General features: G+C 43.1%; 12 protein-coding genes, 1 long non-coding RNA gene and 1 pseudogene across 23 annotated transcripts in view; 9 read left to right on the top strand and 5 right to left on the bottom strand.

Moving 5' to 3' along the window:
* Window positions 1-33,819, bottom strand: part of LOC106581175 (membrane-associated phosphatidylinositol transfer protein 3) — a 129,554-nt gene extending 95,735 nt beyond the window's left edge. For 2 of the 3 annotated variants that reach the window (XR_001323028.3, XM_014163053.3), the window contains exons 1-2: window positions 33,477-33,818; window positions 16,076-16,171 (exon numbers count right to left, since the gene is read on the bottom strand). Coding sequence is in view for 1 of the 3 variants with exons in the window: in XM_014163053.3 (XP_014018528.1) it covers window positions 16,076-16,171; window positions 33,477-33,501 (121 nt within the window). In the remaining 2 variants the exon portion in view is untranslated. Of the gene's footprint in view, window positions 1-16,075; window positions 16,172-33,476 lie in introns of all 3 variants that reach the window. The other variant, XR_001323030.3, reaches the window with a different exon arrangement.
* A 27,706-nt stretch (window positions 33,820-61,525) lies between these two features.
* LOC106581177 (uncharacterized) lies at window positions 61,526-67,157 on the bottom strand. Its single transcript, XR_001323033.3, has 4 exons — window positions 67,066-67,157; window positions 66,691-66,859; window positions 66,372-66,453; window positions 61,526-66,175 (listed from the first exon to the last, which is right to left on the bottom strand). It is a non-coding gene; the product is annotated as an uncharacterized LOC106581177 (long non-coding RNA).
* Window positions 67,158-67,535: 378 nt separating this feature from the next.
* Window positions 67,536-73,908, bottom strand: LOC106581176 (uncharacterized). Its single transcript, XM_045703791.2, has 5 exons — window positions 73,693-73,908; window positions 73,020-73,218; window positions 71,798-71,982; window positions 71,525-71,668; window positions 67,536-71,390 (listed from the first exon to the last, which is right to left on the bottom strand). The coding sequence occupies exons 1-4, from the start codon at window positions 73,903-73,905 to the stop codon at window positions 71,540-71,542; spliced, it is 726 nt and encodes a 241-aa protein (XP_045559747.2). The 5' UTR covers window positions 73,906-73,908; the 3' UTR covers window positions 67,536-71,390; window positions 71,525-71,539.
* Window positions 73,909-73,978: 70 nt separating this feature from the next.
* Window positions 73,979-74,590, bottom strand: LOC145862379 (protein moonraker-like). The gene is made up of 2 exons (XM_082966105.1): window positions 74,320-74,590; window positions 73,979-74,190 (listed from the first exon to the last, which is right to left on the bottom strand). Exons 1-2 carry the CDS (start codon window positions 74,465-74,467, stop codon window positions 73,979-73,981), a joined length of 360 nt encoding a protein of 119 aa, XP_082822231.1. The 5' UTR covers window positions 74,468-74,590.
* A 2,671-nt stretch (window positions 74,591-77,261) lies between these two features.
* Window positions 77,262-83,296, top strand: txndc17 (thioredoxin domain containing 17). Its single transcript, NM_001141499.2, is given in 4 exon segments — window positions 77,262-77,576; window positions 77,867-77,948; window positions 80,871-80,946; window positions 82,722-83,296. Coding segments are annotated over 4 exon segments (372 nt in total). The 5' UTR covers window positions 77,262-77,431; the 3' UTR covers window positions 82,791-83,296.
* Window positions 83,297-83,923: 627 nt separating this feature from the next.
* Window positions 83,924-163,902, top strand: typx (Tryparedoxin). Its single transcript, NM_001173858.1, has 8 exons — window positions 83,924-84,388; window positions 145,243-145,360; window positions 148,169-148,302; window positions 153,065-153,165; window positions 154,272-154,378; window positions 155,317-155,496; window positions 156,290-156,414; window positions 162,804-163,902. Exons 1-8 carry the CDS (start codon window positions 84,080-84,082, stop codon window positions 162,984-162,986), a joined length of 1,257 nt encoding a protein of 418 aa, NP_001167329.1. The 5' UTR covers window positions 83,924-84,079; the 3' UTR covers window positions 162,987-163,902.
* Window positions 163,903-163,951: 49 nt separating this feature from the next.
* Window positions 163,952-166,525, bottom strand: mrm3a (mitochondrial rRNA methyltransferase 3a). The gene is made up of 4 exons (XM_014163055.3): window positions 166,089-166,525; window positions 165,670-165,914; window positions 165,391-165,558; window positions 163,952-165,238 (listed from the first exon to the last, which is right to left on the bottom strand). The coding sequence occupies exons 1-4, from the start codon at window positions 166,478-166,480 to the stop codon at window positions 164,682-164,684; spliced, it is 1,362 nt and encodes a 453-aa protein (XP_014018530.3). The 5' UTR covers window positions 166,481-166,525; the 3' UTR covers window positions 163,952-164,681.
* Window positions 166,526-166,635: 110 nt separating this feature from the next.
* Window positions 166,636-171,440, top strand: LOC106581179 (glyoxalase domain-containing protein 4). The gene is made up of 9 exons (XM_014163057.3): window positions 166,636-166,925; window positions 167,106-167,155; window positions 167,314-167,434; window positions 167,506-167,650; window positions 168,401-168,534; window positions 168,793-168,879; window positions 170,279-170,392; window positions 170,475-170,561; window positions 170,653-171,440. The coding sequence occupies exons 1-9, from the start codon at window positions 166,836-166,838 to the stop codon at window positions 170,716-170,718; spliced, it is 894 nt and encodes a 297-aa protein (XP_014018532.1). The 5' UTR covers window positions 166,636-166,835; the 3' UTR covers window positions 170,719-171,440.
* Window positions 171,441-176,952: 5,512 nt separating this feature from the next.
* On the top strand, window positions 176,953-188,079 carry LOC106581075 (bridge-like lipid transfer protein family member 2; annotated as a pseudogene). The gene is made up of 13 exons (XR_014381790.1): window positions 176,953-177,096; window positions 177,201-177,309; window positions 178,964-179,087; window positions 179,194-179,318; window positions 179,488-179,555; window positions 179,707-179,843; window positions 179,959-180,179; window positions 180,662-180,857; window positions 181,335-181,630; window positions 181,979-182,184; window positions 182,304-182,327; window positions 182,621-183,366; window positions 183,510-188,079. The product of XR_014381790.1 is annotated as a bridge-like lipid transfer protein family member 2 (transcript).
* Window positions 188,080-192,489: 4,410 nt separating this feature from the next.
* LOC106581180 (ribosomal protein S6 kinase-related protein) lies at window positions 192,490-200,075 on the top strand. Its single transcript, XM_082966643.1, has 11 exons — window positions 192,490-193,837; window positions 194,094-194,177; window positions 194,305-194,373; window positions 194,694-194,763; window positions 195,443-195,550; window positions 195,661-195,701; window positions 195,831-195,858; window positions 197,966-198,055; window positions 198,139-198,227; window positions 198,372-198,482; window positions 198,597-200,075. The coding sequence occupies exons 1-11, from the start codon at window positions 193,619-193,621 to the stop codon at window positions 198,897-198,899; spliced, it is 1,212 nt and encodes a 403-aa protein (XP_082822769.1). The 5' UTR covers window positions 192,490-193,618; the 3' UTR covers window positions 198,900-200,075.
* Window positions 200,076-201,742: 1,667 nt separating this feature from the next.
* On the top strand, window positions 201,743-208,196 carry LOC100196688 (fructose-bisphosphate aldolase C). The gene is made up of 9 exons (NM_001141710.1): window positions 201,743-201,790; window positions 204,850-204,986; window positions 205,254-205,465; window positions 205,886-205,940; window positions 206,078-206,238; window positions 206,360-206,443; window positions 206,540-206,714; window positions 206,937-207,136; window positions 207,368-208,196. The coding sequence occupies exons 2-9, from the start codon at window positions 204,875-204,877 to the stop codon at window positions 207,452-207,454; spliced, it is 1,086 nt and encodes a 361-aa protein (NP_001135182.1). The 5' UTR covers window positions 201,743-201,790; window positions 204,850-204,874; the 3' UTR covers window positions 207,455-208,196.
* A 2,123-nt stretch (window positions 208,197-210,319) lies between these two features.
* On the top strand, window positions 210,320-218,481 carry sfrs1 (Splicing factor, arginine/serine-rich 1). 2 transcript variants are annotated; one of them, XR_006760857.1, is made up of 5 exons: window positions 210,320-210,733; window positions 211,098-211,285; window positions 216,508-216,680; window positions 216,928-217,617; window positions 218,067-218,481. XR_006760857.1 is itself a non-coding variant. In NM_001173643.1 (4 exons), exons 1-4 carry the CDS (start codon window positions 210,543-210,545, stop codon window positions 217,129-217,131), a joined length of 756 nt encoding a protein of 251 aa, NP_001167114.1. In that variant the 5' UTR covers window positions 210,379-210,542; the 3' UTR covers window positions 217,132-218,481. The 2 variants fall into 2 exon arrangements, 1 of the variants encoding a protein (NP_001167114.1); NM_001173643.1 differs by having other exon boundaries at window positions 210,379-210,733; window positions 216,928-218,481.
* On the top strand, window positions 218,070-221,654 carry dynll2a (dynein, light chain, LC8-type 2a). Of its 3 annotated transcripts, none has more exons than XM_014163060.3 (3): window positions 218,070-218,358; window positions 219,994-220,127; window positions 220,308-221,654. In XM_014163060.3, exons 2-3 carry the CDS (start codon window positions 219,996-219,998, stop codon window positions 220,443-220,445), a joined length of 270 nt encoding a protein of 89 aa, XP_014018535.1. In that variant the 5' UTR covers window positions 218,070-218,358; window positions 219,994-219,995; the 3' UTR covers window positions 220,446-221,654. The 3 variants fall into 3 exon arrangements, with proteins under 3 accessions (XP_014018535.1, XP_014018536.1, XP_014018534.1); XM_014163061.3 differs by lacking the exon at window positions 218,070-218,358 and adding an exon at window positions 218,998-219,117; XM_014163059.3 differs by lacking the exon at window positions 218,070-218,358 and adding an exon at window positions 219,107-219,295.
* A 45,284-nt stretch (window positions 221,655-266,938) lies between these two features.
* LOC106581182 (hepatocyte nuclear factor 1-beta-A-like) lies at window positions 266,939-287,649 on the top strand. 5 transcript variants are annotated; one of them, XM_014163063.3, is made up of 10 exons: window positions 266,939-267,515; window positions 270,446-270,645; window positions 270,998-271,268; window positions 271,647-271,882; window positions 278,326-278,477; window positions 279,918-280,044; window positions 280,353-280,553; window positions 280,851-280,969; window positions 283,422-283,466; window positions 285,378-287,649. In XM_014163063.3, the coding sequence occupies exons 1-10, from the start codon at window positions 267,151-267,153 to the stop codon at window positions 285,396-285,398; spliced, it is 1,737 nt and encodes a 578-aa protein (XP_014018538.1). In that variant the 5' UTR covers window positions 266,939-267,150; the 3' UTR covers window positions 285,399-287,649. The 5 variants fall into 5 exon arrangements, with proteins under 5 accessions (XP_014018538.1, XP_014018540.1, XP_014018537.1 ...); XM_014163062.3 differs by having other exon boundaries at window positions 266,941-267,515; window positions 271,647-271,894; XM_014163064.3 differs by having other exon boundaries at window positions 266,942-267,515; window positions 271,647-271,894; window positions 280,353-280,535.
* Window positions 287,650-288,358: the final 709 nt, after the last annotated feature.

Genomic DNA, 288,358 nt, shown 5'->3' with positions numbered 1-288,358 from the left:
TCTGTCTGAGACACACAGGGAGGAGGGTTACAATCTGTCTGCTGGGACACACAGGGAGGAGGGTTACAATCTTTCTGCTGGGACACACAGGGAGGAGGGTTACAATCTGTCTGCTGAGACACACAGGGAGGAGGGTTACAATCTGTCTGCTGGGACACACAGGGAGGAGGGTTACAATCTTTCTGCTGGGACACACAGGGAGGAGGGTTACAATCTGTCTGTTGAGACACACAGGGAGGAGGGTTACAATCTGTCTGCTGGGACACACAGGGAGGAGGGTTACAATCTGTTTGCTGAGACACACAGGGAGGAGGGTTACAATCTGTCTGCTGGGACACACAGGGAGGAGGGTTACAATCTTTCTGCTGGGACACACAGGGAGGAGGGTTACAATCTGTCTGCTGGGACACACAGGGAGGAGGGTTACAATCTGTCTGTTGAGACACACAGGGAGGAGGGTTACAATCTGTCTGAGACACAGACACAGGGAGGAGGGTTACAATCTGTCTGAGGCCGGGACACACAGGGAGGAGGGTTACAATCTGTCTGCTGGGACACACAGGGAGGAGGGTTACAATCTGTCTGCTGGGACACACAGGGAGGAGGGTTACAATCTGTCTGCTGGGACACACACGGAGGAGGGTTACAATCTGTCTGCTGGGACACACACGGAGGAGGGTTACAATCTGTCTGCTGGGACACACAGGGAGGAGGGTTACAATCTGTCTGAGGCTGGGACACACAGGGAGGAGGGTTACAATCTGTCTGAGGCTGGGACACACAGGGAGGAGGGTTACAATCTGTCTGAGGCTGGGACACACAGGGAGGAGGGTTACAATCTGTCTGCCGGGACACACAGGGAGGAGGGTTACAATCTGTCTGAGGCTGGGACACACAGGGAGGAGGGTTACAATCTGTCTGCCGGGACACACAGGGAGGAGGGTTACAATCTGTCTGTTGAGACACACAGGGAGGAGGGTTACAATCTGTCTGAGACACAGACACAGGGCGGAGGGTTACAATCTGTCTGAGGCCAGGACACACAGGGAGGAGGGTTACAATCTGTCTGCCGGGACACACAGGGAGGAGGGTTAGAATCTGTCTGCTGGAACACACAGGGAGGAGGGTTACAATCTGTCTGCTGGGACACACAGGGAGGAGGGTTACAATCTGTCTGCTGGGACACACAGGGAGGAGGGTTACAATCTGTCTGTTGAGACACACAGGGAGGAGGGTTACAATCTGTCTGTTGAGACACACAGGGAGGAGGGTTACAATCTGTCTACTGGGGGACACAGGGAGGAGGGTTACAATCTGTCTGCTGGGGGACACAGGGAGGAGGGTTACAATCTGTCTGCTGGGACACACAGACACACAGGGAGGAGGGTTACAATCTGTCTGCTGGGGGACACAGGGAGGAGGGTTACAATCTGTCTGCTGGGACACACAGACACACAGGGAGGAGGGTTACAATCTGTCTGCTGGGACACACAGGGAGGAGGGTTACAATCTGTCTGCTGGGGGACACAGACACACAGGGAGGAAGATTTACATTTACATTTTAGTCATTTAGCAGACACTCTCATCCAGAGTATTTTACAAGAGCATTTGGGGTTAAGTGTCTTGGTTAAGGGCACATTGAAAGACTTTTCACCTAGTTTGCTCGACTAGGTGAACCAGCGACCTTTCGGGATACTGACGCACCATTACATTATCTTTCGGTTAATGGCGACCTGCCATCCACCATTATATTATCATAGAACCCAATCACATAGAAACTAATCACATAGTTGATGCTGAGAACTGAACCGATTATTTGGTTGGTTAACAAAGAGCAGGAGGGGAAATCTAGACACACACAGGAATAGACACAGGGACACTGGGACATATACACACAGAATCTACTGGGACACAGATACACAGAGAGCGGGGTTAGATGAATGGTTGCCACAAAAATTCCATATTTGATTCTGTCAATACAGGCATTTCCATACAGTTTATTTCTGTCCTTTGCTACATTTCGCCTAGTTTAGCCAAACCCAGACACAGCAGGTGTGGAAAGAGGCTACATCAGTGACACACGGCATGTAACTACCAATCAGAGGATTAACAGACTCCCATTGGACCGTCATCAGAGCCAGTTGAACTGACAGCGTGATGTGCTAATGATGAGCATGAGCCATGGTCAGAGTGGTTGTCTGCTGTGACGGTCGCTCTGGGCTGCTGCAGTCACAGTACCATGGTCAGAGTGGTTGTCTGCTGTGACGGTCGCTCTGGGCTGCTGCAGTCACAGTACCATGGTCAGAGTGGTTGTCTGCTGTGACGGTCGCTCTGGGCTGCTGCAGTCACAGTACCATGGTCAGAGTGGTTGTCTGCTGTGACGGTCGCTCTGGGCTGCTGCAGTCACAGTACCATGGTCAGAGTGGTTGTCTGCTGTGACGGTCGCTCTGGGCTGCTGCAGTCACAGTACCATGGTCAGAGTGGTTGTCTGCTGTGACGGTCGCTCTGGGCTGCTGCAGTCACAGTACCATGGTCAGAGTGGTTGTCTGCTGTGACGGTCGCTCTGGGCTGCTGCAGTCACAGTACCATGGTCAGAGTGGTTGTCTGCTGTGACGGTCGCTCTGGGCTGCTGCAGTCACAGTACCATGGTCAGAGTGGTTGTCTGCTGTGACGGTCGCTCTGGGCTGCTGCAGTCACAGTACCATGGTCAGAGTGGTTGTCTGCTGTGACGGTCGCTCTGGGCTGCTGCAGTCACAGTACCATGGTCAGAGTGGTTGTCTGCTGTGACGGTCGCTCTGGGCTGCTGCAGTCACAGTACCATGGTCAGAGTGGTTGTCTGCTGTGACGGTCGCTCTGGGCTGCTGCAGTCACAGTACCATGGTCAGAGTGGTTGTCTGCTGTGACGGTCGCTCTGGGCTGCTGCAGTCACAGTACCATGGTCAGAGTGGTTGTCTGCTGTGATCGTCACTCTGGCCTGCTGCAGTACCATGGTCAGATGGTAGTCCTTCATGGGCTGGCTCATAGAGACAGAGTGACACACCATGTCCAATACACTGCTCTCTCTCTCGCTCTCTCACACACACTCACACATGCCTGGCATCTCAGAGTGTCTGTGACACTGTTCTGCCAGGCCTGTCCACTACGATCACACTGAGAGGCCTACTGGTCACTGTCTGTCTCTTCAGCCCTTTATCTTCCTTCTCTGTCTGTCTCTGTCAACACACACACGGAAATACACAAAAATGTGTAGATGCATTTCAAACAAATTTACATAGGTATGAAAATACTGTACATTAACATGTGTAGATGCAGACAACACACACACAGATTTCAGCATCCAGATCCCAACAACACCCTGTAGGAGTTGAGAAAGGCCAGAGTTAAGACAGGAAGAGTCATTTCCCAGAGAGCAGCGCTGATGAGAGCAGCTTACAGCGACAACGGAAGAACACAATGCTTGTGAGGTGGAAACATGTTTAAAGTAGAGAGAAGAACAACGACTGTGAGGTGGAAACATCTTATGGATCAAATCCCATTAGCGGGATCAATTTGACAACATCCGGTGAAATTGCAGAGCGCAAAATAAATAAAAAAATATTTGAAATATTTAACTTTCATACAATCACAAGTGCAATAAACCAAATTAAAGCTTAACTTCTTGTTAATCCAGCCACCGTGTCAGATTTCAAAAATACTTTACGGTGAAAGCAAACCATGCGATTATCTGAGGACAGCACCCCATCAAACAAACACATGACAATCATATTTCAACCCGCCGGGCGCGACACAAAACTCAGAATTAACGATATAATTCATGCCTTACCTTTGAAGAGCTTCTTCTGTTGGCACTCCAATATGTCCCATAAACATCACAAATGGTCCTTTTGTTCGATTAATTCCATCGTTATATCTCCAAAATGTCAATTTATTTGGCGCGTTTGATTCAGAAAAACACCGGTTCCAACTCGCACAACATGACTACAAAATATCTAATAAGTTACCTGTAAACTTTGTCCAAACATTTCAAACAACTTTCCTAATCCAACTTTAGGTATTTTAAAACGTAAATAATCGATAAAATTTAAGACGGAATAAACTGCGTTCAATAGCAGATAAAATGAAAGTGGAGCAATCTTCAGGTCACACGCCTCAAACAAAACAGTCCACTTGGCTATACACCCAGAAAGGAAATGGCTACTTCTTAATTTCTCAAAAGAAAAACATCAACCAATTTCTAAAGACTGTTGACATCTAGTGGAAGCTATAGGAACTGCAAGCATATTTCTATTAAAACGGGCTTGCCATAGAAAGCCAATGGAAAATAGATTGACCTCAACAACAAAAAAATCCCTGGATGGATTGTGCTTGGGGATTCGCCAGCCAAATCAGTTCTGTTATACTCACAGACATTTTTCAACCAGTTTTAGAAACTTCAGAGTGTTTTCTATCCAAATCTACTAATAATATAATATGCATATCCTAGCTTCTGGGCCTGAGTAGCAGGCAGTTTACTTTGGGCACGCTTTTCATCTGGACATGAAAATACCGCCCCCTATCCCAAAGAGTTAACCTGTTAGGGCTAGGGGGCAGTATTGACACAGCCGGATAAAAAACGTACCCGATTTAATCTGGGTACTACTCCTGCCCAGTAACTAGAATATGCATATAATTATTGGCTTTGGATAGAAAACACCCTAAAGTTTCTAAAACTGTTTGAATGGTGTCTGTGAGTATAACAGAACTCATATGGCAGGCCAAAACCTGAGAAGATTTCATGCAGGAAGTGGCCTGTCTGAGAAGTAGTGTTTCATCTTGGCTATTTTTATTGAAGACTGAGGATCTTTGCAATAACGTGACACTTCCTACGGCTCCCATAGGCTCTCAGAGCCCGGGAAAAAGCTGAACGATATCGAGGCAGGCTCTGGCTGAAACACTTTACCGCTTTTGGCAAGTGGCCGCTCAGAGTACTATGGGCTTAGGCGCGTGCCCGAGTCGACCGAATGCTTTCTTTTCTTTTGTCTGTTTACCTAAACGCAGATTCCCGGTCGGAATATTATCGCTTTTTTATGAGAAAAATGGCATAAAAAATTGATTTTAAACAGCGGTTGACATGCTTCGAAGTACGGTAATGGAATATTTAGAATTTTTTGGTCACGAATTGCGCCATGCTCGCCACCCTTATTTACCCTTTCGGATAGTGTCTTGAACGCACGAACAAAATGCCGCTGTTTGGATATAACGATGGATTATTTTGAACCAAACCAACATTTGTTATTGAAGTAGAAGTCCTGGGAGTGCATTCTGATGAAGACAGCAAAGGTAATAACATTTTTCTTATAGTAAATCTGACTTTGATGAGTGCTAAACTTGCTGGGTGTCTAAATAGCTAGCCCTGTGATGCCGGGCTATCTACTGAGAATATTGCAAAATGTGCTTTCACATATCGAGTGCATAGAGGAGTTCTGTATCTATAATTCTTAAAATAATTGTTATGCTTTTTGTGAACGTTTATCGTGAGTAATTTAGTAAATTCACCGGCAGTGTTCGGTGGGAATGCTAGTCACATGCTAGTCACATGCTAATGTAAAAAGCTGGTTTTTGATATAAATATGAACTTGATTGAACAAAACATGCATGTATTGTATAACATAATGTCCTAGGGTTGTCATCTGATGAAGATCATCAAAGGTTAGTGCTACATTTAGCTGTGGTTTGGGTTTATGTGACATTATATGCTAGCTTGAAAAATGGGTGTCTGATTATTTCTGGCTGGGTACTCTGCTGACATAATCTAATGTTTTGCTTTCGTTGTAAAGCCTTTTTGAAATCGGACAGTGTGGTTAGATTAACGAGAGTCTTATCTTTAAAATGGTGTAAAATAGTCATATTTTTGAAAAATTGAAGGTTTTGCATTTCTAAGGTATTTGAATAACGCGCCACGGGATTACACTGGCTGTTGAGCGTCCCACCTAGCCCATAGAGGTTAAAGTAGAGAGAAGAACACAACGCCTGTGAGGTGGAAACATGTTTAAAGTAGAGAGAAGAACACAACGCCTGTGAGGTGGAAACATGTTTAAAGTAGAGAGAAGAACACAACGCCTGTGAGGTGTGAAACATGTATAAAGTAGAGAGAAGAACACAACGCCTGTGAGGTGTGAAACATGTTTAAAGTAGAGAGAAGAACACAACGCCTGTGAGGTGGAAACATGTTTAAAGTAGAGAGAAGAACACAACGCCTGTGAGGTGTGAAACATGTATAAAGTAGAGAGAAGAACACAACGCCTGTGAGGTGGAAACATGTTTAAAGTAGAGAGAAGAACACAATGACTGTGAGGTGTGAAACATGTTTAAAGTAGAGAGAAGAACACAACGCCAGTGAGGTGGAAACATGTTTAAAGTAGAGAGAAGAACACAACAGAAAGCCTGGTGCTCCGAGCAGAGGAAAGGAGATTTCAGCTATGCAAACAGATCAAATATACAAGCAGCCAGAACCAGATAACACAGACTAAATACAAGCCTCCACTGCCCTAGCCCAGCACCAAGAGGACCAGAAGGAAAGCCAAAATAAAGCAACATCTGATTCAGGGAAGGAATGAATGAAGGATGAGATTACCCTACAACTGACAGCCCTAGATGAGAAAGAAGAGAGTGGGAGGGATGCAGGAATGTCCTTCAACCAGACAGCACGGAGAGTTAGGGAGAGAAGAAAAGGAAGACATTGATAGTGTAGAGCAGGAGGTATATAGTCAGAACGGATGTAAACTCTGGATGACAATGATCACTATGTCAACAACATCATCCCAACATCATCCCGATGGCTCCCGTGTAGCGTAGCGGTCTAAGGCACTACATCTCAGTGCTAGAGGCGTCACTACAGACACCCTGGTTCGAATCCAGGCTGTATCACAACCGGCCGTGATTGGGAGACCCATAGGGTGGCTCACAATTGGCCCAGATTTGGCCAGTGTAGGCCGTCATTGTAAAGTTAAAGTTGCCTAGTTAAATAAAGGTTCAATTTTTTTTAAATTACATAAAAAAATCATGGTTGCAAACAGGACAGCACAAAAATACCCACTGCAGCCTAGCTACAGCGTATGATAATGGTTATTTATTTCGTGTGTTTTTTTAGGGGGTAGATAGATTCAGATAGATTGTGGCTTCCATCAATGTAATTATCTGCATCATTTCCAATCCCCCATATATTTTTTTGTAAATACAGTACATACAGCATATATTGTTTTTAATATATGTTCATTTATTATGTTCCCCTGCATTACCATCCCTCCTCTGACTGGAGTAAACTAATGGACAACAACTCTTAGGCTTCTGCTTCCAGCTTATACAGTGCCTTCAGAAAGTATTCAGACCCTTTGACTTTTTCCAAATTTTGTTACGTTACCGCCTTATTCTAAAATGGATGACATTTTTTTGAAATCCTCATCAATCTACACACAATACCCAATAATGACAAGGCAAAAACAAGTTTTTAGAAATGTTTTGAAGACGTTTTGAAGAAGCCACAGAGATGCCAAAACATTGGTAAATACCCAATAAATTACTGGGAGTTTATATATGGAGTGTGCGACTCTCTTCATGTTGACAGATGACTTGAAATTTAAACACAGCCAGCAGACACCATGCCACTGGTTAATTGTTTGTTGTCTCTTGACCCATGCTAGTCAGCGTTTCTCCTTTGCCAAGATAACCCATCCCCCTGGAATGGAGAGCACTCACTCAGAATGATGGGAGATTTTCATAGCTTGTGAAATATACAGAGTCATTGGTAAAAGGGGGGGGGTTGTATGGAGATATAAGTTGTCTGGTGTGCAAAGGGTGGAAAAGGTGCATCTCTCTATTGATCAGAGCGAAGTCTATTACTCCAATCCATCTTCATAAAGCTGAGAGCCAAGCACAGAGCCTTTGTTGATTCCTTTAGGTACATTAAAGGGATGAGGTGAGACCTAGTGAGTATGAACAGCACGTTAAGTCAAAACAGTGGCAGACTGTCACGTCCTGGCCAGTATAAGGTTAATTGTTTTGTAGTTTGGTCAGGACGTGGCAGAGGGTATTTGTTTTATGTGGTTCGGGGTGGTGTGTTTGTGTAAAGGGTGTTTGATTTAGTATTTCCGGGTTTTTGGTGGATGGTCTATGTGTTTGTATTCTATGGTTAGTCTAGTGTGTGTGTTTCTATGTTTGGTTAATTGGGGTTGGGACTCTCAGTTGAAGGCAGGTGTTGTCTATCTGCCTTTGATTGAGAGTCCTATATATTAGGGTGTGTTTGTGTGTGTGATTGGTGGGTGATTGTTCTGTGTTGAGCTTTGCTTTGACAGACTGTTTGTTAGTTGTTCGTTTTTTCGTTTTTGTTATTTTGTATGTTCATTTTTGAAGATAATTAAAAATCAAGATGAGCATTCACGTACCTGCTGCGTTTTGGTCCTCATTCACCGACGACAACCGTGACACAGACACAGCCATGCTATACAAACAGAGTATGATTTGTTTCTGTTTTCTAGAGGCTATCATGAATATTCCTACAGGACCTTGGTGGAGCCCACTTGCTTTAATTTACCACTGGGTAGAATGGAAAGAATGATATGAAAGCCAGATGAACACACAGCCTCTAAGGAGCAGCCAAACACCTCCCGAAGAGTCGGCCAGCCAGCCTCTTCAGTGAGTTCACAGCTGTGTCCCAAATGACATCCTAATTCCCTACATAGTGCACTACTTTTGACCAGATCCATATGAGCCCTGGTCAAAAGTAGTGCACTATATAGTGAATAGGGTGCCATTTTGGACATAACCAATGGGTTATCTCTTTAGCATATCAGAGAAGATATTTCTGACAGTTTAACACAATCTCATGGTTTTACTGGCCTGGAGCTTTATGATGTGGGTGACGGCATTAATCATCCAGGAGCTCATCGTGATGGCTTGGGTGGTATAATCCAGTACACTCCCACTCTCTCTCTCTTACTCACTCACTCCCTCTTCATTTCACTCTCAAACATTCCCTTCCCCCATTTCTCTCTATCCTCTCTCTCTCGCTGCATCCCTTATTCACTCACTCCCTCTCTCCCTCTTAATTCCACTCTCAAATGTTCTCTTCCCCCATTTCTCTCTATCCTCTCTCTCTCTCTCTCTCTCTCTCTCTCTCTCTCTCTCTCTCTCGCTGTGTCCCTTATTCACTCACTCCCTCTCTCCCTCTTAATTTCACTCTCAAATGTTCTCTTCCCCCATTTCTCTCTATCCTCTCTCTCTCTCTCGCTGTGTCCCTTATTCACTCACTCCCTCTCTCCCTATTCATTTCACTCTCAAACGTTCTCTTCCCCCATTTCTCTCCTCTTTCGCTCTCTCTGTTTCCTCTTTCTCTCTGCCTGTCTCTTACTCCCTTCCTCCCTCTTCATTTCTCTCTCTCTCTCCCTCTCCCTAAAAGTAATACTATGTCAGGAGAAAACAAGTTGTCCTGACATTTAGAAGTACCTGAACAATACCAAATGACATGCTCCAAAGAATATAACTTTTAGAGCCATCCATCCCGCCTGTTAAGAGCAAGCCCATCCCTTTAATAGCCAGGACATTTTACCACCATTTTATTAGATTGCTCTGGTTTCTTTTTTAAAGATCCCATCCCCAAGAGGGCTTCTCTGCAGGACATTACATCTACATTCTCCAGGTCACCAGAGATTTTTTTAACAATTACTCTCCCTCTTGATATTTTCATGAATATACTACACTGATAACGCTGTTATGAACATAAAATATGGTTCAAAAAAAAAATTTCCGCGTAAGAGGTTTCATTTTTTTCATTGATTGAGATAGGGAAGCTTTCATCTAAGCTTGAAAGGTTTTTCCTGTCACACTTTAATGCTTCAAAAACACCAGGCTGGTGGCCACAAAGTTATTCCAATATTATGCATCAATCAAAGACTACCGGATGAGGCGCGATTGGTGAGCCGCAATGCTGCAAAGCACAGACCAATCAAAAGACTATAATGACATCTAGAGATGAAAAGCCTCGGAGAACAACTGGCTGGCACTTTCCCCAATTCAGCTGACAGCGGGCGCAAACATCTGGACTTTTCATTTAAATCCCCTGTTGTGTGGTGTGCCAGAAACCCCTAATTACATATGAATGAGAAATGTGTCTCATGAAAGATTGATGTGGAAACATGCAGGTAAATGAGTGTTGCCAGTTCATTCTGCAGCTACAATAACATCATACTCATTCTGTTGCAGAGGGGAAGGGACACAACACATTTCAATAATGCATTGTGAGTGGAGCTTTGTTCAAAAACTATCATACTTCCCATGGAGACAATAATACATACTGGGTCACTGAAAAAATACCCCCCATAATGATGAGAGAGAAAATTGCTTCAAAATACATATTGGTCCATTTTATCTGGTGCCATTTTCCAAATGGAGCCACCCTCTTCCCTCTTCCCACTGTTTACTCTCCATGTTTTGCAGTAATTAAGCGTCTCTCTAAGCATGGGTATTTCATGCTGCAGTGAGAAATAGTGGCGGGAGAGATATGGGGATGCCAGGGTAAATCTGTTACACTTTATAAGCCATGCTATCTTTACCTTGGTGACTCTGCCAGTCAGATGGAATATATTTCTCAGCCAGCTCTGCTCTGTGACACAGCACAGTGATAAGAGATGCACAGCACGTCTCAAACATGACAACGAAATATGTGTGGAGATGTGTGAGTGTGTATAAACGGGTATGTGTGTATGTATACAAGCTGTATACTCCAGTCAGATTTGTTCATAGTTTGTCTGTGAATTTTGTTTAATTACACAGTGTGAATTCACACCGCTTAGGTGATAACACACACAAACACACACACACACACACAGAGACACACACACACAGCACAGACACACACACAGCACAGACACACACACAGACACACACAGAGACACACACAGAGACACACACACATACAGACACACACACACAGAGACACACACACACACGCACACACGCAAACACAGAGACACACACACACACACACACACACAGAGACACACACACACAACACAGACACACACACAGAGACACACACACATAAACACACACTCGCACAAACAACCAGACAGACACCCCCAGACACACACACACCCTTGCACACACATAGGCCTTCACAGACACACATGTGAAAAGTCAGTATAAATAAGCAGGCCATTACAGTTTTTTACGATTGCTTAAACACTCAAATGTAACTTTTCCCACAGTTAGCAAAACCTTACACTCAAGGAGCAAAACACAAGGCTAGATTTGCACAACTGTAAGCACATTGTCAGCTTCACACTATTTGCAAAACATTACACACAGTGATTTGCAAAACACTAAACACACTTGTATACATCAGACACAGAAGTATATCATGATGTCACTTCCTTGCAATTCCAAAGCACTGACTGTCAAATTACCACACCTATGAGCCAATCTGTTAAACACAGTCATCAGGTGCACAAACACATGATTGCTAAATTGTAGACACACCAATCAGGTTTAAGCACTATAAAAATGCAGCAGGTAGGTTCACCTGCCTTCAACCAAAATGGAAGGAGTCAGAAGAAGAGTGAGGGTGAGAGGAGGAGTACACGGAGAAGGAGGTAGAGGAAGAGGCAGAGGCCGAGCCAGAGGTCGAGGAAGACCTGAAGCAGGAGGAGAACGTGCACAAAGAAGAAGAGGACCAAACTTATCAAATGACATTCGTGCAACACTAGTGGACCATGTTGTGAACCACGGATTGACGCTGAGGGAGGCTGGACTGAAGAGTTCAGCCAAATCTTACCAGATATACAGTGGCATCTGTCATAAGGACTTTTCGACAGGAAAACAGGTAGAAGAAGATCTGTCTACAGTTACAGTAATCAGCCGCTTATTGTATGCACCATATCAGCACTTGTGATACCCCTTCCTGTGACATTGTACAGTAAGTTACATGTATTATTCTCTACATAGGATTGAGGGTCGGGAACGACAAGGAGGAAGGGGGCCCATATTCACGCAAGAACAAGAGCGAGAGAGATAATAAACATGGTTTTGGCTAATAATGCTATCAGGCTCAGAGAACTACAAGCCAACATTATCGGTGACCATGCCATTTTCAATAATGTCCATCAGGACTCTCAGTCAACACTGGCACGCATCCTGAAAATACATCAGGTTCAAATGAAACAACTTTATCGAGTGCTTTCTGAGCGGAATTCAGAGAGGGTCAAACGGCTGCGGCATGAGTATGAGGAGGTTTGTATTGTTCAATTTAGCACTGTGATGTTGCATACTGCACACATTACTTTTTTACATTGACTGTATACTAGACCTATCCTGAACTACACAATCTTGTCTTTCACTGTATTTCAGGGAGTTTTGCAGATGGATGCTGAGGAAATCCTGCATGAATTGATATATATTGATGAGGCAGGGTTCAACCTCACAAAAGCAAGAAGGAGAGGCAGAAATATCATTGGCCACAGGGCTATAATCAATGTCCCAGGGCAACGTGGGGGTAACATCACCCTTTGCGCTGCCATTTCACAGCATGGGGTTCTCCTCCGTCATGCCAAAATGGGCCCTTACAACACACCTCACATTCTCGCATTTTTGGACCGATTGCACCACATCGTCACAGCAGGTAATGAAATGCACCAGATGCAATACACTGTCATCTGGGACAATGTGTCATTCCACTGCTCTGCTTTGGTCCAGAACTGGTTTCAACACCATCCACAGTTGACAGTACTATACCTTCCACCATACTCTCCGTTTCTAAACCCTATGGAAGAGTTTTTCTCTGCATGGCGGTGGAAGGTTTACGATCTCCAGCCCCAGGCTCAGGTACCCCTCATTCAGGCCATGGAGTACGCCTGTGACCAAGTCCACGCCGCAGCTGTGCAAGGATGGATTCGACATTCAAGACGGTTCTTCCCGCGTTGTCTTGCTAATGAGGATATTGCTTGTGATGTTGATGAAATTCTCTGGCCAGATCCAGCTAGGCGAAGAGATAATGTATAGTATGTTCACTGTAGTATTTTCTGTACAATATTGTCCGTTTTTTCAGATTATTTTTTATGTTTGTTGTTATTTACTGTAATTGTAACCTGTACTGGATACAGTATTTTCCGTTTGTCTGTTTGCTGAGCTAACAGTGTTATGCACACTACTGTAGTAGCATGAAAACTGGGACATGTTTTGTTGTGATTCTCCATGTTGACATGTTGACTGATTTGGGTATATGGAGAGAAATAAATGATATTTTCCTCAGTCTGCAGCATTGGTCTTGTGTAGTGTTTGTATAGTTGCACTTTCTCTGTGTACTTCATTTACAGTACTCTAGTCACTGACAATTAGACTTGCTGAAAGTGTTTTAGGTTAGCAACAGCAGTGTGTAACTGTTTCAAAAAGATTGAAGTCATATGAAATGTGTGTGTTTCGTATGGTAACAAAATATTGTTTTTATGAAGTCGTGTATAGTTTTGAGAAAAGTGTTCCATTTTGCAAATGATCTGAAGTGTTGTGCTACTTTGGTGTAAGGTTGTGCTAATTGTGTGTAGTGTTTTGACAAACCGGGCCCTGTTTTCAAAATTGTGCTTAAACAATTGAAAGAAACTGTAATCACGTTACCAGTCAAAACAAACATGTGACGTAGGTTTCAGCAGAGACATTTGTTTCTGCAACCACTGGCATTCATTAAAACTTCCACTGTCAGCAGGGGAGAACTGGGACTAGAGAGAGGAAGACTAGGAGTTAGATATGGTCCCTGAGAAGTAGAACTAACCAACTTAAACCTGTTAAATCATGATGCCACAATTCCCTAAACGACAGATATAACCATATGAATGATTGATCAAAAACACGACATGCATGATGATGCATTTCCCTGGCTGTTATATCAATATGCAGCCGATGGCCCATACTACTGATGTGATGCCTCGGTGATCCGTGTGTGTGTGTTAATGTGTGTGTGTGTTATGCTCCATGAGGATTTCCCTCCCTGGAAAAGCCTCTCCACGCCACAGTGCTTATAATCCTTCATACTTTTAACTACCACCTCTAATGATGATTATCTGCTTAATCACAGGGATATTCTTAGACTACAGACACAGCAGATGGAGACTGCCAGGATGACCTCACTGGTAGAAATACCCTCTATGCTTTAGAAATGATAAAGAAAACAAAAGGAGCACTGATTAAATTTGTCCCTAGCGTTTCCACATTAAGTATAGAGAGGGTTGTGGGTCACATCCAGGAGAGGATTTATCTTCCTCAGGTTGCATGTATGCATCCCAAATGGCACCCTATTCCCTATATAGTGCACTACTTTTGACCAGAGCCCTATTTGCCCTGGTCCAAAAGTAGTGCACTACATACACTACTGTTCAAACGTTTGGGGTCACTTAGAAACGTCCTTGTTTTTTAAAGAATAGCCAAAGTTATTGTCCATTAAAATAACATCAAATTGATCAGAAATATAGTGTAGACATTGTTCATGTTGTAAATGACTATTGTAGCTGGCAGCTTCATTAAATAGTACCCGCAAAACACCAGTCTCAACGTCAACAGTGAAGAGGCGACTCCGGGATGCTGGCATTCATTCAGTGTCTGTGTTCTTTTGCCCATCTTAATCTTTTATTTTTATTGGCCAGTCTGAGATATGGCTTTTTCTTTGCAACTCTGCCTAGAAGACCAGCATCCCGGAGTCGCCTTTTCACTGTTGATGTTGAGACATGTTTTGCGGGTACTATTTAATGAAGATGACAGTTGAGGACTCGTGAGGTGTCTGTTTCTCAAACTAGACACTCTAATGTACTTGTCCTCTTGCTCAGTTATGCACCGGGGCCTCCCACTCCTCTTTCTATTCTGGTTAGAGCCAGTTTGCGCTGTTCTGTGAAGGGAGTAGTACACTGTTGTACGAGATCTTCAGTTTCTTGGCAATTTCTCGCATGGAATAGCCTTCATTTCTCAAGAATAGACTGACGAGTTTCAGAATTTTGAGCCTGTAATCGAACCCACAAATTGTGATGCTCCAGATACTCAACTAGTCTAAAGAAGGCCAGTTTGATTGCTTTTTTAATCAGGACAACAGTTTTCAGCTGTGCTAACATAATTGCAAAAGGGTTTTCTAATGATCAATTAGCCTTTTAAAATGATCAACTTGGATTAGCTAACACAACGTGCCATTGGAACACAGGAGTGATGGTTGCTGATAATGGGCCTCTGTACGCCTACGTAGATATTCCAATAAAAATCATCCGTTTCCAGCTACAATAGTCATTTACAACATGAACAATGTCTACACTGTATTTCTGATCAATTTCATGTTATTTTAATAGACAAAAGATGTGCTTTTCTTTCAAAAACAAGGACATTTCAAAGTGACCCCAAACTTTTGAATGGTGGTGTAGGTGCAACTAAGGCCTGGAGATGTATTGATCCAGAGAGGAAAATTAGTGAAGAAAGACAAAGCAATTGGGTTGGACAAAGCTGGCAAGACAGAGCATACAAGCAACATGCAACACACACTCTCCATTCCAGACAGGGACAATAATTCCATACCACCTATGATTTTCACCATGAGCTTATTGTGTGAAAGCCTGGTGTTAAGAGCAACAACACACCTGTTACTACAGAATCCACTCTATCTTCCCACCGGAGGTCTAGCATTAGCAATCAGCCTCTCTTCTAACCTGGAGATAGACTTCTCTCCAATCAAAACAGCAAGCATGGACCCACCCAATAGCTCCCCTGACCACATCCCAAAGCGCATGCAAATTCCCTGATGACGTGCGACTCTAACGTTACAGTTGGCTTCAAATTATTTCCCCTTTCACTGTTCAAAATACCTGTAAAAAAAAAAATCCATATTAGGAACCCTGAAGATATATCAGCCTGGGAGGCATATAAGCCTGGCCTGACCCATGTGATGGGATAAGGCACTTTTCAGTGTGCTCACAAAGGAAGAGGGATAAGGGGAAGATGAGAGAGGAATAAAGACAGGAAAGAGAGAGAGAGAGTTGAACTAAGCTCTCTGGGTGTTATCATAGGAAAATATGAAACTAACCTCTGGCATCGAAAAACTCCTCATCTGAGCTGTCAACGGACTCCTGTGCAATGTCCTGCATCCGCCAGTGGGAGATACTGTGCTTGCGGGAAGCGGCTGAGAGGTAGAAAGAGAAAAACACGTCAATTTCTACTTCAGGAGAAACGTCTATGTATGTCATCATGTCATTATTCAGAGTATTCAAAGACAAATTCATTATGTGAATCTATATTTTTATCCTTTCAGCTTCAAGTGCATTGTCTGTCTATAAAAGGCTGTAGAATAATTGCATTGGCTTTTAGGGCCTTGGGCAGAGAGGCTCTATTGGTCTCCAGTGTCACAGAGCACAAATCAAGCAAACCAGATCCCTAGATTGAGAAATGTAAGGAGGCACATATAAATAAATGTAAGGCTCTGAAGCTAACCAATTGAGCTCAGAGGTTAGCCAGCTAATCTTATCTATGAACCATGAAACATTGGAGATGAAGGCTCCATATCTAGGTAGACTACTGTCCCTCAACAACACCCATAACCTGAGATATTGAATCAATCTTTAGTATTACACAGGAGGGTTTGGCCAGGGAGTTCCTCAAATTCCCATTCTTCAGGACTAGAACGAGGGAGTATTTAGAGAGATCCCTCAAGCTCTGTTCCTCTAAGATCAGTGTTAATAAACTAATGCCAGATAAAGGCAATAACGTTAATTATAAATGACTTTCAGACAACCAACCTTTAAGTGCAATTGAATTGAAACAAGATCAATAACAAGTGAAAGTGACCAAGCAAATTGTTCCCTTGCCCTAACCTCCAGAGAACTGCAATTGGAGAGAGAAAAATATCACCTAATTGAGTTGTGTGGGCTTTCCCGTCCCTACATACAGAGAGCCAGTGTCTGAGAATCTAAGAGCCTTTACTCCACAACAACACCAGACTGCTTGTGTTTGATCTCAGCTCATTTCATCCCTCTATCCCTTCCTCCATTATCCACTTCCAGAGGCATTTGCAGAGTGCCAAACTGCATGTTGAAACGCTGAGTTCATGGCTTCCATTACACCATGCCACTTTCTCTGCCCTCACTGTTTTCACTCTCTTCATCTCTTTCTTTCTCTCCTACGGCTCTGCTTCTCCTCATCGTTATACAGGAATTAATGAGCTTTTAATTTCTTACATGACTCCATCAGTTCAAATGTTTTCACTATTAATATCTCATTGAAGGATGGGTGTCTCAACCTTTGGAGTTCTCAATTAGAGTCATGAAATGGAGGATAGGATAGTCCATGAACAGCAGATGTGTTACAAGGTGTTGCTCAACCTCAGCCTGGGGTAAGCCAGCACCGTTCAGGACAGAAACCTGGTATTTCTGTTTGCTTTTTGCACTGACTATGCACCCTACACACTCACGCACACTGACACGCCAACACAAACACCCACTTCATCACACACACACAATATGCACATACATTTATACTGACTCTACTGTACACACATCCACTCACATTCAATCATCATATAGGCTGCTGCTACACTGTTTACCATACATCCTGATGCCTAGTCACCTTACCCCTATACATATCTACCTCTATCACTCCAGTATCCCTGCACATTCTAAATATAGTACTGGAACTGACTGACCTTGCATATAGATTACTTAATTTATTGTGTTGTTCTTATTTCTTATTTCTATGTCTCATGTGTTTTTGTTTTACCTTATGTTATTTTTACTATGACATTGTTATTGAATACTGCATTGTTGAGTTTAGAGCTTGCAGGAAAAGCATTTCACTGTACTTGTGCATGTGACTTTAAAACTTGAAACTAACCAAATCCTAACAGTTGTCACAATATTGAAAACGTCAACTAACACACTGATTCATGGGTTCACCCTGGTTAATTTCATTGGACTAGATTTGATTACAGCCAAGTGTATGGAGACACACCATATGGCCCTGGTCAAAAGTAGTGCACAACATAGGGAACAGGGTGCCATTTGGGACACAGACGCAGTGTTCTATATACACTCTCATGATGAAAATGTGAATACTAACTATGTCTTACAGTTTTTTACGATTGCTTACACACTAAAATGTAACTTTTCCCACAATTAGCAAAACCTTACACTCAAGGAGCAAAACACAAGGCTAGATTTGCACAACTGTAAGCACATTGTCAGCTTCACACTATTTGCAAAACATTACACACAGTGATTTGCAAAACACTAAACACACTTGTATACATCAGAAACAGAAGTATATCATGATGTCACTTCCTTGCAATTCCAAAGCACTGACTGTCAAATTACCACACCTATGAGCCAATCTGTTAAACACAGTCATCAGGTGCACAAACACATGATTGCTAAATTGTAGACACACCAATCAGGTTTAAGCACTATAAAAATGCAGCAGGTAGGTTCACCTGCCTTCAACCAAAATGGAAGGAGTCAGAAGAAGAGTGAGGGTGAGAGGAGGAGTACACGGAGAAGGAGGTAGAGGAAGAGGCAGAGGCCGAGCCAGAGGTCGAGGAAGACCTGAAGCAGGAGGAGAACGTGCACAAAGAAGAAGAGGACCAAACTTATCAAATGACATTCGTGCAACACTAGTGGACCATGTTGTGAACCACGGATTGACGCTGAGGGAGGCTGGACTGAGAGTTCAGCCAAATCTTAGCAGATATACAGTGGCATCTGTCATAAGGACTTTTTGACAGGAAAACAGGTAAAAGAAGATCTGTCTACAGTTACAGTAATCAGCCGCTTATTGTATGCACCATATCAGCACTTGTGATACCCCTTCCTGTGACATTGTACAGTAAGTTACATGTATTATTCTCTACATAGGATTGAGGGTCGGGAACGACAAGGAAGAAGGGGGCCCATATTCACGCAAGAACAAGAGAGAGATAATACACATGGTTTTGGTCAATAATGCTATCAGGCTCAGAGAACTACAAGCCAACATTATCGGTGACCATGCCATTTTCAATAATGTCCATCAGGTCTCTCAGTCAACACTGGCACGCATCCTGAAAAGACATCAGGTTCAAATGAAACAACTTTATCGAGTGCTTTCTGAGCGGAATTCAGAGAGGGTCAAACGGCTGCGGCATGAGTATGAGGAGGTTTGTATTGTTCACTTTAGCACTGTGATGTTGTATACGGCACACATTACTTTTTTACATTGACTGTATACTAGACCTATCCTGAACTACACAATCTTGTCTTTCACTGTATTTCAGGGAGTTTTGCAGATGGATGCTGAGGAAATCCTGCATGAATTCATATACACTGCTCAAAAAAAATAAAGGAAACACTAACATAAAACATCCTAGATCTGAATGAATGAAATAATCTTATTAAATACTTTTTTCTTTGCATAGTTGAATGTGCTGACAACAAAATCACACAAAAATAATCAATGGAAATCCAATTTATCAACCCATGGAGGTCTGGATTTGGAGTCACACTCAAAATTAAAGTGGAAAACCACACTACAGGCTGATCCAACTTTGATGTAATGTCCTTAAAACAAGTCAAATTGAGGATCAGTATTGTGTGTGGCCTCCACGTGCCTGTATGACCTCCCTACAATGCCTGGGCATGCTCCTGATGAGGTGGCGGATGGTCTCCTGAGGGATCTCCTCCCAGACCTGGACTAAAGCATCCACCAACTCCTGGACAGTCTGTGGTGCAACGTGGCGTTGGTGGATGGAGCGAGACATGATGTCCCAGATGTGCTCAATTGGATTCAGGTCTGGGGAACGGGCTGGCTAGTCCATAGCATCAATGCCTTCCTCTTGCAGGAACTGCTGACACACTCCAGCCACATGAGGTCTAGCATTGTCTTGCATTAGGAGGAACCCAGGGCCAACCGCACCAGCATATGGTCTCACAAGGGGTCTGAGGATCTCATCTCGGTACCTAATGGCAGTCAGGCTACCTCTGGCGAGCACATGGAGGGCTGTGCGGCCCCCCAAATAAATGCCACCCCACACCATGACTGACCCACCGCCAAACCGGTCATGCTGGAGGATGTTGCAGGCAGCAGAACGTTCTCCACGGCGTCTCCAGACTCTGTCACGTCTGTCACATGTGCTCAGTGTGAACCTGCTTTCATCTGTGAAGAGCACAGGGCGCCAGTGGCGAATTTGCCAATCTTGGTGTTCTCTGGCAAATGCCAAACGTCCTGCACGGTGTTGGGCTGTAAGCACAACCCCCACCTGTGGACGTCGGGCCCTCATACCACCCTCATGGAGTCTGTTTCTGACCGTTTGAGCAGACACATGCACATTTGTGGCCTGCTGGAGGTCATTTTGCAGGGCTCTGGCAGTGCTTCTCCTGCTCCACCTTGCACAAAGGCGGAGGTAGCGGTCCTGCTGCTGGGTTGTTGCCCTCCTATGGTCTCCTCCACGTCTCCTGATGTACTGGCCTGTCTCCTGGTAGCGCCTCCATGCTCTGGACACTACGCTGACAGACACAGCAAACCTTCTTGCCACAGCTCGCATTGATGTGCCATCCTGGATGAGCTGCACTACCTGAGCCACTTGTATGGGTTGTAGACTCCGTCTCATGCTACCACTAGAGTGAAAGCACCACCAGCATTCAAAAGTGACCAAAACATCAGCCAGGAAGCATAGGAACTGAGAAGTGGTCTGTGGTCACCACCTGCAGAACCACTCCTTTATTGGGGGTGTCTTGCTAATTGCCTATAATTTCCACCTGTTGTCTATTCCATTTGCACAACAACATGTGAAATGTATTGTCAATCAGTGTTGTTTCCTAAGTGGACAGTTTGATTTCACAGAAGTGCGATTGACTTAGAGTTACATTGTGTTGTTTAAGTGTTCCCTTTATTTTTTGAGCAGTGTATATTGATGAGGCAGGGTTCAACCTCACAAAAGCAAGAAGGAGAGGCAGAAATATCATTGGCCACAGGGCTATAATCAATGTCCCAGGGCAATGTGGGGGTAACATCACCCTTTGCGCTGCCATTTCACAGCATGGGGTTCTCCTCCGTCATGCCAAAATGGGCCCTTACAACACACCTCACATTCTCGCATTTTTGGACCGATTGCACCACATCGTCACAGCAGGTAATGAAATGCACCAGATGCAATACACTGTCACCTGGGACAATGTGTCATTCCACCGCTCTGCTTTGGTCCAGAACTGGTTTCAACACCATCCACAGTTGACAGTACTATACCTTCCACCATACTCTCCGTTTCTAAACCCTATCGAAGAGTTTTTCTCTGCATGGCGGTGGAAGGCCAGCATCCCGGAGTCGCCTCTTCACTGTTGATGTTGAGACTGGTGTTTTGAAGGTACTATTTAATGAAGCTGCCATTTGAGGACTTGTGAGGTGTCTGTATGAAAAATAATTGGCATTTAAACAGGATTTGGAGCATGCTAAAATCAAGCTGCAACAAGAGTGGCTAGAGTTGGTTAGGAAAGGAAAGCTCTAAGGGGAGAGTTTGCTCTGGGAAGGTGACCCAGATTTACCTAGGGGTCGCTCCTCTCTCGGTCATGCCCCGGACTCATTTGATATTGTTGGAAACTTACGGTTGTTGCCAAAATTGAATGAGAAGGACTCTGAGACGTTTTTTTTGTTGGAGCTTGTTGCTGACGCGCTCTCTCGTGTGCCCTGTTCCTGAATGTCTACGTGACTGACCATTGTTTATTTTGTTTGGTATTGTCCTGTTCTGTTGCTTCTGTCTGTTCCCTTCTGGTCTTGTTTTCTTCTTTCCTCTTAAAGGTTGCTTCCAGTGCGCAAAGGTTGCTGAGGTCTTGGGGAGGACGAGGTTGGCTGGGGCAAGTGGAAGTGTGAACACGTACCCCCTAATGATTTGGGACGCAGGCTGGGTCATTTGGGATGCAGGGCAGGGTCATTTGGGACGCAGACTGGGTCATTTGGGATGTAGGCTGGGTCATTTGGGATGCAGAGCAGGGTCATTTGGGATGAAGGGAAGTGTCATTTGGGACGCAGCCTGGGTCATTTGGGATGCAGTGCAGGGTCATTTGGGATGCAGTCTGGGTTATTTGGGACACAGATCAGTATTATTTGTTGTTTGTGTGATTGGTGTGGTGTTCTGGGTCCTTGTTGGTCCCCGGTTTATGGACCAGAAATCCAACATGGATGGATAACCTAAGATGTTTCACTTTTTTCTTCTGAGGACGCACATCAAGAATGACAGGGAGTAGAAATTGCTCAAGTAGTTTTTAAACAAAAGAAATGGCCAAAAGAGTGGTATTAGTGAGTTTAAGTAGGCGATGAAGTAATCAAAAAGGCATAACAGCCATCTTAAATGACTCTAAACATATTCCCTTATCGATAAGTAACCACCAGAATCTGTGGTCAATATTGAAGTCATTTTGAAGATATTTAAGAGAGACTAATATGGAAGTGATAAAAACCCTTCCTCTAACATCTCTCCCTCTTTCCCTACCGCTCCCTCTCTCCCTCTCGCCCGGCCGCCAGCCAGCCAGCCAGCTAGCCAGCTTTTGGCTCCCGGTTAGGTATACAGGCAGCACTCGCCAACCCAGTGCACCCTCATGACAAACGGCCATTAAATTCTAATTAACACTACTTTGCATGCTTGAATAAATAACTGAGGTCAGGGGCTGAATGCATTATCACACGCCTGAGTAGGGTTTAGGGAACACTGTGCTGCTGCCTGTGAAGGGCTTGGCAGCACTGCCGAATAGAGGCCAAACCTAAGATTTCACTTATGGCACATAAGATTGTAACATTAGATGATACTCGTCAGTTATTGGAAAATGACAAATGTCTTCATGGCTCAAATATTCCATGGACAATAGGGCTGTTTGAGGGCTTACATGAGGTTGCAAAAGATACGTAAATAATACATGGAAACAATAATTGTGAAAACTTAGCAAAAAGGTAACACTTAAACTGAAATGTGTTTGGCAATGTAATTTGTCGGTAGAAAGTCAGCCAGGCATATCTATAATTTATCTGGCAAAAATGAATGTAGTGACTGAATTAGCAAACATGAGGGGTTGTGAAACTAACTGAGCTCTCCCTCTGAGGAATGAGAAAGAGCGAGAGAGAGAAAGGCCTACAGCAGCACCTAGATCTTCTGCACAGATTCTGTCAGACAGTAAATCTCAGTAAGACAAAACTAATGGTATTCCAAAAAAAGTCCAGTTGCCAGGACCACGAATACAAATTCCATCTAGACACCGTTGCCCTAGAGCACACAAAAAACTCTACATACCTCGGCCTAAACATCAGCGCCACAGGTATTTCCACAAAGCTGTGAACAAGCTGAGAGACAAGGCAAGAAAGACCTTCTATGCCATCAAAAGGAACATAAAATTCGACATACCAATTGGGATCTGGCTAAAAATACTTGAATCAGTTATAGAACCCATTGCCCTTTATGGTTGTGAGGTCTGGGGTCCGCTCACCAACCAAGAATTCACAAAATGGGACAAACACCAAACTGAGATTCTGCATGCAGAATTCTGCAAAAATATCCTCAGTGAGCAACGTAAAACACCAAATAATGCATGCAGAGCAGAATTAAGCCAACACCCGCTAATTATCAAAATCCAGAAAAGAGACGTTAAATTCTACAACCACCAAAAAAGGAAGCGATTTCCAAACCTTGGATAACAAAGCCATCACCTACAGAGAAATGAACCTGGAGAAGAGTTCCCTAAGCAAGCTGGTCCTGGTCCAGGACAGCAACACAATTAGACCCAACCAAATCATGAGAAAACAAAAAGATAATTACTTGACACATTGGAAAGAATTTATAATAAAACTGAGCAAACTAGAATGCTATTTGGCCCTAAACAGAGAGTACACAGTGGCAGAATACCTGATAAGATCCAAATTAAGGAAATCTTTGACTCAGTGAGCATAGCCTTGCTGTTGAGAAAGGCCGCCGAAGGCAGACCTGGCTCTCAAGAGAAGACAGGCTATGAGGTGAAAACTGAGCTGCACTTCCTAACCTCCTGCCAAATGTATGACTATCTTAGAAACACATATTTCCCTCAGATTAACAGACCCACAAAGAATTCGAAAACAAATCAAATTTTGATAAACTCCCATATCTACTGGGTGAAATACCACAGTGTGCCATCACAGCAGCAAGATTTGTGACCTGTTGCCACAAGAAAAGGGTAACCAGTGAAGAACAAACACCATTGTAAATACAACCCATATTTATATTTTTTTATTTTCCCTTTTGTACTTTAACTATTTGCACATCATTACAACACTGTATATAGACAATATGACATTTGAAATGTCTTTATTCTTTTGGAACTTTTGTAAGTGTAATATTTACGGTTATTTTTTCATTATTTCTATTTCACTTGCTTAGGAAATGTAAACATCTGTTTCCCATGAAAATAAAGCCCTTAAATTGAAATGGAGAATTGAGAGAGAGAGTGAGTGTGTATCTGCTGTCTGTCACTGCCTCCTCTCATACAGGGCTATTTTTAGCTCTGTGCTGAATCCCAATCATTGTGCAAATTAGGAAGGACACAATCATTTGGGCAGAAACTGAAAAACCCAATTGGAGTTGGCCAATTTGAGACTAATTCAAGTTACATGTTACAGCAACTGCACATAAATAAATCATCTCTACTCAATGAGGACATGATTCCATCTCCAGGAATGAAGATAATTACAATACAAAGATTTTTATAACATCAATTGATCAGCTGCAAGAGGTGCGCCGGCAATTGCCGACAACACCAAAAGCTTGCCTAATGTTGATGGTCATAAGCACCGCAGTGCAGGGTCATTTAATGGTCATGTACTTTCCTTGAGTCTTAGTTTCAAACGTAGTCCAAAATTAAAAGAAAGAATATCGAGGCTGCATTTTCTTCCTTGTTTCAGTCACCTGTCAGCCAGTCAGGTGGCAGCTGGTAGCTGTTTGAGAAACTGAAAACAGAGGGATCTCACTAATATCATTCAGCCCATCACACAGCAAAGCTGCCAGAGAAGAATTACCAAAACTATCTACATACATTTATTAAACCGCAATCATTGGTCTTGAGTATTATTCTGCATTAGTCAATTTGTTTCTTATCAATAAGCAGAGTTCATTATGTTTAGTATGCTTGAAAATAAATGAAGGAACGGCACTCAGACCATTACAGGTAAAATGCCATTAATCCAGAAAAATATGTTGTCTAGGGAATGTGTTTGTCTGGGTTATTGATTGCACTGCTTACATTTTTCAAATGAATTCTGAGGACAAAGCTGCTTGTCTGCTCAACCCTCATACTGTATCTGTGATAATCACCATCTCTCCTCTTTAACTTTCACTTTAACAGTGAAATGGTTTTTCTGAGTAGTGTTACAAACAGGAATCACAGATGACAAGGACTGTCTGTTGTCTCGGTGCTTATTTGTCTGCAGACTGACAAAAGCCTTTGAGATCCAGACATAATAATCAAATGAAAATGTAAACAATTCAACAGTGACCAGTTCAATTTACAATATCACTTCTGAAATACAATACATTTCGCCTATCAAAGAAAATTCCACCCAAAATGCATGCAGAGCACACAAAGAGAATGGTACAAAGCTCTCCCTCACCCTCCATTTGGCAAATCTGACCATAATTCTATCCTCCTGATTCCTGCTTACAAGCAAAAACTAAAGCAGGAAGCACTAGTGACTCGGTGAATAAAAAAGTGGTCAGATGAAGCAGATGCTAAGCTGCAGGACTGTTTTGCTAGCACAGACTGAAATATGTTCTGGGATTCTTCCGATGGCATTGATGAGTACACCACATCAGTCACTGGCTTCATCAATAAGTGCATCGGTGACGTCGTCCCCACAGTGACTGTACGTACATACCCCAACCAAAAGCCATGGATTACAGGCAAAATCCACACTGAGCTAAAGGGTAGAGCTGCGTTTTCAAGGAGCGGGACTATAACCCAGAAGCTTATAAGAAATCCCGCTATGCCCTCCAACGAACCATCAAACAGGCAAAGCATCAATACAGGACTAAGATCGAATTGTACTACACCGGCTCCGACACTCGTCGGATGTGGATTTTTTTTTCTCATTTTGTCTGTCATAGTTGACGTGTACCTATGATGAAGATTACAGGCCTCTCTCATCTTTTTAAGTGGGAGAACTTGCACAATTGGTGGCTGACTAAATACTTTTTTCCCCCACTGTATATAGCCTCGCTATTGTTATTTTACTGCTGCTATTTTATTATTTCTTACTTTTATTTCTTAATTTTATTAGGTATTCTTCTTAAACTGCATGGTTGGTTATTAAGGGCTTGTGAGTAAGCATTCACTGTGAGGTCTACACCTGTTGTATTGGGTACATGTGACAAATAACATCTGATTTGAAAAACTATCTTTAGGTATGAGTTTCATTTGCGCATTGTTGATATTGTCTTTAAAAAAAATTGCAAGTCAGCAATCAAGTTTTGAAAATATATGACTTTCAAAATACAGAAATACAGAAATACAGCAAAATGCATCATACCCGCTGTATTTATGTATTTTGAAAGTTATATACAGTTGAAGTCAGAAGTTTACATACACCTTAGCCAAATACTATTAAACTCAGTTTTTCAAAATTCCTGACATTTAATCCCAGTAAAAATTCCCTGTTTTAGGTCAGTTAGGATCACCACTTCATTTTAAGAATGTGAAATGTCAGAATAATAGTAGAGAGAATGATTCATTTCAGCTTTTATTTCTTTCATCACATTCCCAGTGGGTCAGAAGTTTACATACACTCAATTAGTATTTGGTAGCATTGTCTTTAAATTGTTTAACTTGGGTCAAACATTTCGGTAGCCTTTCACAAGCTTCCCACAACAAATTGGGCAAATTTTGGCCCATTCCTCCTGTCAGAGCTGGTGTAACTGAGTCAGGTTTGTAGGCCTCCTTGCTCGCACATGCTTTTTCAGTTCTGCCCACAAATTTTCTATGGGATTGACTTTGTTGTCCTTAAGCCATTTTGCCACAACTTTGGAAGTATGCTTGGGGTCATTTTCCATTTGGCAGACCCATTTGCGACCAAGCTTTAACTTCCTGACTGATGTCTTGAGATGTTGCTTCAATATATCCACATAATTTTCTTTCCTCATAATGCCATCTATTTTGTGAAGTGCACCAATCCCTCCTGCAGCAAAGCACCCCCACAACATGATGCTGCCACCCCCGTGCTTCATGGTTGGGATGGTGTTCTTCGGCTTGCAAGCCTCCCCCTTTTTCCTCCAAACATAACAATGGTCATGATGGCCAAACAGTTCTATTTATGTTTCATCAGACCAGAGGACATTTTTCCAAAAAGTACAATCTTTGTCCCCATGCGCAGTTGCAAACCGTAGTCTGGCTTTTTTATGGCGGTTTTGGAGCAGTGGCTTCTTCCTTGCTGAGCGGCCTCTCAGGTTATATCAATATAGGACTCGTTTTACTGTGGATATAGATACTTTTGCACCTGTTTCCTCCAGCATCTTCACAAGGTCCTTTGCTGTTGTTCTGGGATTGATTTGCACTTTTCGCACTAAAGTACGTTCATCTCTAGAAGACAGAACGTGTCTCCTTCCTGAGCGGTATGATGGCTGCGTGGTCCCATGGTGTTTATACTTGCGTACTATTGTTTGTACAGATGAACGTAGTACCTTCAGGCATTTGGAAATTGCTCCCAAAAATGAACCAGACTTGTGGAGGTCTACAATTTTTTTCTGAGGTCTTGGATGATGTCATGCAAAAAGGCACTGAGTTTGAAGGTAGGCCTTTAAATATATCCACAGGTATACCTCCAATTGACTGAAATGATGTCAATTAGCCTATCAGAAGCTTCTAAAGCCATGACATCATTTTCTGGAATTTTCCAAGCTGTTTAAAGGCACAGTCAACTTAGCGTATGTAAACTTCTGACCCACTGGAATTGTGATACAGTGAATTATAAATGAAATAATCTGCCTGTAAACAATTGTTGGAAAAATGACTTGTGTCATGCACAAAGTAGATGTCCTAACCGGCCTGCCAAAACTGCAGTTTGTTAACAAGAAATTTGTGGAGTGGTTGAAAAACTAGTTTTAATGACTCCAACCTAAGTGTATGTAAACTTCCTACTTTAAAATTTTTATTTTACCTTCATTTAACTAGGCAAGTCAGTTAAGAACAAATTGTTATTTTCAATGACAGCCTAGGATCAGTGGGTTAACTGTCTTGTTTAGGGGTAGAACGACAGATTTTTACCTTGTCAGCTCAGAGATTCGATCTTGTAACATTTCGGTTACTAGTCCAACGCTCTAAACACTAGGCTACCTGCTGACTTCAACTGTATCTTGAAAACTTGATTACTGACATACACAACATTTGTTTTAAAATAGTCAAAGTTTTAGGTCCCATATTCCTAGCACGCAACAATTCCATCATGTTTATGTGTTATGTGTCACGCGTGTGTGTAGGAACGGACCAAGGCGCAGCGTGAGGATCGTTCCACATCTTTTATTCGAATGTGAAACTTTGCAAGACAAAACAATACACTATAAACAAAACACAAACCGTGACGACAGAGGTGCAACATGCACTAACTCAAAAATAATCTCCCACAAACACAGGTAAACACAGGTGGGAAAAACAACTACTTAAATATGATCCCCAATTAGAGATAACGGTGACCAGCTGCCTCTAATTGGGGATCATCCAAAAAACCCAACATAGAAAAACAGAAACTAGAACCAAACAACATAGAACTAAATAAACTAGATAACCCCCCCCCTCAGTCACGCCCTGACCTACTCTACCATAGAAAATAAGAGCTCTCTATGGTCAGGATGTGACATTATGACTCTACAAACATGTTGGATGCATTTGCTGTTTGTTTTGGTTGTGTTTCAGATTATTCTGTACCCAAACAAAATGGTAAATTATATATTGTGACATTTTGGAGTCACTTTTATTGTAAATAAGAATAGAATATGTTTCTAAACACTATTACATTCATGTGGATGCTACTATAATTACAGATAGTCCTGAATGAATCGTGGATAATGATGAGTGAGAACGTTACAGACGGACAAATATCATACCCCCCAAAAATGCTTGGGGGTTTGATATTTATGCATCTTCATTTCAAAATCAAAATGCTGGAGTACAGAGCCAAAAAAACTACTAAAAGGACACTGTACATGCCTGAAGTCTACTTCTGTCTCCAACCTAGGGTTTTGATCAAGTGGAAATTGAAGAGCGAAAGACCGCATGTAACCCCTAAACCCCTGATGTTCTTCACTTCAATGAGGAGATAATGTTTTTAGGAGAAGCTGAAACAGAAATACTGTATGATCATGTTCCAAGTACATATGATATGGAATGTTTGGTAGAGCCTCTGCTAAAACGGATGTTCCCATCTCCTCTTATCAAAAATGCAATTTCCTTACTTATCCCCAGCTGCCTTTTGGTAATGAAAGACTTTCTATAGAGAAAAGAGGAAAAGGGTATGTGGCAGAATCCTAAGAGACAAACTAAAAAAAGCTACAGATCCACTCAGAGCAGATCTCAAGTAACGATGAAGCAGATAAGAAGAACATGTGTGAATATAAGAAAGATTACAATAAAGTCTATATCTAGGCCAAGTTGTTTTACTGTAAAGAAAGTAAAAGGAGAAAAGATGTCCTATCTACAAACCACAATGACACAGAGATTACACACTACAGTCAAAGGTGCAACAATATTGAAAGAAAATAGATCATGGAGATATGGAGGTAGGAACAGTAACCCTTACATATTGCAGTTTGCCATCAATCTTGTACCAGTGTGTTCAAGCATTGCAGGGTTCAAATGAACTTCACGAGCAGAACAGCGACCAAGGCTGGGATGATGGCCGTGGCCATAGATTTGCCATTAGCTCAGCGAGGGATAATCACTCACATCATATTGTGACTATTATGACAAACTGAAAAAAGGACTGCAGTTACAGCTACTTACAATTCAATTAGTCTGTTAGTTTCAAGGAAATCTATTGTCGATTATAAACTGGGGAGCAATGCTTTCCTCTCAATCATATTACAGCATATCATGAATAATCTGCACTGCACAACTGGTGACAGAATGAAAAGCTTCCTGCTACAATGTACTGAGGACTATATTAACCTTCTAAGAACAAGTTTCCCACTGGGCACAAACCTCATTTCAACGTCTAGTTTTCATTTCATTTTGGTTGTGTCAACTAATGTCAATTCAACGCAAATCAACAAAACATTTCACCATGACATTGTATTTAGGTTAAAAGTTGTGGCTTGTTGCAAATTCAATCAGTTTTCCACGTTGATGCAACAACATCACATAGATTTTTTGTTGTTGAAATGACGTGGAAACAACGTCGAATCAACACGTTTTTTGCCCAGTGGGTTATGAGGTCTTGAAATAATCTATCTGTCTGTCTCTCTCTATGTCTGTCTCTCTATCTGTCTCTCTCCCTTCTGTTGCATCTCTCTTTACTCATTGAATCAACTGCTAATTGAGCTGAATCAGTAAATTAGCAGATGCAATTGCGACATGGCTGGCATGTGATCTGGATAGGGTTCTACTATACAGAGCTGAGCTCCCTCTCCTAACACCTGGGCTGGTTCAAAACATACTGTCCATGTGTGTCCCAAATGGCACCCTATTCTTTTGGTCAGAGCCCTGGTCAAAGGTAGTGCACTATAAAGGGAATAGAGAGTCATTTGGGACACACACACACACTGTGTTTCAGTCAGCAGCCAGTGGCATAAGCGCATGTTACTCTAGAAATATGTTTTATTCAAGTGCATTGGGTAGTCTCCCTACATGTTTTGTTGATGTTGGTATTTATAGGATCACATCTCATAGCTGTTGTGTACTTATTGTACCCGCCAGGTAGGACATTAGCCTCCCTCCTGTAAGGCAGGTGGTGAGGGAGATTCTTATAATTGTATTGTTTTCATTATAAAACTCATTTCAGTTCTACCTAAATTCCATTACTGGAAAGCCTGGTAAAAAGTAACCTCGTCCCCAGGCTCAACTGCGAGAGAGAGCCGGCTGGGTGAACGAGACTAAGTAGTAAGACCATAACTTGGCCTTATTGTATGCAATTTAATTCTGTCTCTGGTGTTCAGTTCCTGAGATTACAGTCCAATCATCAGCCAACCAGCAGTGACTGTATAAGACAAATGAGACTAACCTCAATAACTTATGTGACCTTGACTTCATGGTTTTAATTATCTCCATAACAAATCATTGCACCCCTATAACAAAATCATCATTGTTGGGCACAACGAAAAGAGACATTGGGCACCACCAAGAGTCATGCATAATTTGAGTACTGCTTGACTTACTGAAACTGGATAATAAAGGCCTACAATGGGTATTTTATTATCATTCAGCTCACGAATATGACCAATTTACGTCACGTCTCCAGAGTCGAGTCAAGGTTAAATATATAATGGAACAGTCATGAAATATTAAATCAATTCAAAAAGCATAGCTAACACCGTCAGAGAAAGCGTTATGATGAATACAAAACTAGGATGGGTCTGACTGGGTCACTCTAAAGAAAACTCACCAGTTGCTCATCAATCTTTTATCACTCTACTTTCAGGAAAGTTGGACAAAATCAGACAGGGTCTACATCCCAATATAGGCCTACACCCTATATTCCCTACATAGTGTACTACTTTTGACCAGATCCCCAGTGGCCCTGGTCAAACGTAGTGCACTATTTAGGGAATTGGGTGCCTTTTGTGACACAACCCACGCTGTCCAAAGCCCATTGCTTCATGTGTTGTTGTTGAGGAAGTCACTATACCACTGGACAGCACACAATCTGTCATGTGAACGTTATCTAATTAAATTCATTAGACCAAAGATGGGCCCATGTACTTCACACATAGTCATGTTTTCAAGATACTTTATTGTGTTTTTACCTATACCTCAAACACATTCATTCAACAGCAACATTTATTTAGGATTCCACCATCTCAATCATCTTCCATTGCCCCTTGCCACCTTCTTCCTCACCTACCATAAGACTTATCAAGGTGCAATGGAAGGTGATTTAGAAGGTGGAATGCTGAATTGCATTATAAAGGTGAACCAAATGTAGTCTACACTGAACTTTTCATATTTCATTATTGCACTGAATCATGAAGAATAGACTATCAATTTCCATAATCAACAGAACACATCTCCCTGGGGAATGCTATATAGTGGCCTTGATACACTGTATTCCTTTCAATTGTATCAATGTGTGCATTGGTGTTTTAGTAAGCAGGGGTGGACTGGCCATCTGGCAGGGTCAATGCCAGGGTCGATTTCTGGTCCCAGTCCGCCCCTGTCAGTAAGTTATTGAACCCCATGGTGATCAACTGGATATCAACCAGGTATAATGAAACTGCAGTTAAAACAGTTATAACACCTTCATTACAACATTAATTTAACTGTATCACCTGCATGTTAGCGTTTTTCATAATGAATCTTGTTCTGGAGGCAGCTCTGCAGTGGTCACTAGCTGGCACAACCATAAAGTCATAGAATCTCAGTTTAAACATAACCCTAACCGCAATGCTAACCCTAATGCCTAACCTTAAAATAAGCCCAAAAGGCTATTTTTTGTTTTCATACATTTTTACAATATAGCCAATTTTGACTTTGCAGCTGGCCTATCTAAGAGGAACTCGCTCAGTTCTGCCTCCAGGACAAGACTCATGACAATAAACGTCGACCTGCGTATCAACTCGTGTGTCCAGTTTTACTTGTGGAAAGTCCAGTTTTACTTTTCTAATACACAAATTCATACTGTTAAATATTTGTGTGGACAACAATAGTCCAACTAATTGCCTACTAATAATAGCCTATCCACTAACAATGTAATTTTCCTTGAATGCATGCTTGTTTTTTATTTATTTTTATTTTACCTTTATTTAACTAGGCAAGTCAGTTAAGAATAAATTCTTATTTTCAATGACGGCCTAGGAACAGGCTTGTCAACAAAGATTGATGAGCGTTTGAGTCTCAGGAACTGAAAAGGGTTTACCCAAATAATTTGATATGCTCAATATATGTGATTAATGAGGTCCAAATCTAAGTTTGGCGCGCGCTTTTTCACGTCGTTAATGGTCAGGATGACGGATTCACACCTTAAATGTGTCAAAATAATTTACAATAAACGTACTCAGACAACATCGACAAAACACTTCACACCGTTTGACAAACATCTCAGAGGACACGGGTTGCTTTTTATTCGGATAGACTAATGAACGGTAACATCACGCATTCCAACAGATTGTCAAGAAGAGCCAGTGGGCTATTGCGCACATGCATCGTTTTACATGATTTAGGTTGAGACGTTGACTTATGCGACCTGATAACCTCATAAGCTTTGACACCGGAGGAGACATGGTAGGCTATATAAAAAAAATATTGAACCGAGCACCTTACCTTTCCCTCTCGTTTCCTTCGCCATCCCAACCTCTATGTCTCTACCAAGGTAGGTGCGGAGTCACCGGGATGTAATTTTGTTAGATAGTTTTAACCGAGTGGGCGCTCCCTCCCTCGTCTCCGCACCTTGACGCCAGCCAGGCAGAAGATAGGTAGCCCTGAGGCAGTGAGGTTGCGCTTTTTCTCTCGTCTTGAATTCTGCAGCTGAGATCCTCTGGCTCATCGGTGACAAGACCCACATCCAGTGGATCTGCCTCTTGTACTGAACATACTTTCAGTTTTTGTATCTGTGCAGACTTTGCTACTGCCCTCCCCTCCACTATCGTCACATCAGTAGAAGTGTTACAAGGACCAGTGTTAGACTGCCTCCAGTGGCTCGCTGGTGTGCCACCCAAGGGCGTCCGTTGTATGAATTGGCTCTGCCTCCTGCAGTTGGGATTCCAATAAAATAAATGAGTCGACAGTGACACATTGATGCAAAGTGAATTGCGTGGGATGCATTTCTAACCATTGACGTGAGGTCTAGTTGACGTGAGGTCTAGAAATAAATATAGCCCAATTGGAAAACGACACATCTACAAAATCGCACTCCTAGCTATTAAATTAGGTAGTTACAACTGTTATGATTGTAGAGTACAATAATAAAGATAACATAACCTATAAGCCTATAAACAACAGACAGGTTAATGTTTCAGTATGTTGAACCATAAATAGGCGGCACGCAGCAGACATGACAAATAGCTTGACACAGGCTCTTTATTGACCTAAAAGACATGATGATGATAATGACTGTCTCCAAGCCACAGATGGGGGCCTAAAGGGCAAGGACCTAATCTCACCTTGTCATCACGCTAGTTTTATTTCCTGCAGCCTTGGCTCCTCCACAATGTTAGGTCAGAGACCCAGCTATAAAACATACTGGAACCAGAGTTCAACAGCATAGCATCGCAGCACATTCCTCATGGTCCACAGACGGCTCACATCACATCTTAGGCTTTGTGCGGAGTGGACTGTTGCATTTGTGAGAAACTGTTATTAGCCACATGGATCAGATGCATGCATTAATGGGCTGAATCCCAAATGGCACCCTATTCCCTACAAAGTGCACCATAGTGTGCACCATAGTACAATGTTGCCCTAGTCTGGTCAAAAGTAGTGCACTATAAGGGCAAAGGGTGCCATTTCGGATTCTGTCAAACTGTTATTAGACACATGGATAATCAGATAAGTTAATGGCTGCATTACTGTTAGGGGTGTAGCCTATTGTATGTGAACTGTAGAAACACAGCACAGGGGAGTAAGGCTGGCTGGCTGGCTTCAGACATTCAGTGCCTAATCGATGATGTTTTATAGATTTCCCTGCTCTGACATTGTCAAAAAACCTGGACTAACTCTCACAACAGGCTGTCACATCTATCAAACAATACGCTATATTCATTTAGATCACTGTCATATCTATCAAATAATGAGATATATTCATTTAGATCACTGTCACATCTATCAAATAATGAGATATGACAGTGATCTAAATTAATATATGTCATTATTTGATAGATGTGACAGTGATCTAAATGAATATATGTCATTATTTGATAGATGTGACAGTGATCTAAATGATTATATCTCATTATTTGATAGATGTGACAGTGATCTAAATGAATATATGTCATTATTTGATAGATGTGACAGTGATCTAAATGAATATATGTCATTATTTGATAGATGTGACAGTGATCTAAATGATTATATCTCATTATTTGATAGATGTGACAGTGATCTAAATGATTATATCTCATTATTTGATAGATGTGACAGTGATCTAAATGATTATATCTCATTATTTGATAGATGTGACAGTGATCTAAATGATTATATCTCATTATTTGATAGATGTGACAGTGATCTAAATGATTATATCTCATTATTTGATAGATGTGACAGTGATATAAATGATTATATCTCATTATTTGATAGATGTGACAGTGATCTAAATGATTATATGTCATTATTTGATAGATGTGACAGTGATCTAAATGATTATATCTCATTATTTGATAGATGTGACAGTGATCTAAATGATTATATCTCATTATTTGATAGATGTGACAGTGATCTAAATGATTATATCTCATTATTTGATAGATGTGACAGTGATCTAAATGATTATATATCATTATTTGATAGATGTGACAGTGATCTAAATGATTATATCTCATTATTTGATAGATGTGACAGTGATCTAAATGATTATATGTCATTATTTGATAGATGTGACAGTGATCTAAATGATTATATCTCATTATTTGATAGATGTGACAGTGATCTAAATGATTATATCTATCAAACCAAATCTATTCATTTAGAGTACTACCACTTTGAATATGCTGAAACTATGACACCCGCTGTCTATATGTGAAGAGCCCATTCAGATAAACAAAGTATCATATTCACCCCTACATGTATAGAAATCCTATTACCAAAGGACACCCATGTTCCCAACCCTTTCAACAGAAAACAAGATATTGTACTATAAAACGAAAACTCAAAGTAGATTCCCAACCTGAAGATCTCATTGTAGATTCCCAACCTGAATACAACCTAAAAAAAATCATTGTAGATTCCCAACTGAATACAACCTGAACAACTCATTGTAGATTCCCAACCTGAACCATCTACCAAGCGCAGTGGGAAACATGGGAGAGCAGTGCCTCGTTCTATCCTCTCGCTAACACATGACCACACAACAGGTCATAGCGTGGGATCAGAGCAGCACCAGCATCACTCTATCTGCAGCTCTGCACCCTGGTGCCATTTAATGACTATCGATGGAGCCAAATGCCTGAGGCTGAGCCATCTCCCTCCAATCTGAGTACTGGCCTGGCCACAGACACACTATATTACCCAACCCCATGAGGGCCCAGGCTATTTGAACCAGTCAGGATGACCAATGGCAAAATACTTCTGGCTCAAGACACTGTATTGTGATTCTAGCAGGAGAGTAAAAGAAAACAGCCTGCAAGGCCAGGAAGACAGCGAGAGATAGCATTGATTACACCCAATGGCCTCACTCACAAGAAGAAAAAAAAGGTAATTCAATTTAGGCAGAATAACTTTTTTCTTTAGAAGCAATCTCATCCTATGCCAAGGCAGTGTGCCAAGTCTACCTCAGGCTCTACTTTGAGCTGCCCCCCCTCTCCCAATCATAAAAAAAACAGTTTATTCAAAAACAAATATAAATACATGATTACATTAATCACCCAACATCAGTGCCTAACCTCACGAATGCTCTTGTGGCTGAATGGAAGCATGTCCCAGCAGCAATGTTCCAATATGAAAGCCTTCCCAGAAGAGTGGTGGCTGTTAAAGCAGCAAAGGGGGACCAACTCCATATTAATGCCCATGATTTTGGAATGAGATGTTCAGCGAGCAGGTGTCCACATACTTTTGGTCATGTAGAGTACACTGAGTGTACAAAACATTAAGAACACCTTTCCATGACATAGACTGACCAGGTGAATCCAAATGAAAGCTATGATCCCTTATTGATGAACCTGTTAAAGCCACTTCATTCAGTGTAGATGAAGGGCAGGAGACAGGTTAAAGAAGGTTTTCTAAGCCTCTAGACAACTGAGAAATGGATTGTGTATGTGTGCCATTCAAAGGGTTAATGGGCAAGACAAAATATTTAACGCCTTTGAACAGGGTATGGTAGTAGGTGCCAGGCGCATCAGTTTATGTATGTCAAGAACTGCAATGCTTCTGGGTTTTTCCCGCTCAACAGTTCAAGAATGGTCCACCACCCAAAGGACATCCAGCCAACTTGGCACAATTGTGGGAAGCAATGGAGTCAGGATGGGCCAGCATCCCTGTGGAACGCTTTCAACACCTTGTACAGTATATGCTCCAACGAATTGAGGCTGTTCTGAGGGCTAAAGGGGTGCAACTCAATATTAGGAAGCTGTGTCTAATGTTATGTACACTCAGTGTATATCCACGTATCCAGATACCTGAGAAAGCACCTGATCTCAGCACTCAGAACCAATTGTCTTTCTGCACTAATGGATTTGTTCCATTTATCTACCAGTCTGTCATAAGAGACATGGGGCTGCTCCAGAGTGGGGGCCAGTGGGTTCTAGCAGAAAAGCAGCCAAGAGATGACCCCATGTGCAAATCATCTACTAACAACAATGAACTTTGCACCTCAAGTCTGAAATAAGACTCTGGACCTTTTGCCTTTTAGCTATCCACACAAAGACGTAGCTTTCAATACATCTTAATTCTACTAACCATGAGTCATGACACAGCAAGGATAAGTGTTTCACATTTGATAGCTGCCAATGCTATAAGATTACCCACTGCTTTGTGGGGGAAACAAGGTTGTTTCTCTCTCGTTTCTGAAGCAGAGTATTTATAGGTCAGACTATCTGATGACATCAGGGAGATTACTGCCCAGGGAGGGCACATACTGTACTGGTCAATTTCTCAACTGGAGCAGCTGCATTCCTCTCTCATATCAACACCCAGAGCATAGATCGAACTACTACAATCTCTTCAGTAGTTGTTCAGAGAAGGAGAATATCACTGGTTCTGTAAATAGCTAAATATGTCCATATGGGTACTATAGAGAGAACATTTGTCTCACTTGGTTGAAGATCATATCCAATTTTCTAAGAATTGTGAAAAGTGCCAGCCATTAGCTGAACTGTCCTTGAGGGGAACCTAAAATGATTCTATCCAGCCTGAATGGGCATCGTTGCCTCAAAATACGTCACTGTGTGTACCACATAATTCATATTACCATGACTACTAGTCAATACTCACGGTCACATGAATTCTGTCTTTGACAAGGATAATTATGCTGGCTAACATACTGTAGGGACAGGCCCTTTTCATCATTACAACAGTGGAAAAGGAGACACAGCTCTATATCTGATGGCTGTATTGATAAAGCAAGATACATCTCATTTAAAAATGATGTTATAATACTAATATCATTAGATTATCAAGGTTATCAATACCTCATTTTGACAAAATAAAACAACCTTTACATATTGTACCAGAAAAAGGTATTACACAATAAACTTTGGGCAAAATAAACTGCTATGAATGTGTCATAAAACATCACAAAAAGAAAATATATCAAAGCACCACAAAACCAATTTCATTGTGTTCTGTGTTATGTGCAAAACAAATCAGAATAGATCATAGACAGATCTTGCTGTTCTGTTTGTTAATTGTGTTGAAAATACATTTCTGTGTTGAGTCTGTGTTGGCTGTCTGGAGCGGGAGGTGACACATTCAAAACCAAAGTATCAATAGACAGCATTCAGCACCATGAAAATGAAAAATAATTTGAAATTAGCCACCCTGACTCTCACAGACGAACAATATATTTTTCAATTTCAAGTATTCTTTAATTCAAAAACTCCTTATAAGGATGTGATTGCTCCTAGATTCCAATTTGTGTCGAACTCTGGGACGAAACAGAACTGTGAGAGTGAGTCATGTGTACGTGCATAAGCCTGTGTAAACCTGCATGTATTCAGACACCCACACAAAACACAGTTGGCGGAGAGAAAGAGGGTCTGATTCAGATTGAGCTAATTCACTCAGTCACTCTCTGTCCACTGTCACAGTCAGTTCCGCTCGGGGCCAACTCAACATCTGGATGTGTCTCTCTCCTCCTTCACAGCTGCTTTCAAGTCTCTCTCCAGGGCCTGAGAACATCCGCCACACCAGTAAAGGCTCCCTCATCCAATGTGCACTCATGATATATGCATTCTTATTGAATTGAAATCACTCATTTGGCAAACATACAGTATTTGGTGCATGCCATTGCAAGTGAATCACACAATTTTAATGAATGCAATATGCTATCCGGATTTCCTATTAACCAATGAATGGTGCCCTTGGCTTGCTGTATCCCTATTGTTAATTCCCCAAACAATTAATTTACTTCCATGTTTCAATGTGGAAATGGAAAGCATGAGTAATCCTGTGGGAGAGGTTAATATCTGGAAAGAGAGGAGACCCTCTGTAATGTCGTAATGTTCTCTCTAAGCTTATCAAAACCAACTTTCCCAGTGAAATTCACCCATCCCTCTGGAAGAACTACAGAATTGAACCTGCCAAATAGGAATAATCTGCATTGCTTTAGTTCCATTCTATTCTGAATCTATTCTGAATGTTGTCACATCAATGCAATCAGGATGTTTTTCCCCCCAAAAATGAACTTGTTTTACATAGTTCTGTAATCGTTTTAGTAAAACCGATGCATCACGCTGTATTTAACACACATAGATACATATATAAACATTAACCCAGTCAAAACTGAAATCTCATTAGCTGGCTAAACACTGAAGAGTAGTTCGTTCTACATCGCCCGGTGGCCCAGGTGGGTGGAGTTACCACATTTTTGACAATTCTGTTGGTGCTGAATTGAAATATCCACCTACGCGGTACACTGGGCGATGCAAACCGAACTCGCCCAATGTTCACGAAGAGGAAGAGGTCTATTGACTGTCTAATGGTGGAACTGAAGCAGGAGGGGATGTGATTGGCTGATGGAACTCGGAGGTGAAGACAGCTTCTGCATACTCCACACAGACATCCTGGAATTCTGGTGCAACGTCAGCCAGGGCCTCGGACATAAGCTCCTCTGACAGACTGGGAGCAGAAGAAAACATGAATGAAGTCCCTGAACCAAACAAAAATATAAAGTTGTATATAAGCTTGTGTGCTTACCAAAAAAAGTATTGCAAGAGTGCACATCCAAAAAATACAAGTTTGTTCTTGTTCAGTCTTTTAAACGAGACAGAGGGAGGGAGCACACATCAGGGACAACAACACACAGTGACTGGTATGGGCAGCTTATTACCAACATCTGACTGATAGACAGGTTACTCTGATGAGTGAGAATAGCAGGCTAATTGACGTGGCATTTCCCCCCATCTGTCCCTTGATACTGAAGCAATTGGACTGGTCCCCCTGAAACTTCCCTTCCCAACAAACTGAAAAATATGAGTTATTTTTTTCTGAACATACAAAATTCAGATGCATAGCTCAAGAGAATGGCATATGATTTTATCTCCTGTCATCTCTCACTCTCTAAAAGTAACGAGGCAACAATAGTAGTTCTCCCATGGGCTGGTTTTCTTAGCTCACTTTTTTTTGCAACAATTCACACTCCCACACACAGATATGGTGAGAGGAGAGAGAGGCATCTCCAAATGCCAGACCTGAGTATCTGTCCTTTGGTACCGTTAAGAACATTTGCCGTATTATTCAATTACATCTGCTTCTCTTTGAAATGTCTGAATATGATGCGTTTCTGATCTATCACACTCTAGTGCATTCAGTATGCTCATAGAGACAAGGGGGATTCTCTGCATTGCACCAAATTAAGAATTATTTTAAATATGCACTCACACGCACCTCACAACTAGTCAAACACTGGACCTAATGTTTGAATAAGCAAAGAGCACAATGTTTGAGGAAGAGTTGTGTAGCCCTGGGCCAAGTGAATAATCCATCCTCCTACACACGGTGGCATTCAGGGACTAACTGGGTAGTAAATAAATCTGTTGAGATGACTTAAGGAACAACCAACCGCAGATACAGTTGAAGTGGGAAGTTTACATACACTTAGGTTGGAGTCATTAAAACTAGTTTTTCAACCACCACTAAATTCTTGTTAACAAACCATAGTTTTGGTAAGTTGGTTAGGACATCTACTTTCTACATGACACAAGTCATTTTCCCAACAATTGTTTACAGACAGATTATTTCACTTATAATTCACTGTATCACAATTCCAGTGGGTCAGAAGTTTACATACTCAAAGTTGACTGTGCCTTTCAAAAGCTTGGAAAATTCCAGAAAATGATGTCATGGCTTTAGAAGCTTCTGATAGGCTAATTGACATAATTTGAGTCAATTTGAGGTGTACCTGTGGATATATTTAAAGGCCTACCTTCAAACTCAGTGCCTCTTTGCTTGACATCACGGGGAAATCCAAAGAAATCAGCCAAGACTTCAGAAATAAAATTGTAGACCTCCACAAGTCTGGTTCATCCTTGGGAGCAATTTCCAAACGCCTGAAGGTACCACGTTCATCTGTGCAAACAATAGTACGCAAGTACAAACACCATGGGACCACGCAGCCGTCATACCGCTCAGGAAGGAGACGCGTTCTGTCTCCTAGAGATGAAAGTACTTTAGTGCGAAAAGTGCAAATCAATCCCAGAACAACAGCAAAGGACCTTGTGAAGATGCTGGAGGAAACAGGTACAAAAGTATCTATATCCACAGTAAAACGAGTCCTATATCGACATAACCTGAGAGGCCGCTCAGCAAGGAAGAAGCCACTGCTCCAAAACCGCCATAAAAAAGCCAGACTACGGTTTGCAACTGCACATGGGGACAAAGATCGTACTTTTTGAAGAAATGTCCTCTGGTCTGATGAAACAAAAATAGAACTGTTTGGCCTTAATGACCATCGTTATGTTTGGAGGAGAAAGGGGGAGGCTTGCAAGCCGAAGAACACCATCCCAACCGTGAAGCACGGGGGTGGCAGCATCATGTTGTGGGGGTGCTTTGCTGCAGGAGGGACTGGTGCACTTCACAAAATAGATGGCATCACGAGGCAGGAAAATTATATGGATATATTGAAGCAACATCTCAAGACATCAGTCAGGAAGTTAAAGCTAGGTCTCAAATGGGTCTTCCAAATGGACAACGACCCCAAGCAAACTTCCAAAGTTGTGGCAAAATGGCTTAAGGACAACAAAGTCAAGGTATTGGAGTGGCCATCACAAAGCCCTGACCTCAATCTTATAGAACATTTGTGGGCAGAACTGAAAAAGCGTGTGCAAGCAAGGAGGCCTATAAATCTGACTCAGTTACACCAGCTCTGTCAAGAGGAATGGGCCAAAATTCACCCAACTTATTGTGGGAAGATTGTGGAAGGCTATTAGAAACGTTTGACCCAGGTGAAACAATTTAAAGGCAATGCTACCAAATACTAATTGAGTGTATGTAAACATCTGACCCACTGGGAATGTGATGAAAGAAATAAAAGCTGAAAGAAATAATTCTCTCTACTATTATTCTGACATTTCACATTCTTAAAATAAAGTGGTGATCCTAACTGACCTAAGACAGGGAATTTTTACTAAGATTAAATGTCAGGAATTGTGCAAAACTGAGTTTAAATGTATTTGGCTAAGGTGTATGTAAACTCTGACTTCAACTGTACATTTGCATTTGAGAAAGTGAAACATTGAAAAGTACTACAGTCCCAAATGGCACTAGTAAGAGTGTACTCATAGGTCCCTGGTCAAAAAGTAGTGCCATTTCTTAGTCCCTCTCACCTGTCTGCAATGGCCCAGGGGTTGATGCTGCCCACAGCCTTGTGGGAAACCAGGCGGAGGTAAGCCTCGTGGTCCTGTCTGTACTGCTGGATACTCCTCTGCATGCTGTCTGACACAGAGAGTCACGCCACCTCTCCCCTCCTCTCACCTGGGGCTGGGAAGGTGCTGCTGCTGCGGCCAGGTAGACCTGGAGAGTCCTCCTCCCTGATGCTATTCTCAGACAGGACACTGTGGCGAGATGGAGAGACAGACAGGGCGTTCAGGCTGTGGAGTTAGAGACATACAGACAGACAGAGTATGCTTGGGTTCTGGATAGACAAAAACAGACAGACAAACAGGATGCTCAGGCTGAATACCAGACTGATGGAGCTTCACCCCGTCTTTTTATTACATTGTCCTCATCTCCATTCAGTCTGTTTCAATTAGGTACATATGTCAATGGAAGTGAAAAAGCAGCAGCCTGGAATATAACTGCTATTAACCAAGATAGGGACCAAAGCGTGCACGCGCGAGACAGAGAGAGAGACAGAGAGAGAGAGACAGAGAGCTGGTAGTCCCATCCACCAAACTACCAGGTGTGAAACAGGGAAGAGACTCAGGGGGTATGCCAATTTGGTATAGAGCAGACTTAACCCACTATTAAATTAGTCAAAAAAGGAAAATGTTACATTTGACAAATTAATAACGAAATTATCTCAATAGAGAAAAAGTTTCTCATGTGTGCTACCTATATCAACCCCAATAGAATCCCCTTACTTTAACGATGACAGCTTCTCCATCCTAGAGGGGGAGATCAACCATTTCCAGGCCCAGGGATATGTACTAACAAGTCTGTGGCGACCTAAATGCCAGAACTGGACACCCTCAGCACAAAGGGGGACAAACACCTACCTGGAGGTGACAACATTCCTCTCCCATATGCCCCCCTAGACACAACTACGACAACATAACAAACAAAAAACGGCTCACAACTCCTGCAGCTCTGTCGGACGCTGGGTATGTACATAGTCAATGGTAGGCTTCAAGGGGACTCCTATAGTAGGTACACATATAGCTCATCTCTTGACAGTAGTACTGTAACCTACTTTATCACTGACCTCAACCCAGAGTCTCTTAGAGCGTTCCCAGTCAGTCCACTGACACTATCAGATCACAGCAAAATCACACACTACTTGAACAGAGCTTTGCTCAATCATGAGGCATCAAAGCTAAAGGAGCTGAATAATATTAAGAAATGCTATAGATGGAAGGAGTGTAGTGTGAAAATCTACCAAAAAACAATTACGCAACAACAAATTCCAACCTAGACAATTTCCCGGACAAAATGTTTAACTGTAATAGTGAAGGTTTAAACCTGGCAGTAGAAAATCTAAACAGTATATTTGACCTCACAGCTTCCATATCAAATCAAAAAATTTCAAGCAGACAAAAAAAGAAAATTAACAACAATGAAAAATGGTTTGATGAAGACTGCAAAAACCTAAGAAAGAAATTGAGAAACCTGTCCAACCAAAAACATAGAGACCCAGAAAACCTGAGCCTACGGCTTCACTATGGTGAATCACTAAAACAATACAGAAATACACTACGGAAAAAGGATCAGCACATCAGAAATCAGCTCAATGTAATTGAAGAATCCATAGAATCTAAACACTTCTGGGAAAATTGGAAAACTCTTAACAAACAACTACATGAAGAGTTATCTATCCAAAACAGTGATGTATGGATAAACCAGTTCTCCAATCTTTTTGGCTCTATAACAAAGAACAAACAGCAAAAACATATACATGATGAAATACAAATCTCAGAATCAACTATTAAAGTCTACCAGAACCCACTGGATTCTCCAATAACGCTGAATGAACTACAGGACAAAACACAAACCCTCCAACCCAAAAAGGCCTGTGGTGTTGATGGTACCCTACATGGAATGATAAAATATATAGACCACAAATTCTAATTGGCTATACTTAAACTCTTTAACATCATCCTCAGCTCTGAGATCTTCCCCAATTTTTGGAACCAAAGACTGATCACCCCAATCCACAAAAGTGGAGACAAATTTGAACCAAATAACTACAGTGGGATATGCGTCAAAAGCAACCTTGAGAAAATCCTCTGCATTATCATTAACAGCAGACGCGTACATTTCCTCAGTGAAAACAATGTACTGAGCAAATGTCAAATAGCCTTTTAACCAAATTACTGTCCAACAGACCACGTATTCACCCTGCACACCTTAATTGACAAACAAACAAACCAAAACAAAGGAAAAGTATTTTCATGCTTTGTTGATTTCAAAAAAGCTTTTGACTCAATTTGCCACGAGGGCATGCTTTACAAATTGATAGAAAGTGGTGTTGGGGGAAAAACATAGAACATTATAAAATCCATGTACACAAACAACAAGTGTGAGGTTAAAATTGGCAAAAAACACTAACATTTATTTCCACTGTGCCGGGAGATGAGACAGGGATGCAGCTTAAGCCCCAATCCTCTTCAACATATTTATCAACGAATTGGCGTGGTCAATAGAACAGTCTGCAGCACCCGGCCTCACTCTACTAGAATCTGAAGTAAAATGTCTACTGTTTGCTGATGATCTGATGCTTCTGTCCCCAACCAAGGTGGGCCTACAGCAGCACCTAGATCTTCTGCACAGATTCTGGGCCCTGACAGTAAATCTCAGTAAGACAAAAATAATGGTGTTCCAAAAAAGGTCCAGTTGCCAGGACCATGAATACAAATTCCATCTAGACACCGTTGCCCGAGAGCACACAAAAAACTCTACATACCTCGGGCTAAACATCAGCGCCACAAGTTACTTCCACAAAGCTGTGAACGATCTGAGAGACAAGGCAAGAAGGACCTTCTATGCCATCAAAAGGAACATAAAATTCGACATACCAATTGGGATCTGGCTAAAAATACTTGAATCAGTTATAGAACCCATTGCCCTTTATGGTTGTGAGGTCTGGGATCCACTTACCAACCAAGAATTCACAAAATGGGACAAACACCAAATTGAGACTCTGCATGCAGAGTACAACGTAAAACACCAAATAATGCATGCAGAGCAGAATTAGGCCGATACCCGCTAATTATCAAAATCCAGAAAAGAGCCGTTCAATTCTACCACCACCTAAAAGGAAGCGATTCCCAAGACTTCCATAACAAAGCCATCACCTTTAGAGAAATAAACCTGGAGAAGAGTCCCCTAAGCAAGCTGGTCCTGGTGCTCTGTTCATAAACACAAACAGACCTCACAGAGCCCCAGGACAGCAACCCAATTAGACCCAACCAAATCATGAGAAAACAAAAAGAGAATTACATTGGAAAGTAAGAGCAAATGCTATCTGACCCCAAATGCTATCTGACCCTAAACAGAGAGTACAGTGGCAGAATACCTGACCACTGTGACTGACCCAAAATTAAGGAAATCTTTGACTATGTACAGATTCAGTGAGCATAGCCTTGCTATTGAGAATGGCCGCCAAGGGCAAACCTGGCTCCCAAGAGAAGACAGGCTATGCACACAGCCCACAAAATGAGGTGGAAACTGAGATGCACTTCCTAACCTCCTGCCAAATGTATGACCATATTAGAAACACATATTTCCCTCAGATTACACAGACCCACAAAGAATTTGAAAACAAATCCAATTTTGATAAACTCCCAAATCTATTGGGTGAAATACCACAGTGTGCATCCCAGCAGCAAGATTTGTGACCTGTTGCCACAAGAAAAGGGCAACCAGCGAAGAACACAATTGTAAATACAACCTATATTTATGTCCAATCCAAAATTAAATCTAGAATCGGCTTCCTTTATCGCAACAAAGCATCCTTCACTCATGCTGCCAAACATACCCTCGTAAAACTGACCATCCTACCGATCCTCGACTTCGGTGATGTCATCTATAAAATAGCCTCCAACACTCTACTCAACAAACTGGATGCAGTCTATCACAGTGCCATCCATTTTGTCACCAAAGCCCCATACACTACCCACCATTGCGACCTGTACGCTCTCGTTGGTTGGCCCTCGCTTCATAATCGTCGCCAAACCCACTGGCTACAGGTTATCTACAAGTCTCTGCTAGGTAAAGCCCCGCCTTATCTCAGCTCACTGGTAACCATAGCAGCACGCACTCGTAGCATTCGCTCCAGCAGGTATATCTCACTGGTTATCCCCAAAGCCAATTCCTCCTTTGGTCATTTTTCCTTCCAGTTCTCTGCTGCCAATGACTGGAACGAACTGCAAATATCTCTGAAGCTGGAGACTCATATCTCCCTCACTAGCTTTAAGCACCAGCTGTCAGAGCAGCTCACAGATCACTGCACCTGTACATAGCCCATCTGTAAACAGCCCATCTATCTACCTACCTCATCCCCATACTGTATTTATTTATTTATCTTGCTCCTTTGCACCCCAGTATCTCTACTTGCACATTCATCTTCTGCACATCTACCATTCCAGTGTTTAATTGCTATATTGTAATTACTTCGCCACCATGGCCTATTTATTGCCTTAACTTACCTCATTTGCACTCACTGTATATAGACTTTTTGTTTTCTTTTGTTCTACTGTATTATTGACTGTATGTTTTGTTTATTCCATGTGTAACTCTGTGTTGTTGTATGTGTCGAATTGCTATGCTTTATCTTGGCCAGGTCGCAGTTGCAAATGAGAACTTGTTCTCAACTAGCCTACCTGGTTAAATAAAGGTGAAAAAAAAAGTTAATTTATTTTCCCTTTCGTACTTTAACTATTTGCACATCACTACAACACTGTATATAGATATAATATGACATTTGAAATGTCTTTATTCTTTTGGAACTTTTATAAGTGTATGTTTACTGTTCATTTTTAATTGTTTATTTCACTTTTGTTTATTATCTATTTCACTTGATTTGGCAATGTAAAGATACGTTTCCCATGCCAATAAAGCCCTTCAATTGAAATTGAATTGAGAGAGAGGAGAGAGAGAGACAGAGAGAGGTGTGATGCTGCATTCTAAAGTCTGTGTGCTCCCCTCACACCCCCACTCTCCTCTGCCCCAAGTGGAGAGTGTCAGCTGGGGGCTCATTTGGGCGATGTCAAGGCCAGGGTTGTAATATTTTTTTCTGTGAGCAAATCAGTTCAGCTCTGGCAACAGCTCTGGCTGCTACTATATTTAGAGACAGCCACAGCAGTTCCACAAGCAAAGTGCCTCTCTAATGTTCTCCCCACACACCAACCCAGGTGCAGCCCCATTTGCTCCTGCTGCTCATGGGGTCTGCACATCATGGGGCCAGGCTGTGGGCAGACAGAGACACAGCGAGAAGTGCCAGGGTGGGTATTTCACTGTTAGCCCTGCCAATCCCCTCCATCCCTGGTCTAGACACAGCGCCCATTAATGCTCTGGTAGGTTATTTTAGGGCCATTGAGGCGATAACACAATCATTTCCCTTTCTCCCCTTGTGCAAGATTTCCTTTATGTTCACACAAAATAGAATAACACAATTAGATTAAAAGCAGCGTGAAGGCGCCCAAGGGTTATGTGCAACTTTAAGAGTGTGGGCATGAGGGCACCAGTCAGGAAACACCTTTCACAAATTCAAGTGGCAGTACATTTTCACAAAAGAGAAGATTTTCACATTGGTAGGGTTTGAGCATGGTAAGGTGATGTGAATGCTGATGTATACAAGCTGCACTACTCTTTCTCCTGGCTCTACAAGGATGCTTAGAAAGCTTAGAGACAATGAGGACACACTCACTGACACGTGTTAATCGTCAGTGGTGAATATTTTGCGGTCTGTTCACTGTTGTGAGTGTGGGCAGCAGTTGCTGACAGGGGGAGAGGAGAGGGTAGCCGTGCTTCTACACCTGCATTGCTTGCTGTTTGGGGTTTTAGGCTGGGTTTCTGTACAGCACTTTGAGATATCAGCTGATGTAAGAAGGGCTATATAAATACCTTTGATTTGATTTGGTAGCTGCAGTCTGATCATAGCCTGACAAACCCAGCCCTCTCACATCCACCTACTACAGTAAGGCCTAACACAAACAACTCAAATTGATGAGCAGCCTGAGCCATAAATCCCCACAGCGTGATATCGACTTCAAATGACTTTGAAGTTAGTTTGTCGTTCTTCTCCAACAACTGCATAAGTCTATCGCCAAGGAAACAGAGAAAGCGGCAAAGCACCAGCTCCATATGTGATATATCAAACAGGAAGCAGACTGAGCTGGGCTTGATTCCGAGACAGCGATAGAGAGAGTGAAAGAGAGAGTGAGAGAGAGAGAGAGAGAGAGAGAGAGAGAGAGAGAGAGAGAGAGAGAGAGAGAGAGAGAGACCCAAATCTGTTTCAGAGATAGTGGGGGGTGATTCAGGAAAGAGGCTGGCTATAGCTCTACCGCTAGAGAAATGGTGCTTAGGTTCTGAGAGCAGAGAAACAAATCAATGCAAGAAAACAAGTGGATGGAGAAAACAGTGCAGAGAAAAGGTGAATCATTGCAATGTGGTAGCAACTTTTATTTTCCTTCTGCCTACAACAATAACAGATGGTTCTACCTATCAGGGCCCAGGGGCAGAGACAGGGGCAGCGGTGGAGTTTCTTGAGAGCTAGAGGTCATGATTAGATGGGCTGGTAACAGCCATCACCGCACCAAATCTATTGAGAGACCAATCTCCTGTAACAAGGTTATGGCTTAGAAGAGATTGTTCTGAGAGAACAGTACAAGAGAGTGAAGGTTTGAGAGAACAGTACAAGAGAGTGATGGTTTGAGAGAACAGTACAAGAGAGTGATGTTTGAGAGAACAGTACAAGAGAGTGATGGTTTGAGAGAACAGTACAAGAGAGTGATGGTTTGAAAGAAAGAGGAACACACCAGGGATAAAAGAACATAAAAACATCAGTCTTCAGACAGTAGCAGAGTGACCAGTCTTTAATCTGACCATTGATTTGTTTGTCTTGGTGATGGTGGTGGAGCTGTGGTCAGTCAGCATCAGTCAGAGAGGGACCAGTAGGGCGGGTGTCAACCTCCCTCCACTAGGTCTTCTCACCATGGAGACCTCTTATCCTCCACTCCAATGATGCATGACCTCCCCCCACCCACTCCGTTGCTCTCACCACACACATACTGAGGATTAGACTCTCTACCCACCCATCATCTCCATCATTTTCACCCATCATAAATCACCCACCCCAATTCAACCCAGGTCACAGAGAGAGACGATTATCTACAGCTAGTCTAATGCATGTTGAAGTACTATAATTAAAAGCAATGCATTTGGACTGAGTACTGAGTGTTTCCCAGGGTGACTGAAGTATCTCCATTAAAGCTCTAGCCTACAGCAGCTAATTAAATCTTTAAGTTTAACTATTAATCTAGACTCAATAGCTGCAGCAGCTTGCGAAAGTATTCACCCCCCTTGGCATTTTTTCTATTTTGTTGACTTACAACCTGGAATTAAAATGGATTTGGGGGGGTTATATCATTTGATTTACAACCTGAAATTAAAATGGATTTTGGGGGGTTTGTATTATTTGATTTACACAACATGCCTACCACTTTGAAGATGCAAAATATTTTTCATTGTGAAACGGACAAGAAATAAGACAAAAAACTTGGGCTTGCATAACTGTTCACCCCCCCCCGCCAAAGTCAATACTTTGTAGAGGCACCTTTTGCAGCAATTACAGCTGCAAGTCTCTTGGGGTATGTCTCTATAAGCTTGGCACATCTAGCCACAGGGATTCTTGCCCATTCTTCAAGGCAAAACTGCTCCAGCTCCTTCAAGTTACATGGGTTCCACTGGTGTACAGCAATCTTTAAGTACCACAGATTCTCAATTGGATTGAGGTCTGGGCTTTGACTAGGCCATTCCAAGACATTTAAATGTTTCCCCTTAAACCACTCGAGTGTTGCTTTAGCAGTATGCTTAGGGTCTGCTGGAAGGTGAACCTCCGTCCCAGTCTCAAATCTCTGGAAGACTGAAACAGGTTTCCCTCAAGAATTTCCCTTTATTTAGCGCCATCCATCATTCCTTAAATTCTGACCAGTTTCCCAGTCCCTGCCGATGAAAAACACGCCCAAAGCATGATGCTGCCACTACCATGCTTCACTGTGAGGATGGTATTCTCGTGATGAGAGGTGATGAGAGGTGTTGGGTTTTCCCCAGACATAGCATTTTCATTGATGGCCAAAAAGCTAAATTTTTGTCTCATCTGACCAGAGTACCTTCTTCCATAGGTTTGGGGACTCTCCCACATGCCTTTTGGCGAACACCAAACGTGTTTGCTTATTGTTTTCTTTAAGCAATGGCTTTTTTTCTGGACACTTTTCTCTAAAGCCCAGCTCTGTGGAGTGTACGGCTTAAAGTGGTCCTATAGACAGATACTCCAATCTCCACTGTGGAGCTTTGCAGCTCCTTCAGGGTTATCTTTGGTCTCTTTGTTGCTTCTCTGATTAATGCCCTCCTTGCATGGTCTGTGAGTTTTGGTGGGCGGCCCTCTCTTGGCAGGTTTGTTGTGGTGTCATATTCTTTCCATTCTTTAATAAAGGATTTAATGGTGCTCAGTGGGATGTTCAAAGTTTTTTATATTTTTTATATAACCCAACCCTGATCTGTACTTCTCCACAACTTTGTCCCTGACCTGCTTGGAGAGCTCCTTGGTCTTCATGGTGCCACTTGCTTGGTGGTGCCCTTTGCTTAGTGGTGTTGCAGACTCTGGGGCCTTTCAGAACAGGTGTATATATACTGAGATCATGTGGCAGATCATGTGACACTTAAATTGCACACAGGTGGACATTATTTAACTAATTATGTGACTTCTGAAGGTAATTTGTTGCACCAGATCTCATTTCGGGGCTTCATGGCAAAGGGGGTGAATACATATGCACGCACCACTTTTCCGTTTTTAATTTTTTTGAAACAAGTATTTTTTTTCATTTCACTTCACCAATTTTGACTATTTTGTGTATGTCCATTACATGAAATACAAATACAAATCCATTTAAATTACAGGTTGTAATGCAACAAAATAGGAAAAACACCAATGGGGCGAATACTTTTGCAAGGCACTGTAAGTGGTTTATTGGAGTGAAAGGGGGCTAGATATTTGTAAATGAACTTCCTCATCATCAACTATAAACACATTTTCTATGGAGAGTTTTGAGCAAATGATACCTTAACAGAAGTGTACATTTGTCAGCGAGATTACTTTCCAACAGCTGTTTCCAAGTGCTGTTGAAACCTACATGATGATGTTATACCACCTACATACACGTGATGATTGGAAAAGGCTGACTATCGGGGAGTGTAGGCTTTTTCTCTTACTTAGGTGATCTCAATGCAGCACGACACAGGCTTTGTTCCTCCCAAAAATGAAAGTTACACTTGATTTAACAATGACAAATAACAAAACACCTAAAAAAAAACGGAATGGGTGAGCTATGAGTTCCTATGAATTCCAGAACAAATCAGATGACAGTTGTGCTTTGAGGATTGTGTACTATAACAACATTGTGTTTTATTCTCAACAGTGGTGGAAAAAGTACCCAATTGTCATACTTGAGTAAATGTAAAGATTCTTTATTAGAAAATGTACTCAAGTAAAAGTGAGGGTCACCCATTAAAATACTACTTGAGTAAAAGTCAAAGAATTTGGTTTTAAATATGCTGTACTTAAGTATCAAAAGTAAATGTAATTGCTAAAATGTATATTAAGTAAACCAGACAGCAACATTTTCTTTTTTTCTTTTTAAGGGGCACACTCCAACACTCAGACAGCATTTACAAACGAAGCATGTGTGTTTAGTGAGTCCACCAGATCATCAGTAGGGATGACCAGGGATGTTCTCTTGAATAACTGTGTGAATTGGACCATTTTCCTGTCCTGCTAAGCATTCAAAATGTAACGAGTACTTTGGGTGTCGGGGAAAATGTATGGAGTAAAAAGTACATTATTTTATTTAGGAATGTAGTGAAGTAATAGTAGTCAAAAATATACAGTTTAAGTCGGAAGTTTACATACATCTTAGCCAAATATATTTAACTCAGTTTTTCACAAATCCTGACTTTTAATCCTATTAAAAATTCCCTGTCTTAGGTCAGTTAGGATCACCACTTTATTTTAAGAATGTGAAATGTCAGAATAATAATAGTTGAGAGAATGATTTATCACATTCCCAGTGGGTCAGAAGTTTACATACACTGAATTAGTATTTGGTAGCATTGTCTTTAAATTGTTTAACTTGGGTCAAATGTTTCGGGTAGGCTTCCACAAGCTTCCCACAATAAGTTGGGTGAATTTTGGCCCATTCCTCCTGACAGAGCTGGTGTAACTGAGTCAGGTTTGTAGGCCTCCTTGCTCGCACATGCTTTTTCAGTTCTGCCCACAAATGTTCTATAGGATTGAGATCAGGGCTTTGAGACGGCCACTCAAATACCTTGATTTTGTTGTCCTTAAGCCATTTTGCCACAACTTTTGAAGTATGCTTGGAGTCATTGTCCATTTGGAAGACCCATTTGCGACCAAGCTATAACTTCCTGACTGATGTCTTGAGATGTTGCTTGAAAGCCACATCATTTTCCTTTCTCATGATGCTATCTATTTTGTGAAGTGCACCAGTCCCTCCTGCAGCAATGCACCCCCACAACATGATGCTGCTTCATGGTTGGGATGGTGTTCTTCGGCTTGCAAGCATCCCCCTTTTTCCTCCAAACATAACGATGGTCATTATGGCCAAACACTTCAATTTTTGTTTCATCAGACCAGAGGACATTTCTCCAAAAAGTACAATCTTTGTCCCCATGTGCAGTTGCCAACCGTAGTCTGGCGGTTTTATGGCGGTTTTGGAGCAGGGGCTTCTTCCTTGCTGAGCGGTCTTTCAGGTTATGTCAATATAGGACTCGTTTAACTGTGGATACAGATACTTTTGTACCTGTTTCCTCCAGCATCTTCACAAGGTCCTTTGCTGTTAATCTGGGATTGATTTGCACTTTTCACACCAAAGTACGTTAATCTCTAGGAGACAGAACGCGTCTCCTTCCTGAGTGGAACGACGGCTGCGTGGTCCCATGGTGTTTATACTTGCTTACTATTGTTTGTACAGATGAACGTGGTACCTTCAGGCATTTGGAAATTGCTCCCAAGGATGAACCAGACTTGTGGAGGTCTACCATTCTTCTTCTGAGGTCTTGGCTGATTTCTTTTGATTTTCCCATGATGTCAAGCAAAGAGGCACTGAGTTTGAAGGTAGGCCTTGAAATACATCCACAGGTACACCTCCAATTGACTCAAATGATGTCAATTAGCCTATCTAAAGCCATGACATCATTTTCTGGAATTCTCCAAGCTGTTTAAAGGGACAGTCAACTTAGTGTATGTAAACTCCTGACCCACTGGAATTGTGATACAGTGAATTATAAGTGAAATAATCTGTCTGTAAACAATTGTTGGAAAAATTACTTGTGTTGTAACGGTTGTCGTCGGATAAAGCAGACCAAGACACAGCGGGGAAATGTGCACTCATCTTCTTTATTAATAGGACAAAGAAGGAAAAACCAAAATAAACACGTACACCAAAAAAGACACAACGACAAATAACAGTGTGGTAAGGCACAAGGCTATACACAGAACAATCTCCCACAAAACACAAACAAAACACATACCTATATATAGGACTCTCAATCAAAGGCAACTACAAACACCTGCCTCCAATTGAGAGTCCAACACCCAATTACCTAACATAGAAATACTAAACTAGAAAGAACATAGAAATACAAAAACATAGAACATAACCCAAAACCCGGAAATAATAAATCAAACACCCTACTAAACAAACCACCACCCCGAACCACATAAAACAAATACCCTCTGCCACGTCCTGACCAAACTACAATAACAAATAACCCCTATTACTGGTCAGGACGTGACATGTGTCATGCACAAAGTAGATGTCCTAACCGACTTGCCAAAACTATAGTTTGTGGAGTGGTTGAAAAACTAGTTTTAATGACTCCAACCTAAGTGTATGTAAACTTTTGACTTCAACTGTACATAGTAAAGTAGATACCCCCAAAAACGACTTAAGTATACTGAACAAAAACATAAACGCAACATGCAACAATTTCAACGATTTTATTGAGTTACAGTTCATATAAGGAAATCAGTCAATTAAAATAAATAAATTAGTCCTTCATTTATGGATCAAGTGAATTAGGCCCCAATTCACATGACTGGGCAGGGGTGCAGCCATGGGAGGCCAAAGGACCACCCACTTGGGAGCCAGGTCCACCCACTCATCAGCATTAGTTTTTATCCACAGAAAAACTCCTCAGTTTCATCAACTGTCTGGGTGGCTGGTCTCAGACGATCCCGCAGGTGAAGAAGCCGGATGTGGAGGTCCTTGGCTGGCGTGGTTACACGTGGTCTGCGGTTGTGAGGCCAGTTGGACGTACTACCAAATTCTCTAAAACGACATTGGAGGCAGCTAATGGTAGAGAAATTAACATTCAATTATCTGGCAACAGCACTGGTGGACATTCCTGCAGTCAGCATACCAATTGTACGCTCCCTCAAAACTTGAGACATCTGTGACATTGTATTGTGTGAGAAAACTGCACATTTTAGAATTGCCTTATATTGGCCCCAGCACAAGGTGCACCTGTGTAATGATCATGCTGTTTAATCAGCTTCTTGATATGCCACACCTGTCAGGTGGATGGATTATCTTGGCAAAGGAGAAATGCTCACTGACAGGGATGTTAACAAATTTGTGCACAACATTTGAGAGAAATATGTATTTTGTGCGTATGGAACATTTCTGGGATATATTATTTCAGCTCATGAAACATGAGACCAACACTATCATGTTGGGTTTATATTTTTGTTCAGTGTAGCACTTTAAAGTATTTTTACTTAAGTACTTTACAACCCTGATTCTCAACAGCCAGGAATACCCAATAATAACCTTTTAGCAAACAATAGAATCAAAAAAGCTGTGAGTGATTGGCATACTGAATGATGTGTGCACTACTTTGATAAACTATGAGATATGGCTATGCAGCCAATCCCTGGTGTGTGTTTGTGTTGTCTGCAGTGGAAGGGCCTGCTGACTCCCTCTCCCTATGCTGAGCATTGTTGGTTGTAAACACAGGTAATCACAAGCTAAGACAACACACACAACATATTGAGCTCTCCACACTAATAGGCAGCTGTGCCCACTCTCCGCTTCCCAAACCCACAGCATTAATCACTGTTTTCATACATTCTACACTACAACTGTCCCCCCACACACACACACACACACACACACACACTAGCTATCACTTTCCATTCAGGCTTTATAGAATGACTAGCCCCCTCTAGTGACTGTCTGACATACTAAATGGGATTTCTTCCAAGCGCTTTATACACACTGTAAATCATCCTGTGGTGAATTGCCCTATAAAAAGAGTGAGAACATAATTTCATTAACCTAATGATAGCAATAACTCTCTCCCTCTCTCTAGATTTATCATCAGTTTACCACTATTCCACTAACAATCCATTACGCAGAAACCTGATGGAGTTTGAACTTCATCACAATAAGTATGTATGAGTAGTAATTGAGCATAACTGTGTCCATAACTAGCCTATAGCTTTCTGCACTGTATTATACTACGGCCCAGAGCTCCACCTCTGTATTCTTTTAATCAAGGAAGTCCCATTGAGGTCAGAAGACCTCTTTTACAAGGGAGACCTGGCCAAATGAATGAATGACATGTGGAGAAGCATAAGGACAACCAGAGACAAAGCACCATAGAGCTATAGATAACTTTGATGAGGCAGTACATAATCTAGTTACGTACCATCATCTGGTCCATTATTTCCTTTCACTATTGATTGTGTATTGCCTGGCATCAAAGTGCCCATTATAATATGATGAATAGGCTATATTTCAACCTATAAAATGTCAGTGGCGCTACTTCCTGGAGTTGGGAATGTAATAAAAAATAAATGAGAATACAACACTAGACATATGGGAATAATCTTCATTTTGAAGCTAGGAGCTACATTTTGGTAATAGATTTAGCCTGTGCTCCTGTTCATCTCTTCTGATCTGAGGAGGGAGGGCTGGTTGCACAGACAGACAGAAAGCAATCTGAGAAATGTCATTCCTATATGAGCCATCCAACAGGCAATAGTGTGCTCTTGTTATTAGAAGGGCTTCACTTGAGACGGAATAATAATCACCTCCGCTCTGAACAACACTTCTGACATATAAAGAACAGATGTGATCTTGATGAAAAATGACAACAGGACTACGAGGGCTGACAGAGGACCCTCCAGAGAAATATGCATTTTAGTGCTGGCAGTGCAGTACTAGAGATGTGCACTAAGCAACAATTTCTGCCTAGATGTGGCTGCACACTTGAGGATAAACATGTAGAAATATAATTATGTATCTTTGATATGTCAAGATGTCCCAAGACAAACACTATCTCACCAAGAGAAGAATCAGTGAGCCAGACACACAAACCACTCTAGAGTGATTCCATACGAAACCAGAACCAAAAAATATTTTTCATTTTCACAAAATGTTATCCATATAATGGTCCTTTAGAGCAGGTTTTCCCAAACTTGGGCCTGGAGTTTTTGCCCTAGCACTACACAGATGATTTAATTGAGAAATAATTAATCAAAATTGGCATATTTATTAGATTTTGGCCTTACCCAGGCATCCTTTAAGACTCCATATGACTTGGCATCATATGAAGCTCTACCGCTTGCTCTGTAGTATTTGATTTCAGTAAAAAAAAACATTGTTTACAATAATGTATGAATATTCACAAATATAAACATGAATTTTGAAAAAAAATGATTTGGCTTATCTTTCAATATATTGTTGAACATAATATACTCTACAGGCATCTCAAAGTTCCAGAGTGGGATCTCTGGTAGCTTTAAAGTTATGGACAATTTTATACAGCAAAATTGGCATAGTAAAGTAACCAATTACAGCCCTCCTTTTACTTGTATCATTGCACATCCTGCTAATCACCAGCAGAAACATTTGCAACATTTGCACTTCTTTTTAAAGTTTTCCCAATATTCATGCTTATATTTTTCAATATACATAGATGAATGTAAAAAAAAGTGTATTTAAATTAAAATACTACTCATATTACAGAGCAAGCAGTAAAGCTTCATATGACACCAATTTTTGCTCTTAACACCTACAGATTAAATGGCAGTGGTCATTATGGCAGTGGTCACCAACCGGTCGATTGTGATGGACTGATCGATCTTCAAGGCAGTCCGAGTCGATCACCAAACATTTCTGTAGAACAGCCAACGATAAAGGCTTGCACTCCTTTTTTATTATTATTCATGTTGCGCTGTTGGCAGTAGGTGCACTTGATTCAGACGCCCTGTGCACCGGGTAGGCAAAGTGTTCCCATTTTCAACCATTTAATTTGTCTGAAAAGACAAACTCCGCCGAGAGAGATCTGAGGCTAAACTGGGAGATCTGTCGTTAAATCGAGTGTCCCTACTGCGCTGGCCAATTGGATAGCTCAAATCACTACAGCTTCCACAACCCCGGCCACATCAAATTTGATACTAGCCTATGTGAGATTTCATAACTTTCAAAACCATGAGCAGAGAGAACAAAGAGCTTCTGTTTTTATGAGCGAGTTCATGTGTTAGTTATTATTCTGCACTATTACAAAACATAAAACGATCTACTCCCTACTTCCACTCACGCTTCAGCTGCAATAAATGAGTAGCTAAGTACAGTATATGGATAGCCTTGCGTTTGTATTATTATTAGCAGCTCATCGTGTCTATTTAAATATCAAGGAATATTTTACTTTCTCTGATCATAGGAACAACATGAATTTGTGCACGACGCAGATGCGGTTTGACTTGTATTTAGCCATCAGGTGGAAGACGTGTCCCCTCTCTCTGGTCAGTCTCCTACCGGAGGAAAGAAAGAAGAGAACAGGGACCGTGAGAGGTGAACCCTCTGCTGCTCTCTCCCTCCCTCCCTCCGCTGAGACTAATGCCGCGTTCAGAACAACTGGGAACTCGGAAATCTCAGAATTCCAACTTCAGTGCGTTTAAAACAACTGGAAACTCAGGGGAAAAATTTGAATTCCAAGTAGGAAACTTGGGCCTCTTTCTAGAGTTCGACTTTAAGACCGGAAGATCACTGATGTCATGATTTGACCTCGTTTTTTCCAGAGTTCCCAGTTGTCTTGAAAGCACCATGACCATGAAATGCAGGTATTGTCAGTCCAGTAAAATAAAAAAGCGAATTATTTGCTAATTATTTCAATTTATACACAGCTGTGCCTTGCAAGTGCTACACCAACAAATATAAATCTGAGCGGTAGATTTTGGCTTGCTTTTTGATTGCGAGGAAAAGGTTGGTGACCACCGCATTATGGAGTCTTAAAGAAGGCCTGGGTTGGTGACCGCTGCATTATGGAGTCTTAAATGAGGCCTGGGTTGGTGACCACTGCATTATGGAGTCTTAAAGAAGGCCTGGGTTGGTGACCACCGCATTATGGAGTCTTAAAGAAGGCCTGGGTTGGTGACCACTGCATTATGGAGTCTTAAAGAAGGCCTGGGTTGGTGACCACCGCATTATGGAGTCTTAAAGAAGGCCTGGGTTGGTGACCACTGCATTATGGAGTCTTAAATGAGGCCTGGGTTGGTGACCGCTGCATTATGGAGTCTTAAAGAAGGCCTGGGTTGGTGACCACCGCATTATGGAGTCTTAAAGAAGGCCTGGGTTGGTGACCACTGCATTATGGAGTCTTAAATGAGGCCTGGGTAGGTGACCGCTGCATTATGGAGTCTTAAATGAGGCCTGGGTAGGTGACCACTGCATTATGGAGTCTTAAAGGAGGCCTGGGTTGGTGACCGCTGCATTATGGAGTCTTAAAGAAGGCCTGGGTTGGTGACCACTGCATTATGGTGACCACTGCATTTCATGGTCATGGTGCTTTCAAGACAACTGGGATGTCTCAGCTTCCATTATTTATGCTGCAGTAGTTTATGTGTCGGGGGGCTAGGGTCAGTCTGTTACATCTGGAGTATTTCTCTTGTCTTATCCGGTGTCCTGTGTGAATTTAAATATGCTCTCTCTAATTCTCTCTTTCTTTCTTTCTTTCTCTCGGAGGACCTGAGCCCTAGGACCATGCCTCAGGACTACCTGGCATGATGACTCCTTGCTGTCCCCAGTCCACCTGGCCGTGCTGCTGCTCCAGTTTCAACTGTTCTGCCTGCGGCTATGGAACCCTGACCTGTTCACCGGACGTGCTTGTTGCACCCTCGACAACTACTATGATTATTATTATTTGACCATGCTGGTCATTTATGAACATTTTAACATCTTGACCATGTTCTGTTATAATATCCACCCGGCACAGCCAGAAGAGGACTGGCCACCCCTCATAGCCTGGTTCCTCTCTAGGTTTCTTCCTAGGTTTTTGGCCTTTCTAGGGAGTTTTTCCTAGGGAGTTTTTCCTAGCCACCGTGCTTCTTTCACATGCATTGCTTGCTGTTTGGGGTTTTAGGCTGGGTTTCTGTACAGCACTTTGAGATATCAGCTGATGTACGAAGGGCTATATAAATAAATTTGATTTGATTTAAAGAAGGCCTGGGTTGGTGACCACTGCATTATGGAGTCTTAAAGAAGGCCTGGGTTGGTGACCGCTGCATTATGGAGTCTTAAAGGAGGTCTGGGTTGGTGACCACTGCATTATGGAGTCTTAAAGGAGGTCTGGGTTGGTGACCACTGCATTATGGAGTCTTAAAGAAGGCCTGGGTTGGTGACCACCGCATTATGGAGTCTTAAAGGAGGTCTGGGTTGGTGACCACTGCATTATGGAGTCTTAAAGGAGGTCTGGGTTGGTGACCACTGCATTATGGAGTCTTAAAGAAGGCCTGGGTTGGTGACCGCTGCATTATGGAGTCTTAAAGGAGGTCTGGGTTGGTGACCACTGCATTATGGAGTCTTAAAGGAGGTCTGGGTTGGTGACCACTGCATTATGGAGTCTTAAAGAAGGCCTGGGTTGGTGACCACCGCATTATGGAGTCTTAAAGGAGGTCTGGGTTGGTGACCACTGCATTATGGAGTCTTAAAGGAGGTCTGGGTTGGTGACCACTGCATTATGGAGTCTTAAAGAAGGCCTGGGTTGGTGACCACCGCATTATGGAGTCTTAAAGAAGGCCTGGGTTGGTGACCACTGCATTATGGAGTCTTAAAGAAGGCCTGGGTTGGTGACCACTGCATTATGGAGTCTTAAAGAAGGCCTGGGTTGGTGACCACTGCATTATGGAGTCTTAAAGAAGGCCTGGGTTGGTGACCACTGCATTATGGAGTCTTAAAGAAGGCCTGGGTTGGTGACCACTGCATTATGGAGTCTTAAAGAAGGCCTGGGTTGGTGACCGCTGCATTATGGAGTCTTAAAGAAGGCCTGGGTTGGTGACCGCTGCATTATGGAGTCTTAAAGGTAAGGCCAAAATTAATTATTTCTCAATTAAAGAAGGCCTGGGGCCAATAGAGATTGATTCCATACAAAACCAGGACAAAAAATTTCAAATATATGTAAACAATCTTTCCTCCAAAGGACCATTCTATGGATTACATTTAGTGAAAATTCCCCAAATCATAGTCTTTTTTTGTCCTGGTTTTGTATGGAATCAATCTCTATTGGCACCTGTATCTTTGTCAACCCTTTGAAGCTAGCGCTCAGAACACAGGCCTACAGGGAAACATACTGGGAAGGAAGGAGGAAGAAAATACTCCCTGTGTGTTGGCACATATAAATCTATCATTTTCAGCCCTGAGTGTTTGGCTGACTAATTTTCTCCACGTAATCAAGGATAATAGAAAGACTGGAGGGAAGAACTCCTGAACATCCTCTGTGTGTTTGTAGGGGATGAGACAATATCCATGTGGAATTTAGAATCAATCCCTATTGCTTTGCAAATGAGATAAAATGCGATGAAAACTTGCCCGGCATTCTCAGAGACACAACACACAATCATTGTGTTGTGCTTTCACACAAGTACACTCGTCGATACAAAAAAAATACCTGGCTTCATATTCGGTCAGGCAGTTCCACATTATCTCATTTATACAGCTACTGGAGGCAAAGCAAGGGAGAGAATTTTCATGACGCACTCTGCTAGTCTTTTTATCGGAATCCTGTCAGAGGCTCAGGCCATTTTCCTTGTCTAACACACCAATGAAATAACCTGCCACTCAGGCAGGGGTGAGAAGTCCCATTGGACTGTGTAATTCACTGGGCCGTGAGAGGGAGGAAGACACAGAGGCAGACTTTCCTGGGTGAGTCTAATGCTATCTTCATAGAGGCAGGAGGATACAGGTAGCTAGTATCTACAACACAGGGGTAGAAGTAAAGCTATCTGGCCAATCACTACCAATACAGGATCAAGAAAGCCAAGGTCAGTTAATTCTGCTAGTGTTGTTTTACCCATAAACCATACGAAATAACTAGGCAAAGTCATAACCTGCACTATGAATGGAATTTGGGTTGACCACATCTTCCTCCCAACCCACAAAACAGACAGCAAAGAGTTAGTGGTGGTTGTAGTTTATGCTGGTCTTTAGAGACAGAAACTGGACTGAGTGAGAGACGAGTCACAGAAGCGTTGGTCTGAGCCCCTCCAGAATGTCTGCCCTGGCCAGGAACAGTGAACTACTGACTTGTCTTTAATATGCTAATAGGGCTGCTGCTTGAATATATATGTTCCACTGCATCATAATGGCATGGCTGCTCTGCTCCACTCTCAACAACTTACTTCCCCTGTCAGCTGTTGGCTCCCATCTCTCACACTCTCCCCTCCTTCTTCTTCCTTCATTCCTAAGTAATTTAAGCAATGGCAGCTACAGCTAAAGCTCTGGGCAGGGGAGGGAGGCAGAGGCACACTGATGCACTCCCTTTATGTCTTGCCAGAGGGTGGGTGGGCGGGGTGGGGGGTTTGGGGTTTGAAGGGGGTTTGGTTTGGTCTCATCGCAGCCAGGAGAGATTAGGGGTGGAGAAGAACAGTCAGAATTGAGGCACAACAAAGCAGTGCATTCTGGGAAAGGCATAAACAACGTTCCACCTCCATCCGTTTTGTTGATCGTCTGGAGTGGACGTCAACTGCAAAATAAAGTAATTGACAGTTTTTGGGACAGTGGTTTTGTTGGGCACTTTCTCACCATCTTAAATTTAGGGGATCAATGCTCTGCATCAGTTTTGTCTCGTTATATTGTCCTTTATGAGTTCCTGCCTGATAATGTGGGAGCAGGTTAAGTGATGTCATACACCATTACCCTCTGTAATTCATTCCCATTTAGTGGAGACAGCAGAAGTCCCATCACCCAGTATAGCATCTCATAACCATTGACTACAATCTGCAACATCAACAAATTATAAATGTATAATTAAGCAATAAGGCATGAGGGGTTGTGGTGAATGGCCAATATACCACAGCCCCCGTGATATGCAACTTTTCAGGGAAGTTAGAAACCAATATACACAGGCAGTTAGAAAAGCCAAGGCTAGCTTTATCAAGCAGAAATTTGCTTCCTGCAACACAAACTCAAAAATGTTCTGGGACACTGTAAAGTCCTTGGAAAATAACAGCACCTCCTCCCAGCTGCCCACTGCACTGAGGATAGGAAACTCTGTCACCACCGATAAATCTACTATAATTGAGAATTTCAATAAGCATTTTTCTATGGCTGGCCATGCTTTCCACCTGGCTACCCCTACCCCGGTCAACATCACTGCACCCCCACAGCAACTCGCCCAAGCCTTCCTCATTTCTCCTTCTCCCAAATCCAGTCAGTTGATGTTCGGAAAGAGCTGCAAAATCTGGACCCCTACAAATCAGCCGGGCTAGACAATCTGAACCCTTTCTTTCTAAAATGATCTGCCAAAATTGTTGCAACCCCTATTACGAGCCTGTTCAACATCTCTTTCGTGTCGTCTGAGATTCCCAAAGATTGGAAAGCAGCTGCGGTCATCCCCCTCTTCAAAGGGGGACACACTCTTGACCCAAACTGCTACAGAACAATATCTATCCTACCCTGCCTCTCTAAAGTCTTCGAAAGCCAAGTCAACAAACAGATTACCGACCATTTCGAATCCCACCGCACCTTCTCCGCTATGCAATCTGGTTTCAGAGCTGGCCATGGGTGCACCTCAGCCACGCTCAAGGTCCTAAACGATATCATAACAGCCATGGATAAGAAACAATACTGTGCTGCCGTATTCATTGACCTGGCCAAGGCTTTCGACTCTGTCAATCACCACATCCTCATCGGCAGACTCAATAGCCTTGGTTTCTCAAATGATTGCCTCGCCTGGTTCACCAACTACTTCTCTGATAGAGTTCAGTGTGTCAAATCGGAGGACCTGTTGTCCGGGCCTCTGGTAGTCTCTATTGGGGTGCCACAGGGTTCAATTCTTGGGCTGACTCTTTTCTCTGTATACATGTCGCTCTTGCTGCTGGTGAGTCTCTGATCCACCTCTACACAGACGACACCATTCTGTATACTTCTGGCCCTTCTTTGGACACTGTGTTAACTAACCTCCAGACGAGCTTCAATGCCATACAACTCTCCTTCCGTGGCCTCCAACTGCTCTTAAATACAAGTAAAACTAAATGCATGCTCTTCAACCGATCGCTGCCTGCACCTGCACGCCCATCTAGCATCACTGCTCTGGACGGTTCTGACTTAGAATATGTGGACAACTACAAATACCTAGGTGTCTGGTTAGACTGTAAACTCTCCTTCCAGACTCACATCAAACATCTCCAATCCAAAGTTAAATCTAGAATTGGCTTCCTATTTCGCAACAAAGCATCTTTCGCTCATGCTGGCAAACATACCCTCGTAAAACTGACCATCCTACCGATCCTCGACTTCGGCGATGTCATTTACAAAATAGCCTCCAATACCCTACTCAATAAATTGGATGCAGTCTATCACAGTGCCATCCGTTTTGTCACCAAAGCCCCATATACTACCCACCACTGCGACCTGTACGCTCTCGTTGGCTGGCCCTCGCTTCATACTCGTCGCCAATCCCACTGGCTCCAGGTCATCTACAAGACCCTGCTAGGTAAAGTTCCACCTTATCTCAGCTCGCTGGTCACCATAGCAGCACCCACCTGTAGCACGCGCTCCAGCAGGTATATTTCTCTGGGCACCCCCAAAGCCAATTCCTCCTAGGCCGCCTCTACTTCCAGTTCTCTGCTGCCAATGACTGGAACGAACTACAAAAATCTCTAAAACTGGAAACACTTATCTCCCTCACTAGCTTTAAGCACCAGCTGTCAGAGCAGCTCACAGATTACTGCACCTGTACATAGCCCATCTATAATTTAGCCCAAACAACTACCTCTTCCCCTACTGTATTTATTTATTTATTTTGCTCCTTTGCACCCCATTATTTCTATTTCTACTTTGGATTTTCTTCCACTGCAAATCTACCATTCCAGTGTTTTACTTGCTATATTGTATTTATTTCGCCACCATGGCCTTTTTCCTTTACCTCCCTTATCTCACCTCCTTTGCTCACTTTGTATATAGACTTATTTTTCTACCATATTATTGACTGTATGTTTGTTTTACTCCATGTGTAGCTCTGTGTTGTTGTATGTGTCAAACTGCTTGCTTTATCTTGGCCAGGTCTCAACTTGCCTACCTGGTTAAATAAAGGTGAAATAAAATAAATAAAATAAAAAAGGGCTGTTCTTAAGCATGACGCAACGCAGAGTGCCTGGATACAGCCCGTAGCTGTGGTATTTTGGCCATATACCATAAACCCCTGAGGTGCCTTAATGCTATTATCAACTGGTTACCAATGTAATTAGAGCCGTAAAAATAAATTATTTGTCATACCCGTGGATATACCACGGCTGTCAGACAAATCAGCATTCAGGGCTCGAACCACCGAGTATATAATGTAATATATTCCTTATTAATATCTATCTGCTTCTCAAACCATCTGTCCATACATCAACCCATTAAACTCAGACAGTGCTTGAAGCTTTCTCTAAGATGGTGGCTGCAGTATTGCATGGTGATTACTACAAAACAAACATATTAACATACAGATACTGTAACAATACACAATGTTCTATTGAATTCTATGCATAGGACTATTCACAGAAAAGAGTGCTTTGGCAACACCAGATGAAAAAACACCCGGTCTCCACAGGGCTCTCCAGGACAATGTCAGCCATGGTGGTGTGTCTCAGTGTTGGCCTGGTGATCCTAACGGGCTGAGGAGAGACTGGCCTGGAGCAGGCCTCTGGGGCCCTGAGAAATAGATGGGGAACGGAGAAAGAGGGGTGGAAAAGGAGAGTTAGGAAGAGGGATAGCCTTGCTCTCAACTGGCTAAAACAGCACGAACACTATACCTCCACCTGCAGTGCACCAGAGGAACAACAATTCAAACCCTCATGCAAAACTGTGTGGAGGGTGTGTGGAGGAGTTACTTGGTCTGTTTACTCACCAGTTGTGTCCCCTTTGTCCCAGTAGTGAGGGTCTGAGTATGTGATGGTAGCAAAGCGCCTCCTCACAGCTTCCTGGTCTTTCTGCTCAGACACATAGATGATAAAATAAGTATATTATTTAAATACATTTTTCAGCCAAACAATATTACAAATCCAGACAGGACTGGACAGTGTATTCAATGCATCTCCATTGCACAGCTTGACTAAGGCTGTCAAACATCACACAGACCTTGCATGACAAACTAACTAGCGGTGCCCTTTCAACTTCCTGTGACCTTTGTGTGGTGGTCTTTCCTTAAGCCCATGCTCAGGGCTCACCTCCTCCATGCACAGCAGCATGCTCTCCAGGGTGGGGGCCTGGAGCTGGCGCTGGGCCAAACCCTCCGTCCGTCTGTCTGTCTGTCTCCGCCACCCAGGTGGCCCGCACTGCATCGGCCAGCAGCTCCTCTAGCAGGTCCTCACTCAGCACCTCAGCACACTCTGCAGCCTGGAGAGGGAGGTAGATCGCACAGAGCTCATCACATGCGTTTTATGGAATCACTTCATGGCTGTTTCCCAAAATGGCACCCTATTCCCTATATAGTGCACTACTTTTGACCAAAGCCTTATGGGCATTTGGGACTTAAATACTGAGAAAAACATAAATATTGGTAATATAAGTCAGTATCATTACAATATGACAGGGCTACTCACTCTGTCTGTCGCCTGCTCAGACAGTCAATGCCTCAGTGACGATGTGGCCTTTCTGTCCCGGGTCTGAGAGGCAGCAGCTCCCATCTGCTGGGGTACACAGGCAGGGCAAGCTCAGTACCACACGACTACTGACCTTCTCCTACCTAACACCAACCTTTCCTACTCAGTCTTTTCACTCAGCACATACACAAGGCTGCAGCAGTACACCCTAGGCCTAGCTGTAAATTCCCTATTAATTTCACTGTTGTGGCACAAATCTGGTGGTAAATAGCTGTATGGATTTTTCAATTACAAATGAGATGTATTGATTTTCCCACTCCTCTGAGGGCAGTGGAATTCCTGAGTGAGAGGAAAGCTTTCCTTGGTCCAGGCTTTTCTTCTCTAACAACAATGTGGGTATTGAGTGACAGCAATGTTACACTCAGTTATTTATTCCCCTGCCTGCTGAAAAGCAAGAAAAAACTAAAAAAGATTGTCTATTTTTTGTGTCCATACAACCCTTTATTTTTTTTAGGGAGAGTTTAAATGTCTCTTACCAGGGCCTGGTCCAACAGAGGCTGAAGTCTCCCTCGGGCCTCCCTGCTCAACTCTCTCAGCCCACTGGGTTGGAGAGCCCACCTCAGACCTGACACACACACATGCGTAAGCCTGGTGTGACAACATAGTGTCTTTGAATCCTGTCTTCACTAAGTTAGTCAAATCAAATCAAACTTTATTCGTCACATGCGCCGAATACAACAGGAGTTGACCTTACCGTGAAATGCTTACTTACAAGCCTTCAACCAACAATGTAGTTCAAGAAAGAGTTAAGAAAATCTTTACCAAATAAACGAAAGTTAAAAATTATAAAAAAATAACACAATAAAATAACGAGGCTATATACAGGGGTACCGGTACCAAGTCAATGTGTGGGGGTACGGGTTAGTCGAGGTAATTTGAACATGTAGGTAGGGGTACAGTGACTATGCATAGAAAATAAACAGCGAGTACCAGCAGTGTAAAAAAAAAATGTGTGGGGGGGGTTAATGTAAATAGTCCAGGTGGCCATTTGATTAATTGTTCAGCAGTTTTATGGCTTGGGGGTAGAAGCTGTTAAGGAGCCTTTTGGTCCTAGACTTGGCGCTCCGGTACCGCTTGAGGTGCGGTAGCAGAAAGAACAGTCTATGACTTGGGTGACTGGACTCTGACAATTTTTGGGGCTTTCCTCTGACACCGCCTAGTATATAGGTCCTGGATGGCAGGAAGCTTGGCCCCAGTGATGTACTGGGCCATACGCACAACCCTCTGTAGCGCCTTATGGTCAGATGCCGAGCAGTTGCCATACCTAGCAGTGGTGCGTGATGCAACTGGTCAGGATGCTCTCGATGGTGCAGCTGTAGAACATTTTGAGGATCTGGGGACCCATGCCAAATCTTTTCAGTTTCCTGAGGGGGAAAAGGTGTTGTCGTGCCCTCTTCACGACTGTCTTGGTGTGTTTGGACCATGATAATTCGTTGGTGATGTGGAGACCAAGGAACTTGAAACTCTCGACCCGCTCCACTACAGCCCCATCGATGTTAATGGGGGCCTGTTCGGCCCTCCTTTTGCTGTAGTTTACTCAGTAGCCTATGAATTCTCAGAAGGCAGCCGGACCTCCGCCCCCTTTTTCTCTGTCTTTTCTTCACGCAAATGACGGGGATTTGGGCCCATTTTTATGTACTTAACCTTTATTTAACTAGGCAAGTCAGTTAAGAACAAATTCTGATTTACAATGACGGCCTACACTGGCCAAACACGGACGATGCTGGGCCAATTGTACGCCGCCCTATGGGACTCCCAATCACGGCCGGTTGTGATACAGCCTGGATTTGAACCAGGGTGTCTGTAGTGATGCCTCTAGCACTGAGATGCAGTGCCTTAGACCGCTGCGCCACACGGAAGCCCCAGTATATCCTTCGCGTCAGACACGTTAAAGAAAAATCTTTGTCCAGTTTGAGGTGAGTAATCTTTTCGGTCATCAGAGACATTAGCAGCAACATTATGTAGAAAATACAAACAACGCAAAAAAAACGAACAAAATAGCACAGTTGGTTAGGAGCCCGTAAAACGGCAGCCATCCCTACCGGCGGCATTTCATTTGAATTTAATTGCTGCACTTGAATCCCCTCTGGCTTGGTCATATTGTTTGTCCATTGATTTCCAGACTCATACTTGTCACAAACCTGAAGGGCTTCAGGATGTGTTCAGTTGTCATAATTTCACACTGAGGAATTAGTACCTTGACACAACTACTGAACATTTTGACCTTCCACTTTTAGCTTGACAGGGTAGACTAACAGTATATTTGTTCCCAGGCTATGATAGGGAGTGTGTACAGGACGTAGTACTACACTAGTGTACTGGAGTCTCTGGATGCGTTCTTCTTCATCTTTACTCAGCTGAATTAGGTCCCTCAGTCACTGCATGGTCATTCTGTCAAGCCAGGCTTGCCTGTGCATTCACATAAAGACAACACAAGACAGAACTGTTTCAATTAGAGATCCACATATGTGGATGGCCGGGGTAGGCCGTCATTGTAAAATAAGAATTTGTTCTTAACTGACTTGCCTAGTTAAATAAATAAAAATCCAGTCCTAATGTCAGCCACCAAAATCAGGCTGCAGGCATTTGATTAATTATAGACCTCAATTGCACCAATTAAGTTTTGATTAGTGTAGAGGGTTGCTGTGCACTTGAATTTAGGGCAGGCAGGCACTACTATCCATCACGGTGCTTTAAAAAAAGAATAATGTCCCCAATCTAACAAGCAAGCGCCTAGATTTAATTTATTGGAGAGGTTAACTTTGAATTGGAATCAGAGTATTGCTTGCAGCTTTCATTAAGTGGGGTCTGAGATCAGTATTTGAAATGACTTAATTACTCAAAATGAGCAAACTCATTAATTTAACTGTTCCCTGGGCAGTTTCCATTGGTTCATTCATTCTGCCAGTCCACACAGCTATAACACATACACACTATTTATGCAAAACACCCCTTCCAATTAGTGGATTCAGCCACACCCGTTGCTGACGGGTGTATAAAATTGCGCACACAGCCATGCGATCTCCATAGACAAACATCGGCAGTAGAATGGCCTTACTGAGGAGCTCAGTGACATTCAACGTGGACCCTTCATAGGATGCCACCTTTCCAACAAGCCGGTTCGTAAAATTTCTGCCCTTCTAGAGCTGCTCCGGTCAACTGTAAGTGCTGTTATTGTGAAGTGGAAACGTCTAGGAGAAACAACGGCTCAGCCGCGAAATGGTAGGCCGCACAAGCTCACAGAACCGGACCACCGAGTGCGCGTAAAACTCGCCTGTCCTCGGTTGCAGCACTCACTACTGAGTTCCAAACTGCATTACTTAGTTCTATCTGGCAGTCCGATGGACGAATTTGGGTTTGGTGGCTACCAGGAGAACGCTACCTGCCCAAATGCATAGTGCCAACTGTAAAGTTTGGTGCAGGAGAAATAATGGTCTGGAGCTGTTTTTCTTGGTTCAGGCTAGGCCCCTTAGTTCCAATGAAGGTAAATCTTAATGCTACGGCATACAATGACATTGTAGACAATTCTGTGCTTCCAACTTTGTGGCAACAGTTTGGGGAAGGCCCTTTCCTGTTCCAGCATGACAGTGCCCCCGAGCACAAAGCGAGGGCCATACAGAAAAGGTTTGTTGAAAACGGTGTGGAAGAACTTGACTGGTCTGCACAGAGCCCTGACATCAACCCCATTGAACACCAATGGGATGAATTGGAACGCCAACTACAAGCCAGGGCTAACCGCCCAACATCAGTGCCCAACCTCACTAATGCTCTTGTGACTGAATGGAAGCAAGTCCCCGCAGCAATGATTCAACATCTAGTGGAAAGCCTTCCCAGAAGAGTAGAGGCTGTTATAGCAGCAAAGAGCAAAGGGGGGACCAACTCCATATTAATGCCCATTATTTTGGAATGAGATGTTCGACAAAGAGGTGTACACATACTTTTGGTGATGTAGTGTATTATACATCAACTAAAACCTCATAAATGAGACTAGTAAGGTACTGTGATGCTAATAAGGCACAACGTTGTTTGCCATGTCCAATGGTTTATGTTTTATGCGTTAAATGAAAAGATTTCTGCAAATAAAATGCATTATTGTTATTATCAGTGACCTGAGGGCTTCGTTGTGGGCATGTCTCTGTCTATCACAGGTCAGACAATAGTCCTGCGCTGCTGTCACCACACCACTCAGCTGCTGCTCTGAAGGGCCTGAGGAGGGCTTCAGAGGGGAGAAGAGACATCGAGGATCTGGTCTCTTCTGAGGGGAGCTGGACACATAAAACAAGTGGATTAGAAAAAATTACAATCAAAAGAGAGACTGTAAGAGAGGGAGAGTATGCAGCAAGAGTAAGTTACAAAAGAGAGACTGAGGACAAGAGAGAGTGCTCTCCTCTGATCTCACCACTGTTGTTATTGTTTAGAAGGAGAGTGAGGTGACGTGGGTATCCAGGGCACAGAGGCCTCCTTCTGTGGGTGCTGACACTCTCAGCCTGGAAGCCACTGTGGGCTGCTGGAAACCTGTATCCCTCACGTGGGCTCCCTGCTTCTGGACAAAGATAATGTTTAAGAGACACAATTGTAGTGTCTCTTAAATTAGTTCAGGCTAGACAGTTATTAATAGACATATTAAAATACATTTAATTGCGTCAAAAATGTACTAATTAAACTCACTGACCTTTGTCCTGTCGGGGTGCAGTGCTCCTCCTTGACTGTTGGGGACCTGTCCCCCACCTTCCCCAAGTTCTCTAAGATGGACCAGGCTCTCCAGGCCAGCCCTGAGCACCTGACTGCGATCCAGCTGTGGAGGAGGCTCTGTGGCTCTGGGGGGCTGCTGATGCTGAGGGAGCGCTCTCCTATTTGCTAACATCACAACATTGGCTCATCATCAATTTTTATTGAAATGTTGTTTTGAAACACTTGAATAGCTAGGCTATGTGCTCAATCATTTCTATAGGCCCTTACAGATAAGTGTTACAGTGCTTGGCATGACTAATCAAACATTAGTAAAGCCTGTACGGCCCTTAACACCTGCATGCTCCTTTGACAGACTACACAATTATCTGGCCAACTAGCACACAAACAGACACCTGCCTGCTGCTTGTTTGGCAGTGTGGAGAAGGTACAGTAGGGGGTTTGTTCATTGACAGTGAGAACTGTTATTAGTTGCCAAGGAGACCTGTGTGTACTATCCAGTTCAAACCCTCTCGTGGTGTGTTGTGGCTGCATCATATCTCCCACAGGGAGACTGTACATAGTAGGAGCTAACAACCCACACAATGAGCTGCCTGCAGGAGACCCATGGCCAGAGAACCGGACCCCGGCCCCGCTCTCCCCTCTTTGTGTCAGTCAGCCAGCCACTCATTAATCTCCACCCTGGTGCCGTGATTCAAGCTCAGTGGGAGGCCCAAACACAGATAGCACTTAAGCCTTCAGGTAATTTCCTGAGCCATGGGAACCGTAAGAATCTGCTACCTCGTTCACAATGAAAGTACAGGGTAAACAACAAAGACACGAGACGCTCAAATTAAAAATACAGTTTCAGGAATCGTTCCACCCACACAATAAATGTTCTATTTTTGGATCAGATATTTTATCAACTGCTGTGTCTGTGTGACTGTGGTCTCAACCGTAGGATGGGGGATGCTGATTTGTCTGACACATTTGCTGTGTTGGTTGTTCCCGGTTTAATGATGTATGAAATTAATTTATATGAGTTATTGATATTATGAGGATATGGAATAATGAGCCAATAAAAAAAAAAGACTAGATAATTAGGCTATCCTTATTAAAATGCTAATAAAATAGCTTCAGCAGCACAGCTGACTGGGATAATGAGTGTCTCTGAATGCTGAGTCACTCAGCCAGAATTAGAATGAGAACACCTGCTCGTTGCTCACCAGGGAAGGACTTCTTGGGGCCTGCTGCTCTAAAAGGTCCTCTGAGACCCCTGGTGGCAGGGCCCCTGGGTGCACGAGAACGGGGAGGAGACATGCTGCGATGTGGAGACCTGCGGTAGCATGCAGGGGAGGAACTGCGCGCTCGGGCGTGCCTCCTATGTACTGGACTCTCCTGCTTGCTGAGAGCAGTATCCAGGGTCTGAGAGACACAGAGAGACACGAAAAACAAATATATTCTGTATACATTCAAATTAAAGAAGCCAAATAAAATCTAAATGAAATGTACTGTATAATACTTCAGCTCTACCTATGGTTTTGTGGCTCTCCAGCACATTTATTTCCACTTTCTTTATATTGAATAGCTTAGGTTTGTTAATGGAGTATTGCTTGTATAACCTAATATAGATGTGTAAGGAAGCTAATATAAATGTATAAGGAAGCTACTTATGAAAAATGACCAATAGATGTACAGTAGTTCATTTGGGAAATGTTCTGTGTAATAAGGTGTGAGTGACCTGTAGGTGGATTAAATATATGGATGCATCACAAATGGCTTTGTACTTCCTATATAGTGCATTACTTTTGACCAGAGACCTTTGGCCCTTGCCCCTGGTCAAAAGTACTGCACTATAAAGACAATAAGGAGCCATTTGGGACTGAGCCTATGACTGACCCCTAGTTTCTGCAGGATGTCCAGGGCAGTCTCTGGGATGGCTGATCCCTGGCCCACCTCCACCTTGGCCGAGCACAGAGAAAGCTGGCAGATCAGCTGGCCCAGCTCTTTATAATGGGAGGGCATCCTGCCCTCAGACGTGTCAGACAGGTGATTAGTGAACCTCTGCATGGCCCTGACCGCCCCTCTGTGGGCAGCAGCCAACCTGTCCATCGCTCTGGACTGAGAAAAGGAGAGCGAGGGAGATGGGTGTTAGTCTTTGTCATTGTCCTCATCATGAACCTCATCAGAGTACAACAGCTTTGGTTATTAAGTGAGACTTACTTTTGTTTGTGTGCTCAATCTTCTGTGAGCGCACTTTGTCTAAATCCTCTTGGATCTCTTTCGCCTGTTGTTGCAGCACATAGATGATGCGTGCAGAGCGGGCTGCCTGTTCCTGTCTGCGGACCTCCACCCTGCGCTGCTCATCAGGCTCCAAGGGCTCTGCAACCATTCGCCCTGGAATGCACAGTATGCCAACAAGGTGCCACTCCAGCTGTGTTACCCATAGAAATATAATCACTACAACAGGCCTAGAACCTCTGACCATGGCGATTTGACTGGGTAACTTTATTTATGTGGTGTTACCTCTGTTTGTGAGCTGATCTAATCTCTGGATGTAGTTGGCCAGCTCTCTCTGCAGCCTGCGGACCTCCTGGCTGAGTGCTGTCTCGGGCTCCTGCCTGGCTGGCTGTCTGCCTTGGGCCAGGGTCTCTGGTTGGGGGGGACAGGCCATGATCAGGCCCAGGGGGTACAGAGATGTACTTCTGGGGGGTGCATACAAGCACCTTGGCTCCAGACCGAGTCACTTCTTCTTTGGGGCCGGCTGTCTTTGACCTCCCCTTAGGAAAAACCCTCTTCTGCTTGAAATTGAAAAATTAGCATGGTTGATAATCGATTATAAAGGTTGATGATCGATTAATCGTTCTTGGAGCAGAGTAACATTTCTATAAATTCTACAAGTGAAAGGGGAGTATATTGATGAGCCTTGTTTACCTGCTCCACATTGTTCTTGATGGGAGTGGTCTCCTCTGGCTGTGGTCTGATGGGGGAGCTCTTCAATGACTCCTGTCATCTCTTCCTCAGATCTCTCTTGGCCAGCCTGACTGCAGCCAGCAGACGCTCCTCAGACAGAGCAGAGAAACACAGAGAGCTGCAGGTGCTATCCAGGTCATCCCGCTTCTCTACCCGGGGCATCAGCTTCTCAATCACAATGGGTCCAGCTGGGCCAACTTGGGTAGCACGGTTATAGGCGTTGGCAGGCATGGTTGCACTGAAGAGTAACTGAAAGAAAACAATAGTGGCACTGGAATCATTCCAGTGCCACTATTTAGCTAGCTAGCTAAGTTGACGTTACATCCGGCTGTCCAACTTATCATCTGGCCACATCAACTGGCATTCACAACGTGATAATGTTATATTTCAATATCCATCATGATGGCATGCTAGTATCATTACTAGTATAAGATGGAGAGAGAGTAGAGAGTACAGTAGTACTTTATTAATCCCAACTCAGCATCATCAATCAATAAAATTACAAAGACAGGAGCCATATCAGTGACAAACACATGATAAAACACATATTATAAACTGGGTGGATCGAGCCCTGAATGCTGATTGGCTGACAGCCGTGATATACGGGTGTGACAAAATATTTATTTTTACTACTCTTATTATGTTGGTAGCCATTTTATAATAGCAATAAGGCACCTTGGGTGTTTGTGACATATGGCCAATATACCACGTTGCATCGTGCCTAAGAACAACCCTTAGCTGTGGTATATTGGCCATATATCACACCCCCTCAGGCATTATCGCTTAAATAAAACTCCCGCACGTTAATAGCCATAAAAGATAGGTAAGAAAGTATGTTGTCTATTCACCTCGGAAACAGCAACAACTACATAAATAAAAGGCATAACAAATTAGTCATTTGTGATGGCTGTGGCTGTAAAACATGAGAAGCATTGTGTCTCATACATTAAAATATATTAGCTTCCTTAAAAAGTACAGTCTGGATTAGGCTTTTTTATAGATACTCTGGGAATTATCCTTCAGTTTATTGTCCACTATAACTCTCAGGACTCTTAATTCCCTGTTAGGAGCATCGTCACCTTTCATGATACAACTTGCTATAGCAGAGTCTGAGAATTTCTGCAGGTGGCGCAGTTCATTGTTGTGTGAAGTAATGTATGTATTGAGAGGAAACAGGAAAGGTGACAGGGCCTTGTGGGGCTAACGTTACGGTGTTTGCGCATATCTGGTCTCATACTGCCTGGTTCAATCTTACGAACTGTGGTCTTATTGGTCAGATAGTTCACAATCCATTTGACCATATGTGGGTTTACATGAATGTCCTTTAGCTAACGTTATCTTACCTGGGTCTGAGAAAGCCGAGTGCTTCGATTTGGACCTAATGTGACCCAGCTTTTCGATTGCCCTAAGGTCATCGGGGACTATAGAAGGTTTGCAGTCATGGCTGTTCCTAAATCCCCTAGATAACTACCGGTATATCTACATCAGCTGTGGCCTGTACACCTAGCTACCTGCCTAGAAAGCTAGCTAACGTTAGCTTTGATACATTTGGCAAAACATTGCCTAACATTTCAGTACGTATGTGGCCATGCAACCAGATGGTACATTATGCTTCGAATATTATCATGTAAAGAAAGTGAAAATATGTAGCTAGGATACTATTTGTACGGGATATACTTCGACAGCTAGTTAGCAAGCGAATCACAGCTAAAACTGTTTAAAATGCCGCCATGACAACAAATAATAAGCACCGCCTTCTGTAAAAACAAGAAGTGGTATTTCTAAGCTACGGAAAGCAGAAACCGTCAAACATAACCAGATGTAGGACATTTAAATTACTAATTTGACTAAAATGTGATTACTATTATAACATGTTTGTTTTTCTATCTATTTGTGTCCATAATGTTCTGTTTGTTTCGATGAAACAGTCATCAAAAGCATTACACGAATAGGATGTTGTCCTATCACTTGTATTTTTCATAGACAGGAAGAGGAAGCGTTGTCATGCGTTTCTGTACTCATAGCAAAGATTATGGATATACTGACAAGATACTTGTCTCTCTGCCCTAACAATGGGAGTCGTTGTCCACAAAGTGGCAAGGCGGGCTGTCTAGCTCCCGCCTATCTTTTCTTTGGATTGGTGGATATCTCATATTGTAACATGTATTTGAATATTCAACGAGGGTTGTTGACGTCAACCGTCTGTATTCAATGGAGAGATGCAACGCTATAAGCCTTATATCATAAATATGCATACCCATCTCGAGATGACTACGGTATAAAGTGTTTTAAATCAAAGATGAGGGGATGTCATGTGTCCTACTTATATCAGTACAGTCGTAACAACCTAAACATTACGAAACGTACAGTCAATTAAATAAACCTCATGTACCAAATAAGCCATACATGTTTGTTGTTGACCAAATTCGATACTCTCATTGACCTCCATACAAAAACTCCTTGCTTGGTGGGCGAAAAAACACCACCTGCTGGACGGAGACAGATTTTCCGCCGAGTTGGGCCTCTCGCTTTACTTCTTCATCTCTGCTCGTAGTATTTTAGAAGCGATCATAGTCCAACTCGTTTTTATTCTTGCATGAAACGCTTCATACCTGCTTGCTTTGCCTACGGTAATTGATAATACTGCTACTTATTCAATTTCATCATGTCTCATTACGAAGAAGTAAAGGTCCATGGTTATGATGAATTCTGCAAAGCAGTGTCTGAGCGAAAAGGAAAGGACATATTCGCATATTTCTCTGGTGATAAAGACGCTCAAGGGATGAGCTGGTGTCCAGATTGTGTGGAAGGTAAGATGGTTATTATTTTATTGCTGTATTAATGTGTACTTGACACGTATAACAGTTGGCTTTCTTTTCCAGCTGTCTGTCATAATGCGTCAGTCAGTCTCTGCTGCATTATGGTCGGCAATTCATTGTAGCCAAGCCAACTATTCTCTGTAATGTGTTTACTGGGGATGCTCGTCTTATGCTCTATTTTCTGTATTATTTTAGGAAGTTATAGCGTTTGTGTGATTTATTGCTTGCGTAAATCAAAGCCACACAGATTTGCCAGCTTTGTTCTACTCCTTCCCCTCCAGCTGAGCCAGTTGTTAGAGGAGAGATGTCCCACCTTCCTGAGGGCTCTGTCTTCATCTACTGTCAGGTTGGAGAGAGGCCATAGTATGTACTCAACTTTTTTTTCATATTCACTGGTGATGATAGCAGAATGATAATGCTGTGCTATCAACAAGCAATAGAAAATACATATTTTTCATACTCGCAAATGCAGCTAGTAGTTTTGAAAAGCTTAGATAAATTGTGCAAGTTGTAACATCACGATTTGTTGGCTCTCTCAGACAGCATATTTAAATTGAGCAAAATATACTGAACAAAAATATTAACACAGTGTAATGTTTCATGAGCTGAAATAAAAGATCCCAGAAATGTTCCATACGCACAAAAAGCGTATTTCTCTCCAATTTTGTTTACATCCTTGTTATTGAGCATTTCTCCTTTGCCAAGATAATCCGTCTCCTGAAAGGTGTGGCATATTAAGGAACTGATTAAACAGCATGATCATTACACAGTTGCACCTTGTGCTTGGGACTATAAAAGGCCACTCTAAAATGTGCAAATTGACACACAACACAATGCCACAGATGTCTCAAGTTTTGAGGGAGCGTGCAATTGGCATGCTGACTACAGGAATGTCCACCAGAGCTGTTGCCAGAGAATTTAATGTTATCTTTTAACCATAAGCCACCTCCAACATTGCTTTAGCGAATTTGGCAGTACGTTCATCCGGCCTCACAACCGCAGACCACGTGTATGGCGTTGTGTGCGCCAGCGGTTTGCTGATGCCAACGTTGTGAACAGAGTGCCCCATGGTCCCTGTGCCCAAGAACACTAAGGTAACATGCCTAAATGACTACTGACCCGTAGCACTCACGCCTGTAGCCTTGAAGTGCTTTGAAAGGCTGGTCATGGGTTACATCAACACCATTATCCCAGAAACCCTAGACCCACTCCAATTTGCGTACCGCCCCAACAGATCCACAGATGATGCAATCTCTACTGCACTCCACACTGCCCTTTCACACCTGGACAAAAGGAACACCTATGTGAGAATGCTATTCATTGACTACAGCGCAGCGTTCAACACCATAGTGCCCTCAAAGCTCATCATTAAGCTAAGGACCCTGTGACTAAACACCTCCCTCTGCAACTGGATCCTGTACTTTCTGATGGGCCGCCCCCAGGTGTTAAGGGTAGGTAACAACACATCCGCCATGCTGATTCTCAACACGGGGGCCCCTCAGGGGTGCGTGCTCAGTCCCCTCCTGTACTCCCTGTTCACTCATGACTGCACGGCCGGGCACGACTCCAACACCATCATTAAGTTTTCCGATGACACAACCGTGCCTGATTACCGACAACGACGAGACAGCCTATAGGGAGGAGGTCAGAGACCTAACCGTGTGGTGCAAGGACAACCTCTCCCTCAATGTGATCAAGACAAAGGAGATGATTGTGGACTACAGGAAAAGGAGGACCGAGCACTCCCCCATTCTCATCGATGGGGCTGTAGTGGAGCAGGTTGAGAGCTTCAAGTTCCTTGGTGTCCACATCACCAACAAACTAACATGGTCCAAGCACACCAAGACAGTCGTGAAGAGGGCACGACAAAACCTATTCCCCCTCAGGAGATGGAAAAGATTTGGTATGGGTTCTCAGAAGGTTCTACAGCTTCACCATTGAGAGCATCCTGACCGGTTGCATCACTGCCTGGTACGGGTTGCATCATTGCCTGGTATGGCAACTGCTCGGCCTCCAACCGCAAGGCACTACAGAGGTTAGTGCGTATGGCCCAGTACATCACTGGGGCCAAGCTTCCTGCCATCCAGGACCTCTATACCAGGTGGTGTCAGAGAAAGGCCCTAAAAATTGTCAAAGACTCCAGCCACCCTAGTCATAGACTATTCTCTCTGCTACCGCACGGCAAGTGGTACCGGAGCGCCAAGTCTAGATCCAAGAGGCTTCTAAACAGCTTCTACCCCCAAGCCATAAGACTCCTGAACATCTAATCAAATGGCTACCCAGACTATTTGCATTCTCCCCCACCCTTTACGCTGCTGCTACTCTCTGTTATTATCTATGCATAGTCACTTTAATAACTCTACCTACATGTATATATTACCTCAATCACCTCGACTAACCGGTGTCCCCGCACATTGACTCTGTACCGGTACCCCCTGTATATAGCCTCGCTTTTGTTATTTGACGGCTGCCCTTGAATTATTTGTTACTTTTATCATTTTTTTTAGGTATTTTTCTTAAAACTGCATTGTTGGTTAAGGGCTTGCAAGTAAGCATTTCACTGTAACCTGTTGTTTTCGGCGCATTTGGTTGTAGTGGGGTTATGGTATGGGCAGGCATAAGCTACGGACAACGAACACAATTGGATTTTATCAAGTGCACTTTGAATGCACAGAGATACCGTGACGAGATCCTGAGGCCCATTGTCGTGCCATTCATCCACCGCCATCACCTCATGTTTCAGCATAATAATTTATGGCCCAATGTCGCAAGGATCTGTTCTGTACACAATTCCTGGAAGCTGAAAATGTTCTTCCATGGCCTGCATACTCACCAGACATGTCACCTATTGAGTATGTTTAGGATTCTCTGGATAGACGGGTACGACAGCGTTTTCCAGTTCCCGCCAATATCTAGCAGCTTTGCACAGTGGAGTGGGACAACATTCCACAGGCCACAATCAACAGCCTGATCAACTCTATGCGAAGGAGATGTCGTGCTGCATGAGGCAAATGGTGGTCACACCAGATACTGACTGGTTTTCTGATCCACACACCTACCTTTTTCAAAAGTATCTGTGACCAACAGATGCATATCTATATTCCCAGTGATGTGAAATTTTAATAGACTGATTTTCTTATATGAACTGTAACTTAGTAAAATCTTTTAAATTGTTGCGTTTTATATTTTTGTTCAGTGTATATATACAATGCACAAAATGATACGTTTTGACCTAAATGTCTGACTTATGTATTTTGCTTAATTTACCTTTTCATCTTCGACCAGTTGGAAGGATCCCAATAATAAGTTCAAGAAGACTCTGAAGCTCAGTGGAGTTCCCACTCTGATCCGATATGGCACGGTGAGCATAAGTGCATGGCAAGATCACAAAGAAAATAATTTACATTTACATTTAAGTCATTTAGCAGACGCTCTTATCCAGAGCGACTTACAAATTGGTGCATTCACCTTATGATATCCAGTGGAACAACCACTTTACAATAGTGCATCTAAATCTTTTAAGGGGGGGGGGGTTAGAAGGATTACTTTATCCTATCCTAGGTATTCCTTAAAGAGGTGGGGTTTCAGGTGTCTCCGGAAGGTGGTGATTGACTCCGCTGTCCTGGCGTCGTGAGGGAGCTTGTTCCACCATTGGGGTGCCAGAGCAGCGAACAGTTTTGACTGGGCTGAGCGGGAACTGTGCTTCCTCAGGGGTAGGGAGGCGAGCAGGCCAGAGGTGGATGAACGCAGTGCCCTTGTTTGGGTGTAGGGCCTGATCAGAGCCTGAAGGTATGGAGGTGCCGTTCCCTTAACAGCTCCTTAGGCAATCACCAGGGTCTTGTAGCGGATGCGAGCATCAACTGGAAGCCAGTGGAGAGAGCGGAGGAGCGGGGTGACGTGAGAGAACTTGGGAAGGTTGAACACCAGACGGGCTGCGGCGTTCTGGATGAGTTGTAGGGGTTTAATGGCACAGGCAGGGAGCCCAGCCAACAGCGAGTTGCAGTAATCCAGACGGGAGATGACAAGTGCCTGGATTAGGACCTGCGCCGCTTCCTGTGTGAGGCAGGGTCGTACTCTGCGAATGTTGTAGAGCATGAACCTACAGGATTGGGTCACCGCCTTGATGTTAGTGGAGAACGACAGGGTGTTGTCCAGGATCACGCCAAGGTTCTTAGCACTCTGGGAGGAGGACACAAGGGAGTTGTCAACCGTGATGGCGAGATCATGGAACGGGCAGTCCTTCCCTGGGAGGAAGAGCAGCTCCGTCTTGCCGAGATTCAGCTTGAGGTGGTGATCCGTCATCCACACTGATATGTCTGACAGACATGCAGAGATGCGATTCGCCGCCTGGTTATCAGAAGGGGGAAAGGAGAAGATTAATTGTGTGTCGTCTGCATAGCAATGATAGGAGAGACCATGTGAGGATATGACAGAGCCAAGTGACTTGGTGTATAGCGAGAATAGGAGAGGGCCTAGAACAGAGCCCTGGGGGACACCAGTGGTGAGAGCGCATGGTGCGGAGACAGATTCTCGCCACGCCACCTGGTAGGAGCGACCTGTCAGGTAGGACGCAATCCAAGCGTGGGCCGCGCCGGAGATGCCCAACTCGGAGAGGGTGGAGAGGAGGATCTGATGGTTCACAGTATCAAAGGCAGCAGATAGGTCTAGAAGGATGAGAGCAGAGGAGAGAGAGTTAGCTTTAGCAGTGCGGAGAGCCTCCGTGACACAGAGAAGAGCAGTCTCAGTTGAATGCTCAGTCTTGAAACCTGACTGATTAGGATCAAGAAGGTCATTCTGAGAGAGATAGCAGGAGAGCTGGCCAAGGACGGCACGTTCAAGAGTTTTGGAGAGAATTTCCAGTATAGTGATCGATTAGCAAATTGCCTTTCAAAGAAGAATTTATCTAATCAATTTGGGTTTTTCTTTGGATTTTGTGGCAACACTCAAAGGCTCCTAAAAGCATTGAATGTTCTTTTTATAGATAGTCTGTAAAAAATAAACCTGTTATAACACATTGGTGAGGTTGTTATTAACCATTTATACACTTTTTATAAGTTCTAGATAAAATATAGCTTCAGGGAAAGTGTTACCAAAACATGCTAAGTTATGTTTCTTTTCCTCCATCATCTAATTCAGCCTCAGAAGCTGGTTGAAGAGGAGTGCTTCAAAGCTGACCTGGTGAGGATGATGTTCACCGAGGACTAGAGGACCACACTCGCCCTGCACTGGGTCATCTTCCATGTCCCACTGTCCTGTCTTTTTCCTGAGATCCAGCCCCAGCCCAGGCACCTTTTCACTACACTAGATTGAACAGAAATGATTGTTTTTTGAAATTGAAATACTCACTCCTCTCCCTGTGAGTCAGTGTTAATCAGTGAATGTGTTGCTATTCTTACATGGAAATAAAAATCAACTATAACATAACCAGAGGCCTTGGTAGAGCTAGTTAACTGCTTTTATAACTTGATGTTTAATGTAGTAAATTAAATAGAAGAGTTATAATAACATAGCCCACTTTTGACAAATATATTAGATTCCCCTAAGTGGTAGGCAGCCTACTCCTAGAATGTGATGTGCCAGACGAATTGATGATTCTTACTTATAGCAGAAATCTTTAGAGTGAAGATATCAACTGAAACATTACCTGTTATACTGTGATTGGCGTGTTGTTGTGTAGAACTTAGTCAAGTGAAATAAATGATGGTTGGATGAAAACAATTGTATGTGTAAAATGGTTTGTCTATAGTGCAGTTCACTTTGTGAGACGCTAGGTGGCTTCCTCAGCCTGTTCTAAAAACATTTATTTTATTTCACCTTTATTTAACTAGACATTAGGCCTAATGTGTCTTATAATAAACATTTAGGTTCGCGTTTTATCTTGATATTTAAAAAACAATTATGTGAAATTATAATATTAGATAATATAATTGGCACATTTAATAGTAGGCTATGTTGTCTTTGGAAACGGGCTCTTGAAGAAGAAAGTAACCTAGCCCTAGTTCTGTCATTCGAGTTTAATGTACACATAGGCCTAAACATGCCATGTGTGTACCATGTAGGCCAAAACATGCTCAATGCTAACAACAATCAGTCTTTGAATAGTGAACTTGATCAAATAATGCTATTCAATACAAGATCAAGCAAAGGTGGTCTGATTTTTATATATATACACACACCAAGAATATTATAGAGATGCAATATCGCCATTTTATAACTAGGTGTCATAAAAGAGTTGCTTTTTTGCTTTGACGTGAAGAGTGCAACCACTTCTATGAGTATAATTGGAGCGCATTCCTACACACCACACATTGGAGCGACTGAGCTGAGTGGATGGTATCTGTAGTTGTGCACACATTTGAGCATAGGCTATACAACGAATTGGGGCTTTCTCCAAGGAAGCTAAATTGGAGGACGAGGGCGTGTTGGTTTTCATTTTCTGTAGTCTTGGTAAGAGAACGGAATATATTAGGGTCTGTTTGAAGGACTCGAGCAGCATGTCGGAGTTTCTGGTGAATCTACTCGGGGAGCGGCTCGTCAACAGCGAGAAAGCCGAGGTGGATGTACAGGCGCTGGGCAGCAAGCTGTCCCTGGTCGGGCTCTACTTCGGCTGCAGTTTAAACGGTCCCTGTAAGCAGTTCAACGCCAGTCTGTGTGAGTTTTATAGCAAGTTCAAAAAATCATCTGAACATAAAGACAAATTGGAAATCGTCTTCGTCTCATCTGATCAGGACCAGAAACATTGGCAAGACTTTTTACAGGAGATGCAATGGCCGGCATTGCCTTTCAAAGATAGACACAAAAAGGTAAGCAGTGACTAATACAAATGTGAATCTGGAATTGCGCCCTGATATAAAAACAATGTGAAACCCATATATTTAGGCTAACCTGGTCATTTGGCCAATAAACCCTTATTTAAATAAACAGCATGCTTGGCCCAATTTTATATAGGCCTACCTTACAGTGCACAGGTGTATGCTTTTATGTGGGTCATTGGAAATAACTGACTGTGGAACCAAAAGTTGATACAGGGTCTAACATATTTTGTTTTTAATGTTGCCAGCTGACCTATTTTATTTTTTTCAGTAGGTAGATGAATTTGTCACTGTCTCTTATGTTATGTATATAGACTACGGTTTACAGAAGACCGACTGTATTTCTTCCAGGTTCCATTGTTTGCATTGGATATAACATATAGCTATCTATTGTGCACCGCAGTGCCATAGGTTATCTATAGCCTAAATATCCATATTGAAATAATAAAATGTCACACACACACAGTTAGTGGGAAGATATACTGATGTCTACAATGCATTGTTATTCATAGTGGAATTTGTAGAAACCTTTTTTAATTCAAACACTTCGGTAACAAATTACAGTGGGGGGAGAAAAAAATACATTTTGGGGGCAGGATAATTTACAAAAAATTGACAAAGATCTTGAGAAACGTTAATTATTATAGGCCATTAGAAATAGTGACAATGCTATATAAATATAGTACAATTTAAAAAAAAATATAATATATCTAATATATCAAAGGTTTATTATAGCCCAGGTGAAATGATCGATGCTGAAAAGAGTTATTGTAAAAAAAAGTCTAATGTATTTTTTGAATCAGTGTTATTGAAATATGTGAAACTCGAGACAATGGATTACTCTTTGGTTGTTAGGCTTTTGTTTGATGTAATTATTTATTGTAGGGCCATTATTTACGATCCACAAGTCAACATCTCATAATAGGCATACACATTACACAGCTATTTGAAAACACCCATATGTTTGAAAAAGGAAAACAGATGTAATCAAATTTCCTATAAATATACCTGTAGGTGTCACATTAATTAAGTCATTTTAATCATATTATCTGTCCATCTCTTTCATATGGGTTTAATGTAAAGGTTTCAAAAGCAGATGTTTAGCCTATAGATATTATGATGATTTAAGGTCTTCTTTCACAGAAAATGGCTAAATCTGTCCATTTATTTATTAATTATTTTGCCTTGCACGCAACAAACGATGTCGCTAATATATCACAATTTGTCAAGATGTGTGTGTGCAGTTTGACAAAAGAGTACAGTTACTCTCCCATATAATGAATCTAGGCCTATATTATAAATATGATTACCACAATATCTTGAATCTGTATTTTATTTTCTAGACATGGATTCAATAAACATAAAAATAGCATGTTGTGAAAGCCTTTAAAATGTTTAAGCCGATGTCAGTGTGTTTTGTATCATGTACATTTATGGGTAAAGCAATGTTTTCAGGATTAGAAATAAATTATACCTAGATGATACCTGCATCATGCTGCAGGTTCAGGATCTATTTTGGGTCCTCTGCAACTCCAGTTTCCTACATACGTCAGCATGCCTGTCTTAAAAACAAATGATGATTCTTAATAACAAATTACAATTAATCCCACTGAGACTAGCTGATGTGTCTCTGCTTGTAGCTGCATGCACATAATGTATATGCTATAAAGAATAATATCCCGGTGAGCGGATATAATATGTGTACATTGTAATCGTGAGGGAGAGAAGAGTAGAGGGAGCGAGCCGAGGTACTGTGAATATAAATCTAATTGTCTGCAGAGGACGGCGCTGTGCCGTTCTCAGTGCCCTGCTTCTGCTACCCTGTTGGCAGTACAGGACATTTTACCAGGCGTTACTGGGTATAGACATGATCATGTCTCTAGGCCTCACAGGATAGGTAGAAACAGTATGGTATGACTTCCTGGTTCAAAGAGAATATTTCCAAATTAAAGCGTTTCCCTGGCATCTTAGGACAAGGAAATTATCACTGTCCAACTAAAAGCCAGCCTCCTTCATCACCATCTTCTGCTCCCATTATTTTAAAGAGATAGAAACGGTATGGTATGATTTCCTGGCTTGAACATTTTGAAATTGTATTTTATATCTCTAATGGGAGCAGAAGATGGTGATGGAGGCTGGCTTTTAGTTGGACAGTGATAATTATCTTGTTCTAAGATGCCAGGGAAACTCTTTAATTTGGAAAAATTCTCTTTGAATTAAGAGTATATATGGCCATCTTCTGTGTCTCTACATTGCCACACCAGGCTAGTAAAAGGGATTTGCAGAAGATTTTCTGTAAGAATACTTCTGCATATAGTACTCTGTGCCAGTGGAATGATATTTTTTACAATGTGAATGTTTTGTCATGTATTTATCTAATCTAGGCCTACACAGTTTGTCCACATACTGGCAAGTAATTTCTACATCACATTTGACCACCTCTTCAATGAAATGCAGACATTTAGGATGATTATCTTTCAACAGTAAGAGCACACAGGATCTTTTTAAATGAGCTTTGCCCTCTAGGCTCCACACCACCCAACCTTCCACATGGTCATCAAATAGCGTGCTGTATATTCTATGAACTCTTTGTGAATTTCCTTAGTTTAGTATTTTCCTGTAGAACCCTAAGCCTTAGTGCAACATGATTTCGATTGAATCAAGGCCCATTTAATGTGATGCAGATTGTTGGTGATGGTTTGTGTTACACTTCATTATGCAGTCCAGGCGTGAAGGGGGGAATGACGGAGGGATGGCAGAGGGATGGAGGCAGGGAAGGAGGGGTGGGATTGTCTTGGACCGGTCTGGGAGGAGCATATCTCCACAGTGCAGCATTATTGTGTTCTGAATGCTGCTGGTGGAAAATATTCTGCAGCATTAACATTGCCATTGTTCAAAATTCGAGTGCGGCCACAACTTGGCTAAGGCTACTTGAGAGTAGTGTACAATTTTGCCTTTCACTCTGACAGTGTCACCAGTATTAATTGCAGAGTAATTGTGATCTTCAGAACACCAGGGGCCTGAATGAGTGTGTCTGTTAGTGGTTTAACTGACCAGCTCTGTCCGCTCTGTTTTTATACTGAAGAGAGAATTCATGTTTCAGTGAGCAGTCAGATGTAGGTCATACTAGCATAGCCTTCTGACATGTCCTAAGACATGTACATGTTTAGTGTTTACTTAAGGCTTAATGTGGCCTATACATTTCCCCCTTCAGAATTATTATTTTGGCATCTGTGTGTGCATTGATGTGAATGTGTTTTTCTGCTCCTGTAGCTAGGCTGTATAATGCATCAGATAGCTTTGCAGCCTTGTGGGTTGGCTATGTAGTCTCAGGCTTTGTCTGCTACACAGATGTGGTTTTATCACCAGGATAGGTATATGAAGCTCCTGGCACCTGACAGGAGAAGCTTTGCTTCAGAGGAGATATATATGTGTATGTATATATATGTATCAGCTGTGTCTACATGAGCTGGCTATTTCTTGCTTTTCATGTACAGTTGAAGTCAGAAGTTTACATACACTTAGGTTGGAATCATTAAAACTTGTTTTTCAACGACTCCACAAAATTCTTGTTAACAAACTATAGTTTTGGTAAGTCGGTTAGGATATCTATATATCTACAAGTAATTTTTCCAACAATTGTTTACAGACAGATTATTTCACTATTCACTGTATCACAATTCCAGTGGGCCAGAAGTTTACATACACTAAGTTGATTGTGCCTTTAAACAGCTTGGAAAGGACCTTGTGAAGATGCTGGAGGAAACGGGTACAAAAGTATCTATATCCACAGTAAAACGAGTCCTATATTGACATAGCCTGAAAGGCCGCTCAGCAAGGAAGAAGCCACTGCTCCAAAATCGCCATGAAAAAAGCCAGACTAGGGTTTGCAACTGTACTTTTTGGAGAAATGTCCTCTGGTCTGATGAAACATAAATAGAACTGTTTGGCCATAATGACCATCGTTATGTTTGGAGGAAAAAGGGGGATGCTTGCAAGCCGAAGAACACCATCCCAACCGTGAAGCACGGCGATGGCAGCGTCATGTTGTGTGGGTGCTTTGCTGCAGGAGGGACTGGTGCACTTCACAAAATAGATGGCATCATGAGGAAGAACAATTATGTGGATATATTGAAGCATCATCTCAAGACATCAGTCAGGAAGCTAAAGCTTGGTCACAAATGGGTCTTCCAAATGGACAATGACCCCAAGCATACTTCCAAAGTTGCCGCAAAATGGCTTAAGGACAACAAAGTCAAGGTATTGGAGTGGCCATCACAAAGCCCTGACCTCAATCCCATAGAAAATTTGTGGCCAGAACTGAAAAAGCATGTGTGAGCAAGGAGGCCTACAAACCTGACTCAGTTACACCAGCTCTGTCAGGAGGAATGGGCCAAAATATACCCAATTTATTGTGGGTAGCTTGTGGAAGGCTACCCAAAACGTTTGACCCAGGTGAAACAATTTAAAGGCAATGCTACCAAATACTAATTGAGTGTATGTGAACTTCTGACCCACTGGGAATGTGATGAAAGAAATAAAAGCTGAAATGAATCATTCTCTCTACTATTATTCTGACATTTCACATTCTTAAAATAAAGTGGTGATCCTAACTGACCTAAGACAGGGAATATTTACTAGGTTTAAATGCCAGGAATTGTGAAAAACTGAGTTTAAATGTATTTGGCCAAGGTGTATGTAAACTTCCGACTTCAACTCTATATGCGGTTTAATTTACATAAATTCTTTACAATTCATTTTAACAGGACTTTTAGTTCATTTAAAAAGAAATAACAAGGTGGCAACCCACACCAATATGACTTGCCAGTGCTTTTATCATACATACTATAGTTAAAGGCATCTGTGCCTATATTGCAATCAGAACCTGTTTACAGTAGATGGGAGGGAAGCAAGACAAGGTAATGCTCTCGTCTAAATCAACATGTTTGTGTAGAAGAAACACATTTGAGTCCAGTCCAGCTGTGAGGTCTTCTGTGAAGAAGTGTGAAGTCCGCTATTGAACAACTTGGCAGCAGTGAAAAGACGACATCGGGCACTGATCTTGCCTGCATGCGAGTGTGATCATAGCAACTAGTAAAGAGTGGCTCTGTGCTGCATTGAGGTTGTGGGTCTGTGGGTAGTAAGTGGCCCTATTGCCCCCTCTTTTCAGGCCTGGCTGGGCTCTGGCTGTAGGCAGGGGAGGAGAAAGAGAGAGAGAGAGGCTGCTCTGTTGAGCTACACAGGGCTCATCTCCTGGTACAGTCAGCAATCTCACTCCATTGCCTCGTTCAGAGCCTCATCACCCACCTGGCCCCTCCCTCTGTCCACCCATCCTTCAGTAGTTTCCCCTTCCCTCCCATTTATTATCTAACCATGCAGAGATAAGATGGAATACTGAAGACACTGTCTTACATTTTTTACAAGCGAGGAAGTTTTGTTTTGAAAGGACCTTGGGGGCTTTAAGTTTGACTTAGGCAGGTTTTCATTTGAAGAGTCACATTTTTTACAGCTGAATTGGTACCACTCTGATTTCACTTAAGTCATACAGTACAACACGTCATTCACATCAGCAAAGCTGTGGTTCACAGAACATGTTTTATTACAGTTTGATATTTTGTCATCTTTGAGTTGGCATAATAGAAAGGTCACAGTAGCTGTGGGAGGAGAACAGTGTGTGTGTGTGTGGCGTTCAAGGGACCCTTTAGCAGAACGGTGGGTAGGTGGGTGCCTGTTGTTATGGAACCAAGGCTGTGTGTGTGAGTGGAGTGTCTTGGCTGGCACTGCCTTACATGGAGAGATACAAGCAGGAGTGGGAGAGCCGCTCGTAAATCAATTACAGCCTTCACCAAGTCTCTGTGAAAGCCCCACTTTGCCAACGCTGGAAAATAAACTCTGGGGCAGTGTGTTTCTGCTGAATCAAGAGAGGAGAGGGATCACATCCCAGTGAGAGAGAGTCTGCATCCGAAATGGCACTCTATTCACTACATAGTGCACTACGTTTGACCAGAGCCCAGTGGGGAAAAGCCTTGTGAACAGCGTGCCATTTGGGACGCACAAAAGGCCTCCTGTTTAGCCCCCTTGTCTGTCACACTGCACTGTCGTGCCCCCCTGGGTCGGAGCCCCTGAGCCCTGGGACTTCTGGGACTAGAGCCACAGTTGCTAGGTGCTTCAGAGAGGGGCTAAGGGTGCCTGTCATCAGGGTGTCACTGATCTGATGAAAACCGCCCCCTGCTCATCACATATCTCAGCCCTACGCCTCCCTGCGCCTGCTGCATGTCTGTGATTCAGGAAGGAGCAGTTGGAAAAGCCTGCTGCATGTCTTTGATCCTGGAAGGAGCAGCTGGAAAAAGCCTGCTGCATGCCTTTTGATTCTGGAAGGAGCAGCTGGAAAAAGCCTGCTGCATGCCTTTTGATTCTGGAAGGAGCAGCTGGAAAATGCCTGCTGCATGCCCTCTTATTTGCAGGTGATAATTTGTAATTCCCTATCTGTAAATGCTACATTTGGTTGGGGTTGACCTGTGTAGATGCTCTCTCACCTGTCAATTTCACTTGTATATGACAGTTTGGGCTGCTATTTACTGCTGCTAAGTGGATAACTAGGTGAACAAGCACTGAGCCTTATTACACACAGGTTAAACACTTCTGATAAGCCCATGCTGAGAGGGTATAGGACCAAATGAAGCCCTGGAAATAGTTTAAACTTCTGCCCATCAGTCAGGATGAAAGGCTAGATAACCCCTTTCTGAAGGGATGGTAAGTAAGCCCACCATGCTAAGATTACGTAGTTAAATGATCCAGGCTAGTCATGCAATGGGGTGACCCCTCAGTGACTAACTTCTCTCCCCTCCTGGCTAGTTCTGCAGTGGGGTGACCCCAAGTGCTTAATTTGTAAATCGGGAGGTGCTGGAACAAAAAGTGAGTGTTGCATGCAGATCATCGCATTTGCGTAGTGGCACAGAGTAATAGAGTAGAGGTGCTTGCAGAAGTTGCATACATGGGGAAATCTTTTTGTAGCCTAGGGTCTGGGAAAATATTTGCCTTTTTATGAATGCAATTCTACGTCATTTTACATGACTGGAGACCTTAGCATAATCTTTAACACCGCACAAATGATTGAAATGACCGGCTACTTGGACACTGACAAACTGACAATCTGAGATCATTAAAAACAACTTAGTCTTGAATCCATTCAACTCAAATTTTATTTGAGTACAACAGGTGTAGACCTCACCGTGAAATCCTTACAAATAAGCCTTTAACCAACAATGCAGTTCAAGAAATATTTACTAAATAAACTCAAGTAACAAAAAAATAAAAGTAACACAAAATATCGAGGCTATATACTGGGGGTACCGGTACAGAGTCAATGTGTGGGGGTACAGGTTAGTTGAGAGAATTTTTACATGTAGGTAGGGGTGAAGTGACTATGCATAAATAATAAACAGCGAGTAGCAGCAGTGTAAAAACAAGGGGGTCAATGTAAATAGTCCGGGTGGCCATTTGATTTAATTGTTCAGCAGTTTTATGGCTTGGGGGTAGAAGCTGTTAAGCAGCCTTTTGGTACCGCTTGGCGCTCCGGTACCGCTTGCCGTGCGGTATCAGAGAGAATAGTCTATGACTTGGGTGACTGGAGTCATTGACCATTTTTGGGGGGGCCTTCCTCTGACATAGGTGTATGGAAACGCACGTCTTGTACAATATGAGGAGGAAATTATAGTTCTAGAAAAGCTTTTCAGTTTCACTGACTCACCCAATGATGCGCATCTCACGTACAGGAGATGGCCGACGTACTAGTGCCAAAAGCCTCGCTCTCTCTTATTTTACTTTGTAAATGAATACTGTTCACTCAATAGGCCTATTTGGAAGTTGATCGACAATGTTGGTAGCCTCTACAGACAGATTACTCTTCTCTTTTCAGCAGGAGCCATTTGCTTTCCAACCTGTGTTCCGCATTCTATTTGAAATATTGCAAAAGGCCTGTTTTGGCTGCATGCTGTTCACTGGCAGATTTTCCGCACATTCCGGACGGCTACACACAATCCACATCTAAGCAATAAAAAAATATTGATCCTCTGTGGCTAAAATTATTTCTTTCTGAACAGCAGTAATTCTATAATTTTTCACGGCTATGATTCTATAAGGAAATAAATAATGAATTGCAACGCTGGAGAGGCGACTTGGAGGTTCATGTTGCAGGTTCATGTCTATCAGAGCAGAGACGGGGAGAGGGGGGTAATAGAAAGTGAATATCATTCTAGTTCTGTGGGAGATACAGGCATACTTTTCTCTCTCACCACAGCACCAGCCACTCGTTGGTCTCTAGGCTACAATTTTGCGCGAACTATAAACCCGGGCCACCCAACCCAAATCAATTCTTAGAATATCAGGCACGGCTGAAAAATCTGTTTTACCTTTTTTTGGGGGGGGGTCACTAAAATTGGAGGCAACTCAAATGAACTCTGACCGCTTTTATTCACATTTTTACATTGCAAACAGTGACAATTATTTTTCATGTCACGAGGTACCGGATCCTGGCAAATAGGTTCCGGAACAAAACAGTCCAAAACTAAGTGCTGGTGACCCCTCTGTGACAGTTACCTCTCGCCCAGTCTGAGGGAGAGGCTGAGTCCCAAATGTCACTATTTCCTACAGTGTACTTCTTTTGACCAGGGGTCATAGGGCTCTGGTCAAAAGTAGTACACTACATAAGGAATAGGGTGTCATTTGAGATGCATACAGTGTCTGTGTGAGTGAACCTGGCTGTGGTGCTGTAATGTAAATAATATTGTATTAAACTTTTATAGTGCTTTTTATTACAGACAATCTGAAAGCGCTTATGTAGTTTAATATGTCTCCATTGTGCTGAGTGGCCTGCAGCTGTGAGTTACTGTACGCCATATTTGGCAGGAGCTCGTGAGGAATGTGGGCAGACACCTGCTCTGCAGAGAGAGGCAGTAAGGCCAAGGTGCAGGGAAACAGAGTGTGCTGTAGTAAAGTACTGTGGACCGATGCTCTGTTGCCCGAGCCAAATGTTGCCTCTCACACCAAGCTAGTGTTACTAGCTCTTTCACTGCTCTGTGTGTCATTTTACAGGGAGCACTGTAATATTGTGAGAGGTGACAATAGGTTGATGTTGAAGGGGAGTTTAAGTTACCCTCTGAAATTTGGTGAAAACAGTGGGGCTGTGTGGCTGGCTTGTAGACCACAACCAGAATCTCTCTCTCTCTGTGTGTGCGTGTGCGTGTGTGTGTGTGTGTGTCTCCTCTAAGCAACCTGATCTGTTTCTACATCCGTTATCTGCATGTAAATGAAAACACACAAAGACGCTGAGGCTGTGACCTTGGTCTGTGGTCCGTGAACCACTGAAAGATCCACTGGGATTGGGCCTATGGCTTTGTCCCCGGTATTCTGCAGCTGGCCCATTGATACGGACTCTCTGCTCTCTTTCTGTGGTTTACGACCAGAAGTTTCCACAGGAGAGTACAAGCATGGCCATGTCTTCACCACAGTGCCTACAGTAACACTCCAATGAGAACAACCAATGACTTTCCAGCTTACGTACATTATTCCTAACCAACCCCAATTAGCACATACTAGCCTCTCCAAGAATGCCCACTTTCCTCATTTATTTTCTCCAAATGAGCCAATTACAGGAAATGGAACACCGGAGATACTGACTAGATATTAATTAAGAGTGAAAGAAATTACTTTGTTTCCTTTCCATGGAAATAAGCATATTGTTGTTATTCTATCTTGATGATCTCACCCTCATCTGCTGTTTTCCTTGCGATGCTGCCATGTCTGTGTTAGTCTAGCGACCGTGGTTTGAGTTTCCCCTGGTCTTGAGGACTCCCCTCTCCAGCGAACACACAGTCCTCCAGTCTGTAATTGCCCCCCACACCGCAGTTAATTTCTCAAATGTGTTTACATCCCTCCTATTAGTGAGCATTTCTCCTTTGCAAAGATAATTCATCATCCACCTGACAGGTGTGGCATATCAAGAAGCTGATTAAACAGCATGATCACTACCCAGTTACACCTTGTGCTGGTGACAAAAGGCCACTTTAAAATGTGAATATTTTGTCACGCAACACAATGCCACAGATGTGTCATGTTTTGTGGGAGTGTGCAATTGGCTTGCTGACTGCAGGAATACCCACCAGAGCTGTTTCCAGAGAATTTAAGGATTTAAGGTTCATTTATCTACCATAAGCTGCCTCCAATGTTGTTTTAGAGAATTTGGCAGTACGCCCAACCGCAGACCTTGTGTAACCACGCCAGCCCAGGACCTCGACATCCGGCAGCTTCACCTGCGGGACCGTCTGGGGGGGGGGGACCTGGCTCCACAGTGGGTGGGCCTATGCCTTCCCATGCCCACCCATGGCTGCACCCCTGCCCAGTCATGTGAAATCCTAAGATTAGGGCCTAATACATTTTTTTAATTGACTGAGTTTCTTATATGAACTGTAACTCAGTAAAATCTTTAAAATTGTTGCATGTTGCGTTTTTTATATTTTTGTTCAATATAGCTCATCTCTCACAGTTGACTTCTTCTTCTGCTGTAAGGGCAGTTGATTTTCAATGACCGTTTGTATACAATGCAAGAACGCCTTAACGCCTGCAAGAACGCCTACACTGAAACGTTCCCCTCAAATAACCCCTCTCCCTGTGCCATTGTCTCACCAGCCTAATAGGAGATGGATGGCAGACCGTTGAATGAGAAGGGTGTGAATTCTGGTCACGTGACTGGAATTGCAGCTCTGGCTCCTGTCTGAAAGAGGCTTACTATGCAAACAGGCCTACTGTCTCAGCTTGTAGCCTGGCACACTGACACATTGGCGCCAGCCCTGCTGTCTTGCCTACTATTGAGTTGTTGGGAGCAAGTGATGGGAGTTTTTATTTTTTTCAACTGGCTGACAGAATTCCACTGAGAACCTAAATACCGTTACATCGTATTAGAACATTGCCAAAATAATCAATGTTATATTATAATCTGTAATCCATGTATAACTACAGTGCACATTCTGTAGGAAGGCACTGAGCAGGAGAGGAATAAGCTGAGGACTGGACTGGTAGTGTAACTGAGAGGAAGGTTTGGTCACTCACTTAGGCTAATGGTGTGTGCTGTGGGAGACTGAGAGACTGACTGCTCTGCTCTACTCTGCGGGACTTTAAAAAGCTTTGTGACAAAGAGGACAGCGCAGCATCCAATCCACCTCTGTGAGAGGGGGAGGTGCTGAGGGAGAGAATATGTGGTGAGGAGGGAGAGTTCATGTTAGTTTAAGAGTTGGAAAAAGAGCTGGAATCTCAAGGAGATTTTCTTTATTGTGGTTGGAAACTTAAAGTTTTCAAGAAATCCTCTTGAATGCTAGTTTTTGTTTTAGTCCAGATTTGCAAATAACCATTGACTTTCCAAGCAGAATTTGTCTTTACCCAACTGTACTGCAAGTCTCTGTTACCCATACCAGTCTCTCTGTTAGGTAAGGTTCCTATGCAAGTCTCAGTGAGCCCCAGTGAAAGGTGAACAGTCACGTAACCCTGAAGTACTGTTCTGTCACACCCCTTGTGACAGTTGAAAGAACTCCATTGCGCTCCAGAAGTAATCTCTCCTGGGAGGAGAGCGTTGCTTGGTTCAGGCCGTCTAACCTCCATCTCAGGAATTTTACAGCCAATTAGCACCTCCACGAAAGTCACCCCAAAAACGGTTCCCCTCGCTGCTGTCCGCCGCTGTCCCGCTTTTTGGTCAAAAACCTATCCGTTTTTGGACTGAGTTCACCCTACAAGTGTTTTTTGACTCCTCTGACGACTTGGTTAGATTAGGTTGTCTACGTCAGGCCCGGGCAATTATTTTCCATGGAGGGCCATGTTAGAATATATTTTTGCCATCGCGGGCCAGAATCATATCATCATCATGTTGTATGACTGTGTTGACAGATATATCTACTGTAAATCACATCCAGATATGCTACTTATTTAACTTTTTTAACATGCACAGAAATAAACCACATCCATGTTCTCCTTTTGATAGGTATTTTCATTAATTAACATGCAATGAACTACACAGAGGGAAAAGTACACTGTGCATTCAGTACCACGGACTGAACTCTTGTTAACGGGTATGCACAAAACACAGAGAGAGCTCAACATTGCATTTAAACTACTCAATCAGTGTAAGGAGTGAAGTCTCTGATGGGCATTGATTAGAACAGTGAAGTCAGGTATAGTTTCTGACGTCGCTATGCGCAGGATTGCTAAAAGATGAGAGTCAGTAAGAGATGATCTGTGCCTTGACTTGTTATATTTCATCACTGAAAATGTCTGTTCACATACATAGGTTGACCCAAACAGTACAAACATCTTCTGAGCATGACTCCTAATCTTTGGAAAGTTTTGTTCATCGAGAGCTGCATAGACCCTTGTCAGTGACATTGTTTTGAATAGTTCTCCAATCACTGCATCAGACTGAAGACCGATAAGCTCAAGTTGCAGGTCAGTGGGAGCGTCATCCACAATGAAGGTGAAAGGAGAGGAAACCAACATCATGTCATTTTCCAACACTTTGAAATCCTGAACGACGAGAGAACTCACAGGTCAAAGCACACAGCAGCGATGTATACAGTCATGGCCAAAAGTTTTGAGAATGACATAAATATTAATTTTCAAAGTCTGCTGCCTCACTTTGTATGATGGCAATTTGCATATACTCCAGAATGTTATGAAGAGTGACCAGATGAATTGCAATTAATTGCAAAGTCCCTATTTGCCATGCAAATGAACTGAATCATCAAAAACCATTTCCACTGCATTTCAGCCCTGCCACAAAAGGACCAGCTGATTCTCTCGTTAACACAGGTGTGAGTGTTGACGAGGACAAGGCTGGAGATCACTCTGTCATGCTGATTGAGTTCGAATAACAGACTGGAAGCTTCAAAAAGAGGGTGGTGCTTAGAATCATTGTTCTTCCTCTGTCAACCATGGTTCCCTGCAAGGAAACATGTGCTGTCATCATTGCTTTGCACAAAAAGGGTTTGACAGGCAAGGATATTGCTGCCAGTAAGATTGCACCTAAATCAACCATTTATCGGATCATCAAGAACTTCAAGGAGAGCAGTTCAATTGTTGTGAAGAATGCTTCAGGGCGCCCAAGAAAGTCCAGGAAGCGCCTAAAGTTGATTCAGCTGCGGGATCGGGGCACCACCAGTACAGTGCTTGCTCAGGAATGGCAGCAGGCAGGTGTGAGTGCATCTGCACGCACAGTGAGGCGAAGACTTTTGGAGGATGGCCTGGTGTCAAGAAGGGCAGCAAAGAAGCCACCTCTCTCCAGGAAAAACATCAGGGACAGACTGATATTCTGAAAATGGTACAGGGATTGGACTGCTGAGGACTGGGGTGAAGTCATTTTCTCTGATGAATCCCCTTTCTGATTGTTTGGGGCATCTGGAAAAAAGCTTGTCCGGAGAAGACAAGGTGAGCGCTACCATCAGTCCTGTGTCATGCCAACAGTAAAGCATCCTAAGACCATTCATGTGTGGGGTTGCTTCTCAGCCAAGGGAGTGGGCTCCCTGACAGTTTTGCCTAAGAACACAGCCATGAATAAGAGCGCAACTTCTCCCAACCATCCAGGAACAGTTTGGTGACGAACAATGCCTTTTCCAGCATGATGGAGCACCTTGCCATGAGGCAAAAGTGATAACTAAGTGGCTCGGGGAACAAAACATCGATATTTTGGGTCCATGGCCAGGAAACTCCCCAGACATTAATCCCATTGAGAACTTGTGGTCAATCCTCAAGAGGCGGGTGGACAAACAAAAACCCACATTCTGACAAACTCCAAGCATTGATTATGCAAGAATGGGCTGCCATCAGTCAGGATGTGGCCCAGAAGTTAATTGACAGCATGCCAGGGCGGATTGCAGAGGTCTTGAAAAAGAAGGGTCAACACTGCAAATATTGACTCTCTTTGCATCAACTTCATGTAATTGTCAATAAAAGCCTTCGACACTTATGAAATGCTTGTAATTATACTTCAGTATTCCATAGTAACATCTGACAAAAATATCTAAAGACGCTGAAGCAGCAAACTTTGGAAATTAATATTTGTGTCATTCTCAAAACTTTTGGCCATGACGGTACTTTTCACACTGGTCATTTGATAGGGAACAGACTAGTAGTGTCGGAAGGTGGGTGAGATTGTTGGCTTCTACTTGGCGGGTCAGGAGGAGTAATTTTACCTTGAAGGCTTTGATAAGGCTGTACATCTGATGTGCAAAAAGGCCCTTCCCTTGTAGTTTGGAATTCAGTTCATTCATGAGGGCCATGATGTCCACGGTGAAGGCAAAATCAGCCAACCATTCTTTTTCTTGCAGTTGAGGGAATTCCACATATTTTCCTTTCATTTACAAAAACTCAGCAATCTCCAACTTCAGGTCCCACACCCTTTTAAGCACCTTCCCCAAACTCTACCATCTCACATTTGTGTGGTAGGGGAGATCTGAATGACACCACTCTCTCTTCCAACAGTGAGACAAACTGCCTGTGGTTTAAAGATTTTGCTCTTGTGAAGTTTACCACTTTAGTGACTGTATCCCCAACATGGCTCATTTTCAGGACACATTTACAGAGCACCACCTGATGAATAATGCAATGCAGGAAAATAATTTTCTGATCAAGGTTCAGCTCAGCTACTTGATCTTGTATCCTTTTCAAAAGGCCAAAGTCTTTCCCTGTCAAGTTTGGGCACCCATCAGTGGTCACACTGGATAACTTTTCAAAACTCAGTCCCAGCTTTGCCACACACTTATTAACCTCCTCCAATTAATATTTTATTGTGGTTGTGCTCTTCATTGACTGCACTGAAGCAAGCTCCTCTGTAATTTCAAAGTCTGGGGTTATGCCTCGTAAGAATATCAACAACTGCACCGTGTCACGTGCATCACTGCTCTCATCCAGGGCCAAGGATAAATAAGTGAAATCCTTTACCTTGTCTTTCAACTGTTGTTCCATATTCTCTGTGAAGTCCTCAACACGCCGTGTCACTGTTCGTCTTGACAGTGAAACGAAAGCCAAGTTAACAAACAGATTACCGATCATTTTGAATCCCACCGTACCTTCTCCGCTATGCAATCTGGTTTCAGAGCTGTTCATGGGTGCACCTCAGCCTCGCTCAAGGTCCGAAACGATATCATAACCGCCATCGATAAGAGACATTACTGTGCAGCCGTATTCATCGACCTGGCCAAGGCTTTCGACTTTGTCAATAACAACATTCTTATTGGCAGACTCAACAGCCTTGGTTTCTCAAATGATTGCCTCGTCTGGTTTACCAACTACTTCTCTGATAGTATGTCAAATCGGAGGGCCTGTTGTCCGGACCTCTGGCAGTCTCTATGGGGTGCCACAGGGTTCAATTCTCGGGCCGACTCTCTTCTCTGTATACATCAATGATGTCGCTCTTGCTGCGGGTTATTCTTTGATCCACCTCTACGCAGATGACACCATTCTGTATACCTCTGGCCCTTCTTTGGACACTGTGTTAACTAACCTCCAGACGAGCTTCAATGCCATACAACGCTCCTTCCGTGGCCTCCAACTGCTCTTAAATGCAAGTAAAACTAAATGCATGCTCTTCAGCCGATCGCAGGCCGCACCTGCCCGCCCGTCCAGCATAACTACTCTGGACGGTTCTGACTTAGAATATGTGGACAACTACAAATACCTAGGTGTCTGGTTAGACTGTAAACTCTCCTTCCAGACTCACATTAAACATCTCAAATTCAAAATGTAAATCTAGAATTGGCTTCCTATTTCGCAACAAAGCATCCTTCACTCATGCTGCCAAACATACCCTTGTAAAACTGACCATCCTACCGATCCTCGACTTCGGCGATGTCATTTACAAAATAGCCGCCAACACTGTACTCAACAAATTGGATGCAGTCTATCACAGTGCCATCCGTTTTGTCACCAAAGCCCCGCATACTACCCACCACTGCGACCTGTACGCCCTCGCTTCATACTAGTCGCCAAACCCACTGGCTCCAGGTCATCTACAAGTCTCTGCAAGGTAAAGCCCCACCTTATCTCAGCTCTCTGGTCACCCCCAAAGCCAATTCTTCCTTTGGCCGCCTCTCCTTCCAGTTCTCTGCTGCCAATGACTGAAACAAACTGCAAAAATCACTAAAGCTGGAGACTCATATCTCCCTCACTAGCTTTAAGCACCAGCTGTCAGAGCAGCTCACAGATCACTGCACCTGTACATAGCCCATCTGTAAATAGCCCATCCAACTACCTCATCCCCATACTGTATTTATTTATCTTGCTCCTTTGCTCCCCAGTATCTCTACTTGCACATTCATCTTCTGCACATTCTACAATTCCAGTGTTAAATTGCTATATTGTAATTACTTTGCCACCATGGCCTATTTATTGCCTTACCTCCCTTATCCTACCTCATTTGCACATGCTGTATATAGACTTTTTCTACTGTATTATTGACTGTATGTTTGTTTATTCCATGTGTAACTCTTGTGTTGTATGTGTCGAAATGCTTTACTTTATCTTGGCCAGGTCGCAGTTGCAAATGAGAACTTGTTCTCAACTAGCCTACCTGGTTAAATAAAAGTGAAATAATAAATAAATAAAACATTTTCAAACAGCTTTTTCTTGTCGGGGCAAAGTATTGCTGCAGAGTCAATTAAACATTATTTAATGAATTCGCCCTCAGCAAGTTATTCGCTATGTTTAGCAATTCTGTGGGACAGTACATGGCTAACTAGCTCTTGCAATTCTGTAGTTTGCTGAATGCAGTATTGTGAAAAGTCCTTCTTTTGCAACTGAGAAAGCAACTCGTTTGATGAATTTGCCCTCAACTCAGAAGACATATTCCTATAGTTCTCTGTATGCTTCGTCTGGAGGTGTCAGGGCAAGTTGTAATCTTCCAAGACAGCGATGCTCTCTTTGCACACAGCTTGCCCTGATACCTCAATAAAGAAATATTTCGATGTCCACTCTTGTTGGAACACCCAACATTTGTCTACTTTCCTTTTCTTTGGAATCTTTGAAAAACACATTTTTGCTCAATTTCTATCTAGCTACTATTTGTAACTGTGACGTGTGTGTGTCAGTCGCTGTATGTCCTCATGTAGTTGTGAATTATAAGTGCCTTCAAAATAAATGTCCCACAAGCGGTGGGAGTTAAATCATTACACAAAGGCGAGTATTCATTGGGCTTTTAATTTGAATAATAAATACGTTTTTCAAAACTTTACTATCGCAAATTCTTTGATCTGAGCATGATTCTGCGGGCTGCATTGAATCAGGTCGCGGGCCGCACACGACCCCAGGCCGGCCTTTGCCCAGGCCTGGTCTACGTTGTAGTGCTGTATTCTGATCCTAGCCCCCTCTAAAGACAGATGTGATTGTAGGGAAGCCGTTCATCTCCAGCTACAAGATAATGAGGTGGTGTGTGTCTAAGGTTGGATGGCAACGCATTGTGCCTTCTTAAAGATTCCTTTCCATAATATCGAATCAGCCTTTTTCCAGTCAATCTTTATAACAGAAAGTGAGCTTTCTATTTGAGCTGATTAGGGTAATTGAGAAATTGTCAGGTGTCCCCTCACTGTCAGAATGGTTATGGCAGAACGAACCAAATCTAGCGATTTTTGCATTGCTTTGTGCTTGTTCTGCACAACCCACAGTGAAACTAGTTTATGTACTGTTTTAGTAGCGAGCCGGTGAATAGAGTGGCGGTGGGGACTGAGATCAGAACTTTGGCAGAGCACTGCGCAAGGCTGTTTTGACATTGTCAATCGTCATAGCAGCCAGGGTGAAGTCAGAATCCAATCAGATTCAACCCTGGTTCTCATCCCCTCCCTGCTGTCTCTGGAGATAGCTGGCAAATACTAATGTTTACAATTGGATTTACATAACTCTCTTCCAACCGATTTCTTGATTAGTAATCCAAATATCGAATATTGTATGCTGCCAGTAACATCAGTCAGTCCATATGTCTATTTATCCCTACACATTACTACAGCAATATGCCCTCCATGTAATTGGACATAATATTTACTTGGCCCAATGGATATGAGGATACCTCCTGGCCTGCTTTCTCCTTGGCAGGACATTCACATCATTCCATCTGCTTTTTGTTGACCTCATTAAAGATTCAGTAGTTCCATTAGTGTGTCGTATGAGCACTTGGACACTAGCACTCACTAACCATTATTCAAGGGTACTGCCTGGCAAGCTGGTCCTGAAAACAAATGAAATATGAATGGTAAAGCACCACCTTCCGCATGCTGATTCATATCATTATAGGTTCAAATAATATAACACATTATGGTGTCACTTTTTCTGCTTTCAATGGAGTAAATAATTATGAAAGTAATTCCCAGAGCCACACATGTATTCAAATTAAATCGATTTTTGCATTGACTGTTAAGATATATCCAATCCCACACGGTCAAGCCAGAGCCCCCAGTGCAAATTAAAGCAGAGTAGTGAGATTATGTATGGGAAATGGTTGTCTGCTCACAGCAGCTGCAAGCTTTTTACAGGCGAAGAATGTCTTGTGATTACATTGTTGAGAAATGACATGGAATCTGTAGAATGTACAGGCAGGCCAGAGTAGAGACATGGGAGCTGATGGAAAGGCAACCAATATGGAGGAATAAGTAATGATGGTATTGCAGCGAGAGGAGAAAAGAGGCTAAAAAGAGACCTGGCCAGAAACATCCAGAGTTGGCCTAGCTGTGGCGTAGAGAGAGGAGGATGTGGGAGGTGCTGACTATCTGTTGTGTGAGAGTGATTTCTCCTGGAGACAGACTGACTGAGTGAATATTATGTAGACTGAGTCTGCGTCCCAAATGGCACACGATTCCCTATATAGTGCACTACATACGGAATAAGGTGCTATTTGGTATTAGGTCTGTGACGGTACCAGTATTGTATTTTTCTTTTCTTCCCATGACAAAAATGAAAACACGAAGCAGACCACACACACTTTGGTCCTTTTTAAAAAACCTGCTGTATGTAAAATATTGTGTTCTTCTTAAAGAAGTTAAAAATCCACTTCATGTTTTGTTTCCTTGCCACGATACTAATGAGTACTGCAATACTGGTATCGTCCCGGCCCTATTTGGTACGCGGCCCGAAATCACTGAGGTCAGTGGAGCTGCCGCACTGGCGTGAGTCTGACTAGAGCCACGTATACTGTAGCCAGTCAGGTTAACTTGGTCATTATAGCAGTGTACATTTCCGCTGCCGTCACGTCCTGTTGTAAAATATATTATTGTATGTCTCGGCTACTCAATAAAACACCCACTACACACATTCCAAACATATTGAAGGTAATAGTTACTTGAAAGGCATACGTTCAAGTTCCCAAATATAAGTAGAATAAGCACAGGGAAATCATGAAAGGGAACGCCTGGCGATGGGTTTGGTTGGAGTGGACCCCCTGTGGGGCTGAGCCCATGCTGTGGGTTACCCTGTGCCTCTGTGTTAGGGGCTAATCGTTGTTTTGATTATTATTTTGCTGTGCATCTGTTTGGGCTTGGGGGAACCGATCCCACGGCCATGTAGCATCAAAGGCTGGTTGTAAGGAGCCCGCGAGGTCTTGTCTTTTTGAGAGAGAGACATTTCTCCAGCACTGCATTGTTAACACAGGCTCCAAATGAAAGCCGCATGATGTTTCGCTCCACAGCAACATGAAACCCTCAGCCTCGATCAGTTTTACTGGATGCGGAGTGAACTGATGGATTACCCATCAGACTCGTCATATGAATTGTCCTTGCTATTGAGATACTTCAGATCGATGAGTTGGGATCCATTTTACATTTTTTATTTAACCTTTTATTTAACTAGGCAAGTCAGTTAAGAACAAATTCCTATTTACAATGACGGCCTACCCCGGCCAAACCCACCCTTATCCTGGACAACGCTGGGCCAATTGTGCGCCGCCCTATGGCACTCCTGATCACGGCCAGTTGTGATACAGCCCGTGATCGAACCAGGGTTTGTAGTGATGCCTCTAGCACTGAGATGTAGTGCCTTAGACTGCTGTGCCTCTCGGGAGCCTATTAATCTATACAACTCAGAAATATACCGTGTTGGACCGGATGGAATGGGGACATTTATAGGACTGAAGTTGATCCCTGTCCAATAGAAAGGTTATCCCACTTCCCTCCATGTTTTCTTTGAAACATGCTTTAGGAAATGAAAATCAGAGTGTGTATGCATTCAGAGCCATTAGTGTAATGGGATTCCCAGCCTGGTGAGGTGTTAAGTCCAGTCTGGGAGGAGGACAGACAGAGCGTACAGAGACAGAATATGTGTCCCAAATGGCACCCTTTTTCCTTATACAGTGCTCCCTATGGGCCCTGGTGAAAAGTAGTGCACTATATAGGGAATATGGTGCCATTTGGGATGAAGTCGTGTCATTGGCGCAGCAGCATGTTACTCACCACCTGCTCATTTGATCGCCTCGCTGCTTTCAGAACCAACAGGTGTGTGTTTTTAAGTCTTTAACGGGTAGCCGGTGCATCTCGTCCTTTGCTCTGCCGCATGCAGAAAGCCTATTTACTGTTGAATTGAATGTTGTCCAGAGTAATGTTATTTAGGAGTAATTCATGTAACCTTGATAAGCTCCTACTGTTTGTGCACGTGATCACCAACAGACTGGGAAAGCTGCTGAGCTGGAGCAGAGTAACGGCTTAAGGTCTGTTAAGGAGAAGGTTTCACGTTTGAAATGTCAGTGTTTCTGACAAGCACCATCCTTTTCTCCTTTTCATTCCCTCTAATTACTGAGCACAGTGAGCGGTATGCACTGAAGTCAAGAGCAAGCAATGAAAGTGAAGGAGAAAGAGGAGTAAGTGAGATGTACTAAGAGTGATGGTTGAAATGGAGCAGGGGGGTTACCAAAGGTTTATGGGAATGAAACTAAATGTTAACAGAGTATAGCCCAGTTCAAGCTGAGAAACTGTCCAAAATCAGTAGCCGAACTGCCAAAGAGGAGGTTCATTTCACTACATTGATTTAAAGACATTTGAACAGAACTGCTGTACTCTATAACTCGTCTGTGGTCTGTGAGATTATACCCCACCTGTAGATTCACCCCCTCCTCAACCACCCTGGCCCCTCTGAGAGAAGCTTCTGGAAGAAGAGGGACATCTCCCACCATACATCTCATTATATCCCCTCCCAGCTCTGCTAGTGACAGGTGTTCTCTCCCTCTACAGCCAACATGTTCTTTTAGATGCATAGAAACCTTCTGAACATATACAGTAAGAAATAACTGTCTTTAGGGTCTTTGCCAGAACATTCTCACAAGGCTGTCAAATCTCACTTTATGAATGCCTTGTCTCCATATCTTCACCCCAGTTGACCCTCCCAGTGTGAGTCTGAAGGAGTGTCTGAGAGGGAGTTCTCCAGCATCTTTGTTGTGGTGACATAGCATTTAGTGCTGCGGGGTTGGGATTTGCCAGTAGGGTGGAGAAGAGAGATGTTCATAATGTATAGTGTAATTACTGTAATTACTGGAGGAGATCTACAACATATATCATAGCAGCATAGTGGTGATCCTGCCCTACTGTCTCTGACTGTTAGGAGGTGCAACTGTTATTAACGCCATCAATCCAAGTTTTATATTGGTGTTAGAACCAATAGAAATCAGCCAATTCCATGGTTAAGAACGACAGGCTTATGTAATAGCTAAATGGCAATTATTGCAGTGTCTATTTGAATGCTTGCATGTTTCATACTGACTATGTCAGTGTTTTTAGATGGTTTCTGGAGGAGACTCTGTTGGGGGGAAACAAAGCAAAACAACTCTACTCTTGTGGCTTACTGGCCTCCCCAGGCCTATTCCACCATCACTTTTTTTATTTCACAGCTGAAAGCCCGACCAAAGTAAATATCTGGCCTGGCCACGAAGCTAGGAATATTTCAGAAGAGGAAAGCGAAGGGGTTTATGTAAGTTCAGGGATAGGGATAACAGATCGCATGTCTTTTGTGGCCAGTTAGTTGCCAGTTATTATGGATGGATATACCACACACTGCACCGGAATAGAAAGTCATAATAGAAAAGGGAAAGGGGGATACCTAGTCAGTTGTACAACTGAATGCATTCAACTGACATGTTTCTTCCACATATACTGGGGGTTGTTGTGTGTGGATATTCTAACATTGGCAAATCTACACACCAATAGAAACAAAGTGGTAGAAATGGGGGGCCAGTCAAGGTTATTGTTCCGAAAATGTTATTGCAAGATTTACTGCTGTGTATGAGTGCATGCAAACTCTCTCTCTCACTCACACACACACACACACAGTGGCCTGCAGGTGTGACCTACCGTTCTGGTTTCCTTTACGCCTGGCTCAGAGGTGATGCAGTACAGTAGGTTCTATCCATGTTGTGTTTTACTTTCCAGTCGCCTGCTGTGGGTGTTCCCTTGTCTCTCTTCCCCTTCCCGTTTAGTTTCCTTTTTGAAGTGATACCCATGAGTCGCTTTGGCCTTGAAAGCCAAACTTGCTGTCCTAGAATTCTCTCTTAATTGGGCTGCCATTGGGCTTCATGACGTTCAGTTTGTGGAGGCGCCCATGGGAAATCAGAATCCTAGACGGGCATGAGGCCATTCTTCACCCTCCCATGCTTCCTTTCTTCTCTCCTTAAGGACACTGATGAAGAGAGGGAGGGAAATGAAGCGTTCCTAAAGATGTGTCCCAACTTTGATCTTTTAAATTGCAGTCATTACATGTCATAATACAGCGTGTAAATTCCTCCAGATTACCCTGCTTTTCATTTTCCGTACCATTGTTACCAAGTGAAATATGTCTGTCACATTTCACTTTGATGTCATAATTCTATTATTATGATGATGTATGGTCAATATACTTGTTTAATTGCTTTCCTTATACTAATGGATGCCAAAACGTCCTATGTATTTCCCACCTCCCAAATGTAGGAAATCCGTTCCACTCACAGCCAGTCCTGTGGATGCCAGTGAAAAGAGTAGATTGGGGCTGGCTTTAGGGTTTACATTTAGTGGTGGGCCTGGGGTTACAGGCCAAGGTTGTTGGGATTTGTGTTGGCATTGTGTTAACGTAGGGATTGGGAGTCAAGCCTCCTCGACAGTAACAGGAACTTGAGTTCCTCTAGGAGCCATGGCCTACTTTTGGCTGTGCCCTTGGGTGAAGTGTGGACAGCTGTAGTACTGTAGGATGCCAGCCGAAGGAGAGTTGGAATAATTGCTCCAGTATGTATGTGAGCTGAGTCACTGACTACATCCTAACCACTGCAGCTGTTTCCTTTTTGGTGTTAAAATAATGTTCAAAGGCTATATGGCTGTATTTATTGTGAAAATGCAGCACACAGGTTGGGCGGCAGGCACTATTAGGTACTAGCTCTTGGAGGGATCGCTGTGCCGCGGTATCATTTTGGAAAGTAAATACAATTCAAGTTTAATATTCAGAGGGGGTGATGCATGGAGGGAAAACAGACACAAGTGCAGAACGGCTGCTTAAAGATTCATTATCCGTGTGAGGTGAGCAGGGTAGAGGGACACCTAAAGCTAAACATATAGCCCACACACACACACACACACACACCCGTGCAAAGACACACTGCCTCCCGCTATGTTGTTTCTCTTTTTGGTTGACTCCACCCCCACAGCAGTGTGCCTTTCCCTCCAACACAAAGGAGAGCAGGAAGAGCAGATTGGGTCAGGTTTCCTCTCCTCTCCCTTCTGCCGTGTCGGCCTTTCCCTCCTTCTCTCCGAGGGGGTGTTGGTCCTTATTTTTGGTTTCGTTTTTTTCCCCTTTGAGGTGGGGGACTGGACTGGATACACATTCAAAAAGTAACTTACTCATCAATTAAAATTCTGTTCCACAATCAACACAAAATGACAAAAGAATTTAGCTCTATTCCCATGCATAGTTGTGGTATGATTATGATAACAACATGTATTTATTGTTTGGGGCCCCAGCTCAAGGTCTCAGTGATAATTGCATTCACAGGCTTGGTGGAGATCTCTGCCTCTCAACAACCCCTCCCAGCCATCTCCCTAATGAGCAGCACTCTGTCATTTCAGCATTTCAAAGGCTGAAACACTTTAGCATTTAATTGATTTGGACAAAACTATACAAGAATATCTCATATGCTGCTCCATCATGATACCTTATATATACATACACAAAAGTATGGGGACACCCCTTCAAGTTAGTGGATTTGGCTTTTTCAGCCATACCCATTGTTGACAGGTATATAAAATCGAGCACACACCCATGCAGTCTCCATAGGAAAACATTGGCAGTAGAATGGCCTTACTGAAGAGCTCAGTGACGTTCAACGTGGCACCGTCAGAGGATGCCACCTTTCAAATTTCTGCCCTGCTAGAGCTTCCCCGGTCAACTGAACGTGCTGTTATTGTGAAGTGGAAACGTTTAGGAGCAATAACGGCTCAGCTGTGAAGTGGTAGGCCACACAAGCCCACAGAACGGGACTGCCAAGTGCTGAAGCGAGTAGCGCGTAAAAATCGTCTGTCCTTGGTTGCTACCCTCACTACTGAGTTCCAAACTGCCTCTGAAAGCAGAGTAAGTGCAATAACTGTTCGTCGGAAGCTTCATGAAATGGCCGAGCAGCTGCACACAAACCTAAGATCACCATGCGCAATGCCAAGCGTCGGCTGGAGTGGCATAAACCTCTCCGCCATTGGACTCTGGAGCAGTGGAAACGCGTCCTCTGGAGTGATGAATCGCGCTTCACCATCTGGCAGGCCGACGGATGAATCTCGGTTTGGCGGATGCCAGGAGAACGCTACCTGCCCGAATGCATAGTGCCAACTGGGAAGTTTGGTGGAGGAGGAATAATGGTCTGGGGCTGTTTTTCATGGTTCATGGTTAATTCCAGTGAAGGGAAATCTTAATGCTACAACATGCAATGACATTGTAGACAATTCTGTGCTTCCAACTTTGTGGCAACAGTTTGGGGAAGGCACTTTCCTGTTTTAGCATGGCAATGCCCCTGTGCACAAAGTGAGGTCCGTACAGAAATGGTTTGTCGAGATTGATGTGAAAGAACTTGACTGACCTGCACAGACGCCTGACGTCAACCCCATCAAACACCTTTGAGATTTAATTGGAATTGCCTGACATCAGTGCCCGACCTCACTAATGCTCTTGTGGCTGAATGGAAGCAAATCCCCACAATGTTGCAACATCTAGTGGAAAGCCTTCCCAGAAGAGTGGAGGCTGTTATAGCAGAAAAGGGGGAACAACTCCATATTAATGCCCATGATTTTGGAATTAGATGTTCCACATACTTTTGGTCATGTAGTGTATTTGCGCACTAGCAGTTCCGCTTAGATTCTTCTGTGAGTGGAAGTTTTTGTGGCGGTATAAATCCAATACTGTAGTCCCTATGCAGCAGGACTGGGCTGTAGCTTGTCATGCAGACCTATATCTCAGTATTTCCTGTTATTGACTAAGCCACTGTGTGCCACTCTTCCTGCTCTAACACTTTCTCAGGCTCTAACAATGGTCTGGCCCCTCACTGCTGGCCCCCCCATAACCCTCTTTACAGCCCCCCTCCCATCTCTTCTCCACTAAGCCTCCTCCATAGGCCAAGCACCCTGCTGTCTTGTCAACATCAACCAATAACCGCGAGGGTTACTGCAAATAATGAGCTGCATTCCGTGTTCAGCATTTTCAAAGCCTCTTACATACCCCTGGTCTCATAACTTTTGGAGAAAACTTCAGAGATTTGACTTGTCTATGTTAGTAAATATGTGATTGCAGATCATTTAAAGCCTTAACTCATGTGGTTCGGTATAGAGGGAAATGGAGGGTAACTGATGCTAGCGTGGCAGTGTGCCAGCTCCTTGTAGGCCAACGTCTTCAACAAGTTGACCCGGCTGACGCAGACCAAAGCTAACTCCATTCCCTCCTAGTCTAGTTTGTTTTCCCAGAGTCCCTCGTCTTGCGAGGCGACACCTCGTTCAGGCTTCTGCCTCCCTCCTGAGGCAATGTGCTTGTCATACTGTTGCTATGGCCTGCTAGGCGAGCAGCTTTGATATCTATCTGAGAATGGAATCCCCACCACACAGAGCAGAGACAACGCTACAGGCAACGGAGCACCGCTGAGGGGAAAAGGGAAACACGGTACAGATAAGGCCCACTGTAGAGAGCTGCTTTTATCGAGGCTTTTTATTACATCTCCACATTCTCCATCTTGTGTTTTGTCTTTTTTTCCATTCACAGCAGCTCATAATCCACAACTAGCCTCTATTACTTGATGTGGTAGCTGTGTGTCCCTCCTATCTGTGATAGAGTATTGTGTGAATGTTCAACACGGACCTGAACATTCTTTCTTACTTCCTGTAGACCACTGGTCTGTGTCTAGTTTCAGACAGCCTACATGTGTAAGATCACTTTAGCCATAGCGCTGCAGCATAGAGTGCGTCCCAAATGGCACCCTATTCCCTATATAGTGCACTACTTTCCAGATGGGTCCTGGTCAAAAGTAGTGCACTAATAGGGAATAGGGTGCCATTTGGGATTACTTACTGTATATGTTACTGTATACGTGTGTGAGCCTGCGAGGGTCTGGTGCCTGAGCAGGGACACTCTCTCAATGCCGAAGGCACTCATAGGGTTAAGCCTCAATCGCAGCCTTTTATGAACCCCGGGGGTTGAGTGTGAGCCGTTTGACAGGTGTCAAGGATTAAAAATGATTTTTTGGAAACAAGCAAATTTCCCCCTTTTTTTTTAACTCTCCTTTTTTCAGCTGGAGATCCTTTCAGCTTGATTTAAAAATGTAATTATTCACCCATTTATCCCTTTATGCATTAAATTGACTTTTTTCTTGAATGGAATGGTGACTGACTGCAGATCAAGGCTGAGAACAGGTTGCAGGCTATGGTGGGATGTTAGAGGGGGACAGAGTATGGGGGCTGCTGGGATTCAGGCCTGGGCGGCTGGCTGACTGACTGGTGGAATCGTTGATGTGCTGTTAATGGTGGGAACTAAAATGGTCCCACTTATGAAGTCCACCCCGCCTCGTCTGCCTTGCCCGTCATCATGAGTTTGGCAAATTGCCAAATGTACAAGGGCTGCTCCTCTCATTACAACCCTTACTGAGTGATTTCTGCCCTTGACAAGCGTCAATGTCACTCAAGTTTAGTGAGCGTGATGGCTGGAAGCAGGTGGGGGTGGGTGAGAGGGTGTGATACTCCAGAAATCCACATCAAACAAAGCAATTACAGCATGCTGGTACATTGGACTAATGGGGGTTTACAAGTACAGGGAGTCTGCCATCTTAATTACATGCTATTAATTATTAGCCTGGTTCACACTGGCCCACTGTAGAGCTTGGGCATAGAGTGACTGAGGAACAGTTAGGCTGCTGGGTGTTGGACTATACACTACGCAGGTAACGTATGAGAAGGGGCTGGCCATACCAGAGCTGTGTGTGTTGAGGAGAGACTGGGTATGCGAAAAGCTGTTTCTGGAGTAGTGGAGCGACCCCTCGCCATCTCTCACAATGCCACTCAATATATGCAAAGCCCTCTCTCTCTCTCTCGACGGACCTTACTAACCACCAATGCTACTCTCCTGCTCCAGAGCTTTAGTTCAATAAGGAATATTACTGTTAATATAGTCCCCTCTCACCCCCTGGCTTTACTCCCTGTGTGGGAGGAACACTTTTAAAGGAGTTGTGTATTGTCTGCTGGGCTGCTGGAGTGGCTGTATAGCGGCTGTATCCTGAATAGTCCACAGCTCTCGGCTTAAATAACCCACAGTCATTCACTCTTAGATGACACAAGAAATACAAATAATTAAATTACGTCCATTTTTCTATTTTCTTGGCATGACACTGTCATTAATCTTGTTGGATGCTGAGTGTATCCAGGAAGGAGGGAGATATCTCTAGTGTGATGAGGCAATCTGTCTTAGTAAACACTCAGAGGTTTAATTTAAAAAAGATTGTCTTGGCTAGGGAGAGGAGAGATGTGATGGACAGAGAGGAGAATTCATATGTACAGTTTTTAGAAATGGGGTATTCAGACATTCACTGACTAAGACTGCAATTATTCTGGAAACTTTTACTGCAGAGAAATGTCATTGTTACTGTACCACATTAAAGAAGATTTACAACAGTAATGCTTTAATTACACAATGTTTACGTGGTGAAATAAAACAAAACTCGTTTTTATTTTAATGAGGGTGCATTTTTGCAGCACAGGAGCTCTGCTATTTAATGAGTATATCCATTAGTGTTTTTTAGATTCTGTATGCTCATGTACATTTAACAAGTACACGCAGCTAGTCCATGATACATACTTTTGTCTTATGTCGCATCAACAAATGTATGCATACTCAAACTTCCTCCTCTTGAATTTTTTTTAGAATCTAGGAAACATTTAGAATAATAGATGTCCCATGGCTTTTAGTCTGGGGAATCATTAACACATTGCTAGGGAACGGTGACCAGGATATCCTGCTTTATTTTTACTCCTGTAAAGAGGAGCTGTGTGCCGCTCTACTCTGCTTGCCATGGGCTAATGGAACACGCCACTGCAGCAATTAAGCGGGTATTTGGAATTAATCAAATAAACCCCCAGTCCTGATGCCTTCTCTACTCTGAGCCACTGATTTTCCCACAGATTACATTAATAGATGTGTGGCCAGAATGGAACAGGCTTCACGTAGGCAACACAGATCAGGAAATAAGCCATGAGCTGTACAATCCTTATGGCTTTTCTGACATGCCGCAGTTTATTATCAACCAGCATGAGGTGTAGTTAGGGTTGGTTAAGATACAAAAAAGTGTTTAGAGTTTTTGATATGACAATAATGTAAGTGGTCTTCTCACACAAGTACTGTGTCAGCTGATACCCTGAGTCATTTTTGATCTTACTGGAGAACCATCTTATCCTGTCAGTGTTTTCTATTGGTCACGTAAAGATGGTCTGTTTTCAGCTGTAGCCTTCCCGTTTCCAAATATGTCATCCCATGACATTGTTGTATGACAACTCACACTGTGTTAAAGCTATTGCTTGTCCTTGTTAGTTCTATAGAATCAAGACCGAGCCCTAGAATTAAATATGGAGTGTACAACAGGCTCTTATCAGAGGAGGTGCATCTGCAGAAGATGGATGTTGCTATGGACCTAGCTGTGATGTGGGAGTGATGGACAGACCAAGGCTTTTACATGGACAAGTCAACTCATGCTGCTCACTGACATTCACAAGATCTGAGGAAGAATGAGAGAGTGGGTTGGGAATTCATTAGTCTTGAGTTCAAGGAGGGAAAACAAAATGGATGAGACTTTGATGTGAAGATACACTGAGTGTACAAAATATTAGGAACACCCTCCTTTTTCCCCTCCGAACAGCCTCAATTATTTGGGGCATGGACTCTACAAGGTGACTCCAATGCTTCCCACATTTGTGTCAAGTTTGCTGGATGTCCTTTGGATGGTGGACCATTCTTGATACACATGGGAAACCGTTGAGCGCGAAAAACCCAGTTGCGTTGCAGTTCTTGACACACACAAACCGGTGCGCCTGGCACCTACTACCATATCCTGTTCACCCTGTAAATGGCACACATACACAATCTCAATTGTCTCTTCCCCTTTATCCACACTGATTGGAAGTGGATTTAACAGGTGACATCAGAAAGGGATCATAACGTTCACTGGATTCACCTGGTCAGACTGTCATGGAAAGAGCAAGCATTCCTAATGTTTTGTACACTGCGTGCATATGAAGATCTTGAGAGAGTGAGAGACATTGAGTCATTCTGAGACGAGGGCCCTGTTTTGAAGGAGCAATTAGCACTGATTTTGAGTTTCTGTGGGACATTGGTGTCCAGAGCGAAACACTGGAAGGGAATCAATGAAATAAAACAACATTACGATGTCCCTTTTGTACACTTCTTCCTCTGTACTTCCGTCCCACCCTGGGATTGGTCGGTTTAGTTGTTTGTCTTTGTTGTGTGATGTATAAAATTCGCTGACTGATTCTTTAAATTAAACAGTTAGGCAGTTCAGAGTGTTTGAGCTCATTAAAATAAATAATGGTGGCATTGAGCAGTTTGTTTTGTGCTGGGGGATGCTGTCGTTTTAGAGAAGCGAGAGAGGTAACCATGATGGACAGGAAAAAAGCCAAACAAGTGTACCACACAGGGATAGCAGTCCGATCTGGGCTGAACCGGTCCATGCCGCTCCATTTGTTGCTCACTTGGCCGGACCACCCAGAGTGATCCGGTGGGTTACACAAGTGAACATTGTATCCCTCTGGGGAAAAAATCTTATAACAAAACTGCTTTTCAGCTTTCATACGTGCCAGAAACACAAGGAGAGCACAACAAATGGCTGAATATGACATGTTGATACCTAATTGCTGCCCCGGCCGTTGTATTAATGCCAGCTGATTTATCTAGCAGGACGAGGTAGAGTGGTGTGACAGACAGAAGCTCTTTGTTTGGTTTTACTGTGGTACGACTGAATACAGACCGACGAACACCATGCGGTTTAGACCAAACCATGCGGTTTAGATGGTTGGGAACCATCATTGCACAGCACACACTTCCCCTGGTGGAGGATGTTGACGAAGGTTTCAGAAACACCCCAAAAAATATCCAGCCTTGGTCATAGAATCACAGACTCTATATGTAAATGATAGGATCTCTTTGGCCATAGAGAACAACAGATGAATGCTTAGAGGGCTATTGCAGTTCCCCTCCCTTTTTTGCCTTGTGAATGTGAACTCATCCTGCGAGAGGCTGGGGGAGTGTTGGCTGTTTTTAAGGGGAGGAGTGATTTGAAGTAGCTTAGAATGGAAGGAAATATGCCAGTCCCTGTAGAACAGGAGTGACACGTAGGAGCAAAGAGCAGACTGTGTGGTCTGCTTGTGGTAGGTTTTCTGTCACAAATTATAAATATTCTTTGAGCTAACCCATTCCAACCCAGCTATTGCAGTTGTGCAGGAGGACAAATGAGCAAATTGGGAGATCTTGAGCAGTTGCTATGTGTTTTCTAACAAAAGTGAATTACCACACAAACAGAATGGATCAGGAGGTAATCTAGCAGCCTCTTACTTGACCTTTTGGTTTGCCAAACGGGAACATTGGCCTACTGTTTATGTCTCAAAGCTCTTAGCTTCAATGTCCGCTAGACTGTTTGTTTTTGTCGATTTTTACCGTTTGGTTCTCCAGCTGGTTCCAAGCAAAAGACACGTAGACAGAGTGCCATGTTACGCGGAACTGAATAACACACAGTTAACTGTCTTTAAGCAGCCCAGTATAATGGAAGGGAGAGCTTGTGCAAAATGTATTTCATAGCGTTTTTCTCCCCTCTGTCAAGACGTGGCTTATTCCCTCTCTTTCTGTTACTGTCATCAGCATGACTGTCTTCAGTCCCCAGTGAGAAGGCCAAACTACAGCATGATTATCTATGGATGGAGGCAGTTTGAATCAACCGGTTTACAAACGCAGTATTTTACACATAGTTAGGCAATGTGGTAGTAAGACTATTTGTTTGGCAGACCACTGCTTCCAGGATGGGTTCCTGGCAGCAGCCTGCTGGTGGCAGTGGGAAAATGAGGCTGAGATGTATGCAGCCTTATGTTTTGAAAGGTCAAACCCTGAAGCCCAGTAATGACCAAATGACTGCAGACAAATAAGGAAATGAAGAGGGATATTGTGCTGTTAAAGAACAGGCTTATACATGTAGTGTGATTAGATTGACATGATTACAGGGCATTACACATAGATCCTATTAAATTGTTAGATTTAATTCCATTGCATTACTCCTCGTAGTTCTACTGTAGCCGTGGGTTACGTAAAGACTCAAGCCTTTACAGCCTGTTCTTCTATCTGCAGTGGTCTCAACACAGCTTTTGTGTGACTGTACAACACTGTCGCCATGTTTCACCACCGCAAGGCAATAATGTGAGCAGGTTTGCTGTGTGTATTGATGTCGGTTTCACTTGTGTCTGGCATTTCATCCTGTTCCTGTTTCTATGCATTAGCCCGACTGCCACTCAAAGGCCATGGGGAACAGGGCAGGAAACGGTGAGCTCGCCCAATCCTGTTAATGTGGAACAGCATTTAATTAGATCCGCTCGACGTGGTGGACGGGACGGCCCGGGTGTCTATAGAGTAACATCTCACTGGAACAGTGCAGGAAAAGCAATGAACATTGTGCATATAATTTTTGGGCTGATTCGCAGAAAGTACAGACAAATAGGTATAAATCTGAAATGGGCTTTATCTGCTGCTTAGTGTCTCTGATTGGTCCTTTTGATCTGTGCTGATGGGAGAAAGGGATGGTGTATGTGGGCCAGGGCGTCTAGGCTATGGGTTACAGACGTGTAAGTGGATTACACAGTTCAGGCCAGCTGTGGTGGGCAGTTGAGTGGGTTTCTTGTTCGTTTGAACTCCACAACAAAGCACCTCTATGTACGGGGAACCCCTTGCTGAGAACTGGGTGGGTATTACATAAATGACCCTTTCTGAGGTCTGATAGTGGAGGGTGAACCTGTCTGAAGCTAAAATACTTTCTCTCAGGCTCTGTTAATCCAACTGGAGTTACAGACCGGGTGGGTGGGGTAGAGATACTTTAGCTAATCATACATGAACTCATCCATAGTTTTTCTGTCATATAACTGTCTATATTTTTGATGTGTTTTGATAAAGGGATATGTGACCTGACTGGGGAGACAATAGAGCTGGTTGGTTGAGATGATGGTGTTTTCTTTCCACAGTCTGTTATGTGTGTGACTCACAGGCAAATCACATTGAGCCGCAGATCCAGCATCACAATCCAATTTGCCAGACCATGAAGAATGGAACATAAATGCACATTGCACCGTCCTCTCCACACTCCCCCTAACCGTTTCACTCTGGATAGTACGAAGGCATTTACATTTGGTGTGACTGGCTATTGTGGAACCTTTTTCAGTCCTTCACCTCCTCCCATCTCCCCTCTCTCTCTCCTTCCCTCCCTTGGTCTTGGTGCATGTCATTACACAGCATGACAGTGCATCATTAGAAAAGGAGGGAAAGGTGGCGTAAGGAATGAGAGATAAAGGCGAGCGTGGTTTCCATCTCTATCTCTGCTGGTTAAGCTTCAGGTGGTGTGGCGGTCCACTCTGGCTCCTTGGAAACCAAGGGAGATGGATGAATGCTGTAATGTGACAAAACAGATCGATTCTCATCAGACATCTCCCGTCGGCTCTAGATCCCTGCACGGATTTACGCTGAAACACTTGCTCTGGCTGGGTTTTCTGCTCCAAGCATATTACAACTGGTGATTAGGTATCATACTGTTATGAATTAGCCACCTTTTTTGTTAGTCTGTGTACTATTCTAGAGACTTTGGAGATGCTCTTATTGTTTTGAAATTGGAGTATTGATTTCCCCTATTAACATTCTTTGAATAATTGAAGACATTCGATACTGTTGGATTACCATCTGGTGGCATGCTGATTTATAGCTAGTCAGTCATCTCTAGACCCGTGGGGAGGATAAGTGCACTGCTGTATGCTACCTCAAGGCCTCTCTCACACGGGGACACACACGCCACAATAGCTCCCTTTAAACACTCCTGGGTTGCCTTGATTTCTTTTCTCCATTCAGACTAAATGGTTCTGGTGTTGCTAGCAACGGTGAGGAGAAGGCGAGCAGACTGGATGGAGTGGGGCTGGGGTGCTGGAGGTAACCACTCCAGAGAAAGTGAGAGAGAGTGGTAAGGTGGAGTGGACTGCAGGGTGGCTGGAGAGGAAAGGGTGCTGGCTGCCTGGGAATGGGGGAGAGTGGCCCTGTTCCTGCAGATTCAGAACAGCACTGCCTTTTGTGTCTCCCTTTTTCTGACAGTTATTTATAAACCCAGTAAACCCTCATCACATTCCAGCCTGCCACAGATGCAGCCAGAGTAGAGCTGCACCTCGCACATGTGTGTCCTCTTTGTCTCTCACTATAGCTCTGGGGAATTTAGTTTTATCTGAAACAACATTACTCAGGGCCATTCAGTGATGGTTTATACTGACGTTTGCTAAAACCAGAGGCAATTCGGCAAAGGACATTTTTATACATAGTGGGCTAATTGTCATCTTTCTCATAAAGTTGGCAGGCTATGGCATTTAACTCTGACCCTTGCTATTGGTTTATACTGTTTAATTTTGTCCTAGCTGTTGTGTTTTTATGAGCTATGCTTGTGGTCTTCCGGTGACTCATATTTGGGAGTTTCTTCCTCGCTTGGCAACAGGGTCTTAAGTTTAATTTTAACGTATTACTTCAACTGAATGCTCAGAGAGTGGGGTTCTCTTCCTCCCTTTCTGTCTGTCTCTGTCTCTCTGAGACTCCTTTATCTCAGAGACTTCTCTGGCCAGCCAGGGTTTAAACCCAAAATGGTTCAATCATGCATTCTGCTCTTTTTTTTATTGGATATTCAACTTATCCTAAATGGGATCGTTCTTAAGAAATGTGTAGAAAGCCTATTGGAGCAGTTAAGTTCCCACACATTTCTGTATAGTGGCAAAACATGCTTGTCATCAAATCAGTCACAATCAAACAAAGTTGGTTATTCTATTTGAGCTGCCAGTCAGGTAAGGGCAATCAGTTTGGTCAGTTTATTTTCTGGCCATACTCTCCTCCCTCCAGCCCCTTCTCTCTCTGTCTGCTGGCTCCAGTTGAAAGCTAGTTTACTGGAGGAAGTTCTGGAGCAGGTCCAACTGCTAAAGGACTCCACTTCCCCACCCCTCTAACCAGGCTCTTCTCTCGCTCCACAGATCGCTCCACAGATCACATGAGCAAATGGTCACTAAGGTACTACGGGACAGGATGTGAACAAAAATGAGTGTGGATATGAGTTTGTTTGCTTGTGTTTCACTGTTCGAACTTAATGGAAGGACGATGAAAGTGCAAAGGGAAACTGCAGAAAACCACTCTGGGGCCACTTCATTAACAACTGCAAACAAACTTGAAAAGATAGGCTCCCAACAGTCCTCGTTCCAACTCTCATATCACTCCTCCTGCCTTCTTTTTGAGGGGGTAAAAGGACTCAGTGGTTCTTTGGACCATGAAGTCACAGTGTGGTTTTTCTCTACCTTCTCGATTATTGGCAGGCTTTGAAAGAGTTTTCTCTTTTCCTGTAAATGCTAGGCCTGATGACAAATCACTATGAAGCTCGCCTAGCCTAGACCAACTCTTCCCTTCCTCCCATATGCAGCTTGATATGTTTTAAAAAGGTCAGTGATGGAAGAGACATACTGTCTCTCTGAACCTAGGTTAAAAGGAGGGATGCAAACTGGTGAGGCCCCAAAAAGGTGAGACTTTTTTATATTTTTTAATTTTTTATTTGCACTAATTAAACAACAAAGAATATGATCTACATGATCAGTCTCTGTGGGTTAAAAAAAAGTGGTTAATGTGAAGCTAACTCAGAGCTAAAAAATGTAAAGAAAGCAATCCAATGTTATTGTCTTGACTTTACTGCAAATGACAATCAAGTCTTGAGAAAAAAACAATACACTAATATTGCAGTTAGCCATGACAGCCTTTATTTTTTTATTTCACCTTTATTTAACCAGGTAGGCAAGTTGAGAACAAGTTCTCATTTACAACTGCGACCTGGCCAAGATAAAGCAAGCAGTTTGACACATACAACAACACAGAGTTACACATGGAGTAAAACAAACATACAGTCAATAATATAGTAGAAAAATAAGTCTATATACAAAGTGAGCAAATGAGGTGAGATAAGGGAGGTAAAGGCAAAAAAAGGGCATGGTGGCGAAGTAAATACAATATAGCAAGTAAAACACTGGAATGGTAGATCTGCAGTGGAAGAAAGTGCAAAGTAGAAATAGAAATAATGGGGTGCAAAGGAGCAAAATAAATAAATACAGTAGTGGAAGAGGTAGTTGTTTGGGCTACATTATAGATGGGCTATGTACAGGTGCAGTAATCTGTGAGCTGCTCTGACAGCTGGTGCTTAAAGCTAGTGAGGCAGATAAGTGTTTCCAGTTTTAGAGATTTTTGTAGTTCGTTCCAGTCATTGGCAGCAGAGAACTGGAAGGAGAGGCGGCCGAAGGAGGAATTGGCTTTGGGGGTGACCAGAGAGATATACCTGCTGGAGCGCGTGCTACAGGTGGGTTCTGCTATGGTGACCAGTGAGCTGAGATAAGGGGGAACTTTACCTAGCAGGGTCTTGTAGATGACCTGGGGCCAGTGGGTTTGGCGACGAGTATGAAGCGAGGGCCAGCCAACGAGAGAGTACAGGTTGCAGTGGTGGGTAGTATATGGGGCTTTGGTGACAAAACGGATGGCACTGTGATAGACTGCATCCAATTTATTGAGTAGGGTATTGGAGGCTATATTGTAAATGACATTGCCGAAGTCGAGGATCGGTAGGATGGTCAGTTTTACGAGGGTATGTTTGGCAGCATGAGTGAAAGGTGCTTTGTTGCGAAATAGGAAGCCAATTCTAGATTTAACTTTGGATTGGAGATGATTGATGTGAGTCTGGAAGGAGAGTTTACAGTCTAACCAGACACCTAGGTATTTGTAGTTGTCCACATATTCTAAGTCAGAACCGTCCAGAGCAGTGATACTGGACGGGCGGGCAGGTGCAGGCAGCGATCGGTTGAAGAGCATGCATTTAGTTTTACTTGTATTTAAGAGCAGTTGGAGGCCACGGAAGGAGAGTTGTATGGCATTGAAGCTCGTCTGGAGGGTAGTTAACACAGTGTCCAAAGAAGGGCCAGAAGTATACAGAATGGTGTCGTCTGCGTAGAGGTGGATCAGAGACTCACCAGCAGCAAGAGCGGCGACATTGATGTATACAGAGAAAAGAGTTGACCCAAGAATTGAACCCTGTAGCACACCCATAGAGACTGCCAGAGGCCCGGACAACAGGCTCTCCGATTTGACACATTGAACTCTATCAGAGAAGTAGTTGGTGAACCAGGCGAGGCAATCATTTGAGAAACCAAGGCTATTGAGTCTGCCGATGAGGATGTGGTGATTGACAGAGTCGAAAGCCTTGGCCAGGTCAACGAATACGGCAGCACAGTATTGTTTCTTATCGATGGTGGTTACGATATCGTTTAGGACCTTGAGCGTGGCTGAGGTGCACCCATGACCAGCTCTGAAACCAGATTGCATAGCGGAGAAGGTACGGTGGGATTTATAATAGAACGCTTGTGACATTTACATTTACGTCATTACATTTATGTCATTTAGCAGACGCTCTTGACCACACACACACACACACACACACACACACACACACACACACACACACACACACACACACACACACACAATATTGCACTTGGGGAAGAAAAAAACCCCCATCTCAAGTAGAAATAGAATGAAACAGGCATTCTATTTTTGCTCTATTATAGTGGCCACTATAGTAGACATCGATCAAGTGCACAAGGCTACATGTGTGCAAAAAGAACGTTCACTGAGTAAAAAAATGTAATAATGCCCCTTCACTCACACATGTTACTGTCAAGTTCAACACAACAAAAGGAATATCTTTGGGCTACACATTATTACGTTGTACACTTTCTGCCTGTGGACATTTGTTCTACGATGTGCCAGCAGAGCATGATACCCTTTGTTGCCTTAATTGAGCTCTTTCAGGCAGAGAGGACACCTGGCATGCCCCTTTTTATCCGCTGACTGAAAAAGTGCCCAATGTGTGTGGAGTTCCTTTCAACTCTATGGTGGCATCCAGCTTAAACCAGGCCCAGCTCCAGCTACACTTCATCCCTGAATCAACGTGTTTAACAAGCAATGCCTCATTTTCACCTAATTCTCTCATTCTGAAAATTAACCTCATACTTTAGAGGGAAAACATCAGTTCACAGATTAGTAGTTAGCTAGTTAACATTTCACACAGATTGCCAGGGTCAAGTAAGCAACTAACGCGTTATAACTTGAGGAACGGCAAGGAGTCGTAACGTTATACCAGTTAATACTATAGCGAATTGGTTAGGTGCTGACGTTAGCGCATCTGTTGTTGTAACATTAGCTAGCTAACGTTAGCTGTCTGACTTTATTAGCTAGCTAATTTTCACACCATAAACTAAATTATTTGATAAGTTAATGTTGCTCAACATTTCTCTGGCTAGCTAAGGGAGAATTTGATCCAGCTAGCAAGATGCTTAACAATGCTAACAATACTTGTTCCACCACACTTTCTCCCTCACCTCAAACTTTCCAAATGCCAGTTGTTGATCATCTCATGAAGTACGCTTCACCACCTTCTCGCCCCTGTATCTGTGGCTCTTCGTTATCGTTCAGTGGACACACAAACTGCCTTTCCACTCTCCCGCTGTCTTTCCAGAGCGCTCGCTGATGATGTAACTAGCAAACTGGTTGTCTCTTCCCTCTTCAGTACGTGCTGCATTCTGTTATTATAGGAACGATTGGCTGAGCCTTGGATAGTGATCCAAGCCCCCCCATGCAAACTTTTCTCATCGGATCTACACGAATCACATAGGTCACCTATTTTGGATTCAAAACGGCGAATTTCGCCGAAAGATGACTAGTTTGCATCCCAGGTTAAAACGTGGAAAATCCACTCATTACAGCCAATTCAATCATGTGTTTTAGACTCTTTCTAACAGTAGTTATTACCTGACAGTTATACAGTCTGGTGGTGTTTCAGTAGAGCAGCACAGTGTCTCTATGGGTTAACTGTGTAATGATCTGCTGCTGTGTGTGGATTGAGACGAAAGGGTGATTTGTAGGGGAATGAGGCCAGTAAGTCAACTAAGGACTCATGTGGCAGCTTAGAACTTTACTCCACAGTTCACCACTCTACTCCACCAGTCTTAATACTGTACTGGGGGAATTTGACAAAGTGGGTCAAAATAAAATAATTCCAAGGTTTTATGTGCAGTTTCGCACCCCTCCCTCCTATGCATAGACGTAAAGTCTAGCCCAAAGCAGTCATTCAGTGGGTTACCAGAGGCTCTCCTTGGTTTCAACTACTTAGCCTCTCCCACACAGATCATACATGGCTATTGATCTGTACCAATGAGGTTTGACTGCTATTGGCTCCAATAACCATGCAGTTAGTTACATGAGGTATTAGACCGACCGACAGACTGGATGGTAGAAATATCATTTTAGGCTGTGTGGATTACATCATCTTGTCTAGCAAACTCCTAAACTGCTGAAAGAAGACATCATAGAAGCCAGGGCTTACCGAGGGCTAGACCTCGCTCCCTGTCTGTGGGAGACCTCAGATCTGTGCTGTTGGGATGCTGGTGCTGAATTATAAACAGAGAACAAAGCACCACTCACTGTGTGCCTTTCACTCTTTGATGCATGGGAAGCTTGAAGGAGGAGGGCTGCTCACTTTACCTCTACACATGGAACGCTCTGCTGAGGACTGCTGATTTAGCTGCTTCTCCCAGCTGTGTTTTATCCTCTGACTCACTGTCTTTATCTGTGTGTGTACGCGCCTGTGTGCGTGCGCAAGTGTGTCTGGGAAGAGGACTCGGAAGATGAGGCGTGTACAGGATGGGAAGGTTTTGAAGAAGGAGATTGCTAATTGGTTATTTAAAAGGTTTTCCTTGTAAAGTTTTCATGTGACGTGGTGGGGCTGCTGGGTCAGAGGGGATGACGGTTGGGGGAGGTAAGTGGCCAGGGGTCTTCTTTGAGGTCATGTTTTTCCTGCTGGGGTATTAACATGCTGACCTTTGATGCCGCCCTGTCAGTCAGTCAGCCCTTCAGTTGGGGGATGTGACCCTGAACCAGCTCCTCAGCTGTCTGTGGGGCAGGCCGCCCTCGACCTCGCTCCCTCTCCATCTCTCCTAATCTGTCTCTCTCAGGCTTGCTCTCTCTATTTGGCTCACTCTCACACATATACACACACACACAGACATGTACAGACATTCACACCCAGCAGACATACTAACTCTTGTACTGTACACATACACCCTGGTCACACCCACAGAGCTAACAACCAACTCACATAAATCTCCTGGGCTGCAGGGGGATTCATATCCGTATATGTTTTCATACATGCATTCATTCCATACATTGCCATTTCAAATTATTTAACAAAAATTAAGTCAAGTAGTTGGGGAATTTTTGCTCCATGTTATGGTTTGTGTAGGTCTTAAGCCGGAGCGCCAATGGAAGCTGCACCCTTAAGTCTCTCTGACCAGCCGCTCTGATTTGAGAACATATTGTCAGAGCAAAGCCTATCGGAAGAAAGGGCAGGGGGGGTAGCAGAGGAGATTCTCTACACGTATTGGTGCTGCTGTGACAATGGGGTTGTAAGCTGTCACGGGGCAGGAGGGGGGTTTATTGGTGGGGGTTTCGGGAAGGGGGTGTAGGCGGGTGTCCAGATGTACAGCTCAGCCGTAAACTCCAGAGCCCTGCCTGCAGCAACACAAAACAGATGTGCCTTTTAATGAGCGTAAGAGGAGAGGAGGAAATGGGTTAATGGATGGAGATCAAGTGTCACAATGTAACCCAATGTCACTGTAGGTTTAATCTGGTACCAGGTAATGAAGGAACGGGACTAGATGCAACTCCTCTCCCCGGAGGACAGCACAATAGATGTATGTCATTCCATTTCTGTATAAAATGAACGGTTGGGAGGCAAAAATGCTGGTGACCTAGATCTTTTAATTCCATGTTCAGAGGTGGACAGGGCACTTTGGTCGACGTTTCAGCCGAGTGGCCTTTCTCAAGGCCATCCCATTTCATAATGACATGCATTCTGTACTGTGAATGTGATGTGGGTGTATTGAAGTAGAGGTGAGAAATTGTTCTCATATAAAGCCTTGGATCGCAGTCAGGCATCTGTCAGGCCCAGATGGTGTGTGTGTGTGTGTGTGTGTGTGTGTGTGTGTGTTGACTGTGGTCTTGTAGAGTTGGAGACAAAATTCTGGGAGCTAGCTACCACTGGTCTATAGTTTATGATGCAGTATATAGTCGCATGGCCAGTGTCACTGTGATTTACAACCCTACACATTGGCCTTGGAGAATACAATGAAACCTAAAATACAGCCTCACTAAAATGCACCATATATCTCTCTGGGAGGTAACAGTGTGTATATAATCTCATTTTTTTATTGGATAATTTCATAACATTGCTCAGGCTCTATCAGGAGCCTAATAATGTGTTACAAGGACATCAGAAAAGGCTTTATTCTTTTGTAAGGAGTAGTTTGGGTTTATTGCAGTAGTAGTGTCCCATTAGAAGTCCAAGCCCAGCACTAACAACACGTAGGCCTATATAAGACATACATACAATAGCTGTTATGTATCACCTAACATGATGCATGATGTCAATGGATCTAACAATCCTATTGTTTCGGTATACTCAAAGTATAGGAAAGCAGAAATCCTCAGAAGGAGCTGGTGGGTGTTTCTCAATATGCATACCTCCGTGCTCCACACTCTCATGCTCCAAGTGCATATTATCCGAGGACGTTCTCTTGAGGGGACAAGAGTGTGGCAAACGCATAAAACATTACATCATTTGAGAAGCACTCGCACTCCTACTGTATTACCTCACGCTGCATCTCCCCCTTCACTGAGCCTTCTTCCAGCCAGGACAATGGCAACAATAGAGACGAAACAAGATATACACAAAGCAATGTGTTACTTCAGAATTATCAGCTAGCTAGTTAAATAGGCAAAGGGTACAGTAGATGTAAAATCTTTGGGTAGCGAGCTAACAATTCTTCGTGTCTATCCAGTTTGCCCTATTAACTTACCATTCACTGAACCTTCTTTCTTCTAGCCAGAACAATTGCAATAGAGACGAAACAAGATATACACAATGCAAACATTTTACTTCATAACTATCAGCTAGCTATACATAAAAAATGACCTAAAACAAGTTTTTTCCAATGTAGATGTCAATTCTTCATTGTTGGCTAACGTTAGCTAACAATTATTTGTGGCTATATGGCTAGCTAACAGTAGTAACTGGCCAGTTATCTCTATTGACTTACTAGTGGCTTGCGACCTACGCACACTACAGTTGGTATTGTAGGCAGGTAACCATGCCAAAATTAACACAGCATGTATTTAGAGAATTTGTAAATTTTTTTGCATGGTTGCTTCATATTTCTTTGCATACTTTCCTTTGAAGCTTACATCGATGCATGCTTCAAAATATGTACAAACGGAGTATGCAGACGAGAAGTGCCCTACTTGCTCCGTTTCGCATTCTTTGATTTGGACTCATACGCCGACCCTCCTGTGCTCCAATTTGCGTGCTCGGAGCACGGTAGTATGCATTTTCAGAAACACCCAGTGTGTTCTGAAAGTTCTACTGTGATAATGTCTGTCTATGTAAAGCTGCTGCAGTGTTATCAAAATGAATCCCCTGTGTTGCGATGGGACCTGAAGCTGGAGGAGCACAACCAGTCTGTCTCACTGGCTTCATCCCAAATGCCACCCTATTCCCTTTATATTGCACTACTTTTGACCAAGGCCATCGTTAAAAGTAGTGCACTAAGGGAATAGGGTGCCATTTGGGATGGAGCATCTGTCTCTTCCAGGGAATAGAAGGAGGAGTGGGAGTTAAACATTGGGTCAACCAGGGGTCAAAATAGGGAAGGAGCTGTGTAAATGCACCCCTCCCTGTGGTAGTCAGAAGCCAGTTGACCGACGCCTCCAATCCAGCCTAAACATAGAAGTCGGTCTCACTTTATTTATGTACTTTTATGAATCACAGCTAAAGGTATCCCTCTTGTTAATTCACTAAAACCATATAAAAGCATAGGATGATTTTCAGGTTATTCTTAGTGGTTTCGTCACGTGTGTTATAGTAGGCTATGTTATTGTATTGCTCACTAATGTTTTCTATTTGGATCATCATGGAGGCTTAGCAGGTGCCAGCAAAGGCTTAATGTGGTCTTAACAAGGTGTGTGTGTGTGTGGGCATGTGTTTTGAGTTGAGGAGGATGCTGAGGCTGCACTGTCTAGCCGGCCCCGTACCAGGAACCACTCCGTAATGTATTAGATTACATTTTTTGCATGAGAGAGTGTGATATAAATTACCTCTGGCAGGCGCCAGGGACAACCAGGAAAAATGTGCCCTGAGGGCAGTTCTCTCTCTCCCAGTGGGTGAGGCAGGCGGGCCATGGTGATGCCAATCTCTAACAGACTGGCGGCCGTGCCCATTGGCCAGACCAGAGTAGGGCCGTTTGGTGCAGAGCCAGAACATCTCACTCTCTCTCTCTATCTGAGAGGCCCAGCAGGCCTTGACTTGATGAGAGGCAGGATGACAGGAGGAAAATCCTCTCTAAAAGCTTAATTTCACCACCAGTGCTTTTATACTGGTCCACACTAAAGTGGTCAGTATGCAGTAGGGCTGTGACAATACCAGTATCGTGATATTTGTTCCATGGCAAAAAAGAAAACACGAAGCAGACCAAACACTTTGGTCCTTTTAAAACCTGCTGTATGTAAAATATTATGTGCGCTAGCTTGGTAAAAAAACATAATGCTGTTTGTTTCCAGCATTAGGGCTGTTTTCCTGAAGAAGTTAAATCCGCTTCATGTTTTGTTTTCTTGCCACATTACTAACAAGTATCACAATACTGGTATCGTCCCTGCCATAGTTTGCAGTGCATCTTGTGAACATTGTTGAAGTAAATTCTAATTCTTCCACAGAATTGCAAGTGGTGAACTTTCTACATTTGTGTCTACACTGGTTTAATAATTGACTCATTGGGTATGCAGGTCTAGGGTGAAAGGTATTTTGGCTTTTACACAGTTCTAAACACCAGCAGGAGTAAAGATTGCGCCCCCTGCCTTTGACCTTTTGACCCTCCAGTATGTAGGCCTCAGAGGCGACCCACGCTTGTGGAAGACACAATGCTGCAGATAACTATTGAGTACTGTATTTCGACTCCTTTACAATCCCCCTTTTACGCTGCATTCTTCACTAAATACAAACTTGCACGGTGGTGCCCAGCCATACAGAGTCTGAGTTTGGATTAAGAGCCTGCATTCAGACAGCAGCTTTTTGTCAACACAAGAGGAGAGAAAGAAACACCCCTCTTACGGTCTCTCTTCTCTTTCCCTCTCTCTCCCTTTCCATCCAGCTATTCCCCCTAAGCTCTCTGACATTCTGGCACCTGTTTTCCTCACAAAACTGTTAATTTATCACTGAATTATTAACTAACAGCCCACAATGTGACTGGGGGGGTTGCCATGGCAACACAGGCCTCTATCGGAAGCAATTTAGCCCGTGGGTGTGTGTGTGCAAGGAGGTCCACAACGGCAAAATTGTTGGTCGGGCCAATGAATATTGTAAGAGATTAAATATGATACAGCAATCACATGCTGCCCTGAAAAGGAGGGGGACTTATGTGCATTACTCTTGTTTATTTCAGGAGTGTTTATCCATCATAACAGAGAGAATATTATACTGTACTGTGGTTCGGGGACCTTTTTTTTTTTTTTTGTAATGAGCTCAGTGGAACAGAGGGAGTGAGACCAGAGGCCTGTAATGTTAATCAGTGGTTCTGACTGGGACTGGCTGGGGAGAGTTTGAGGAGACCGGATTAATCTGTTCTGTTCCACGTCACCTGCTCCCTCCTTCCCTCCCTCACCCCTGCCTATCTAAGCACTAGAACACAGGGCTTCTATCCAATATGCCTCATATTTTACCCGGTTCTACTCCATTCCCCGAGAGCCAAAGGCTGAAAGCTCCATGTAGAATGAATAAGCTGCAGACGGTTGAACACTACATCAATGTATTTGAGATCAAGTTGGGATCCAAATGTGGGATGGGATAGATTTCCCATCGTTGAGGACCAAACTCTACAGTTTCTCTGCTGTCTAGCCGTCACCTTGGAGGATCTTCTTTTATGCTGCCGCTTTGTGAGAAACATGAAAATCTGTAAGTTATAGTACTGTCCTTTACAAAACAGCCCATGGTTGTGCCCCAAATGACACCCTATTCCCTACAGATCCTGGCCAAAAGTAGTGCACTATATAGGGAATAGGGTGCCTTTTGGGACGCAGCTCAGGTATCCTACCTCCTCTCCTGGTCCTTCCCAGTAAACCTTCATGGCCAGGGTTCAGGCTGCCTGCAGGCAGGCTCTATAGAAATACTCAATAAAAGATGAACGCTTTGGTATGGAGTGGGCTGGACGGACAGACAGAGGATGTCTATCTATCAGCCTGTTGAAAGGCCACATGAGAGACTACTAGATCTCTCAGGTCCTGAGACTGCTGTCTAACAGGCTAGCTTTACTTCAAATACCACCAACGAAGGTTTTATCGACTGAGTGACTGATCATCTGACTACTGGTGTCTTTGCCATCATGGATATTAAACGGGTCAGTGTGGATTCCTCAGCAGTGTTGGAAAACAATCTTGTTCTTGCCCCCCATGGAGACATGTCTTTTGTTGAAACTATAAAACCAAATCAAAATGAGAGACATGACTGGTTTATCCTGCCTGCCTGGCCCGCCATGCTCTGATAAATGTGGAACACATTATTGTTTTTTATAGAACTCTCAAACCTACATACCAATCTAACAGAATGCACATGGCAATAAATTCCTTTTGAAAAGAATGGGGAAGTGAGTTAATTCAGGAGCGTGTTGCTAAAGTAAAAAGACATAGCTAATGGGATTAAGGGAATACAGTTTAATTTAGGATTCTGGTTGTTCATTAGTGGAAGAGACATGAGTCTTCTCCCCAGAATGCAAGACTAGATAAACTACAGGAATGCCCTCTAGACCATGATAAATAAGTTCAAACACAAACTAGCTATCTACTATCAGATGGTAAATTGTTCTGTAGGTATAGCCTACAGTACTCTGTGAAAGGCCAAAGCTTTGATTCTAGAAATAGCTACTCCGACTCCCTTCTTCCTTTTGTAGTGTGTGTTTTTTTTAAATGCCCATCCGTGTTATTCTTTAAGTATTCTATCGAGAGATAAAGAACTTTATTCCTGTCAGTATTCAGCAGGGTGGAGCACATGGACTCCTTTGTACGCTATTGAAATCCCTTTGTAAGTGCCGTGTTTGCTAAAATGGGGCTGCAATGTGAGTGTTTGGCAAGCGCCTCAGGTCTGGCCGCCTGGGCCAGTGAAAGTAGATCTGTGTGGAGTCAGGGCAGGAACAATGAGAGGTGAATAGGGATGATGACTGGAGGAATTTCTTCCACTCCAGCTCTCTCAGCAGGGCTTCTCCTCTCAGCCCAGCACCACTCTCTCTCAGCCCAGCCTCCCTACACAAAGCTGCATAGGGCTGGGGCTGGCTGGGGCTAGGGAGACCATAGGGGATGGGGGAAGGGAGAGGAGGGGTCGGGGGAAGAAACAGCAGTAGGGGTTCAGATGGGAGGGAGCGGGTCAAAAGTGAAGCAGATGTGTCTGTGAGAGCTTTGGGAATGCCAGTAGGAGCTCTGTTAACTACCCCCACCCCTTTAAACGCCCAGTGTTCCTACTAAAGTGCAGCAGTACAAAGAAGCATGAAAACGATTACCATCCATGACACCAAACATAGATATAGTATTGTATGTGGACAAGATGGACAACTGTGAGAATTCCCTTCTCAGAATGACATACAGACAGTGTGACATTACTTAGTGCAATCACAAGACTCATCAGTGGATTTAACAAGATCAGTTTTTGGCAGGCAGTCGGAGCTTGATCATTACGATGACCTTTTCACCTCGTGCTGAACATCTCCGATGTGAGCTTCATACAGAGCATTGCATTAAGCTACAGGCCTGGCCGTCTGGCTCTGCTATGTCCATACAGGCAGATCTACTACTCCCTCGGAGGCCTCCTCAGCCTCCATAAGTGGAACCACAGCCATGGGTGATCCTATTAGGGGAGGGAGAGTGTGTGTCTAAATGGATTGTTAGTATGGATTTCCGGGTCTCTAGGGGGTTGGCTGGGGGTTATTGACACATTTGATCTAGTCTAGTGTGTTGGTCTGGGTAATGAAAAGGGTTGCCCACCTAAAAACATGCAGGAGGAAGGGAGATGTGTAGCAGACACACGTGGACTAATGCTAGGGTCTCTAGACTGGCTATGATTTATGCTGATAAAATTATATGATTGTTTCCGAGAAGGTTTAAATGCTTCCTCATCTTCAGCTGTAACTACGTTTTCTACCATGTGCTTATTTCTTTGGGTCTTGCACAGACTTTCCTACAGTAGATGATTAAAACGTACAGCACAATGGATATTCAATACCTTGATTAAATCATTCCTTCAAGAGTCAAATGAAATCCAGACAAACCACAGAGATCTGGTTTGGAGACGACCACGATTGCATCCCAAATTGCATCCTATCGTCTATATAGTGCACTACTTTTGACCAGAGCCATATGGGCTGTGGTCAAAAGTAGTGCACTATAAAGGGAGTAAGGTGCCATTTGGGACATAACCCATGGTAAGTAGGTTCGAGATGAGCCCTGACTGGGGGAATAAGTTTAGTTTGGACACTGATTTATGAGTGTTTGTGGCTCACGGGGTCACCAGTTCGGTCAGCAGTTCTGTTCTTTTTTTTTTTTACTTTAGTTTATTTTGTAAATATTTTCATAACTCTTTCTTAAAACTGCATTGTTGGTTGAGGGCTTGTAAGTTAGCATTTCATACAACACCTGTTGTATTCGGCGCATGTGACAAATAAAATTTGATTTGTTTATTTTCTCTGCAGCTTATAATACACCCAACTCTGAACAGATGGCTTCAGATATTGACTCTCTGACTGGAGTAAGGTACTAGAGGGAGTGGCTACATTTGGGAAGCTAATATTGGGACCACTATGGCATCACATTCCTCTATTTTTAGTCCCTAAAGGCAAACTGAGGAGAGAAGGAGTAGAAAGAAGTACAGTCTGTCACTGTGTGCAAGGCAGAACCTCTAGAGATTCTGAACAAATGTTGCTATTGTTTTCAACATTTTCTAACATACCACTCCAAAAAATGCTGTCTCTCTTGGGAACATCTGCTTTTGTTTTCAAGACTGCAAAAAACTCCCACTGTATAGAAAAGAGGTTCTCCTTTTGGTGTTTAATTTAGCCAGCCTGAGGAAGAATCACCATGAGAACAAGCACAGCAAGGCATCTTGTTTTGCCTCAAAACAGTGACATAAGTATTAATGAATGACTGTTCCACACCTCTTCCAGTATGAATCATCATGTCTCAAGGTGGTGAAATGTATGTAGCTGCCATCAATGAATGAATGTAGGTGATGTAACTGTCGTAATTACCAGGCCCATCATCTGCCCTGAAATCATGATAACAGCCCGATGGCTGTCACACACAGCCTAGCCTCCAGGCGGATCTACAGATCTACAGCTGACGTGATTTAGTGTCCTGTGGTGCCCTGAACTGCAGCCAAACCGCCAGGCAGACACAATTCCGGATCATGCAGTAAATTAGCAGTGGTGAAAGGATCGAGGCTGAATCGGCTCCGAGGTGTCTCTGCCTCTCAGGAAACAATCTCTCTTTCAGCAATGCTCTCTATGCACCAGGCTCAGACTAGAGCAGGGTGGGGTTGAGAGGTTCGGCATTGGTACACACACTAATAGATAGACATATATGTATGCACATTGACATTGTACACTTACTGTACACATCATAGAAGAATGATGTATAATTTAGACAAGCTGTATATAAACTCATTAACTCATACTGACCAAAAGGGACATACTATGATATATTATGGCAAACATATCCTAGTATGTTTAGTTGATAACCGTACAGTATTCGAAACATGCAAATAGACCTAATGATTTGTAAATACAGACTTCCTGTATAGCCCGTCATCCATTGGCCCTATAGTATATTTAGCTAAATATGATTTGTCTATTAGAAGTGCTTTGCATATATTTTGCTGTGACTTCAAAGTTATGTCCCTAAGGCTGTGGAGGTAACAAAATGTTGTCAGCCGGTGATTGTCAAGCAAATAACTGTCGGTCTCACGGTAAGTGACCGTTAATTAACATAAACACATTTAGTTTCTCCTGGCTTCCACACAAGCCACTGATGCAGTAAATCCATTATTTACTTTAGATAGATAGGTCTAAAGAAACATAATATGAAAAAATTGTAGTCTATTTCAGAAGAACAGAATAGCATACTCTGAGTTGTCCTGATGTGGCTATGCCAAATGGCTGTGGGATACACTAGTTCATTTTACAGACAAGATTTGCATAGAATTCTGTGACATTATTTTATAGTATGAAGAATACAATTGAACAAAGCTGAATAAAATGGAAAGGATATTTTTTCCAAACGATTTGAGGGAGTGCGCACTATTCCGTATTGAGCGAAAAATTAGGTGCTCCTATATTCATTTAGAGGTATTAATTTAGTTGTTCTATTAACATTGGGCTATATGTTTTGATTGTAAGGTTGCATGATATAACTAATGATTTTTTTTTAAACTTGCTTGAACGGCGTGAGCTCTTAGTTTTTTTGTGTAGGCTGTACCCACTTCATCAGTCTCTCATTCACAATTTGACAAGCACTTGCTAATCCCTAACATTTCCCGGGAATTCTCCTTTGTGTGGCCGTAATGCACCGTAAAAACATCTATTCCTTCTGTGGCCAGTGGCCGTTGTGCCCTTGGCCCGGAGTGCTGGGTTGTACTCTTCTCCCTGAGTGCTGCCTGATCCGAAGCACCTCCAACTCGCATGGCTCTCCATCACGTGATCGGGTCTTTGTCACAGGCTACAAGTGAAGACCGACACATCGGGGACACAACTGCGCGTGTCCTTATCCAATTCCAAGGTGCATATTGGAAGAACTGTCCACATTTACTTTTCGTCAGCCAACAAGATGAGTAGGCCTAACGAACAGCAAAGCACTAGCCTATGTCGATTTACTATCCCCTATAGTACAAAAGATGAAATAAATATTCCAAACTTAGTAGGATGCGATAGATCCCAAACCACTAGGGGAAAAAAACATGTTTACGCAATGTTGCTGATGCAACAGATCAGAACGCTTTAGTTTAAATGTTGATAAACTATTAGGCCATAACCGTCCAGTCCAGGCAGATTGTTTGTACACCATCCACTGTGTGAGTTTCACAGATGTGACGTGGAACATGTTGGTTACCCGAGACAGTCCCAGTTAATGCCCTGGCCCCTAACCTCATCAATGTGGCTGGGGCAGATGGATTTTCCAGAGGACCAGGAGAGAGAGAATGCACCATGCAACCTGTGGTGGAACTTTTGATTGTGGCAGGCCCTGACATGAGGGGTACTACAGTATTTAAAAAATATATATATATATATTTCACCTTTTATTTAACCAGGTAGGCTAGTTGAGAACAAGTTCTCATTTGCAACTGCGACCTGGCCAAGATAAAGCATAGCAATTCACCACATACAACAACACAGAGTTACACATGGAATAAACAAAACACAGTTAAAAATACAGTAGAACAAAAGAAAACAAAGTCTATATACAGTGAGTGCAAATGAGGTAAGTTAAGGCAATAAATAGGCCATGGTGGCGAAGTAATTACAATATAGCAATTAAACACTGGAATGGTAGATGTGCAGAAGATGAATGTGCAAGTAGAGATACTGGGGTGCAAAGGAGCAAGATGAATAAATACTGTATGGGGATGAGGTAGGTAGATACCCCATCTGTAAACAGCCCATCTATGTACAGGTGCAGTGATCTGTGAGCTGCTCTGACAGCTGGTGCTTAAAGCTAGTGAGGGAGATATGAGTCTCCAGCTTCAGAGATATTTGCAGTTCGTTCCAGTCATTGGCAGCAGAGAACTGGAAGGAAAAATGACCAAAGGAGGAATTGGCTTTGGGGATAACCAGTGAGATATACCTGCTGGAGCGAATGCTACGAGTGCGTGCTGCTATGGTTACCAGTGAGCTGAGATAAGGCGGGGCTTTACCTAGCAGAGACTTGTAGATAACCTGTAGCCAGTGGGTTTGGCGACGATTATGAAGCGAGGGCCAACCAACGAGCGTACAGGTCGCAATGGTGGGTAGTGTATGGGGCTTTGGTGACAAAATGGTGGCACTGTGATAGACTGCATCCAGTTTGTTGAGTAGAGTGTTGGGGGCTATTTTATAGATGACATCACCGAAGTCGAGGATCGGTAGGATGGTCAGTTTTACGAGGGTATGTTTGGCAGTACGAGTGAAGGATGCTTTGTTGCGATATAGGAACCCGATTCTAGATTTCATTTTGGATTGGAGATGCTTAATATGAGTCTGGAACGAGAGTTTACAGTCTAACCAGACACCCAGGTATTTGTAGTTGTCCACATATTCTAACTCAGAGCCGTCCAGAGTAGTGATGCTGGACGGGCGAGCAGGTGCGGGCAGTGATCGATTGAATAGCATGCATTTAGTTTTACTTGTGTTTAAGAGCAGTTGGAGGCCACGGAAGGAGAGTTGTATGGCATTGAAGCTCGTCAGGAGGTTAACACAGTGTCCAAAGAGGGCCCAGAAGTATACAGAATAGTGTCGTCTGCGTAGAGGTGGATCAGAGAATCACCAGCAGCAAGAGCAACATCATTGATGTATACAGAGAAGAGAGTCGGCCCGAGACTTGAACCCTGTGGCACACCCATAGACTGCCAGAGGTCCGGACAACAAGCCCTCCGATTTGACACACTGAACTCTATCAGAGAAGTAGTTGGTAAACCAGGCGAGGCAATCATTTGAGAAACCAAGACTGTCGAGTCTGCCAATAAGAATGTGGTGATTGACAGAGTCGAAAGCCTTGGCCAGGTCGATGAATACGGCTGCACAGTAATGTCTCTTATTGATGGCGGTTATGATGTCGTTTAGGACCTTGAGCGTGGCTGAGGTGCACCCATGACCAGCTCTGAAACCAGATTGCATAGCGGAGAAGGTACGGTGGGATTCGAAATGGTCGGTAATCTGTTTGTTAACTTGGCTTTCGAAGAACCGTTAGAAAGACAGGGTAGGATAGATATAGGTCTGTAGCAGTTTGGGTCTAGAGTGTCACCCCCTTTGAATAGGGGGATGACTGCGGCAGCGTTCCAATCTTTGGGAATCTCAGACGATACGAAAGAGAGGTTGAACAGGCTAGTAATAGGGGTTGCAACAATTTTGGCAGATAATTTTAGAAAGAGAGGGTCCAGATTGTCTAGCCCGGCTGATTTGTATGGGTCCAGGTTTTGCAGCTCTTTCAGAACATCAGCTATCTGGATTTGGGTGAAAGAGAAATGGTGGGGGCATTGGCGGGTTGCTGTGAAGGGTGCCGGGCAATTGACCAGGGTAGGGGTAGCCAGGTGGAAAGCATTGCCAGCTGTAGAGAAATGCTTATGGAAATTCTCAATTATAGTGGATTTATCGGTGGTGACAGTGTTTCCTAGCCTCAGAGCAGTGAGCAGCTGGGAGGAGGTGCTCTTATTCTCCATGGACATTACAGTGTCCCAGAACTTTTTTGAGTTAGTACTACAGGATGCAAATTTCTGTTTGAAAAAGCTAGCCTTAGCGTTTCTAACTGCCTGTGTATATTTGTTCCTAACTGCCCTGAAAGTTGCATATCACTGGGGCTATTCGATGCTAATGCAGAACGCCACAGGATGTTTTTGTGCTGGTCAAAAGCAGACAGGTTTGGAGTGAACCAAGGACTATATCTATTCCTAGTTCAATTTTTTGGAGTGGGGCATGCTTATTTAAGAGGGTGAGGAAGGCACTTTTAAAGAATAGCCAGGCATCATCTACTGACGGGATGAGGTCAGTGTCATTCCAGGATACCCCGGCCAGGTCGATTTAGAAAGGCCTGCTCGCAGAAGTGTTTTAGGGAGTGTTTGACAGTGATGGGGGTGGTCGTTTGGTCGCAGACCCATTACGGATACAGGCAATGAGGCAGTGATCGCTGAGATCTTGATTGAAAACAGCAGAGGTGTATTTGGAGGGCGAGTTAGTTAGGATGACATCTATGAGGGTGCACGTGTTTACGGATTTGGGGTTGTACCTGGTAGGTTCATTGATCATTTGTGTGAGATTGAGGGCATCAAGCTTAGATTGTAGGATGGCTGGGGTGTTAAGCATGTCCCAGTTTAGGTCACCTAGTAGCACGAGCTCAGAAGATAGATGGGGGGCAATCAATTCACATATGGTATTGAGGGCACAGCTGGGGGCAGAAGGAGGTCTATTGCAAGCGTCAACAGTGAGAGACTTGTTTCTGGAACTGTGAATTTTTAGAAGTAGAAGCTGGAATTGTTTGGGTACAGACTTGGATAGTAATACAGAACTCTGCAGGCTATATTTGTAGTAGATTGCAACACCGCCCCCTTCGGCAGTTCTATCTTGGCGGAAAATGTTATAGTTAACGTTGGAGATTTCAGGGTTTTTGGTGGTTTTCCTAAGCCAGGATTCAGACACGGCTAAGACATCCGGGTTGGCAGAGTGTGCTAAAGCAGTGAGTAAAACAAACTTAGAGAGTAGGCTTCTAATGTTAACGTGCATGAAACCAAGGCTTTTACGGTTACAGAAGTCAAGAAATGAGAGCACCTGGGGAGTGGGAGTGGAGCTAGGCACTGCAGGACCTGGATTAACCTCCACATCACCAGAGGAGAAGTAGGATAAGGTTACGGCTAAAGGCTATACGAACTGGCCATCTAGCACGTTCGGAACAGAGAGTAAAAGGAGCAGGTTTCTGGACACGATAGCATAGATTCAAGGCATAGTGTACAGACAAAGGTAAGGTAGGATGAGAGTACATTGGAGATAAACCTAGGCATTGAGTAATGATGAGAGAGATATAGTCTCTAGAGACGTTTAAACCAGGTGATGTCATCGTATATGTAGGAGGTGGAACAACATGGTTGGTTAAGGCATATTAAGCAGGGCTAGAGGCTCTACAGTGAAATAAGACAGTAATCACTAACCAGGACAGTAATGGACGAGGCATATTGATGTTAGAGAGAGGCATGCGTAGCCAAGTGAACATATGGGTCCAGTGAGTGGTTGGGCTGACTGGGGACACAGCGATTCAGACAGTTAGCAGGCCGATGCTAACAAGCTAACAGTTAGTAGGCCGGGGCTATACAAGCTAGCAGTTAGCAGACCGGGGCTGGCAAGCTAGCGGTTAGCAGACCGTGTTAGCAAGCAAGCAGTTGGCAGACCGGGGTTAGCAGTTAGCAGACCGGGGCAGGCAAGCTAGCAGTTAGCAGACTGGGGCAAGCAAGATAGCAGTTACCAAACCGGGGCAAGCAAGTTAGCCTTTGGGGGACGTCGCGATGGAGGTAAGTCTGTTTTTGCCTCTTCGTGCGGTGACGTCGATAGACCAGTCGTGGAATTAGTAGGTTTCCAAGTAGCTCTAGGTAGCTAGTAGGCCGCGGTTAGCAGAATGGGCCTTCAGCGGACGTCGTGCCTGAGGGGCCTGTTGGAATCCTCGGGCAGATTATGTCGGTATTCCAGTCATAGCGGAACGGCGGGGTTCTGTGCCCCATACCGGCAGTAGAAGGGGTCCGGATATTGTAGCCCAGGAGTGGGCTTCGGTGGTAGCAGCGGAGACCTGGCCGGGCTAGCTTCAGGCTAATTGGTGCTTGCTCCGGGATGAAACGCAAGCCGTGATTGCGGTTAGCTAGTTGCGAAGATCCAGATGAAAATGTTCAGAGTTTGCGGTAGAAATCCGGGGGATATGGGTGAAAAAATAAAAATAATAATAGGTCCGTTATGCTCTGGTTTGAGTCACGTTGTTCGAACTGGCGAGAGCTTTCCGAGCTAAAGGTTAGCTGATGACCGCTAGCAATGGTTTGCTGACTGATAGCTGGTAGGTAGTTAGCTGGCTAGCTTCAGTTGAGGGATTCCAGATCTGAAGTAAATAGAAATACTTTAGAAAACAAAACGGATCCACGCCACATTGGGTGAGTTGGGTTGCAGTAGAGTATTTAGAAGTTGAGGTTTAGGAAAATATTTTTAAAAGATATGCGAAGTAAAATATGTAAAAAGATATATACAAGGGACATGACAGGACAAAGACGTCTGACTGCTATGCCAGCACGACAGCCATACTCCACTCCAGAGGTCTTGGGTCTTCCACTCCCAGGACAGGTAGGCACACTGACCAGAGAGATGCCTGCTCATAGAGGACCTGGTGGGGGTTGAACACTCCTCTTCCAGTTCCACAGTAGAGAGGAGGTCCCTCCCTGTACAGTCCCAGTCGAGGGAACCCATACCCTGTAAAACGCCAATTTCCCTGAGCAGCCTGAGCCTCCCTGAATCCGTCTGCACATCAGAATGCTAACTTGGCTCCCGAAGTGAAGTCATTGTTTTTATTAGAAACAAAAGTTTTTCATCAGCCAGGCCTGGACTGGAGCATAACTGTAACTGAACCCAACTGGAGGCTTCCCCCACTGAGACAGACAGGCCTCACTCCTACATCTATCTCTCCCTTTCACTGAAATTACTAGAGAGACCACAGTGCTAAAATCATTATATGGTACTATGTGCCTATACCAAATTGTCTGGACTGGTGCAGTCCTTAGTGTATTGGCTTGGCTATCTCAAGGTCACTGGTACAATTCTGGCTCAGACTTGCTCTCAGACTTTCAAACATCAATATTTCTATGCTTCTCAGACAACTCTCAGGAAATAGACCTCTGACTCTCAGTGCTATTCTTCAGGAGCTAGTCATTTCAAGCAACGCCCATATTCTTCCCTATGATATGGAAAGTGAGTTTCCACTGTGTGAGATTGATCTTGATGTGCTCTGTCGTCGGACTACACTGAACATATACACCTATAAATAGTCCCAGTTTCAAACATTTGTGGTCATAAAGAGTCTGTTTCCGATTTTATGCAGTATGTTTTATATTCATATCAAGTCACAATATACAGTCACAACAGTCATTATGCACTGAACAATAATATAAACGCAACATGTAAAGTGTTGGTCCCATGTTTCATGAGCTGAAATAAAAGATCCCAGACATTTTCCATATGCACAAAAAGCGTATTTCTCTAAAATGTTTTACACAAATTAGTTTACATCCCTCGTTGTGAGCATTTCTCCTTTGCCAAATAATCCATCCACCTGACAGGTGTGGCATATCAAGAAACTGATTAAACAACTATATTCAGCAACTTCACACAGCCATTGAAGGGGAGTGGGACAATATTCCACAGGCCACAATCAACAGCCTGATCAATTATATGCAAAGGAGATGTCGTGCTGCATGAGTCATACCATGTACTGACTGGTTTTCTGACCCACACCCCTACTTTTTTGTTAAGGTATCTGTGACCGACAGATGCATATCTCAAATCAAATAGTATTAGTCACATGCGTCGAATACAACCTTACAGTTAAATGCTTACTTACGAGCCCCTAACCAAAAATGCAGTTTAAAAAAATACGGATAAGAATACAAAAATAAAAGAAACAAGTAATTAAAGAGCAGCAGTAAAATAACAGTAGCGAGACTATATACAGGGAGGGAACCGGTACAGAGTCAATATGCGGGGGCACCGGTTAGTTGAGGTAATATGTACATGTAGGTAGAGTTATTTAAGTGACTATGCATAGATGATAACAACAGAGAGTAGCAGCGGTGTAAAAGAGGAGGAGGGGGGGCAATGCAAATAGTCTGGGTAGCCATTTGATTAGTTGTTCAGGAGTCTTATGGCTTGGGTGTAGAAGCTGTTTAGAAGCCTCTTGGACCTAGACATGGTGCTCCGGTACCGTTTGTCGTGCGGTGGCGGAGAGAACACTCTATGACTAGGGTGGCTGGAGTCTTTGACAATTGTTAGGGCCTTCCTCTGACACAGACTGGTATAGAGGTCCTGGATGGCAGGAAGCTTGGCCCCAGTGATGTACTGGGCCGTTCACACTACCCTCTGTAGTGCCTTGCGGTTGGAGGCCGAACAGTTGCCATACCAGGCTGTGATGCAGTCAGGATGCAGGATCCAGTCAGGATGCTCTCAATGATGGTGCAGCTGTAGGATTTGAGGACCCATGCCAAATCTTTTCAGTCTCCAGAGGGGGAATAGGTTTGGTCGTGCCCTCTTCACGACTGTCTTGGTGTGCTTGGACCATAATAGTTTTTTGGTGATGTGGACATGAAGGAACGTAAAGCTCTCAACCTGCTCCACTGCAGCCCCGTCGACGAGAATGAGGGTGTGCTCGGTCCTCCTTTTCCTGTAGTCCACAATAATTTCCTTTTGTCTTAATCACGTTGAGGAAGAGGTTGATGTCCTGGCACCACACGGCCAGGTCTCTGACCTCCCTATAGGCTGTCTCGTCGGTGATCAGGCCTACCAATGTTGTGTCATCGGCAAACTTAATGATGGTGATGGAGTGGCCTTGCAGTCATGAGTGAACAGGGAGTACAGGAGCACACTGAGCACACACCCCTGAGGGGCCCCTATGTTGAGGATCAGCGTGGGGGATGTGTTGTTACCTACCCTTTATCACCTGGGGGCGGCCCGTCAGGAAGTCCAGGATCCAGTTGCAGAGGGAGGTGTTTAGTCCCAGGGTCCTTAGCTTATTGATGAGCTTTGAGGGCAGTATGGTGTTGAACTCTGAGCTGTAGTCAATGAATAGCGTTCTCACATAGGTGTTCCTTTTGTCCAGGTGGGAAAGGGCAGTGTGGAGTGCAATAGAGATTGCATCATCTGTGGATCTGTTGGGGCTGTATGCAAATTGGAGTGGGTCCAGGGTTTCTGGGTGTTGATAATGGTGTTGATGTGAGCTATGACCAGCCTTTCGAAGGACTTCATGGTTACAGACGTGAGTGCTATGGGTCGGTAGTCGTTTAAGCAGGTTACCTTAGTGTTCTTGGGCACAGGCACTATGGTGGTATGCTTAAAACATGTTGGCATTAAAGACTCTGACAGGGAGAGGCTGAAAATGTCAGTGATGACACTTGTCAGTTGGTCAGCGCATGCTCGCAGTACACGTCCTGGTAATCCGTCTGGCACTGCGGCCTTGTGAATGTTGACCTGTTTAAAGGTCTTACTCACATCGGCTGCGGAGAGCGTGATCACACAGTCTTCCGGAACAGCTGATGCTCTCATGCATGTTACACTGTTATTTGCCTCGAAGCGAGCATAGAAGTAGTTTAGCTAATCTGGTAGGCTTGTGTCACTGGGCAGCTCTCCCTTTGTAGTCTGTGATGGTTTGCGAGCCCTGCCACACCCGGCTAGCGTCAGAGCCGGTGTAGTACGATTCAATCTTAGTCCTGTAATGATGCTTTTCCTGTTTGATGGTTCGTCGGAGGGCATAGCGAGATTTCTTATAAGCTTCTGGGTTAGAGTCCCGCTCCTTGAAAGCGACAGCTCTAGCCTTTAGCTCAGTGCGGATGTTGCCTGTTATCCATGGCTTCTGGTTGTGGTATGTATGTACGTACGGTCAATGTGGGGACGACGTCCTCGATGCACTTATTGATGAAGCCAATGAATGATGTGGTGTACTCCTCAATGTCATCAGAGGAATCCCGGAACATATTCCAGTCTGTGCTAGCAAAACAGTCCTGTAGCTTAGCATCTGCTTCATCTGAGCACTTTTTTATTGATCTAGTCACTGCTTTAATTTTTGCTTATAAGCAGGAATGAGGAGGGGAGAGCTTTGTTTGTGTCTCTGTGTGTGGAGTATAGGTGGTCCAGAGTTACTTTTACTCTGGTTGCACATTTAATATGCTGATAGAAATTTGGTAAAATGGATTTAAGTTTCCCTGCATTAAAGTCCCTGGCTACTAGGAGCGCCGCCTCTGGGTGAGCGATTTGTTGTTTGCTTATAGCGAATACAGCTCATTCAATGCTGTCTTAGTGCCAGCCTCCGACTGTGGTGGTTTGTAAACAGCTATGAAAAATACAGATGAAAACTCTCTAGGTAGGTAGTGTGGTCTACAGTTTATCATGAGATACTCTACCTCAGGTGAGCAATAGCTCGAGACCTCCTTAGATATCGTGCAATAGCTCGAGACCTCCTTAGATATCATGCACCAGCTGTTATATATCTGTATTCCCAGTCAGGTGAAATCCATAGATTAGGGCCTAATTTAATTCATTTCAATTGACTGATTTCCTTATATGAACTGTAACTCGGTAAAATCTTAAATTGTTGCATGCCGTGTTTATATTTTTGTCCAGTGTAATTAGATGTTAATTCCTGTGGAGGTATGCTTGCGTCACATACTTTATTGAATAGACAGAATCATTTACAGTTTTTTCCTCACTCGAAGAAAGGCTAAATTAAGTGATTTCTATTTCTATGCGGTATAGTGCAGAGTCGGTGATAAGGTTTTTATCAAGTGTAGATTTTTCTGCTCCTTTTACGTCGTGTTGCTCTTATTAGTGAAGGTGGGAAACAACATCACTTCACTGATCCTCAACACTGGGGCCCCACAAGGGTGCGTGCTCAGCCCCCTCCTGTACTCCCTGTTCACCCATTACTGCGCAGCCATGCACACCTCCAACTCAATCAGCAAGTTTGCAGACGACACAACAGAAGTGGGCTTTATTATCAACAACGACGAGACAGCCTACAGGGAGGTCACTCGGGGGCACTCGGAGTGTGGTGTCAGGAAAACCTCACTCAACGTCAACAAAACAAAGGAGATGATCATGGACTTCTGGAAACAGCAGAGGGAGCACCCCCCATCCACATCGATGGGACAGCAGTGGAGAAGGTGGAACGTTTTTTTTAAGTTCTTTGGCGTACACATCACAGACAAACTGAAATTGTCCACCCACACAGACAGTGTGGTGAGGAAGGCACAACAGCGCCTCTTCAACCTCCAGGAGACGAAAGAAATTTGGCTTGTCACCTAAAACCCTCACAAACTTTTACAGATGGACAATTGAGAGCATCATGTCGGGCTGTATTACCGCCTGGTACGGCAACTGCACCGCCCACAACCTCAAGGCTCTCCAGAGGGTGGTGCGGTCTGCACAACGCATCACCGGGGGTAAACTACCTGCCCTCCAGGACACCTACAGAATCCCATGTTACTGGAAGGCCAAAAAGTTATTCAAGGACAACAACCACCCGAGCCACTGCCTGTTCACCCCGTTACCATCCAGAAGGCGAGGTCAGTACAGGTGTATCAAAGCTGGGACCGAAAGACTGAAAAACAGCTTCTAAGGCCATCAGACTGCCTAAATTCAGACTCAAAATCATCGGCCACTTTAATAAATGGATCACTAGTCACTTTAATAATGCCACTTTAATAATGTTTACATATCTTGCATTACTCATCTCATATGTATATACTATATTCTATACCATCTTGCCTATGCCGCTCGGTCATCACTCATCCATATATTTATATGTACATATTCTTATTCCATCCCTTTACTTAGATTTGTGTGTGTTAAGTAGTTGTTGTTGAATTGTTAGATATTATTGCACTGTTGGAACTTAACATATGCTAACCATGTGTATGTGATCAATAAAATTTGATATGATTCATGACACAGCAGGGGCGAAACGCTCCTTGTGAATGCCAGTTACTTTAAAGTTAGATATAGTGTGATTCTAGCCTTCAGCTAATTTACCGCAGGCTGCGTCTCTGCTGCTGTTTTATTCAACCTGGCTCATTTTCTAGTCCCTTTATACTTCAGAGAAACAGCTTGCCTTGTAAATGGATACTGGTACTTCCACACTTCTGTGTAATGATAGTGAAAATGGCTGTTGTCCTATAAACTTCTGGATATCAATTGATGTCTGATAAATAATTATTTATCAATAAATGTTATAAACTAGATGGAAAACAACTATAGTAAGATGTACGATATTCAATTACTTTTCTTTTTATTTGTTTGATTTTCTCTTCCTGTTGCTTGGACGATTAACCAGAGTATAGGTGTCTTATACTAACAGCATATTTCCCATTTCTCTCCTCTCTGTCTGTCCAGATGAAGCTGTGGAACAAGTACAAGGTGACCAGTATTCCCTCGCTGGTGTTTGTGGATGCAGCCACAGGGAAGGTGGTGTGTCGGAACGGACTACTGGTGGTGAGAGATGACCCCAAAGGTAAATATCCTCAGTCAGACTGAGCCTCAGCACTGAGCAACTGCACGGGCATGGGCACACAGACACACACACGCGCAAACAAGCATACAGTTTATTACATGAAAAATGCCTTGTCAGAATTTCATATTGCGAAGTTTCTGTGCCACATCCTTCACCAGTTGGCCATATTTCTCAATTTGTGTCCTGTTCTGGTATTGCATGAATATTATAAAGTTCCCTGTCTTATTCCCACATCTGCAGACCTATAATTTCCCTGCTTTTAAGTGGGAGACTGCCTGTTCGCAAGAGCAGACTTGCATTCCTTTCTGGTACATGAGAGGATGTCCTCTCATGGCCAAAAAATCACAATATTTTGACATCCTGCTCTTTAGAGCCCTTATTGCACAACATGAGAAGGGCCCATTAGTCAGAGAGGGGGTGTTCCAAAAAAGGTCCAAATACAAATTCCATCTAGACACCGTTGCCCAAGATGACACACAAAACAATACATACATCGGCCTAAACATCAGCGCCACAGGTAACTTCCACCAAGCTGTGAACGAGCTGAGAGACAAGGCAAGAAGGGACTTCTATACCATCAAAAGGAACATCAAATTTGACTTACCAATTAGGATTTCGCAAAAAATACTCAAATCAGTTATAGAACCCATTGCCGTTTATGGTTGTGAGGTCTGGGATCTGCCTGCCAACCCAGAATTCACAAAATGGGACACACACCAAATTGAGACTGCATGCAGAATTTTGCAAAAATATCCTCAGTGTACAACGTAAAACACCAAATAATGCATGCAGAGCAGAATTAGTCCGATAACCGCTAATTATCAAAATTCAGAAAAGAGACGTTAAATTATACAACCACCTAAAAGGAAGCGATTCCCAAACCTTCCATAACAAAACCATCACCTACAGAGAAATTAACCTGGAGAAGAGCCCCCTAAGAAAGCTGGTCCTCGGGCTCTGTTCACAAACAGACCCCACAGAGCCCCAGGACAGCAACACAATTAGACCCAACCAAATCATGAGAAGAAAACAAAAAGATAATTACTTGACACATTGGAAAGAATTAACAAAAAAACTGAGTAAACTAGAATGCTTTTGGCCCTAAACAGAGAGTATATAGTGGCAGAATACCTGACCACTGTGACTGACCCAAACTTAAGGAAAGCTTTGACTATGTACAGACTAAGTGAGCATAGCCTTGCTATTGAGAAAGGCCGCCGTAGGCAGACCTTGAGGACAGGCTATGTGCACACAGCCCACAAAATGAGGTGGAAACTGAGCTGCACTTCCTAACCTCCTGCCAAATGAATGACTATATTAGAGAGATATTTCTCTCAGATTAACAGAGCCACAAAAATTCGAAAGCAAACCCAAATTTGATAAACTCCCATATCTACTGGGTGAAATACCACAGTGTGCAATCGCAGCAGCAAGATTTGTGACCTGTTGCCAGAAGAAAAGGGCAACCGGTGAAGAACAAACACCATTGTAAATTTATTTTCCCTTTTGTCCTTTAACTATTTGCACATTATTATAACACTGTATATAGATGTAATATGACATTTGAAATGGCTTTATTCTTTTGGAACTTCTGTGAGTGTAATGTTTACTGTACATTTTTGTTTATTTCACTTTTGTTTATTATCTACTTTACTTGCTTTGGCAAATTTAACATATGCTTCCCATGCCAATAAAGCCCTTGAATTGAATTGCGAGGGAGAGTGGAGAGAGTAGGCATGGTGGCAGTAGAACACGTGGTGCAGGGGAATGGATTTCACGAGCTGAACTGTATGACAGATCCTCTGTCTGCTTAATGAATCCCAGTCTCCATCCCAGCCCACAGTAGACTGCATACTGTATCATTCCCATGATTCATTAACACCAACTAGATGTGGTAAAGAAGAGATTCATCCATCCCCTCCTCTTTCAGAGTTGTTAGAGGTTAGCGGTAGCAGAAAAGGGGTGTGTTTGCGTTGTAGTGAGGAAGGGAGACGGGGGTTACAGGTGGGGTAGTAAGAGTTTGAGGTGGGCTGGGGGGTAAGGGGGAGAGTGGTTGAGAATTCAGGACACTCTCTCTTTCAGCATTGTGAAAGGGCCTAGCTGTCTTAAGTGGAGGAGAAGTTGCCTGCAGCACCAGGAAGGAGGGCACTTTTACAGTGTGAATGGGGACAACAATAAAAGGCTACAGCGGCAGAGGCAGTGGGGATGTGTCAGCCCTGCCTAATGAAGGCCTATAGAGGAAGGCCCACATAAAGGAACCTTTACATCCCTGCCTACAGCGCTTTATTTATGATTACACCTTATTATTTGGTCATCCCAAATGCATCTCTTGTGCTTGACACTAACAATGAAGACACCTTGAAAAAGAAACGAGAGGGAGTAAGGCTGGCAGCGCTCCCTGTAGCTATATGGGAAATTGAAAAGCATGGCTTTCAATAATCATTCAAATCTAATTTTGCATTTGTTGTGCGGTCCCATTTCCAAACACAGATGACATGGATTACAAAAGAGCTTGTGAGAAGGAGACACACTGGGTTTAGGTGTTTGTATGACAAATGCTGGGCACATGTGCATGTATTTAATATCTAATAGCTGTGCCAGGGGGATGGAGAGAGTGCTCTGGTTTTGAATGGGGAGTTTCTCACACACAGAAAAAGCTCTTCTCTGTTCACTAATCAGACCCTTGTCTCTCTATCCTTTCTCCCCAACACCAAACCCTCCCTCCCACCCTACTTCTCCCTCATTCCCTCACCCCCTCTTTACCTCTGTCCTTTTCTCCCTCCTCCCCCCTTGCCCCCCCTCTCTCAGGCCTGGAGTTCCCCTGGGGGCCCAAGCCCTTTGCGGAGGTGGTGGCCGGCCCTCTGCTCAGGAACAACAGGCAGACGACAGACATCAGCTCCCTGGAGGGCCACTATGTGGGAGTGTACTTCTCAGCACACTGGGTAAGTGGTGGGGGGGCCGGGAAGGACACACACACGCAGGGAGGGAGGGAGGGAGGGAGGGAGGGAGGGAGGGAAAGGACCCTCATTTTCCTTTTCAGGCACCCAGCTGTCCTCTGATATGAGCAGTAGCCTTATGAAAGCCAGGGCGGGGCGGCAGGGCACAGCGGAAGGAAACACAGCAGCCGGTAGCCAGGGAATGGACTGAGTAGTTCGGTGACTTCCATTGTCTGGGACTACAGTAGCTAGTTATCCCACTCCTTGCCGTCATCACCAACTAGTGCCCTTTTAAAGTGGGCAGTGGGCGTCAGATCCATTGTCTCTGTCAGTGCTGGGCTTGCCCATCCGTGTGAAGGTCGTGACTTGGTGACGCATGAAAGGCTTGTGTCACTGATGAGCTCAGCTGATGACACACACACACACACACACACACACACACACACACACACAGGCCGCAGACGCCCCTCCAGCTGCCAGTGCTGCTTTCAGCTCCAGAGACCAGTCAGCACCTAGCCATAACGCACTGACTGGCCCACTTTCCAAACCAATACAAATTTGTACATTTTGTTTGTCACATGCTTCACAAACAACAGGTGTAGGAGTAACAGTGAAATGTTTACTTACCGGTCCTTTTCCAACGATGCAGAGTTAAAGATAAAATAGAAATAGTGACATGAGGAATAAATACACAGTGAATAACAATAACGAGTAAAAATAGCATGGCTATATACAGGGAGTACCAGTTCCAAGTCAATTTGCAGGGGTACGAGGTAACTATGTACATATATAACTACAAAAGCTATGACAATGGAGCCGGAGGGGATGGCTGCCATTTTACGGGCTCCTAACCAACTTTGCTATTTTGTGTGTTTTTATGCATTGTTTGTAACTTATTTAGTACATAATGTTGCTGCTACCGTCTCCTATGACCGAAAAGAGCTTCTGGATATCAAAACAGCGATTACTCACCTCGAACTGGACGAAGATTTTTTCTTTAATGAGTCCGACGTGAAGGATATACTGTTTCTCCGAAGACCAGGCCCAAATCCCTGTCATTCGCGTGAAGAAAAGACAGAGGTACAGGGGGCGGAGATCGGTGTGCTTTGAGAATTCGTCAGCGAGTGCGTAACCCGCCTCTACCATCTGTTCTATTGGCCAATGTGCAATCTCTGGAGAATAAACTGTATGAGCTCCGTTCGAGACTATTCTACCAACGGGACATTAACTGAAATATGTTATGTTTCACAGAATCGTGGTTGAACAACGACACGGATAATATACATTTGGTTGGATTTTCCGTGCATCGGCAGGACAGAACTGCTACGTCCGGTAAGACAAGGGGTAGTGGTGTGTGTCTATTTGTCAATAACAGCTGCTGATCAATGTCGAATATTAAGGAAGTCTCGGTATTGCCCGCCTGAGGTAGAGTACCTCATGATAAGCTGTAGACCACACTATCTATCAAGAGATTTCATCTATATTTTTCGTAGCCATCTATTTACCACCACAAACCGATGCTGGCACTAAGGCCGTACTTAACAAGCTGTGTAAGGCCATAAGCAAACAAGAAAATGCTCATCCAGAAGCAGTGCTCCTAGTGGCCGGGGACTTTAATGCGGGAAAACTTAAATCCGTTTTACCTAATTTCTCCCAGCATGTCACCTGTGCAACCAGAGGGAAAACAACTCTTGACTACCTTTACTCCACACACAGAGATGCATACAAAGCTCTCCCTCGCCCTCTATTTGGCAAATCTGACCATAATTCTATCCTCCTGCTTACAAGCAAAAACTAAAGCAGGAAGTACCAGTGACTCGCTCAATACGGAAGTGGTCAGATGATGCAGATGCTACGCTACAGGACTGTTTTGCTAGCACATATGTTCCGGGATTCATCCAATGGCATTGAGGAGTATACCACCTGAGTCACCGGCTTCATCAATAAGTGCATCAACGACGTTGTCCCCACAGTGACCGTATGTACATATCCCAACGAGAAGTCATGGATTACAGGCAACATCCGCACCGAGCTAAAGGCTAGAGCTGCCGCTTTCAAGGAGTGGGACACTGATCCGGACGCTTATAAGAAATCCTGCTATGCCCTCAAAAGAACCATCAAACAGGCAAAGCGTCAATACAGGACTAAGATTGAATCCTACTACACTGGCTCTGATGCTCGTCGGATGTGGCAGGGCTTGCAAACCATTACGGACTGCAAAGGGAAACCCAGCCGCGAGCTGCCCAGTGACGCGAGCCTACCCGACAGGCTAAATGCCTTTTTATGCTCGCTTCGAGGCAAGCAACACTGAAGCATGCATGAGAGCACCAGCTGTTCTGGGCGGCTGTGTGATCACGCTCTCCGTAGCTAATATGAGCAAGACCTTTTAAACAGGTCAACATTAACAAGGCCGCAGGGCCAGACGGATTACCAGGACATGTACTCCGAGCATGTTAGACCAACTGGCAAGTGTCTTCACTGACATTTTCAACCTCTCCCTGACCGACTCTGTAATACCTACATGGTTCAAGCAGACCACCATAGTCCTTGTGCCCAAGAAATCGAAGGTAACCTGCCTAAATGACTACCGCCCCCTAGCACTCATGTCGATAGCCATGAAGTGCTTTGAAAGGCTGGTCATGGCTCACATCAACACCATCATCCTGGAAACCCTGGACCCACTTCAATTCGCAAACCGCCCCAACAGATCCACAGATGACGCAATCTCAATCGCACTCCACACTGCCCTTTCCCGCCCTTTCCTACCTGGACAAAAGGAACACCTATGTGAGAATGCTGTTCATTGACTACAACTCAGCGTTCAACACCATAGTGCCTACAAAGCTCATCACTAAGCTAAGGACCCTGGGACTAAACACCTCCCTCTGCAACTGGATCCTGGACTTCTTGACCAGCTGCCCCCAGGTGATAAGGGTAGGCAACAACACATCTGCCACGCTGATCCTCAACATGGGGGCCCCTCAGGGGTGTGTGCTTAGTCCCCTCCTGTACTCCCTGTTCAGCCACGACTGTGTGGCCAAGCACGACTCCAACATCATAATTAAGTTTGCTGACGACACAATGGTGGTGGCCTGATCACCGACAACGATGAGACATCCTATAGGGAGGTCAAAGACCTGGCAGTGTGGTGCAAGGACAACCACCTCTCCTTCAATGTGAGCAAGACAAAGGAGCTGATCGTGGACAACAGGAAAAGGAGGGCCGAACAGTCCCCCATTAACATCGGGGCTGTAGTGGAGTGGGTCGAGAGTTTCAAGTTCCTTGATGTCCACATCAACAACAAACTATCATGGTCCAAAAACACCAATAAAGTTGTGAAGAGTGTACAACATTGCCTTTTCCTCCTCTGGAGACTGAAAAGATTTGGCATGGGTCCCCAGATCCTCAAAAATGTTCTACAGCTGCACCATCGAGAGCATCCTGACCGGTTGCATCACCGCTTGGTATGGCAACTGCTCGGCATCTGACCGTTAGGTGCTACAGAGGGTAATGCGTACTGCCCAGTACATCACTGGGGCCAAGCTTCCTGCCATCCCTGTTCTCTCTGCTACCGCACAACAAGAGGTACCGGAGCGCCAAGTCTCGGTCCAAAAGGCTTCTTTACAGCTTCTACCCCCAAGCCACAAGACTGACGAACAATTAAATTGCACCCCGGACTATTTACATTGACCCCCTCCCCCCTTTGTTTGTACACTGCTGCTGCTCGCTGTTTGTTTATCTATGCATTGTCACTTTACCCCTACCTACATGTACAAATGACCTTGACTAACCTGTACCTACGCACATTGACTCGGTTCCAGTACCCCCTGTATATAGCCTCGTTATTTTATTTTGTTACTTTTTATTTTATTTTTTACTTAAGAAAATATTTACTAAATAAACTAATCTCTATTTCTTGAACTGCATTGTTGGTTAAGGGCTTGTAAATCAACATTTCAGCGCATGTAACAAATACAATTTGATATAGTTATGTGTATTATTTTAAGGCTACATTCCCCTCTCTTAAGTGTAAATCCCCCCCCCCCCCCCATTAAAAGACAGCTCCAAGCGTGAAATGGCCAGCACTTGGCCAGGGGATTACTTTTTACCAACAACCTGAAGTGACCCTCGACAGGATAGAGTAGGCGACCCAGTTCCTCACTGACTTTACCCTCGTCACTAGCTATGTGTGTGTGAGCCCCGTGTTTGTGTCACTGAGGCTGAGAAGGAAATGGAGAATGGAAAGAGAGAATATACTGTAAGAGGGAGAGACTGATGTCCCACCGCTGGCACTCTGATACCATCTTAATGCCAGCCGCTCTGCTCCTCCATGCTCGCACGCACTCATGGAGGGAACACAACACACACACACACACACACACACACACACACACACACACACACACACACACACACACACACACTAGACCAGAGACTATGAAGTCATTCTCCCTGCTTGACTTGAGAGGGCTCTCAAAATACACACAACAACAGATGCCTCCAAGCCAAGACCATCCTTAGTTCAATCCTGAGCACTTAGGTTCTCACATCTGAATGGCCCAGGAAACAAAATTAAAATGTTAGTCCTGGTTTCTGGTGAAACATTGGAGTGACGTACTGCAGAGAGTCAGTCAGAAAACCCACCCAAGGCCATGATGACCTCAACAACTACACATCTGTCGTCATCATTATATATATATATATACAGTTGTATAGGGACAGATTAATATAGGTCATTTTGGAAATTGTGTTTGTGTTGTCCCTGCAGTGCCCTCCATGCCGCAGTCTGACCCGGGTGCTGGTAGAATCATATCGCACTGTGAAGGAATCGGGTCAGAAGTTTGAGATAGTGTTCGTCAGCGCTGACAGGTGAGACTCATGCAATATTTCCTTCACACATGCATACACACTCTGTCTCGCGCTCTCTCTGTTGCGCTCTCTCTCTCTCTGTTGCGCTCTCTCTCTCTCTCTCTCTCTCTGTTGCTCTCTCGCTCTCTGTCGCGCACATATACATATATACACACACACACACACACACACACACACACACACACACTTTTTTGTCCATTAAAATAACATCAAATTGATCAGAAATACAGTGTAGACATTGTTAATATTGTAAATGACTATTGGAGCTGGAAACGGTTGATTTAAAAAAAAAAAACATTTTTAATGGAATATCTACATAGGTGTACAAAGGCCCATTATCAGCAACCATCACTCCTGTGTTCCAATGGCACGTTGAGTGCCTAGAAGGCCAGCATCCCGGAGTCGCCTCTTCACTGTTGACATTGAGACTGGTGTTTTGCGGGTACTATTTAATGAAGCTGCCAGTTGAGGACTTGTGAGGCGTCTGTTTCACAAACTCCACACTCGAATGTACTTGTCCTCTCGCTCAGTTGTGTACCGGGGCCTCCCAGTCTTTCTATTCTGGTGAGAGACAGTTTGCGCTGTTCTGTGAAGGGAGTAGTACACAGCATTGTACGAGATCTTCAGTTTCATGGCAATTTCTCGCATGGAATAGCCTTCATTTCTCAGAAGAAAGTTATTTGTTTCTGGCCATTTTGAGCCTGTAATCAAACCCACAAATGCAGATGCTCCAGATACTCAACTAGTCTAAAGAAGGCCAGGTGTATTGCTTCTTTAATCAGAACAACAGTTTTCAACTGTGCTAACATAATTGCAAAAGGGTTTTCTAATGATCAATTAGCGTTCTTAAAATGATAAACTTGGATTAGCTTAACATAACGTGCCATTGGAACACAGGAGTGATGGTTGCTGATAATGGGCCTATGTAGATATTCCATAAAAAATCTGCCGTTTACAGCTACAATAGTCATTTACAACATTAACAATGTCTACACTGTATTTCTGATCAATTTGATGTTATTTTAATGGACAAAAATTTGAATCGACTGAATAAACAGAGTTGACAGTGACTCTGAGGGTTGTTTTGTGTTTGTCAACCAACGCAGGTCGGAGGAGTCCTTTCAGCAGTACTTCAGTGAGATGCCTTGGTTGGCAGTCCCATACTCAGACGAGGCCCGACGATCACGACTCAACAGACTCTTCGGAATACAAGGTACAACACTATCTCTGATGTCTCCTCCTGTACTCATACACTGAAGTCCTCCTGGACACGAGACTCAGTGAGTATCAAACACTAACTGTCTGGCCAAATGATGTGTTGATGTGGAGAAGCGGCCTAATGGCAGCCAGCTCTGTGTGCTGTTCTGTGCTGGGTCAGGGTAGGGAACAGTGAACAGATAGCCCTCAAGCTAAAGGAATGTGGGCTGGTAATCAAGTTTACTGTTCCGCTCGCTGAGTAAGGGTCATTTCTCGCTCTGCCTTTTTCCTTCTTCCCAAGGCTTTTTTTCTATAACCCCCCCCCACCCCAGTCTCTCGCTAATGCCCCACCATCAAGTCTGTCTGTCTGTGTCTGTCCGGCCACAGGGGAGTAGTGTGGTTGTAGTCAAGGTGCTGGCTCATTGCCTCTTCTGCCTGAATGTTAAGAATGCTTGCAGGACTGGTCGATACTGTCCCGCTTCCCCATTCAAACCCCTGTTATTCACACTGGCCCCCACCCATCACCACACACACACACCCTTCCTCCCAGCCAAACACACACACTCTGTCTGTTTCTGATAAGGCTGTTTAATACGGCAGTGAGATTGTAATCTGAAAGGCTGTGGGAGAGAAAGGGGTCGGGCGTTATGAAAAATCTCCTGAACAGGGAACGCAGCGGGAGTCTGAGCAGAGAAATGGATAGAGAGAGACAGAGAGACAGAGAGACAGAGAGCAGAGGCAGGTCAGAGCCTCTGAGGGACTTTAAGCTCCTCCATACCACACAGATAAACAGTGGGAGAGAGACAGCCATATGTGGTGAGAGCGACTGGAAAACATGGAAGAACAGGAGGGGAGGTGGCAGAGTAGCAAGATCTTCAATTCATGATTGTTCTCTCTCCCTGTTTCCATCTTTCTCACTTTCTTTTTTCCCTCTCTCCCACCCTCCCTCCCCAGGTATTCCCACCCTTATTCTGCTGGACACGGAAGGTCACATGATCACGCGACAGGGCCGTGTGGAGGTGCTGAATGACCCAGAGTGTCGGCTCTTCCCCTGGCACCCCAGGCCCGTACTGGAGCTCAGCGAGTCCAACGCCGTGCAGCTCCACGAGGGGCCCTGCCTCGTGCTCTTTGTGGGTGAGTAGATGAGTGGATGACCATTTCAATGTCAGTCCCTACCATGCACCTCCACGAGAGGCCCTACCTCGTGCTCTTTGTGGGTGAATGGAGGAGCATTCAGTGCTGGTTTCTACCAAAACAATCCTTCAGAATATGTATAGTAGTACATTCTAAAGAATATTGTGCAAGTAGTAAAAGTGAACAGATCAGTTGTAAGGCCGCATGCTATTTTAAAGTTTGAGAATATGCAAGAGTAGGGTAGAGAGAAGGATGAGAAGAAAATTGTCTGTCTGTTAGGCTGTTAGCAGTGAGAGAGATGGCAGAGATGGATGCCATGCTCTGCTAAGTGGCTCAGGCCAAACTGGACAGGACAGCCAGCAGGCCAGACGACACAATAATAAATCAATGTGAGAATGGAGTGACCGGGTGCACACTGATGACCTCATGATTTCAGGCCACCCTGAGATCAGATCCAAAGGGGTCAGCCACAGACCATCTGCTCTCCTCCGTTTGCCTCCTCACTCGTCTGCTCATCTGTCCGTTCACTCACCCTGTCTCCTCCTTTTGTCTCCTCACTCATCTGTACATCTGTCGGTTCACTCACCCCCTCTCTCCTCCTGTCCGGCACATTCTTTCGCTCCTTTTTCTCATGGCTGGTTTTCTTTCTCTCTTCATCCTGTCCTCTCTCTGGTCTTCACGCCCAGTTTCCTCTCCTCTGTCTCACTCTCTCTCACACACACATTATCTCTCTCAACCTTTACTCTTTATACTCTCTTCATACATTTGACACCTGTGTTTCTCTCTTGTTCAGATGCGGAGGAGGAGGGAGAGCTGGAGCCGGCGAAGGAGCTGATCCAGCCAATCGCAGAGAAGATCATGGCTAAGTACAAAGCCAAGGAGGAGGAGACACCACTGCTCTTCTTCGTGGCTGGAGAGGTTAGATAGTGGACACGCACACACACACACACACACACACACACAGACACCTCCAGCTGACCTAGATGAGAATATTCACACCTGATGAAATCTGTCTTCACTTTTGGCATTTTAGTTGTTTTGCATTCTTGTCTCGTGTACTGTACATCTCTACTGTGGGCGTCTGTCTCTGTGTGATTGCTTGTTGCTATGCTCTGGTATGATGTTCCATCTGCTTTAGTTATCACATATCATGATCCTCTGGTGGAGAACACCAACCAACACAGAAATGTGTGCCTAGTGGTTAGAGGGTTGGGCCAGTAACCGAAAGGTTGCCAGATCGAATCCCCGAGCTGACAAGGTAAAAATCTGTCGTTCTGCCCCTGAACAAGGCAGTTAACCCACTGTTTCTAGGCTGTCATTGTAAATAAAAATGTGTTCTTAACTGACTTCCCTAGTTAAATTAAAAAATATATATAAAAAATAAGCTACAGTATAATATCAGAGGGGCAGTTTCTGAGGGATGAAACCCCCTTTCACTTTTATGTGAGGCACACCACACGGCCCATGGCCCAGAATTCAGCTGGCCGTCTGTCTGATGATAGCTGTGCACCTCTCCCTCCCGAATCCCTCTATCCCCCTCTCGATCCTTCCGCCAGCCCTCAGTGCAGGAGGGATCATGGAATTTTCTTAACTCTTGTTATCTCTTGTTTTTCCTTCTCATCCTTTCTGGAGCTTGTGGAGTTAGCAGCAGGGGCAGCGGTAATTACTAGATTAGCTAGCTCCCCTTTTCCTCCTTTCCCCTGCTCACAGGGCTCAGAGCTCGGGGAGGTCAGGACGCTGTCCCATGTCAGATGGTCTAGGTTTCAGCCATGGGGGACTGCACAGGTGCTGCCTCTGTCCTGTCTGACCATCTGCCTGGCTGCCTGAGGCCACACAGTTCTCATGACAGCCTTGAAATTCCACGGCCACAGACAGACCGAAGGACGCACGCGTTCACATGTCACAGACAGGCGCTGGGGCTAAGACAAGATACTAACACCCTCTCTCTTTACCGTTCACTTGTTTTGGGGATTTGTTGCATATTAAATGGTATTTCTGTTCATCTGGACTCGAGCCATTCTAATGAATGCTTTCTAAGTGCATGTTCAATCTGGCACCCCTGGTAGTCTATAGCAGGCAGGCACAGTTTTCTTCTCATCGTCTGGGTTACATGTAGCTGGATCTGAATTCACCAGCACTGGAACTGTTCCAGACTGGGGTAGTCCCAAATGGCACCCAACTCCCTATATAGTGCATTACTTTTTACCAGAGCCCTATGGGGAATAGGGTACCATTTTGGATGCAGCCTGTGTATACCCTGTTAGATTTCACTCCCTGCCATGGGCCCATTGGGCTCTCTGTTATGCCAGGCAGAGGCTGAGGTTACATGATGGACCCCCATGTAGCCTACAGGGCCCTGGCCTGGTTAAGGCCTGCCTGCATGTGGCTAGACCAGGCCCTGTCTGCCAGCTGCTGGGGAAGGTTTACTGTATCAGTGAGACAGCACTATGCTGGCAGCCCCACAGGGAGAGCCTGGCCTGCAGAAAATGAGAGGGGATCTCATTACCCCGCTATGTCACACAGGGGCTGAGCGAAACTGACTGGCAACCTACAGTAGGACAATTGGAAGACACCCTATTCACACAGAAAATTCATGGGGATTGATTGATGTGGGATTGCAATAAAGATGTCTACTGTAATTTATAAATGTTTCTATCAGTACACTACATGACCAAAAGTATGTGGACACCTGCTCGTCAAACATCTCATTCCAAAATCATGGACATTAATATGGTTGTTTTTTTTGCTGCTATAACAGCCTCCACTCTTCTGGGAAGGCTTTCCACTAGATGTTGGAACATTGCTGCGGGGACTTGCTTCAATTCAGCCACAAGAGTATTAGTGAGGTCAGGCACTGATGTTGGGCAATTAGACCTGGCTCGCAGTTGGTGTTCCAATTCATCCCAAAGGTGTTCGATGGGGTTGAGGTCAGGGCTCTAAGCAGGCCAGTCAAGTTCTCTCTTTATGTAGTGTTGTCCCTCTTGTCGTGATGTGTGTTTTGCCCTATATTTATTTTAATCACAGCCCCTGTCCCCGCAGGAAGTCTTTTGACTTTTGGTAGGCCGTCATTGTAAATAAGAATTTGTTCTTAACTGACTTGTCTAGTTAAATAAAGGTTCAATTAAAAATTAAATGTAAAAAAAGTTATTCCACACCGATCTCGACAAACCATTTCTGTATGGATCTTGCTTTGTGCACTGGGGCATTGTCATGCTGAAACAGGAAAGGGCCTTCCCCAAATTGTTTCCACGAAGTTGGAAGCAGAGAATCGTCTACAATGTCACTGTATGCTGTAGTGTTATGATTTCCCTTCACTGGAACTAAGGGGCTTAGCCCGAACCATGAAAAACAGCCCCAGACCATTATTCCTCCTCTACCAAATTTTAGTTGGCACTATGCATTTGGGCAGGTAGCGTTCTCCTGGCATCCACCAAACACAGATTCCAATGGCAGCGAGCTTTACAACACTCCAGTCAACACTTGGCATTGGGCATGATGATCTTAGGCTTGTGTGCGGCTGCTCGGTAATGGGAACACATTACATGAAACTCCCGACGAACAGTTCTTGTGCTGACGTTGCTTCCAGAGACAGTTTGGAACTCGGTAGTGAGTGTTGCAACCGAGGACAGACTATTTTTACGCGCTTCAGCACTCTGTGAGCTTGTGTGGCCTACCACTTCGCAGCTGAGCCTTTGTTGCTCCTAAACGTTTCCACTTCACAATAGCTGCACTTACAGTTGACCTGGGCAGCTCTAGCAGGGCAGACATTGTATTAACTGACTTGTTGGAAAGGTGGCATCCTATGACGGTGCCACGTTGAATGTCACTGAGCTCTTCAGTAAGGCCATTCTACTGCCAATGTTTGTCTACCTGTCAGCAACCAGTGTGGCTGAAATAGCCGAATCCACTAATTTGGAGGGGTGTCCATGTAACAGTATTGCTTCCATCCCTCTCCTCGCCCCTACTTGGGCTTGAACCAGGGAATCTCTGCACACTTAGACAACAGCCACCCTCAAAGCATCGTTACCCATTGCTCCACAAAAGCCGCAGCCCTTGCAGAGCAAGGGGAACAACTACTTCAAGGTCTCAGAGCGAGTGACGTCACCGATTGAAACGCTATTTGCGCGCACCCCGCTAACTAGCTAGCCATTTCACATCGGTTACACTCACCCCCCTTTTGACCTCCTCCTTTTCTGCAGCAACCATTGATCTGGGTCACAGCACCAATGTGACAGTATTGCTTCCGTCCCTCTCCTCGCCCCTACCTGGGCTCGAACCAGGGACCCTCTGCACACATAGAAACGCTATTAGCGCGCACCCCGCTAACTAGCTAGCCATTTCACATCAGCTACATCCACATACTTTTGTGTATATTATGTTTTTTTTAAATTGACGGTATTTTCTATATAATTGACTCAATGGGATATTTAGGGTCTAGTTGCTGTCTTTGCCTTGACTCTTCCCAGGTATAACCAGGAATAGGAGATCCTGACAATAGTTTAGTCTGCCGCCAGTCTCACCTGCTAACCTCCCTGACCCCAGGGTTCAAAGGTTGAGGCCTGTGTCACACTGTGTGTTGTGAGCCAGACAGGTTGGCCTCCACTAGTTATTTATGTCCAAGCAGTGTGGTGTTTATAGAAACACTTGTCTCCTGTTTACCTTACTGGCAGTACAGTTCAACAGTTAGAAGAAATTAAACAATTATCAAGAAGCCAATACCCTCACAGGCAAATCCCTGTCATTTAGGACAACCTACTGATTAAATAATATGTAACATATAACACTTTTCACTAGATCTAACAGCGCTTTACAAGGGCGTTATCTTACAAAGTGTACAGGGTCTAGCTGGCCTATATCCTATCCTTTGATACAGTGATTCTCAGTGACCATGGGTTTCCAGCATCCCATTGATACAGACTGATAGGTCATTGTTCAGCCAATCATATCGCTGTGCCAATTGTATCCTGAATTTTGGGGAACTCTCCAGGCTCAAGCTCACCAATCAGTAGGCTGCTGCCCAGGCCGTCTGGCCAATGGGAGCTTCTTATCTTTGAAGGTCCTTGTCTGATGACCGTAGTCTACTCTGTGGAATGCCACAGAGCTACAATGGGCAGAATAAACCTGACATTGTGCAGCAGTAGGTTCCATACGGTAAACACACAGGAACCTTATCACGGCAGTCAGTCAGTGACTGCAGGCCAGACATAGCAGAGCGACTCTTTGTGTTCAGAACTGGGCTGGAGAGGGCGGGGGCTGGCCTCTCTCTCTGTCTCCCTCCTTCTTTCACGGCTGGACTGGTTGCTTCTTATGAAGAACAGTTTACATAGCGTTAGCAGCCACACAAAGGAAGATGCAAGACTTCCCACAGAGAAGAAGACAGCCAGGGAGATTACATCTCTTCATATCTAAGAGGCTGGGAGGCCACGCTGACAGACTCCTCTGTGGTTTCTCTTTCTGTGGTTCCTTTCTAAGGCGATGCCCGAGGATGTATCTTCAATCTGAGCTTGCAAGAGAAGCCTTTAGGGAGGATGTGTGGAGTCACAGATTTTTAAAGCTTGAGAATGTAGCTTGTGGCTACATGAATCATCCTCATAAGTGTAGCAATTACTTTAATTTGATATTTTTATGAACTTTAATAGGTTTAATAAGACTCAATGGTCTGCTCCCAGATCAGATTTGAGAGATTCAGAGGAATTGAGCTCTCCAGATTTTACATGCCACAGGATAATTCAACTGTTCTGCTAGCAGTTTTGCAACAAGTTGAGGTCAAACTTTGTGTTGGCATACATACTTGTCCATTTTAAGTAGCAAATCGGCCAAGCTGCTCTTTGAGAGGTCTGAGAGCTGATTGTGCAGTTTAATCCATGTTTAGTTTGAATTGTTTTACTGCTATTTTGCCAGATAACAGGAGTGTTCGTCCAAAAAAGGAAAACATTTGAAAAGCTGTGATTTAATGAGTGCCAAGCTTTTGTGACAGTGCCACCCTGTGGTCGTTTCCTGTAACTTCTGTATTTTTAAATAATCTTTTCCATATGAAATTGTTCTATCTTTGATCTCTTCCAAGCCTCTCTCACCCAGAGGGCTTAGTTGAGGGGAAGTCAGCTCATCCTGTCATGAGGAAGCAAGAGACCATCTCAGTCGACGTTAGATACTAGTCTGTCGGCATGTAGCCTAGCGGTTAAGAGCGTTGGGACATTAAACGAAAGGTCGCTGATTCGTATCTCCGAGCTGACTAGGGGAAAAATCTGTCGGTGCCCTTGAGGAAGGCACTTAACACTAATTTATTCTGTAAGTCACTCTGGATAAGAGCATCTGCTAAATGACAGAGCTGAAATGTGCGACCTCACATAAATCAACAAAAGTCTTGACTGACTGGAACTAATGCAGCTTTGTTGATTTACTAACTGAAATGACATGCTATTGCAAGTATTGCCAAAAAGAGCCTGTGTTATTTTCTCTCTGAATAATTGATTGCCCCTCCAAGTGAGTGGGCTGGGGAGCTGCTGCCTGTCTGCTGTGGTGTTATAGTGAGTTATTCCTGCTGTCTTATGATTCTAGGCCCTGTCTGTAATTCCCATTTGTTAAAGGGGTGAGATCAAGCCTGGGGCTGAACAAGGCTTGGATCTGTGTTTGAGGGCTTGTAAAAAGACATTCAGGAAGTGCCATAGTTCTGTCCCGACTAACTCTGTCGTCAAAGCTCCACCACACGCCCTTTTATACTATTCCTCACCAGGCATGAGGGAATACAACACTCTCCCTCTTTCTTTCTCCCTCCCTTCCTTCCCTCCCACACATACACTATCCAAACACGCTGTGATGTGTGTCTGAAGCTTCCCAGCCTTGTAATCCGTGAGTGAGGCTTTGGAGGGATGATGTTGGAACCCCCCCATGAGTGGGGTGCATGATGGAACCCTGGCTAGCTGGGCACACTGCCTGCAGGAGGAAAGAGATCCCATCTTCAAAACCAAGCAGACATTGAGACTATCACCTTGAGTTGTGAATGAGTAATATTAAGTGCATAGTTCATCTTGTGTGCTGTTCCAGTTTTATTACCAATATCAAGTCATAACTGATTGAAGCAATTCTGTTTTTATATTTCATCATAAGGATGTTAGTTATCTAGCAATTCCTTTTGCATGACACACAGGATAAACTGTTGTTGATAATATGTAGGCTAGTCTACTGCACATGTAATCATGTCATGATTTCGTCATAACTTCTTTCTCGGGCATAATTGCTACCTCATTTTGACAGTCAGCTGGTAGGCAAGATTGTCATATGATCATGACTGACCTGTCTGTTCCCAGGATGACATGAGTGACTCCCTGCGTGACTACACCAACCTCCCAGAGGCAGCACCCCTGCTCACCATCCTGGACATGTCTGCCCGGGCCAAGTACGTTAAGGACGTGGAGGAGATCACACCAACCGTGGTGGAGACCTTTGTCCAAGACTTCCTGGCTGAGAAGCTCAAACCAGAGCCCATCTAGAGAGCACACCTAGGCTGTGTCCCAAATGGCACCCTATATAGTGCACTACTTTTGAAAAGCAATGCACTATATAGGGGATAGGGTGCCATTTGGGACCGAAACCCATAACCTCCATCAAATCCTGACCTCCCGGTTACCACCACCAGCCTCCTCTCCCCCCTTTCTGTCAGAGGAAGGTCTCACTTTTTACTGACATTACCTTTTTTTAGACATGTCTTTCTCTCATGGAGTCTTCTCCTTCTCCTGTGGTGCCTTGCATTGACTACAGCCCCTACAGTAATATGGACATTCTGTTGCTTTTTGGCTTCCAATAGCTTTTTTTTATCAGTTTCATTATTAGCATTTCTTGAAACTAGAAGAAACCACACAATGTTGACCCAATGGACAATGTCTCTTTATTACCTTTGTTGAACCCACATTGCTTTTGTTTTCCAAAATGTGCTGAGAAAGAATAAAATGATTGCAACAAATTTTCTAAGTTCTATAGTTGTAATTTACAAATATGCAGTGCAGAAAATGTCCTGAACTTCAGCTTAATGTAACTGTCTTAAAGGTGCTGCATAATAGTATAGACAAATGTTAAGATTTCCCTGTTTTAAAAAGGTCATTTTGTCTTTTGTTTTGTATTGCATCTGGCTTTGTGTCATGGGATTTCAAATACTATTCACTTGCCTTGTTCTATCATGAAATTAGTGATAGTCAGCTCTACCCAATTGTTACGTTTCCATCTCAACCACCATGACATTTAAGAGGATTTTCTGTGAAGATCCCCTCTATTGAAAAGGCCAGATATTTTTGAAGGCACAAAAATGGCATTAAAATCCACCTTAGTTGCTAAGTATGAATTCACACTTGTCACTCCCTGGTTGTCTCTAGTCATGACTTCAAAGCCATTAAAATTCACTGTTAAGCACAACTGTCTTATGTTGTCAACTTCCTCTATCCATGAGGCCAGTTCTCATTCACTTGGTCAAACTGTTTTATTCCATTGGCAGCAAATGTATTTTAGACAGTATTAGCTTTATCACATCTACATGTGTGCATTATTTATATAATGACTCCAGAAATGTAGTTTCCATTTATATTTTAAAAACAAAATCAAGTGTACTGTTCTTTTTTATGTCAGGCATTTGTACACAACCCATATGTTTACAGTATAAGACAACTAAGTATTTCACACCTTTCACATGCAGTTTTTTTTAACCCTACAACTTCATAACATACAGTAAATGTTCAGTAAGGTCTCAGAAGTTGCTTCAGGCGCCACCTTGTGGTTACTATGATAATTGCTTTCATGCCTGTCAGTGAAAAATTAGATGGACAGGTTATGTCCCTTGCTAAACAGACGCACATGTCCAGTATAGAGATTAAGCAGTCCTCTTGCATGGCAGCAGTTTACAGTCAACTGGCTGGAAATCTAGAGGCCAACTGCGTGTGGAGACTAAGTGAAGCTTCTAAAGCCACACTGGCAGGAATTTTGGAAGACAATGGATGAAATATGCAGACAGGAAAGAACATACATTTTACTTCAGTTATTAGCTGAGAGTTGAATATGGAAATTAAATCCATCCATATGATTCCGTCTGACATGAGGTAGTGAAGTGGTGTCGTGCCGTCATGAATGCATGCATGGAAAAAGTGACCAACACCAGGAATAACATGTCCATTACACTCAAATGGATTCCAATGGACGGATCATGGAAATTGCACCTTAGACTTAACTTTCCTCCCAGATGTCTCCATTAGGTTCAACAGTTGCCTTCTGCCTTCAAATAGGAGAATGCTGGCTGCCATGGCTGAGTTGAGACTGTCCACTCCAGGGACCACAGGGATAAACAGCCTTTGACCGGCAGTTCTCTCAGCCAATTGGACAGCTTCTAGACTCAGTCCATGAGTCTCTCCACCAATCACAAGACCAGTGTTCCCCTGAGCCCAGGGCTCATGGTACAACTTGGTCTCCACTCTTGGAAGTGACAGTTCGGAGTCGGAATCTGATTCATATTCCTTATAGCTCATGTCTTTACAATTAGGCCTGCTACTCACCCATCCATAGTCCCCCACCTTTGAAGGTTTGTTTGCTTCCTCAACTGCAGTGGCTCTGAGAGAGAAGTAGCTATCTGCCACGTGGACAGTCACCAACTTTGGCAGCTGGTTTTGAATGTCGTCCCAGTCCAAGCTGGGGAAGATGGGAAGGCGGAAATGGGCACCCATCGCTGCTCGCAGCACCTTAGGTTCCCAAGCATCCACACAACCTGTGAAAATAGACATACACAAGATACTTAGTGAAAGAACCATTCAGAGTAGTGCACAGGTTCATACACAGCAATTCCTCACTATCAGCTCCACTCAAAATGGCATCACTGACTTGGATTATGCCCATTTCCAGCTTACTATCATGACATACCCTTGGTGAGCAGGACATTGTGGCAGCCTGCAGCAACAGCACAGCGCAATATGGTGCCTAGGTTCCCAGGGTCCCGCACGTTGTCGCAGATCAGGGACAGCGGCACAGACTGACCACGCTGGTCCTGAGGGAATGTCAGCCGGGATGGGTCTGGCCGAGAAAATATGGCTACAAGGGGTAAGCGTTGTCAATATACAGTACTTATTCTCAACAATATACAGTAGTATGTAGAACAACTTCAAAAGCATTCTGAAAATGAAAACATGCAGCCCACATTACCCATCACTCCTTGTGGAGCTACAAGGTCAGACCAGATCTTGATGTCCTCAAACTTGACTTTGACCAGAGTGGCCCTCTTCAGTTTGTCCAAGGGGAGATCACACAGTCTGTCCACAGAACTGAAGAACACCATCTGAGGGTTGGCTCCAGCAGCCAGGGCATCGCAGATCAGACGTCTCCCCTCCAACAGGATCTTACCCTGGTGCTCCCGAAACGTCCTGGAGCAAGCCACACTCACCGCCCTCCTGGGAGATGGAGAGAGGGTAGAGGAGGTCATGATATCTGGGCTGAACATCAGCTAGCAAACATACATAACAGTCCCATAGTTAGACCTCTACTAGCCACTATAATTAAATAGGATATATTCACTCAACTATCATATAACATAGAGTCGATAGCCAACATGCACTGAGACTTACGCCAATCTTTTGTCACCAGGTAAGGCCCTTTCGAATTTGAGGCCACCTAGTTGGTCCTTCAGATTGGATGAGGATGCGTTGCCATTTCCGTCACTCCATGACATGCTGCCAACACGTTTATTAGTGGTCTCATTTTTTAAAATGGCGTTGGCAGTGGACTCCCTCACGTTGGACGCAACTTTCTGAGGCTGTTTGTTGACTATTCGATCAGACGTCTGTTTCGATGTTGGAGATGTCGTCTCACTATCAGGATATAACACCTTCACAGGCCTCCTTTTCAATGCTCGCACGTATCTCTTTGAATCTACGATACAGTCGTTACTTTTTTTCAGAATATTACTTCGTTCCGCTACAATAAGATGCCAAAACATGCCTCTCACGAACGCCGCCATCTTTGCTACAACAGCAAGAAGAGAGCGTGGTAACGTTCGACAGTGGCATGACGATTGGTTGGTTTATACCATTATAAAGGGGGGGGGGGGGTAATCCAAGTAAAACATATTTTATGTTGGTAATACTGATTTGTAAAACAATATTAGATGCTTAACTTTTAATGTAAATACTCCTCGTTATCTTGAGATAGATTTTGGATCTGCGATTGAGTGGCAAATAATTTGAAGTGTACCGAAAATGTTGTCTTCCATAGAATCGATACCAGAGCAATCGATTGCAAGGCTCCTCAATCGACGTAGACAAACTGAGCGTGATATATAATCGTATAGTACATAGCAAACTCACCGGGTTAACATGGCTTCGAGGCGAGCCTTGCATTTTGTTTTCAAAGTGGGTGACAGAAGCAAAACGGCCACCTTTTACCGAGATGTGCTCGGCATGAAGGTATATGTTCAGCTTTTTCGTAGAACATCCTCAAACATGTGCGCAGTGGATTTCCCTTGCGCAGTGTACCACTGTTGCATTCTTTTGTTATGATTGTTCTTCAATGTTGTTCATTGTGCTGTAAACACGTGATATTGGGACTGGATCACTGTTTTGTCAAAATCACTGATTTGATTTCAGATTTTGCGTCACGAAGAGTTTGAAGAAGGATGCAAGGCCACTTGTAATGGGTAGGCAGGCTGTCAACTTTACTGTTCAAACCTCACCTTGAAACGGACTTTGGTCTGCAAACACCTCTTGTGAAAATGGATTGTTTGAATTACATGTTGTGTAACAATACGGTCACTCTTTCTCTCATATGATGCCCTACTTGCTTGTGTGAGTTAAGCCCCTATGATGGAAAATGGAGCAAGACAATGGTCGGCTTTGGTCCAGAAGATGATCACTTTGTGGCTGAGCTTACCTACAATTATGGAGTTGGAGAATATCGCCTTGGCAATGACTTCCTGGTAAGTGAATGGTTGTTAATGAACAACCATATGTGTATATATTTTTTAACCCAATCCTAACTCAATTTCAGGGTCTGACTTTGCAGTCTAGCCAGGCTGTCAGTAATGCTAAGCGGCTTGGTTGGCCCCTCACTGAGGTTGGAAAGGCCCTCTATCTGGCTGAGGCTCCAGGAGGTTATCGCTTCTACCTGGTGGACAAAGAACAGCCTCCTAATGGTGGGTCAACAGTGCTTTGCACAGAAGATCATTGCTGTAGTATACTGTAAAGTAGAGCAGTAGACTATAGTCTACCATGTTTATTTTAAAGTCCAGGAGGAAATGAATTAACCTGGGTACCAGTCTGTTTGTGCCATCATGCCAATCCTTGCCATGCCATGTTTGGCTTGCATGGAGTAGGCAAGAGCACAAACAGACCTGGAACCAGTCTAGATATGAATACTCCTTACATTCAGGTAACTGCCAACATAAAGTAAACACTAACATAGTGTTTTAACAGGGTGTTGAGTCACCACGAGCCGCCAGAACAGCTTCAATGCACCTTGGCATAGTGTCTGGAACTTATTGGAGGGATGTGACCTTCATTCTTCCACAAGAAATTCCATAATTTGGTGTTTTGTTGATGGTGGTGGAAAATGCTGTCTCAGGCACCACTCCAGAATATCCCATAAGTGTTCAATTGGGTTGAGATCTGGTGACACACACACCTTAAAAACCCCTATGCTCCTTTGATAGCCCTCTTTCAAAGTCACAGATGTCTTCTGCTAGCCATGGTAGCCAAAATAATGGGCAACTGAGCGTTTTTAATACATGACCCTAAGCATGATGGGATGTTAATTGCTTAATTAACTCAGGAACCCCACCTGTTTGCAAGCACCTGCTTTCAGAATACGTTGTGTCCCTCGTTTCCTTTATTTTGGCAGTTACCTGTATATTGTGAATGTGTATCTGTTTTTCACTTGGTTAAAGATCCTGTACAGAAGGTGTGTCTGGCAGTGTCTGACCTGCAGAAATCAACACACTACTGGTCCTCCCTTTTGGGGATGAAGGTGATAGAGAGACATGAGGAGAAGACTGTGCTGATGGGATTCGCAGACACTCAGGTCCGTGGTGGCACCTTAATTGGGGAGGATGGGCTCGTGGTAATGGCTGGAGTGGAATTAGTGGAATCTTATCAAATACATCAAACAAAAGGTTTCCATGTGGTTGATGCCATTCCATTTGCTCCGTTACGGATATTATTATGAGCCGTCCTCCCCTCAGCAGCCTCCTGTGTTCTGCACTTTGAACGCAACTGTGTTTTTGCATGAATTGATAAGATGGTGCTAATGCTAGGTGTGTGTTTTTCTATATATTTGCAGTGTAAACTAGAGCTTCACAACATTGGTGGGACAGTAGATCATGGGACAGCCTTCGGGCGGATAGCGTTCTCTTGTCCACGTGAGCAGGTGAAGTAATAGATCCTTTTCCAGTACATGACACACTGACGTCACGCGCAGATGTGCCCGACTCTTGGCTGCAGTAAGAAAGCCATCGCCATCTGCGCCCATTCAACATACGCATACAACATACGCATACAATTATGTTTTGATTCTTGCATGAACAGTCACTAAGATTATATTTGGTTGTGATCTTACCAAAATAACTATTTTGGATGCAGCGGTTGTTAGCTAGAATACTAACGCTCATTGATACAGGCTGTAGCAAAAGCTAGCCAAAGAGACATTTTACTGGTTGAAGTTTGTGTTTAAGTATATTGTAGGTTATTTTGCGATGATGACACAAACTAAAATCCAACTTTAATCCAAAAGTAGTGTGAATTGCACTCGTAAGCAACGTACAGTGCCTTGCAAAAGTATCCATCCACCTTGGCGTTTTTCCTATTTTGTTGCATTACAACCTGTAATTTAAATGGATTTTTATTTGGATTTCATGGAATGGACATACACAAAATAGTCCAAATTGGTAAAGTTTCAAAATTGAAAAGTGGTGCGTGCATCACCCCCTTTGCTATGAAGCCCCTAAATAAGATCTCGTGCAACCAATTACCTTCAGAAGTCACATAATTAGTTAAATAAAGTCCATCTTTGTGCAATCTAAGTGTCACATGTTCTCAGTATATATACACCTGTTCTGAAAGGCCCCAGAGTCTGCAACACCACTAAGCAAGCGGCACCAGGAAGACCAAGGAGTTCTCCAAACAGGTCAGGGACAAAGTTCTGGAGAAGTACAAATCAGGGTTGGGTTATAAAAAATATCATAAACTTTGAACATCCCACGGAGCACCATTAAATCCATTATTAAAAAAGGAAAATAATATGGGACCACAACAAACCTGCCAAGAGAGGGCTGCCCACCAAAACTCACAGACCAGGCAAGGAGCGCATTATTCAGAGAGGCAACAAAGAGACCAAAGATAACCCTGAAGGAGGGGGAGGGGTGAATAGTTATGCATGCTCAAGTTTTCTTTTTTTTTGGTCTTATTTCTTGTTTGTTTCACAAATACTTTGTATCTTCAAAGTGGTAGGCATGTTGTGTAAATCAAATGATACAACCCCCCCCCAAAAAAAAAATCAATTTTAATTCCAGGCAAATAGGAAAAATGCCAAAGGGGGTGAATACTTTCGCAAGCCACTGTAGATGGAGGCTAATTTTTTTTCTGCCGTTCTATAAAACCTCCCCCTTGTTCTGCCACCACCTTGCGCATATCGCCCTTGTGCGGCAAAGTTAGCAAAAACAGAAAGTGGTCAATACAATGCTTTAAATTCTTAAATTGTTTGCCCTGTTGACTATTTACATACATGCACACAGAAAGCAATATTCAACTATTTGTTTTATTATTTTTAGTTGGCAGATCTTGAAGCCCTGATGACAAAAGAAAACCAGAAAATCCTTACTCCCTTGGTTAGCCTGGACACCCCTGGGAAGGCAACAGTAGAAGTGGTCATTTTGGCTGATCCAGTGAGTGCCTTACCAAATTATTAACATGGGTAGACTTGATTCATTATAAATTCTCACATAACTGTGGTCATCTGTCTTCTAGGATGCCCATGAGATCTGCTTTGTGGGAGATGAGGCATTCAGACAACTCGCCCAGATGGACCCCAGTGGAAATGCATTGCTGGATAAGGTTGGTATTTAGAAATATTATACAAATGAATCAATACTTTGCATTATCACAGAGTACATGCTCTTAATCTTTTACCCTAATTTATTTTCAGGCTATGGCTGAAGATAAAAGCGATGACTGGTTTGCCAAGCACAACAAGCAGAAGGCTTCAGCATAAGTGCGAAGAACATAGCTTAGCCATCATGGGTCTACTGGACATTTCCAACCTTTTGCACCATATATGGCATTACCCTTCCAGCTGCACAATGTCAGTAGATTTTACTCAACCAGAAGTATTATTTTGAGATGGTTAGAATGAGACTGAAAGTGTAGCTGTATTTGAGTCATACTGTGGCAGAAGCTTGATGAACATAGACCACTTATATTAACCTTGTTTGTGTATGCATTGAAAATAATTGTACCTCTTCAGCTCAATGAAATTAGTAAAACACTAATACTTGTGACTTCATGAGAACAGTGAATTTATGGTAGAAGAGTAATATCCATGTGAAGTCCTCACACTGCCAAATTGTAGGTAAAGGTTTGTGAAATGTGCAGACATTGGTGTGCGGCCCTTGGTTGAAAAACCACTGAAACAAGGGGGTATATGCATATCTCTTGTGATGTAGAAGCTGTGTCATGTCATGCTCATTGAACTATCAAATTGGCAAATCAAACTGAGCAATATGAACGGGATGGCATGAAAATGTTCTTGAAGATGGGAGAATTGCCTAACCTTTGTAAACAACTCACTCCTACTACCATTTTCTAGTGATCCCCTTTCTTTGGCATGAGATGAATGACACTGAATAAGAACGTGTCTAGTTTATTTTTAAACTAGCTGTTCTTGAGTGGTTATGCTGCATAATAAAGAAGCATATTAAATAATTGTTCAATAAACTTGTGTGTTCACTGATTGAAAAAGATGATTAAGTGCAATATAGCTAGGTGAAGGGTGGGTTGAGTGTGAGGCGTTTCGAACTCCCGGTTACAAATTAGTCGGCCATTGACTTTTTTCTCATCGCTCCTCTGTTTACAGTTGTAGACAACACACCTAGAAGATGATGCTGATGGGGACACTTTGAAATTATGCACACTGTCATCGAAGCACTTGAGGGTGAAAAAGCAGTCGTCTCTGGCTTTGATCAAACAATGGGCTTGGGTCAGGGGTTTACAGCCACTGAAAATGTAACGAAGACGAGAACAGTGTTGCGAACTAATTTTCTGGGGAAGTTGCTAAAGGAAGGTCGATTTGTTGCTAAAAGACGTGATGCCATTGCGCAATGACGTATAACTGCGTCATTACGTCGAATACACAATAACTTACTCAAATTGACTGGTCATCTCGGCGAAAAATATTTGACATTTGTTAGTTATATATTTTTATTTGTAAAAGTAATATAAACACAACACATTTTATATGATCACATTTTTATTTTTAAACACAACACATTGAATTTTATTGAACAATTACACATTGAACAATTACATTTTATTTATTTTCTTAACTACTAAACCTACACATTCTGAACAATTATAGTTTTAAGCAGTGTATTGGTAGTTAGTTTACATGCTACCTAACTGCTCAACAATTATAGGTACAGGCTAATAACAAGGTATATATGCTATCTTATTGAACAAGCAACTCAAATAATAATGTATGCGCTAAGCATCTCTCTCCAGCTCGTTGTGCTGCTTGGCTGGCTAGCTGCTCAATGGTTTCCTCCAGATACTGCCACTGTTTTCGCACACACTGCAACCATCAGCTGTGTCTCCGCCAGTTCCAGAAAGTCCACTCCTTGCATTCATACTGTAAATATGATGAATCATAGATTGGCAAGGAAATCCTCTTCATCTTCACTGTCACGAAGCTGGAACCAGCAGAAGAGGATGGAGCGGCCTTAAAGCTGTATGCTGCTGTGGTGCCAATTCAACCAGCCCGAGAAATGTGGACACAACGGTTCTTTTTTTAACACTGAAATACCGAATCACCACACCCAGGTATTTCGAGACACTGACATCAGTGGACTCAGCCAAAAGGAGACTGAACTTCTCATCCCCCACATCTGATGTTACCTTTTTGAGAAAATAAGGAGCCAGTATTCCCCTAATCATTTCTGTGCACTTGGTGCGGTGCATTTGGAAGTTCGTTGCTGCCACAGAATCTGAAAAGGCAGCTTTGCAAGCCATACCTAAATGGTCGCATGCTAGCAGCGAATGCTATAGTAGCTTCTGCGCTTTTGCAGTTATCCACTTTTTTAACCAACTGTGGTAATGTAGACTGCGTTGTACGGTTTTGATTTATTTATATGCTTTGCTGTAGCACAATGTTTTTTCATGTCATACATTTTTGCAAGCATATCTGATTTGCAGTACGCACAGTATGCCTGACAATCATCCCCAATTACTGGCTTCAGCCACCCTTTAAATTCAGGTACAGACTCCCACTCTTTTCTGTAGTTCTGGCTGTACAATTTTGATTGAGACATGTTGATTGATGTTGTAAGTTCTGTTCAAGATCAAACATTTGTGACCAACTATATTCATTAGGTTTGTCCCGTCGAACGCATACATTGCTGGCCTGCTGCTGACGTCACTCACAATGCACTTTTGCAGCCAGGCACGTGTGTTGTAACTGAGTGTATGACGATAAAATCGTTTTTGTGTAATTTAGAGGGAAAATGTGTGCATTTTAGCGTTTGAGTCACTTTTCAGAAGTTGCTAAAAGTTCCAAATACATTTTTAAAAGTAGCTACATTTGTTGCTAGGTGCTGTTTAAAAATAAAGTTGCCAGTGTACTCTGAACATTTGAGACATTCAGATTTTCAACAAGCTGAAACGGGGATTATTTTTGTTAGGTAGCCCCCCCAACTACCAAGTTTGTCAACATATGTTTCAATTGACGCGGTAGCTAGCTACGTGGCTATTTACCTAGCCAACTAACGTTACAAGCTAGCTAGTAACTGACTACTGTTAGTGACGTGAGTATAGTTAACTAACTCGCTACTCGAAACTGAACCATTGCTAGCGTTCCATCTTTCCTAGCCAGCTAGCTAACATTATCGTTTCCTGCAAACTTTTTTTGTGACAGGTACTGAAGCCAGTTAGCTAACGTTAGCATACCACAGTCTGGCCCTAGAGCTAGCAAAGTAGTTATCAGATTTTCCAGAATAGACAGGCCAACATTAACTTGTGTAACAGTGTAGGTTCCTCTCCGAGTCACTGATTGAAACGCACCACCGCTAACTAACTAGCCATTTCACATCGGTTACACTAGCATATGTTATTTAATTGCTCTTGAATAGTGTTATGCATGCACTTAAATCTTTAGCTAACAAGACATAACGTGACATTAAGCTCGATGCACCTGCATGACAGGTGTCTCCGGGCTTCAAAGAGGAGCAAAGCTGTCTATTAATTAACCACCGTGTGGCATTGAAATCAAAAGAACCAGCCCCATGACCACAGGTTGGGTGTGCCAGAGGGCGCAACATCAGGACAGAATCTATCTCCTGCTCATTGTCTTACCAGCACTACTTCTGCTCCTGATACTGTCTGTCCTACTCTTCAGGTGAGAAGACATGCCTTAACATGGGGGAAGCACACTTACACAACATTCCTGTCTGATATCGCTTCATTCTGTTGACAAAACAACTCTTACCATTTCATCAAATGCTGCAGCTGTGCCCTTTTCTGACAGTATCTATGCATATCTTCAGTTACAACTGAACTGCTGAAGCTTTGTTGCATGAGTTGGCTAAAACAATGGCCTGTCTTTGTGCACTAACATAAGTGCCAGCTTGTCCTTTGATGGATCTCAATATGACAGGCAAACAAATGCACACAGCTCTGTTGATGGAGAAGTGAGAGACAAGATTACTCATGGCTGATAGGTGGCACACTAATGATGGTAGCATCCCAAAATGACACTATTTCCTATGTAGTGCAGTCCTTTTGACCAGGACCCATATCAAAAGAAGTGGGAAATAGGGTGCCATTTGGGATGCTGATAACTGACCCATGTATAATTTCTTTATGACTGGTGACATTATCAAATCATTTGACATGGTGTGATGTTCTCTCTGCATGTTTTCAGATGGTTCATATGCAGCCTGGTGGTACGGTTCTTCCAAAACAAACTGGACACTGAGCTGAAGATAAAATCAGTGGGGCTCTTTTCAGTGCGTGGAATCATTATCCAGTTTCAGCCTGGTAGGTGACACCTCTGAGAGGCTTTGTTCACTTCACAATTACGCACAGCGTGTCGCTTATGAAATTCAATTTAAGGATGTGGATCTTTCCGATACATATCGAGCTAGATACATGGGCTCCGATACCATACAGGAATGATACGTTTTAGTTTGAAACGATTCGGTTTGTTTTGTTACGACGTAATAATATTTGTTGCATAAACACATTTTCCATTCTAAATTCAAATCTGCTGCTGATGGAGCTCATGAGCTGGGCCTCTCTGAGTTGGATTTGTCTGAGCTGATGTGTGTCTGTGTGTCTAAATGATGTATGTATATGTACTATGTAGGCCCCTGAGTTGAGCCATGAGGGAGACTAGGCTTCTACCACCCCACTACGACTTTTTAAGATTAGGGGGGCACTTTGGTTCTGAAATAACCCAGTAATTAACTTGTCTTTTGCGCTAGTAATGTATAAATATGTATTGTTTACGAATTAGCTATGACTCATTCCCAATGAGTGCATTTGGAAAGAGTACAGACCCCTTGACATTTTCCACATTTTATTACGTTGCAGCCTTTTTCTAAAATGGATAAAAAATATTTTAAAAATCCTCATCAATCTACACACACTACCCCATAATGACAAAGCAAAAACAGGTATTTAGAAAATGTAGCAAATTTATTACAAAAACAGAAATCCCTTATTTACATAAGTATTTAGACACTTTGCTAATTGACTCAAAATTGAGCTCAGGTGTGTCCTTTTGCCATTAATCATCCTTGAGATTTTTCTACAACTTCATTGGAGTCCGCCTGCGGTAAATGCAATTGATTGAACATGATTTGGAAATGCACACACATGTCTATATAAGGTCCCACAGTTGACAGTGCATGTCAGAGTTTGGAGTTTGCCAAAAGGCACCTAAAGGACTCTGACCATGAGAAACAAGATTCTCTGGTCTGATGAAACCAAGATTGAACTCTTTGGGCTGAATGCCAAGCGTCACATCTGGAGGAAACCAGGCACTGCTCATCACCTGGCCAATACCATCCCTACGGTGACACATGATGGTGGCAGCATCATGCTGTGGGGATGTATTTCAGCTGCAGGGACTGGGAACTAGTCCGGATCGAGGGAAAGATGAACGGAGCAAAGTACAGGGAAATCCTTGATGAAAACCTGCTCCAGAACACTCAGGATCTCAGACTGGAGCGACAGTTCACCTTTCAACAGGACAACGACCAAAAGCACATAGCCAAGACCGCAGGATTGGCTTCGGGACAAGTCTCTGAATGTCCTTGAGTGGACCAGCCAGAGCCTGGACTTGAACCCGATCCAACATCTCTAGAGAGACCTGAAAATAGCTTTGCGGCGACGCTCCTCATCCAACCTGACAGAGCTTTAGAGGATCTGCAGAGAAAAATGAGAGAAAGTTGGAGCGTCAGACTCAAGAGTCGAGGCTGTAATCGCTGCCAAAGGTGCTTCAACAAAGTACTGAGTAAAGGGTCTGAGTACTTGTGTCTGTGATATTTAAGTGCAAACATTTCTATAAACCAGTTTTTGCTTTGTCATTATGGGGTGTTGTGTGTAGATTGAAGGGAGAGGGCAATTTCATACATTTTAGAATAAGACTTAAATGTAACAAAATGTGGAAAAAGTGAAGGGGTCTGAATACTTTCTGAATGCACTCTATTTTGGGAAGGTAGAAATAATGTAATATAAGCAAAACATTTGTGAACCGGCAACTTGTAAGTTTTGAATCGATTTTCTGACTGATGCATGCTTCATTTGGGTCGGTTTGGGGTTCGCGTACTGATGCACTTGCATCTTGAACATTTTAATCGGTTACTGATGCGTGTCGGTGAATCGTTATATTCCTAGAAATCATGTTTCTCTGTCTTCATTGGGAAGGGTATTTATTTGTCTATTGTTTCTAGGTCAAACGTTGTAGATTAAATTACAACCTTCAACTCATGTAAGACTACAATTCGGTTTTAAACCAGGTGCATTTCTCTGTGTTTATTTCAGGAAATAGGATATGGATTTCAAGCAAACTTTTAAATCAGAACCTGCCGTGTGTGTTTTAAAGACATGTTTATACAATCTTATGACCTCATAACATAATTGCATATCTCTCAGCCTTCTTGCCCTTTTAAGGGAAAGGGCCCATGAATCATTCAACAGTACAAGGTTGTGAACTGTGTGTTTGTTTCTCAGGATGTGCCTGGTGTTGTGTGTGGGTGAGACCAGAGTGAGAGTGGACCTGCAACAGCCTCTGAGACCTCGGGCGCCTAAGCGCTGTGATGGAGGAGAGTCAGGGAAGGTTCCTCTTAGCCCCACAACCCTGCGGTTTATCTCCCAGGTAGGGACCAACACACAACTGTTTATATAAGAATGCTACTCACAAAATATTTTATGAAAAAAGTGCTCTCAGTTCACTCAGCTGCTGTCTGTCTTTGCTCTTAGCTGCTGTCCTTCCATATTGACTCCATCAACGTGATGGTGTTAAACCTAGCCCTGTCAGAGTCTCTATGGTACATGACCACCTCAAGTATTGACCTACTGCTCGCCCAGAGTAAACTGCCTAATACTCGGGCCCAGAGTCAAATATTTGCATATTATTAGTAGATTTGGATAGAAAACACTCTGAAGTTTCTAAAACTGTTTGAATGATGTCTGTGAGTATAACAGAACTCATATGGCATGCAAAAACCTGAGAAAAATCCAACCAGGAAGTGGGAAATCTGAGAATTGTAGTTCTTCTTTTGAATCCCTATCGAAACTACAGTGTCTGTGGGGTCACGTTGCACTTCCTAAGGCTTCCATTGGCTGTCAACAGCCTTTAGAAACGTGTTTCATCCTTCTTCTGTTACTGGGCAGAAAATAGGAGCTCAGTCAATGAGTGGACTGCCTGGGACCAGTGAGTTGTTTACTGCGCAGGCACGTTTGGTGCGCCGCTCCTTCTTTTTCCTCTGTAATGAATACGCTTTTGTCCGGTTGGAATATTATCGACGTTTTATGTTAAAAAGACCCTAAGGATTGATTGTAAACAACGTTTGACATGTTTCTACGAACGGTAATGGAACTATTTGACTTTTCGTGTCTGGATTTATGATCGCGCGTTATGCCTTTGGATAGTGATCTGAACGCACGAACAAAACTGAGGTATTTGGACATAAATATGGAGTATTTCTAACCAAAATAAAATTTCTTGTGGAAGTAGGAGTCCTAGGAGTGCATTCTGACGAAGATCAGCAAAGGTAAGAGAATATTTATAATACTAATTCTGAGTTTAGTTGACCCCAGAACTTGGCGGGTATCTGTATAGCTTGCTTTGATGGCTGAGCTATGTACTCAGAATATTGAAAAATGTGCTTTCTCCGTAAAGCTATTTTAAAATCTGACACAGCGTTTGCATTAAGGAGAAGTATATCTATAATTCTTTCAATAACTGTTGTACATTTTATCAACGTTTATGATGAGTATTTTTGTAAATTGATGTGCTCATTCACCGGAAGTTTTGGTGGGAATACATTTTCTGAACATCACGCCCCAATGTAAAATGGGGTTTTTGGATATAAATATGAACTTTATCGAGCAAAACATACATGAATTGTGTAACATGAAGTCCTATGAGTGCCATCTGATGAAGATCATCAAAGGTTGGTGAATATTTTAGCTGTATTTTTGGTTTTTGTGATGCATGTCCTTGCTTGGAAAATGTCTGTGGTTTTTCTTGTGAAGTTTATGTCCTAACGTAATCTAATTTTATGCTTTCGCCGTAAAGCCTTTTTGAAATCGGACAATGTGGTCAGATTAACGAGGAGTTTATCTTTAAAATGGTGTAAAATAGTTGATTTTTTGAGAAAATGAAATTATGAGATGGGACGTCTCAGGGACGTCTGGCGGAGACGTCCCTGAGCCTGGTGCTGTCTGGGGAGGTCAGCCTTCCAGAGCTGCGTCCAGGCCGACTGGCCCTGTGTGTGAGAACACTGCTGGCTACTGCTTCCACCTCCTCCTCTGGAGAGCACTCTCTCTGCAGACAGTGAGAAAGGGCAATGGGTTGCGTCCCAATGGCACCTTATTCCCTATGTAGTGCACTACTTTAGGGAGAAATGTGCCATTTGAGACGCAGACATGGTGTTATTGTATGGTTGTTGTGAGGTCATTTTGAGAACCATTCGGAGATGCATTATTCACAACCACTTCTGTCTGTCATTTTCTTTTAGAATGTGAAAAGGGTGAGTTTTTCCAGACTGAAGCAGTGGAGCAGTTTCATCAGCTGGTGCCCCAGAAGGTCAATGTGGAGTTTGAGAATACTAGTATAACCCTGTCCATGCACAGCCAGAAAAGGTCAGTCATAGGGCATGGCGTTAGTATGAATTATATTTTATGTGTTGGTTTGTGTTTCTGTTATTCCATTTTCTTCTTCCTTTGACTGTATATCTGAATCATCCAGACACTTGAACTGGACACTAAAGTCTCTGAAGGTGGGATACAGACGTGAGGACGAGCAGCTGTCGCTCAGGAGCTTCACCCCTGAGATGAGCTTCCCTCAGAGCAGCCTGGAGCTACTTCTGGAGGGTGAGTGGAGAGCTTGGCACCAGAAAGAAGTGTCACAAATGGCTATCTATTTCCTACATAGTGCACTATATAGGGAATAGGTTGCCATTTGTGATGTAGCCATAGAGGAGGGGACGAGAGGGTCTGGGAGGGTGGGGAAAATATCCATTCCTTGTTTGTGTATCATCAGATGGGCTTCTCCTCTCCCAGAGCAGACAGAGAATCCTTTGCCTTAACACCCTCAGGACTGTCTTGCAAGTGAGTGGTGTGGATTTGATTGATATGGTTACTAGTTTTCATAGTTGCATTGCATCATCATAGCTCTTTGCAAATATGTTTGACATTTGATCTCTTGTAAGAAATAAGTTTGTTCTGAAGTCTCCTGCTTATCTCCCACTCATGTCCCCAGGTGACATCAGTGGACATTTCAGGGTCAGTCACAGTCAACAACTGCATCATCCACTACCGTCACTAGGAGTTCTCCCATTGGCTAGACCTGTTTCCATGGGAACAGCTTATTCATCGGAAAACAGCTCATAGAAAGAGGTATGAGCATTTTCAACTGACAAACCAGACTGGAGAATGTCAAGCACACCAGTTGATTGCTTGAAACAGATGTAAAGACAATATCCAACAACATGCATTACTAACCTGACCCTATAACATGGTTTCTTTGTGATATTAACACTCTAATCCTCATGTTTCTGTTGTATCTGGTGGTATATTGTGGTGTGGAGTATTTGCATACCCTCCCGTCCTACAGGAACTTCCCCCATCTGGACGCCCCAGTGATGATCAGCTCCTCAGTGTCCAATGTCAATGTGTCTGTCCAGCTGGGAGACACCCCTCCCTTCGCCCTGGGCTTCATCTCAGTCAGCACAGGTACAGCACAACACACACTCACACAGGGCATGGTCAAAATATACTCCCGTTGCATTAAAGGTCAAGAATATGTTGTTGTGGGAACACAAAGTTTAGTCTTGCCTGGATAGGATTGACAGGAATGCCAATGAACAGCAGTGGGTATTTTTCTTCAGTTCATTCTGCTTTCAACATTGCAGTGGTTTCAGGAAGTCATGGTGCTAGAGCTGTTAAATCAACCCTTTCCAAACATACCAGGCCCTGATAGATTAGATAAGTCATCAGAAGTGTTTTTGTAAGGCACAGTCAGCTTTTTACTGTTCTGTAACACATGAACTACAATAACTTTATTCTTCTATATATGGTAATCAAATGCAATATCCATTTACATCACAGAATCATCACACACCTACACATAGTGAGTAGAGTTAAAGTTGCATCCCAAAGTGTAGTAATGTGACTTGTGATCTTCAGTAGATCTGAATATGTCATGTATAATGTAGCGATGCAGCACGTCCTGGACATCAGCACAAATGCAGAGAGCTTTCATTTCCAGAATGTTCACCGCCACCTCTCTCTGTCCTTGGAACACTTCTGGTGGAGGGTGGGCCAGGATCCCCACATGCAGCAGGCCCCCCCACCCCCCCTGGCAAACACGTGTGGGGGGAAGCCCTCATCCTCGACTCCCTTACACTGCAGGTAAGGCAGGCATACAAGGTAGGCAATAACTATTTAGGGTTACACACTCACTACTCCCCATGGTTTCAGCTGGGTTCCAATGATGTGATGAAGATCACCAAAATCAGGCTACAGGAATTCCTTACTTTTCTGAAATTACCATCTATTCATAAATCGTTGAAATTGACCTCTAAACCACGGGTCAAACTCATTCAACCGAGGGCCGAGTGTCTGCGGGTTTTCACTTCTCCCTTGTACTTGATTGATGACATAAGGTCACTAATTAGTAAGGAACTCTCCTCACCTGGTTGTCTACGTCTTCATCGAAAGGAAAAACCTAAAACCCCCACACACTATGCTCTCCATGGAATGAGTTTGACACCCCTGCTCTAAAAATACCCTTCTTTTCCTGTATTGACCTGATGATCACAGCCCTGATTTAGTATTTGACCAATACTACACCAGCCATTGTTATCTTTACTGTCTCTGTCACCCCAGGGGAGCTTCAACAAGTCCCAGAGTGAGTCCAGTAGCCATTCTGAGAGTGTGAGTGTGGAGTCCAGTGTGAGGGGCCTACAGCTGGAGGTGTCAGACCAGTGCCCTATGCCTGTCCCGCCTACTGTCCCTCTGTAACCTGGACAGCTGCAGGAAGCTGGAGGCCTCAGAGCAGCCAGATGTGGTGCCTGTACCTGTCCTTGTTGTTGGGACAACCTCCCCCAGTCATGGTGTCTTTTATTTTAAGATTGAGTGTAACCTGGAGGATGTCAATGTGTTCACACTCTCCAATGTAGCAGGTAAGTTAAATGGGAAGTGCTGTTTAGTGTGCATCCAAAATGGCACCCTATCCCCTATATAGTTCACTACAGCCCTATGGCCCCTGGTCAAAATTAGTGCACTATATAGGGCAGGGGTACTCAATTCATTCCGTACGAGGTCCGGAGCCTGCATGTTTTCTGCACCTGGTGTCCTAGTTCTAAATCACTCTCTGATTAAAGGGGAACAATGAAAAAATGCAGTGGCACTGGCTTCCAGTCCAGAGTTGAGTTTGAGGGCAATAGGGTGCCATTTTGGATGGACCCTTTAATATCCATCTCTGACTAGGCCTACATTGAGTATGGTAATTGGCTCCTGTGTTGTGCTAGGAGCTGTGTCTTTGCGGCTGGACACAGTGAAGGCCCAAGACTCGGCGGAAAGCTCCACGGTGTCTGTCCAGGGTGTGTGTGTGTCTGTGGTGAAGGCTCTCACAGAGACCATTGAGCCCTGCTGTCCTTCAGCCCAAACCCCCAACCCTATCCTCAGCCTCTCCATCCTGGCCGTCTGCTACCACGTCACCACTGGGAACGTGGAGGTAGGTTACAATTACTCATCCTACCGTCAGTCCATCAGGCTTATCAGTCCTATTCCTTCTTCTTGATTGACAGTGTTATTCAGATAAGTTCGCATGCATCGTTCTCTTCCCTTGTGCAGGTCCAGTGTCAAGAGGAGCTGACAGTGCAGTGGATGCCATCAGACCACATTTTTGTATCACCACGTGACAGAGAGCCAGGGTTGCTGGAATACTCTGTGTGACTCTCTAGGCCTGACAGAGAAAAGAGATGACGAGAGTTTAGCAGATCCACCAGAGAGTGGATTTACTAAGACTTCTCCAGCCCACAGCAGGGTCAAGGACCTGTCTGTGTGTTTAGAACTGGGCGGAACCCGCTTCACAGCCCAGGTGACGGAGCACAACTACCTTCTGCTGCACACACACGCCCTGTCCCTCTCCACTCACTCCGGCTCCATGAACATCCGCTCACCCCACATGTTTCTCAACTTCGACGGCAACAACATATTCTCCTTCAAGGGCTTGGAGGTCCAGACGCACCCAGGCCCTGGACCAACGCCACCTCTTTCCCTTCCTCTCCACCCAACACAACCGTGTCTGGGTGTTCACCTGCCTCTGCCTGGCTGTGGAGTTCCCCTACCAGTACAACTTCTCCAACTCCTTTGACAAGTTCATCAGCGTTCAGAAGTGGCTCAGACCAGACCCCAGGCCTCCAGCCAGGCCTTCAGCATCTGCCCCCAGATCTGGTCTTCAAGATCAGATAGTTCTCCTTCGTCTTCCTGGACGACGTGTTTGAGATCAAGCTAAGGGACAACTACGAGCTGATGAAGGACGAGAGCAAGGAGAGCTCCAAGAGGCTCCAGCTGCTGGACAAGAAGGTGGCTGACCAACGGAAGCAGCACGGAGAACTGCTGCCTGCCAGGAAGATAGAAGAGCTGTATACGTCTCTAGAGCGCAAACACATAGAGATCTACATCCAGCGCTCCCGTCGCCTCTACTCCAACACGCCCATGAGGAAGTCTCTTCTGACCTGGACAGTGTCCGACCTGGAGCTGGTGGCCCTGGCCGACCAGTCCCTCCACGGGCCGCAGCAAGTCCGCGAGCAGCTGAGGGACGTCGACGGAGTCAGCCCCTTCCCCAGAGAAGGGCTCCCCCAGGTAGTCCAGTGGTGCCGGGCAATCAAGTTCAACCTCACTGCCTTCTTGGGTGAGTGATGGGGTTGTGTCCCAAATGGAACCCAATTACCTTTTATAGTACACTACATTTGACCACTGCTCCGTACCTTAATTATTTATATTGATAATATTATCGTTATATTTAATCAAAATTATTTTTTCCCCCTTTGCCAGTGAGAATATGGGACTATCCTCGTTACCTGTTTGAGATCCGGGACTGGGCGCTGTCAGGCCGTCTGATCGGGACCGAGCAGGACGGGCAGGGCCGGGCTCGCCGCAGGCAGATGCTGCCACTAGGCCAGCCATGGGGAGATGAAACCGTCCACAGGAACATGCTGCCACTCAAGTTCTACTGCGATTTCAAATGTGAGTCAGGTGTTTCAATGAAGCACGAACCTCAAGGCGATCCTCATTTTTTGTGATCAACATTTGTATTTTCATCAGTCAGCAATAGACACATATCGGACGATCACATACAGTGCATTTGGAAAGTATTCAGACCCCTTCACTTTTTCCACATTTTGTTACGTTAAAGCGTTGCGTTATTCTAAAATGGATTCAAATAAAATAAAAAAATCCTCATCAATCTACACACAATACCCCATAATGACAAAGCGAGAACAGGTTTTTACAAGTATTCAGGCCCTTTGCTATGAGACTCAATTGAGGTCAGGTGCATTCTGTTTCCATTGATCGTCCTTGATATGTTTCTACAACTTGATTGGAGTCCACCTGATTGAATGTGGTTTGGAAAGGCACACACCTGTCCTATATAAGGTCCTACAGTTGACAGTGCATGTCAGAGCAAAAAACAAACCATGAGGTCGAAGGAATTGTCCGTAGTGCTCCGAGACAGGATTGTGTTGAAGCACAGATTTGGGGAAGGGTAACAAAACATTTCTGCAGCACTGAAGTTCCCCAAGAACACAGTGGCCTTCATCATTCTTAAATGGAAGAAGTTTGGAACCCCCAAGACTATTCCCAGAGCTGGTCAGGGCAGTGACCCCAAAAAAAAAAAACAATGGTCACTCTGACAGCGCTCCAGAATTCCTCTGTGGAGATGAGATAACCTTCCAGATGGACAACCATCTCTGCAACACTCCACCAATCAGACCTGAGTGGTAGAGTGGCCAGATGGAAGCCACTCCTCAGTAAAAGGCACATGACAGCCCACTTGGATTTTGCCAAAAGGCACCTAAAGGACTCTGACCAAGAGAAACAAGATTATCTGGTCTAATGAAACCAAGATTGAACTCTTTGGCCTGAATGCCAAGCGTCACGTCGGGAGGAAACCTGGCACCATCCCTACGATGAAGCATGGTGGTGGCAGCATCATGCTGTGGGGATGTTTTTTCAGCAACGGACTGAGAGACTAGTCAGGATTGAGGGAAAGTTAAACGGTCCAAAGTCTTACTTACTTACCAGGCTTACTTACTTACCAGTTATTGATGTGCAACAGTTATGCTTTACTATATATATATGTTCACTTGCCCTCAAGTCTCCATCGATGCTCTACATGTTGACCAGCCTGAAATCCACACCTGTCTCCACCCAACCAATCAATATTAGTTTCCATTGTCTGCCAACTCTTGTGTGGTATTCAGTAGGTAGTTGCTGTGTCACCCCTGGTGTCTATTAAAAGCCTGGGTCTAGTGTGACCTTGAGGGCTGTGTGAGAGTGTGCATCCCACATGGCATCCTATTCCCTAAATTGTGCACTATGGGCCCTGGTCAAAAGTAGTGCACAATAAAGGGGATAGGGTGCCATTTTCTAAAGTACAGGAGTGTAGGGAGTGGTAGTCGTTCAGAGGCCGTAGTGGTGCTGCTGCTGTCTTGAACTCTCATCCATACGGGTTTTTCTTCCTGGCACTGGTTCTGCTGATTGCAGCTAGTTCAAAGAAGGGTGTAATAACTTGCAATTACTGTGATATGTGGTTGTTTTTCCTACTAAACTTAGTTGAGTGCACTGACTGTAATCGCTCTGGATAAAAGCATCTTCTACATCAGGGGTGTCAAATTCAATCAGGGCCATATTGAAAAAACAACAAATTTGCAGCCAGACATTGTCTACTATTTTAATTTTTTACTTTTTTAAATTATTATTTTACAAAAAATAAAACGCGCGTACAACTGCGACTCAAACTGGCCATTGTTTTTATTTGGAGAAAAAAAAACATATGGGCCTGATGGCCCTTTTTTATAATGTCCACTTATGTATACATAGGATTCCTTAAACAGTGGTTTGCAAAAGTATTCACCCCTCCTGTCATTTTTCATATTTTGTTGCCTTACAACCTGGAATTCAAATGGATTTTTTGGGGGGGGTTGTATCATTTGATTTACACAACATGCCTACCACTTTGAAGATGCAAAATACTTTTTGTTATGACACAAACAAGAAATAAGACAAAAAAACAGAACTTGAAGGTGCATAACTATTCACAAAGTCAATACTTTGTAGAGACACCTTTTGCAGCAATTACAGCTTCAAGTTTCTTGGGGTATGTCTATAAGCTTGGCACATCTAGCCACTGGGATTTTTGCCCATTCTTCAAGCCAAAACTGCTCCAGCTCCTTCAGGTTGGATGGGTTCCAGTGGCGTACAGCAATATTTAAGTCATACCACAGATTCTCAATTGGATTGAGGTCTGGGCTTTGACTAGGCCATTCCAAGACATTTAAATGTTTCCCCTTAAACCACTCAAGTGTTGCTTTAGCAGTATGCTTTTGTCATTGTCCTGCTGGAAGGTGAACCTCTGTCCCAGTCTCAAATCTCTGGAAGACTGAAACAGGTTTCCTTCAAGAATTTCCCTGTATTTAGCGCCATCAATCATTCCTTCAATTCTGACCAGTTTTCCAGTCCCTGCTGATGGAAAAACATCCCCACAGCATGATGCTGCCACCACCATGCTTCACTGTGGTGACTGTTCTCGAGGGTGATGAGAGGTGTTGGGTTTGCACCAGACAGTGCGCCAGACAAAGCTCAGTTTTAGTCTAATCTGACCAGAGTACCTTCTTCCATATGTTTGGGGAGTCTCCCGCATACCTTTTGGCAACACCAAACGTGTTTGCTTATTTTTTTTCTTTAAGCAATGGCTTTTTTCTGGCCACTCTTCCGTAAAGCCCAGCTTTGTGGAGTGTATGGCTTAAAGTGGTCCTATGGACAGATACTCCAATCTCCGCTGTGGAGCTTTGCAGCTCCTTAAGGGTTATCTTTGGTCTCTTTGTTGCCTCTCTGAATAATGCGCTCCTTGCCTGGTCTGTGAGTTTTGGTGGGCAGCCGTCTCTTGGCAGGTTCGTTGTGGTGCCATATTCTTGCCATTTAAAAAAAATAATAATGGATTTAATGGTGCTCCGTAATTATCCAGTCTGATAAACAGGGGGGGGGTGTAATTATCCAGTCTGATAAACAATCTACCCGACCGCTCGGAGGCGTCCGCTTGGTTCTAAAGCACACCGTTGCCTCGTTTTGTATTACATTCCAATGATAACTGGGGGGGACAAAAATGCAATTTCAGAATGTGGGGTGGACATGACCCCAGTGAAAGTTGCGTCCCTGCAACTTTGCCAACTAGCTACATCTGCTGGTGTAATTGGCTTGTTGTTTCACAAGTACTTCCCAACTTTCTCGCAAAAGTTGGGGGGAGCGGGGGACAGATATCATAGGTCACTTCAGAAAATATGAAATAACATATGGTTCAAGAACTCCTTTCCCCAGATTTTGTGTTAAACTTTCTTAGTGTCCAACAAGCTTTCTCTGACCTTAACCTTGTTCTGAATACCTCCAAAACAAAAGGTAATGTGGTTTGGTAAGAAGAATGCCCCTCTCCTCACGGGTGATTACTACCTCTGAGGGTTTAGAGCTTGAGGTAGTCACTTCATACAAGTACTTGGGAGTATGGCTAGACGGTACACTGTCCTTCTCTCAGTACATATCAAAGCTACAAGCTAAGGTTAAATCAAGACTTGGTTTCCTCTATCGTAATCGCTCCTCTTTCACCCCAGCTGCCAAACTAACCCTGATTCAGATGACCATCCTACCCATGCTAGATTACGGAGACGTAATTTATAGATCGGCAGGTAAGAGTGCTCTCGAGCGGGTAGATGTTCTTCACCATTCGGCCATCAGATTTGCCACCAATACTCCTTATAGGACACATCACTGCACTCTATACTCCTCTGTAAACTGGTCATCTCTGTATACCTGTCACAAGACCCACTGGTTGATGCTTATTTATAAAACCCTCTTATTCCTCACTCCCCCCTATCTGAGATATCTACTGCAGCCCACATCCTCCACATACATCACCCATTCTGCCAGTCACATTCTGTTAAAGGTCCCTAAAGCACACATCCCTGGGTCGCTCCTCTTTTCAGTTCACTGCAGCAAGTGACTGGAACAAGCCGCAAAAAACACTCAAACTGGACAGTTCTCTCTCTTCATTCAAAGACTCAATCATGGACACTCATACTGACAGTTGTGGCTGCTTCGCATGATGTATTGTTGTCTCTACCTTCTTGACCTTTGCTGTTGTCTGTGCCCAATAATAATTGTAAAAAAATGTTTGCTGCTGCCATGCTGTTGTGGTCTTAGTTCTCTTTATGTAGTGTTGTGGTGTCTCTTTATCGTGATGTTTATTTTGTCCTATATTGTTAAAATGTTTTATTTTTAATCCTTTTGGTAGGCCGTCATTGTAAATAAGAATGTGTTCTTAGAGGTTAAATAAATAAATAAATATTGTCTATTGATGGGAAAAGGAAAAGGCGAGAAATATATAGGACATACGAATGAAGTCAACTATACATAGTTCTATATTGTGACATAAAAATAGCTTTAGGCAGGGATTGGCATTTTGGTAGCTTGGAACATCATGATGGTAGAAGTGCCATTTTTGCCATCTAACTGCTACTGTAGGGCATGGATGTTTTGGTAATTGGAGGGGTCAGGGTTCTGTGCAGTACGGAGTAGGATTAAGTTTCCCTTACATGCTGACCCTGGGTCAGTTTTACATTTTCCCCAATAATGGTCAAAGGAGAGGTTGATCCTAGATCTGTTTCTAGGAGGGAACTTTACCCTGCAGCAGTTGGGTTAGTAATAAGCAGGACAGGGTTCAGCGCAGTACCTGTGCTACCAGGGCTTTCCTGCTGTCCCTCTTCACAGCCATGGCAAAGTCCAGCCAGGTCCACGTGTTGTTGTGGTACTCCAGACAAGGCAGAACCAGGTTCAGATCTTTCCAGTCAACACTGCTTTTCTCTCCCTATGGTGGACACAATACATAATGAAACTACACTGCTCAAAAAAATAAAGGGAACACTTAAACAACACAATGTAACTCCAAGTCAATCACACTTCTGTGAAATCAAACGGTCCACTTAGGAAGCAACACTGATTGACAATAAATTTCACATGCTGTTGTGCAAATGGAATAGACAACAGGTGGACATTATAGGCAATTAGCAAGACACCCCCAATAAAGGAGTGGTTCTGCAGGTGGGGACCACAGACCACTTCTCAGTTCCTATGCTTCCTGGCTGATGTTTTGGTCACTTTTGAATGCTGGTGGTGCTTTCACTCTAGTGGTAGCATGAGACGGAGTCTACAACCCACACAAGTGGCTCAGGTAGTGCAGCTCATCCAGGATGGCACATCAATGCGAGCTGTGGCAAGAAGGTTTGCTGTGTCTGTCAGCGTAGTGTCCAGAGCATGGAGGCGCTATCAGGAGACAGGCCAGTACATCAGGAGACGTGGAGGAGGCCGTAGGAGGGCAACAACCCAGCAGCAGGACCGCTACCTCCGCCTTTGTGCAAGGAGGAGCAGGAGAAGCACTGCCAGAGCCCTGCAAAATGACCTCCAGCAGGCTACAAATGTGCATGTGTCTGCTCAAACGGTCAGAAACAGACTCCATGAGGGTGGTATGAGGGCCCGACGTCCACAGGTGGGGGTTGTGCTTACAGCCCAACACCGTGCAGGACGTTTGGCATTTGCCAGAGAACACCAAGATTGGCAAATTCGCTACTGGCGCCCTGTGCTCTTCACAGATGAAAGCAGGTTCTCACTGAGCACGTGACAGACGTGACAGAGTCTGGAGACGCCGTGGAGAACGCTCTGCTGCCTGCAACATCCTCCAGCATGACCGGTTTGGCGGTGGGTCAGTCATGGTGTGGGGTGGCATTTCTTTGGGGGGCCGCACAGCCCTCCATGTGCTCGCCAGAGGTAGCCTGACTGCCATTAGGTACCGAGATGAGATCCTCAGACCCCTTGTGAGACCATATGCTGGTGCTGTTGGCCCTGGGTTCCTCCTAATGCAAGACAATGCTAGACCTCATGTGGCTGGAGTGTGTCAGTAGTTCCTGCAAGAGGAAGGCATTGATGCTATGGACTGGCCCGCCCGTTCCCCAGACCTGAATCCAATTGAGCACATCTGGGACATCATGTCTCGCTCCATCCACCAACAGACTGTCCAGGAGTTGGTGGATGTTTTTGTCCAGGCCTGGGAGGAGCTCCCTCAGGAGACCATTCGCCACCTCATCCGGAGCATGCCCAGGCGTTGTAGGGAGGTCATACAGGCACGTGGAGGCCACACACACACTACTGAGCCTCATTTTGACTTGTTTTAAGGACATTACATCAAAGTTGGATCAGCCTGTAGTGTGGTTTTCCACTTTAATTTTGAGTGTGACTCCAAATCCAGACCTCCATGGGTTGATAAATTGGATTTCCATTGATTATTTTTTTGTGATTTTGTTGTCAGCACAACTATGTAAAGAAAAAAGTATTTAATAAGATTTATTTATTTCATTCAGATCTAGGATGTGTTGTTTAAGTGTTCCCTTTATTTTTTTGAGCAGTGTATATTGACTGGGAGTTAAAAGGTACAACCGTAGTTCATACAATTCTGATGAGAAAATTGGATTCAATAATCATGCCTTCATGACATGTTTGTTCATTGATCTCCTGTTTAATGATATTACATATTCATATACGAATATTACGTTTTCATGATCATTTATTAAACATTTTACTCAAATCAGCTATGAAAAAGGATTGAAACCCCATGGTTGATAATACCAAGCATTATGCAATCTGGGAGGCAAGATAATGCTGTCATTGGACAATAACAATTATTTAGCAAATCCCTGAAGACATGAAATTGAAATCTGAGATGGATTAGAAATGACATCCATGTCACAAACAAGCCAACAGTCTGAGATGGTTTACATATACAAACAGACAAAACGCATGACAACACAGCAGATGTTGATGTCTCTTTTTTCAGTCTGAGAACAAAAAATGTGACCTGATGCCATCCTGGTTTGACGATCCCTGGAATCAGGAGGGAATGCGCAGGAAATCCGGGAATCATCCAACTGGGATTTTGGAATTTTGCTACTCTTAACTTTAGCACATGGTGGTACCTACCTTGTAGCTGACACAGAGGGGAACCTGGGGGATCTTGATGTAGATGGAGGAGTTATTCATGGCTGCTCTCTCCTTCATCTTTTCGATGTCATCAACAGGATGCTAGACAGGGAATTAAGACATACTTCAGTTTCAATACGGTATGAAAGACCTAAGGCCGTGTCTGAAATGGAACCCTAATCCTCATCCTAGTGCACTTCTTTTGACCAGGGTCCATAGAGCTCTGGTCAGAAGTAGTGCACTGTATAGAGAATAGGGTGCCATTTTGGGACGTAGCCTATGGCTGCAACAGTAGCACACTCCCCAGCCCAGGGATTCATGGAGAGGTCAGACTGCCTTTTACTAGCACGTTATCTGATGACACTTGACATGGTCAAATACTGTATGCTCTGGTGTGGAGATGGAGCTGGCAGGTCATTATGGGGCAGAGAGACTGATGACAAAGCAGTGTCAAGGACTGACCCTGACCCCCCCCCCCCTTTGTATTTATGATCAAAGTCACAACTGACCCTAGATCAGCACTCCTATTCGAAGAGGCTTTATGGAGATGGGGCCTAGTTATCTGCTAAAAACAAATACCATGGTCTTATTGACCAAATGTATCTTTGTTTTCTTGTTTGTTTTTTCATTCAATGCATCACACATGGTCCTTAACTTTCAGAATGAGCAGCCTATACTTGTTGCATTAATAGTATGACTAGGGTGATGGCTATTTTTTTAAAGTTTCATTGTCCATTTCTCCATTAAATCAATTAGAACATTTCATAGTTTATATGTTGACTACGGTTGTGTCTCGAATGGCACCCCATTCCCTATATAGTTCACTACTTTAGGGTATAGGATGCCAAAGTAGTGCACTATATATGGGATAGGATGCTGTTTTAAGATGCAAATAATGTGACTTGTTCAGAGTGTAATTTCCTGCTGGTTCAGGAATACTGTATCCTCAAACAAATGTATATCCGGTAGATTGTAAAACATTTTCATCTCAAATGAAAGTACCTTCAAACCATAGAAATGCTGTCTGTTGCAACAGTTAGAAATATCTGATTCACTAGTACTGTAATGATATATTATAGCCTTGTGCTTTTTTTATAGCGTTGGGATTTTACTCAAGTCTGTATGATACTGTCACACTGACTGGGAAGTGCATCCCTGTAAATAACATAAAAATATATACTTTTTACCCTGCATGAGACTTTTCCGACAACATATATGCCACAGCAGACTTCTGTTTTACACTGTAGTTCCTCAACATATCTGTGCAATATATCACAACCAAGCAGCAACAATATGTCCTTGTTGTTTTATATTTGATGGCACTTACAGCCTTGATAGGCTCTGCAAAAGTAATGTTGTTGCAGCTTGTCTCCATAATGTTTTGTAATTTTAACACTACAGCTCTTTTTTTAAGCAAAGTATTTCCGATATTTTTATAACCATGTTAATTCTTTTAAATTACCGCTGTACCAACACCTTAGTTTGTTATTCAATTGCAGCTTCCTTAAAGTGCAAGATGTCAATTATTTATATCTAAATATTTCAAGAAACATTTATTATAGCTCAATGAAGTTTCTTTAACGCTTTTTCTTATCACCATGCATGCAACTATAAATGTTTGTCAATAAAATGTTCTAATGTCTCTTATAGCTGAATGTGTCATGTATGTTCTCAGAAGTTCACTACACCGTCAACTTATAATTGATTTCGTAATCATTAATAGATGTGTAACCGAAATGTGGAGTTTTCGTTTTAGCTGTTATTTCCAGTGGAGTGTGAGTGGCTAATTGATCATTCATATGACAGGCTCAACTGGAGCGGAACTTCGCCTTCTGCAGAATAACATCGAATGGGCGGTTATTATTCCTTGCTAGAGATGATGATCAAACCCCGCGCGCCGCTCGGTCGTGGCGGGTCAGCAACTTGCACTCGATGTTTCACACCGCAGTGTAAAAGACAATAGAAAATAATGTGGGGTTGATCGAGGTTTACCAAATTATGTGATGGGCAGCGACTCAAGTAAACAAAAGGTAAGATAACTTCATTAGGTGTAGGCTACGTCTGAAGATATCAGATTTTATCACATTTTTAGACAGTTTGCGCAGTATACTGCTTTAGCCTACTAATTAATCTACATTCTGATCCACATAAGTGATACATTTATATAGGATGCTCGCAACAATATTGACATTGATACGTGTGTCTCTGCGTGCAGCGAATAGAAACAGGTGATGAGCGCCTATATATTTGAACAGTTGTAAATGTATGGATATGTATCAGAATAATAGACAGACTAATGACATGTACGTAAACTGAAACATTTGTTTTTAAATAGAATTTTAAGTCTTACAATTAAATTTCAGAGGCACATGGAACTGGCCAATATGTTATGAGTGCACTGAGTTGTTTTTAATGCAAGGCGACTTCTGTTCCGCGGGGGAGTTATATTAAAAGGGACGGGGGAGTGGCTCGCTGTGGCTGCTGTGAACTTCTCTTGTTGTTGTGCCTGGAGTAGAATGTACTAAAAGCAATTCAAACAGACTGGACTCTGAGATCATCTACATGAAAATATCATTCATGAATGTCTTCAATATTCGTGTATTTGGCATGTTGGCACATTTTTGGTTTCATGTGATACAGTCTCTCCTCTATCCAATGCTGATTTTCTCCTGCATGATTCTAGTGTGGCATATGCCAGTAAGTAACCTCGAGATGTTTGACATTTAATTGTAGTTACTTGCTGCACACAGCAAAACGTACAATTAGAGCCATCACTAATTAGAAAGCCGCTGTCCTCAATGTAGAGACAGGCGCCAAGCCAAGAGAGACGACGCTATCAAGCCTGGCATAGCCTTCTCTCCAATATGGGAATATCCTTTACTGACGGAATTCGCCACCTTGGCCCACCTGGTCTGGCCACACAGCGCATGGTGCTCGGCAGTGAAACCCCAATCCCTGAGGACCACCTCCTCCCAGGAGACAGCCCTCAGAAGCCTGTCATGGAGTGGACTCACCCTGGCTTCATCTCTATCTTTCTGCCTGAGTTCCCACACCCTAAATTCCCTGGGCAAGACAATTTCCAGGTAGTCCTCCTTAACTTCATTTGCATTGAACACTTGGACCACAGATGTTATCAATGTTTTCAGCAGATCTAATGAAATCATCAATTGATAGGGAAACAACAGATAAATCACAAACGTATTACTTCTATATGGGGGGGGGAATAAATTATGTGATGGTCTGTCTGATGTAAAAAGAAAGATGTGTAACCTACCTGTGATACTAACATTTTAATAATATTGCAACATTTGAATCTCCCTTTCTCCCCATGACATTCAGATCCTGGGCTTCATAGCTAAAGGCTCCTTTGGTCCTATCTTGAAAGTAAAGGACAGGTCGAAGGGGAAGACTTATGCCGTTAAGGTGAATCTCTCCTCAGCCTCCTGCCGCATCACATTTAAGCAGCACTGTATTTCATGTGACATCTACACACATCTAGTTTATTATATTTCCACTGTATTTCATGTTTTTATATTGTGTTGCTCTACAGGTTTTATCCAAGTCTGAGATACTGAAGCATGGGGTCCTGGAACAGTCAAAGGAGGAGGTCATCATTCAGGTAGGTCACACTGCAGGATGACCAGGGAAGCTGCTATCCTGAGCAGGCTTTAGCTTAGGGCCTGACTTAGTTTAGGGGATAACATGCTGGAAACAATGACTCACTGAGCTCTAATAATGACTATGCCAATTATCCCTATGAGCTTCTGTGCAACAAGAAGCATGGTTCCATGGAGCTTTTGCTGTAAGAAAAACAACCTTTACCATCATTCAAGATACCTGGCTGCATTCAGATCCCTCCTAAATCACATTGTTCTACTGAGTGTCTTTGCTGACATCCACACTTGTTGCTGCTGTTGTGTGTTGCCTGTTGCGTTGCAGCGGCAGGTCAGCCACCCATTCCTCCACAATCTGCAGGATTGCTGGCAGACCCAGCGTCACCTCTTCATTAGTGAGTGACTAATGTGATATAACTAGATCCCTCCTTCCCCTTTGTTTTATCCTCTCCTCTCTTTACCCTCCCTGTGTCTCACGTAGGAGCTTCCCACTGGGCACAGACGTCAATTCAACATCTATTCCACATTGGTTCAACGTAGTTTCATTGAAATGTCGTGGAAACAACATTAATTCAACCAGTGGGTTGTCTTGCTCTCCCTAGCAGGAGTGTCTACTATGGCATTGACTGGCCTTGCTGCTATTTAGTGTTGTTTCCCTCAGTTTGAGCCCCATGACTCGTCTGAATAATTATACTGCCATCTGCTGAGATTTCAGGGTGTAGCATACAATCCTGTGGCCTCTGAACTGGTTTCCCCTTCCTTTGATTTATTAATAACACCCTTATTAGTGGATAAAGGCATGTTTGAGTTAATTTGTCTCTGACTGACACACATCTCCTTACTAACATAATCCCTTTCCCTTCCCACGCTTCCCCCAGCCTTAAAAAACTTGCCACTGTGTGACTTCTGACAATTTAGTTTTTTCCTGTTGCTTCTCTCCTCCATTGCTCCTTCCTTTTCAAGTGCTTGTATTTTAGCAGGGGTCATCTGTCCCAGCCCTGGATCAGTGTACTGTACATAGCCTTGTAATGTACTAAGATGGATCATTGTGTGTGACTGTCTGTCTTCCCACAGTGTGTGAGTACTGCAGTACTGGAGACCTGTATACCTACTGGTTACTGAAGGGCCAGTTTGGGGAGGATGAGGCTCGGGTGTTCGCTGCAGAGCTAGGCTGTGCTTTGGGTGAGTGTCCCTCAAGTGTATATGCACAATATAGTTCTGCAAAATGTGTATGAAATCATTGTTTAAGTTTCACCTTTACTTGGATTATAATGTGTATGTCTGATCGGTAGGTTTCCTTCACAACTTGGGGATCATGCATAGGGATGTCAAAGTATGAACATTTGTTTTGATAATGAACATTATACTTTATACATAACTTATGCATTCTTTAATCTAAATAACTTATATTTATTACTTCACAGAAAAGTTTATAATCATCTGATTATTCCGGATTTTTCAGATGGAAAATGTCCTTCTGTCTGACCAAGGTAATGCTGGCTAAAATAATATATTTATATATATAATATACTGCTAAAAAAATAAAGGGAACACTTAAACAACACAATGTAACTCCAAGTCAATCACACTTCTGTGAAATCAAACTGTCCACTTAGGAAGCAACACTGATTGACAATACATTTCACATGCTGTAGTGCAAATGGAATAGACAACAGGTGGAAATTATAGGCAATAAGCAAGACACCCTCAATAAAGGAGTGGTTCTGCAGGTGGAGACCACAGACCACTTCTCAGTTCCTATGCTTCCTGGCTGATGTTTTGGTCACTTTTGAATGCTGGCGGTGCTTTCACTCTAGTGGTAGCATGAGACGGAGTCTACAACCCACACAAGTGGCTCAGGTAGTGCAGCTCATCCAGGATGGCACATCAATGCGAGCTGTGGCAAGAAGGTTTGCTGTGTCTGTCAGCGTAGTGTCCAGAGCATGGAGGCGCTACCAGGAGACAGGCCAGTACATCAGGAGACGTGGAGGAGGCCGTAGGAGGGCAACAACCCAGCAGCAGGACCGCTACCTCCGCCTTTGTGCAAGGAGGAGCAGGAGGAGCACTGCCAGAGCCCTGCAAAATGACCTCCAGCAGGCCACAAATGTGCATGTGTCTGCTCAAACGGTCAGAAACAGACTCCATGATGGTGGTATGAGGGCCCGACGTCCACAGGTGGGGTTGTGCTTACAGCCCAACACCGTGCAGGACGTTTTGGCATTTGCCAGAGAATACCAAGAGTGGAAAATTCGCCACTTGGCGCCCTGTGCTCTTCACAGATGAAAGCAGGTTCACACTGAGCATGTGACAGACGTGACAGAGTCTGGAGACGCCGTGGAGAATGTTCTGCTGCCTGCAACATCCTCCAGCATGACCGGTTTGGCGGTGGGTCTGTCATGGTGTGGGGTGGCATTTCTTTGGGGGGCCGCACAGTCCTCCATGTGCTCGCCAGAGGTAGCCTGACTGCCATTAGGTACCGAGATGAGATCCTCAGACCCCTTGTGAGACCATATGCTGGTGCGGTTGGCCCTGGGTTCCTCCTAATGCAAGACAATGCTAGACCTCATGTGGCTGGAGTGTGTCAGCAGTTCCTGCAAGAGGAAGGCATTGATGCTATGGACTGGCCCGCCCGTTCCCCAGACCTGAATCCAATTGAGCACATCTGGGACATCATGTCTCGCTCCATCCACCAACGCCACGTTGCACCACAGACTGTCCAGGAGTTGGTGGATGCTTTAGTCCAGGTCTGGGAGGAGATCCCTCAGGAGACCATCCGCCACCTCATCAGGAGCATGCCCAGGCGTTGTAGGGAGGTCATACAGGCACGTGGAGGCCACACACACACTACTGAGCCTCATTTTGACTTGTTTTAAGGACATTACATCAAAGTTGGATCAGCCTGTAGTGTGGTTTTCCACTTTAATTTTGAGTGTGACTCCAAATCCAGACCTCCATGGGTTGATAAATTGGATTTCCATTGATTATTTTTGTGTGACTTTGTTGTCAGCACATTCAACTATGTAAAGAAAAAAGTATTTAATAAGATTATTTCTTTCATTCAGATCTAGGATGTGTTTAAGTGTTCCCTTTATTTTTTTGAGCAGTGTATATGCCATTTAGCAGACACTTTTATCAAAAGCGACTTAGTCATGCATGTGTAGCACATGGGGATGTGTGAAACGTACTCCTCAGCCTTAAGGGTCCCGCTTGCACCACCTCATTAGCTATCATTTGAGGTGGCGCGATTGGCTAAGATGCTTGAGGGAGGACAGTCACATGCATTTGTGAGGCAGAGATCCTGAGTTGGCGCCAGGTATGGGCCAAATCGGGAGCAAGTGGTCCTCGCTAAGCAAGCAGTGTGATGTCTTTTACACATGCATACATTTTACTTAGGGTTTAGTTTACTTTCTACTACAATACAAATTAAGAGAACACTAGAGGGCCTTATAATAAAGTGGACACTTCAGGATTGTTATTGTATGGAAGACATAGTTCTATAGTGAAACTAATTTAAACTTCATATTAGTCAGGTAGAATAACCAGAATTGGATTTGTGAAGTACAGTATGTAAAATACTACTGTATCTATTTGATGCAGGTCATCTGCGTTTAACTGACTTTGGACTCTCTCGCCGTCTTGAGCAGGGCGCAAGAGCATTTACAATTTGTGGGACAATCCAATACATGGGTGAGATGCATGGGATCAGGCAAAGTTAATGGTCACTACACATTAAGAACATATCTCATTGTGATGGTCCTCTGTCTGAACAGCTCCTGAAGTCCTGAGTGGGGGTCCCTACAGCCATGCTGCTGATTGGTGGTCTCTCGGCGTTCTGTTGTTCTCATTGGTGACCGGAAAGGTGCAGTCACCACCACAGTTCATCATCTTAACTGAATATGTGATGATTTAATAGTTGTTAGAAAGGTTTTTTTTTCTTCTTTTTTTGAGCTCAGTCCTATCTTACAAATCTAGAGATGTTGTTGATGCTAATTTGGCTCCATAGTTCCCTGTGCCTCCAGAGCCTGACCACTCCAACATGCTGAGAAAGGTCAGAGATTGCACATACTCCATACCCAAGACCTTCAACCCTGCATTGACCCTTCTGCTCACAGAGGTCAGAGGTCATATGTAGTTGGATTGTCTCAGATTGGGAAACATTTACTTTTTAAACAGAATATCAACATTCTCAGTGCTCTTATTTCTTTCTCTATTCTATTTGTGACTCTAGCTTCTATGCAAGAACCCAGCTCATCGCCTGCGTAGCCTGGAGCGCTTCAAAAGGCAGACGTTTTTCCGTGGCACTTCCTTTGACTCTCAACTGCTACAGAAGAGACCCGTTGAACTAATTCTAGAACTGAAGAACCATCCTGATCGTCCAGCCATAGCCATGCGAGGCCTGTCTATGGACTACTTCCAGAACTTTGACTGTGACATATTCCACTCCCCTACCAGCCCCACTGACATGTCACCTACTTTGGCCAACATTGACCTGAGCCAGACCCTGGCTACAGCTCAGGGTTTTAGCGCATGAGATGTGCCTGTGCTACTGTGACTCAATACTGACTGTAATGGAAACAAGTATGGACATGTATTTGATATATACATTTTGTACCACATGGATACATGGTTGTGAAAAATCTCCTGTATGTTTTCTTTATTTACATGGCCTGTTTGGCTCCCTCTCTTCCTCTGTATACCTCTTTGCATACCCATTTAATGGGGTGATAAATATAGATGAGCTTTAATGCACTGAATACCACCACTTACCAAAAAAGGTTTATAACATTTCTATTTCCCATTGAGTACTGCAACTCAAAGCCTCTCAAGGCTCTGCCAAATGGCACTTTCCAAATGTGGATCAACCACCTGCATGTTTGACCTTTTACCTTTGTTATTACATTTGTATAAGAAGATCTCTATTTTCCTGAAAATCCTTTCACATATATTGTTTTTAATGAAATATTTATTTAATTCTGTGTAATTTTAGGTTTGATTGCTGAGGCCATCTGATTATTTGATTGACTGTTGTGTGTGATCACAATGCCTTTGACTGTTCACAAAGTCCTGCTCTATACCCATGTCTCATTAGATTTCACTAACTGTTGTTGTGTTTTACCCAACCACAGTAACATCTGAAAAATGAAAGCCCCTATGAACTCATGATGGAGTTGTCTCCTGTCATGATAAACTAGGAGAAATATCAAAGGAAATAGGTACCTTTATGCAATGCCTCTATTTGGAGCCACTTGAAGTGTTAAAAATAGTTGATAAGTTCCACAGGTTTTTTAGGTTAATGTTTTTAGCTGTTCCAGATATAGAGCCTGAGTCACTTCAGACACCTAATCATCAGTCATGGCAGCAGAGAACATACACACATTTGAGCCAGTACAATACAAGAGGAGGCTTTCAGTTTATTGTAACCAACAGAAAAGTATACATCTTACAGAGTATTATTCATTTGGAATCTCAAATGTTTTTTCACCTGAAATCTGTGGTTCAGTTGGTAGAGCATGGAGGTTGCAACGTCCCGGTCATGGGTTCAAGTCCTGTGGGGCCCTGGACACCCATATGAAAATGTATGGATGATGCACCACTGCAAGTCCTTTTGGATAAACGCGTCTGCTAAATGGCATATATTATGTTAACACATACTGTACATTATTTGTATTGCACTACAACTGGATACATAAAGACAACTTTTTCCTCAGACTTTAGTGTGATGGTGACCTATTTGGTAAAACACCAAGAAACCCGTAAGGGAGCAACCTTAATAGGACAGAAAATTAAAGAACAGATAAAGCATAATCATTAAATGTTTTAATTGGGTTCAAACAGAAAAAAATAGCTACTGCCCCAATGGAGATGGCTAAATATAATCTAAGCACAAGACCCAGTCATCTTCCTAAAATGTCTCCTGAATAGGAAGGTCTAGTGGGCTTCTCTCTCTCTCTCTGTGGTCTGACACTGAATTCCCCTTTAGGCCCTTGTCTTAGATAGGTCTGGTATAGTATGTCTGTGGTGTTAGTCCAGTGACCCACATCTTTACATTGGTGGACACCTCTAGCACACTGACTCAATTATAGAGAGAGGGATGGAGAAGTCCCATAAAATAACTAGAACAAGTGAGATGTCCTAGAAAAGTAGAAAACATATTTTTTCATTTCTATACAGAAAAGGGGCAGAGGGAGATATTAAACTTCCCAAATAAAGGATCAAATACTTGATGAGAATTAAGTATTTACTGTCAAATACAATAATTCTTGGTAGAATTATCTACACATTTTATCCAACGACTTCGAGTGAAAATGTAACAACTGAATATGGCACCATAAAGCCAATGTAGCATATCACTGTTGATCTTCATGTGATGAACCTGATCTCGAGTATCAACCTATGTAAAGTACTCAAACATTGATTGTTATATCTTGTTCACAGAAAAAAAATACATTCTGACCCCATTTCTCTCTAATCTATGTCACAGTTCTATATTCGGTCATGTATATACACTGGAAACACCATTTCTGAACCTATTAATACCCATGATTTACTACTAATGCATAATGCAGATATGCATAGGAGTGTTTGAATTGCTCTGAGACTGAGCTTTTCCTCAGGGTCTTAGGGGATGTCCGAATTGCCAAGAGATTCAGGAATGTGCCCAAGGCATAGTTCAACCCAATTACATAAGTCTATGATTTCAACTAATTAGCAGAAATTAGTGAGCAAAGGGGTTGTGATTTAACCCTTAAATGAGGTTGTGCTGAAGGGTTATTATAGCTTCAGAAAAAGTTATTGGGCCAACATACTGTAATAAACCGGGGTGTACACAATAGAGCTGTTTTAAGTAGCCAGACTTCATGAAATCTAACTTCTATGTATAGAAAATTAAGAGAAAAACAAAACTGTCGTTTGGAATGATTAATCAGCTTAATGTTTCATCCACTGAATTATTGATTGAACTGCCATTGGGCCAACTTCTCAGAACAAGACAACTTGTACTCGCAAGACAAGTGTATTGTTATTATTGTAATGACGTGGAATGATGGATTAGTTTTAGTTGAATACAGAGGAGGCTGGTGGAGGGAACTATAGGAGGACAAGCTCGTTGTAATGACTGGAATGGAATCAATGGAATGGTACCAAACACATCAAACATATGGAAACAACGTGTTTGAGTCCGTTCCATTGATACCATTCCAGCCATTACAATGAGCCTGTTCTCCTATAGCTCCTCCCACCAGCCTCCTCTGGTTGAATGCATTCGTCCATATTTATTTATTATCCATCAACAAGCCCCACCCCATCGTTAAGCCCCGCCCTAGAGGTATTGAGTGGGATACAAGGGAGCAGCAGTCTGTCAGATATTGCAGTGGCCATCACTTCTTCAGTGAACAAGTGAATTCTGAATTAGCATCCTGTCAGGTAAGGTTCTCAAGTTTTCTTGACATTCACTTTTCATTTCAGCAAGCTTTAGCAAACATGATAGATAATATGATATTTAGAAATGTTCAACTATATGTAATGAGTGGGACCCAGATATGCTGATGATGCTATTAAATTAATGATTTTTATGTTTTATTTGGAAAACAAAATATTTTTTAATTTACTAAACCAATTTAATGGAGTGGATTGGAGTTACATGATAAGTCAATGCATGGTAGATAAACATTTTTACCAGCTATTGCCGTATTTTTCCTCGGTTATTGCAGACAGTGGAGTGCAAAAGCTGAGGGTCTGTGTTGACATGGTGATTTGCCATACCCACTATCAAGGGATGTGATATGAATGTACGAATCAACAAGTGCATTGTACTACCCCACAGATCACTGTCGTCAGCGCTGCTGCATCAGCAAGTGGGAAGTGTGATTAGTGGCCTTCTGCTTTCAATAAACAGTACTCATACAGTAGAAATATATAGCCTCTATGTGAATGATACAGTTGAAGTTGGAAGTTTATATACACCTTAGCCAAATACATTTAAACTCAGTTTTTCACAATTCCTGACATTTAATCAGAGTAAAAATGTCCTGTCTTAGGTCAGTTAGGATCACCACTTTATTTTAAGAATGTGAAATGTCAGAATAATAGTAGAGAGAATGATTTCTTTCAGCTTTTATTTCTTTCACATTCCCAGTGGGTCAGAAGTTTACGTACACTCAATTAGTTTTTGGTAGCATTGCCTTTAAATTGTTTTACTTGGATCAAACGTTGTGGGTAGCCTTCCATAAGCTTCCCACAAGAAGTTGGGTGAATTTTGGCCCATTCCTCCTGACAGATCTGGTGTAACTGAGTCAGGTTTGTAGGGCTCCTTGCTCACAAGCGTTTTTTCAGTTCTGTCCACAAATGTTCTATAGGTTTGAGGTCAGGGCTTTGTGATGGCCACTCCAATACCTTGACTTTGTTGTCCTTAAGCCATTTTGCCACAACTTTGGAAGTATGCTTGGGGTCATTGTCCATTTGGAAGACCCATTTGCGACCAAGCTTTAACTTCCTGACTGATGTCTTGAGATGTTTCTTCAATATAGCCACATAATTTTCCTCCCTCATGATGCCATCTATTTTGTGAAGTGCACCAGTCCCTCCTGCAGCAAAGCATCCCCACAACATGACGCTGCCACCCCCATGCTTCACAGTTGGGATGGTGTTCTTTGGCTTGCAAGCCTCCGCCTTTTTCCTCCAAACATAACGATGGTGATTATGGCCAAGCAGTTCTATTTTTGTTTCATCAGACCAGAGGACATTTCTACAAAAAGTACAATCTTTGCCCCCATGTGTAGTTGCAAACCGTAGTCTGGCTTTTTATGGCGGTTTTGGAGCAGTGGTTACTTCCTTGCTGAGCGGCCTCTCAGGTTATGTCAAAATAGGTCTCGTTTTACTGTGGATATAGATACTTTTGTACCCGTTTCCTCCAGCATCTTCACAAGGTCCTTTGCTGTTGTTCTGGGATTGATTTGCACTTTTCGCACCAAAGTACGTTAATCTCTAGGAGACAGAACGCGTCTCCTTCCTGAGCGGTATGATGGCTGCGTGGTCCCATGGTGTTTATACTTGCCTACTATTCTTTGTACAGATGAACGTGGTACCTTCAGGTGTTTGGAATTTGCTCTTCAGGATGAACCAGACTTGTGGAGGTCTACAATTTTTTTTCTGAGGTCTTGGCTGATTTCTTTTGATTTTCCCATAATGTCAAGCAAGGAGGCACTGAGTTTGAAGGTAGGCCTTGAAATACATCCACAGGTACACCTCCAATTGACTCAAATGATGTCAATTAGCCTATCAGTAGCTTCTAAAGCCATGACATAATTTTCTGGAAATTTCCATGCTGTTTAAAGGCACAGTCAACTTAGTGTATGTAAACTTCTGACCCACTGGAATTGTGATACAGTGAATTATAAGTGAAATAATGTGTCTATAAACAATTGTTGGAAAAATTACTTGTGACATGCACAAAGTAGATGTCCTAACTGACTTGCCAAAACTATAGTTTGTTAACAAAACATTTGTGGAGTGGTTGAAAAATGAGTTTTAATGACTCCAAGTGTATGTAAACTTCCAACTTCAACTGTATGTATTACTACATCATCATTTTTTATTTCACTTGCCAATTTGATATTGCTACTACAGCTACACAGAACCAGGGTAATATTTCTGAAAAAGCTCTCTGGTTTGGACTGACAAAATTCCCTCATCTTTCTTGTGCCTCCTGGGATATTTGTCAGTAGTGCCAACCTCAACAGTGACAACATGTCGAAGGTTGTCTGGATTACTGAGTTGTTGGCTGAGAAAGTTTTCAGCTCTGACTGTGCCTCTTAGCTGTACTTTAGAGTGTGGGAAAGAGAGAGGGAGTTGAGAGGAATACATTTTGGGGGATGAAATTGCTTGAAGAGATTGAAAACAAGCAAGCAACAATCGATGAGGGAAATGTGTTGGGGTATCTATTTCAGACAAAGAAGCTGGACAGATTTCTCCATTGGTTGTCATCATTGGCATCAAGCCATTCTTATATGTTTAAAATTTTATTTAACCTTTATTTAACTAGGCAAGTCAGTTAAAAACAAATTCTTATTTACAATATCAGCCAAACCCAACGATGCTGGGCCAATTGTGCACCGCCATATGGGACTCCTAATCACGGCCGGTTGTGATACAGCCTGTGTAGACCTTGACTTTTTCTTATCAAATAGCTATTTTTGGTTGTTTACGAGACCCCAACAGAGAAAATGTAAATCCTTCCGGACCTAAAGACTTGCCTGGCCCCTTGTTTGGTGGGCTGCATAGTCAGCACAGAGGTCCACACATCCCTAATCCCAGCTGACAATATGCCAACAAGGACAACCACTTTGCCAAAATCCTTGGGATTTGAGAGGACGGGAGAGATATGACCTTACCGTTGATGTATTTCTCTAGTTAAATATTTCCCTGAGTGAATATTGATCAATATAGACCAGAAAAGATGTGCACAATCTGATATCCCTATGCAGGTTGTGTGATCGACCATCTCTCAGGATGACGCACCAATTCCCAGCCCTCTCCAGTGGTCAGAAGCAGGAGCTCCAGGAGATTGCCCTTCGTATCGTCACTCCAGGGAAGGGCATCCTGGCAGCTGATGAGTCTGTTGGTTAGTAGGGAGCTCTGCATGTTCTCGCTGCACTGGAAAACAGTTGGAATGAAAATGATTACGTAACAATTTACATTTATGTATGGTATTAACAATAACAGTGGGACCTACTTTCAAGAAATCAGACAAATGTTAATTTCCAGTGGTGCTTGCCAGAACCCTCTACAAAGCAGTGGTACAGGATGGTATCCAATAGATTATTCCGTTTTTATAAACGTAGGTTTGCCAGACTGTGAACATGTTTGTTTCTAATGTTCCTGGAAACAGGCAGCATGGCAAAGCGCCTTAACCAGATAGGGGTTGAGAACACTGAGGAGAACCGCCGGCAGTACCGCCAGATCCTCTTCAGGGCTGACGACCGCATCAACAGCTGCATCGGAGGAGTCATCTTCTTCCATGAGACGCTGTACCAGCACGCTGACGATGGCACGCCCTTTGTCAAGATGATCAAGGACAGGGGCATCACTGTGGGAATCAAGGTACTGTACGAACAAAGCGGTCGAAGGGGCCAATGGTGATATCTGAAGTATGTTTTATGCCTATGGTCTTTAGCTTGGGCAAGAATACCTCTTGACCCTACTTCTACTGTATATAACATTATCGAGGGAAGGAATGAGAATGTAGAACATAAGGCTACTTGATATGCTCCAACAGACAGTCCCAGGAAGGGAGCAGGTTTCAACATTATGGAGGCCAAAAGATTGCACAGATACACTCGGATCAGGAGTTCTACCCCTGATGGGGCAGATGGGGAAGTGCTATGGGTAGAATGGCTGCTATTAATATCAACACCATCTGGATGAAAATTAGCTGGCTTTAAGACATGGAGAAGATCAGTGTGAAGGGGAGGGAGGACCGTTGTCATTCTTATTTTTGATCTGCTTTATCTCTTTCTTCAGGTTGACAAGGGTGTTGTCCCCTTGGCAGGAACAAATGCAGAATCTACCACTCAGGGTAGGGCTAAGACCCCTCGGGTTCTAGTCAATCTGTTCATCATAACTATCTGAATTTGACAGTTACAAAATGTAGTCTGCCACTCATTGGTGAATCCCAATCCTTACCAGCCTTGTTAATACTTTTTCATCCTAAAGGACTGGATGGGCTCTCAGAACGCTGTATTCAGTATAAGAAGGATGGGGCAAACTTTGCTAAGTGGCGCTGTGTGTTCAAGATCAGTGAGACCACCCCCTCTAAACTGTCCATTGAAGAGAATGCAAATGTCCTGGCTCGATATTCAAGCATTTGCCAGCAGGTAAGGACTCCACAAATGTTTAAAGGCACAATGTCAGGTATGATGAAATATCATAATTGCAGGAGGTAACATCAGCAACGCCTTCTAATCATGCGGATGATGTCATTTTTCTTTCACCCAGCATGGGATTGTGCCTATTGTGGAGCCAGAGATTTTGTCTGATGGAGATCATGATCTGAGGCGTTGTCAGTATGTCACAGAGAAGGTGGGACCTTACCCCAACTCTTAACCTGTTAGTGTGTAATATGTATTTCTAACATTGCCAGTTTATCACGTTCCATGTGTTCCCCATGTTGTGCAGGTGCTAGCTGCATTGTACAAGGCCATGTCTGACCATCATGTATACCTGGAGGGCACTCTGCTCAAGCCTAATATGGCCACTCCTGGCCACAGCTGCCCCACCAAATACAGCGCAGAGGAGGTCGCCATGGCAACGGTTACAGCCTTGCGCCGCACCGTCCCTCCTGCTGTCACGGGTAAGGTCATAGGCCATTGACCAGTTATATTGCCTCTCACTCTCAATGAAGCTCAGAAAGAGAGTACATGCAATACCAGTGTCAGACTCAGTCACTATACCTGTGATTTGGCATTATGAACATATATTCATTTATTGGCAGTTTGTAAAGCACTTATGGTGCTGATAGAAATCCATTAACTGTTCACTCACAGCGATTTCTATTTATTTTCTGTGTGTGCAGGAGTGACGTTCCTTTCTGGGGGTCAGAGTGAAGAGGAGGCCTCTGTCCACCTGAATGCCATCAACAACTGCTCCCTGGTGAAGCCCTGGGCCCTCACCTTCTCGTACGGCCGAGCCCTGCAGGTCTCCGCACTCAAAACCTGGCGTGGACATAAAGAGAATGAGAATGCTGCCACTGAGCAGTTTATCAAGAGAGCAGAGGCATGTACATCACTTTGTTTTCAGCCTCTTGATCAACCTGGCTTTCATCTTTTAGCACTTAGTGTTGTTGAGGAACATATTTCTTTTTTTTTTAGCATTTCACCATTTTCCGAGTGGAACGGTCATCTGAGGAAGTGATCTATGTATTCAGCTGACATGATGTGAGTTTCACCCCTAACAGTGTTTGTGTGTTTGCCCCTCATACCCCCATCCCCTTTTTCTCACTATCAGGTGAATGGCTTGGCCTGTCAGGGGAAGTACACTGGTGGCGGGGACAGTGAATCTGACCAGATCTATGTGGCCAATCATGCATACTGAAGAGCCAGTGATGCCTCACATTACAGCTTTAGCTAACCAATAGCATCGTCCACTGTCACTGCTATACCAATGGCCAATCGCAGGCATGTGCTGTCTACAATCTGTATTCTAGGAGTTATAATATAGATACTTGAGTGTACACACTTGTTATTAAAAAATGTTGCACATTGGTGGAGACACTAGATGTAAGGGTCTAATGAAATGAGTCATTGACAGATGGCCTTTGATTAGACACTTTCAACAATATTATTGTAACCTTTGAGATGACAACATGTTCTTGTGGTAGTAGCAAAATGAAACCTAACTGATGTTTGGTTGTTTCATTATTTATTTTGATAAGATCCATAATCAACTTTTGCCATGTAAAGCCACTTTCCAAACTGCTGCACTAAGCATTAGATAGGGTACGTGGTGTTGGCCTATTGTGTGTGACAAGAATGGAGAACTCTAGCTTTTTTGAAGAGACCATATTGCCATTCCAAATTCTGGATTCATGATGGGATGTGTGCGTCTAAACAAAATAGCTGTGTGAAGATACTATTTTGTAGAAATTGAATGTGTGTTCTAGCATAGAGGCAGAAAGTTCCAAAGATGTGGTTTTGGATGAACTAATGGACAGCTGGACTTATAGTAAATAGTGTTGGTGGAAAAATGTTATTTTTGTGACTTAGCTAAGTATTGTTCTCTATGCAACGGATGTAGTGTAAAAGTAATAACAATAAATTGTGTTGAGTTGAAACAATCTGGGAATTCTGGTTTAATTTCTCATAAATTAATCTTGGTTAAACCAGAATTAAAATATCCCATAATTTAGTCAGATGCTCATGATCCATAGTCTGTCCATGAGAGACTAGGCCTACTCACCCCCCAAAAAATGTAACTGCACCAAAGAGTAGGCCTACCTACACATTGCATGATTTTTACATTATTTTCTACAGTAGAGTCAATCTCTGAGAATGTTATACAGTTCTTGATTTTAACAGAATTCTTAGCTGGAACATATTCTTAGTTAATTTATCATCACCCATAAACGAGTAGACTATTTGTAGCTTGTCATCTGATTTGCTTTCCCATACCATGGTCCATGGCACCATCTACTGGCTTAAGAGTAGTTGATGATGATATATTAGGGTGTTTTCACATAGTCCTCTTTAAAAAGAACCAATCTCAGTCCCCTTTAAAGTGAACAAAAAAAGCTAAAGAACTAATTTATTTTTGTATTCACACTGCCCATGCCTCTGAATGAGAACTAAACTATTTTGTCAGTTCACTTCACCTATTTTGTGGACTGAGTCCTCCTTGCATTCACATTGCTATGTTTAGAAAGGAACCAAAATCTTTTTCCAACATGCACTCTGGGTTTTTACAAAGTGCAGGACAAGCCATTAAATCAGAATGTGTTATCGGACAGCTAGATATACCTACTTACATTTTGGAAGCTAATAGATTGCATTTCATTAAAATATCTGACATAATAATTGTAATCAGAATATACTATTAACATGTACATTTTATTGCTAACAGAATAAATAGCAACAGAATAACTGCAGAATAAATAATGCTGTAATTGAGAATTGTACAACCAATGTAGGCTACTGCCCCTTTAAGAGCTAGAATAGATTTTGTACCCAACATTGTGATTCTCACCAAATAGATTGTTTTCTCACACTATTCAAACCCCACAATCAATAAACAATTGATTAAGCTCTCTTAGCCTATAGATCACATATTGCAAACAAATAATATGAACTAAAAACTCATTCATCATCTCTCTTGTGGCACCAATGTGAGTGTTTAGGGCAAGGGAAACTGTTGCAGTAGTCTAGTGTGTGGTACGGGAATAATGACAAACGAACCTAAGGAGCTTTGCGTTCACATTGCCCTAAAAAAATTGGAACCCAACCGCGGAATTCAAGCAAACTCTCAATTCGTTTCGCTTTGGGGGCCCTTGAGGGGTCTGACTTCCTTTGGAGTGTTCACACTGCACAGAAAATTAAGCGCACCGCACGGACCAAGCGTGAAACATTAGGCTCCAAGAAGGTCCTCATTCATAATCAATGTATGTGTGTATATACTTTGTAAATTCAATATTATTGGTGTAGGCCAGGCTATAATAATAGGTTTCTGGCCACTACTCAGAAGAGCAAATTGATAAATTATGGCGATTTAAAATTGCAAGACGATAAAGGCCAAACTATTATAATCGAATAATCTGCTCACCTGAAAACCTTAGCTGAAATGATTTGCGTAATTATACCAATATCACACACCTGTGTTTATTGATGTAATATTCTATCGGGGAGGCATACTGATACCCAGATCTCTTTTACAGATGAGCCCTGTACTACTGTGTTTATTGATGTAATATTCTATCAGGGAGGCATACTGACACCCAGGTCTCTTTTACAGATGAGCCCTGTACTACTGTGTTTATTGATGTAATATTCTATCAGGGAGGCATACTGACACCCAGGTCTCTTTTACAGATGAGCCCTGTACTACTGTGTTTATTGATGTAATATTCTATCAGGGAGGCATACTGGCACCCAGGTCTCTTTTACAGATGAGCCCTGTACTACTGTGTTTATTGATGTAATATTCTATCAGGGAGGCATACTGACACCCAGGTCTCTTTTACAGATGAGCCCTGTACTACTGTGTTTATTGATGCAATATTCTATCAGGGAGGCATACTGACACCCAGGTCTCTTTTACAGATGAGCCCTGTACTACTGTGTTTATTGATGTAATATTCTATCAGGGAGGCATACTGACACCCAGGTCTCTTTTACAGATGAGCCCTGTACTACTGTGGACTATTTTGTTTGGCGGAGGTAGGCATTTCTAGAGTTCTCTACTGGGCACATTTCCGGTATTCATGAATGCCGTCGCGAAAAAGCGCGGTTCTGCACCGGGAGAAGTGTAGCTAGCTAGTAGACAACTTTAAGCGCGATTGATACCTTTTTTCGTGTTTATGTACTATACTCATATGGTTTTCTAATCGGTTGTGATCTACTTGAATACCGTTTTGAGAACTCGCTTTTTATTTCAACCTAACGCTAAAATAAACTAGCGAACGGTAGCTACTATGTCGGGAGGCGTTGTGCGAGGCCCTGCAGGAAATAACGATTGTCGTATTTACGTCGGAAATCTACCCCCTGATATTCGCACCAAAGATGTCGAGGACGTGTTTTACAAATACGGAGCTATTCGCGACATCGACTTGAAAAATCGGAGAGGGGGGCCTCCCTTTGCCTTTATCGAATTTGAAGATCCCAGGTAGCTAAAGGCTAGTTTGTTAGCAACTCGTGCACTGCTCTAACATTACTAGTTAGCCAGCTGACGTTACTATACTGTAACTTGAACATCTATGCTCATGCGACGTCGTTGTGAATCGACTTAGTTTGCGCATGTAACTAACGTTAACGTAACTAACTATTTTCGTTTTAAGAATAACGTTAATTGGCTTGATCGCTAGTTTCTTCCCTTTCTGCAGTGGCACATTGTGAAGGTGTCTTTGTTTGTAACCAGCCCACTAAACGCCACGAGTTATCGTAAATTGTTGAGTTTAGCCGGCTAATGAGGCACGTCACAGGGTGTTGTGTGGACGATTGTTTAACATTTTCTATTATCACTTTTTCAGGGATGCCGACGATGCAGTTTACGGACGAGACGGTTATGATTACGACGGTTATCGGCTGCGAGTTGAATTCCCTCGGAGCGGCAGGGGTGGGGGGAGAGGCGGCTTTGGTGGTGGGGGGGTTGGTGGCGCCCCTAGAGGCAGATACGGGCCGCCATCCAGACGCTCCGAGTATAGGGTCATTGTCTCAGGTGAGTTGTGTAACTAGGCCCTAGTTACTAGGGTGTTGGGGACTTACCATTGCTGAGATATCATTTTCAAGTGATCGAAAAGGGTCGCCACTGGTCAATGATGTTACCAAATAATTTGTCTGGAGTCTTAATTTCAACACGTTCTGTCCAATATCTCAAGATGGGGTTGTCATATTCTAATGACATTTTCAGGACTGATGTAGGACAGAGTAGATTCAAATAAAAGCGAAATGTATTCAAATAAACGGATTATGCAAATGAGGCAGTAACGCATACATAATTACAATAACTTAAGACTAGTAGTTTTACGGTAGGGTTGTCATATTAACAAATCTTTGCTTTATGAAAAACAGTTTGTAACAATTTACTTTTGACGTTATGCAAATGGGCTAACGTAAACTCACCCCATTCCAACCGCGACATTCAAACGAGTCTGAAAAGAAAACTAATGGGACTGCAGCGACTGTGTTGACTTCAAAATCTGGGGTGTGAACTACGTTTCTATTCAAGCGTTGATGACATGGTAATGGCTCTATAGTATTGGAGAAATCCGTTACATCGTGTCATGCGGTAACGTACAGGATGCATAACCTGTTGGGGCTACAGGTTAGCAATGAACCCCGAGTCGGGATTGCTAACAAGGCTGGAAATTCAAAACATCAAAAATCTAATAATTTCAATTTCTCAAACAATCAACTATTTTACACAATTTAAAAGATAAACATCTCCTTAATCTAACCACATTGTTCGATTTTCAAAGAGGCTTTACGGCAAAAGCATAAAGTTAGATTATGTTAGGACAGTACATAGCCACAAAAGTACAAACATCCATTTTCAATTCAAGGTCAGGCGTCACCAAAAGCAGAAACCAGCTAGAATTATGTACTAACCTTTGTCAATCTCCATCAGATGACACTCCTAGGACATTATGTTATACAATACATGCATTTTTTGTTCCATCTAGTTCATATTTATATCCAAAAACAGCATTTTACAGTAGCGTGAAATTCAGATTTTTTTTCTTCTCTGAAATGCTTCCGGTGAACATAACAAAATTACTATTCGAAAACATTGGTAAATTATAATATTGTCATTCAAAGAATAATATATTATCATCTCGTAATTGCTACCGAATGGCCAGATCTCAAAATAACTTTACTGGGAAATCACATTTTGCAATAAACGGGGTGTTATGCTAAGAACAATAAGCTATGCTATACAGTTAGCATCATCTAAAATCGATAATAACATTGTAAATATCCCCTTACCTTTGATTATCTCCATCAGAAGGCAGGCATCCCAGGTCCGGAAGGCATCCCAGGTCCGGAACAAATGTGGTTTCTTTTGACAAAGTTCATAATTTATGTCCAAATAACACCAAGTACTTAGCGTTCATTATGCTCCCACAAAACGTGGTGGGGGGAGTGTAAAATCACGCCGAAAAGCTAAAAAAAACCTAGTAAATAATCTATTTATGTTCGTTCAAACATGTCAAATGTTGTTTAGCATTAATCTTTTGGTCCATTTTTAACGTTAAACATCAGTAATATTTTCACACAACCTATCCTATGTCTAGATAAACAATGATGACAGATTTATGCGCAGGCGCAAAAAAATGAAGTGATGACATGTCAACTTCCTTGGATTCTAATTTGCTCTCTGTTTATCATAGACGCTTCAAACAACTTTATAAAGATCGTTGACATCTAGTGGAAGCCGTAGGTGTTGCGAAATGAATCCTTTCTCACTATGGTATCTATAAAACAATGACACTAAATAGTACAGTCACAAAATTCACATTTTTTTGGGATCTATTTTTCACAGGTTTTTGCCTGCAATATGAGTTTTGTTATACTTACAGACACCATTCAAACTGTTTTAGAAAATTCAGAGTGTTTTCTATCCGAATGTGTTAATAATATCCATATCCTAGCTTCTGAGTTGGTGTAGGAGGCAGTTAAAAATGGGCACATATTTTTTTCAAAATGTCTCAATACTGCCCCCGAGCCCCAACAGGATAAAGCAACTATATCTGTCTTACAATCTCTCTCCGCTAGGTGTAGCACTTTCTCATCGTTTAAAAACAAGAAATGGACAGTGACGGGGATACCTAGTCATTTTTTGCGTCATCACTGCAAGAGATCATGACTCTCAAAGCCGCTGTTTACTTCTGAAGATCACTTTAGCACCGCCCTAAAAACCCTATTCAAATTCAACACAAACCTTCAAATAGGTATAATGACATTATATAAACTCTTTATAGTGTTTTTTATTTACATTTTAGAGGTGATAAGTTGGACAGATCGAGTGGAAAAAAAGCTGTTTTCCCACACATCTCCTCACTATCACGCATTAGTTTCGCTTACCCACCCGCCATTTAAAAAATAAAAGACCCGACAGAGCTCATTGCTTTCTTGAATCATGCGGAAACGGGCAGCGTGGAGGTCATGTCATTGATTTTGTTGGAAAGGGGAGAAATTGTGCTTTACAATGGTATTGACATTACAGTTGATCTGGAAGTATTACGAATTTGGGGCGCTAAAATAAGGTCAGTTGTACGGACCAAGGCGATGTACAAAAGTGAGTGAGTTTACGTTACTTAATATGCTAATTCCTATGTACGGAAGAAAATGACAGCATAGCATGTTAAACCCATTAATTTTAAACTACCCGTCTTATGTAACGGTATCAAATGTAACATATACTAATTTGAGTGTCCCAGATTTACATCTAGTCAGGGTATTCTGGAACATAGGAGGGGAAGGAAGATGTACCTTTATTTCAGTCCAAGGATGTCTGATGACCGTGAAACACCCTCAGGACTTTCCCATACTTGTTTGCAATACAATGTCACACCGATCTTACTCTGGTAGAGTGAGGAATACTCATTGCAAATATAAACACCAATTTTGCAGGTTTCATAAAAAATGCTGTCCCACAGAATTGGACATTCTAAGCATGGTACTTACTTTACATTTGGGCTCATATCATGTAAATATCACAACTTACAGTATTGTGATTATTTTTTGGGGGACATGGTTAACTTCCACGTTCAGGTTTTCAAATGATTTATTCATTTGATGACCACTGACGTTTAGTGAATATTTATTTGATCACCTCTGTTTTTTTGTAGAATTCTCGCATGGGTGACGCAACAAACAATGGACTCTTAACACCCTTGTGTAATGTGAGTTGGGTTTATTAGCGGTCAACTGATTATGATTTTAACGTTGATACCGATTTAATCTGCTTTTTTGTGTGTGTGTGTGTGTGTGTATATATATATATATATATATACACACACACGTGTAGTAATGACAATTGCCACAATACTGAATGAACGCTTAACTTAATATAATACATCAATCAAATCAATTTAGCCTCAAATAAATAATGAAACATGTTCAATTTGGTTTAAATAATGCAAAAACAAAGTGTTGGAGAAGAAAGTAAAAGTGCAATATGTGCCATGTAAAAAAGCTAACGTTTAAGTTCCTTGCTCAGAACATGAGAACATATGAAAGCTGGTGGTTCCTTTTTAACATGAGTCTTCAATATTCCCAGTTAAGAATTAAGAAGTTTTAGGTTGTAGTTATTATAGGACTATTTCTCTCTATATCATTAGTATTTCATATACCTTTGACTATTGGATGTTCTTATAGGCACTATAAGTATAGCCAGCCTAATCTCGGGAGTTGATAAGCTTGAAGTCATAAACAGCGCTGTGCTTCAAGCATTGCGAAGAGCTGCTGGCGAATGCAGGAAAGTGCTGTTTGATTGAATACTTACGAGCCTGCTGCTGCCTACCACCAGTCAGGCTGCTATATCAAATCATAGACTTAATTATAATATAATAAACACACAGAAATACGAGCCTTAGGTCATTAATATGGTCAAATCCGGAAACTATAATTTTGAAAACAAAATGTTTATTCTCAGTGAAATACGGAACCGTTCTGTATTTTATCCAACAGGTGGCAACCCTAAGTCTAAATATTGCTGTTACATTGCACAACCTTCAATGATATGTAAAATTATGGCAAATTAATTACGGTCTTTGTTAGGAAGAAATGGTCTTCACACAGTTCGCAACGAGCCAGGTGGTCTAAACTGCTGCATATACCCTGACGCGAATGAGCTTTTGTTAAAACACCACCCGTTTGGCGACGTAAGCTGTGATTCGACGATAACTTAACAGGCACCGCGTTGATTATATGCAACGCAGGACAAGCTAGTTTTTAAACTAGTAATATCATCAACCATGTGTAGTTAACTAGTGATTATGTTAAGATAGTTTTTTTATAAGATAAATTTAATGCTAGCAAGCAACTTACCTTGGCTCCTTGCTGCACTCACGTAACAGGTGGTCAGCCTGCCACGCAGTCTCCTTGTGGATTGCAATGTAATCGGCCATAATCTGCATCAAATGCCAGTTACCGATTGTTATGAACACTTGAAATCGGCCCTAATTAATCGGCATGCCGATTAATCGGTCGACCTCTAGTTTATATACAATTGTTGCACTGCATGCCACCACGTTGACCTACTGTACAAACGGTAACTAACCAGTTTTTAATATTTCAACAACACTGCTGGTGGTCTTCTGTATTTCACTAACAAATGGACTCTCTGTGTTAACATAGCAGGTGTAAAATAATCGCCCGAAACTAGGTCCCCTACATACTGGGCTGCATTCAGTACGACCAGTTGAAAAACTGGGAGGGGTTGGGGAACGATGTCAACATGGCCACTGCCCTTTATATACTCGCCATACCCAGTGAAAGTAACTTAGTTCAAGAATATATCAAATGTCATAGTGAACTGAATGCACCTCGGGTCTTGACAAGAAGGAAAATAAACTGTTGGGCAGTCCTCTTCTGCACTGTTCAACCAATCCAGTAAATGTGGAGGAGGAGTTAAGATGGAGTATCGCTGGAACATCTGGTTTTTGGGTACTCGGCAGAGGCTACCCGCTGATTGGCTAGTTACTTTTTCACCAGACGGAAGCGGTGGTCTTTTGGTCCACTAAATATTGATAGTTATTTCATATCCATGTCTTCAACATTAGTTCATTGTTTCTGGTGGGGTAGAACCAGCCTGGTTTAGTTATTCTCTGTGCAGATTCTGAATTATACTGCTATGCCACAGATCTATTGAGCAAAGTGTTGAAAGTTATCACTTTGAGTAAAACATATCTAATTGATATGCTCTTCTCTCCAAAGGGCTACCCCAGAGTGGCAGCTGGCAGGACCTCAAGGATCACATGCGTGAGGCTGGGGATGTATGTTATGCTGATGTTTTCAGAGATGGAACTGGAGTTGTGGAGTTTGTACGCAAAGAAGACATGACCTATGCCGTTCGAAAGCTGGATAACACCAAATTCCGATCACATGAGGTATGCTTTCAGGTTTGATTGGTTGTTCATGGATTTCATTGTAAGGATATGATTCTATTTTTGTTAAAGATAACTAAAGTGACTAACACTTGAATCTTTCCCCTCAACCTTTCCCCACTTTCAATCCAGTGACTACTTGTGCAGCCTTTCAAGAACTGAAGGCTTGTTTTGATGCAATGGAAGGAACCGTTTGAGGTGGAAATGCTTTTCGTTTCAACGTCCAGTTCTTTTTGTGTGTGTCTACCAGGGAGAGACCGCTTACGTTCGCGTGAAAGTAGATGGTCCCCGCAGCCCGAGCTATGGAAGATCACGTTCCAGGAGCCGCAGTCGAAGCAGGAGCCGCAGTGCAGCCAGTCGCAGCCGCAGCAACTCTCGCGGTGGTGGTACCCGTGGTGGCAGAGGATCTCCTCGCTACTCTCCTCGCCATAGCCGCTCTCGCTCCCGTTCCTAAACTCTGTGTTGCCCTTTTGGTGGATCCCCTGTAAACAGTTCCCCTTTCCACTTGTTTTTACCCCCTTTTGAGTTTTTCCAGAAGTCAGCTATAGATTTGAATTTTTGCATAGCATCTCCTGATGTCCTAGTGGAAGGTCTTGGTATGTAGGTGTAAACCCTCCCCTGACCCTCCCTACTTTAGTCCTTTTGTTTTGATCCCTTTCAATTCATTTTGATTTACCTATTGTCTGTCCTCAATTTTTGCAACACTTGAAACCCGATTGTTCTTTTTAATGAGATCAATGTTTTTGTAAGTGTTGGAAAATTGAGATTAACTTTTTCATGGGATGGCGGGAGTCTCATTGCTAAACTGTTTTACCCTTGTGTCTTCCTTTAGACATCTGAAGATAAGGATTAAAGAGTGATTTGGAATAAAAGTTGTGGAGCACATTTCATTTGTTTGATCAGGATAGGACATCTTAGGAGGAGTCAGGTCGAGGCAATGGTATGCTTTAGTATTGATTATTTGCATCTATCGATAAAATGGTTGCTACAAGATGCATGATTGTCTCTTGAATGTAGCACAGTTTTCTATATCATATATATACTTATTGTTTGGCAACCTTTTTAAGCACTGATAAACAGTGCATGTATTAGGTTTTGTGCCAGGACAAATGTCCTTAGGTGTACCTTTTCAACTTTAATGTTACATAAGAACCCATTATCTTTTATTTTATAGATGCTGGTTTAATTTGACAGGGGCTCTGGGCTTGTTTCAGCTCAAACATTGAGAAATATATTTTAAATTGAATTTCATGCTTTTGGTGCTCAGACATTTTTTTAATTGATCATTAGAAGTGACATGTCATGAGTGCACAATTTAAGAAGTGGGCTGGGCCCAAATCAGACATGATTCTAATGGTTTCCCTCTGATTTTTTTCCTGGTATTTCAAGGTTTTGATTGGAGGAGTGGCTCAGTGGATCCCAATCCTTGGAGCCGGATCAGAGGAGCGTTTAGGGAAGGGATAGGCAAGAATGGATGCATGGAACGGGATCCATTTTCCAGGAATCAAATCAATTGAACTAATTAAGGAATCCTAGATGCAACTTTTTGAATGGCCCAGTTTATTTCAATTTTTGAGCGGTAAATATGCGCAGAGTCAAAGGATAAGGATTATTTACGTTTTTGGAGTAAGAAAAGGAAACTGAGGACCAGGAAGTTGGATCAAAGGATGCAAGGAGTCTGGTAAATAAGGCATTAAAATGTGGGATGGTTGGGGATTATATTTAGTATAGTTAGTCTGTCTTTATTACTTAAATTTACTTTACTCTTTCAGTTTAGCATTTTCAATAAAATCCTGAAAAGACATACCTGGTTTTTAGTTTTTTTTCTTTTGAATGAATGTTAAAGCTGATCTTCATGCCCCTATGATGTAATAAGAGAAGATAAATGCTTATTCGTAGACCTAATTGAAAACCCAGTAAACCATCTACTCCAATGTATTACATTTTACACCATGGGGCGGTTTCCCGGACAGATTAATTTTAGTCCTGGACTAAACTATTTCAATGGAGATTCCTTATTTACTGTATGTTTTAGTCCAGGACTAGGTTTAATCAGGAAATAACTGAATATAAACTCAAATAAGTGATAACAGCGTGTTTGAGTTGTATGCGGTAGTGAGGAAATGTCACTCCAATCAGATGTGTTTATACATCTCACACAGACAATATAAAGTCCAGTAAAAACATGGATTATATTTCTATTAAATTAATATCCGCCTATATAATCTCACTCATACATTCATTGTTGCTGATATAAATAAAGTAACAGATCGAGCATAATAAATACTCCGTACAGCTGAGTATGCCAGGAGGCCTTCTCTACTTACTTCACCATGTATTGTTAACGATGCATTGTGGGATGAAATAAGATGCTGGCAGAGAGGAGCTGCTAGAAAATGCTCAAAACACAAGAAGAGGTGGCAGCTCAGCCAATGGCAGGGTAAGTTGTGTAGGGCGGGGGAGGTATTTTACGAGGGCAGTTTCTCCACATATTTGCTTTGAGTAAATCTTATAAAATAATTTGTCGCAGCACGATCCAGCAAGTAAGCAAAGCTTGATATCCACTAAGGGGAATTACTTGATTACGAAAGGGATAGTATCAGCATCTCCTAAATAAGGTGAGCGACAATGTTTAGTAGCCTGCACGCACTCACACTTGACTTGCATGGATGGTGGTGATTCAGGTTGTCTAATTGAAGCGAAGTTTCTCGTACAAGGTAGCCTACTTTCTATTGTGAATTTAAATCGAAAAAATAACTAATGCGCAATCACTACCACCTGCAGGCTATTGGCACGAATCCGATCACCCTCGGACCTGTTAAATCATCCATAATTTTAAAGGAATTATATGTAGAAATTAAACTAGTAGTCAATGTATATTGATGTTTGAACTAGACTAGAATTGTGCATTTCAGGGGACAGATTTATAATTTTATAAATGTAATGTCGCCATGTGGTTTTTAATCCTACCTGTATCGAGTTTCTAAGTAACCTATTCGTATTGTACCTAACCAGCACAGGGTCGTAGTCACTCAACGTAATCTGGTGCCGAAATACAGCCCAGGTATTATCCCAGTACATTCGGAAACACTGAGAACCGCGTTGATTGCAACATTGTATCATATTTCTGCACCTGATTGGTTTATCCTTTGATTTTCATCGTAAACTGCACCATACGGTGAAGACTGGGTAAGCCAGTCATAGCCGCACGTGTTACCTGTGAATTCCGGCTTTATCACCTCACTAGACTTGTCATTTTCTATCTGTAATTGCGTTAGTTTAGACTTGTTTCTTTCTTTTTTGTCCTTGTTTGCAGGCATGACTGACAGGAAGGCAGTAATCAAGAACGCTGACATGTCTGAGGACATGCAGCAGGATGCAGTGGACTGTGCTACCCAGGCCATGGAGAAGTACAATATAGAAAAGGACATTGCAGCCTACATAAAGAAGGTGAGATGTGAATACTGTAGTGGCAGGCCTTTGGCCTATGTATTCCAATTAGAGTGAAGTCTTCCATGGTGCAAGCTGTTTAAATACGATGACCAGGCTGCAAGATGTGCATGCCATGAGGTCATTTTCTTCCTCATACAGTCATTGATTACTAAAGCCCTGCATTTTAAATCCCTATAGGAATTTGACAAGAAGTATAACCCTACATGGCATTGCATTGTTGGAAGGAACTTCGGCAGCTACGTCACTCATGAGACAAAGCATTTCATCTACTTCTACTTAGGGCAGGTGGCCATCCTCCTCTTCAAGTCTGGCTGAGTTCTCTGAGGCCTGGAGTGCTTCTCTTCCCAACATGGACTGTAATGCACTGGTGGCTGATGTCACAACTTCCCATACACTTCAAATATTTAAATGAAAACATACCATGATACACAACTGGCTGTGCGCAACTGCATGGACTAAAATGTACCATATTTAATGTGTATATGTTATAGTAAAAATATTACTTTTCACTAGTTTCCATAAAATGCAACTGGAAGAGATTTTCGTTAATGCTACATTTTGTTATACTTAATTTGTAACTGCTTTAACAGTGGCCTTTGATTGTATAATAAAGGAAAGCTAGAGATTGTAGTTGTGCATCTGCTTTCCCCAGAGCTGTTTGGTTTTCAGTGACTTCTGTGCTGTCATTTTAAATGTGCTTAGTTGCTCCAGATGTTGACCTTCTACAGCAGTTTGTAATGCCTGTATATTGCCAGAGGTACAAGTGAGCCTAGCGCAGTGTATTTGGACATGTCGTCCCAGATTTGCAACTGCTGTTATCGATCCCATAATCTTATTTCATGAGCTGGAATGTCTCATTTGGCATTTTTCTATTGCTATTTGTATTCCAAGCTAGTAGAGTTCCTATGCTAACTTCTTTAGAGGCTTGGAAGTTCCATTTGCAGACGGTTGACACCATCCACACTTGAACCTATTCTGGCTGTGTAACAAAGGACTGAATGTTGGCTTTCAGGTCCTTTTGTAGACTTTCATATTGTAAGGAAATATTAATCTTCAGTGGGTTTTTTTTTACTGTATTTGCTATGTTGGATTTTTCTGTTTATAGTTTGATGCAAATTGCTGTATGATTTGCACAGACGTACCTCGTATTCTCAGTTCATGGGCACCTGAAATCAATTGCACTTCACTAAAGGGATATTTCAGCAATGAGGCCCTAGATCTACTTTCCCAGAGTCAGATTAACTTTATACAATTTTTGTCTGTCCAGTGTGAAGGAAGTTGGAGGTAGTTTCATGAGCTAATGCTAACTAGCGTTGGTGTACTGACTCGAAGTTGCTAGTAGATAACCATAGACTTCCAGTCATTGCGCTAACGGATCAAAGTTAATTGACTCCTGGCAAGTAGCCAAAGGGCCTCATTACCAAAATGCTGAAGTGTCCCTTTTAAAGGTGTCCAGTAAACTTGGAAACTTTAAGTTAGTCAATGTATAATCAAGTCAATGATTAAAAGTTTCATTGTATCCTGTTCACTTTCAATAGTTTTGTGATTACTTAACCATGTCTTTAACAATGCAGTAAAATGTGTAGCCATTGTTTCAAAACCATGGACTGTTACAGTGGGTGGAGCACACCACACATTATTTGGCCAATTGGCCATTAAGATTTCAGTAAGGTTGTTCCTGTTTGGAGGTGTAGCCGTGTAGGGACAGATCCATACAGATATTGGCTGGCAAATTAATTAACCTCGGAGGCGGCACGTTATATACAGTATGTGCTGCTTGGGATCTTTTTAGTACTCGAGTGCAAACACTACGCGACAACCTGAGTAGTGTAGTTGATTTCAGCAACAGAAGTAATATTGATTAGGGGAAAATATTGATGTAACCAATTAGCAGTATGTTACCCTTCCTAGTTCAGAAGACATTTTTTCTCCCTAGAGGTCAATTGGAACCAAGACTACAGAAGACAAAGTGAAGGACAAGTGACTGATAAATGATTTGTGGGGACAGACCGTGGCCAGTGGATGTGATCGGACCACAAATACTACCCTAGGCTTCACAGGGAAACATACACTGACTGAATCAATGTTCTCGGTTTTTACAGTAGAGTTATAGACACGCATGTGGTTATTATATAAACAACGTGCCTTTTGATTCTCAGCATGGTAACCATTCTCCACTCCTGTTCACTGCGCCTCTGAATGTGTGGTCTGTTGCTTGACAGCCAAGTGAGGGAAGCATTCAGTAAGGATCTCTCCTTCCACTGCTAATCTATCCAAGGCTTGAATGACAAAAGAGCTAGATGATGGATGAGATACAGTACATTGCAGTGGGTTGCACCAGATTCAATAGCCTGTGGTTGTACAGTGTGGCTCAGTTGGCAGAGCATGGTGTTTGCAACGCCAGGGTTGTGGGTTCGATTCCCACGGGGGACCAGTATGGATTTTTTTTTAATGAAATGTATGCATTCACTACTGTAACTCGCTCTGGATAACAGCGTCTGCTAAATGACTAAAATGTAAATGTAAAATGTACAGTTCTGGAATGCTTTGTACTTTAGATCAGGGTTTCCCAAACTCAGTCCTGGGGCCCCCACCCACCTGGGTGCATGTTTTTGTAAATATTCAAGGAACAGTCCTGAAAAGCAGACAGCCGATAGGGCTAGTTATTCATCACGCTTTAAGCTCAGTCGAATCATAATGCCATATGCAATATGTAGTACCAGTCAAAAGTTTGGACCCTCATTCAAGGGTTTTTCTTTATTTTTACTTTTTTCTACATTGTAGAATAATAGTGAAGACATCAAAACTATGAAATAACACATATGGAATCATGTAGTAACCAAAAAAGTGTTCAACAAATCAAAATATATTTTATATTTGAAATTCTTCAAAGTAGCCACCCTTTGCCTTGATGAAAGCTTTGCACACTCTTGGCATTCTCTCAACCAGCTTCATGAGGTAGCCACCTGGAATGCATTTCAATTAACATGTGTGCCTTGCTAAAAGTTCATTTGTGGAATTTCTTTCCTTCTTAATGCATTTGAGCCAATCGGTTGTATTGTGACAAGGTAGGGTTGGTATACAGACGATAGCCCTATTTGGTAAAAGACCAAGTCCATATTATGGCAAGAACAGTTCAAATAAGCAAAAAGAAACAATAGTCCATCATTACTTTAAGACATGAAGGTCAATCAATCAGGAAAATTCCAAGTTTCTTGAAGTGCAGTCGCAAAAACCATCAAGCGCTATGATGAAACTGGCTCTCATGAGGACCGTCACAGGAAAGTAAGACCCAGAGTTAGCTCTGCTTCAGAGGATACCTTTATTAGAGTTACCAGCCTAAGAAATTGCAGCCCAAATAAATGCTTCACAGAGTTCAAGTAACAGACGCATCTCAACATCAACAGTTCAGAGACTGTGTGAATCAGGCCTTCATGGTCAAATTGCTACAAAGAAACCACTACTAAAGGACACCAATAAGAAGAAGAGACTTGCTTGGGCCAAGAAACACGAGCAATGGACATTAGACCGGTGGAAATATTTCCTTTGGTGTGATTAGTCCAAATTTGCGATTTTTAGTTCCAAGCGCCGTGTCTTTGTGAGACGCAGAGTAGGTGAACGGATGATCTCCGCATGTGTGGTTCCCACCACGTCAGTGATTTATTTATAATTCAGGGCACACTTAACCAGCATGGCTACCACAGCATCCTGCAGCGATACGCCATCCCATCTGGTTTGCGCTTAGTGGGACTATCATTTGTTTTTCACAGGACAATGACCCAACACACCTCCGGGCTGTGTAAGGGCTATTTGACCAAGAAGGAGAGTGATGGAGTGCTGCATCAGATGACCTGACCTCCACAATCACCCAACCTCAACCCAATTGAGATGGTTTGGGTGCTCAGCATATGTGGGAACTCCTTCAAGACTATTGGAAAAGCATTCCAGGTGAAGCTGGTTGAGAGAATGCCAAGAGTGTGCAAAGCTGTCATCAAGGCAAAGGGTGGCTACTTTGAAGAATTTAAAATAGAAAATATATTTAGATTTGTTTACCACTTTTTTGGTTAATACATGACTCCATATGGGTTATTTCATAGTTTTGATGGCTTCACTATTATTCTGCAATGTAGAAAAAAGTAAAAATAAAGAAAAACCCTTGAATCAGTAGGTGTGTCCAAACTTTTGACTGGTACTGTAGATCTATGCAATTTCTATCCTGTTGCCTAGTCACTTAACCTCTCCCTATATTTAGATATCGATCTCAGCTACCTCGTACCCCTGCACATCAACTCGGTACTGGTACCCCATTTACAGTGTATAGCCAAGTACACGTTACTCGGGTTATACCTTTTTCAATATGTTTTTTTTATTTGTATCTCTGCATTATTGGAAAGGGCCCGTGAGTAAGCATTTCACTGTAAGTCTACACCTGTTGTTTACGAAGCATGTGACAAATACAATTTGATTTGATGCCACGTGATATGGGTCAGATATACGTGAAATTGTTCTCATACAAATTATATATTTGAAAAGGCTGTTAAGAATGTATACATGCTAATGTCCTTGGTCCCAGGCTGCTTGTTATGTACTGGACGCTATGCTTCTTTCCGATGACCGCTCTTACCCCCACAGTACGTTGCCAACTCAATGCCCTGCTACTGGGCACTGGCTCATCAACGTGTGTGACTGTGTGTTCCTTTTTGTCTTCTTACATGCACACCCACACACCAATGGGTAGTAATCGTTCATTTCCATGCATATACTCAGATGGACTTGAGTGTTGTGTTACGTTGGTCATACACTCAATGGCCAGTTTATTAGGTAGACCACCGCGTTCACGAAAATGAGGAGCATTCCGGCTCTTTTCAGTGAACCGACTCGTTCGCATCAGCTCACCAAAAACAGCCTGCTCTTTTGGCTCCCAAACGGCTCTTTAAAAATAATGTTTTGTGTTTTTTCAAGTCAAACAGTTTGCGATAGTTTGACTATGATTGGTGTTAAAACAATTCTAATTCAATTATTAAATGAAATCATACTCTACCTTAACTACAATGTATTTAAAAATGCATTGGTTTGTTATGTAAAAGAACGCTATTAAACATTAGCTTTTTAATGTATATGAACAAAGTGCATATAAATCTAACCGTTCAAAACGAATTCAATCTATAACAGCATAATCGAATATTGCACCATATGAAAGAAAAATAAATAACAATTTGCAAAACTGCAGCATCCCACAAATTGAAATAAATGTAAAAAAGAAGGATGCTATTACACATGTGCATTTCAAGTATAACTTTTTGAATGTATATAAACAAAGTGCATATAAATGTAACAATTCAAAACGAATACAATCTGAACAACATAATAATAGAATATTGCACCAAAGAACCAAAGAAAAATAAATAACGTGCAAGACTGCAGCATCCCACTTAAAACATTAAACTGGTCCCTCTTTTCTCTCTCTTCTTTATTGCCATGTTATAACCAGCAGCACATAGCAATACTGACCATATTTAGCTTTTATGAGGGATTTGCATTTAGAAATGCAAGCTACCTCACTTTCGAGGGGCTGATGCGATTTCTTCTCTCAGTAATTATTTGTCCCGTTTTCGAGAAGAACCTCTCAGAGGGAACGGATGTGACCACTATGCAGAGTCTCCCTGTCATGACTTTAGTAAGCCGTGGGTAGACAGAGGCCTTGTTCTTCCACCAGCTCAGAGGAGGGGCTCCTCCAAATAGGATCGGACCTCCATTATGGCATCTGCTGAGGGATTCCTTCATGCTGCATCCCCAGTTGCTCTCTCGTCAAACAGCATCCAAACAGCAGACGTTTGTGGCACTACTGCTGGTGCTTATGCTCCATCTGGTCCCTCTTCTTCCTGTTGCCCTGGTGCCTGAGCCAGCTGACTGCTGGGGCAGTCCCTCCCTGCTGCTGAGGTTATTCTTTGAAGAGCATCATCAATCGCTCTGGCATCACTGAAGGCTAACTTCTTAAACCTGGGGTCAAGTGCAGCTGTTTTGTCTACTGATACTACATTCTCATCTCCTGCTCATAAGCATATTTAATACTGGATTAAATAATGATGTAGTAATAAGTGCTAACTGTACCTCTCTCCACTGATCTCCACAGTGACCTGCTCAAAGGGTTCCAGGACTCTGCACACCTCCTCCACCACCTCCCATTCCTCTTGGGTCAGAGCATCAACAGGTGCATTGACAATGGCCAGGATAGAGATGATGGCATCCTTTGACTCAAGAAACCGCTTCAACATATAACATGTTGAATTCCACCTTGTAGTGCAGTCTTGTTTAGGCCTCAGCTCAGGCATCCCCATCTGGCGTTGTGTAGACTTTAGTTTTTCAGCACCTACTGTGCTCCTGTGGAAGTATTCCACAGCTGCTTTCACTTTGTCCACAGTGGGCTTCATCACCTTCAGAGCATCTCTTACAATCAGGTTGATTGTGTGGGCAAGACATGGATGATGGGTCCATTTTAACATTTTCATGGCTTTGGTTATGTTAGCCGCATTGTCGCTAACAAAACAGACCACTTTTCCATCTACTTGCCATTCTCTGGCCACTCTCAACAGTTCCTCTGCCAAGTTCTCTGAGGTGTGTCTGTCTCTGAACTCAAAGCAGTCCAGAAGACAGCTAGACATAGAAAAATCTTCAATGAAGTGACATGTAACCGACATGTAAGAAGTGGTTACCCTTGACGTCCAGCAGTCAGTGGTAAGGCAAACTGCAGTAGCTTTTTGGACTCTTTCCCACACTGAAGCCTTTGTGCTCTCGTACAGTTGTGGAATAAGTGATTTTGAAAGGGTTTTCCTGCATGGAATTGTGTACATTGGATTTAGACTATTGCTATTATTTCTAAAACCTCTGTCCTCCACGATCGAAAATGGCTGGAAATCAGTGGCAATCATTTTAGCCAATGCAATATCAATTTTGCCTTGTTTTGCTACGGACATAGACTTTGGCATAAACTGGTCCATAGAAGACTGAGTTGCTGTGGGTCACGGAGAAGGCCTACTTGACTGAGTGGATACATCTCCACGTGTGGAGGTGCTGGCTCCACCACTATCACTAGCAGGCCCGCTAGTTTCTCGAAGCTCCGCTACAGCTAGCTTCACAGTTGGGTGCACAGTTCGCATATGATTCCGACTCATTTTCCAGCTGTTGTTTTCACAGCTGTCCTTCCTCTCTGTCCTCGACTGCTAAGTGTGTGACTGAGTGAGTTCGCTTGGCCCTCCCTCACACATCTTTGGTTCATTGGTTGACACTGCGTGTCTGATTGACAGGAACAACAGGTGAGGCTGTTAGTCTTAGCAGACATTCACAACGAATGTGTGTACGCTTGAGCATTTAGGCCTATATTATTTTATACATTTTTTTGTTCTTTGAATTAGTTAATTCTATTCATTTAAATATTTTGATTATTCATATCTTAATTTTTATTTATTTTTATAAATAGATTCGGCTCTTCTGATATGCGAGCCAGCTCCCAACGTTCACCTACAAGAGCCGGCACTTAGAGCCGACTCGTTCGCGAATGACCCATCACTAATCGAGGCACTCAGTTACTGTTCGATTGAACGTTAGAAAGGGTAAAACAAGTGGCCTAAGCGACTGAGCGCTGTATGATCGTCGGTGCCAGATGAGCCGGTTCCAGTATCTCAGAAACGGCTGGGCTGGGCTTTTGACGCATGATTGTGTCTAGACTTTACCGATAATGGTGCGACAAACAAAAAACATCCAGTCAGCAGCAGTCCTGTAGGCGAAAACAGCTTGTGGATGAGAATGGCAAGAGTTGTGCAAGCTAACAGGCAGGCCACAAACAGGCATATAACGGCACAGTTCAACAGTGGTGTGCAGAATGCACAACTCGTCGGTCCTTGTCACAAATGGGCTATTGCAGCAGACGACTTCACCGGGTTCCACTCCTATCAACTGAAAACAAGAAGAAACGGCGATCGTCACAGGCGGCCAGTGGCACCTTAATTGGGGGGGACAGGCTCATAGTAATGGCTTGAACGGAATAAATGGAATGGTATCAAACACATCAAGCACATGGTTTCCATTCATTCCATTTCAACCATTATCATGAGCCATCTTCCCCTCAGCAGCCTCTTGTGGCGATCACCAATACTGGACAATTGAGGAGTGGAAACACATTGCCTGGTCTGACGAATCCTGGTTCCTGTTGTGTCATGCTGATGGCAGAGTCAGGATTTGGTATAAGGAGCATGAGTCCATTGCCCCATCCTGCTTGCTGTCAATGGTACATGCTGGTGGCGGTGATGTAATGGTGTGGGGAATGTTTTCCTGGCACACGTTAGGTCCTTTGATACTATTTGAGCAACGTTTCCATGCCCCGAGGATTTCAGGCTGTTATGAGGCAAAGGGGATCCAACTCAGTACTAGATGGGTGTACCTAATAAATTGGCTGTACTAAGTGTACATGGCAACATTTCATAAAAAATGGCATCTCTTTTAACACACTCTTTCTCCCTCATAGGCACGTGCACGTGCACACACAGACCTGACACACACACAGAGTAAGACTTTGATGTTAGTAAATGTGTTCCTCCAGGACTGGCCTATCACAGAGGATGCTAATGTTCTTCCTCCTATCTTGCGCTCCAGTGACATGAGGATGTTGAGCATTTGGGGAGAATCAGCATTTTATTCACCTCTCACCAGGTAGCAGGAATGTACACTGAGTATACAAAACATTAAGAATACCTGCTCTGTGGCCTCCCAAGTGGCGCAGTGGTCTAGCTATGCCAGTAGAGATTCTGGGTTCGAGTCCAGGCTCTGTCGCAGCCGGCCGCACAATTGGCCCAGCGCCATCTGGGTTATGGGAGGGTTTGTCCGGCAGGGATGTCCTTGTCCCATCGAGCACTAGTGATGCCTGTGGCAGGCTGGGCGCAGTGAACGCTGACATGGTCGCCAGGTGAACGGTGTTTGGTGCGGCTGGCTTCTGGGTTAAGTGGGCATTGTGTCAAGAAACAGTGCGGCTTGGTTGGGTTTTGTTTCGGAGGATGCACGGCTCTTGACCTTCGCCTCTCCCGAGTCCGTATGGGAGTTGCAGAGATGAGACAAGACTGTAACTACCAATTGGATACCACGAAATTGGGGAGAAAAAGGAGTAAAAAAGAATACCTGCTCTTTCCATGAAATAGACAGACCATGTGAATCCAAGTGAAAGCTATGATCCCATATCAGTGGTGTAAAGAACTTGTAAAAAATACTTTCAAGTACTAATTAAGTAGTTTTTTGGGGGTGTCTGTACTTTACTATGAATGTTTTTGACAACTTTTACTTTTACTTCACTACATTCCTAAAACAAATTATGTACTTTTTACTCCATACATTTTCCCTGACACCCAAAAGTACTAGTTACATTTTGAATGCTTACCAGGACAGGAAAATGGTCTAATTCCCACACATATCTAGAGAACATCCCTGGTCATCCCTACTGCCTCTGATCTGGCGGACTCACTAAACACATGCCTCATTTGTAAATTATGTACGAGTTGGAGTGTGCCCCTGGCTATCCATAAATAAATAAAAAACTTGAAAATGTTGCCAGCTGCTTTGCTAAGGAATTTGAAATTATTTATACTTTAACTTTTGATACTTAAGTACGTTTTAGCAATTGCATTTGCTTTTGATACTTAAGTATATTTAAAACCAAATACTTTTAGACTTTTACTCAAGTAGTATTTTACTGGGTGCCTTTCACTTTTATTTGAGTCATTTTCTATTAAGGTATCTTTACTTTTACTCAAGTATGACAATTGGGTACTTTTTCCACCACTGTCCCTTATTGATGTCACTTGTTAAATCCACTGCAATCAGTGTAGATGAAGGGGGGAGACAGGTTAAAGAAGGATTTTTAAACTTTGAGACATGGATTGTGTAATGTGCATGCTTGACATTCGGAGGGTGAATGGGCAAGACAAAAGGTTAAAGTGCCTTTGAACGGGGTACGGTGCCAGGCGCACCGGTTTGTGTCTAGAACTCCAACACTGCTGGGTTTTTCACGCTCAACAGTTTCCCGTGTGTATCAACAAGTGTCCACCACCCAATGGACATCCATCAATATTAGGAAGGTATATGTTGTGCAGGTAGGATAGTCTACAGTACATGATGAGATTATGGATAAGAGCAGTGGCGATGTTAGCATGTAAATCTTGGTGGGGCAAAGCCACTACACAACACAACATTAAACAATACATTAATTGCAGTTTAAAGGTGACAAACGGTACCCACAAACTGTTAGGGCCTACATAAAGTTGTCCCAACAGCAGAGCTTTCTTTTCAACACAATGGAGTGAATCGTTACCACTGCTACACCTGGCTATCAGCGGAGCCTTGTCTGGTGGCGAAAAAGTTGATTCAGCCTCATTTACTGCCTTTAAAAAACACATCGCTGATATGGCTGACCTGCTTAAACAAATGTGGTTTCTACATTTGAGATGTACAAACTATGGCATAAGGGGTTGACGAGCGGATAAGAGGAAATCCGTAATTTCGATTAAGACATTAACGAGCGAGCGAGGACGGATGTAGTCAATATAACTATTTGTTCAGCACTTTTGAAATGTACAACGACAGAATTCAGAACATGGGTTGTTCTTACAGTATTCTCCCTGTACACCAACTCAGAACCGTAGGATAAATAAAGGTGGCATATAAGCAGACAATGAAAGCTATTACATTATTCAATGATTACATTTCTCTAAAACAGGCTATAGGCTACATGTGCACCACCAAGTCAGTACAGTACGCTAAATTATGAGGGCAAAAGGGACCAAATTATTAGGGTGAGGCATATGGGCTACTAACAGCTTACTACACAACATACATGTAGTATTACTTTCTTAGCTACTATATGTAACCGATGTGAAATGGCTAGTTAGTTAGCGGTGGTGCGCACTAATAGCGTTTCAATCAGTGACGTCACTCGCTCTGAGACCTGAAGTGGTTGTTCCCCTAGCGTTGCAAGGGCAGCGGCTTTTGTGGCGCGATGGGTAACAATGCTTCGTGGGGTGTCCCTGGTTCAAGCCCAGGTTGGGGTGAGGAGAGGGACGGAAGCTATACTGTTACATATATACATGTCTCCCTGGCATAAAGCATAATTTATGCAGCAGCATACAATACATTTTTGGACTCACCTGGTTGTGCTGTGCTCACTTGAACAGGAAGGTCGCAAGATTGACCTTCTTGTGGGCTAATTTTGTCATCAAACTTTGTCATCAACCTCTAGCCTTCTCTGGATTTATGGTACTTTCAACACAACTGGGAACTCTGAAAAAAACAAGGTAGAATGATGATGTCAGTGATCTTCAGGTCAGAACTCTAGAAAGAGGCCCGAGTTCCCGACTTGGAATTCCGAGTTGGATGACCGTTCAAAACATATTTTCCCAGCCTGAGATTTTTTTTTTCAGAGTTCCCAGTTGTCTTGAACTCACTGAAGTCTGAGATTTCCTCAGTTCCTACTTTCCAGTTGTTTTGAACATGGCAGAAGTCATGCTGGATTGACAGCATGGCCAATGTATTCAACCTTTTCTGGCCCACGGTGTTGAATGGTTATAATTTTAAGCTTGGAAAAGAGACCCTTAAACCCAGTCTTGAACCACACACCCATTCATCTGAATAGCAGGATAGTGATTTATTTGTAATGCTTGCAGTTAGCTACTGATTTCTTCCAAACCACTCATTGTTGAATTTGCGATTTCCAACTTGTTGTGTAATGTTTATGTCCAATGGCCGATGAGCATTGATACATTTTATCTATAGTTTATTTTAATATTGAAAAGGATTTGCCAGTAGATTGTCAGCGTGATTCATGATGGTGACTGCTTGTCTAGGTTGCTAAGGTTTTGAAAGTATGATGTTGACATGACCAGTCCAATCAAAGCTATGGTAGATATAACGTGATTTGAGGTAATTTTATCTGTGGCCAATGACCTTTAGCCTTCTTGGATGGGCACTTCTAATGTAACTCAATGGCAGCACCCAAGGGGCATGGATTTTCGAGCTCCACACATAGATTTGCGGTGACGTAGTGTCCCCATGAGTGACAGAACACTGAGCCAATCACGGCGCAACTAGAGAACACCAACCCCTACGCTCTGTATTTTTCGCTGGCTGCCCCACCATCACATAAAGCACTGAGCTGGGCCAAAACACTTGCATTTTGGAGCTGTCTTATTCAAGAAAGCAAAAAATATAGCATGTTTGTACTCAGATTTTTATTTATTTTTTACAATGTTTGCAAACTGATATGTGACACGTATTAATGACAAAACAACATGCAAAACAGGCTCAGTCCCACCTGCCCTGAATGACGGGTCGCCACTGCTCAGTTTACTCAACTCAACTAGCTAGCTTAATAGCTAAAATTATCCATAAGCGAAGGACCAAATGTCCATCCAGGCCCAACTGTCCTGTGTACGTTCCCTGTCTTAACCAGTTAGCCACACATTTTGTCACGTCCTGACCAGTAAAAGGGGTTATTTGTTATTATAGTTTTGTCAGGGCGTGGCAGGGGGTGTTTGTTTAGTGTGTTTCTTTTTTTTTAGGCAATGTTCTATGTTAGTCTATTTCTATGTCTGTGTCTATTTATTCTATTTCTATGCTTACTTTATTGGGTTGACCTTCAATTGGAGGCAGCTGTTCCTCGTTGCCTCTAATTGAAGGTCCTATTTATAGGGGTGTTTGTTCATTGGGATTTGTGGGTAGTTGTTTCTCCGTATAGTCATTTGTCCTTACGGGACTAGTTTTATCGTTGTTGTTTTGGTCAAGTGTTTTGTTTTGTTTCTTTAATAAATAAGAAGATGAGCATACACATTCCCGCTGCGTTTTGGTCTACTCCATATGACGAACGTGACACATTTATGTTGATCATGATCCTTTTGATACTTAGATTATTATATTACATCAAATAATTCTGGCTCTACTCTTGAAACGTCATACACTAAATAGCCACTAGATGGTGGTAGATGAAAATCAATCATAGGCTCTGCAGGAAAAGATGAGTCTATCATGACTGGGAGAGTGGGAGTGAGACTGATCTGTTTCAGCTGTCACTCATGGGTGCTGTATGATGCTTAGCTCATATTTTACAATGAAATCCCTCTGCTCCAGCTCTGTTCACCATTCTGATTTAGGAGGACACAATATGGAGAATGTATCCTTCCTGTATCAGATTTGTCCTTTTATTGCACAACACTTAGAAAAGAAATGATGTGCACATGACTGAGACATAATCTATAGAATATTTATTATAATCATACGCTGGGTCTATTGTGTGATTAATGGTGTTGCTATGGGTCACTAACCTCAGTATTGCCATCAGTAGGTTATTAACGAGAAATACGAGGTGGGGTGTTTGTCTGTGTGATACATACGGCAGCCAAGCAGAAATACATTCATGGAAATATTACCGCTACCTCAAACAAATGATCAGAGGAAACGGCACTGCATCTAAAATGGTGTGTAAATGTAATAATCACAGTCATTTTTGTCATGAAGAGAGTGCAAGGACTTTGTGTAATAGCAGGGATATGTGTGAAATGCTGGATAGAGTTCTGAATTCAGCGTGTTAGTATGTGTGAAATGCCCCTAATTTCTGGGTGTGAAATGGGAAATACAGGATGTTTACTGTACCGCAGCCTACTGGGTCTAAAATGCTGCCTGTAAAAATTCTGCATATACAGTAATTCACTTATTATTAACTGTGTGTGTGTTTGTTAAAAGCTGTCAGGGCAGATCACTGGTCTATGGTGCTCCTGACAGAGTGTGTTTACATTATTAGGGCTCTATTTAGAGAGGGAGAGATCTGATGTACAGTCACCTCACAGTCACCTGATTTGGTGCATCATCCGTAAACACCATGTATTCTGTCCAAACTGATCTGTAGAAGCTCAGGGATTGATGTGTCCTCCTCTTTTCTCCTTCTTCCAGGTTCTCAGCTGATGAGGCCAGGGACCTGATCCAGAGGTACCTAACGGAGCACCCTGACCCCAACAATGAGAACATTGGCCCAGAGATGCCAGGATGAGAATGATAAAGCACAAAGTCAACCTGTGAGTTCCCTTCCCCTTGTTGCTTGTTCTTTAAGATGGTGTTCATATGGAAAGTCATGAAATAGTTGAGAAAATAATGAAATACTTATGTGAGATGTACTCACGAGACCTGCACATTTGTAATTTTCCCTGCTTCACCGATGTTGGGATTCTGGTTATTGCAACTATGTTTACACCTCAGAAGTCAGCATTGTGTCAGTTGAGCTCTGCAGAATCACTGCAATTTCAACTTATCTATGCTTCTACCAGCTTGAATGGGAGGAACAGCGATATTCATATCTTGTGAAATAATAGTTGACCCTCCATCTCTGTAACCGTCCGGGGTCATGCTGTGTTCTAGTAGCCCTTTCCTGCAGTCAAATGACCTAGTGGCCTCATGGGTGAAATGTTTTTAATATTTTTCATAATTGATATTGTTGTAGTTCTTTTTTTTCTTTTTTTGCATAAAATCCAGTGTTTCTATGTCAAACATTTATTTTTTAAATATTTCAGTCTTCTGTGATGTACAGTATATAAAATGTAATATTGGGATGCAAACTCAACATTGAATACATTTCAACTCTATATCTGACATGGTACAGGTGTCTTCTTCTTTTTTAGCCCATAACCATGTGTGTGTGAGGTGTATACTTATGTTTCAAAGTAGATTTGTTTAAGAAAAAACACTCTGTGTGACCCTGATTTAGCTGCAGTAAAAGGTTAAGAACCGCCTGCTTTGCTCTGTGACCATGCATGGTCCTGTGGTAGAACAGCTTTGTGTCCATCTGCAACAAAGACAACTATAACCTGCTCTTCAACGTGTGGTTTCAAATGCCGCATCCTGCCCAAGTGTCACACCAGCTACGAGGAGTTCACCCACAAGGACGGAGTCTGGAACCTGCAGAACGAGGACAGAGGGGAAACGGAGGGATGAAGGGATGGAGAGAAAAGGGTCTGAGGAAGAGGGATGTTACATGGTTAAAACTTGGTTTTTCAGTTGGCTCTGTCCTGCGTCTCCATGGCAATACGGGGAGACAGTGATGTGCTAAATAATCGTGGCAGCCGTCACCAGAAACAGTCAGATCTTCATCACTGTGGCTGACTGGAACTGATACGCTGCTACACTGTTGTCCGTTGTACTAACTTGTTGTCAATCACTGGGTGCTTGATAACAACAGAAATCATTAATTTACATTTTTAGGAAACTATCCCTTTAACTGTATAATAAATGCGGTGAGAACACTGTGCTTACTGTTTGTGTGTGGGTGTCAGTGTGTTTCCATGTGTGTGTCCGTGTGTGTGTAGGTGACCAAAGAGCGTACGGCCCAGTGTTTCCTGCGTGTGGATGATGAGTCCATGCAGCGGTTCCACAACAGAGTCAGACAGATCCTCATGGCCTCAGGATCCACCACCTTTACCAAGGTAAACAGCTCTTTTACAAAACAGCACTGTTCCTTTCTTAAATGTGGTTGCATCAAACAGATCAGTTTCATTCCAACAAATGTGGCTCTAATTTTGAAACGGTTGCTTGGAGCTATCAGCTATTGTGACACCATCCCTGAAAGACACGACTCTCAGTAACATGCACATGTCTTCTGTTTCCCTCTGGGCCTGACAAGCTATGCAGGACGTGTTAGAAGGGACTGTGACAAAATTGCATTTGAAAGCAATGCAGATCTTCTTTTCCACACACACACACACACACACACACACACACACACACACACACACACACACACACACACACACACACACACACACCACACACACACACACACACACACACACACACACACACACACACCCCCCCCCCCCCCCCCCCCCTTTCCAGATGATTACCAGATGCATTTCAGTCACTACAAACCATAAATACTCTAGATGGTTATCAAACCAGGGCTACCTGACATACAGTATCTTTTTGTGTTATATAGTGCTTTTATTGATGTAATGGCAGTAATGCCAAATTCAAAAGTTTCATCAAATTATTTTCACACATTTGTTTCTTATACCCCCTCAATCAAATAGCTTGAATGTCCATGCAATACTATCTTAACACAATTATATGTGTTAAGGTAGTAGATATAAAGAAAACACATACAAAAATGGGTGTTTTGAATAAAAATGTGATGGGTAATTATTTTTTACCCAAATGGTCCCCAGAGGAAGAAAGCCATGCTTGCCGGTCCCAAACACAAAAATAGTTTGAGAAATGCTGAAAGAAACCATGTTTCCTTACTGTGAAAGATGTCTAAGAAGACAGAGGCCGGTAATGGAACAAACTCAAATGATTATATGAAAACATTTGTCTATATCAAAGAATGTCCTTTTGGCCATAAAAATGCTTTCATATAAGTTATAGAAATATAAACATTTTACACAATTTGGCATTTTAGAGATATTTTTTTACACATAAACGACACCTAGAACCAAATCAGTGGCCTTGTGGTTAGTCTCGCCCCTGAGATTGGAAGGATGGGAGTTCGAACCCCTGTTGAGTCCTACCAAAGACTCTAAAAATGGGACCTGATGTCTCTCTGCTTGCTACTGAGCATTAAGAAGATGGATTTGGGGGGTAAGGCCCTTTGACAGACTAGTGTCCTGTCCAGGAGATGTAATTGCACATCAAGCTGCTTCATGCTACAGAAACAGAATATGGGCTCTAGTCCCTATGGGCCGTTCTAGCTCTACTTACTTACGCCTGGGCCACGTTATGGGGAAAGCCTATACAGACCGATTTGTATATAAAGTGTAATATTGTGACGTAAACACAAACTTAAATTTTGTATACTTTTATACCATTAAGATATGATAGACTACCAAAAAACACCCTGTGAGACCGTGTTTTAGCCCATTGTGATGCAGGGGGTGAACACACTTTTCGGCATGACCGGAACCTGGCACATTTTCAAAATCTGTGGGTGGCAAGCCAACCCAATGAAGGCACTTTTAAAAGCTCTCTGAAATTTTATAAGTAAACATTTTCAGACCCATTGTCTTTTCTATATTGTCCTTAAAGGAGAATATTTTTTTTTACAACTCCCCCCCCCCCCCCCCCCAACCAGTGATTAATTTCCTCATCCTCGTTGTGCACTATGGGGGGCTCTGAAAAAACATGAACAAAGGCTCCAAAAACATCCAGATACATCATTTTAGAAATGGAAAAGCTCCCAGTATAGTGATGCAGGTCTTTACATGTTGTACACATGAAATTGTGTCATTCCGAACTTTATCTGCTACGTTATATTCAGTTTTTTAGCAACTCCTGTGATACCTCTTCTTCCATTCTACAGGTTACTGTTAAAATACAGGAAACACTTGAGTAAGTGAGGGATACTAAGTATAAAGCAGGTGCACACAAGAAGTTCGAGACACTTGTAGAATCTTTGCCAAGGCGCATTGAAGCTGATCTGGCTCGTGGTGCCCCAACGCCCTATTAAGACACTTTATTTTGGTGATTCTTTTATTTTGGGAGTTACCTGTAGCAGTAGGCTACACTGAGAATGGAACAGCTGGATAGGGGGAACGGCTCGAGTCGCACAAAATGTGGTGCATGCGATGGCCTCAGATATGCAGTAAATGCCAATATCACGACCGTAGCGTGCTTCATGCAGTTGGGAAATGTTTTTTCTTTGACCCTAGGGATAGTCTATCAGCAGAAGCCTCCACAATGGGGCCTCCACAACTGCTCTCCTGTTGGCTGAATACAACAGTAAAACCAGCCATATCCTTCAGAACATTCTGTATGTTGATGAAGAGCATCAGTTGGAGCTGGAAAGGGGTGATTGCCTTCACCCTTCCAGCTGGGAGTGAATGTCAGGTGACCCATGACTAGGGCTGTGGCGGTCACAACATTTCGTCAGCCGGTGATTGTCAAGCAAATAACTGCAATCAAATAACTGTCAGTCTAACGGTAATTGAACGTTAATTAACATAAACACGTTTAGTATCTCCTGGCTTCCACACATAGCCTACAAGCCACTGATGCAGACCTTTGGAACATTTTAAAAAGTCGAATAAATCCATGTAATATAGCCTACACCTTCACAATAAATTCATTATTTATTTATTATTTAGGTCTAAAACATGATATGAAGAAAATGTAATGTATTTCAGAAGAACAGAATAGCATACTCTGAGTTCTCCTTATGTTAGGTCCTGATCTGGCTATGCCAAATGGCTGTGGGCTACAGTAGTTCATTTAGCAGACAAGATTTGGTTAGAATTCTGTGGCATTATTTTATATTATTTTATTGTATGAAGAATACCATTGAACAAAGTTGAATAAAATAAAAAGGATATTTTCTCCAAACGATTTGAGGGAGTGCTCACATGCGGCTATTTCGTGTTGAGAAGTTAACAAAGAAATGAGGTACTCCTATATTAATTTAGAGTTATTAATGTAACTTTAGTTGTTCTACTAATGTTGAGCAATATGTTTGAATGTTTAATACATTGTAAGGCTGCATGACACGACTCTAATGATGATTTGAAAAAAGTCGCTTGAAAGGCATGAGCTCTGCTTAATTTTTTGCGCAGGCTGTACACACTTCATCAGTCTCTCATTCACAACTTGACAAGCACTTGATAATGCCTCGAATTTCCCGGCGGTATCCCCTTTATGTGGCCGTAATACACTCTAAACAAATCCATACCTTTTGCGGCCATTGGCCGCTGATCCCTTCTCGTGCTCTGAATCACCTCTCACTCACATGGCTCACCATCAAGTGATCGGGTCTTTCTCACAGGCTACAAGTGAAGACAGACACTTTGGGGACACAACTGCTTGTGTCCTTATCCAATTCCAAGGTGCGAGTTGAAGATTTTGGAAGAACTGTCCACATTTACTTTTCATCAGCCAACAAGATGAGTAGGCCTAACGAACAGCAAAGGCACTAGCCTATGTCAATCTACTCTCCCCCATAGTACAAAAGTTGACCTGTTCTATTCTGTGCAATAAATAAATATTCCAAACATAGTCTGGGACAGTTGTGGGATGCGATAGATCCCAAATTAATACAACCCCTGCATCAAAAAAAAATGTTTTATGCAATGAGGCTGACGCAACAGATCAGAACATTTGGCTTAAAATGTGATAAACTATTAGGCTACTTCTTCACATTATAAGTGCAGCAAAGCTCAAATGTTCCATTAGCGGGAAAACACCATTATCAAAAGTGGCCACAAATGTGATTATGCATTTTTATGGTGAAAATTATCTTCCCCAAACTTGAAACTCATGTGATGCTTATGCATGCCAGTTAGGCTCTACACCCCTTGTAAAGCACATTAATGTGCTTCATTTTAAGAAGTTATTTGGCCACTTTAGTTGTGATACAAACCTTATCAAAACATATAGGCCTACGGGCTAGGCTACATGAGGTGTGCGACTATGATTCTAAAAAGTCGCAAAGAAAAGCATTGTTTCTTGCCTTACGCTGGGCATCATTCAAGAGGGATAATATATCATTCAAGTGATAGGCTAATATTGTCACACATCAGACTGTTCTTGATTTAGTCTTTTCTTTACGTATACTAAATAATATATGCGTGAAATTTGTTTTGATTTAGAATGGACCATTATCATGCATGTGTCTCCAAACAGGGGCAGGGGAAAAAAGACATGTCATCTATGCACTTAAATAGCGAATGGAGGACGCTTTTCCTGTGGTTCATTTTCATGCCAGCCAGGTAGGCTATACTCCTGTTGTAAAGGTAAGCAATGTGCTTAATATTAGGAAAGTTGAGAAATAAATATAGTAGGCCTAGCCTATAGAAAGATGATGGGATTCTCCTCTTTTTAATAGAGGCCACCACTCTGCTTTTTCATGCAATTGCATAACCTATAGAAATGTTGCGCAACATGAGCTCATGGTCTCTCATGAAGTGTTTGATTAGATTTTCGATTACATTTGCATTGAGGTCAGAGTGATTGGAGGGACAATAGAGTGCTGACCATCAGCAGCTTTAGAGCTTGGGGAAGCTTAATTACCGTGACTAAACGGTCACGTGGAATTTGACTGCCTTCATGACTCATGACCGCCGGTGTGGCGGTAATACAGTCACTGCAACAGCCCTATCCATGACCCCCTAGATGATGTCTCTAAGGGTCTCTAAGTTGATGACAGTCACCCTGTGGGCGCTGCGAGGCTGGATGTCTTCCTCAGCCAGGATCTCTCCCTGCAGGATGGAGGGAGCCATCTCCAGCAGGTCCTGCCTGGCCTCTTGGCCATATGAAGAAGCAACTCTCACCTCCTCCACCTTTTGGGCAGGGACAACAAATGTTGCCTTGGCTAAGGTAGAGGGCCCAGCCAGTATGGAGTGGCCGAAGATCCTCTCCAGCTTATGTGAGGGTTGGTCCACCACCTGAGTGGGACTCCCTACATGGCCCTCCTCATTGGTGACCTCAGGGACATGAGCCCTAGTCCCAGAATCCAATCCTAAGAAAACATAGTCACACTTAACCTCTCTAGGGTCGGCGGGACGAAATCGTCCCACCTACGTAACAGCCAGTGGAATCCTGTGGCGCGTTATTCAAATACCTTAGAAATGCTATTACTTCAATTTCTCAAACATATGACTATTTTACACCATTTTAAAGACAAGACTCTCATTAATCTAACCACACTGTCCGATTTCAAAAAGGCTTTACAACGAAAGCAAAACATTAGATTATGTCAGCAGAGTACCCAGCCAGAAATAATCAGACACCCATTTTTTCAAGCTAGCATATAATGTCACATAAACCCAAACCACAGCTAAATGCAGCACTAACCTTTGATGATCTTCATCAGATGACACACCTAGGACATTATGTTATACAATACATGCATGTTTTGTTCAATCACGTTCATATTTATATCAAAAAACAGCTTTTTACATTAGCATGTGACGTTCAGAACTAGCATACCCCCCGCAAACTTCCGGTGAATTTACTAACATTTACTAAATTACTCACGATAAACGTTCACAAAAAGCATAACAATTATTTTAAGAATTATAGATACAGAACTCTGATAGAGCACTTGCCAAACGCGCTAATGTGTTTCAGCCTGGGGCTGGAATTACATCATTCAGATTTTTTCCGCCTTCTGAGAGCCTATGGGAGCCGTAGGAAGTGTCACATTACAGCAAAGATCCTCAGTCTTCAATAAAGAGAGTCAAGAAGCTCAAGGAATGGTCAGACAGGCAACTTCCTGTAAGGAATCTTCTCAGGTTTTTGCCTGCCATATGAGTTCTGTTATACTCACAGACACCATTCAAACAGTTTTAGAAACTTTAGGGTGTTTTCTATCCAAAGCCAATAATTATATGCATATTCTAGTTACTGGGCAAGAGTAGTAACCAGATTAAATCGGGTACGTTTTTTATCCGGCCGTGCAAATACTGCCCCCTATCCCCAACAGGTTAACTCGATGTCCCGTCCACGGGACGGTTGAACTAACATAGGCTAATGTGATTAGCATGAGGTTGTAAATAACAAGAAAATGTCCCAGGACATAGACATATCTGATATCTAACTGCACTGTCCAATTTACAGTAGCTATTACAGTGAAATAATACCATGCTATTGTTTGAGGAGCGTGCACCCTTTTGAACATGAAAAGTTATTAATAAACAAATTAGGCACATTTGGGCAGTCTTGATACAACATTTTGAGCAGAAATGCAATGGTTCATTGAATCAGTCTACAACTTTGCACATACACTGCTGCCATCAAGTGGCCAAAATCTAAATTGCCGCTGGGCTGGAATAATACATTATGGCCTTTCTCTTGCATTTAAAAAAAATACAAAAGAACGGTTGGTTTTTTCTTTGTATTATCTTTTACCAGATCTATTGTGTTATTTTCTCCTTCATTCCTTTCACATTTCCACAAACTTCAAAGTGTTTCCTTTAAAATGGTACCAAGAATATGCATATCCTTGAATCAGGGCCTGAGCTACAGGTAGTTAGATTTGGGTATGTCATTTTAGGTGAAAATTGAAGAAAATAAAGGGGCGGATCCTTAACAAAGAAAGTTTTAGCTTCAAAACAGTTGTAATGCTTAGCACTATGGAGTATTTGACCAGACAACAAATGTATTATGACCCAAATCCACCCTACATCTCTAAATGTAATGTTACAACTTGGTATTACAGTCCTGAAGTGGTATGTGAAACAGTTTATAAGTGTAGCCTACCTTTATGGACAATGTCCCTGGCCTTTTCAGGGTTGTTGCAGGTCTCCTGGAAGATGTCTTGCACCCTGGTGCTCAGGACCTGGCAGACGGCCCTTAACGCCTCCCGGTGGTCCTGGTTTAGGGATGTCCAGGGAACTGTCCCTCGCCAGAGCGCCCCACACCCCACGAGGTCTCACCCCACGCGACCAGCGGGGGTTTCATTATGCTGATCTGTTGCAAAAGGTTTCGTCTGTTGAAAATGTTTTGCAACAGAAACTGTTTACTCCAAAAGCTGTTGAGTTATGTTTTGGTCATAAAAGAAAGTTGTTGTTCAGTTGTGTCTCTCTTCAAAAAATAATAAGCAGCTGGAAGAAGTTGGAAGGAACACTGTAGAATGGCAATGCATTGAAAACATACAATTAAAAAAAACTACAACTTCTGTTTAAGACGCCGACAGCTTCTGTTGCAAAATGTTTTGTCTGTTGCAAAATGTTTTGTCTGTTGTAAAACGTTTTGTCTGTTGTAAAACGTTTTGTCTGTTGTAAAACGTTTTGTCTGTTGTAAAACGTTTTGCAACAGACAAAACTTTTGCAAAAGAATCTTTGAAAATCAAGTTGTCATTCAACCAGGGTGCTTCTCCTGGCGCGGTGTGGAGCAGGCCCAAGTTGTTTTCCACAAGATTCTTCATTGCTCTATGATGATATAGATCAGGTCTGTGAAGAACTCTTTGGATAGTCTGCAGTTCGCCGCCATGTTTTTGAAAACAGGCTCCGACTTGCTCTTGGCACCTGGCCCATCTTGGTGTCCAGGAGCAACTGGTACACCCGCCACTGTTGTTACTGTCAAGATCAGACCTGGCTGAAATAGGACTGATGGGAGTCCATCTCCCTAGCAGGGCTAATGGCCTGCTGCACCTCCAAAGGCATTGGTGCAAAGACAGGGAGGGACCCCTCACTGAAGGCTTGATAGGTGTCCCTTAGCCCCCCCCCCCCCAACACCTGCCTCACTAATGGTGGACCGGATTGGGCTTACCTGAGGATGAACTCTCATGACCACCAGCTCACTGGCCACATCCTCCACCAAGGTGTGGTTCAGGCACCGTACCAGCGGGGGTAGCCTCCATGCCCACCTCTTCCTCCTCAATAATTGTTTTCTGCACTGTATAATAATTTATAAGCATAACCATGACAATGTTACAGGCCACTATCACTTTGTCAACCAACGATACTGCAGAGATGCTGGTCACAGCCGGGCGGAAGCAACCAGGCTGGTCAACGAAAATTCCAATGACCACCCTGACCAGCTCCAGTTTCTCCTCTGTGGAGAGAAGCTCACTTTGGATATCCGATCCAGATGTGAAGAGGGCATGGTCCATGACCACCACAGAAATGGTCCCCTGGAGAGTGTGCTGGGTTGTCGAAGACAAATGGGTGGAGGCCCTTCCCTCTGAGGGCATGGTAGCCGGGTTGTACTCCATGTTCTGATCCGGGCACCAAGTCATCTGTGACAGAAGTGTAGAGGCCTTGAAGTGACAAAGCCCCGGGGGAGGACGGTCCTGCTTCGTTGCTGTCCACGAAGAGCTGGATGTTGTGCAGAATCACAGCCACGGTCATAGAAGCCCTGTTCTGGAGCTCATCCTCCATGTCTGAGGGGAAAACAAAATGATTATGTTTATTCTATTGGACAATTACACAGTTCATAGCCAGAACAGGACTCATAGGTGTGACATCAGGTATTCAGCTACCGATAACACGTCCTCTATGTCCTCTACGAGCAATGCACGTGACACAGCCATGTGACATCATTCTTCTCCGTGCTCACTGGGTTACCCTGGGATGAAGGGGAATAACCCCTTTCCCCACCTTCAGGTGTCAGCTGACGGCTTGGTGGCTCTGAAACAGAACAAGGTAATAATCATTAACAGTGTCTGATACCACCAGGGGAAAGAGAAAGAGAGCGAGAGAGAGTGAGGGAGAACAGAATGGATGCGTGTGGTCGAGAGACAGGAAGCAATAGGTAGTGTATGTAAAGGGAATCGGGAAAGTTTCTGTTTCAAAGTGAATGTTGGCTTTCTTCCTCAAGAGTCTTCTCATTGTCTCATCTCTCATTCTAGACCTACAGTGCATTAGGAAAGTATTCAGACCCCTTGACTTTTTCCACATTTTGTTACGTTACAGCCTTATTCTAAAATGGATTAAACATCAATCTACACACAATAACCCATAATAACAAAGCCAAAACTGGTTGATAGAAACATTTGCAAAAAACAGAAATACTGTACCTTATTTACTTAAGTATTCAGACCCTTTGCTATGAAACTCGAAATTGAGCTCAGGTGCATCCTGTTTCCATTAATCATCCTTGAGGTATTTCTACACCTTGATTGGAATCCACCTGTGGTAAATTCAATTGATTGGACATGATATGGAAAGGCACACACCTGTCTATAAAAAGTCCCACAGTTGACAGTGCATGTCAGAGCAAAAACCAAGCCATGAGGTCGAAGAAATTGTCCGTAGAGCTCCGAAACAGGATTGTGTCGAGGCACAGATCTGGGTACAGGTACCAAAACATTTCTGCATCATTGAAGGTCCCCAAGAACACAGGGGCCTCCATCATTCTTAAATGGAAGAAGTTTGGAACCACCAAGACTCTTCCTAGAGCTGGCCATCCGAGAAGGGCCTTATTCAGGGAGGTCTGATGAAACCAAGATTGAACTCTTTGGCCTGAATGCCAAGCGTCACATCTGGAGGAAACCTGGCACCATCCCTACGGTGAAGCATAGTGGTGGCAACATCATGCTGTGGAATGTTTTTCAGCTGCAGGGACTGGGAGACTAGTCATGATCCTTGATGAAACCCTACTCCAGAGCGCTCAGGACCTCATACTGGGGCGAAGGTTCACCTTCGAAACAGGACAACGACCCTAAGCACACAGCCAAGACAACGCAGGAGTGGCTTCTGGACAAGTCTCTGAATGTCCTTGAGTGGCCCAGCCAGAGCCCGGACTTGAACCCGATCTAACATCTTTGGAGAGACCTGAAAATAGCTGTGCAGCAACGCTCCCCATCCAACCTGACAGAGCTTAAGAGGATCTGCAGAGAAGAATGAAAGAAACTCCCCAAATACAGGTGTGTCAAGCTTGTAGCGTCATACCCAAGAAGACTCAAGGCTGTAATCGCTGCCAAAGGTGCTTCAACAAAGTACTGAGTAAAGGGTCTGAATACTTATGTAAATGTGATATTTCAGTTTTAGCAAACATTTCTAAGAACCTGTTTTTGCTTTGTCATTATATTGCGTGTCGATTGATGAGGGAATAAAAACAAAAAGTAAGAATAAGGCTGTAACCTAACAAAATGTGGGACAAGTCAAGGGGTCTGAATACCTTCTGAAGGCACTGTATTTGTGGATTTAACAAGGACCTTGCATGGGGATATCAGTAGAAGTCCCTCACCTCTCCTTGCCTTCATTGTGTTTGTATGCAGACAGTCTGTGTGGTTTGTCCTTGCATAGGAGACTGGGAGGTGATTAGGTTTAATGTCATGCCCGGTCTGCTTTGCTGCCCCCGAGAGTCGTTTGTTCTAATGGCTTCCTCTGAATGGATTGGGCAGCCAACAGCCATGAGGCTCTTTGCAAAGCAATGCAGGAAGTAGTCTGAGGCAGTCACGCTATGCAGTTTCTCTCTGGTCCAGTATCACTCATGTGTTATGAACTCATTAATAAACCCATTTAGACTAATGAAAAAACAAAACGTTAGACATCTTTGTGGGGACTTTCTGGTCATGCTAATGATGGTGTGAAGGGTGAGAGGAATTTCAGAACAACACTGACATGTTGTGCATCACTATGGAACAGTCTGTGGTTGTTCAGTGCGATATTTTCCCATATATTGTTTTTTAGCAGTTTCAGCTGTTTTTCTTACCCCTGGATCCAAGCAGTTCTCCCACTGATATGGTTTTTATAATACAAAGGTGATCATAAAATGAATCTATAAAGGAGAAAGCAAACAACTTTAAAACACTTGAAAAAAGAAGCTCCTATCTGATTTCTGTCTTGACGGGATTAGCCAATATGGGGTTGCATGACGAGGTGGGAAGCAGGTTAAAGGTTGAAAAGGCTGTCTTTCATGGGGCCGCAACACTTGAATTTGATAGATATGTTCACTTTTATTATCTTGGCCACACACACACACACACACACACACACACACACACACACACACACACACACACACACACACACACACACACACACATAGAGCGAGTGAGAGAGAGAGACAGAGACAGAGAAAAAAAAGCAGAGAAAGAAAGAGGGAGCGGGAGAGGGAGAGGGAGAAAGAGAGAGAGAGACAGACTAACAGAGACAGAAACAGAAAGGGAGTATTCAATGTTCAATGTGGTGACATTGAATATTTGAATAGTTCACAGTGATACAGTAAGTAGCTACCTGTTTAAGATTATCCATAAGAAAACATAGTTGTTATTGACCTAAAGCCAGTCACCATTCCTCCCTCTCCCTCCCACACACCCACTTACAATCTGAGCCAAACTCTTTATGGGCCATCGTCTTGTAATACTGCCCCTTTTACTGCCCTCAGTGCAAGCTGCTGTCAAGGATAAGGCAATTAGCTAATCATAAAGACATCATTTATAGAATCTGCAAGCAACAAGGGCATTTCAGTGCCTTACCGTCCCCCTTACATTGAAGTGAAATTTTCTGAACAGCAATGGGTCAGTATAGTGGGCTATTGGTTGACCTGTCCTCTGATAAAGAAATGTATGTAGGCCATGGTATAAAATAGTCTGCTGCTGTTATGAGCCAGGATCAGACAAGCCTCATTCAGTGGGCTTTTTTTGGTGTAGTTGCCAGTAGCAAAACCAATACTTGGCTGTCGCTGCATTTTTTTTTTGTCTCTCCTTTCTCTGATCTAATTGAGTTGTGAGACTGTGAGTAGTGGGACTGTGAGTAGTGTGACTGTGAGTAGCCAGAGAGCTCAGAACATGGCTCATTCTCTCCTCAGCCTTATCTCGGGCCACATCCAGGTAGTGGAGGCATGTGATGTTGAGCAACGGGGTCATAAAACCATGCAACTCTTTATGAGTGGAACTGACTGTAAACCTGTGGCTGCGCTCGATGTCCTCTGCCTCCCAGGCTGCAGGGCCTACACTGCACTGCTCTGAAGTGGAGGCAGAGGCACTGAAGCAGTCCGCCAACCAAGCCATCAGTGCTGTTCACCCTCAGCCCATTTGGCTGCCCTTTCTTTCTTGGTTAAAGTTTCCAAGATTGAAGATTTATGTAAATGATTCCTGAATTGGACACATCCTCAAATACACAGTAAATGTTCCTATAGCATTGGAAGAATCTAACACTGTATACCTTGAGGGAAATGGTTAAAAACATTTAAATAGGTCATGCTGGGTTAGTCAGTTAAGAACAAATTCTTATTTACAATGACAGTCTACCGGGGAACAGTGGGTTAACTGCCTTGTTCAGAACGACAGATTTTTACCTTGTCAGCTCGGGGATTCGATCCAGCAACCTTTCGGTTGCTGGCACAACACTCTAACCACTAGGCTACCTGCCACCCCAAAATACTGACAAATGGAATATATGTTTAGTTACAAGACAATACAAGTGTTGTCAAAGATAATATGTGGGGTCTAGATTGCTCTCCTACAATTATAAATGTGTCATAAAAGTGATATTTTATCTCATTAAGTTGTTACTTACCCATATTGTCCTCAAGGTTTGTTTGACCGTCTGTGCGTATGTGTATGTTGTGAGACTGAGGGGTCATGTGGGGGGTTGGGGGAGCCAGTGGGCTGGTGAGTCACACAGGTTGGGGGTACTGATGCAGCAGGTGGGACTGTGCAGTCACCATGTCTCAATCTACGAGCCAATACTGCATGACTAGTCCTGGGTCATCGTTAATGGCACCCCAATTACACCCTCTCTGTTCTCCAGATAGCAGCCAGTGTAGCAGCCAGTGTAGCATGACCTAGCTCAATGACTCCATCCCTCTCCATGGAAATAATAGAGATATTTTGTCATTAGACTACAGCAAGGTTTTGTGAATGTATGTTCTTGAGCTAGGGGGGTTGAAATGATGGTGCACACCGACACAAAGCCCCCCATCCCAAAACCCCTGTTCCCCATTGCCCATACACCTGGTCCCTGTAAAATGTTAGAGAGCAGGGAGTGATGAGCAGGTGGTTGGGTATGTTATGTGTTGGCCCTGTGTTGAAATGCAGATGAAACAAGCCTATAGCCAGGGGTGGGGGGGCTGAGGGTAGAGTTGGTAAGGTCAAACTGATGTGGCACTGTTGAGCCACAGAGGGACATTTCTTTCCGCCAGGATGCCTCCCGTGGCCGGGGTTAATGTGATGTTAGAGGGACAGAGATGTGTGGATGAATTCATTTAAGGGATGAGCAGAGAAGCGTTGAGACAGAGCGGGCAGAGTCCATGGAGGTGAGCAGAGGGGGGTTAGGGGGCGGTTATGGGAGGGGGCTGATCTGGGCACTTCCATTGGCACCCATCCCCATCCTGATCACGGTCAGGTGGATCTGCCTACATGCTCCCTGACCCCCAGTGATCATCATGGCACTACACGCTTCACTCGGTAAGACAGTGATGCCAACAATAACACACAAAAAACATACCCATTAAAATGAATCAGTTACCAACAGAAATGTGTCAGAGATGGGTACACATTATCCTGGCATAAATCTCCACATGGCACCATGGTACATGATGGAGAATACCGGTTTTCACCAGGCTAACCCAAAAGACCACTGGCCAAGACCTTTAAGATGCTTTCCCATTGATAGAGACTGTCGTTGACCTAATCAGCTGTTTGTCATAGTCCACTGTAAGTTATGACGAAACGGTTTTCATAAGTGACGTTGTTGAAATACTTCAGTATTTCTATTATTCAAACAAGTCTTTCTTGAGTCAATATTTAATGATATTATTGTGTCTTATTTGAAATCAAGAAATAACTTTTATTTCCTCTTGTGCAAGATCATTGGCATTTGGCACAAGGTACAGGAAAGACAGCCTTATCTTAACAAAGAGTCATGTCCGGTGACAACACACACTCAGAGTGGAAGGTAACTGTAGGTAACTGTAGGTGCTTCAAGCTGTCGGAGAAGGACACGACAGACAACATGGTTGATTGAGCTTTTCCATTTACTCATGTTACAATAGATAACTTGGGTTTCACATTAGGTGGCAAAGGGCCAGATAGGTATTTGTTCAAGTTCTTAACCAACTTAAACAAGCAAAGTAGACCCAAGGGGGCTCTTGAAGTATTTGTTACTTGTGATCAACATTAGAGCTTTGTAAATAGTAGGACTATAGTATCCTACATTTATAGAGAACAGTATCTTCTCATTTCCTTTATTTCCATAAGAGGGGTCATGGATTTGTATTGAATTTAGGGTTCTCGATGTACTGCAGGCTTTAGAGGATTACATAGCCGACGGCTGCTGGTGTAGTGTACAGTAGACTTCTTATGTTTACCTGCTCCATGTGGTCCTCTGTTTATCTTCTGATTGGAACAACACATTTATCAGACCTGTCCTTATTCCATCTGGATTTATCACTTGGATGGTAGGCAGGAAACAGTACACTGCCAACTCTGTTTTATGGTTAGATATTGTGTTTGTGCACATATGATTACATATAAATGTAATTTGTTCTTCTACATGTGAGATACATCTTTTGCATTCATTTTCTCATGTATAAAATACTTCTTAAGTCCTCATAGCACCAAAGGTGATTGTGGTCTACTATGTCTGGACGAGGATGAGGTACCAGTACAGTAAGTGAGTTCAACAATGCTCCCATTTAGTCCTCCTCTCTTTGTGGGGCCACGCCAGCATTGATTGGTGTCTGAGGTAAAAGGAAATGTGCTGATTCCTCACACATGTAGTGATTCATTAACATTGAGCAAAAAAAGGAAATAAAAACAGCTTATAGACAGGGATAGAGGATCTGCTACTGTGGCTGTCAGACCAGGCAAATAAATTGCTGACAGAAAAAAACTTGAACATAAAGGTCATTCTTGCTACTGTCACGTTTTCAGCTTATATTGTCCCGGTTTATAGCCAAAGTAAAAAGCTTCTTTAAGAGCTGTAGAGTTCTAAGAGGTCTTTCTGTCGAGATTGATGGTTTTGAAATCAAATAAAACAATTACATGCAATATAGGAACAGTCCTAAGTAGCATTCAAACATAGTTTATTTTAGCGAATCAGTGACATAACTTGAAAATATACACAATATATTCAAAAGTATGTGGACACCCCTTCAAATGAGTGTATTTGGCTATTTCAGCCACACCCGTTGCTGACAGGTGTATAAAATCGAGCACACAGCCATGCAATCTCCATATACAAACATTGGCAGTAGAATGGCCTTACTGAAGAGCTCAGTCTTTCATCATGACACCATCATAGGATGCCACCTTTCCAACAAGTCAGTTTGTCAAATTTTGGCCCTGCTAAATCTGCCCCAGTCAACTGTAAGTGCTGTTATTGTGAATTGGAAATGTCTAGGAGCAACAACGGCTCAGCCGCAAAGTGGTAGTCCACACAAGCTCACAGAACAGGACCGCCGTGTGCTGAAGAGCACAGCGCGTAAAACTCCTCTGTCCTTGGTTGCAACACTCACTACCGAGTTTCAAACTGCCTCTGGAAGCAACTTCAGCACAAACCCATGAAATGGGTTTCCATGGCCGAGCAGCTGCACACAAGCCTAAGATCACCAAGAACCAGGCCAAGGATTGGCTCGAGTGGTGTAAAGCTCGCCGCCATTGGACTCTGGAGCTGTGGAAACGCGTTCTCTGGAGTGATGAATCACACTTCACCGTCTGGCAGTCCGACGGACTAATCTGGATTTGGTGGATGCCAGGAGAACGCTACCTGCCAGAATGTATAGTGCTGACTGTAAGGTTTGGTGGAAGAGGAATAATGGTCTGCGGCTGTTTTTCATGGTTCGGGCTAGGCTCTGAGGGAAATCTTAACACTACAGCATACAATTACATTGTAGACGATTCTGTGCTTCCAACTTTGTGGCAACAGTTTGGGGAAGGCCCTTTCCTGTTTCAGCATGACAATGCCCCCGAGCACAAAGCGAGGTCCATACAGAAATGATTTGTCGAGATCGGTGTGGAAGAACTTCATTGGCCTGCACAGAGCCCTGACCTCAACCCCATCGAACACCTTTGGGATGAATTGGAATGTTGACTGTGAGCCAGGCCTAATCACCCAACATCAGTGCCCAACCTCACTGATGCTCTTGTGGCTGAATGGAAGCAAGTCCCTGCAGCAATGTTCCAACATCTAGTGGAACTGCCTTCCCAGAAGAGTGGAGGCTGTTATAGCAGCAAAGGGGGAGCAACTCCATATTAATGTCCATGATTTTGGAATGAGATGTTCAACATACTTTTGGTCATGTAGTGTATCTTATAAAGAATCTAGAGCATGTTGTTTGGTGGCAATTCACAAGGAAAATGGGTACATTTTCCTTATATTGACAAGTTTAGAGTTTGTATTATGTATAAGGATGGATCAGTTGTCTTTTATGAATATCTTGAAGATGAACAAGGGCATGGTATAGCCTTGGACAGACCAGATAGCAGAAAAGACATGAGGCATATACAGTAGGCCCATTATTTTGTCATTTACCTTCATGACATATTCAAATGGTTAACAATGTCATAAAGATATACAGTGTCTTTATTGCACCAGAAAAACATGCTTCTTAATGTCGATGTCCAAGAGCTCCCTCAACACGTACACAGAGTATACAAAACATTAAGAACACCTGCTCTTTCCATGACATAGACTGACCAGGTGAATCTTAATATTTTTTATACTCAGTGTATAACTGTACCTACCCTCTATCCTATCACATATAGGCCAATGTTGGCTGTTCTGGGGAATGTTGAATCTGTGGCTGCATCTGAAATGCACCATATTTCCTTATACACTGAGTATACTCCCCCCCCCTTTGCCCTCAGAACAGCCTCAATTCGTCAGGGGATGGACTCTACAAGGTGTCGAAAGCATTCCACAGGGATGATTGCCCACGTTGACCCCAATGCTTCCCACAATTGTGTCAAGTTGGTTGGATGTCCTATGGGTGGTGGACCATTCTTGTGTGTGTGTCTGTGTCTGTGTGTGTGTGTGTGTGTGTGTGTGTGTGTGTGTGTGTGTGTGTGTGTGTGTGTGTGTGTGTGTGTGTGTGTGTGTGTGTGTGTGTGTGTGTGTGTGTGTGTGTGTGTGTGTGTGTGTGTACATGCATGTGTGCGTGCATGCGTGTGTCACAGAGTGTGTGTGTGTGTGTGTGTGTGCCCATGTTTGCTCTGCAGGGTCTCAGTCAGAACATTCCACTTCTCATGGCTGCTAATGGCAGTGGTGTGTGCCTCTGCATTAATAAAGGGGCAGTGAACCCGGCTCTAATCGCAGAGGAAGCCAAGCAGTTAGTAACCACTGAATCTTTCATTGTGGAGAGGAGGAGGAGGAGAAAGGGAAACATTGGGCTGGAGTGGGAGGGGGGTGGGAGGGAGGGAGGGAGGGAGGGAAAAGAGGGAGGAGGGCGGGGGAGGCGTAGGAGGAGGAGGGTGACCAAAATCACATACACTCCTGATTCCTAGCCAGACCTCACCCTAACATGCATCAGTGGTCTGGTCAAGAGCATTGTGGGTCCTTCCTAAGTCGCTGGAACAAGCCCGGGCACAGACCAACCAATGAGAGTGCAAGTGTGCGTGTGCACTTGTGCGTGTATGTGTGTGAATGCGAGTGTGTGCGTGTGTGGTGCATGGAGATGAGGGAGGATTCTGTCTCAGTGTATCCACCTGTTAGAATCAGGTCTGGGAGAATAAACTCTGCCCTGTCCCATTTATCTTCCACTCTCTCCCACCTCTTCCTCTGATTGCATTATGCAAATCCACAACAACAGGAAATTGGATTACATTACATTAAGTACTGAGAGTATTTCTCAAGAAAGCAAGAAAACGTTTCACCTAACTGTCTCAGAAATAAAGCAGATAGATTTTAGACTAGTTTTAGAATGAGATATCTTTTGGAGAACAATTGTATGGTATTTTCTCTGTGGCCATTCTGTCAATTTGTCAAATGGAGTGGATAATAACATAACGCATCTACTTTAAATGTATCATTAAATAAAGAGCGCTTTTAATGTGCTATACATTTTGTAACAGATTGTTTGCCTAACCATTGAGAACAGGAGTTAATGAATTGGATCTGATTTGAATTCCTTTCATCTAACAACTCAAGTCAGAATTTGTATTTTTTCTGAGGCGATTTTTAACAACCAACTGCCACACTTAGCGTGGTCTTGGCACACTGCTTTCAGTCTAATCTGATTGGGGTCAATGGAGATACTGTATGTATTTATGCGTGTGTGTGTGTGTGTGAATCAGGGTTTGGATTAGCTTGTTGTGATACTTTAGCTGCGGCCTTACACACCTGATTTTAGTGCAGCTATTTGGCTCATTCCTCAGTATATGGCAGCAGTGAGGTCATATGTAGTTTCAGTAGTACTATGCCTGATACCCTTTGTGACATCATATGTAGTACAAAAGGAGCCCTATAGACTACAGTTGTTCAAGTGACCTATGAGGAATGGCCGTTGATTTGAACCCTGCATATTCCATCAAAGCACTGAAGAACATTTGAATTAGAGGCAGAATCATGCAAATGCCTTCAGAGTTGACTAGTTCAGCCTCACCAATGGCTAACTCACAAATAAAAAACAAAGGTCGCCTTTTTTTACCACAGGCTCAGGGATGTGGGTCTTCCTCATTCTTTGCGTGGTGTGTGAGCACAGCACAGCTCGCTGCAGGACACGGGTGCAGACTAATACCTACCATAGTAAGCAGTTTCAAAATATGCTCTGCATAAGAGCGTCTGCTAAATGACTAAAATGTAAATGTAATATAATTTTGCTCTCAATGGATGTAGACCTGACAATCTTATAGACCATGTCTCCTTTTGGAGTAATGGAGGTCCAGTGTGTAATTGAGGCCTTAGGCTGGGATTGATAGGAACTGTTCTAAAACAAAGAGAAATGTGCAGCTTGCTGCTTTGTAGTGTAGTGCTGTAGTGGGTGATTTCTGCTTTGATGGATGAGGAAGGAGAAGAGCGTAGGTAGGCCTTGAGTAGGAGTTTACACCAGGAGAGGTGTGATGTGGCCTCTGTGGCTGTCTGCACAAGTCATCCATGGCAAACAGTGGACAAGATCCAAACTCACACATTTATCTCCTGGGACCTTTCAGTAAATGTCGGTGAACGAACACATTGTTTTTCACCTGAAGAAGACAAAGGGCTTTGGTTGTCCTGGATGGTGGTGGGCCACACACTTACCTTGATGTGTTTTCTCATGCCTCAATGTGCCTGTGTGTGTTTTTGGTCTCATTTGATTTCCCTGAGTCACTCTGTTGGAAATTGAGGTTGCGTCTCAAATGGCATCCTATATAGTGCACTTCTTTTGACCTGGGCCCATACGGCTCTGGTCAAAAGTAGTGCACGATAGGGAAAAGGGTGCCATTTGGGATGGAACCTGACTCTGTTATTAACTTCTGTGCCAGGACCCTGATTAATTGGGCAGCATTAGTTGAAGGTGTTCCTTTCTGCAGACCTGAAAGTGTTACACAGCACCAACTTTGACAGAATTACAGTTGAAGTATGATACACACACAAAGGTTAAGTCCTTCCTGTGAAGTGTGCGTACAATCTTTGCAATTAAATGCTTGGTCTAGGTCTCAATTTGATTGTAGAAATATTTTATTGCAGATATTCATTTCTTAGTCACTGTTGACTAGTTCTGGTGAATCAGTTGTTTGGAATTATAATGTTCATTGATGACCTACCTAGCAACTACTTTACTCTATTCTGATTTGTCAGATGTTTGTAATTGTGGGGAGAGAGCAGGGCTGCGTTCGCTACGTTTTTACATTCTGAAACATTGAACTGAATGGAAACTGAATGACCAGTTGAAAAACGGGGTGGGGTTGAGTTGTGGGTTGGGGAACACTGTCAGCATGGCCACTGCCCTTTAAATACCTCACTTATTGTTTCAAGCCAGACCTCGCCACACCGACCAAAAGGGAGGGTTAAGTACCTCAAAGTCTGTTCAAGAACGTACAAGAACGTTTTGGTGAAACGTGTCGTTCAGTACAAACCGTTCCGCAACGTAGCAAACATTCAAGCAAACTCAACGCACCTCAGGAAGAAGTAGTTGAATTGATGCCATAGAGAATGATAGAGGCCAACTTCATTGGTTGATCCCTCCTGGTGACCCTGTTGAAATCATGTTCAACCAGTTCATCAGGAAGGATCAGCGAATCATGAAGAAAAGAAATGTACTACTTCAAAATGGAGATAGCCTCAATGGCGCTGTCCATGCTGTCACAGACGCTATAATTGCTCAGATACAAAGAGTCCTCTATCTCTATGGTTGATGCATGGCTGTAATTGTGGTCAGTTCATCAGTAAACCTGAAAAAGAGTAATCATTCTCCGTCTAGTTTGTCTACATGAAGGCCCAATCCCAAATGGACCCCTAAGCCCTACACCCTATGCACTTGTGGAGATCTGATAGGATTTGATTGGTAGTATGGTGAAACTTCCACTTAGTCTATTAGAGAGCAAGGGGGAGCTATTACCATATTGCTTACAACTGTCAAATCCTCTCAGTTCTCCACAAGTGCACAGGGTGTAGGGCATTTGGGATTGAGCCAGAGAGTGATCCATCCACCATCTAAAGAACCCTCTAACTACATGAGCTTGGTCACAGTCCCAGTGAAGGGTCATGAAATCAAACTCATCTCTTTGTAAGTTGTGCAAGCCATCATTGTGTTTCTCTCACTACCTTATACCATGCTAACCCCAAAGGAGGCAGTTCACTCCCCAAAGGAGTCAGTTCACTACCATGCTAACCCCAAAGGAGTCAGTTCACTCCCCAAAGGAGTCAGTCCATTACCATGCTAACCCCAAAGGAGTCAGTTCACTCCCCAAAGGAGTCAGTCCATTACCATGCTAACCCCAAAGGAGTCAGTTCACTCCCCAAAGGAGTCAGTCCATTACCATGCTAACCCCAAAGGAGTCAGTTCACTCCCCAAAGGAGTCAGTCCATTACCATGCTAACCCCAAAGGAGTCATTTCACTCCCCAAAGGAGTCAGTCCATTACCATGCTAACCCCAAAGGAGTCAGTTCACTCCCCAAAGGAGTCAGTCCATTACCATGCTAACCCCAAAGGAGTCAGTTCACTCCCCAAAGGAGTCAGTCCATTACCATGCTAACCCCAAAGGAGTCAGTTCACTACCCAAAGGAGTCAGTCCATTACCATGCTAACCCCAAAGGAGTCAGTTCACTACCCAAAGGAGTCAGTCCATTACCATGCTAACCCCAAAGGAGTCAGTTCACTCCCCAAAGGAGTCAGTCCATTACCATGATAACCCCAAAGGAGTCAGTTCACTCCCCAAAGGAGTCAGTCCATTACCATGCTAACCCCAAAGGAGTCAGTTCACTCCCCAAAGGAGTCAGTCCATTACCATGCTAACCCCAAAGGAGTCAGTTCACTCCCCAAAGGAGTCAGTCCATTACCATGCTAACCCCAAAGGAGTCAGTTCACTCCCCAAAGGAGTCAGTCCATTACCATGCTAACCCCAAAGGAGTCATTTCACTCCCCAAAGGAGTCAGTCCATTACCATGCTAACCCCAAAGGAGTCAGTTCACTCCCCAAAGGAGTCAGTCCATTACCATGCTAACCCCAAAGGAGTCAGTTCACTCCCCAAAGGAGTCAGTCCATTACCATGCTAACCCCAAAGGAGTCAGTTCACTACCCAAAGGAGTCAGTCCATTACCATGCTAACCCCAAAGGAGTCAGTTCACTCCCCAAAGGAGTCAGTCCATTACCATGCTAACCCCAAAGGAGACAGTTCACTCCCCAAAGGAGTCAGTTCACTACCATGCTAACCCCAAAGGAGACAGTCCACTACCCAAAGGAGTCAGTTCACTACCATGCTAAGGAGGAAATTGTTGCAGCTGTCTGGAAGGGGGTAACATCAGGGTTAAAGGGGAATCATTGTGCGTTTTAGATTGTATTACATGTTGTGCTTGTTGCCATCCCTGACTTCCAGCCATAGGATAGCCAGCCATATTGTGTTTACACCTGGAGAGTCATAGAGATACCGTCTCCGGCTCCCTATACTCTGACAAAGTGGCTGTTGCTTCAATCCCTGAATCAATATTGACCACCGACAGACCGGCCTGCTTGCCAGAGAAACAGCAGCAGGTTGATTGCAGCTGGAGGCTAGAGAAGATGGATGCAACAGCAGGGAAGGGGAAGGTGCTATAGGTCCTGTAGCTTCTACTGAGTGTACCATGTATGTTCCACAGACAGAGAGAGGTGTTCCTCAAAAAACTCCCCTCACTGTGCATGGTGAATTTAAGATGTTATCATCTACTCAAATCTATTTTGTATATTGGACCGTTATTTACTGTGCTGATGCGAACTCCTTTAGAAAGTATTAAGGATACCATTCAAACTGAGGAATTGATTATGCTATGTAGCCCTCACCCTATACAACAGCACCAGCCCCCCTGAGATTCAGTATGAGGGGCCAAGTTTGAGCAGGGCTGCCCCAGCCAGCCCCAAGGCCCAGTCTGACAGCAGGATGAATCAGTGCTTTGGTGTGTTGTACTGTAGTGTGCAGCCTGCCTGTCTTAGCTGGTGCCGGGAGCAACCTGATCCTGACTGTCGAGAAGGGAAGAGGGGGTGTACCGAATGATGCAAGGGGTCGCACTGCCCCGATGGGCAAGCTAACGTTACTGCACACATCTAACTCATGTTCTGGTTTTGGTTGTCAGTCAGATGACTCTAGTCTACACAGTAAGAAAGATATACTTAGAGAAAAATAAGAAGAGAGAGAGAAAAATAAGAAGAGAGAGAGAGAGAGAGAAAAATAAGGAGAGAGAGAGAAAAATAAGGAGAGAGAGAGAGAGAGAGAAAAATAAGGAGAGAGAGAGAGAGAGAGAGAGAGAGAGAGAGAGAGAGAGAAAAAATAAGGAGAGAGAAAAATAAGGAGAGAGAGAGAGAGAGAGAGAGAGAAAAATAAGGAGAGAGAAAAATAAGGAGAGAGAAAAATAAGGAGAGAGAGAGAGAGAGAGAGAGAGAAAAATAAGGAGAGAGAGAGAGAGAGAAAAATAAGGAGAGAAAAATAAGGAGAGAGAGAGAGAGAGAGCAAAATAAGGAGAGAGAGAGAGAGAGAGAGAGAAAAATAAGGAGAGAGAGAGAGAGAGAGAAAAATAAGGAGAGAGAGAGAGAGAGAAATAAGGAGAGAGAGAGAGAGAGAAATAAGGAGAGAGAGAGAGAGAGAGAGAAAATAAGGAGAGAGAGAGAGAGAGAGAAAAAAATAAGGAGAGAGAGAGAGAGAGAAAATAAGGAGGAGAGAGAGAGAGAGAGAGAGAGAGAGAGAGAGAGAAAAATAAGGAGAGAGAGAGAGAGAGAGAGAGAGAGAGAGAGAGAGAGAAATAAGGAGAGAGAGAGAGAGAGAGAGAGAGAGAGAGAGAGAGAGAGAGAAAAAATAAGGAGAGAGAGAGAGAAAAATAAGGAGAGAGAGAGAGAGAGAGAGAGAGCAAAATAAGGAGAGAGAGAGAGAGAGAGAGAGAAAAATAAGGAGAGAGAGAGAGAGAGAGAAAAATAAGGAGAGAGAGAGAGAGAGAAAAAATAAGGAGAGAGAGAGAGAGAGAAAAAATAAGGAGAGAGAGAGAGAGAAAATAAGGAGAGAGAGAGAGAGAGAGAAAAAAAAATAAGGAGAGAGAGAGAGAAAAAAAAATAAGGAGAGAGAGAGAGAGAGAAAAAAAAATAAGGAGAGAGAGAGAGAGAGAGAAAAATAAGGAGAGAGAGAGAGAAAAATAAGGAGAGAGAGAGAGAGAAAAATAAGGAGAGAGAGAGAGAGAGAGAGAAATAAGGAGAGAGAGAGAGAGAGAGAAATAAGGAGAGAGAGAGAGAGAGAGAAATAAGGAGAGAGAGAGAGAGAGAGAGAGAGAGAGAAATAAGGAGAGAGAGAGAGAGAGAGAGAGAGAAATAAGGAGAGAGAGAGAGAGAGAGAGAGAAAATAAGGAGAGAGAGAGAGAGAAATAAGGAGAGAGAGAGAGAGAAATAAGGAGAGAGAGAGAGAGAGAGAGAAAAATAAGGAGAGAGAGAGAGAGAGAGAGAGAGAAATAAGGAGAGAGAGAGAGAATAAGGAGAGAGAGAGAGAGAAATAAGGAGAGAGAGAGAGAGAAATAAGGAGAGAGAGAGAGAGAGAAATAAGGAGAGAGAGAGAGAGAAAAATAAGGAGAGAGAGAGAGAGAGAGAAAAATAAGGAGAGAGAGAGAGAAAAATAAGGAGAGAGAGAGAGAGAGAGAAAAATAAGGAGAGAGAGAGAGAGAGAGAGAGAGAGAGAGAGAGAAAAATAAGGAGAGAGAGAGAGAGAGAGAAATAAGGAGAGAGAGAGAGAGAGAGGAGAGAGAGAGAGAGAGAGAAAAATAAGGAGAGAGAGAGAGAGAAATAAGGAGAGAGAGAGAGAGAGAGAGAGAGAGAGAGAGAGAAATAAGGAGAGAGAGAGAAATAAGGAGAGAGAGAGAGAGAAATAAGGAGAGAGAGAGAAATAGAGGAGAGAGAGAGAGAGAGAGAGAGAGAGAGAGAGAGAGAGAGAGAGAGAAAAAGTCAGTTAATAGGGGGTTTTAAAACTCCACCCAAAGTATACAACATGCCATGAAAAGGCATGGGGACAAAGCCCAAAACAAACACGTATACAAAACACAGGGATGTAACCCAAACAAGAGTGAGGTTAAACCTCTAATACATACACGAGACGAGACCTGCAATACACTACACGGGATGAGACCCGTAATAACAAGTGCACAATACACGCAGCACGAAATAAAGCACAGGTACTCACAGACCAATGAACATGGGAACAATAACCGACAAGACAATGGTTAAAAGAGGGCACATATATACAATTAATAATCAGGGGAATTGGAATCAGGTGTGCGTAATGAGTTTGTTCAGTGTCGCCTAGAGGCCGGTGACGTAGACCTCCGGAACTGGTGCACGGAATGAGCAGCAGTACCGGGGTAATCCGTGACAGCAGCTCTCTGATGAATGACGGTTTGATCTCAAAACCTCCTTGATCTGACTGGATATAACAAAGAGAAAAAAAGGAGGAAAATAAGCAATACCTGACCACAAACACCTCTTACTCTCCATAAGAGCAAACATGGCATAGAGACTTTCATGTCTTGGGCCTGATTCAAGAAAATCCCAAAGAATCGCACACCCTCTCCAGTGGGTGTTGACAGAGCTAACATTGTCCCTAGCTGTCAGACAGTCAGGGCCTCAGTCAGGCCAGGATCATCCGCAGGTCATGTTTAACAATAGGGAGGAGGGCCTGCCTAGATAACAGTGGCATTTTTCATCACTTTCCTCTTCGGTGTCCTACTGTATCACTTTATCAGGAAGTCAATAAGTAGTAGGCTACGCTGGTGTGTGTTGGTATCAGCCACATCACTGGCTGAGCTCTCCCTGTGATTTACAGAGACAGTGATGAAATCCCATTCCTCTGTCAGAGATCAAAGCTGCTAATGTTTCCAATGGAAACTCAATGTTATGCATTTAAAGCCCTTCTGCCTCTCTAATCAATCAAATAACTGATTGATTTATCATTAGCATGAGATTGTCCCAGTTATTGATTGATTAATGACATTTTTGGTTTTATCTGGTCCCAACATCAGGAAAACTGGTGTAATGGAGGCGTGAATTGTATGATAATTTTGTTATAAAGCCACAACTCTTACTATCTTGGAAAGGTGATGTTTTTATCTCAACGGGATCCTTCTAGTTTAAATTAGGTAAATGTAGGTAATATTTTTGTTAATCATGCGATAAGCTGCAGTGATCTTTTTATGTGACAGATATAGATCCTATCATACTGTGCCAAAGCAGACGAAACACACCGTATGCTACTGAAACAGACTCTTTGTTATGTAGGTGTGGATGATTGACCCTTCGATCTGTCCCATGCCAAGGTTGAGACAACACCTATCTCCACATTTCCTTATACAAGGGGCATGGGTAAAACACGGTCAATGTACTCATAAAACACAAAGATTTTTTTACAAAAAATTCTGTGTGAATTTTGTAACAGTGTCTTATGCAGTCATTTGAACATACAATGAAAGACCAGTGCTGTGTGTGTATAGAATAATATTGCAAAAGAGAGAGGCAGTGAACAAATGACAAGAGCCTCAAGCCGTCTTCAGGAGGGAGAGATGAGTAGAGAGCGGTCAGGGAGTGCAGTGTGAGGAGGGTAAGGTCCAGGTTAGTCTGTGGAACGGGACATGGTCTCTGGTTCCTGGATCTCACGCACACGACATGCAGCCCTTGCCCTTTTCAGTCTGAGTTTCCAAACGTTCCGCTTTCTGCCCCAAACCCATCATAAAAGTTAGGGGGAGGAGGGTTGGGGGGAAGAGGTCACTGAAGACTGAAATGGCAGCCAAGCGCAGTTTGGGTCACCACCTGTACTCAGAGTTCATCTCAGAACCTTTGGACTCATCACACTTCCATTAAAACTGTAGACACCAAACTTACCTACACTGGATGGGTCCAGATCCCATACTAACTGTCATATCCTGGCGTGGTCCTTTAATACTCAGTCCCACTTCTACACCAGGTGTTGATCCATTACATGATATCATTGGTTGAATATATCTCAATCAGAATGTCTTTGATTTGTCAGTTGTATTGTCATTCCATTTTTAGGGATTATTTCCTTATCAGCCCGTGTTGAGTAGGTAAGTTTGGTGATTCACTGGTCTTCTCCCATCCTCTCAACTGTGAATCCCATCCTCCCAACTGTCAGGGAACAATATGGAGACGACACGTCTATCAATGTAGACTCTCTCTTATGGTTTTAATTAAGGTGAAAACCACATACAATATGTATTGACGTGTAAACTATGTGGATGAATGTGCTACTGTTGTTCTATCTATGTTGTTTCATACAACTCCCAAGAGTTATGGAAGCAGTCCTGAATAATCTCACTGTTTTCAATTTGCATCCCAGTTTGTTAGGCCCCGTTGATATATATTTTGGGTAATGATTTGCATAACCTTCGGTGTGGTGGTCCTTTTATTTCAGCTGAATCTGATTTCAATATTCTAATGAATACTCTAACAGTTGTCAGTGGTACCATCCATAACAGTCCAAAGTACAACCAAATATAGATAGTTATACTGAAGTGGTTTGAAGACCAAACTCCGAGGCCACTGCACTGCATATGACTGAGGTTGTAATAGGACTACTGCTGACCTCCTCTGATGGTCTTCATCCCAAATGACACCCTATTCCCTATAGAGTGCACTACTTTTGACCCGGCCTCATAGTAGTGCAGTGTAGTCAAAAGTAGTGCACTATATAGGGAATACAGTGCCATTTGGGACACAGACATGGTCCCTGTCTCTGTTGCCCAACTGTCCCTGCCTGTGTCACTAACTCATATGAGAATCCTGTGTCCGTCAGTGTTATCTGCTATGCTCCAACACACAGTCTGCTTCTTTCATAACAGCCAAGCCAGATGATGCACTGTGTTTTGGATAAACAGTTTTTGCTGATTATTATCATTTGTTGTTAATAGTTGACAGATCTTTTGGAGGCATGTGAAAATAATAGGAACCAGCACCTTAGTCATTTCCAGCATCTACAAACATGAATCACTTCACTAATGACCTTCAGGAAATGTTACAATCATACCTGTTTTTATTTTCCTATTGAGTTATTTTTTACACTAATAATAATAAAAATGTATTCAACTTTTATAGCACTTTTCATTACATAAAGAATCTCAAAGCACTTTAAAGCAGAAAAAAGACATGCAATTTTGAAAAACAAAGACAAATCATGAATGGATGATAATGTCACTATACTGTCAAAATAGAAAGTCTCAAAACACCATGATTGTGTAATGAAACCATGAAGTAGTGCACCTAAGCTGAGATCTGCTGTTTGGATGGTGTTTAAACCCAATGTAAGTGTTTTGATGCACAGAATGTGTTTTAAAACTGAAGTTAAATGTTTTATAACTTAAACACCCAAAGTGGTTCTTCAACCTTAATATTGGTGTCTTTAATTAAGAGAGTGTCATAAAAACCATTTTTGAAGGTTTCAGTACATGTAAACAGCAGCACCAAAACACAAAAACGGTGTTTCTCAAACAATCAATGGTTTAGAAATGCAAATGGTTTATTGCCTAAATATTGATTCACGATTAGAGTCAATGGAGAATATTCTTTTGTGGAATTTCACCTTTATTTTTTCAATGCTTTATTTAGACAGATTAAGATAGTATTTAGGCAGTAAAATGGCACATTTCGGTGGAATTTTACCCAGTTAACCACACTGAAAAAAATGATTCAGGAGTGAATTGAAATTGACAAAAAAAAACAACAACCAACATATAGTTAATAAAAATGAACGCAGGTCGTGCAGAGCACTTGGTCTAGTGATAACGCACCCGGATGAGAAACGTTACCCCTCTCCCCACGGAAGACCGGGGTTAAAATCCCCGCTCCAACCCTCCCACCCAACCTGCTTTTCCCACCTGTCTCTTTGTCATTTCATAATTGTCTCAATAAAGTGTCAAGATACCCCCAAAATATATATATTTTGAATGTGTGCAAATTGTTTAAATTATTTGTTCCTTTCATTTTACCAAAAACTATCTTAGAATAAATCGAACTAAATATGTTGCTCAAAATGTAAGTATCTTTCATGTGGATAACCAAAGAGAGAGACAATAGAGTGATTGAACTCATTTGAAGTCTTTGGTTTTAATCATCTTTAATTTCATATCTTGGAACGTGACTCTGATTTTAGAGGATTGTGGGTAATTAAAACAATAATACTTATATTATTTCACATGACATATGCATGTTTGAAGAAACAAAAGTATATTTCTATATTAGTATTACGTTTGTTGTAATGGTGTAACAGATCACGATGAACGATATCAAAACCGTCAAACAAATTGACATTCAATGAGGACATAACCCATTCACACATTCCCACCAATATACAGTATATATATCTATTATAATATTACAATATAAAATGGTAAATTATAAAATACTCTACATGTCCAAAAGTATGTGGACATTGTGAATTGCCCCCAAACATCATGATCTAGATTCTTTATAAGATACACAACATGATCAAAAGTATGTGGACACCTGCTTGTTGAACATCTCGTTCAGAATCATGAGCATTAATATGGAGTTGCTCCCCCCTTTGCTGCTATAACAGCCTCCACTCTTCTGGGAAGGCTTTCCACTAGATGTTGGAACATTGCTGCGGGGACTTGCTTCAATTCAGCCACAAGAGCATCAGTGAGGTTGGGTACTGATCTTGGGTGATTAGGCCTGGCTCGCAGTCTGTGTTCCAATTCATCCCAAAGGTGTTCGATGGGGTTGAGGTTAGGGCTCTGTGCAGGCCAGTCAAGTTCTTCCACACCAATCTCAACAAACTATTTCTGTATGCATGGGGTCATTGTCATGCTGAAACAGGAAAGGGCCTTCCCCAAACTGTTGCCACAAAGTTGGAAGCACGGAATCATCTAGAATGTCATTGTATGCTATAGCATTATGATTTCCATTCACTGGAAATAAGGGGCGTAGTGCGAACCATGAAAAACAGCTCCAGTCCATTATTCCTCCTCCACCAAACTTTACAGTTGGCACTATGCATTTGGGCAGGCAGCGTTCTCCTGGCATCCACCAAACTCACATTCATCCATTGGAAGCAAGATTCAACGCTTTTCCCCTGCTCCGGAGTGCAATGGCGGCATGCTTTACACCACTCCAGCTGACTCTTGGCATTGCGCATGGTGATCTTAGGCTTGTGTGTGGATGCTTGGCCATGGAAACCCATTTCATGAAGCTCCCAACTGACGTTGCCTCAAGAGGCAGTTTGGAACTAGGTAGTGAGTGTTGCAACCAAGCACAGACGATTTTTATGCCCTATGTGCTTCAGCACTTAGTGGTCCTGTTCTGTGAGCTTGTGTGGCTTACCACTTCATGGCTGAGCTGTTGTTGCTCCTAGACGTTTCCACTTAACAATAGCAGCACTTACAGTTGATTGTGGCAGTTCTATCAGGGCAAAAATGTTATGAACTGACTTGTTGGAAAGATGGCATCCTATGGCTGTGCCACGTTGAAAGTCACTGACCTCTTCAGTAAGGCTGCCAATGTTTGTCTATGGAGATTGCATGGCGGTGTGCGCAATTTTTTTCAACCTGCCAGCAACAGCTCATTTGAAGTGGTGTCCACGTACTTCTGTATATATAGTGTATAGGCCTAGACCTACAATAATGAATATATATTTATAATGAAAACGTGTATATATTTAGGAATTGCCTAAGTAATACAATTCAGTACAGTCTTAGTTTATGAGCATTATCCTGACATGACATGGGGCATAACATAGGCATAATGTAAACATTATTTGCAGACAAATTCCCTTAGGTTTGCTCTGTCCTCTGGTCATATAATGATCAACCACGAGTATTGATACTACACTGACAGTAGGGCCTGTATAATTATTGTCAGGTAATACCACTGTATCAGATATGATAAAATGAACATATTGTTAACCAATTTGTTGAACAATGTTAATACATTTATTAATATTACATTAAAAATAAAATCATATCAGGCGACATTTTGGTCTTATGACTATAGCGACCAACTCTTCCCTAGTAGCCTACTTCTTTGTTTAGCTTTCCCCGTCCTAAAGGTCACCGAACCTGCCCCATGATGTAGGCCCACTAGGATAATCAGCAGCACCTGCTTGTTCGCCCCGTGAATCTCGTGCGTCCCCCAGCGTGCCATTGTGCTTCTGGAGCGTTTGAACTATGGCCATGATCACAGCGCCGATCTGTTCACGGAAGGGCTCCTCCTCTAATGTTTATTCTGATATATATGAAAAAAAAACTCACTGTAATAGGGGTTTAAAAGGGTCAGATATTATTATAGACTATAAAGCGTATGAGAAAGATATAGAAAACAAAAACACAAGCCCAAGACTGACAGACCTTTTATACAGTAGGTGAATCATTTAGAATTTGTCACATTGCATGTTTTTCTGTTGAATTTAAAGAGAACCACTAAAATAAACAAAGTTGATAAGATAAATGCTATAATTAATAATATCTTATATTGTCTATACAATATTATTATAATTACAATGTATTATTATTATCGTTATTAGTATTATTAGTATTATTATTATCACAAGTATACCATCCCTCCTCTTTCACCAAAGTCTTTATACAACAGTCCGAAGTTCATGAAAGTTGTGCTGCTGATAAGCAGAGCCAATAAAAGCAACAGCTCTGCAGTGTAAACACCGTCAGGTCTACCTGCTTCAGTTAGTCAGTGCAGCCTTCTTCTTATGATTTGCATAAAGGCCCCATCAGCCAGCCCACAAATTACCATGTTTTATATTCCTTGCCCTCCGAAAGCATCATGGCAAATTATATCACTCTTCTCAACTGGGAAGTGAACCAGATTCTCCGAGCAGGTGTCAGGAGTAGGGAATTCACATAACCACTGGAGCAGGAGAGGAGGGGAGAACGGACTTTTTTTGTATTTTCTAGATCTTTCTTCTCCCCAACCTTCCTTTCCCTTTTAGTTCAGAATATAACTTTTTTTAATGTTCTCGAAAATGGTGTCCAAGTTGACATCTCTCCAACAGGAGCTCTTGAGCGCCTTGTTAGATTCCGGAGTTACCAAAGATGTTCTGATCCAAGCTTTGGACGATATGGACCCTAGCCCGAATGGCTTTGGAGTTAAATTGGAGAATCTACAGATGTCTCCGCCAAGTTCTAAAATCAACGGAAATGATTCGAAGCCGGTATTTCTTACGTTGACCAATGGGCACAGTAAGGGCAAACTGTCGGGAGATGAGGGGTCCGAGGACGGGGACGATTTCGATACCCCACCTATACTGAAAGAACTCCAGTCACTTAACACCGAGGAAGCAGCGGAACAGAGGGAAGAAGTTGACCGAATATTAGCGTAAGTGAATAGAACTTTAAATGTTTAATTTCACACATTAAGGGATGTTCATTACCGAATGAATGTGTAGCGTATAGGCTCATAACCAAAATAATATTGTATTATTTATTTGGCTACTTATTTTAGATGTAGGTGTCATTTCAGTGCATTTAAAGCGCTTTATATTTAACATTGTCTGGCAAGTTAGGACAACAATTAGGGCAAATTAGGACAACAATTAGGGTTATCTGCCTGTTAAAGTTATTTCTTCCAGAATTAATTTTCAGAGCGTGGCCCATGAAAACTATAGCCTACTTGCCTGACCGCAAAACTCAGAAGTGTATCTGCATTGTGTCTGTATTTTAGAATGATGACAAAATTAGTGTAAAAACGTATTTTAATTTACATATCAAGCGCCTGGCAATAGGTCTCAATGTTCCTTATGTTATCAAATGAAAATAACGCGCCAATAGTACTTTTACTAATTATCCACACGGGTTATTATTTCTTCCCCTTAGCAAAATATAAACTTAACGAGATCTATTTATATTTATTTTACTCGATCTCTCTCACCTAGATTATATCTGGCAATGGAAGATGAGAAAGTTAATTCACATCAACGTATTTGTTTATTACGTAGGATGCAATGTTGCACTACATATAGGCTCTAATAATAATAATAATAAAAATGTTCTTGCGAAATATTCCAACATTTCTTAAAGCAAATATTATTTTGTTTTATGAATGTAGTCTATAAAGGCCTTACTCTTTGTAAATGTTGTTATTGTCTTAATTTATCTTCTAAAAGCCATTTATAAATGTTCATTCATTACGCTAGTAACATTATCAACTGGCCTGCAGAAAATCAAAACTAACCCACGTGTAGTTAAGTTATTATTAATTGTATTCTATAAATCATCAACTGAAAGATACACAGTGTCGTATGATTAGAGTGAATGGAGATCTGGTTATTCATTGTCGAAAGTTATAAACCAACATCTAAACCAACGTATAAACCCGCAGACTTAATTCTCCAAAACAAACAGTTGTGTGTAGATTTGCAACAATTACCCATGTGAAGTCCATACTTAATCTGAGATGACTGCGATGGTTTAGGCTAAGTAAGTGTAGTTTCACTGCAATCTTTTAGAGCACGCTGCGCATATAGGCTAGGCCTTTTAAATAGTTTGAAATACATTTTCTTATAGACATAAAGCGTCCTATTGCGTTGTCATCGATGGGTGCAATTCAATTGTGTTTATTATTGATATAATTGAAGCATTGGAATAATTCTGATGATTTTACCCCATGGGCAAATGTATTCTTCGATAATTAAATGCGATTTTGGATGGAAGCCCTGAACTGATGAATTTCTTCAATTTCTTATCAATGTATTATCAATTTCCTACATTTAACCAAACAACATGATTTTATTCTACCAAATCACTTATTTATTTTATTTCATTCACACTCGATTCTGGGATTATTCCGTCTGAATTTAATTAGGCCTATGGGCATATTGTCCAAATGGGAAAATGTAGGCTATAACTTTAGTGTGTAGGACTCAGCTGACATAAAATTCTGCACTTCTAAACCAATGTACTCTAGGCCTATCCAATTCGTGGAGTTTAGATCATTTGATAGCCTAATTTGGTAACATTTGTAATATATTTCTGTATCCTATATCCTTGATATCTCACATTCGCTATGAAATATTGACGTTTCAAAAACTGTGGATCAGTTATAGGCCAAGGTCTAGGATTTAGATGTTCTAATTTCTCAGTTGTGCCTCTTAGCTACAGTAAATACACTGAATTGAAAATAGGTCTGATTCTGAGTATTTTCAGGTTATTGAATGTATTATGAAACCACCTGTGTTGGAAAAAGTACCCAATTGTCATACTTGAGTAAAAGTAAAGATACTTTAACAGAAAATGACTCAAGTAAAAGTGAAAGTCACCCAGTAAAATACTACTTGAGTAAAAATCTTAAAGTATTTGGTTGTCAATATACTGAAGTATCAAAAGTAAATATAATTGCTCAAATATACTTAAGAGTAAAAGTACAAGTATAAATCGTTTCAAATTTCTTATTAAGCAAACCTTATTTTTTGGATAAAAAAAAAAATGTAGTGCCAGGGGCACACCAACACTCAGACATCATTTACAAACAAAGTATGTGTGTTTAGTGAGTCCTCCAGATCAGAGGCAGTAGGGATGACCAGGGAGGTTCTCTTGATAAGTGCGTGAATTGGACCATTTTCCTGTCTTGCTAAGCATTCAAAATGCTTTCAAGAGTACTTTTGGGTGTAAGGGAAAATGTATGGAGTAAAAAGTACATTATTTTATAATGATTAACAGTCATTTATTAACAATTGACCCAACCCCCCAAAACTTGGGGATAACATGGATAACATCAGGCGAAGAAGTCTAATAGAATAAACCAAGGGAAATAAATGCTTGTGCTGTAGCTGTAGCTAGGTGGTGTAGCTAGGTGCTGTAGCTAGGTGCTGTAGATAGGTGCTGTAGCTAGGTGCTGTACATAGGTGCTGTACATAGGTGCTGTAGCTAGGTGCTGTAGCTAGGTGCTGTAGCTAGGTGCTGTAGCTAGGTGCTGTAGATAGGTGCTGTAGCTAGGTGCTGTAGCTAGGTGCTGTAGCTAGGTGCTGTAGATAGGTGCTGTAGATAGGTGCTGTAGATAGGTTCTGTAGATAGGTGCTGTAGCTAGGTGCTGTAGCTAGGTGCTGTAGATAGGTGCTGTAGCTAGGTGCTGTAGCTAGGTTAGGAACTTATTTAGCTGATGATTAGCAGTGCTATTAGTGTGAGTGCTAATGTAGCACCACAACCTATAGGCCATTATACACATAACACTATTCGGGTTCTAATAGAACGAATAACATGTATTTAGCAAGGTGAAGTGAATATTGTTGTATGTGTTTTATGTAACCGCAGTGAGGACCCCTGGCGTGCCGCTCGCATGATCAAAGGCTACATGCAACAGCACAACATACCACAACGTGAGGTGGTGGATGTAACCGGGCTAAATCAGTCTCACCTCTCACAGCACCTCAACAAAGGCACGCCCATGAAAACTCAGAAGCGAGCGGCGCTCTACACCTGGTATGTCAGGAAACAGCGGGAAGTTCTCAGACGTAAGTTAATATTTGAGTTTCTCACACAGCCTTCAATACAGTTAGAGGCACAGAGGTGTGTTGGCCTGGGCGTCATAATTCTAATGGTCATCCACAACACAACGTGCATGAAAATAAATTTCATATCTCGGCTCTACATATGGTCAGAAACATATTCCAGTAAGCCTATGCCTCAAATGTGTCTGATTTATCATTATGGCCTAGGCTACATACTGTATTGTGCAATTGTCCCTCATTAAATTATGTCTTATTTCTTGTTATTGTGTTATTGGTTTATTTTGTCTCCATTCCCCCCAATACAATGTTTTATGTGACATGAGATGTATCAATGTACCTTGTTCTTATTTTCCAGAATTCAACCAGGCAGTGCAAGGTTCTGACAGCAATATGACCGACAAAGGCGGTCAGGATCAGGTGCTGTTTTTCTTCCCAGAGTTCAACCCTCCGGGTCAGGGCATGGGGCAGCAAGGGGAGGAGGTGGGCTCTGAACCCTCCTGCAAGAAAATGAGACGGAACCGTTTTAAATGGGGGCCTGCATCCCAACAGATCCTCTACCAGGCCTATGAAAGACAGAAGAACCCCAGCAAGGAGGAGCGGGAGGCGCTGGTGGAGGAGTGCAACAGGTGAGGGGAGGAGGCTTTGGAGAATGAGAAAGTTGCACCTTTTTGACTTGCGTCAAAAATGCCACCCTATTCCCTATTTAGTGCACTGGTGCCAATATGGCTCTGGTCAAAAGTAGTACACTATATAGGGAATAGGGTTCCATTTGGGATATAGTTTTGTTTTCTCATTGAATAATTGAATGTTTGGCACATCTTATTTGATACTAACGCCATCATTACTGCAGCACATGGCCTTAGCTTAGAATGATTTTGACAGGTTTTAATGTCTCTCTTTGTTTACACTATCCAACTATCATTCCAATGCAACTATCATTATGTTTTCCCTTTGTTCTTTTCCATTGTATTCCATTGATAATATTTCAATCTCTCCTCCTATAGGGCTGAGTGTCTTCAGAGAGGGGTGTCTCCGTCTAAAGCGCATGGGCTGGGCTCTAACCTGGTCACTGAGGTACGGGTCTATAACTGGTTTGCCAACCGTCGTAAGGAGGAGGCCTTCCGTCAGAAGCTGGCGATGGATGCCTACCCCATACCCACCCACAGCATGAACCCTCTCCTGTCTCACAGCCACAGCTCCCCACACCACCACAGCTCCCAGATCAGCGCATCCCCCCCTAGTAAGATGCAAGGTAGCGTCTCCACATCACATGCATACCACAGTACATTACTCTGCTATTATATCTAATATAATACTACACAACAATGGAATCATTCAAATGTGGTCTTTCCTCTTGCTGTACCTGTCTCAGCCATGATCTGAGTCCATTTAATCACTATGGCATCTTGATCAGGGACATGCCTTTGACAGTTAAAGAACAATGGTTGGCAAAAGATTTGGATGATTTTATTTCCATCCCCAAGCGAGAGTGAAAAGTGGCAAGAAAAATGGTTGATGACATCAGGGAGAGAGAAGAGAGAGGGCAAGTGATCAATAAGAGTGACTTAGGGAGCTGAGAAAATGTCATTGTTATAATGATCTTTAAAAACACACTGAGAACAATCCACATTGTACCTGCAATCTCCACTCCAAAGTCAGCAGGCAGGCAGGCAGGCAGGCAGGCAGGCAGGCAGGCAGGCAGGCAGGCAGGCAGGCAGGCAGGCAGGCAGGCAGGCAGGCAGGCAGGCAGGCAGGCAGGAGCAGGAGAGTGGCACAAAGAGCAGCAGTCCTGTGACAGGCCAGGGTCAGGGCAGGGTCACGGAGGGATTCAGCAGTAGCTGAACCTACAACCACTACTTCCACATTCATAAAAGCATAAGATCAGTCGGTTGCTTGTGACTTTTGGGGGATCAACAAAGTTCCTGAAGTTGTAAATGGGAAATCCAATGAACTGACCGTTTGATATCATAATGCTGTTTGCACTCAGTGCAATTTAGCCATCTACCTCGGCCTCTATAAGACATAAAATGGAGCTGATATCTTGGCATAGCATTATCCTCAGTGCCATCGCAAACCACCATAAAAACAATGATTGGAGAAACTCAATCAAAGCCTCGTGTTGTTCTTTCATGTTAGAACACGAGGTCAACTCTCTAGAACAACAAGCCGTTTGCCTCGGGTTGCTCTTTTACCTTTGGTTATACTGGGCCCATTAGCCCATGCTCTGTTTGCTTGGGGGTTTTCCCAGCACACCTGACCAAGCATTGACCTCAGGCTGCAAAGTGAGGAGGCAGGTTCAGTGGTAGGCTTGTGTGGAGGTGAGGGAGAAGGGGCTGGTTGTAGAGAGGGAGAGGGTAAGGGTCAGAAGCAGAAGCTACTTTGCTCCCCCTAGTCCTCGGTTGCCTGCTTACAAGGTGTCCTGCCGACAGCATCGACTGTTTTTCACTGTCAGCCCCTGGCCTGACAATAGCACCCCAGCAGGTTGCCTCATCGTGTTGCTAGGCCACGGCCTGTATTATGCATGCTTGATGGACAATTAAAATCCTTGGCTACTACATCTCCCAGGCCTTCGATAAGGGGCTCCCCTGACTTCTCCTCTCTATACCCCAGCCTGGCAGGGGTCCCAGTTGTTTGTGGTGTATTAGAAGACTGCAGTGACTGTAACCTAGGTTATTTTATCTCAGCTGGGCCTTGGGGAGGGTCTGTTTTAAAGCCCTCCTTACCTTTATGGGGCGTCAGTATAGTGGCTGAGGGAGGCTGGGGCTGGGCGCTCTGCAGACCAGAGCAGCATGAGCTGTCCTCTGGGGTATTGGCTCTTTTCTGGCCAGACAGGACTGATGACCCCTTGTGCTCCAGTCTATAGAGAGGTGTGTGTGGGTAACCCCCCGTCCAGCTATCGCCACTACAATAGTAATGTGTGGGAGGTCACTAAAGTGTCACATCAAAGAAAACCTCTTACTCCTGGAGTTTTCATTGATTCTCTTACTTCTGTTGATAAAGGTGAGGTAACTTGATTGGCCAAAATGGGCATACAAAGTGAAATAGTATTTTTTGGGGACAGACGAGGTTATTCTACTGTCAATGTTTGGCAAAAGACCAAACAAAACAAATGTATAGATCTCTTCTGTTACTAGTCACGTCTAAATATGTAAATAGGTGATGCACACATACTGTTGGTCTAATCGAACTGTTTCATCAGCTGAAGGATCCATTGTGTCTGAAGCCATGATACTTTTAGGGCTGTAGTTTCCCCTTGGATCATTCACTTAACCATACAACCTGTGCTTTTATAGAAAAGATGAGAACAGGCAATTGGAATTCAACCCTGTTCTAATACAAACGGATGCCAATACGTGTGTGTCTGTGTGTTTACCATACTTCATGTGAAAAGGATGTCGTGACCATACTGTTGTGTTGTTTATAGTTGTCAGGTTTATTTCTTTGAAAGAAGTGGAGGGTGCTCAACCAACGTGAGTCGAGGTACAACCTAAAAATGTGATTATCATTGAAAAAGAAAAGGCGTAACGCTCGCTGACCATGAAAAAGTCATTGTTTTATTTTAAGTTAAAAGATTAACATTTCGGCCACTTTGAGGGTGAATCTGAAAGCTGAGCATGGGGAGCAAGTTTCATACATCTCGCAACAAAGTATAGAGGTGGGAGGCTTTTCTTTTTTGTTGCTTCTGTCTAGGTTCTAAATAGGACTTCCTTTATGTTGACCTGCATCAAAGTTGAGATAGAAACGTTGATGGGCCAATCAGCACAGATAATTCAGCAACAGTAGCATCTTTTTCACCAGAATGTGCTAAGAGATTGAATTGAATGCCTGATAACCTGCTGATATCTCGTTTTTCTGAAGACTATTCCCTCCTCTCACACGGCAAAGCCTGCTGATTCAGGAATCTCCAACCTAATCTGACGCACTGGAAAGGTTTTAGCTGTAAGATTAAGACGGCAGTAAGGAGAGTGTGGTTCAATACCTGGTAGACTGGTGTGATGGGCACGTTCCGTTCATTTGGTAATCCTCTGAAAACAGTGTGATTTGATTTAACTACAGTGAGAGTAAAACACCATATATTATAGGAGGGAAAAACAGTGAGCAGGTTGTGTTGCCTCAATGCCTTGTGTCACCCCAGGCTATGTGGGAGTTGGCCTGGCCGAGGGATAGAGAGGCAAGGCCTGCCCTATGCCTGGCCCTGCTCTGTCCACAGGTTAGCCCCAGCCTGGTCAGAGAGGTACAAAGGCCTGCTACGTCCTGCAGAGACCCGGGAGGTCTCTCATATGCACTGGAGTTACAATTACCAGTGCCTGGGGATGGGGAGAGAGGCTTTGATATTACATGGGTCACATAGAGTACTGAAGCCTTTTAAGCCTGCTGCAACTCCCTGCTGCCTACACTATCACTCCCCTTCGCAGGGTTCTCACCCTCCCCCTGGTCTACTTCTAGTCTCCCCAATATTTAAGATGACAATTTAGAGAGTGATATAGGGGAGATAGCTACCTTTTTTAGAATGTAAATAAGAGCAGATGTGGGACACAGTCTGAAACTGGTCAAATGTCTTGCAGACAAAAGTACAGTAGTTGTTTAAAATTTGGGTTGTTTTTTCTGCAATATAATGTTATCTTGAAGAAGAAAGATTTCTTCATCTCAAGCTATATTGACAGCGTCTTTATAATATCCCAATAACACTGCTGGCCGCCCCACTGGTGTCCCAGAAATGGAGGCCTTCTCCTCCTTCCAAATGACCAATAGCCTCACACCAACTAGACGACGGAAGCCTTCCTTAATGGGATTAGGGTTCCCTGCAGCCACAATTACTGCCTGACACAGGGAGACAAACTGGCTTGAATAGCACCTCACTCCCTTGACACTTTACAGGTTGCCCAGCTTGGAGATAAATGCCTGTGTATGAGTCCTCTGCCATTGTGAGGCTATGGTGGTTATGGGCCCAATGGAGTGCATTATTGTCCTGTAGCAGTGTTAACAAGACACAGTGGAGTGCTGTGGGGTTGCTAGTGTGTTCATCAGGACAATATGAGGTCTGTCTGTGGTTCTATTGTGGCCTGCCTGGACAGACTGGACAACATGTTAGTTGTTAGTGGATGAAATACAGTCAAGATGAAAATGATCAATTCTTTGGTCTGATTTAGTTGTATTCCCCCAGGCAGTAGATCATGTTTTTGCTAAGGATAAACTTTATTTTGGGTGAGATACGATCTTCCATTATTTTATGGCAGACATATGGTGGTTGGTGTCCCCGGTCTGTGACTGCCTGTGACTGTCTGTGACTGTCTGTGACTATCTGGGACAGTGGCAGCCAGGGCACTCAGTGTGACATGCGTGGGTCAGGGACAGAGGGCCCAGGGAAGATCTGGGATCTGAGAGTAAACACTGTCCCAAATGGCACCCTATTCCCTACATAGTGCACTACTATGGGCCCTGGTCTAAAATAGTGCACTATATAGGGAAAAGGGTGCCATTTGAGACTGGCCCAGTGTCACAGCCCACTGCTCTGCTCTGCAGGGGGGAGGGAGGGAGACTCTGTGTGAGACTGAGACTACAGGATAAGAATGTGTTTGACATTGGTTGTAATTGTGTAATGTTTGCTCTGTTGGTATCAAAGGGGGCCAGGATTGGCAAACATCCATTTGACAGGAGGAGAGCAGCATTCCTTTGGCCCCCGGAGGTGGGAGACAACAAGGGGTCTAGACACGGGATTAAGAGATGGGTCATTCAGTGATGTCACATAATTCAGTGACTAAGTGTTTGGACAGTGGAAGGATAGGTGAGAACATGACAGGGTTCCCTATTGATGACATACTGTATGTAGAAGGCATTTCTTCACTTCCATACCTTTACCTGGGCACAGAGAGATCCTTTCCATGCTGGGTAGGAATCACTATGCTGCCATATTTATAGACCTATCCAAGGCCTTTGATACTGTCGACCATCCCCTACTCATTTAAAGGTTGTCTGAAATGGTCCTCGGCCAGGTGTCTTGCAAGTGGTTTGGGAACTGTCTGCCAGACATAATACAATGTGTGCTTTCTGATGGTGTCAAGGAACCTCGATATTTCTAAAGGTGTTTGTCATGGGTCGATTTTGGGACCTGTCCTCTTTACTATTTATATAAATAATATTGGTCTATCTGAAAAAACCTGTAACATTGATCTGTATGCAGATGACACTGTTATGCACGCTATTGCCCCTACGGCTGACTAGGCTATGTTGGAGCTGCAATCTGATTGTGTTGCCTTGCACAAAGCCCTTGATGATTTAAAATTTGTACTTAATGCAGGAAAAACGAAAGGTTTGCTGCTTTCTAATTCTCATAGAAGTACTTCAGATGGCTTACGCATTTATGCATTGGCTGGTTCTTTCATCGAGCAGGTTGCCGACTATAAATATATGGCCTTTTGGATTGACAATAATTTGACATTTAAAAAACATACAGATGAGCTAGGCAAGAAGCTGAGGTGTAAAGTAGGCTTCTTTTAAAGAAACAGATCATACGTCTCCCTAAACAGCAGGAAGCAGATTGTAGTCAACCTGCCTGCCAGTTCTTGACTATGGAGACACCATTTACCAGAATGCAACAGCCACTACTCTTAAACTTTTGGAGGCCATCTACCATAGTGCCCTTTGCTTTATCACATGACAGTTTTAACACGCATTACTGCATCCTGTATCAAAAGGTTGACTGGTCCTCATTAAAGTTCATTACACCCTTTTTGTTTAAAAGATCTACTACACAAGCTTCCGACCTAACTCACTTCACTGTTAAAATACAAAACATGAGACACCAAATCCGTTCACAGGGATGGTTACCTTTCAAGTTTCCTCTAGTACGCACCGATCTAGGTAAATCTGCTTTCAGTTTTAGTGCCCCCCATTTTTTGGTATAGCCTACAAAACTCCCTACATTTTGACTCTCTGGTGCCTCTAAGGCAGTTTAGGACTTGAATGTTGAATGAATTTAATTGCAACTGTCGGAATTGAATTGCAACTGTTTGGAACAAATGTAAATAATTGTATTTGTGATGTTTGAAGCTGTAGTGTCGATTCTCTAATTTGTAGTTTATTTTGTTTTTATTGATGATGTTTTGTTATTTGTATTGTTGTCCTCCGGGTACCATTGTAAATGAGACCCTGGTCTCAATGGGTTCCCCTGAATAAAAAATTGGTGCATGAGTTCATAAAGTCTAGGACTGGGGTTATGGGGGGCTGGTGTACGGTGTATTGTAAACACTGAATGGCCTTGGCTGAGCTGGGCTGATAGCACCAGTGGAGGGGTCAGTGTGTGTGTTTGCTCTGCTCTCCCTGTCTGAGTCAAAGAGCAGGTGAGTTTGGTGGGTTGGAGCGACTGCTTGGACACAGCACACTTAGTCATACTGAGAGGCCTGCTACTGTATCTCTCTGCCCTATATACTGTTATCCTGTGTGACACAGATGTTGTTAGGTCAAGAAACAAACTCTCAATCTAACAATCTCTCAATTTCTCTCACTCTTTCTCTCCGTCTCCTTCTCTCCCTTCCCCTCCATCCCTCTCTCTCTCTCCCTCCCTCTCTCTATTCCCCTCCATCCTTCTCTCTCTCTCATTCCCTCTCTCTTCCCCTCCCTCCCTCCCTCCCTCCCCCCCCCCCCCCCCTCTCTCTCTCTCTCTCTCTCTCCCTCTCTCACCAGTGCGGTACAGCCAACAGGGACCCGGTGAGGTCAGCTCCTCGACGACCATCAGTCACCACGGCAGCATGGCGACCAGCCAGTCGGTGTTACAGCAGGTGTCTCCGGGCAGCTTGGACCCCAGCCACAGTCTGCTGTCACCTGACGCCAAGATGGTGAGTAACACACCTGGGCCCTCCTAGCCTCTGATTAGATAAGGACCAGGGCTGCGTTTAACATGAGGTACGTTCCAAATGGCACCCTATTCCCTCTGTACTGCATTACTTTTGACCAGAGTCCTATGGGCCCTGGTCAAAAGTAGTGCACTATATAAGGCAATGGGGTGAGATTTGGAACGCAACCATAGACATATAAAGCAGGTCCCTGAGCCAGACTCCCATGGAACAGTCTGTAGGGAACAACAGTTAGAGCATTGTGCTGCTCTCAGTGGAAAGTGGAGACAGGTGGCAGGCCATGGCTGAGGCCTAACATACAGTACAGCCTTCACCACCAAAGTCAACTGGGCAGGTCCAGAGCTGAGCCAATATACTTGACAAAGAAACATTCTGAGCTTATTGATTAAATGCCCTGTAAAGAGAAGTGGAGGGTGGAGCGCTCAGCACTGCTTTCTCTGCCATGGAAATGACGACAGCACTTGATTATGTTCAATGTTTTTTCTACATTCAGAAAAGGGAGCTAGAGGGGAGAAACTCAGCCCTCTGTCCTATTCCAATATTTGATTGGTGAAAGCGAAACTTGGCCAGTACCGTACATTCAGACATTCTCTTGAACGCTGGTCCCAAAAAATGATGATATCGTATTCTTAGGATCAGAATAATAATGATATTATGGCACTAACCAGATTTGTGTTGTTTAAATCCAACAAAGTTGAACATCACAATATTTATTTAGTGAGAATATCCCTGATGATTCATAGTGCATATATCATCCTCTCCTGTCAGTAGGAAGTTCGATTTTCAAAGGGAGAGCCGGTCAGTATAATGTGGAAAAGGTCAGAGCAGACAGGTTGTTATCTATGGGTACCGTACAGATGACTGTCTAAGTCCCAAATGGAACCCTAATCCCTATATAGTGCACTACTTTTAACCAAGGCCGATAGGGCTTTGGTCAAAAGTAGTGGACTATATAGGGAATATAGTGCCATTTGAGACGAATCCACTGTCTGACCATCCCCTCCTCTCAGAGCAGCTGGCAGGAAATGTGAAAACAGTTGCGTGCATGAACACACACACACCCACACGCGCACACACACACATGCATACACACTACTACCTTCAATCTGTGCTTTTATGCTTCATTATTGGATTATTTTGTATTTATTTTTTCCTCATTATTTGCTCGCTGTAGATGACTGGAGTTACACAAGCACAGTGTTAGACAAAAGCAGCAGAACTAACTCAACATTTATCTGTGTGAGCTGCATTGCTGAGAACATTTGGTTTCACTTCTAAAGTGATCGCCATGCTTTACTATATTACTGATTTAACCATCCTTATATCTAGTTAGCATGTTAGATTTAGGATATTGCCAGTACATGACTTCATTCTTGGTCCAGAATGGTATCACTAAGTTTCTTAGTGTGTCTCTCTCTCTAGATGTCTGCGTCAGGTGGAGGTCTGCCACCTGTGAGCACGCTGACCAACATCCACAGCTCCCACCACACACACCAGCAGACACAGAACCTCATCATGCCTCTCTCTGGAGTCATGACCATCGCACAGAGTGAGTCAACCAACCAATCAACCAACCAGCCAGTGCTCTGTATTCCCCATGTCTCCACAAATGATTCTCTTACTGTAATAACTGCCCATTTATTCTCCTCTCTTTATGCACATATTCTCGTATGACCTCTATGTTCGTATGTACACAATGGTAGAGCTCCAATTGGCACCTGAATCACTACATAGTGCAATAATGTTAACCAGGCCCCATAGGGGTCAAAAGTAATGCACTGCATTGCAAATATAGTCATGCTTGTATTGTTATGCTTTTGATATGAGCCAAATAACTTAAGTTCTATGTGGTTGTAGGTCTGAACACGTCGCAGTCCCAGTCAGTGCCGGTGATCAACAGCGTGGCAGGGAGCCTTGCAGCGCTGCAGCCGGTGCAGTTCTCCCAGCAGCTCCACAGTCCCCACCAGCATGGCCTGATGCAGCAGTCCCCCAGCCACATGAACCAGCAGCCCTTCATGGCCACCGTGACTCATTCACACAGTCAGTACCTGCCTCTTAGTAAGCACTAAACGGTTGCTAATGCCATGTCATAGATGGGATATAATGCCAATATAGCCTTGTCCCAGATATTTGTCGGCTGTCTTGCCAGCACCTTTTCACTGATTGACACGCCATGTTTAGCATGACAATTCCATAAGGAGTTGGCAAGAGAGCTTAAAACAACATTTCAGCATGTACAGATGTAGCCTAATCCTAACCCTAATCCTAAACCTATTGCTAACCCATTAATAAAGGTGAATCTATTGGGGTAAAATTAACAATGAGACGTTCTCTCTATGTCTTTGTCTTTGGCAGTGTACCCTCATAAGCAGGAGCCACCGCAGTATTCCCACCAGTCACGGTTTCCCTCAGCCATGGTTGTGACAGACGCCAACAGCCTCAGTACTCTTAGCTCCATGTCATCCAGCAAACAGGTCAGTCAATAACATGACTCAGTGTCACCTAACACAGGCCACAATCAGGCCCCTCCCCCATGGCCCTGGCCCTGACTCAGTCAATACAGTCTCCCCTCTCTGTCTGTCCTCAGTATCTGTCCTCAGTGTCTGTCCTCGGTGTCTGTACATCTGCGATATTTGACCTCTCTGTGTATTAGAGCATGTGCATGTATAATGTTAGTAATAATCACTTTTGCTACTCTCTGGGAGATGTTTGCATAAATTGCGGTCATAAGCTGCATTTAAACTAAAATAGCTTGTTCTAAATGTAAGTTGGAAAGCTTTGAGGCTTTGTACTGTATCTTGTGCAAGCCTCCCATTAGAGATCTGATTGATCCATTTCTTTATCTACTAACACACCAAATCTTCCTCACAACCGACACACAACCCCCTCCCCAAACTGAGCACTCACTAACAGTAGGCTGATAGACTAGGATAGATATGGTAGGCTGATAGACTAGGATAGATATGGTAGGCTGACAGACTAGGATACATACAGTAGGCTGATAGACTAGGATAGATACAGTAGGCTGATAGACTAGGATAGATACAGTAGGCTGACAGACTAGGATAGATACAGTAGGCTGATAGACTAGGATAGATACAGTAGGATGATAGACTAGGATAGATACGGCAGGCTGATAGACTAGGATAGATACAGTAGGATGATAGACTAGGATAGATACGGCAGGCTGATAGACTAGGATAGATACAGTAGGCTGATAGACTAGGATAAATACAGCAGGCTGACAGACTAGGATAGATACAGTAGGCTGACAGACTAGGATAGATACAGTAGGCTGACAGACTAGGAAAAATATAGCAGGCTGATAGACTAGGATAGATACAGTAGGCTGACAGACTAGGATAGATACAGTAGGCTGACAGACTAGGAAAAATATAGCAGGCTGATAGACTAGGAAAAATACAGCAGGCTGATAGAATAGGATAGATACGGTAGGCTGACAGACTAGGATAGATACAGTAGGCTGACAGACTAGGATACATACAGTAGGCTGATAGACTAGAATAGATACAGTAGGCTGATAGACTAGGATAGATATGGTAGGCTGACAGACTAGGATACATACAGTAGGCTGATAGACTAGGAAAGATACAGTAGGCTGATAGACTAGGATAAATACAGCAGGCTGACAGACTAGGATAGATACGGTAGGCTGATAGACTAGGATAGATACAGCAGGCTGATAGACTAGGATAGATATGGTAGGCTGATAGACTAGGATAGATACAGTAGGCTGACAGACTAGGATAGATACAGTAGGCTGATATACTAGGATAGATACAGTAGGCTGACAGACTAGGATAGATACAGTAGGCTGATAGACTAGGATAGATACAGCAGGCTGATAGACTAGGATAGATATGGTAGGCTGATAGACTAGGATAGATACAGTAGGCTGACAGACTAGGATAGATACAGTAGGCTGATATACTAGGATAGATACAGTAGGCTGATAGACTAGGATAGATACGGTAGGCTGATAGACTAGGATAGATACAGTAGGCTGATAGACTAGGATAGATACAGCAGGCTGATAGACTAGGATAGATATGGTAGGCTGATAGACTAGGATAGATACAGTAGGCTGACAGACTAGGATAGATACAGTAGGCTGATATACTAGGATAGATACAGTAGGCTGACAGACTAGGATAGATACAGTAGGCTGATATACTAGGATAGATACAGTAGGCTGATAGACTAGGATAGATACGGTAGGCTGATAGACTAGGATAGATACAGTAGGCTGATAGACTGGGATAGATACAGCAGGCTGATAGACTAGGATAGATACAGCAGGCTGATAGACTAGGATAGATACAGCAGGCTGATAGACTAGGATAGATACCGCAGGCTGATATACTAGGATAGATATGGTAGGCTGACAGACTAGGATAGATACAGTAGGCTGACAGACTGGGATAGATACAGCAGGCTGATAGACTAGGATAGATACAGCAGGCTGATAGACTAGGATAGATACCGCAGGCTGATATACTAGGATAGATACCGCAGGCTGATATACTAGGATAGATACAGCAGGCTGACAGACTACGATAGATACAGTAGGCTGATATACTAGGATAGATACAGTAGGTTGATAGACTAGGATAAATACAGCAGGCTGATAGACTAGGATAGATACAGTAGGTTGATAGACTAGGATAAATACAGCAGGCTGATAGAATAGGATAGATACGGTAGGCTGATAGACTAGGATAGATACAGTAGGGCTATGTCTGAAATTGCACCTTATTCCCTATTTAGTGCACTACTTTTGACCAGTGCCCATAGGGCTCATGGCAAAAGTTGTGCAATATGTAAGGAATAGGATTCCTTTTGGAACACACACTAGGTGTGTGAGTTGTGATTGTGTGTTGACTTGTTTAATCCCTGTTACATTAGGATTCTACCGTAAACAAGATGGTGCAACTGGGGGGTCTCTCCTGGGTAAATACTATTTTCTTAGTACGGTCACTCAATAAAATCACTTAGTTTTAGCCTGAGTGCCAGTCTGTTTGTGCCATCATGCCAACTATGTTTGTCTTGAAAATTACAGCAATGGAGTTGGCAAGAGCACAAACTGATCTGGGACCAGGCTAACTTAGTTTAACTGGACTGGCACAGTGAATTCGTCCAAATGGGATGTGTTGTTGTCCCAAAGCCAAGAACATTCGAATGAATATTTGTGTGCAATATACCATATTTTGCATAGTACATGTGTGTGCTTTCCATTACTTTATAGGCATAAATTAATGTTTATACAGACTGATACAGGAACCTTAACTCACACAATCAAGACACACTACCTTTCTTATGCTTGTAAAGTCAATGACGGCCAATATGAGATCAGACCAATGAGATTTGGATTAATACAACCTGTATTTATTTACTTAACGGTTTCACAGCTAATGTTTTGCCTGGCTCTGCCTTTGATGCTGTGTTTGACGCTAGTACTCAGTTCACTCTGATTTTGTCAGAGCATGTGGACTACAAATCTCAATCATTGGCCCAAGGAGTCGGGTGTATGGATACTCCTCAGAATTCCTATTTCCTTTGAAAGGCTGGACCAATCAATCACCTGTGCCCTCATCCTGAACTTAAATTGATTAACGATGCCTCTTTTCGCTTTCCTCTCCATTGGGGAGAGAACAGGCCGGTCAATCCCTGGCCAGACCTAGTCCCCTGATCAGGAAATGAACCCCACTGTTAATCAAAGTTCAGGAGGCTTGTGTCCTGCTACTTACTTCCCTGCTATTGTGGGGGGGGGGGGGTCTTTTTTGTAATTACAGCTCTTCCTCTTTCCTACTTCTCCCTGGTCTCAGTGATCGCTCTAGCTTGAAATGCCTTCCTCGGTGCTTTGCTTTCACACGCTCAATTTCCCACGCTGCCTGAGACAGAGCACTTGATGTCGCCCGGCCGCAGCACTGTCACTGCTCATTGGGTTGATGGGCTGAGATGTCTCGCACAGGACAACATTCTGGCAGATGCTCCGATTGGCTTGAAAGCTACCTGTCCCCTTGATAGAGTGGTTAAACTAGATACTGACTGGCTGCCTTTGGTTTGATATATATGTAGGACCCATTGTTCTACATTGACCCTGTGTAATGTGTTGAGTAACGAGACCTAAGACGGCCATCAGTAATGTTTTTTCAGAGCAAAGCAAATAAACCTCAACATATTGGTTTCTAGATTTGAGCTATGCTTTGATGGTATCATGGTATACTTGTAGCTTTATAGGTGGACCAGCAATTAAACCAGACAGCGTTTAGACAGCTATTAGCTAGCAGGCTCTTCCAGGCTGCCTCTCCTCTTATCAGGCCTTTATTTGGACTGGGTGGTGCAGAGAGACCAGTAGGCTCTTCTCATGACATGACCAACATGCTGAGGCTTTATAACTCTCGTATTTGCTGAGGACCCCCCTCTCCTCCCACCCCATGTTAAACTCACCTCCACTTAGAGCACAGTGTCTAAAGACTGTGGTCTGAGCAGCTGGCCACCTTTATCAGGTAGGGCTGTTTGCTGGTCAACTGCCTGCACCCCTTGAGAGAAAGGAAAAAATAAATTCCACAAACAATCTCCAAAAGGCCATTTGAATGTAACAAGGCTTTTCAGAGTGAAGCGGAAGAAGAATGTGGAATGTATTTAGTCAGGTGTGGCGTAGGTAGGCCGTTTACATCCAATCTGAATCTGATACCCAGGGGACTTTAGAAATGGGACCTATTATCATGACACCACATATTAAATACATCCTCACCAGAAAATGGTTCTTGTGTTTTTGAATAGATTTTCTTAATTTATTTGTGTGATGTGCTCACTCTGATGTTTGTTTCCCCTTTCTCTCGCTCTCTCTTTTTGCAGTGTCCTCTTCAAGCCTGGTGAGAGTACGCACCTGACTTCCTTGGTGCCTAGCAACAGGAGCACATTTTTCCACCCTCTCACTGTGGTAACTGTGACAACTCCTAATAACTGGCAACAGCGCACTGGACAATGAGTCAGTCAATAAATCCAGAGTGGCGGCGGTGGAGGGCGGGAGGAGTGAGAGATGGGGAGAGAAACGAACACTGCAGGTTTGCATTAATAGACACCCAAATGAAGGGAGGAGAAACTGAATTTCCTCTGACATACAGAGGATCAACAAGGATGTATGATTTTTCACTACAACCAATTTTGTGAACACAGTATTCATTTCTCTAACAAAACAAATGGATCTTCACATTATGCCTGACACACTGTGGTATGTAAGAATAAGACTGGTGGAGTGATGTCCATGAAGAACTAACATGATACTGTGATGCGATGTGGAAAGATGAAGATATATGGATGCTGAGTTGAGAGGACACAATCTGCCTCAGTCGGCACAGCTATGTTGGGCTGTGGTGGGGAAGGAGTGTATGGGGGACTGGGTGATTCCATCTGGCCCAGTGCCCACTCATAATGACAGATCTGAATAATCTGATCCCCACTATACTGTATATTATCAACGTCCATGCACCACTATCAGAACTACTGGATGACAATCATATTAACCTTGTCCTGAGCAACTGTATAGGTTTTTGTAGATAGATATTTCATATACCATATATCTGTTCTGTTTGAAGGAGTCTTCCATATTGGTTTTTCATAATGTGATTTTCTGTACTGAACAGTCAATAGTGCCAATAATTATAACTTTGTTTATGTGTCTAAAGGATTTCAACCTTTGTTATTTCCCAACACGGGGGAAATATAATAGACAATATATTTGTATTTTTTATTTGGTTCCATTTTTAAACTGTGATTGAAAGATATGACAATCTTTAGAATTTTGAAGGACTTTGCAATGTGCATATGAAGTGCATATGAAGCCTCAGAAGACTGAAACGTGTACAGTACTCCACACTTAGACAGAGGAATTTATGAGACGCATCCTTACTCTATGAACTTAGTGACCCTCATGTTGCTTCTGTTGTCAGAGCTGCCCGCAACACGACACAAAACCTTACACCAAAGTTTTATTTTGTTTTTATATACATGTACAGTAGATCCTGTATAAACAGTAGACAGAAATTCAGTTGGACACTTTGGGTGTTTTTCTTTCACCCATTTCCCATGTTTCGTTCTGAAGAGAGAGTCAGCGTGCCATGACATCATAAACAAAGTCTGCCTTGTGTGAGGGTTGACTGAAATATTCACTGTATGCCTTCAAACCTAGTTATAGCTTTGTCCCAAACCCTATTCCCTATATAATCCACTATTTCAAAGTTTTGCACAAAATAGGAATAGGGTGCCATTTAGGATGCACACATAGTCCCAATCCCTTGCCTGCCTGCCTGCCTTCCTGGGAGACCTCTCTCTGACTGATGTTTGCGCATAGGGTTCAGGTGAACTTCAGGAATGGGACTTTAGCCTTCTCAGGCTCCATCCCCTCTCCTTCCACTTCCTCATTCCCAACGTTTCCTCATTTAAAGACACATATGGAATTGGAGCGTTTTAAAATCATATATTCTCCGTCATAAATCATATAATCATAATGACAATATTTACAAGTATTTGCAAGCAAAACAGTGATATGGGTCTTCTAATTTGTGAAGGGGTAGAAGATGAAAGCACCTCTTGTTGTGACAGCAACCGTTGTAATCAGGTTGGATTCCACAGTGGTTAAGGAATGTTATGGAGTGTTGGACACCCAGCCACACAAACAATATTAGTTACTTTTGCAATCCCAATCCACCAGGGGGGTCCAGAAAAACAACGACAGGTTACAAACAATCTGGTTTTTATCATGAGTATTTGTGTAGCCTGCATTTGACTGTCTGTTTGTTTTCTGAATAATTATTTTTATATTATATTTTCTAAATGGAAGTCATACCCTCTCCACCTCCATATTCTGGTGTAGGCACATACAGACTCCCTTTCAATAGGTCACTACCTTGTTATTATTGTGTACTACCTTGTTTCAATCTGTTGTAAACATCCCACTGCCATCTAACCAGAGGGCATGCAGGGCCACTTTCAACTGTAGATGACAGACAAAGTGATTTTCTCTTTGATGTATTATTTTTGTATTAAATGGAAATCAATCTTTTAAAATCATTATTTATACTTTCTGAGAAAATGTCGATATTCAAGTAAAGCTTTTTTTCAAAATGAATGAATCAGTGTTGGTCAGTGTTTTCTGTTTTGGTGTGTATTAACAGAAAGGTTCTATTTTTTGATGATATAATAACCCACTGGGCACAGACATCAGTTCAACGTCTAGTTTTCATTTACATTTGGTTGAGTTGTCAACTAACCTGAAATCAACAAACAATTTCACCGATGTCATTGGATTTAGGTTAAAAGTTGTGTGAAAAAAATACTAAATTCCCTTAAGTTGATTACTTTTTTCGAATCCAATCAGTTTTCCACAATGATTCAATGTCATCACATTTCCTTTTTTGTTAAAATGATGTGGAAACAACGTTGATTCAACCAGTTTTTGCCCAGTGGGAAGAGTGGTTGACAGATTTTATAATACATTGATTCTTCCTCCCTTGCTAAATGTATACTTAGTCATGACTCATGAGGGACCTTGAGGGAAATGGTTATCACCCTAACCTTAGCCAAAACTTTCCTGGCATTTGACAACATTAGCCTTCCCTAGTGTTACCTTTTCACCTGACCGTTTCCTTATGAGAAGTGTGAAAGGAATGTATTCCTATTGACCAGATGACCCCACACACCTCATGCTTTTGCAAATCATGTTTATTCAAGCTATCTCATTGACACACTGAATTCCCAGGAGCACACATTGTCACATTATCCCTGTGTGTGTGTGTGTGTGTGTGTGCGTGTGTGTGTGTGTGTGTGTGTGTGTGTGT

This window comes from Salmo salar, chromosome 20, assembly GCF_965601325.2.
Source record: "Salmo salar chromosome 20, fSalSal1, whole genome shotgun sequence".
NCBI lineage: Eukaryota > Metazoa > Chordata > Actinopteri > Salmoniformes > Salmonidae > Salmo > Salmo salar.
The sequence above is the reverse complement of the archived record's forward strand: the minus strand, read 5'-3'. Positions and strand labels throughout refer to the sequence as shown.

Excerpts from the sequence above, each read along its gene's own strand:
- LOC106581176 (XM_045703791.2), bottom strand. The coding sequence starts at position 73,905 with ATGGACAGGTTGGCTGCTGCCCACAGAGGGGCGGTCAGGGCCATGCAG. Across the intron at positions 73,219-73,692 it reads ACATCCTGCAGAAACTAGGG|ACCCTGGATACTGCTCTCAG; the intron begins GTCAGTCATAGG and ends TGTGTCTCTCAG. Across the intron at positions 71,669-71,797 it reads TGCACCCCGACAGGACAAAG|AAGCAGGGAGCCCACGTGAG; the intron begins GTCAGTGAGTTT and ends ATCTTTGTCCAG.
- LOC145862379 (XM_082966105.1), bottom strand. The coding sequence starts at position 74,467 with ATGGCCTGTCCCCCCCAACCAGAGACCCTGGCCCAAGGCAGACAGCCA. Across the intron at positions 74,191-74,319 it reads AGATCAGCTCACAAACAGAG|GGCGAATGGTTGCAGAGCCC; the intron begins GTAACACCACAT and ends TGTGCATTCCAG.
- typx (NM_001173858.1), top strand. The coding sequence starts at position 84,080 with ATGTCGGAGTTTCTGGTGAATCTACTCGGGGAGCGGCTCGTCAACAGC. Across the intron at positions 84,389-145,242 it reads TCAAAGATAGACACAAAAAG|ATGAAGCTGTGGAACAAGTA; the intron begins GTAAGCAGTGAC and ends CTGTCTGTCCAG. Across the intron at positions 148,303-153,064 it reads TGTACTTCTCAGCACACTGG|TGCCCTCCATGCCGCAGTCT; the intron begins GTAAGTGGTGGG and ends TTGTCCCTGCAG.
- mrm3a (XM_014163055.3), bottom strand. The coding sequence starts at position 166,480 with ATGGCGGCGTTCGTGAGAGGCATGTTTTGGCATCTTATTGTAGCGGAA. Across the intron at positions 165,915-166,088 it reads CCTGGTGACAAAAGATTGGC|GAGGGCGGTGAGTGTGGCTT; the intron begins GTAAGTCTCAGT and ends TCCATCTCCCAG. Across the intron at positions 165,239-165,390 it reads CAATGTCCTGCTCACCAAGG|GTTGTGTGGATGCTTGGGAA; the intron begins GTATGTCATGAT and ends CTATTTTCACAG.
- LOC106581179 (XM_014163057.3), top strand. The coding sequence starts at position 166,836 with ATGGCTTCGAGGCGAGCCTTGCATTTTGTTTTCAAAGTGGGTGACAGA. Across the intron at positions 168,880-170,278 it reads TCTCTTGTCCACGTGAGCAG|TTGGCAGATCTTGAAGCCCT; the intron begins GTGAAGTAATAG and ends TATTATTTTTAG. Across the intron at positions 170,393-170,474 it reads TGGTCATTTTGGCTGATCCA|GATGCCCATGAGATCTGCTT; the intron begins GTGAGTGCCTTA and ends TCTGTCTTCTAG.
- LOC106581180 (XM_082966643.1), top strand. The coding sequence starts at position 193,619 with ATGGGAATATCCTTTACTGACGGAATTCGCCACCTTGGCCCACCTGGT. Across the intron at positions 193,838-194,093 it reads CTGGGCAAGACAATTTCCAG|ATCCTGGGCTTCATAGCTAA; the intron begins GTAGTCCTCCTT and ends CATGACATTCAG. Across the intron at positions 194,374-194,693 it reads AGGAGGAGGTCATCATTCAG|CGGCAGGTCAGCCACCCATT; the intron begins GTAGGTCACACT and ends GTTGCGTTGCAG.
- LOC100196688 (NM_001141710.1), top strand. The coding sequence starts at position 204,875 with ATGACGCACCAATTCCCAGCCCTCTCCAGTGGTCAGAAGCAGGAGCTC. Across the intron at positions 204,987-205,253 it reads GGCAGCTGATGAGTCTGTTG|GCAGCATGGCAAAGCGCCTT; the intron begins GTTAGTAGGGAG and ends TCCTGGAAACAG. Across the intron at positions 206,444-206,539 it reads GTCAGTATGTCACAGAGAAG|GTGCTAGCTGCATTGTACAA; the intron begins GTGGGACCTTAC and ends CATGTTGTGCAG.
- sfrs1 (NM_001173643.1), top strand. The coding sequence starts at position 210,543 with ATGTCGGGAGGCGTTGTGCGAGGCCCTGCAGGAAATAACGATTGTCGT. Across the intron at positions 211,286-216,507 it reads GTATAGGGTCATTGTCTCAG|GGCTACCCCAGAGTGGCAGC; the intron begins GTGAGTTGTGTA and ends TTCTCTCCAAAG. Across the intron at positions 216,681-216,927 it reads CCAAATTCCGATCACATGAG|GGAGAGACCGCTTACGTTCG; the intron begins GTATGCTTTCAG and ends TGTGTCTACCAG.
- dynll2a (XM_014163060.3), top strand. The coding sequence starts at position 219,996 with ATGACTGACAGGAAGGCAGTAATCAAGAACGCTGACATGTCTGAGGAC. Across the intron at positions 220,128-220,307 it reads TTGCAGCCTACATAAAGAAG|GAATTTGACAAGAAGTATAA; the intron begins GTGAGATGTGAA and ends AAATCCCTATAG.
- LOC106581182 (XM_014163062.3), top strand. The coding sequence starts at position 267,151 with ATGTTCTCGAAAATGGTGTCCAAGTTGACATCTCTCCAACAGGAGCTC. Across the intron at positions 278,478-279,917 it reads TGTCACCTGACGCCAAGATG|ATGTCTGCGTCAGGTGGAGG; the intron begins GTGAGTAACACA and ends CTCTCTCTCTAG. Across the intron at positions 280,970-283,421 it reads CCATGTCATCCAGCAAACAG|GATTCTACCGTAAACAAGAT; the intron begins GTCAGTCAATAA and ends CTGTTACATTAG.